At 46.4% G+C, this 285,371-nt stretch overlaps 6 protein-coding genes and 1 pseudogene across 18 annotated transcripts; 3 read left to right on the top strand and 4 right to left on the bottom strand.

Moving 5' to 3' along the window:
* Positions 1-1,079: 1,079 nt before the first annotated feature.
* On the bottom strand, positions 1,080-9,872 carry SH2D2A (SH2 domain containing 2A). 3 transcript variants are annotated; one of them, XM_054562874.1, is made up of 8 exons: positions 9,838-9,872; positions 9,080-9,240; positions 8,128-8,309; positions 7,316-7,405; positions 6,858-7,026; positions 3,759-3,908; positions 3,255-3,560; positions 1,080-1,337 (listed from the first exon to the last, which is right to left on the bottom strand). In XM_054562874.1, the coding sequence occupies exons 1-8, from the start codon at positions 9,869-9,871 to the stop codon at positions 1,170-1,172; spliced, it is 1,260 nt and encodes a 419-aa protein (XP_054418849.1). In that variant the 5' UTR covers position 9,872; the 3' UTR covers positions 1,080-1,169. The 3 variants fall into 3 exon arrangements, with proteins under 3 accessions (XP_054418849.1, XP_054418850.1, XP_054418851.1); XM_054562875.1 differs by having other exon boundaries at positions 7,316-7,444; positions 9,152-9,240; positions 9,838-9,871; XM_054562876.1 differs by having other exon boundaries at positions 9,152-9,240; positions 9,838-9,871.
* An 18,877-nt stretch (positions 9,873-28,749) lies between these two features.
* INSRR (insulin receptor related receptor) lies at positions 28,750-44,466 on the bottom strand. Its single transcript, XM_054563309.1, has 22 exons — positions 44,358-44,466; positions 40,363-40,914; positions 38,510-38,813; positions 38,274-38,416; positions 37,929-38,073; positions 36,870-37,084; positions 36,517-36,643; positions 34,939-35,177; positions 34,183-34,350; positions 33,894-34,089; positions 33,678-33,719; positions 33,381-33,601; positions 32,402-32,538; positions 32,155-32,317; positions 31,850-31,955; positions 31,150-31,202; positions 30,740-30,969; positions 30,180-30,290; positions 29,916-30,075; positions 29,488-29,617; positions 29,238-29,372; positions 28,750-28,993 (listed from the first exon to the last, which is right to left on the bottom strand). The coding sequence occupies exons 1-22, from the start codon at positions 44,440-44,442 to the stop codon at positions 28,750-28,752; spliced, it is 3,906 nt and encodes a 1,301-aa protein (XP_054419284.1). The 5' UTR covers positions 44,443-44,466.
* A 2,212-nt stretch (positions 44,467-46,678) lies between these two features.
* Positions 46,679-64,848, top strand: NTRK1 (neurotrophic receptor tyrosine kinase 1). Of its 2 annotated transcripts, XM_054563310.1 has the most exons (17): positions 46,679-46,890; positions 49,953-50,027; positions 50,300-50,371; positions 51,903-51,971; positions 52,866-53,011; positions 53,166-53,308; positions 55,749-55,881; positions 57,407-57,733; positions 58,174-58,191; positions 58,369-58,424; positions 58,684-58,786; positions 59,256-59,402; positions 59,724-59,854; positions 60,010-60,182; positions 62,672-62,912; positions 63,236-63,394; positions 64,663-64,848. In XM_054563310.1, exons 1-17 carry the CDS (start codon positions 46,679-46,681, stop codon positions 64,846-64,848), a joined length of 2,391 nt encoding a protein of 796 aa, XP_054419285.1. The 2 variants fall into 2 exon arrangements, with proteins under 2 accessions (XP_054419285.1, XP_054419286.1); XM_054563311.1 differs by lacking the exon at positions 58,174-58,191.
* Positions 64,849-84,719: 19,871 nt separating this feature from the next.
* PEAR1 (platelet endothelial aggregation receptor 1) lies at positions 84,720-95,730 on the top strand. Its single transcript, XM_054562935.1, has 22 exons — positions 84,720-84,835; positions 85,543-85,647; positions 85,895-85,995; positions 86,780-86,872; positions 87,130-87,373; positions 88,112-88,232; positions 88,448-88,584; positions 88,675-88,887; positions 89,170-89,344; positions 89,428-89,548; positions 90,224-90,387; positions 90,484-90,586; positions 90,719-90,865; positions 91,075-91,200; positions 92,123-92,251; positions 92,368-92,496; positions 92,663-92,875; positions 93,091-93,179; positions 93,282-93,417; positions 93,590-93,664; positions 93,770-94,018; positions 94,517-95,730. The coding sequence occupies exons 1-22, from the start codon at positions 84,720-84,722 to the stop codon at positions 94,666-94,668; spliced, it is 3,138 nt and encodes a 1,045-aa protein (XP_054418910.1). The 3' UTR covers positions 94,669-95,730.
* A 1,058-nt stretch (positions 95,731-96,788) lies between these two features.
* LRRC71 (leucine rich repeat containing 71) lies at positions 96,789-108,109 on the top strand. Its single transcript, XM_054563104.1, has 15 exons — positions 96,789-96,960; positions 100,399-100,548; positions 100,921-101,046; positions 101,135-101,210; positions 101,355-101,432; positions 103,574-103,642; positions 103,872-104,031; positions 104,108-104,191; positions 104,272-104,361; positions 104,900-105,049; positions 105,254-105,347; positions 105,712-105,800; positions 106,962-107,073; positions 107,484-107,605; positions 107,876-108,109. The coding sequence occupies exons 1-15, from the start codon at positions 96,801-96,803 to the stop codon at positions 107,993-107,995; spliced, it is 1,680 nt and encodes a 559-aa protein (XP_054419079.1). The 5' UTR covers positions 96,789-96,800; the 3' UTR covers positions 107,996-108,109.
* ARHGEF11 (Rho guanine nucleotide exchange factor 11) lies at positions 102,937-225,973 on the bottom strand. 10 transcript variants are annotated; one of them, XM_054563093.1, is made up of 42 exons: positions 224,581-225,973; positions 162,533-162,565; positions 160,630-160,718; positions 159,581-159,679; positions 156,166-156,215; positions 155,158-155,215; positions 154,119-154,297; positions 153,356-153,427; positions 145,940-146,059; positions 144,244-144,289; positions 143,576-143,652; positions 142,092-142,229; positions 139,202-139,276; positions 138,880-138,981; positions 137,670-137,768; positions 136,545-136,587; positions 135,330-135,426; positions 135,069-135,191; positions 132,316-132,339; positions 131,015-131,159; positions 130,646-130,745; positions 129,830-129,859; positions 126,470-126,596; positions 123,080-123,259; positions 122,948-122,995; positions 122,541-122,728; positions 122,079-122,225; positions 121,721-121,800; positions 121,447-121,572; positions 120,518-120,635; positions 119,455-119,633; positions 118,762-118,837; positions 118,324-118,491; positions 117,436-117,526; positions 116,568-116,693; positions 115,826-115,887; positions 114,642-114,860; positions 113,948-114,310; positions 112,840-112,935; positions 111,743-111,990; positions 111,293-111,482; positions 102,937-103,090 (listed from the first exon to the last, which is right to left on the bottom strand). In XM_054563093.1, the coding sequence occupies exons 1-42, from the start codon at positions 224,610-224,612 to the stop codon at positions 102,960-102,962; spliced, it is 4,794 nt and encodes a 1,597-aa protein (XP_054419068.1). In that variant the 5' UTR covers positions 224,613-225,973; the 3' UTR covers positions 102,937-102,959. The 10 variants fall into 10 exon arrangements, with proteins under 10 accessions (XP_054419068.1, XP_054419069.1, XP_054419075.1 ...); XM_054563094.1 differs by having other exon boundaries at positions 130,646-130,742; XM_054563099.1 differs by lacking the exon at positions 102,937-103,090 and adding an exon at positions 109,944-111,042.
* Positions 225,974-260,867: 34,894 nt separating this feature from the next.
* Positions 260,868-261,730, bottom strand: LOC129062098 (F-actin-capping protein subunit alpha-1-like; annotated as a pseudogene).
* Positions 261,731-285,371: the final 23,641 nt, after the last annotated feature.

Below are 285,371 nucleotides of genomic sequence, written 5' to 3'. Positions count from 1 at the left end.
GACACAGCCAGCCCTCCCTCTCTGGCTGCCTGCCCAGCCCAGTCCAGTCAGGGAAGGAATACTTTGCAGAGAGAGGTCTGTGTCCCTTGTCTTGGTGTCGTCTGACCCCCAGCCCACAGACTTGTGACCCTTGCCCACATGTCCCTTAACCCTCAGGCCCCTCTCCCTCCCATGACAATAACAGTTCAGCCACCTGCCCTTCCATAGTGAGAGTCAGACACAGAAGGAGCCTGGAGTACTTGGATCCCTGTAGGGGGAGGTGGTTGGCGATGATTTATTAGCCAGACAAGAATCCACAAACAAGTTCTAACATCTGTTCTCGCCAAACCAACCCTCTGACAACAGCAGCATTGGACCAGGGCCCAGACCCAAAGGCTCAGAGGGCCAAGGAAATCAGTTCCATGAGGAGAGGCAAGGGCAGTGGGCGGCAGCAGGGCCCTACTAGCCCACATCTTCAGAGGAGCATCAAGCCCTGCAGAGTCTGGGAGGGAACCGGTGGGTGTGTCCGTAACAGGAAGTGGATTCCACATTTGCTGCTCTGACCTCCAGGCTTCTTTGTGGGGGTCCTGGAGCTGTTAGGGTAACAGGGTTATGCTGGGATCTGGAGGAAGGGATCCAGCACCTAGGACCCAATGCGGCAGAACTCTGGAGAGCAGTGAGATATCCTATCTTAGGAAATTTCTGACATTTCCTGTGAAGACTTGGTGGATGTGGGGTCAGGAACAGAGCTCTAAACCAGGGAACCAAGGAGGCCTGGGTTCTAGTCCTTGACCTCAGCCAAGTCCCCATCCCATTCTGGCTCTGTTTACTTATCTGCATCATGAGAGAGTTGGACTTGATCAGGAAGGGCAAAAATAGAAGCTGCTCCTCTCCCTCCCTGCGCCCACAGCAGACATCACCAGTCAGTCATGGTACTCTTTTTTTCTGCTGAGTTCAGATGTGATCTTAACATCCTTTCCAAAGCAGTAACCTGGGCAGCAAAGACCAATGGATTGGCTTTGGCCTACAAGGTGACACCTTTTTGCCATCTTTGCAATGATGATGGCTGAGGTCCTTTCCAGCTTTGATCATCTATTGTATCTTCCATCCACGTTTCCTGAGAAGGGCACCTGGGTGTGCGCGAAGGTCTCTGGACCTGATGTTCAAGGATATCCCGGCTCAGACTCTGGCTACTGAGGAGGCCCCAGGGGAAGCCACGCCTGTCCTCTGTCCTGAAGCGCCTGTCTAGAAAGGGTGGGAGGGAAGCTGTGTCCCCAAAGAGGCAGGGGCTGGTGGGCCACGGGAGAGCCTTGTTCAGCTGCAGAGTTTTCAGAATGGAGTTGCTGGCCACCTGTATTCTGCAGAGAGAAGGACAATCTTAGGTTACGCCCTCTACCCTCTGCCTCTTAGGCCTACCTGCAGCCTCCAGGGCCAAGACATCTGGTCTTAACAGATGTTGGCCTGCACAAAGGAGGGCTAAATCCCTCTCATTCATTCAATGAACAGTTTCTGAGCACCTGCTGTGTCAGGCACTGTGCTGGGTGCTCTGGAAACAGATGAATAGGTCCCAGTCCCTGCCTTCAGGGAATTCCCACTCTTCTGGGCAAGGGGAAGCCGGGGTCCTGGGTGCTCAGTAGTGTGGCAGCTGTGCACGAAGCACAGTGGATGGCCTTTGCGCAGGTCAGGGAAGTCTTTCCAGAGGAGGAGAAAGGCAAGCTAGTCTTGTAGGGTGATTAGAAGTTCCCCAAGCAGCAGGAAGGTGTACATGCAGAAAGGCGGTATAGGCAGAGGGACTGGCATGTGCAGACCCCAGGAGGCTTGAAACCACTTGGTGTATTTGGAGAAACAGGAACAGTTCGGGGAGGGTGCATGATAAGGCTGAGGAAGGAAGCGGCACCACCCCCGCACACCTCCCTCTGGGCATGGAGGCCCCATGGGCCAGGCAGCTGTCTTAGAAAGACCATTCTGGCTTCCTTGGGTCAGAGTGGATCAAAAGTGGCAAGACTGGTGGCTAGAGGCCAGTTAAGAAGCTCTGGAAAAAGTTCTGATAAGAGATGACCAGGAGGGGCCTGCAGCTGGGGAAAGGAAAAATATATTTGGTGAGAGGCGCAGCAGAAATCAATGACTTACAGGGGACTGGGGGTAGAGGGGAAGACATGGAAGGGGCCCTAGGATTCTGGCTTGGAGGGTTGAACAGTCAGATAGGAAACATGGGAAGGAGCAATCTGGGGAGGGAGGTGAGGGCAGCGTTGACTGTTGAATTTGAGACCCTGGGACTCTGGGGAGTTGAGCAGAAGCCTGGAGAGAAGTCTGCATAGAGACATGGACTGGTGACATCGGCTCTAGGATGGCAGTAGGTGGCAAGGGTGTGGGTGAGTATAAACAGATATAAGGGTGAGGGGGAGCCTGGGGCACCAGCGGTGGGCGGAGAGCCTGAGGGGGGGATGGGGGCAAAGGCAGCGTGTGGGAGCAGCCCGCTGAGTCTAACACAGCTCGTGAGATCTGACCTGCACTGATGAGTGAGCAGACTGGGGAGGAGGAGGGATGGAAAAGGAAGAGGGGCCCCGGCTGGCGTGGCTCAGTGGGCTGCGCGCCGGCCTGTGAACGGCAAGGACTCCAGCTCAGTTCCCAGTCAGAGCACACGCCTGGGTTATGGGCCTGGCCCCAGTTAGGGGCACGTGAGAGGAGGCCCAGAAGCTGATCGATGCTTCTCTCCCTCCCTTCCCCTCTCTCTAAAAATAAATAAATAAATAAAAGCTTTAAAAAAAGGAGGGGGAGAGGGAGAGTAAGCTTCAGGGGATGAGGGGCATAGGAAGGGAGGTGACAAAAGGGACTCCAAGCCTCTTCTTCAGGATGAGCAGGGTGAGAAAGGCTGAGGGGAGGGAGCCAGAGCAGGAGGGGCCCAAATTCAGATGGGAGGAGGGGATGTGTGAGGCCAAGATTCAGGGCACAGGCTGGGGTCAATCTCAAGTGGATTTAAAGACCAGCTGGGTGAGCGGGACACCAACCAAAATGCAGGCTCTGGTGGCGGAAGACCAAGGCGGGCCTGCCTGGGGCCTTTATATACTCTGCGAGGAAGGGAGGAACTGCTGAGAGGTGGAGGGGGGTGGGGCCTTGATATAGGGTCCCAGTGATTCCAGGAAGAGGAGAGGAGCGATCTCTGGGCCTCAGACCTCTGACCCTCACCATGACCAAGGTACCCAATTTGAACCCTTCTCAAGCTAGCTTTCAGAAAGCCCTTCTTGTGATCTGACTTGCCCTGTACCCCCATTTACCTGGCTTCCTGGGACAGGCCTGGACCGGCACTTCCAGAGGACCGGGTGCTGGAGGGTGCGTGGTGGGCCCTCACTCCCTGGCGGCACCTCCATTTCCACCTCGGCATAGATGTTGCTGGGGGCTTCTCCAGGGCTGCCCCTGCCCATGGCATAGAAGGCTATGGGTTCATCAGGCTCCTGGTAGATGGGGTTGGAGGGCTTGCGGGACAGGGCCGGGCGAGGTTGTGGAGTGGAGCTTGTGTAGACTTTGGGGGATAGCTGCGGTTTGGCAGGGACAGGAGGCTTGGGCCTAGGTGGCTGGGAGGGCTAGGAGAGAAGGCGACAGCTGGGGAGGACAGTGGGTCAGAACAACCCAGGTAGGGTCAGGCCCCAGTAGGAGCCCTGCCCTCTGCAGACCCGCCCCTCCCAGCCGGCCCCACTCCTTGCAGGCTGCTGCCAGCTTGTGGTCTCTGGGCCCTCGCCTCCCTCCTGCCTGGCTTCCTCCAGGTTCCTCCAGCACAATACCTCCTTTGGCTCGCCGTCCCCTTCTTTCTGTGTGGGGACTCTGGGCTTCTCCTTTTTGAGAACTGGGCTATACTGGGGGTGTGGGTACTGGCTTTTGCTTCCAGAGTCTGATTCTTCAGTCCTTAGGGAAAGTCCTGCGGGCTCAGGAGTCTGCAGCGAAAGGAGGAGGCTTGAGGGACTTGACTGAGGACAGATGGCGGGTAGGGGTGGGCAGGTAATCCAGGAGGACAAAGTAAGTGGTCCAGGTGGAGGATGGGGCGGGGGCACAGGAATTTGGCCTGTGCTGGGTTCCCTGGGTGATGAAGAGGGTATGGAGGTGGCAGGGAGACCAGGGGGGTGGGGAGATATCTCTGGCCACAGGCAATATCTAGCATTAAATTCAATTTCATCTGGTACATAAGGCCAGGCAGGCCTCCCTTGTGCCTGTGGTTGTAAAAATCCAACAAGGCTTGGGAAGTTTTTAGCCAAAAAATTTTTGGCATGATAGACATCCAAGTCTATGTTTATTTCTGCACGTCCTGGAGGAGTACTTTATGGAGATATACGCTGGATATTTTAGGGCAGAGAGGCTGCCTCAGGGGAGATGAGCCTTACAGCGGGACAGCTCCCTCCCGTAACAGGTGTGTCTTTAGCTCAGCACTTAGCCCTGGGTTCAGGGATGCACCACATGCCCGCTCGTGCTGGTCTGCTCCAGCCACAGGGCTTCTCTTGTGCTCCTGTCATCCACCATGTGCATGTCTCCTGGAGGTGTACAGGCACCGCAGGCTTCATGGGTCCAAATCAGAATTCTTATTCCCTCTCCCAATCCCCTCCTCTCTCAGCTCTCCCTTTATGAATAAAATGTAGCACCTCCCCCCTGCCGCCAAACACACCTTAAGAATCAACCCTGACCCCTCTTTGCCCACATCTGATGGACACAGCCCTCCTCCTTCCACTGCCTCAGTGTTTTTGCATCTGCACGCTTCTCTCCGTGCCCACAGCTGCCGCCCCAGTCCAGGCCTCTTAAATCCTCCCCTTGCATTATCGTGCCCGGTCAACCCATTCTCCAACTCCGCAGGTGGTGAGCCTGCAGAAACTCTCCTAGCAATCCTTCAGTGGCTGGTGCCTGCCCGCTGCTCCATGACAAAGTTCAAACTCCAGAGAGCTTGAGTGACAAGACCCATTGAGACCCAGTCACAGAACTTGGTCTCCAGTAGCTCTGCCTCCAGCTCCATCAGTTCCAGCGGCTCCCCTCCCCTCCAGGCCCTGCTCTCACTCCTCCAGGGTCTTCAGGTCTTCTACTCCCACAAAACTCCACAAAAGAGCTGCCCATGGACATAGTTCCCACTTCTTTGAACTGATTCCAATCAAACTCCAAGAAGCAATTCTTGCCCAGGTCACCAAAGACGCCTTGGCTAAATCCAATGGTCGATAGTTCTGGACCTCTAGGAGCCCACTCTTCCCTGACTTGCTTTGCTTTTTTTGCTTGGCTTCTAGACCATCACCCTCTCCTGGTTTTCTCCTCGCTCTCTGGCTGCTCCTTCTCAATGTTCTTTGTAGGTTCTCCCTCATGTCTGCAAACTTTAAATGCTAGAGACTTGGCAGTCCTTTCTTTCCCATCTACACTCACTCCTAAGTGAGATTTCACCGCTCCCAAAGGCTTTAGTATCAATCCAGCTGCATGCTGATGACTCAAATATTTGCCTCTAGTCCAGACCTCTGTCCCAAACTCCAGACTCACGTATTCCAACCGCCTACCTGACATCTCCACATGGACAGTGAATGGATATCTCAAACCGTACATGTCAGAACAGACCTCCTGTTCTCCGCCACCCCTAGAATTGCTCCTCCTCTCGCTTCCTCCTCTCAGTCAGTGAGAACTCATCTTTTTACACTCATCGTCCAGTCCTGCAAAAACCCTTTCTACCCACCTTCAAAACAGCCAGTATTCCGCCTCCTCACCCCTCTGCCTCTACCGTCCTGGTCCAGCCTGCCATCATCTCATCTGAAGCATAGCAGTAGCCTTGACCTGGTCACCCCTGCCTCTCCCAAACTTGCCAGGCCATGTCACTCCCTGGCTTATAACTGTCCAGTGCCGTAACATCTCACTCGGCATAAAACCCCAAACCTGCACTAGAGCCTACAGGGTTTCCTCGCGCCACCTCCCTGATCTCATTTCCTGCCTTTCCACCCTGCTAGCTTCCTCATTGCTCTGGTTCTTCTTTAAAAACACCAAACATCCCGCCTCAGGGCCTTTGCTCTTGCTGTTCCTTCTGCCGAGAGGGCTTGTCCTCTAGTGGTCTGCATGGCCCCCTCCCTGACTTCATTCAGGGCTCAGTTCCATGTCCCCTTACCAGAGAAGCCTTCCCTGATGTCTCTATATAAAATAGCCCCAAACCTGTCACTCTCCGTCACTGCTTGGTTTTTCTTCTTAGCACTTACTTACATTACTTAACACACTATTATGTATTATCCGTTTGTTATCTGTATTGTGTATTCATTGTCTGTCTCCTCTTACTAGAGGGTTGGCACCATGAAGGCAGGGATATTTTGGTCAGTTTTGTTTACTGCTGTCTTCCCGGTGCGCAGACCAATGCCTTGCGGAAAGTGGTCCCTCAGAACTGCCTGAACTTCCTCAGAGAGGGACCCCTACACAGCTGCCCCCCTCTGTACTTCCTCCCATCACACCCTCCCACTTTTTTCTCATTATTTGTGTGTCTTTGCTCCTGGTAAGTAAGCTTCGTGGGTTTGGGACCCATCTGCCTTTCCATGGCTCTATTTCCAGAACCTGCCAGCATCTGGTTCATTCTGGGTACTTAGTAAATACCTCTTAATTAAAACCAAACATACAAACAAAAACAAATGAGCCATGAGCCCTCTTTTTTGGCTGGACTGGTCTTTCAAGGAGCCCTCCCGCAGCATGATCTTCCTCGAAGGGCTTCCCACGGAGGTACGTTGGCAAGGAGGCACAATGGGACAGTCTTGTCGGGTTGGGAAAGTGCCTGCTGCCGCGGTCCTGGGGCCTGGGCTATGGGTGTAGAGTGCGGCTGGCCTGGGTCCCTCGGGGAGGGTCAGGGTCAGGGTGAGGGTCAGGGCCGAGGTGGGGGAGGGGGCGCGTACCTCGCGGGCAAGGGGCTGGCTGAGCGTCTCCCCGTAGGGGCTCAGCGGAGACCCCGTGTAGTACCACAGCAGGTCCTGCAGCCGCGCGTGGGCGCTGTCCTCGCCCAGCACCACGTGGCGTCCGTCTCCGAGCTGAGCCAGCAGGAAGTGGCGACAGCAAGTCCGGCTCCTGGAGAGCGCCAGTCGGGATCAGACGGCTCCCTCGCAGCCCCAACCCTCCCGGCCCTGGCCAACGGCACGAGGCGTGATCCCTACCCGCCCCGCCCCCGCCCCGGCCCCAGGGCGTCCCACTCTCAGTGATGGGGGTGGGGAGGAGGAAGAGGAGGAGCTGAGGGAAGAGCCTGGCTTCTGTGAGCAGGCAACAATTTCGCCTCACACCCAGCCTCGGCACCCAGTCCCGCCCCTCCGATTAGCTCGAAGCCCGCTCCCTGTGGCCCCCGCGGGGCCCCGCCCCTCACCTGTAAGTCAGCACAAAAGTCACAGCGCTTTCGCTGAACCGCACCAAGTAGCATCCCTGTGGCTTGGTCTCCAGCAGCCTTTCAGCCTCCCTGTGGGTGATGGAGAAGAGACAGAATGCGGCTCTGACTCTTCCAGCCTTGTCCCCTGTCTCCCGGGCTCCCGTGGGGAACCCCTACACCCAACTAAGCGGACTGAAGTGCCTAGAGGACGGAGCAGGTGGGAGAGAGGATGTGGGCACTCCTCTTCCGCTGTAGCGCGGGGGTGTGGATGGAACCCAGGGTTCCCACCCAGGACGTATTCCAGCCCTCCATCCTCCCCCTGGAAGGGCAGCTGGTCGCCTGTCGGGGCGGCAGGGCGAGGGTAAATGGGAGCTGGGTGATGGTGATGTTGGTTCTGTTGTTGGTGCTGTGGCTGCAACAACAGAGATCTAATAGACTTCTAGATGTCAGAGTGAAGCTGAGAAATGGAGGAGGAGGGAGGAACTGCAAGGGAAAGAAGCAAGAGGAGAGGGCTGGGTGAACCAGAGGTAAAGAAGGGGTGAGAGAGAGCCTGAGACAGATGGAAACCATGAGAATTAGAGGCCTTAGATATAGGAGGATAATTGAGCCCACAGAGGGGAAACTGAGGCACAGAGTGGGTTGGGCTGGAGCCTCTCCAATGTTCTCCTCCAAAAGAGATGCCTTAGTGAAAGGCCTGGGAGCCTCCAGGAGTCATAGCCTGGACCAGCAGCCCCTGTCTACTCCCGACTGGCTGAGGGACCCAGGACTCGCCCCTGCCGCTCTCTGGGCCTGTGTCCTCCTCGGTGACTCACCTCCGAGTGATGAAGCCATGGAACCAGGGAGGGGCTGCCCCGTGCTGCAGGAGCCCATGGGCTTGGGTCTCCTGGAACCAAGCCCGGGTCTCGGCCTGCAGGGACTGGCCTTCCCTAGGCACCTCCTCAGCCTTTCCAGTGTCCTCTGGGCTGGGGGCAGCCCCCAGGGTCTGGGAAGATGCCTGGTTAGGGGAAGAATTCAAGGAGGGAAAGTAGCCATGATTAGCGGGCCTTCTGACGCCAAGCCAGTGGCTACCTTCTCATCTCCAGGCCCTACTGGGAATGAGGAGGAAGCTCCCAGCCCCCCATCACAGTTGGGGGGGGGGCTATTTTAAATATAATTGCCTAGAAAGTCCCTCCCAGGGTCTAACTTAAATCCCTTCTCCAGCTGTTTTGGTGTCTAGGGAATTTTTCTACTTCTCTCTGGGGACCTTTAAACCAGGATCAGTAGGCTGCTAAACTGTACTTAAGTGGGGGTGAGGCTTTCCAGATGGACAGGAAGTCATACACTAGCCTGGAGGATGAGGCGAGATGATGCAGGAGGTTACCCCGGAGCCTGGAATAAGGGAGAGCTCACCCTACAGTAGGGGCGCTGAGCTGGTTGGCAGCGGGGGTTTCCAAAGGACTGGGTGAGCTAGAAGGACTGAGATGGGGATGTGCTGGGCAAATCAAGGTCATAGACAAAGATGCAGATGTTTGTTTCTGGGACTTGATACATTGAGCCACCTGGGGACTCAACCTGAGGTTCCCAGGGACAGAGGAGCAGTGAGTGGGCAGTTCAGCACATGAAGAAGGGACCTCCCATCCTCTTTTCCTTCTTCTGTGCCATGTCCTTGTTGGCAGGCCCAGATCACTCCTGCTTTCTCCCCACTGGCCTTTGTTCATCTGTGAGTCCTCCCCCATGGGAGGCTTGGGAGCAGATGAAGGAGCTGCGCACCAGATTCCCACTCACCCCAGTGTGGGCATCCGGGGCTCTAGGGCTGAACTGGGCCTCCTCAGCTTTCAGGACCTGGAGTCTGGGCACTGGAAGCAAGCCCAGGCCTTGGCAGCTTTTGTAGGTCAAGTTCATGGGCTGGAAGGTGCTGAAGGTTGAGGTGGGGGTTTTGTGATTCCCTGTTAGCACAAAGAAGACAGGTGGAACTTCTCAGTGAGGGACTGCTTCTCTCTGCTGCTCACCCCTCCCCCAGGCTCAGAGGTGCCCTGCATGCCTTTGACCAGGAACCTGGAGGACTGGGACAGTTATGTCAGCAGGAGAAATGCAGGTAGGACAGCGGTGGGGGAAGGATTTCTTAGGAAGGAGGAGTATGGAGCCAAGGAGGCACAGGGGGCTGAGGCAGTGGAGTGACTTGTTGGGGAAACTGGGCACCAGAAAGGGGAGCTGGATGCCATCTGGCCTCTGGTGTCCTGGAAGTCAGTCCCACAACTGGGGGAGGGAGCCAGGTCTCTTCAGTGCAGGCCCCTCTTCTGGCCTAGGGTCCTCTGGCTTCCCTCATCCCTCCTGCTTACTCCTCCCTCCTCCCTGAGGAGCACACAGCAGACCCTCTGTTCTCAGGGCTGAGTGGCCCTGCAGTCCCAGGGAAGGAGAAGGGGTTGTGGGCACCCTGCAATCTGCCTTGCCAGCTCTGGCTTGGGGTGGTGCTCTGGCCCAGGAGAGAGCAGTCTGCGGGGGTCTTGTCTACTCCCACCCACAGTCTTCAACAGCACACTTACCTTGGGAGCCTATCTGGGCCAGGGGGAACTCCATGGGCACAGCCCGAGGGGGAGCGGGAGCCCGAGTGCTGGGTGTGTGTCTGTGCTCTCAAAAGTTGTGCACACTCAGCAACTCTCCTGTCGCCCGCCCCGGGGCAGGAAATGTCACTCTACCAAGAGCCCTAGCCCTGGCAGAGGACCCGCGTCATGGAAAGCCTAAGACAATTGTCCCTCCCCCGGAAGCCAGGCAACTGAAGATGGTTGTGGTGTGGTGGTTGTGTATTTGTGTCACACTGTGTTTAGGTGTTAGGAAGTCCTTGCTGTTCTCTGACCTGGGTCCCCCCTGATCCTTTGCTCCCTCACTCCAGACTGGGGCTCCTCTTCCTCTTTCTCTGTCTCCCAGCCTCTGCTCTGAGCAGTGGCAGCAGGGATGTCAACCTCAGGATAAACCCTAGAAGGTGCTCAGGCTCTGGATCCCCTGGAGATGTGTGCTCAGGATTCTGCTCTTAGGACACTGGGGTAGGGGACAGGGCTGCAACAGGAAGGATGTGGGTCAGACTTCTGGAAGGACATTTTGAGGTCATATGAAATCTGTGAGGCAAAGGTAGAAAGAAGGAGGCCTGACTGCATCCTCCAGCACAGAACCGAGCTGAGTTGGGGCAAACCAGGCAGTCCTGGAGGAAGGCAGGGAGAATTTCCTGCAGCTAGGCAGGGTGTTGTTAGCAGTAACACTACTGTTAGAAGTTGTTACTAGTAACTTCAATGCTGATGTCTTAAACTCGAGTGGGCTTGTATCTCTGCTGCACCAGAGGACTAATCCTATTTCTTTCTCTTTGATTCCTCACAAATGAGAAGGGGACCGGGAACATTGTCCCCATTTTCCAGAAGGGAAAACTGAAGCTCAGAGAAGTGCCTTGGCCAGGCTCTTTCAGTGGCTCAGAAGTTGGTGGCAGAGGTGGAACTAAAATCTAGATCCCTTACTAATTTCACCGTGCTTTAGGCCAATGGTCCATGACTATGTGCCAGGCGCTGTTCTTGGTGCAAAGACCCCAGAGGGGAAAAGGATCATGTCTGAAGGTGTCAGGTGGGGGAGACGGACTTGCCAATGGATACTTATTGTGACAAATCAATATGTGGGTGGTGCTATGGGAGTCAACCTCAGAAGCCCCTACTCTAGCCTGGGGTGGGTGGGTATGTGCATTGGAGTTGGGATGTCAAAGGAGAGACTGAGATGAGTTGGGGAGGATAAGTAGAGTTGAGAAAGATGGGGACAGGGGCAAACATGTGGAAATGCATGGAAGACAGAAATGGCACAGCACATGGGGTCGCTGAGGGGAGGATGGGACGGGACGGGAAGCTGGCTTGGAGGCTGCCAGCAATAGTTTATGTAGCTGCAGGGCACCAGGCCGATGGCATGCTGTCTTGCTCTGGGGAAGGAGTATGGACTCCCCACTCAGCCTGGATAGCGACTTCCCCACCTGCTGTGGGCAGTGGACCACTTTTCAAAGTGGTTACTGCTGGCCCAGCCACACCTGAGGCCTCATTCACCTCCTCCTGAGCTGCCTGCTCCCTCTCCCCTTCTTTAAAAACTGTTGCCTTACCCTTGGTCTCACCCGCAGTGGGTAGAAAGGGGACTGAGAGGTGCCTCCTAGAGGAGAGAGCTCTGACCTCACAAAGGGTTGTTCCCCAGATGGTGCCTGAGCCTTCAACAGGCCATTCTGTCATTCCATCGAGCTGACTCATTTTGGGTGACAGGGAAGACCAGTAAATCCTGGATTCGTGAGCCTGTGCTGTGCCTCTTTACTGTACAATGAGTTCTTTGGTCTGAGGCACTGTGATGTGAGATACCATACTGAGAGATCAGGCATTCTGTGAGCACATGGGTAATGCTGGAGTTTGTATTGATTCTGATAAGGACAAATCACTGCTGCCTCAAAAGGGGTAAGGGGTCTGCTCTAACCAACCTACCACTGTGTGGCTGGATGGTTTCTCCCCCTACTAAGGAACAGGGCTCAGTGTCAATCTCTCTTGAGAGCAAGCTGGCTGCTCAGCAGTAGCTCTCAACGTGGGCGAGCTAGCTCAGGTGATCCTGGGCCCATGCAAAGACTTTATCTTGCAACAAAGCCCGCTGTTTTATCAGCCCATTGTTCCAGCGGGGGGCGGGGGGGAGGATGGGGGCTAACGAGAAAGGCTGGCTGACGTCCACAGGGTGAGTTACCTTGCCCAGTGTTGTGGAAACGTGCCTCGGTCCTGGGCATGCCATACACTTAGTTCTTTCCCAGGCCCGTTTTCCTTCAATCTTTCCATTTTATTTTTTTCCAAGACTCTGACCATCTGGCCAAGACATTGCACGCTTCCCAGTAGTCCATGCACGTCCTTAATCTGGACCATTCCTGTGTACAAAGTGGATGACCAGTGCACACTTGCAGCTCTGACCCTTGGGAGGATTCCCTCTACCACTGCCCTTCGGGGACACCATAAATGGGACCATCAGTTGGGAACCCCCAGGAGGGCATACATGCGGGCTGCAGAAGCCATAGTGCAGTAGAGACAGGTGACTTGGGAGTCTGGGCTACCTGCTCATGCAATTTGCTTTGTTTTAAAAATTTTTTTTTAATTTATTGATTTTTATAGAGAATGGAAGGCGGGAGAAGAGAGTGAAAGAGAGAAACATAGATTTGTTGTTTCACTTTTTTATGCATTCATTGTATTCATTGGTTAATTCTTGTATGTGCTCTGACCCGAGACTGAATCCACAACCTTGGCTTTTGGGGATGATGCTCCAGACAACTGAGCTACCCAGCCAGGGCTCATGCAATTTACCTACACATTCTGGAGCAGCTCCAGCCTTGTCCAGAAGTATTACTCCAATCACATAATGGACTATTGCTTTGCCTGTCTAACTTTATGATGCATGGATCAGATAACATTCAGTTTATGGGGGTAGCTCAAGTTGAATGGTCAGGCATTCCATTTTTATTAGGGTCTAATAGCATACCAGTTGCTGTTTTTCAGATACAATTCTTTGTCAGAGAGGGCGTGGCCCTGTTCCAGAACATCAGGGTATGTGCTGCAATTCTCCATCAGAACTTGTCAGAGACTCCACACAACATCCTTCTCGACCACAGGTTTTCCAGCACCACTGGACATGCCGGATCACAAGGCCCAAGTACCAGAGCAGCTTGTTCACAGCCTGGGCCTGCTGCAGGGCCCTTTCTTGCTCTGGGATGCACCTGAAACTGTCAGCCTTCTGTGTCACTCAATGATTAGTTTGAAGTGGTATTCTCAAGCACAGCACCCCTTGTCTCCAAAATTCAAAGAAACCAAATGAATGCTGTGCTCTTTCCCTAGTGCTAGGAAGTGTAGGGTGTGGCTTCTTGTTCTTGACAAAAGCTGCAGACCAGGGCTTTTGGAAAGGAGGTGGTGAGCCCTGGCCAGATAGTTCATCTTGTTAGAACATTGTCCTGATACACCAAGGTTGCAGGTTTGATCCCTGGTCAGGGAATATGTAAGAATCAACCAATGAATGCATAAATAACTGAAAAAACAAGTCAGTATTCCTCTCTCTCTCTCAAAATCAATAAATAAATAATAAAGAAAAAATATTTCTTTAAAGAAAAGGGAAAGAGGTGGTATTCAAGGGAATCTGAAAACTGTGTCCAATATAGCAAAGATAATACATGCTAGTTTTTTTGCTTCTCTTATCTGCTTTCAGGGAACAAAGCAGATGAGTTCTGTTTTTACCATCCTGTGTTCTGTGTCCGGACTTTACCAATAGCCCACTATTACCTTGTATAATCAATTATTATTTTATAAACAACTGTCAGGGGCTGGCGTGTTATTTAAGGATTACCTGTCACTACTTCACAGGTGGGAAAACTGAGATCAAGGTCAACAGACTTAGCTTCAGTCACATGATGAGAACTTTACTCTGAGCCTGGCGGAGGCTTCCAGTTTAGGACTTCCAGGCTCTGTGGCTGAGGAGGGAGTGTTTGCTGTGAGCAAACACTGTGCTAAGTGTTTTACAGATATGAACTCATACACCCTGATAACAGGCCAATGACAGTGATTCCTACTACCATTCCCATTTACAGGCAGTGAATCTCAGAGCCGGGAAGTTAAGCAACTTGCTCAAGGTCACACGTTGGGAAGTGGGCATTAGAACAAGGTGAAATCTTGGGATCTCAACTACTAGCTAATAATGAATCAGGGATATAACTCCACATGGATGGGTGGCCACTACTTAACTGCTTTCCCACTGAAAAACTTCATGTTAGACAACTGAGTAGCAGAAAAGGAGAAGGGTTTTCTAAGCCTTTGGCTGTCACTAGGACAAAAGAAGCCTGTGGAATTTCCCTGAGAAGACTTCATACTTTAAAAAACCAGAATCCAAGAAACTTTTCTAACCACCAGCCAAAACTCTACACTTTTAGTAACCTATTATGCTTTGCAGCAATTTCAACCCCAAACATAGACTCATTTGCAGAAGCACTGTTTTTTTTTCCTCACCCCAGGATATGTGCCCTGATCTTTAGAGAGAGAGGGAGGGGGATGGGGGATAGAAACAGAGACTGAGAGAGGAACAGTAGTGTGAGAGGGAAACATCTATCAGCTGCCTCTCGCACAGGTTCCGACTGGGGATCAAACCCACAATCTAGGTGTGTGCCCTGCCGGGGAATCAAACCAGTGGCCATTCCATGTACAGGATGACACCCAACCGACTGAGCCACACTGGCCAGGGTAGAACCGCTGTTTTCGCAAGTGCTTTGCTGGCATTGTGAGCAGGCACGACACACTCTCCCAGTGTTACTGAAAGGAGCAGCAATATTTTAGATATTACATAGCGCCTTTTGTCTGAACAGCTCTAGGCATTTGCAGAACCAAAGGCATTACTTTATAATTACTCTTCCTGTATCTATTTAATCAACATGAATTCTATACCAACCCTATACCAAACACGCCAGGGACTAGGCATGGAAAAGTAAATAAAAACCCAGCAAACTATTCTTTTAGAGGTCACATCTGGGTGAAGAGAAATTCCCACAGTATGTAAACATTTTAGTGCCTCTAATTTCTTTATTGAAAAGGAACAGTTAACCAAATAACTACTCTAAAAGTGGGGTCCTGTGGATTGAAATGGTCAGCCCTTGACTCTGAACTCATAGGTCTTTTTTCCCCCATAGGTCTGCATGTGTCTGGCTGGGCTTCTAAAAATCACAGCTTTATTACAGATTTAGCACAGGAATTTATAATAAACCAGGCTTAGTCAGATTGTTCCTTGTTCTTATGAAGGTGTGGAAAAAACTTCTCTTTAAATAATATATGCTATAATAATCAATTTTTTGAAAATTATGAGGTCTTTTGCAAATGTAATGTTAATTTTGATATTGATAAATTAGATCACTAACTTGGTTAATTAATATGTATAGTAGGCTCAAAGAAAAACTCACAGACTTGAGCAGTGAATCAATGGCAGAAGAGATAGGTTTCTCAGTTTTTTCTTCATTCTTTTCCACTCCTAGGTAAAAACCTTCTCTTATTTATGTTGAATTCCCAGTGGCTGGCAAAATTCTGGCATGTGGGAGGTGCTCAATAACTATGTATTGACATGTTGAAAAAAATTTTACTTGTTTATTTTAAAGATTTTATGTATTTATATTTAGAGACAGGGGAAGGGAGGGAGAAAAAAGGGAGAGAAGCATCGATATGAGAGGGAAACATTGATTAGCCGGCTCCATACACACTCTGATTGATGACCTGGCCCCTAACCCAGGTGTGTGCCCTGACCAGGAATTGAACCAGTGACCTTTTGGTTTGTAGGATGACACTCAACCAATTGAGCCACACCAGTAAGGATTGTTGAGAATATTTTTAAAAAGGAGAAAAGAGCCCTGGCTGGTGTGGCTCAGTGGATTGAGTGCCGGCCTTTGAACCAAAGGGTCGCTGGTTTGATTCCTGGTCAGGGCACGTACCTGGGTTGGGGGCCAGGTCCCCTAGGAGGGGCACGCGAGAGGCAACCACACATTGATGTTTCTCTCCCCCTTTTTCTCCCTCACTTCCCCTCTCTCTAAAAATAAATAAATAAAAATCTTTTAAAAAAATGAAAAGGAGAAAAGAAAGCTTTTAGAGAACCAAAAACCCAGCTGTTTTAGGCAGACGCGTCCCCATGTTGACCTCATGCTGTGTGTGTCCCCCTCACTGGCCACTCTCATTCCAAGTGCATCTCCTCACACAGTCGAAGGCCAGCCTCTGTCTTGGGCAGATGTTGTCTTCCACATCACACCTGCGCCTGCTGTGGGCACCTGCATGGATGAGAGTTGCCACAAGATAAGGACATTATGCAACCGTAGAAAGAGTATAGGAGTTGGGTCTGTTTCAGCCCCTGCTCTGCCACCTATGGACTCTGTGACCTGGGGCACATCTCATTGACCCTCTAAACCTCAGTTTCCTCATCTGTAAAATGGAGATGAGCCAGGCTGAGCCATTTTATGTGGAAAATGAGCTGTGACTCAAGCACTGCTTCATCAACTGGCAAAGGCTGTTGTACGCAGTATCATCACTTTATTTATTATATCAATAGAGTTATAATAAGAAATGAATAGCTGCTCTGGCCAGGTGTCTCTGTGGGCCGGAGCATCATCCCATACACCAAAAGGTTGCAGGTTCAATTCCTGGTCAGAGCACATACAGGGGGCAACTGATGAATGTTTCTCACATTGATCTCTCTCTCTCTCTCTCTCTGCCTTCTCTCTCTAAAATCAATTACAAAAAATTTATTAAAAAAAAGAAATGGAGAGTCATCCAGGGGGTCCATTCAATGGAGGTGAGCTCTCCCACGATGCGTCAGCAGCCTGGCACGACAATGCAGCAGCAAGGGCATACGCGGCCCTTGCTCTCTGAGGCATTCATTCTAGTCGGGGAGAGAAAAAGAAACTTGTGAACAAATAAGAAATATAATTTCGGGCTGTGATAGGAGTTACCAAGATGATGATACAGGGTGTTAGATGCTTTGAAAGGTCTCTCCTGAGAATGTGCCATACACTTTAACCCACGGACCAGGTAAGAACGAGCCAGCCCTTCGCGGTCTGGGCAACAAGGGTAGCGGCCTGGAGCACTGGGCACAGTCACAGAGCCAGTCTGCCAGCCTCGGCCTGAGAGCCACCTTGGGGCCAGTGGGCTCCCTCGTGGGCTCCTGCAGGCGCAGTCATGCATTGCCAGTTTGCTTACAGCCTCCTGCAGCTGTGAATCTCTTGCTCGGGGAAGTAGGGAGGGCTGGCCCAGGCCTGCGATGGGGCAGAGCCAGCCTGAAAGGTATTGGAGAAGATGGAAACAGAAAAAAGGTAGGCAGGAGGGCTGTGGAATGGCTACGCCAAGCCCTTCAGCCCAGAAGTCTGCCGACCGCGCCCAGGCTCGGCAGAGGTCATCTTCACCTCAGGGTTCTGGCTTTTGGACACAGAAGGCCCTATAAATCGACTCTTTCTATCCCCCCAGAGTTGGCAGACGCCATGAGGGTTAGCACTGCTTGGTGTTATGTAACCCCCAATCCCTCACACCTGCTTGCCACCTTCTCAATAACCTGCCATTTAATTGATCACCAGGGGGCAGGAGCCACCTCAGTGCAGCCCCATCAAATGCCAGGGCTTTGCTCTGTGATGCTCTGTGTGGCTGGAATTATGCTTTGCACAGTCCACTGCTTTGATACACTTTGGGGTAATTGCAACAGAAGCATTTTTCACTTTTAAAATGGAATCGCTCACTCTCCTTGTCTGGAGGCCTGGGCCCAGGCCAGAAGCACCAGCAAGTGAAGGGTCCTCTCGGACCCAGGTACAGCTGACCCCTCCCACAACAGCTCTGTCCAAATGCAGACCAGGTTATGGGCCTGCCAGGAACCTCGCGTGTGCCTCCACATTTCATCTGACGAATGTCACTTGGAAAGCCTGAGCCTCTCTGAAGCCGTGACTTTTTCTTACCCTTATTTATATTTCATCCACTTCCACCTTATGCCAAGGACATCTGGGAAGTTACTCGATCACTCCAAGCTTCAGGTGCCTCACCTGGGAAATGAGGAAGAGCGCTTCTATGGAAGGGTTTGTGGGATTCCCGCAGCGAATGGGTGCTGAGCCCAGCAGAGTGTCTGTCTGATATGAAGAAGGAGCTCAGGTATTTTATTCCCTTCTTTTGTACAAGCTCCTGGGACTGTGAGGGGACTATTTAAGCACTGAGTCTTCATGGGCTGGGGCAAGGGGCAGACATCAGGCGTTCCCTCTGGCTGGATTGTGGAGGCCAGGGTCCAGCCCCGCCCTCAGCTGTGCGTGCAGCTGGGCTGATAACAGGGAGGGCTCCAGAGGAGCGCCTGTGAGACGGCTTGTCTGGTGGTGTTCCCCTCCCAGAACCCTTTCCTTGAGTTCACAAATATGAATTCGAGCTGCTATAACAAAATACCACAGTCCACCTAGCATAAACTATAGAAATGTATTTTCTCACAGTTCTGGCGGTGGGAGTTCCGAGATCAAGGTGCCAGCATGGTTGGGTTCTGGTGAGAGCTCTTTTCCTGGCTTGCAGACGGCTGCCTTCTCACTGTGTCCTCACCTGGCCTTTCCTTTGTGCTGGTGTGGGGAAGCAGGGTGTCTCTGGCCTCTCTTCCTCTTCTATAAGCACCCCAGTCCTATTAGGGACCCGCCTTTATGACCCTGTTTAACCTTAATTACTTCTTTCAGGGCCCTATCTCTAAATACAGTCACACTCGGGGGTCAGGGCTTCCACATATGCACTTTGCGGGGACACGGTTCAGTCCCTATACAAAATGTCAAGCCTATCCCTTCACGGAGCTTGAACTCTAAGGCAAGTTGGACCACAGAGGACATTTGGCAATTCAAGGCAGTCATTCCCAGAGCCATGGAATTCCCCAGGACCTCAGAGGAGGGAGCTCTCTTCTGATGGCTGACAGTGGGGAGGAGGCTCAGAGGAGTTTGGGGACATCTGGGCTGAATCTTGATAAGGGTCACCTAGGTTCAGGGACAGTCTTGGCCAAGACTTGGGGCCATGCAAAGCGCACACAGGATTGCCGTCTCCATTTCCCTCCTTCTCTCCCCTGCTGTGGGCTCTTTGGGACTGTGTGCACTGCTCGAAGTTTCCTAAGGCTGAATTTGCTGTTAGAGTGCATTGCAACATGGCCAGGCAGCCGAGAGCCTGGTGTCCAGCTGGCGCCGGGTTAGAGCTGGTAGTGCCCAGGGGGTGGAGAGGGATCGTGAGGAGAACGAGGGAGGCTGGGAGTCTGCAGAGGTCTCAGAGAAAGAGTTCTTGGTGACTGGAGAGTCAGGTTCCATGATTGCTGGGAGGTGATCGGGAAAGGAGACCAGTGAAGTAGGGAAGATCCTGGTGGTCTCAAGGGACCCCAGAGAATCCAAGGATGTGCCAGTGTTCTGAGGAATCTGTGAAGTTAAGGGTGTCAAAGGCACCGGGGAAATTGGGGATCAGGACAAGAAGACGTTCAAGGGAGTTCAGGATCTCATGGATGCTGGGGGCTGGAATCCGAGGTCTGCGGGAGGGGGCGGGGAGATTTAAGGTTCCCATTCTCTCCTCCAGAATGGTCCACAATGTAGACTTTGTGGCTGAGAAGGAGCTATAGCAGTCAGTGCTTCAGGTTTCTTGGCGCCTCCCTGGGGGCAGAAGTCCTCATGTGCGGTCTGAATATCACCCACAACCATCTAAAGGAGAAGGCAGGTAGGCTTGCAGATGTCTTGGGTCAGACATTGTGCTGTGAGGTGTGCTGTGGACTTTCCATTTGACGGGTGAGCTAAACTGAGGCTAGGAGAAGTAAATAATCAATAACTTGTTCAAGCAGACCAGTAGGTACGTTAAACTAAGTATCAGCTCAGATCCAGCTCCAAAGGCAATATTTTTTCATCTTTGCACTCTCTGCCCCTGGCCGATTTGTTATCATTAATTCATTGAGCATCTATTGAAAACTTATTATATGCTGGAGTGGGTGGTAGTTTCAAAGGCTAGAAAGATAAAGGAGACATGAGGGCCGGGGAGATTCATAAGTAAACAAACCCAGATAACTCAGAATGACAGTAGCTAAACTAGGAGCGTGGGGTCCAGGGCTGGAGGAAGTAGTAGCCCAGATAGCTATCTGGGGTAAGGGTGTATGGGCGAGAGAGGTCAAGAAAGGCTTCAGAGAGGAGGTGGTACCTGAGAGCTGGTTTAAAGGGAGCAGGTGATCCTCAGGATAAATGTAAAGCGGGGGTGGAAAATGGAGGATGCTCTGGGTGGAAGAAGCAAAGTGAATGATGGCGTGGAGGCTTAGAGCTTCAGCGGCCTCTGGGACTGGCATGGGTGTGAAGGGCAGGGAGCTGGAATGCTGAGGCTGAGGGGTCAACCTGCCCGGGAACTTCGTCTTCAGTTGGTTGACACTGGGGCGCCACTGAGGGGCCTTCAGCAGGGAGGGGGTGCGCCCCCAGCTCCGGCTCCCGCGCAGCTCTGGAAGGGCTCATGGTGGGCCGCAGTTCTCAGTCTGTGTGCCTGTGAGCTCAGCGGGCCGTCTGCTCCTCCAGGGCAGAGTCCCACCTTTGGGACCCCGTCTCCCACGGCAGGACCTGCTGTGAGCAGGTGCTCAGCACATCATCACGTGCTAAAGGCAGTTTGGTGCTGGGGCCGGACAATTGTGCGGGCTGGCACCTCTGCCCACAGAACTCATGCCCGCCCCTCTCCAGAAACGCTGAGCTCACTGCAGGCACCTTGCAGGCAGCAAGGCAGCAGACAAAGGACGGACAAATCTAACTTTGAATCTCAGCTCTGGCATTTATTAGTTGTGAGTCTTCGGCAAATCCTTTTGCTCCTTAATGCTTAGTCTCCTCACACGTAAAATGTTGGCTACAGTAGGAAGCCCACCAGGTTGTTCTGTGTGTTAGAGTGTATGTCAAGTGCAGGCATGTAGAAAGTGCTCAGTGCATTTTGAGGATAATAATCTTAACAAATAATAACCATCATGGGCGCCGGGCACTTACTTGCCTGTTTTCTGTCTGCTCTGACCCCTGCTTTCTGAGCCCTGTCTTGCACAGCTGGGGATGAAACTCTGCGAACGGCGTTTCCAGCAGGTGCTCTGTGAGGTTCTGCTCGCAGCGGGGTCGGCAGCAGGGAGACATGGAGGGCTTGCCTCTTCCTGTTTGCCTCCTTTCAAGTCACTCTAGCACCAGTTGGTCAGCACTCCCTCCTCCAAGACCCCGTCCCCCATCTGCGGGAACCCTCTTCTGGGTTTCTAGATGCGGACAACCCCAAACTCAGCCACCGTCCTCCCAGTCTGAGGGTGGGAGCTTCCCCTGCCGTGACCTCTGTGTGGCCCAGTGGTCCCTTTGTGTTTCCCAGCACTCCTCCACCAGTAAAGCCTGCTCCCTACAGTCACTGCTCTCTGTGCAAGTTCCCAGCATGATTCCTGATCTCCTCAGGGGCTCCTGACGCCAAGCCCATGGCTGCACATGGCAGCATGCACTCCCGTGCTTTGCTGTATGTAATGCGCACTATTTTGCCCAAATTTTTGAAGGAAAAATAAGGGTGTACATTATACATGGGTAGTACTAATGATGCATAAATATCATAAATTTGTTACTGGTACATAAAATTTCTTGTGCCTTACATCTGTTCCTATGTTTCATAATTATTTGTTACATAAAATTTCTTGTACCGTAATATGTTCAAAAATAAATGCCAAAATTCCTTTATAATACAAAAAACAAGTATTAAATGTAAATAAATAAATAATTGAATTAAACAATTAAAACGAGATTTTTTTTCCCCTGAAAGTTTGGGTCAAAAATATGAGTGCTCATTATACACAGCAAAACATGTAAGTGCCCTGTGGATGATGCAGAGATCATTAAAGGTCATGACAGGGGAACCTCAGAGACCGAAGACAGGGCAGAAGATGAAGATGGACGGGAACAGGCCAGGGGATGGGCATCATGGTGCAAACTGTCAGGTGGGGGGAGTCCAGATTGATGGAAACGTGGGGTCTGTATTGGACTGGAGTGGTCATGGTGCTGGAGAGGCAGGTTGCAGTTAGAAGTGGAAGGCTGGCAGGGAAGGTGCAATTTAGAGATAAAGATGGGTCTGAAGGACAAGAAAGGACAATTCAGCTTATTCTCATCTCTTGAGGCAGGATGGTGGTAGAAGGGGTTGGACATCCAGACACTGGCTGTGTGATCTTAGGCAAGTCACTTTGTTTTTCAGATCACTGACTACATCCTCTCTAAAGTGGATTTTAATACACATACACATACACATTCATATACACTTTGGAAACAGAAAGCTCTTTGTCAGTGTAAGGAATTATTTTTTATAAGTTGGGGTTTTTTTAAGGTTGTATTTATTTATTTTTAGAGAGAGGGAGAGGGGTGGAGAAAGAGGGAAACATCAATGTGAGGTTGCCTCTTGCGCACCCCCTACTGGGGACCTGGTCTGCAACCCAGGCATGTGTCCTGACTGGGAATTGAACTGGCGACCTTTTGGTTCTCAGGCCAGAGCTCAATCCACTAGCCCCACCAGCCGGGGCATGGAATTATTGATATTAGATACTGTTCTGAGTAAGTGGGGAAGAGCAGCTGTGGAGAAGGGGCTTACAGGACCAAGGAGGTTCTTTCTAGGCTGGGAAAGAGAGGAGGGTGAGAGCCCAGCGGAGAAGAGTATTGGGATAATCTCCAGGATGTGATGGGCCGCTCTCAGACGGGGAGGCAGAGCTGGGCAGAGGACGGGGAGTGATGAATGGAAAAGGTGATGGGCGTGGAACTCCGCTCTAGGTGGAGGCTGACCTTACGGGGTTGGAAGGTGAAGGTGTTCTCCCTTTTTGTGGCCCCAAAGGCACTGTTGTATTTTAGGGGGCCAGGGTTTCCAGGAATCTCTGAGAAGGGTCTGCTTTTCCCTATGTCATGCTTGTTTTTTTTTAATCGCCTCAGATGCAAAACACTGTGAGGTTAAAAAACAAATTGCTGATCCTAAATTTGAGAAAACTGACTCTGGCCTAGCCCAGAACATGGAGGAAAAATCTCTTTGGACACTGTGTGTGGGTCAGACTCCATGGTACCCAACCAGACAGAGAGAGGGCAGAGCAAGGCTGCAGGCTGAACCTCCCTCCTGCGCCTCCACCTCCACCTCCACCTCCAGCACCAGCACAAGGAGACTCCTTATTTTTAAAGAAAACTGCTTGTTTTTCACTCTATACATAATGTATGTTCTTAAAAAGCATAAAGAGAAGATACAGATAAGCAAAAATAAGATATAAATCACCAAACCCCGTCTCCCAGATGTGTATTTACACTTCAGATATTTTTCTGGGTTTGTGCATGTAAATGCAAACAGTGGCATTTGTATCATTTGTAACTCGCTCCTTTCACCCTGCAGGTCGCTGTGGTCATCCTCCCATGGCACAAAATGTACTTCTGCAGCATCTATTTAAATGCTATCACAATTACATAAGAAAGACAATAATTTCTATAGTGCTCTACAGCTTACAAAGCACTTGGTGTCCATTATCTTATTTCAGCCCCTGGCCTTCCTGAATGCAGGTCCCTTCCATACATAATTTTGCTTCCAGAAGAGGCCACCCCTGCCTTCTTCGCACCTGTGCCTTCCAAGCTCCGGAGGCCTTCCTACCGCCCTGCCTTCATTCTCCCTGCTTCGGCAGCAGCTTACCCCCCTCTGACTGCGGTTAGGAGGGATGGACACCGTCTGCATCCTTCTCGCCCATTTCCACTGCTTCGCCTGGCCCTGCTGTCAAACGCTGCCCGTTTTTCCTATACTCTCTCCTTCCTCTGCCTCTCAGAGAGAGAGTCCCCATCTCATTTTCTTTTCACTTTTTTAAAGTTGAAATAATGATGTCCTGGCTGGTGTGGCTCAGTGCATTGAGTGCCGGCCTGTGAACTGAAATGTCGCTGGTTTGATTCCCAAGCAGGGCACGTGCCAGGGGTGGGGGCCAGGTCCCCAGTTGGGGGTGTGCAAGAGGCAATTGCACATCAATGTTTCTCTCTCTCTCTTTCTCCCTCCCTTCCCCTCTCTCTAAAAATAAATAAATGCAATCTTTTAAAAAAGAAAAAAAGTTGAAATAATGAGAACCTTTCTTTCTAATTTTTATTTATTGATTTTAGAGACACACAGAGAGAGAGAGAAACATCTATTTGTTGTTAGACTGATTTACATATTCATTGGTTGATGCTTGTATGTGCCCTGGATCAAACCTGCAACCTTGGCGCATTGGGATGATGCTCTGACCCAGCCCGGGCCCCATCTCATTTTCTTCACAACCCTTCTCTCGTCGCAGAATTTCTTCCCTGCTGCCACCCTGGTTTACTGTGCATGACTCTCCTTCCCTCTCACCCACTTCCCCCCCGCCCCTCCTGTCAAATCACGAATAAGGGCCAGCCTCTGAGTGGCCCTCTGCTCCCTCAGGATGTGCCCCCCACTCTCAGCAGACTGTCTCCATGCTGTTGCTCACCAGTGGGGAAGGGTGGGGGCCAGACCCACAGAGAGCAAAGGGACAGGTGGGTGAGGAGTCCTGAGGGGGCCTCTAAGCTTCCACTGCACGTCTGCAGAGAAGGTCTGAGCTCTCTCCATGCCTCTGTGTGTCTCCTGTGCCACCTCTGTTTCTCTTTCTCCTCAGACCTCTCTAGCACCCCCGTCCTTTCCTGTCCTTTCTCTGTCTGATCTCTGAGAAAAACCTTTATGTTTTAGAGTTGCAGCCACTCGGGTAGGAGAAAGTGGGAAGGGAGGCAGCGGGGACAGCCTGGGCCCTGAGTAAGCTCTCCCTTTTTGTCCCAGGGTCTCAGCCAGCCCCTCTATCCCGGGAGTAAGAGGAGCCCCTGGTCTGCTCTGTCCAAGAGGCCAGACTCTCCAGATGTCTTGTCTTCCTAGGAACCAAACGAAGGGCGCGCCAAAGCTGGGGGTGGAATATCTGCTCAGTCAGCCAAGATATTGTGCGGGTGGCCGTATCTCCTGCCTTTGAGAAGGACAAGGAGCCCTGAGTTAGGGCAATCCGGGTATCAAGGCCCTGTACCCGCCACACCCTTCTCCACACCTGCTCCGAAGGCCTGTCCATGGCCCTTCAAGCCTCCTTTCAACAACAAGACATCAAAACTTTAACCATGTAGCCCCTTTGAGGGCCTGGCTTCAGTCAGTATCTGGGTAGCTGAGGACTTGATCTCAAACTCCTGACTTCACCAAGTCCCTGCTGCCCATCTGCCCAGAACCTCACCTTATACCCTCTACTCTGACTCCATCCCAGCCCTACCAGCCTGGATTCCTAATGTGTTGCATGTTCAATGTCACTTCTCTCATCCTCTTCAGGGATGGGTAACGCCACCCTGGTGTCCACTCACTCGTGGCTCCTTCAGACAAGTGACCCTGAGGGGCTCCTATTCATGGCAGACAACCTGGAGACCCAGGTGCTCAGGCCCTATGACACCTGGGCAGAGACAAGGATGGGCAGGAGGTGCCAGCACACTGCCCGTCAGCGCCACAGGGAGGGGAGGAAACAAAAACTCCGCTTCTCATTCCTGGGCAGGCAGTGTTGGCCCAAGGGGGTCTGCATAGGAACCTCTAGCAGGAAGGAAGAAAACATTTACTGTGAGCCTGTGGCCCGGGACTAACATCTTCCTTGTTTTAATCCCCAATCAAAGGCCATAGACAAAGGCAAACATCTTCTGGACCAGGAGGAATTTCCACAGTTTCTACCCCAGGGTCGTTCATGGACGGGCACCTACGACCTGGTGCCCGCCACCCAAGCTCCCCGGACCTGGAGGGAGCACAGTGTTACGGAGCTGACCCAGGAGCAGGAGCAGGATGCGGACCCCTCATGTCCTTCTTCCCTGCCCTGCTTCTCCGTATGGTGACAGCAAGGAACCCCCTTGGCTGCAGCCTCCTGCTCTGTAACCAGAGAGCAGTTGCAGAGGAACGTTGGGCTGCACGGAACTCAGTTCATCCTGCCCCCACCGAGGCTTGGCTCCGTGGCTCAGCTCCTCCAACCACAGGCCTCACCCGCCCCCACCCCAGGTCTCTCTGGAGGACTCCCACCTGACCTCTCTACACTCACAGAGATGCGTCAGTCGGTCCTGGGCTTGGAGGAGGTGGGACATGAGACCCATAGGCTCCAGAATACCTTTGTTCAGGTGGAGGACTTGTCACAAGGATCCAGGGACAGTTCCAAGGGATGGATGGCAAACATGTAATTCTTTATGCTAATCTGCCTCCACTCCATCCCCTTCTCTTCCCAGCCAGCTGCGGGTTATCCACACCCCCCCACGCTGGAGTTCTGTCTGAATCCGGGAGAGAGGAGGAAGTCATGAAGGGTGTTTCTGCGATCTCTCTTTCAGTCACTGCATTTCCCTTTCTGCCTCTGTGGTAAGTTCTATCACTCCCTCCATAGATCAACCTACTATCTGTTTTCAGTTGTTTCTAAGAGAGGAGGCACTTCTTCCCTTCACAAAACTTCATGTATAGTTGGGAAGTACCTTCTAAAGTCTAACCCCCATTTCTCTCACTACCTTGTGTAAACCACTTCTTTTCTAGGATATGGATGGCAATAGCATTTGCATTTTAGCATCCCTACACCTTTCTCCAAAAATTTGTCTTGGCCAGCTACTACCTGCTCATCTGCGGAGACAGAGCACAGACAGAGCTCTTCTGATGTTCTCTTTCCTTCTGCACCTAATCCCTTTCTTAGGCCTCTCCATATCTAGATGAGCAGCACTTCCTGAGCACGCTGCCCAGCACAGCAGAGGTTAAGGGGCACGGGTGGTGAGGAGAGGGCTTGACCTCACTGTTGCCCTTCGGGTCTGCGCAAGTGCAGGGTTGCCTGTGTGAGTGTGTGGGTCTCAGATCTGGGGCTTTTTGTGGAGTATGTCTTTCCTGCTGGACTCCTCTCTGAGACCAGCAACACAAAGGAGGAGAGAACAACCTCCTCAACTCTTTTTTTCCCTAAGCTGTGGTCCTGCCAGCAACCATTAGGGGCCACTGTTGCTTCAGCCACCAATGACAGGTAGGTCTGGCAGGCAGGGGTGGTGAGGTCGTGGGGACAGGTAGTATTTGCTGCCCAACTTGACCCTGTCAGGGTAGTGTATGCAAGTTATAATTGTTATCATAGACTCAGGCTTACTCCACTCAGGCCCTGCCTTAAGGAGCTTTGTTTGCAGGGCAGCTGCTGGAGTGAGCAAGTCTCGGGTTCCAGGTGCGTGCATGGCAACCTGTGGCAGCGGGCGCTGTAGCCCTGAGGATCTGCATGCAGGAATCAGGAATCACTGGTACAGGATGCTAAAAAGCCCGGACCCATGACCAGCCCCTTCCACAAGATTTCAAGTCATTCATCTGCAGCTCTTTCCCTTCAAACGCACTGGCGTAAGACCTGGGAAATGAACTCCCCAGTGCTCCTTCAACATGCGTCCGGGGTACCTCTGCTGGGGGAGGCGAGATGGAGTAACTGAGGGATGCCAGGCGACAGACACTGCTCCGCTATGTCTCCTGCCTCGATGGGGGGCATTGAGCATGGACTGGTGAGGTCCTCAAGGCCTTTCCCCACCCCATGTTCTGCTCACTTCAAGTCTGTCCTGGGATATGCCGGGATGTGTCTGCCCATGCCAACAGCAAGGGACGAGATCAAGACGAGGGGTCAGAACAGACTGGCGAGGCCGGGAGGCCAGACACAGGGTTCCCTGCTGGGCTCAGCCACTTCTGGCTGCCTGAGCTCAGATAATAGCAAGATGGTCCTACTTCACTGCCATGGCAACCCTGGCTGCTCAGGTCCTCAGGAGGTGGTGTTTGACAGCAGCATATTCATGCTGGGTTGTCGCCTCAAGGTCACCACGTCAAGTCTCCAAGGAGGAAGTTCATCCAGGGTTACCCTGTAGAGATGAAGAGATAATGGGCTGCTGGGGACCAGGGCACAAATAGACGTTGGCATTCATTGTGGCTTCCCCTGAGAGGGGGCTGGGGGGCAGGACTGAGGGCAGGGAGGACGCAAGCCTTTTAAGATTTCATTTATTTATTTTTAGAGAGAGAGGAAGGTCCCTAGAAAAAGAGGGAGAAACATTGATCACCTGTTGCCTCTTGCACGCCCCCAACTGGGCACCTGGCCCGCGCAACCCAGGCATGTGCCCTGACCAGGAATCAAACCGGCGACCTTTTGGTTCACAAGCTAACGCTCAATTCACTGAGCCACACCAGCCAGAATGAAGCCAGTCTTTTAAAGCTTTAATAATCCAAGAGTATGAGGGAAATTGAGGGGATGAGACTGGGGAGGTGAGGCGATTCACTCCAAAAGATGCCCCAGGGGAAGAGGAAGGAGGAGCACCAAACTTGGAAATCCCTGGGATGGCCAAGGAGAGGAGAAAGTGAGGACAGGCTTAATGGGCCAGTCTGGGAACCTGCTCACCAAGGGCCCCGGGCACTCCCACTCCATCTGGTGTCTGAGACAGAAGGCAGGAGACGATATGCAGTGGTGAGAACAGTCACATGGACACCCATTCACAGAAGCCCAAACATGGACAGAGGAGGTTCTAGGCCTGTTCTGATTGCTTATCTAGTTTCAAGTGTGTTGATGGCCCCAGGTGTCCCCAAGAGACCTGAAGGCTGAGGGTGGTGTTCTGCAAACAATACCTCTGGTGCGGGCAGACTCTCTTTTCTTAGTCTGAGCAGGGGCTCTTTGAGGGCCAGAACATCTTGTCCATGGCTTAACCTGCAACCTTGCTTACTTTCTCAGGGAGAACCGAGGCTCCTGAGAAAATCTCACAGTGAGTCTGCTCTGCCCCCAATCTCCCCTGCCCCGCTCTCTGTCCCACCCTTGGCCGCCCCATGCTTAAGGGGTGTGAAAATCCGCACATCTCACAGCTGCGAAGGTCAGGTCTCTTCCTCTCTGCCTGTGGGAGGCCAATCAGCCAGGGAATGGGGTGCCTCTCAGTGCCCTGGCCCCCCATTTTGGGGGCTGCAGTCTGAGGAGGCCCCTTTTGGGGTTGGTGGGAAGTTGGGCTCTGCATCAGTGAGCAGGAGGGAAGCCTGGTTCCCCCGGCACTCTGGGCTGTAATAGAAGGAAAGGAGGCGGAAGGAAGGCCGCAGCTCCTCCTGTATGCTGTCCAGGATGTGGGTGAATGTTGGTCGCAAGCGTGGGTTCTGCTGCCAACAGCGGCGCATCAGCTCCTGCCTGGTGAGGTAGAAGGACAGGGTCAAAGGGGTCCACACTCCCTGCATCTTGTACTCAGAGCATCAGTCAGTAAAAGCAGGAGGACACAGCGGAGCAAATGGGCATTGCAGGAGGGATTTGGAATTGGGCTCAGAGCTGGGATCAGTGGAACTAAAAGCATCAGAGAAGGTGGACCAGACCCCGGGCATAGGGAGTAGGTGTAGGCAGAGTAGGGATATAGAAGGGGCAGGCTACGGTGACTCACAGCTGAAGGGGGCAGTTCTCTAGCTCCTCCAGGACCCCACCGTCCAGGACAAACTTGAGCACCTGCTCATTGGATAGGCCCTGGTAGGGTTGTTCAGCCAGGGTCACGATCTCCCAGAGCACCACACCAAAGGACCTGGAGGACACATAGGAGAGCCTGAGCCCAGTACCCTTCACGAGGGAGCACACCCAGGCCTCTCCCAGACCCCACCTCCACATCCCCTGAGCCCTCTGCGCCAGCCAGTTCCCACCAGACATCCGAGTGGGTGGTAAAGATTCCATCTTTGAGGGACTCGGGGGCCATCCAGCGCACAGGCAGCAGCCCCTTCCCGCCCTTGCGGTAATAGTCTGTCTCATACACGTCTCGAGTCATCCCAAAGTCTGGAAAGTAAGGCGGGCAAGGTGTGGGGCAGCAGAGCCTACACTAGCTCCTGCCCCAGGAATATTTCTCCCAGTCTTCTCCACTTCCAGCATCTCCAAGAATCCTGGAAAGTGAGGGCTCTAAGTACATCAGAGACTTTCCCATTCCAACCCCTCTGTACTCGGATGGGGAGACTGAAATTCAGGGTGGGGGACTATCAGGGAAAGCTGTAGGCCAGGCCTAAGTCTCCGGATGCCTAGCTTCAGGGGAACCTCTCTATTCTTCAGGTTGCCCCCACCTGCCTGGCACCCTCTATACCCCCAATCTTGACGGTGAAGTCCTGGGACACCATGCAGTTTCGGGCTGCCAGGTCTCGATGCACAAACTTGTTGGCGGCAAGGTAGGCCATGCCATCTGCAATCTCACCAGCCATCTGGATCATGTCTCCCAGTCCTGGCCTTGGGAGCCCAGGGTTGTTCTAGAGCCAAGAGAGGGGACTGGTGAGGAAGGAACCTAGAGGCAGGACTCCTCACCAAGGATTGCCCCCACAACCCATTGGCTCGGAGTATTCTCAGTCCTCACCTCTGCCTCTGGCCGCAAAGATCGAAGATGGCTCTTGAGGTCCCCATGGGTCATTAACTCCATGATGACCAGAGTTGGCTGGCCCTGAGACACTACACCTAGGAGACGTACCTGGGATGGACAGAGAGCCTAGTGGCAGGTCCACCTAGCTCTCCTTGACCCACCTGGTCAAAATTGTGATCTGCTATGATGACACTCTGACCCAGACAACAACCCTGACCCTAACACCAACCATCAGCATAACTTTAATCCTGACCTAACAATGACCCTGATCCTAACCCATGACCTTGATCATAGTTGACTATCATCCGAGTCTTTATAATTGGCCCAACTCTGACCTTGCTCCCAACCATGATCCAGGAATGATCTAGATACTCAATAGTGACCCCATTCATGACTAGTCTCAGCCCTACCCATGATTCTACCATGACCCGACCATGACCCTGGTTAGACTCTAACCCCAACCATGACCGTTACCCTACCGAGAGTCCTGACTTCATCCCTGACCCTATTCCCCTTACCTAATTATGACCCTGACAATGCTACTGACTCCCTCTTACCACATGGTGACACTTGAATGCCTTCATGACAGAGGCTTCCTTGAGGAACTCAACACGTTCTCGTGGGCTGGCCAGTTCATTCACTGTCTTCAGGGCCACGGGCATGGTCTCCTCTCCAGCCTCAAGTCCTTGTGCCAGCCCTTCATATACCATCCCAAAGGAGCCTTGGCCCAGTTCCCGAATTATGGAGATCTGCTCCCGAGGCACCTCCCACTCGTCAGGGATATACACTGAGAGGAGGTGGGGGTCACAAGGCAAGGATTCCACTGTCTGCCACTCCTCTACCCACTTCTCTCCTCCTCTGAGTGGCTCAGGTCCCAAGGCTGCCTTCTCCAAAAAGGTCTCCTGCAAGTTTGCCTCTCCTCCCCTCCTGTCTTCCACACTACCTGTCTACCCAGTCCCAGACCTACTGTCAGAGGCGCTGAAGTATTCTGGATTCACAGAGGCATAGACAGTGTTGTTTCTGCAATGAGAGGTGAGAGGGTCAGGCTGGAAGTGTCCTCAAAAAGGAAGGAGCAACACCAGGGGACAAGGAAGAGGGACAGTGTAAGGAGAAGGGAAGTTTAACACCCCCAGACCTGATCCGCATGACCCTTGGGGAGCCCTGAGCACTCTCCTCCAAGCTGGTCTTGGTCTTAGTCCTGGGACCTGGGATCTGACAAGCTGTGGCGAATAGGGAGGACAGGAGTAGAGGGACCCCTGCCCCCTCTGCTAGTCCTTAGAACCCAGCTAATCAAAGTCCTGCCCCCATTTCCCTCTTGTATTCAGCCTCAGGGGAGGACTGACATGGTGAGGTTTCCTGCCTCTCCCCCTGCTATGGTAGGGCCAGCTTCTTTAGTCCTCAGGCTGAGTGTGGTGACCCAGACAGAGGGGTTTCCCAGGACGTGGGAGGGACTTTCATTGCTAAAACCAGGAAGTGCCAGGCAAGCTGGGATGAGTTGGTCTCTCTAACTGAAAGGTATGTCTTCCTCCACGCCAGCCTCAGGGGTGAGTTGCTGCTTCTAAGGAAGTCCTTTCTGCCATCTCATCTACCACCTTCTAATTGCACTAAAGTGAGGCTAAGGGCTCAGGGAGAGAAGGGGGCTGGGAGCCAGTGGGACTTGTCCTCACCTCTTCCTGCTGTAGAAGAAACCAAGGGCAGCCAGGATGATGAGCAGCATGAGCCCCACAGGGGTGACAGTGAGAAGAACGTGCAGCCCCCCGGTGTCTTCCTCCTCTGGTGGCCAGTTAGAGGACAGGAACAGAGGGCAGCAGAGGGGGGGTTCAAAGATGGAGACGTGAGAGAGTAGAGGACACTTTTCTTTCCAAGTGGAAGACTAAGATGGGGCAAGGATGGGATGGAGGGGGCCTGTGGTTTTCACAATGGGAGATGTGGCTGGGGGACAGGGTAGGTCTGGGACAGAGGCTGTGTGTACCTGAGCCAGGGATGTAGAAAGCGATGCTTTCTGTCCAGGAGCCATTGCCCGCCAGCGAGGTTGCCCTCACTCTGGCAGAGTAGTTTCCAGGGGGCAGCAGGGCCAGGTGGACGCCCCCAAACTTGGCATATCGCAGGCGGGACACACACAGTACTGTGGCCTCCTAAGGACAACACAGAACAGCTGGCTGGGAAAAGGGTAGAGGCATAAGTTGGGGCTGGGTGAGGGGGTCTTCTGGAGTACCTACCTCTCCCAAGCGGCGGTACTTGATTTCATACTTGAGGATAAGTCCATTGGGGTCAGATGGCTCAGGCCAGCGGAGAAGGACACTGCTCTTGCTGGCCGCCTCCCAGGCCACCTTCCCTGGGATACTATCAGCCTCTCCTGCGAGAGAGGGCATCAGACAGCCCAGCCACAAATACAGTCATGAGCCACATAAGGATGTTTCTGTCAATAATGGACTGCATATACAATGGTGGTCCCATAAGATTATAACAGAGCTGGAAAGTTCCTATTGCCTAGTGGCTTCGTACGTGTCCTTACATCATAGCACACACATTACTCACATGTTTGTGGGGATGTTGGTGTAAACAAACCTACTGTGCTGCCTGTATATAAAAGTATAGCACATACAATTGTGTGCAGTACACAATAATTGATAATAATAAACACTATGTTACTGGTTAATGTATTTGCCTTAATATCCTTTCTGCTGTTATTTTAGAGTGTACTTTTCTTTTTATAAAAAAAGTTTGCTGTAAAATAGTATGTGGTGTTATGGCAGAGCCTCATGCATCTCGAGTGTTAACTGCATTTAATCTCGTGTTATTTTGTACAGTGACATGCTGTACAGGCTTGTAGCATAGGAACAATGGGCTATATACCCTATAGCTTAGGTGTGTCGTAGGCTAGACCGTGTAAGTTTGTGTGACTGCATTCTAAGATGTTCACACAACAACGAAGTGGCCTAACCACACGTCTCCCAGAACAAATCTCTCAGAACAAATGTCCGTTGTTAAGCAGTGAATGACTATTTCCTCTCACCGTCAGAGTCAAACCCAAGGGGGCTAAGAAGGTTTCAAGACACTCTTGATTATGGGGACTGGGAAGGGCGAGGAAAACGAGGCCCCGGGGTTAGCTGGAGATCAAACTCGCTAGTTGGAGCACTAATTGGATAGTGTGCTTGGGGTCGGTGGTGGGTGTAGAACGCGGGCTGGGTTACTTACTGTGCGGCATGGTGCGGGCAAAGACGAAGGTGGCAGCGCTGCAGCCCACTGTGTGCGCCGCGTGGTTGCAGGCATGGATGTCGATCCGGTATTCCGTGAAGTGGCGCAAGCCACTCAACACCGCTCGCTCTCGGGGCACTTTGTCCTCCTGGATCTCGAAATCTGAGTTGTTTCCCACGAGTCGGAGGGCCCCTGCGGCTCGGCCGTGCCTCCCTGGGTCCCTGGGGAAGGTGAGAGTCAGAGCCAAGCCCTCCCACCCCAGCCACACCCCTCAGCCTTGGCCCCGCCCCCGCTCACCTTTGAGGGCTCTTATTGATGGACGTCACCTTCCAAGGGGATCTGGGGAGACCAGGGAGGGCCCTGTCACGCCCGCCCGGAACTGCCCCTCGGCAGCGGCGCCCCGCCTCCAAACTCACCCACAACCAGGCCCGGCCAACACACTACCCTCTCAGCAAGACACGCCCTTCACAGGCCCCGCCCATTAGGCCCGCCCCTGCCCTGGCCGCGTCGCACTTGGGGATAGTGATAGCGTTGTGCAGAAAGTTTTCAAACTTCTTTTGGAACGAGGCCTCTTGAGCCTCCAGCGGTGGCAAGACCTGCCCCGGAGGTGGGTGCTGGCAGGGGCAGCAGCCGGGCTCCATCTCCGCCTCTAGCTCCCCGTCTTCGCGGTCGAAGCGTGGGTCGTTGTTGCTCGTGGGCAGCCGCAGGCCTGGCGCGTCGACAGGGAGGGAAGTAGTTAGACTGGCAGCATCCGCAGCCTGGTGCCCCAACCCCTCCTTCCCATGCCTCATCCCCTGCGCACCGCGGTGGCAGTAGTCATTGAGGTAGAGGTCGCTGTCCTCTGCCAGACGCTGCCACAGCACCAGGTAGTAGGTGATGTTCCCGTTGCGTTGGATTGGTGGCTTCCAGCGCACCAGCAGGTGGGAGGAGGAGTTGGACGTGGAGATGACGTCTTGGGGAACCGTGGGCGCTTGGGGTGTGAGTAAGGTACAACTCAGAAGCCTCAGGTCCCTTTTCAAATACTGCCTGGTCATGGGCCCCTCTGTCTGAGTCCAGCCTCAGTTGTCCCAAGCAATAGGTGACTCTCAACCTCCTCTTCCTAGAACTAAGCATTTTGTCCTTCCCTTGTCCTCCAAAGGCCCTTGATTTGACTCAGTTATTCCCCCCATGCTCTCCCTAGGATCAAGGTGAATGCCCCCTACCCTTCTTTTTAAAAAATTTTTACTTATTGATTTGAGAGAGAGAGAGAGAGAGGAAGGGAGGGGAAGAGGTAGAGAGTCGTCAATTTGTTGTTTCATGTATCATCGGCCAGTTCTTGCATGTGCCCTGACCAGGGATGGAACCCACAACTTTGGTGTATTGGGATGATGCTCTAACCAACTCAGTTGAGCTACCGGGCCAGGGCCTGCCCTCTATTCTTTTTAGGACTCAGGTATGTGGCCTCCCAGCCTCTATGGGCCAGGTGTTCAGTGACCCAGCATCTCTATTTCCGGTGTCTGGGTTGCCCCATCCTCACTAGGGCCCAGGCATCTAGCTCCTGCTCCCTCTGAAGGCCTACCTGCAGGAAGGGTCTGGAGGTAGACGATGGGGCTCTGGGCTCCTTGGTGGGGGCTTTCCTCGGCAGTGGTCAGTGTGATGGCCCGCACAAACACTGCATACTGTGTCCAGGGCTTCAGGGGGGCTAGGGTCGCTCCTGGCTCCTGGTTGCGGCTTAGGGGGAGCTCCACATCTAGCAGGTTCCAACTCTGGGTCCCACAGGCATCTGGACCTATGTGCTCCGTGGCATTCTGGAATGGGCTGAACACCCCACCCCCAGTTTCTAGGAGCCCCTTCTCTCTGAATCACCCCAAGAATGTCATTGTCATTTTTCCAGTATGTATGAGAGCATCCAAAAGCAGATGTGGGTCCACCCTTTTGGGTAGGTGCCTTGTGGCAGGACACTCAGCAAATGGGTCTGCTCAGAGCTGAAACTGAGCCAGGGTCCACAGTGTATGTCTCTGAGGGGGCACAGCCACACCCACACTGCAAAGCAGTGATGGTAGGGGAGCTTCCTGAAAGACCTCTGTGATACTCTGCCCTTTGAGTCCAGAGGCAGCTGTATATAGTTGTGCACATTGGGAGCCGCACAAACCAAGGGTGCCATTTACAGTATAATCCATGTTAGTGCTCCTCAAAGTATGGTTCAGGGACCAGAAGATTTAGTATTACCTCGGAGCTTGTTAGAAATGCAGATTCACAGGCATTATCCAGGGCTAACTGAATCAGAATCTGTGGGGGTGGGGCCCAAGAATCTGTATTTAACAAACTCTGCAGCTCCCCATGCTAGAGACCTTCACCTGCTACTGAGGCGGAGGAGAGCTCTGGCCACTTGAGCAGGCCTCCCACCATTGACTTCCCTCCCTTCCTCCCAGGCTGGGCCCTGTGCTAGTGAGCAACTAAGAACTCTCAATTTTAATTCACAGGAAATGCTTCCAAGCCAGGTGGCTCCCATCCTCTCTCTACCACAGGAGGGGGAGTACTCCTCATCCCTACCCTCTCAGCCTGCCATCCAAAATCAGTCTCCCTTCTCTAAGGATTTGTATTTCTGATTCCTGGCCATGCTTTTGGAGAAGTTCTTCCTGTGGTATAAGCACTATGTCTCCTGCTTTGGTCAGTACTCTCTCTCTAAAGCAAAGAGCAGCCTGTCTTCGGCTGTCCCTGCTTCCTTCCTTTGTCAGGCTTTAGTGAAATATTGGCCAAGCTGCATATAAAACTGGCCAAATTAGGGAGCATGCGGTCAGTACAGAATATTAGCATAGTGAATTGAAGTTTAATTGTCCAAGCTTTTCCAGCGGGGCGCCTCTCCAAGGCTCTCAGAAGTCCTGACTGCCCTCCCTCTTCACTTCGCTGGATGGGAACGAGACACGGAGGGATGAAGGTGAGAGGTGAGAGCCAGACGTGAGCCCTGCAGGGAGTGCGAACTGGGGATCCTGGTTTTCTGCCTCCCCAAAGCCCCGCGTTGGTCCGCCCTCACTCGCGTGTGGTGGTGATTACCCAGCCCCCGTCCTGCCCCGCGCTGCCCCGCCCTGCCCCGCCCTGCCCCGCCCTGCCCCCGTTTGGGCCCAGCCCGGCTCTGGCTCTGAAGGGGGGTACTCACGACTCCTTGTAGTACACAATGAAACTGAGTAGGTCGCGAGCCTCCAGCGGCTCGTAGCGCTCCCAGCGCAGTAAGATGCGGTTGGCCTCCGTCACATTGGACACGAAGCGCAGGGTGCGAGTCTGACCTGGGCGGGCGAGGGACGAACAGCAACTCTCAACCGCGTCGGTCGTCTGCTTGAGCCGCCTGCTTCCAAGCCCCGACTTTGACCCCGCAACAGTTCCACCCCCAACGCAGCCTCTAAAGAGAAGCTGTCACATTGGCCCCTCCGAGAGCCCCCTTCCGCCTGGCTGTGCGTCTGTGTGATTCTTGGGGTCGTGTGCTCCCCCTCGGCGTTGGGGTTAGGGCCTCACAGGCAGCGCGGTCTCCGTTGGTGCGGGGGTTGATTTCCGCCTTGTTTTGCCGTCCTCGCGTGCCGGTCACCTGCTCCAAGTGGTAAATGTGCTCCAAGCAGAGGCGTGGGTTGAAGGCGAAGTAGATCTTGCCCACGGGAATGCTGAGCCCCACATCCACCCAGGACCCCAGCTGCTGTAGGTTCTGGTTGTCCAGCACGTACAGAGTGTAGTTCCTGGGGGCCAGAGGGGACCTTGTTTTCAACAGGAGATGGAGACAGGAGGGGAGGAAGTGCCTTATAGGCTCCTCTTGGAAAGGCTGCGTTGGGGGCACAAGGGAGGAGGGGCGCTCAGCCACCCACTCTCACCAGTGCGCAAGAGGTATTCACACACACCCGTTCTGTGTCACTGACCAGGAGTCACACACACTGTCTTTTCCTCATCAGGGAAATGGGGTCAGCAGTTTATCTGTCTCCCTCCTTCCCTGTCACATTAACTGAGCACCTGCTATATGCCAGGCTAAGGCGTGGTACTTGGTACGGGGCTATGCCTCTCTAGCTGGAGTGTGGGCAATGCTGGGGGAACATAGCAATGTGCCAGGAAACATGAGCAACCACTTGGCTGGATGGTAATTTAAAACATTCTCTTTGTTTTGAAAAATCCTGGCTACATTAAGGACAGGCCTCTATTGGTAGATGGTAGGAATTGGTTTCAAACCCAGGCAGTCTTTTTCTGCAGCTAAGAGGATCAGATAACAATTATAGCCAACCCAGGGAGAGTTATGTGTAACTACAATTTATATAGTATACACTGTGTTCCAGGCACCATTTTAAGAGCTTTATACATAATAACTTGAGTAGTAGTCACAACAGTCCTAAGAAATAAGTAGTGTTTATATTAATCCCATTTCACAGATGAGAAAATCGAAGGCCAGAGAAATTAAGTAACCTACCCAGAGTCACACAGCTGGTGAGTAGCAGAGCTGGCTCCAGAGCCCAAGCTTTTCACCACAGTTTTGGGAGTACAGGGGAGAAGATGTGATAGAGGGAGCTGGTCAGAGGCCTGTTTCTGATCCCTTACCCATCCACCATGGTGTCTCCCCGGATTAGTTTGAGGTTCTTGAAAAAGCCCAGGGACACAAGGGCAAAGGAGTGCTTGATTTTGAGGAAGCCAGTGATGGTCTCTACCAGCCCCAGGCTGTGCTGCAGCTCCTGCTCCAGGTTGTCTGGGGAGGGGGAAGACAGGGATGGAGCGAGGGCAGGGAAAGTGGTGGGTCCACAGGGCAGGGGGCTAAATGGGGTCCAGGGTAGGGGGTCCTCAGGCTGGAACCCAGGGTAATAGGAGGTGGTGGACCACTGGAAGGGGCGTGACAGGGAGGAAGGGTATGGCCAGGAGGAGAGGTATGGCCCAGAGGAGTGTACTAACAGCCCTGGCGAAGATTGAGGATGAGGCTCCCTTCCACGTGGGTGCAGCCCACCAGATCTTGTGCCGCCTGGATGGAGTCGATAGTCTTGGTGCCCACCTTGCACTTTTTGGGGCACAGCCCCTCACACTTGTGGCAGAATATGCTGGCAGGGGCAAGCAGAGAGTGTGGCGTGAGCCCTGGATCAGTGTGGGCCTTCTTACTGCTAAAGGGCGCTCCCTACCCACCCTACACTCACCTACTGCCATTACGGGTGAAGCCTGGAGGGCACTGGGCCAGGCAACTGCCCTCGTGGATACCAAAGGTGGAGGCATGGCTGGGCACAGAGCGCAGGCTGGCACAGAGCTCAGCTGTGACACAGCGCCAGGACTCATGCTGGTAGGTACCTGCAGGGCAGGCCTGGTGGCAGGAGCCCTGGAAGTAGAAGTGGCGGCAGGCGACGCAGGCACGGGGGTCATCTGGTTGGCTGCAGCCCCCCAAGCATTCTCTGTGGCAGCATTCACCCCCAGCCGTACAGGCCAGCCCCTGGGCACAAGGGCACACTGTGGGCAGAGTGCTGCGTGAGACTGTATCCATGCCTCCTTGGCCCTGGCCCCACCCGCTCCTTCTGGGATAACACTCTTAGTCTGGACCCAAATCCCTCCAGTTCTGGTAACACTGGTTGCTGACTCTTCCGCAGACAGCGGTTCTTGAGGACAAGGGCCATGGCCCCATTCTGGGGCTCCCCACTTCCCACAGCATCCAGTCAGCGGGGTCAGAACTCAGGGCAGAACAGTGGCCTTGTCCATCAGGACTGCCGCTCCCCTGCCTGCTGTCCTGTCTAGGCCTGGTGCCCAGATCATCGCTGGGCATGGCTCCAGGGCGAACCAGCCGGCTTCTCCTGCGTTCTAGGCCCAGGGCAAGGTGGGTCTGGGAGTGTGTGGAAGGAGAGGCCTCCACTGATCATTTCACCCATGTCCCTGTCCATAACCCCTCCCTCTTGAGCTCCCTACCCTGGGCAGCAGGCAGCGCCAAGCACTAGTGGGTGGGTTTGGGGCTGGGGAACCAATGGCCTGGGAACTCTGCACAGTGGCAGCTGGCTGTCTGTGGGAACGTGCATGTGCTGGGGGTCAGCCAGGGCATGTTGACACTGTATACGAGAGGGGACATGAGAGAGGACGTGCGGCAGCTGTGTTTACAGCCAACAGGGAGGCATCAGGGAGGTGAGGCCGGGAGGATACAGTAGGGATCTGGTTACTCTTCTCCCCTGATGCTGAGGGGTGAGGGGCTGTGCAGAAAGAGCCCTAGTTAGGGGGACCCCAGATCTGCTCCCAGACTCTGAAAGGCCTTCCCTCCCCTAGAACTTTCCATTCTTCCTCCTCCTACCATTCCCTCCTTACCTTACTCCCTGTTTTCTCCTCTCCCTTCTTTTGGTTTCCTCTCCATGTACCCTACTTCCTGAAGAAGACCCCACCTCACATATTTGTCCTGTCCTGACCTGTCCTTTATCTGCCACCTCCTCTTTTTGTCTTCTAGCCAGCTCCCAACCTCTCCATTACAATACTACCAGACTACCTTCGGTCACCTATGCTGCGGTCACTTTTATCAGGAACAGACTGCTACCACAATCTAGGCACTGCTCTAACGCTGTATGGAATAGCTCATTCCTCATGACAACTCTATTACTTTTTTACACATAATGAAACTGAGGCACAGATAGGCTAAAAGGAGATAGCCAATGAGTAGTAGAGCTGAGATTCAAACCTGGGCCATCTGGCTCTGTACCACTACTCCATACTGCTTCTTGGGCTGCTGTCTTGTATCCATTCATGCCTACCCTTCCTCCCATGCCAACCTTGTACCTGTCCTTTACGTTCTACATTCTACTTGATGCCACCTTGTGCCTATATCTTGACTACCTTATACTACATCGGTTATTTAACTTTTCTGAGCCTTAGTTTCCTTATCTGCAAAACAATGGTACCTGCTTCATAGGATGACTGAGGATTAAAAAAACAGTGGCTACGAAGTATCGACCGACACCATCCTATGGCCACCCATCTGCCCCGGCCTTCCCTGTGCCACCCAGTTGTGTTCTGTGCCAGTGCTCACCTCTCTGGCAGTGGCTGGAGGTCCAGCACCTGTAGTCTGTGTGCCCGCTGAAGGTGGTCCTGGCACAGGGCTCACCGGTGGCACCCAGCACACCAGGGCACACGTCAGCACACTCCTCGCCCAACTTGTTGCCCACAATGTGGTTGGCGCCAGGAGAAGGCTGCAGCAGGCCCCAGTCAATGGTGGAGAGGTGGCAGAGCTCCTGGTTCTTCTCCACACGCACGGCCCCACGCAACACAGCCCCCAGTGCTGGCAGCCCCACGTCGCGTAGATGTGGCATCTCAAAGATGACTAGCGCGTAGCCCAGGAAGAGGCGGGCACCGCGTATGACTGCTAGGTTGGGGAAGAGGTCACGCAGGCTCTCCAAGCCATAGACACGGAATAGCAGCAGATACTCAGTGACTTGAGTGAGGCGTGGGAAGGTGAGGCCACGGAAGTCCTCGCCGGTGGCCGTGAACATGAGCAGGATCTGCAGGTGGCCTTCCACCACACTGCAGTTCTCCAGTCGCCGCAGCTCTGCCACCTCTGAGCGGATATCCAGGCTGGGGCACACTGCGGGCACACGTGGCCAGCAGTGGTCAGTGCAGTGTGGGCCGCGCACCCCATCCCACCGCAGCAGCTTTGGAGGAGGGGACCGCGCTGGGCGTGGGAGCCAGGCTCTGCTGTGGGTATGGGCGCCCTCCTCTCAAAGCCTCAGAGGTCTCATTGGCAGCTTGATGGGGGCTCTACTGATGAGCAGATGAGCCCCCTAAACCCACTTCCCCTTCTCCATTGATTACCACTTTATTCTTGCGGTCAGACAGCAGATCTAGAGTCATCCTGACTCTTTTCCTTCCCTCATGCCCCCTCCCTGTGGGCTCTGTCTTTAAAATACATCCAGAATCCAACTGCTGGTCACCACTTTCACTGATTTCACTATCATCTTCTGGATTTACAATAAGAGCTTCCCAAATGGTCGTTTCACTGCCACTCTGTCCCCTCTTTGGTCTATTCTCCACTCTATAGCCAGAGTGATCTTCTCAAAAACACAGATTGGATCTGGTTCCTCCACTGCACAAAGCATCCCAGTGGCCCCCATGTCACTGATTAAAAGCCAATGTCATTACCACAGCCTATGAGGCCTCTGCTGCTTCTCTACTGACAGCCCCTTTCTTTTTCTTCTTCATCCACACTGACCCCAAACAAGCCAGCCAAGTTTCTGTTTTGGGGCATTTGCACTTTCTGTTCCCTTGGGCTAGAAACTCGTCTCTCTAAATGGCTCCCTTACCCCCTTTAAGTCTTTGATCAAATGTCACCTCGATAATCCCTATCCCTTTCCTACTTTATTTTTTTCCCATAATTCTTAACACTGGCTAATATATAATTTATTTATTTTGTTTAAGTTAAGCTCCAGAAGGTAGGAATCTCTGTATAATCTTTGCCATATCCTTGGTGCCTAGTATAGTGCCTGGCACAAAATTGGCACTTAATAAATATTTGATGAGTGAATGAAGTAATTCTGTGACTGTGCACCACTAGTCTGAGCTTCATATACTCTACTCCTCTCCCAGACCTAAGGGATCTAGATACTTGGTCCCTGCATTTGTTTACTTTCAAAGGAATATGGAATATGTCTCCCCATTGCCAAAAGTTCAAGTTTAAAGTCCTCAGCCTGACATTCAGGTGTTGATAAACTGGTCCCCACTAATATCTACAGCCTCAGAAGGGTTCCTCACCCTGGTAATACCCTCAGCTCTTGTCCTGCAAGCTCAAGTCAAGCCCCCTCACCCCTTCTCTGACCCTCTGACCCAAGTAAATCACCTCCCCTTCAGGCTCAGCAGCACTTAGTCCAGTACCCACACCAGAACACCTGGGCGCTGCCTCAGCATTGCTGTCTATAACTCTATCACGCCCTCCAAGGAGGAAATCTTCTGAGGGCATGGCCCTTGTTAGTCAACTCTGTATTCCCCCATGGTACCCAGTTCACGGCTGGAACCACTGGGCAGTCAGGGACCATGGGTTGAACTGATGGACATCTGGATCCTAATTCCAGATCCCAATATGTCTGGCTTCTCCAGGGCCTCAGCCCCACTTCCCTTTCTCTCCCCAAGGCACCTAGGACCACCCCGCTAAGTGGACCAGGAGCTACCTGGTTCCCCCACTCACTTGCTCCCAAGGATATTTCCTATGGCTTTGCGTTCGGGAAGATGAAAATCTGAATTCTTCCACTTGCCATTCAAGTCCTGCCAACCTCTCCAGCCTCTATTCTCTTCCTTCCTACCTAAGCCCTCGGCAACATCACATGTCAGACAAACCCAGGCTCAGGCCCTGATGGTTTACAGAGGGGTGGGCAGGCGAGGCTGGCTCCCTGGAGCTTACTTCACACCTCCTTGTTGTCATTAATGGTTCCTGTGCTTGGCTCTGCCCAGCACCTCTGTGTGAGTGTATGTGTCTGAGCACTTGCAGGTATACACACACAAGAGAAAGGAGAATGAGAAAACACTTCTAGCCCCTCCAGGCGAAGGCCAATCAAGCCCTTTGAGGCAGATGGGAGGTTCTGTCAGGCGCCCAATGCCATTTCCCATCATGCCTCCTGCCTCTCTAGGGCTCCCCTGATGGGAGTCATTTGGAAAAATAAATCTCCGACCTTTACAGATTAACCCCTGCCTGCTTCCCCTTAGCACATGGCCCTGTGCAGAGCTGCGCTGGGAATGGGACAGCTGGGTCCCCTGGCCAAACATCAACCTCTCCATCCCCCCAGGGACGTGCTCCTGTCCTGACAACCGCGATTCTGGCTGGCATCTTCTGTGCCCAGTCCTTGCATGGCAGTGGAGGAGGGGAAGCGGTGCGGGGGAGGGGCTATGCTCTGAAGGCAGTGCCTCTGTGACTTGCACTCTTCAGGGACCCCCTACCCCAACCTGTTTGCATCATTCTTGTCTCTGTAGGAAAGGAAGACTCTGCCCTGTCCCAGGAAGTCCCCAGTCTGAGGACCTCAGGCAGGCACCAACCCCTGGATTCCTGAGCCCTTCAGTCTGAAAGGGAAGGGTGGGTTTGGGGAAAGGGACATCTCCTAATCCTTCCCCTTTTGAATCTTCCACCCTCAGCTGTTTTTCCTCTCCAGTGAAGTCCCCAGCACCTCAATGAGGGCCACTTAGTCTATATGGTCCCACCCACCCTCAAACCCTAAACTTGAAGATTGTCTAGTTTGGGATACTAATAAAAAAAAAAAAACAGTGCCCTCCTCTGCTCTGGCCAAGTGGCTCAGCTGGTGGGAGCATCATCTCCGTACACCGAAACGGTTGTGAGTCTGACTCTTGGTTAGGGCACTTAACTAGGTCATGGGTTCAATTCCCAGTTGGGGTGTGTAAGGGAAGCAACCAAATGATGTTTCTCTCCCACATCAGATGTTTTTCTCGCTCTCTCCCTCTCTCTCTCAAATTAATAAACATACCCTCGGGTGAGGATTTTTTTTTAAAAAAAAACAGCCCCCCACTCCAGTGAATGGGCCCAGAGATGGGGCACATGGACAGGCCCTGGAGGCAGGAGCTCAGGACCTCAGCCCAGCCTTACCTCTCAGTTTCCTGAGCCTCAGTCTCCTGAGCCTCAGTCTCCTGTCTGCACAATGAATTCAGCCACTTACTTGTGCCTAGTTCTCAGCTACCCATTCCATTCCTGCCTACTTCCCATTCAGATGCCCTGGAAATGCTTTCTAAGGTTCTCCTCCCTCATTTTGGTTCTCATTCAGGCTCTGCTGGGATCATGGTTTCACAAGCAGCAATGGAGGGCATCTATTCATCTCTCTGTTTTAAGGTCCTTCTCACCTCCCAGGAAACAGAGGAAAACACTCTCATGTAGGGAACTAACCGCTCTTCCTGGTGGGAAGTCCTCTGAGAGCGAACCCCAGTCTGCACAATGCAGAAGCGAAATAAACGTGTTCTGGCTGGGAACTCAGTTGCTTGGCCTTCCAGCTGGCTGGGGGGAAGATGGGGCTCCAGGAGACAGTACCAGGGACTCACCTTCTGTTGTGTCCAGGCCAGATCCCAAGGACAGGAGAATCACGAACAGACATGCCACCCATGGCCACAGTCTGGGCACTGCCATTGCCCCAGTCTTCACTCTTCTCCAGATGGGCAGGCCCTATGGGACACAGACACAGGCTTCGGAGGGGAGGGGAAGGGCTGCGACCAAGCTGCAAGGAATCTCACACGGATATGGCATGAGACAGAACAAAGGAATGAGACAACCACAGACAGTGACAGGCAGCCAGAGACAAGAGACAGATAGATGAGGACAGAGATGCAGTCGGCAACGGGAAAAAGCTCAGAGGGACCCCCAGAGGGAGAAAGTCGCATAGGGTGCAGAGCAAAAGGGGTCCAAGAGGCAGGCCAGCCCGAAGGGCGAGAGAAACCCGGGGAGCTTGCCGTGCCACGGAGAGTAGCGGGAGTCCCCGGGGCCCGCAGGAGAGTCTTTCCGGATCTCCAGGCGTGCTTTATGCTCCCAAGCGCCCGCTGGCCCCGCTGTCTCCCGCGGCGCCCACTGGGCTCCCTGCCCTCTCCGCCCCCAGTCCGAACGGATTGGTTTGCTGGGACCTCTCGGTTCTCTCCGCCCCTCCCGCCAAGCCAAAATATTTAGCCTGACAACTGAGAGGGGACATGTCTGTTGGGGAAATAGGGCCAAAGCACAGGGGGGTAGTAGGCCAAGAACCGAGCTCCTCGGCCCCGCCCTGCGGACTTGCCGCACGCTGGCCGGCACAGCCCGAGGAACGCTGCGAGCATCCCCGCCGGATACCCTGGATTCTGCCACCGTGCACGGGCGCCTGCAGGGTAACTTCTGGCAGCCGAGACCCGGCGGAGTCAGTTTGTTGAAATCTGGCGGGAATGTGAATTGTGTCCCCTGAATATTCAAGTCCCTGGCCTGTCCGAGCCCCTCAGCCTCCCTGGAGATCTCCCTATCCGCTTTGGGGTGCGGGGTGCGAGGCTCTGCCGTCCCAGCCAAGTCCCTTAGTTGTGACTAAGAAGCTGATGGAGAGGGCAGTCACCGGGGGCGGAGGGGGGGCTCGCCTCTGTCCTTGCCTTCCTGAATTCTGGCTGCTGGGTTGGCCTGGTCTGTAGGTTTGTCCCTGCCTCAGAGAATGGGGGTGGGGTGGGGGTGTAGGGGCGGCTGTTGTTTGTGCCGGGGCCCTGGGGAAGAGCGCCGTGCGTCGCTCTCTCCCTGGAGCCCCTGTCTGTCCCCCCACCCCAGTCCCTCCTCCAGGACCCCTCTTTCTCCTCTCCCCGTCTTGAGACCAAGGGCCTCTCGCAGCCACGAAGGTCCACAGGCGCGTCAGGGGTTGGGACAAGCCCTGTGGCGCCCTACGTGCAGGAGATCCTGGGACTTTCCGGGTGTGCGGCCTCCGAGGACTAACGGGTACCCAGCTCCACCCGCCGGCGGCTCCCGCGTCCGAGGAGCTAAGAGATCTATTAATTTTTCCGTGCAAAAATCGATGCTCTTGTCAGGGAGGCGATCGATGCCCGTCCAGCTTGGATCTACCCCGCCTGGTGGCCAACACTGGCTGGCCTGGGTCGAGGGCTGATGCTGGGGTCCGGAGGCGCAGCGCACTGGGCGCTGCAGGCCGCGCCCCCACCCACCCAACCGTGGCCAAGCGCACACCTTTGCGCGCGGGCTTCTTGCGCCACCCTGCGGTCTCTGCTGGAGGTCGGCATCTCGGCCCTCCTCCCGCTTTTTGGGTTACACTTTCTCTTTTCTCTGCCTCTTGATTTTTCCTTCTCTAGGTTCTGCGTTTAACCTTTTTGGGGTTCCTTCTCTTTTCTTCCTAAAGAAAACGCTTTAGAGAGCGTTTCATCTAATTTACTGCAAGTGATACTGCATACTCCCACAAGCACGTGCGCCTTGAAGAAGGAGATCTGAGGTCGGGGACTGGCTAGTGTGACCTGGACGGCAATCTTTCCCAGGCTCAGTCACACCCCCTCCCCACTAAATGCAGCTGCTTTAGGCTGAGACAAATAATGTATCAACTTCCCAGTTCCTCCACCCCAGGAGACACCTCTGAGGCGTTCCGCAGTCTCCCCTCCGCGTCTCTGGAGCTGGGGGGATCTTGGGGGAGAAGCTGGTGCGGGGGCCCCCGAAAGGGGTAGGGGCTGAGTTGGGGGCTAAGGAGGGGTGGAGGAGGGATGCTAGCTGATGGGGCTGGGCGGGGCGGGGCGGGGGCCGCTGGCTCCGCCCTTTCCTGGCGACTGGGTCTTTAACACCGCCCAGCGCACGTGTCTAGGGAGGCCCCGCGGCCGCCACAGGAGCGCACAGACGGCGGCCCGGCCGGGGCTAGGCGGGCGCCGCCGTGATGCTGAGAGGAGGACGGCGTGAGCAGCTTCGCGGGCACGGCCAGGCTATGGCCCCGGGCCGCCTGCTGGCCTGGCTGATGCTGGCATCTGCGGGCGCCGCACCCTGCCCCGATGTCTGCTGCCACCACGGCCTTTCGGGGCTGCGCTGCACTCGGGCTGGGGCCCTGGATGGACTCGATCACTTGCCCGGAGCCGAGAACCTGACCGAGCTGTGAGTGTCCGGCGGGTGAGGGGGTGCGGGGGCAAGCAAGCATATCTGAGCCCCGAGGGTGCGGACTCACCGAGGTCAGGAGGACAGGCAGGAGGCTATGCCCCGGTCCTTCGCTGCCGCCGCCGCACTGGCAGCCACCGCCGTTACTGCCTGGACGTTACCTAGTGCTCAGTGCAGCTGCGGTGCTGGTTTCGGGAAGAGCAACGGGGACTCTGCGTGGACCAGGTCTGGGAGAACCCAGCCGTCTCCAAGCAGCTTTCTGGAGCTGAGGAGAACCCTTCAGTTTGGGCACCCTTACTGCCTTATCCTCTTTCCACGGGGACACTACCACCTATGGTCTTCCTTGTCATGACCAGGCAACCCCAACTCTCCCCCACCCCGAATTAATTGGGAATTGAATCCGAAAAGTGGGAGGTGGTGAGGAGTCATAGCTTGATGGCTGAGCTTTCTTCTCCCCGTTTCCACCACCTCTCGTCCCCACGACTCCTTGATTCGGATGCAGGAAATGAACCCCCCGCCCTTGCCTTCTGGCTTCTCTCCCCTCACATCCATCTCCCTTTCCACCCATGTCTTCTTACTTGGGACAAGAAATCAGAGCCCTTGCTGAGAGATTCTCCTCCCTTAGGGGCCCCGAATTGGGAGGAATGTCCAGCATTCTGCAGTACTCTGACATTCTGAACTAATCGGTTATAAAATACTTGAGTACTTTCTAGCAGCTGGTGAAACCTATGGGAGCACTCCGTAACAACTGGCTTAGAGATACTCGAGCATCACATGGTGATGCCTGGAAAATACTCTAGTGTTCTACGTGGCTGGTGGAGCCAGCAAGACTTCTAGAAGAGAGGAGGCCCTGCTAGAAAATGCTCCTCCTGTGGCCTGGGACTTAGAAGGTGGGCAAGAAACCCTGGTCTCATGCAGGGACGGAGGGGCTGGAAGGTGTCTGAGGCAGGGGCCATGACTGCCTGGAAGTTCCTTGAGCGGCCTGCGATAATTGGCACGGAGCTACTCGGGTATCTCATGGTAATTAACGGGAAGGTACTCAATCTCCCTAATGGCCCTAGGGAGACTGGGAGGAGAAGAGATGGCCTTGTCTTGGTCTGGTCCTAGGTCTCTGCATAATGGGAGGAGGCGTGAAATCCAGGCTGCCACCCCCAACTCATCACCCGGGACCTTCAAACTAGGGCCCAGGCTCCTGAATATTTTCAATCAGAGCTCTCATTTCTCAGTTTCCTTCCAAGCCCCAAGTGGATCCAGCCCTGTGGGGCTGTGGGGTGGGGGGCGGTTCGCACAGGCCGGGGCTTGGTACTAGGAGGCATACAGGGTGGTGAGCTGAGATGTGTCTCTGGGTGGGGCGGCGGAGGGACCCCTGCCTCCGCCTGCGTGGTCCCCTCCTCCTCCCTCACTGGCAGCGCTAAAGAGGAGATAATGGACTCGAATAGACAGATTGATTATGAATCCAAACGAATGAGGCAGCTTTGAGCATGATGCCTGACAGCTTGCACATGCCAGGCCACTGCATTCTCACCCCCTCCCTGGGTCCATACAGCTGTAAACCTTCTGGGCAGGGACATGCTCTCCCTCAGAGTCACTGGAGGTTAGTCTCTCGGCCCCAGGGGACTGTCCTGCTGTCCTGCTGTGGCCAGGGTTGGAAAGGAAGAAGAGGAGAGGGTCACTCAAGCTGGTCCTGGTTCCCACAAGTTAGGGAAAGTGAGAGGGTTGAGAGGGCAGCGTTCTGAGACAGGCAGTGAGTCAGGAGCCCTTGGCATGTGTGTGCGTGTGGGCTGGGGGTGCACACGGCCCGGCCCCTGCAGGGCAGCTGAGCTCTCGGGGACTCTCTGGCGTGCCACATCCAGAAGCTGGGCAGCGCCCAGGGCGCCAGCAGTTCCGCCCCCCCACCCCATGCCTGCTCTTCCTTCTTCTTTTCTCATCTCCCTGTCTCGCTTTCTCCGGCTCTCTCTCCTTATCTATCTGTCTCTCTGTCTCCTTCCCTTATCTGACTTTCTCCTTGCCTGTCTCTGTCTCTCTCTGCCAGTCTCTTCCTGTCAGTTTCTCTTTTTCAGTGTCTCTTTATCCTTCTTTCTTTTTTTGTTTTTCTGCCACCCCCCACACTGAGCTTTCCCGTCACTGTGTAAGCCAGCCAGTCCAGCCCCTTCGCCAGCCGCCCCCACGATGACCCGTCCTCTTACTGCCCCTCTCCTCCTTCCTGGGTTCCTCCTGGGGCAGGGAGGGGTTCAAGGTGTCACTGGCTGACAGGGTCTATGCCTCTGCTTGCTCTGCTGAAAGGCAGTTGAGAGGGAGTGGGGACTGTTACTTGAGTGTGGGAGAAGGGCCAGTGGCTTCACGGGGGAGAGGGTGGGGTGTGTGTGTGTGTGTGTGTGTGTGCGCGTAGCAGCATGGCCACACATATTTGTGTGACCATGAGGCATCCTCTGTGTTATGTGGGCAGTGGCAGCTCTGAGCCTAGGCCCCCTATGGGAACAGGTGTTTCAGGATGAGCCCCATTGTTGAGCGTGTGTGGGAGAGGCCCTGCGTGTAAAAGCAGAACACCAAGCCCAGAATGGACTTGGGTGGGTTTATGAATGTGAGTATATACTCGCATTCTCACACATGTGTATGCGTGTGCATGGGTGACATGTATATGTGTGTCCACATCTAAGGGTGTGAGCATGCACGTGTGCACACCTGTGTTCAGGCATATACATGTGTGGCTGCGTGTGGAGGTACATCTTTGTGCATGTATTTATGTCTATGTGTGTGTGTGTGTGCGTGCGCATGCCTGAGTGTGTGGGTGTACCTGAGAGATGGATGAGAGAGTGTGCGCGCATCATGGTGTGAAGGTGCATGTGTACATGTTCATGTGTGACTTGTGTGAGGTGTGCCTGTGCATATGTGTATGCAGGCGTGGGTGCATGTCTGTGCATGTGTGTGTGGACAGGCCTGTCCATATGAGTGTGCAGGCGCACTCATACGTGCGTGTGTGATTGTGAGAGAGGCAGGTGGATGGGCATGGAAACTGGAACGTGGGCCCGGCCTCCTGTGACGCCCATCCCCTCTCCCCACAGCTACATCGAGAATGAGCAGCATCTCCAGCGTCTGGAGCTCAGCCACCTGAAGGGCCTGGGGGAGCTGAGAAACCTGTGAGGAGGCTGGGGACCGCGTGGATGTGGGGCTCAGTACAGAGTTTGTTGGACCAGAGGGTTAGGATGAGGGGCCTATGAGGACTTGAGAGGCTGAGGCCTGAGGGGCTGGAGGTCAGAAAGCCCAGGGTCCTGGGTAGCTGAGGAAGGCTATGGGGGGGAAGGGGAGGGGCCCAGGGCTCAGCACGGGGATTGGGGGCGGGCATGAACAGATATGCCAGGGCCCAGAGTAGCTAAGGCCCTAGGGCTGACCCTGCTGCTCCCCTCCCCAGCACCATCGTGAAGAGTGGTCTCCGATTCGTGGCGCCAGATGCCTTCCATTTCACCCCTCGGCTCAGTCGCCTGTGAGTGACCCGGGCTGGGCAGAGGGGGTGGGAGGCCACTCAGACTTGGGTGACCGACGGGCTTGGCCCTCTCCAGGGACCTGTTCTGAGCAAGGCTCCAGCCTGGGGCTTCTTCTCATCCACTTCAGGGATGGGAGTGCCCTCAGCTCCTACCCTGACAGCTAGAAGGTCCTTCTTGCTGTCTCACTTCCGTGCTTCCTGCTAAAGGAACATTGTCCATAGGTGCCTATCCCACATGAGCTAGGGAGCAAGGGGCAGGGGCAGGATCCTGGGGTCTGGAAGGGACTCCATCTCCCCTGGGAGCTGGGGTATCAGATCTGCCACTCATCACCTTCCCCATTCCTGGGAGTCACAGCTCAGGACAGAGAAGAGGTGGGCAGGAGAGACTGCTGAAGGCGAAGTCCTTGGTGCCCCTGGCTGCCCTTTTCTGGCCTTCCAAGGGCCAGGAGTTCAGCACCTTCTCCCCACTATGGGCAAGTGGAGAGACGGAAAGGCCAGGGCGGGGGAGCTGTCATTCACATGGTTGTGTGGGATACTCAGAGCTCTCTGTGTGTCCAGTGGTTTAGCGGCAACAACAACAACAAAAAATAAGGTGATATTACGTCACTGACTCTGTACTCGGGCTTCAGTTAAATATGTGTACCTCTCAATACTTACGTTAGTGAATCTTCACAGTTAACCTGGTGAGAGAGGGTGTTGTTCCCACTTTATAAATGAGGAATCTGAGATTCAGAGAGGTTAAGTTTCTGGGCTGAGGTTGCACAGCTCTAAGTGGCAGGACAGAATCACACTCAGCTCTGTGTGCTGAAGTGGGTTGTCTTTCCTATTCCTGGGTGGTGGAGCCTCTCTAACCCCCCCCCCCCGCCAAAACTGCAGGACAACTAGGCAAAGAGAGGGGTTAGGGCAGGTCCCTCAGAGGCAGAAGGTCCCAGGAGTGGCAGGCTGGTTGGTGCAGGGCACCGAGTACTGGGGCTCCTAAACCAGCTTCCTGTGTGACCTGGAGCTGGCCCTCCCAGGTGCCTTTCTTCATCTCTACAACAAGGAGGCTGGGAGCTGGGGTCGCTTTGAGCTGACTTTAGTCCCTGAGGAGAAATGGGGAGGGGACCTGAGGAAGTGCTCCGAAACTCTTGCCATCCGGCAGGGGGCAAGGGAGTGTGGGCGCTGCAGTCCTTCCCCTCCTCCAGAGCTGTCCTGGGTTCTGTGGGGAGGGGAGCACAGATGGAGCCCCTTCCCCCAGCTGGGGCCTCAGCACTTTGCCAGCTGGGGCCAAGGGCGGGGAGGAGGGAGCAGCTGTTCTCTGAGACACCTCCTCCCTGGGGTCTATGGAGGGGGTTAAGTGAGGTGAGCCCTTGTCCCAGGAAGAAAAGGAGCACCAAAGAGCCTAACCTGTCCCTCCACCGCCAATGCCTCCGAGCTGGGCTGGACTGGTTCTGGCTGTCACTTTCTCCGCCTGTCCTCCCCTCCCTCAAGCTGAGTCAGAAGGAGGTCGGGCTGCTCACTGGGGTCAGTCTTGCTCTCTCCACTCCCGCAGGAATCTCTCCTTCAATGCTCTGGAGTCTCTCTCCTGGAAAACCGTCCAGGGCCTCTCCTTACAGGAACTGTGAGTAAGGGGGCTTGCAGGGGCAAAAGCAGCCGTTGCGTGCATGTGTATGTGTGATTGTATCTCTGTGTGATACTATGTCGCCAAATCTATGTGGAACTGGCAGGGTTGTGGTGGCCCTGGGGACTCCCTGTTTATCTGTGAGCTGAGACTGGGGACTGTGTGTGCCTGTGAGCCTCGCATCGAAACAGAGGCTCGTAGGCCTCCCCACTGAGGGGTTACTGCCCTGGGGGGCATGTGAGGTGTGGGGTGTGGGGTGGGGGGCTGGCCTGCACAACCAGCTCTGTGTGTAGGAGGCTGGGGGCTGCCAGCTGCCTGTGCACGTGGAACGCTTCGCACAGCAGTGGGCTGTGTGTGCTTGGTGGGCACGCAAGGCTTCTGGGTCACTCCAGGAGGTGGCGCCCTTCCTTCACTGTCCCCTGGCCTCTCCCCCTGTGGAGCCTAGAATAGGGAATTCCATGTGGCCCACAGGCAGCTGACTTTCCTCATTCTATTTTTTTCTTAAAGTTTTATTATTTTTAGAGAGAGGGGAAAGGAGGGAGAGAGAAAGAGAGAGAGAGAAACATTGATCAGTTGCCTTTCACATGCCCCCAACCAGGGATCCGGCCCGCAACCCAGGCATGTGCCCTGACCGAGAACCAAATCCGCAGCCCTTTGGTCTGCAGGCCTGTGTTCAATCCACTGAATGGTACCAGCCAGGGATGCATTCTATTTCTTTTAATGTCTTGTTGCTGGTCATTGAGAGGGACTTCTCCTCCATCCGCACTCCTTTCCCTCTATCATTCCATGCTGCTAACTGCACTCCCTCTTACTCTAGTACTTCATTCTCTGTGGCTCTTCAGGCCTCACACCTGTCCCTCCCCTGACTCTCTTGGTATCCTCCACACCCACCAGAGTCCTGTCTGGGAACCCCCTGCGCTGTTCCTGTGCCCTGCTCTGGCTGTGGCGCTGGAAGGAGGAGGGCCTGGGCGGCATAGGGGAGCAGAAGCTCCCGTGTCTCGAGCAAGTGCCCTTTGACCACATGTCCAACAGCAGCTGCGGTAGGTGCCAAGAGCTGGGGAAACCAAAGGTCGGGAGCATTGCCGGTGGTGGGCTCGGAGTCGCCGAGGAAGTTGGGGGAAGGAGCACGGCTCTGGGGTAGGGTGCTGAGACCACTACCTTCTCTAACACCCCTTGGGCATCCTGGGCGACCAGGCGTGCCCATGCTGAAGGTCCAGATGCCCAATGCCTCCGTGAGTGTGGGGGACGACGTGCGGCTGCAGTGCCAGGTGGAGGGGCTGGGCCTGGAGCAGGCCGGCTGGATCACCGCGGAGCTGGAGGAGTCAGCCACAGTGACGGTGAGAAGCCCTTCACCGTTGCTGTCCCCCGCCCCCTTTCCCCAGGGGAATCCTCGGCAGAACACAGGGGACAAAGACAGGAAAAGAGACCATGAATCAGGAGCACATGGAGGGCAATGACAGACAGTGGTGACTGAGACCCACGAGGCTCAGGCTCAAGCTGTGGGAAGCCCCAGGCACACACGCGGCCTCAGGGAGGGCGCTGGCCCAGTGGGGACCACAGGCTCTGCTGGATCCGCCAAGACTTAGGCCCCCACCCTGGACACATGGCTCTGTCTGTGAGCAGAAGGTCACAGAGCTCTCCCATATTGGAGCTGAGGGAGACCCTGCAGGCTGTCCCCTCCGTCTACCCGCCTTCTATCAGGTAAGGAAACTGAGGACCATGGAGAGGGCGCAATGTCTGTGCTCCAGTTGCCAGGCTAGTTCTCGGGGAAACTTCTGGCCTTTTTTCTGAAGATCCTGGGTGTGGGATAGGCATATAGTAAAGGAGGCACAGGTCTGGTTCCATCTCGCTCACTAATTAATTCTTAAAGTGAGTTTTGGAAAAATCGCTCACTCTGCCTGCACTTGGGTCTTCTTTTAGGTAAACTGGGGAGGTGGACATGGTGGCCTTCTGCCTGCCCCTGGGCACTCTCTGGCCTTTATCTCTATCATTCAGACGTGTCTTTGGGCACCTTCTCAGGCTTGCCTGTGTCCTCAGGCTGGCGATGGGTGGTCAAGAGTCGCCACAACTGACTCAGGAGACATTGCTGACAAGGTCGGGAGGGGCCAACAGTGGGCTGTTCCCACCCAGAAACATGGGTAGACACACAGGGTCCAGCCTCTGGGACGAGGTGGGCCAGCGGGACCTGGGATGTGGTATTCAGTTTAGAGGCCCTCACTTTGGGAGGGAAGTCACCCCCAGAATTGCTGGAGGCCCCTGGAACAACATTGTAGGAAGATCCACTGGAACCCTGAGCAGGGCATTCCAGACATAGTGAGGGAACCGCTAAGTCACTGGTTCTTCCTCTCAGACATCAAAGCCACTGAGGGGGAGCAATGGAAAGGGGGCAAGGCAGAGGCAAGAGATGGGCTGTGACCATATGTGGTGGGACCTTCGATCAACTATGTTTTTTTAAAAGATTTTATTTATTTATTTTTAGCGAGGAGGGAAGGGTGGGAGACATCACCCCTAACTGGGAACCTGGTCTGCAACCCAAGCATGTACCCTGACTGGGAATTGAACTGGCGACCTTTTGGTTCTCAGGCCAACGCTCAATCCACTGAGTTACACCAGTCAGGGCTGATCAACTCTGTTTTGAAAAATTCCAGGTTTTTGTTTTTGATTGATTTACATCTTTGTTACCAGTTGTGTTTTCTGGAAACTTCCCATAGAAAAGTCACACCCTAACGAGGTTAAATGAGGGGAGGGGAGGATGGTTACTTTCAGGAGAGCAGCACAGAGGGAAGATTTAATAGGATACCACACTCCAGGGTGATTTGGAGATGGGACAGCCAAGACAAGAAGCTTAGGGCAGGGCTTTTCCTCGAGGTGGCTGGGACCCAGAGCTCGCCCAAGGGGCTGGACAGCACTTCCAGCATCTCTGAACTCACAGATTCCAATGGAAGCCCGGGGAAACTTCGCCTTCTCTGGCTTTATCCTAAAGATTCCACATTTTGAGATTTCCAGATAAGTGATATTTGCCCACTACTTCATTTATTTTCATCAGTTTATGAAAACAGCTTTCTAAAATGTCAAAAGATTATGTTGTCTACCTTTTGTGCTTACGAAACAAGGAAACCACAGTTCAGCAAGATTAAGAATAGTCTTAAGATCATAAAACTTCCACATGTTCATGGTTTCTTAGGAAGAAAATCTGAATGTGATTCAAGCTTTTGATGATGATTCAGAATGAAGTCGCGTTGCCTCTCTAACTTCGCTCTGTGTCTTCATCTGCCAAAGGAGGCCACGCTGCTGCTGTTGCTCGTGACTGGTGCCCTGTTATCGGTGCCGCACCCTTGTTTCTGACCTTCCCTGGGCTGAGGTGGAGCTAGAGTGGTATGGAGAATGGGAGTGAGTAGGCGGCAAGGTCTTAGCTGGTTCTCCAGTGAGTCATGTGTATTTGGTACTTGGGATTTGTGACATCTATTTAGCTGTTCTGGTGAGTGGTTTTGGGTCAGGATATTTTGTGCCTATTTTGAGGTTATTGGTTATGTTCTACATTTTCCAGATCATTAAATAAATAATCCAGGAGAGAGTCTGTGAACAAGCTCTAAAGGAGGAGGCCCATTCTCTGCTATATTCTCTTCCATACCTCTTTCCTCACCCTCCCCACCAGCCCTCTCTCTTTTCCATCTGGAGCCAGAGGGGCTCCCCAAAGACGACAGCTCTAGCTCCCCAGCTCCTAAGCAGAAGCCAGCTGACCCTCTTTCTGGTCTTCCGTTCTCTTCCTTGGTACAGCAATCTGGGAGCCTGCCGTCCCTGGGGCTAACCCTGGCCAATGTCACCAGTGACCTCAACAGGAAGAATGTGACATGCTGGGCTGAGAATGATGTGGGCCGGGCTGAAGTCTCTGTTCAGGTCAACGTCTCCTGTGAGTCCCAATGACTGCCCTGTACCGGCCCCCATCCCTTCTGCCCTGAAAAGATGTGTGGGGCGGGGGCGGGCGGTGGAAGAAAAGGGTGGGATGTGTATCTCCACAGCTGCTCCCTCCCAGCTGTTTTCAGATTCCCATGAAAACCTGATCCTTTGGGGGAAATGCTGGGGGCTGTCAAGGCCAGAGGGATGGGGATGGATTTCTTTCTGGCCTCCTGCCCAAGTCTTGCTACCTGAGGCCGTCAGCCTGGCTGTTCTCACTGCTCCACTGTAGTTCTTCATGCCTGTCCCTCTGTAGGGCCTTAACTCTACAAACTAGTTTTAAAAGAAGCAATTGCCTGGGAAAAAATACAATAGAAAGTAAACTATTAGAAAAATAAAATTTATATTCCGAACTTTAGATTTAAAAGAGAAAAAAAAGCAATGCCCTCCCCAATTCCTCTTTTAGGCTCACTGCCTAATTTCTCCAGGTCTGCCAACAAATTATTTTAAATCTTCTACATTCTATAGTTTTTCTTTTAATGTGAAATATAACATACATAGATTTGTGCATAAAACCTAAGCCCTTCAAACAGTGATTATTTTTACCAGCACTTCAGCAGACACTCCCTTCCTCTCTCCATTCAGGACCCCATCCTTGTCCTCCACCCCATCCTGACTTTTGTGATAATTATTTCCTTGATTTTAAAAATAATTTTATCCATGTATGTTTCCCTGTCAATATGGTGTCATTCTGCCTATTCTTGCAAGTCTATAAATGGAATCATACCTCAAGTATTATTCTGTGTTCAATTTCTTTTGTTCAATTATATTTGTCAGATTCATCCATGTTGACGGGAGTATCTTTAGTTCATTCAATTCACTGATGAATAATATTCCATTGTATGAATGCTGGCTGGGATTCCAGTATAAAGGATATATGTATATGTATATAGATACAAATTTTTCCTATTATTGAGGGTCTTTTTGCTTCTTTCAGGTTGGGTCTACTTGAAAACCATGTCGTCTTTCAAAAAGTTTTTAAACTTTATTTTTTTGCCCCCTCCTATCTTCTTTTCTTAATTTAATCCTCACCCAAGGATATCTGACATGTTTATTGATGAGAGAGAGAGAGAGAGAGAGAGAGAGAGAGAGAGAGAGAGAGAGAGGTTGCCTCCCGTTCTTGCCCTGACTGGGAATCAAACCCACAACCTCTCTGGTGTACTGGACGACACTCTGACCAGCTGAGCCACCTGACCAGGACCCCTCCTAACTTCTTAAGCTTGATTACACTTATCACTCCACATTTACTCCACATTTAATTTCCATAAGCTGATGCACCTCTTCTCTAGGGCTATTCCTTATTTACTTAAAGCCCACCACTTTTTTTTAAGCCTCCGAACTTTATATACTTGCTACCTGATTTGTTTAAGATTTACTATCAACTTTCCCCTCTCCTGCCCACCCCCAGCCCCTGGACAAGTTCATGCTGGGTGCCCTCCAGCTACTCCTGACTTCTCACCCGCGCTCTCTCTGGCCCGCAGTCCCGGCCAGCGTGCAGCTGCATGCAGCGGTAGAGTTGCACCACTGGTGTATTCCCTTCTCGGTGGATGGGCAGCCAGCACCCTCTCTACGCTGGCTCTTCAATGGCTCTGTGCTCAATGAGACCAGTTTCATCTTCACCGAGTTCCTGGAGCCGGCGGCCAATGAAACTGTGAGGCATGGGTGCCTGCGCCTCAACCAACCCACTCACGTCAACAACGGCAACTACACGCTGCTGGCCACCAACCCATCAGGCCAGGCCGCTGCCTCTGTCCTGGTCGCCTTCATGGACAACCCTTTCGAGTTCAACCCCGAGGACCCCATCCCTGGTGCGAGGGCCCCCCTGAACCCTGCCCCCACTCTCTGGGCTCCACCTGGGTACATATCCTTGTGTCCAGGGAGGCCTGACCCACTTGCTGTGAGCCTGACCCTAGAAGCTGGAGTGCCTGCCTAATCCCGGACAGAAAAGAGTCTGGGGTTCTGTTGTCCAGCTCTGTGCTGGCCACCTTGCCCCTGCCTCCTCCATGCCCCAGGAGTCCTGAATCTCTGAGCTGTTCCACTCCATTCACTTGGGCTGGCTGGAGAGAGCCATTCTACCAGGGCACCCACAGCCCCGTTGGAAAAGGGCCATGGGCCACTTCCTGCTGAGGTCCAGCACCCTACCACCCCATCTCACCCACAGCCCATCAAAGGATGGGTCCCAAGGGGGAGGAGGACTCTTTGCTCTCCTCCCCCATCTGACTGCTTTCTCTCGTCCCTCCCGCTGCAGTCTCCTTCTCGCCAGCGGGTGAGTAACCCAGGCTGGAGGTAGGTCTGGAGGTAGGTTCTGTGTGGCCCCTGGAGCCAAGGCTTGGGCAGAGGGTACAGTTAACTGATCCCCAAGTGGTCGGCCAGGGCCGGAGTGGGGAGTTGCTGGAGGAGACACAACATGTGCCGAGGCCCACCCTGCCCTGTGTCCCCACAGACACTAACAGTACCTCTGGAGACCCAGTGGAGAAGAAGGATGAAACACCTTTTGGGGTGAGCATGGGAAGTGGAAGCATGTCCAGTTGGGATCAGGAGACTGTGCTAGAGTCTCACCTGCATGGCACTTCTGATCAGAGTGGGGATCACTACAGACTGGCCTGTGCCCAGTCGGCCACCCTCACAGACCAGGGGAGGAGGGGGCAGGTCCGGGAGCCTGGCTCTGGGCTCCAGTGCAGGATGGAGGAACAGTTTTGCTGTGGGGGAGTTCTTAGAGATTGAGCAAAGCTCCTGATCCAACCACGCTCACTCCCAGGTCTCAGTGGCTGTGGGCCTTGCTGTCTTTGCCTGCCTCTTCCTTTCTACGCTGTTCCTTGTGCTCAACAAATGTGGACGGAGGAACAAATTTGGGATCAACCGTGAGTGGAAGGGCTGCAGAGGGGCTGTTTTTCAGTTTGTCCTGCTGCTTTGTTTCCTACTACTTTTCCGGACTCTGTCTTCTGTCGGGTGGGACAGGGGCTGTGGACACATGGAGTTTAGTGTGTGTTTCGGGTGTATGAGAGCCTGCTGGCTGTGGGGCTGCGTGTGTGAGTGTGTGTAGGCCGGAGCTGTGGTAGTTTCACAGGTAGCAGATGCTAATTGGTGGCTGGATTGTAGTCAAACACTAAGTGGGTCTGGGAGGTCTGAGCTCTGTTGGCGGGGCGGTAGGGGAGTTCTTTGGTGGCCCACGGGGCCTGGGGTTGGACAGGAGCCAGGCATAGAGAGACCATAGTGCCTCCCCGTCTCCCTGCTGGTTGTCATACTCACTAGCTCCTCTGTTTATCACCCTGCAAATTATAAGGTGGGGTCACTGGGCATCTGCAACCTGTGGCTGTGTCTCCTCCCCAGGCCCCGCTGTGCTGGCTCCGGAGGATGGACTGGCCATGTCCCTGCATTTCATGACATTGGGTGGCAGCTCCTTGTCCCCTGCTGAGGGCAAAGGCTCCGGGCTCCAAGGCCACATTATTGAAAACCCACAATACTTCAGTGATACCTGTAAGGGAATATGCTTGGTCATGGGTGGGGGCCAGTTCACACGCACACATGTGTATAGCACCCCCCGTCCTCGCTTTTGCCTACCCCAGGCCTGAACAAGCCCTCCCTTCCACCACCACCCTTGTTCACACCATTACCCCTCCTGTCTACACCACAGAATGGGGCTTGGTGAAGAAGTGAAGGCTCAGTTTCAGTCCTCATCCACCCCCTTGGTTGGTACCCTTGTGCAGTACACAGCCCTGCCAGAGAGTCCTGTCCTGGCCCCTAACCCATCCTTCCCAAAACTGGGGCTCCTTTCTGATCCTGGAAGCCACTCCCCAGGTGTTCGTCACATCAAGCGCCGGGACATCGTACTCAAGTGGGAGCTGGGTGAGGGCGCCTTTGGAAAGGTCTTCCTTGCCGAGTGCCATAGCCTGCTGCCTGAGCAGGACAAGATGCTAGTGGCCGTGAAGGTAAGACCTGAGCCGTTGTTCCAGAACGGGGTGCTCAGGCTGGGGGTGGTCTGCCGGCCTCTGGCATGGCTCAGGACTTGCAGTTGCGTGGGCCACCTTGGATGTGGAGAGGTGAGGGCTCTCCCCGCTCAGTCCTGTGTCCATCCCACCTTCAGGCGCTGAAGGAGGTATCTGAGAGCGCACGGCAGGACTTCCAGCGCGAGGCTGAGCTGCTCACCATGCTGCAGCACCAGAACATTGTACGCTTCTTCGGTGTCTGCACTGAGGGCCGCCCACTGCTCATGGTCTTTGAGTACATGCGGCACGGTGATCTTAACCGCTTCCTCCGGTACGAGCACCTGGCTCTAGTGTTGGCCCCTGGCCCCTGGCTCCAAGCTCTGTTGTCCCTTCCCTGCAAGCATGTTCTTCTTGTCTGTTGAACTGAGGGGGCATACCAAGAAGGAACAGGAAGACATGACTCCTGTCCTCAAGGGGCTCTGAGGCAGATGTGTGAACACGGGGACAGTCCGTGCAAAGGACAGAGGGGCAGTAATTGGGGAGATTGCACTAGCAGAAGTCATAAGCCAAAACTTAAGGATGGGTGAGCTTTGCAGAGAGTGTGCATATTTGTGTGTAGAACACGGCAGCCACACTTGTAAGAGGCTGAGATAACTGCTACAACAGCAGCAGCAACAAATGAATGCTTTTCAGGCACTGTCTATGTTCCAGTTATATACTTTACAGTCCATTCTTACTGTGGTTGTATGTCCCTGTACACACGTATCTGTATAATAATATAAATACTTATTTCTTTTTCTTTTTTAAAAAATTATTTATTTATCTGTAGAGAGAGGGGAACAGAGGGAGAAAGAGAGGAAGAGAAACATTGATGTGTGAGAGATACATTGATCGGTTGCCTCTCACATATCCTCTTTTGGGGACCTGGCCCGTAACCGAGGCATGTGTCCTGACTGGGAATCAAACCGGCGACCCTTTGTTTTCCAGGCCATTGCTCAATCCACTGAGCCACACCAACCAGGGCTATAAATACATACTTATTTTTCATAGTCCCCAAGCATATATGGCAATTTATACTTGAAGAAAGTCACCAAAAATTCATTTTTTTGGCTTTAGATAAAACAACTCTGCTTTGTTTACTAATTTGTGCTGATAATTTTGGTAACTTCAAGAAATGTGACCGTCTCACAGATCAGGCTTAGAGAGGTTCAGTGACTTGCCCAAGGGCACATAGGTAGTAAATGGCCCGGGGGGATATGACCCCAGGCAGAGCCCTGCTTTTAACCCCTGACTGTGACGATCACATGTTCTGATGAGATGAGCACCTGTGAGGATGGGGCAGTGTGAGGCAGGGAGAACCCAGGGTTTGGAATCGGTTCTGACTTATTAGTTGAGCCTTCTTTGCTAAGTAGCTTTTTTTTCTGACCTCAGTTTCCCCACCCAGGGTACTGTGGTTCTGGAAGAGAAAGCTTTGTGTAATTGATAGTTGATGGTCGCACTTTGGTCCCTAAACAATCCCTCAGGAGTGATGGGTCACTCATGCAGTCAGGCTGCAAAAGTCAGTTGGGAGACACCCTGGAGTCTGAGCTTTCCTTGTGGATGGAGAGGAGCCACGGGAGGGGGTGGAGCAGGAGGGAGGTGATGCCAGACCTGAGGCTCAGTGTGAGGAGTCGGAGGGGAGCCCTTGCTCACAAGACACAGTGTGGGCTCAGTGCTAGGTTTCAGGGATGCAGGCCACCGCCTGGGGCCCAGGCTATGGGAGAAGTAGCTCGGAAAGCTGGATGGAGCACAGGGGGAACCAAAGGAGGGGATCATGAAAGCTCCTAGATGGGCCGAGAAGACTTCGCCTAGGAGGGGCCATCTGTTCCTTCTCACCTCTGGGCCTTTGTACTTTACATTTCCCTGTGCCTGGCACACCAGGCCTCCCTCCCAACCATTTCATCCACCCAGTCCCTAACCCCTTCGAATGGCTTACCCACCTCTGTTCTTTAGGGCAGGAGTGTCAGTTTAGATGTCTCTTCCTCCAGGAAGACTTCCCTGCCTTTTTCCATCCCTACCCTGAGTGTTGATCAGGTGCCCCTCACATGCATTCTACTCTCCATTGTAGCTCTGGTGCATGGCAAGCTGGAGATATTTTAACAAATACCTGGAATAAATGAAGAAATAAATGAATAAGGAGAAAGCTGGCCAGTAGGGAAGGACAGTATGGACAAAGCCATCAGCTCAGGCAAAGGTTTGGAAGAAAGAATATTGGGGAATGGAATGAGTGATCAGGGACTGAGCTGGAGCGGTGTCTGTGGGGAGGAGCTGGCATCCTGGACACCTTTGGAAGGGAGGAGGACCCCATGGGAATGGCTGGATATTGAGGGCAAAGGTGAGAGAGGCAGGAATCCAGGAGGGCTCCCAGGTTTCAGGTTCAGAGCTGGGTGGGATGATTTCCTTCCACTGATATTGGGGGGAAGGTGCTAAGCATTTTGGCAAGGTCTGGGTCAGAGGTTTCTGTGGGCAAGAGATGTGGGGGCCAGTGGGGAGCTGGATGCTGAAGTTGGAGTTCAAGGCAGCTGCCTGAAAGGAAGGTATGAATGTGGGAATTGTGGGCATTGGTTGAAGCCCTGGGGCTGGGCACATTTGCAGCCCTGCCCCTCCCTCCCCCTCCTCCAGCCAGCGGCCTCCCCTGTTCTTTCCTTCCTCTATTTCCAGCCTCCTGATTACCTGCCCCCCGTCCCGCGCCCCGCTCCACCCCAGCTCTCCGGACTGCTTCCTCAGGCTCCCGGGGATTCTCTCCTCCCAGCCCACCTTTCCTCCCTCACTCTTTTGCAGGTCCCACGGTCCTGATGCCAAGCTGCTGGCTGGCGGGGAGGACGTAGCTCCGGGCCCTCTGGGCCTGGGGCAGCTGCTGGCTGTGGCTAGCCAGGTCGCTGCGGGGATGGTGTACCTGGCGGGGCTGCACTTCGTGCATCGGGACCTGGCCACGCGCAACTGTCTGGTGGGTCAGGGACTGGTAGTTAAGATCGGCGATTTCGGCATGAGCAGGGATATCTACAGCACCGACTATTACCGCGTAAGGATCTTTGGTCCCAGTCACGCCCCCAAACCATAGACACTGGATGCTGAGTCCCCGCCCTGAGCTTGCCCTTGCCAGACGCGCCCTTTTCTTCCTCGGGCGAGTTGGGACTTAGGCTAAAAAGCCCCTTAGTTCCTGGGTCCGTAGTGGAGGAGGGTCTGTCTCCGATAGCGATACCTCATCGGTTTTTGCCTCTTACTCCTGGGCGAGAGAGAGCTGCTTCCTTGTATCTTTAACGATGGGACTGGGCGAGTCTAGGGGCGGGAGAAGCTGCACAGGGGCGACTCCTGCAGTTGGCGCCCCCCCGCGACCCCCCGCAGGTGGGAGGCCGCACCATGCTGCCCATCCGCTGGATGCCGCCGGAGAGCATCCTCTACCGCAAGTTCACCACCGAGAGCGACGTGTGGAGCTTCGGCGTGCTGCTCTGGGAGATCTTCACCTACGGCAAGCAGCCCTGGTACCAGCTCTCCAACACTGAGGTCAGCCCCTCTTCCTGGGCCCCCTGGCGGCCGCTCCTTTTCCTGCCCCCGCGGCTGCCTTTTAGAACTCTGCCCTTCTGCTCCTTGTCCCACTGCCAGTGGGCGCCTGTCCTTCTGCGACACTGTGCTCCCTCCACCCCGCTCTATCCTTTTTTGCATTCTTCTCCCTCCAGACACTGGCTTCTGGGAAACCTCAGAGCACTTTACAAATGGCACCCGGACCCCCATCCCTAGCTGCATTTTATAGGCCTAATAGGCATTATGAGGGTGAAAGGAAGAGGCCTGGGGAGAGGATCACATAACAAGAGGGCCTGACACTGCAGCAGAAAGACTGGAGGTTAGACTGTAGGAAGGACAGTCCTGCCCCCGCCCCCTCCTGCTGGACACAGCCAGAGCAGGCCCCAGGTGTTCTGTCTTCCAGAGCAGCCTCCCCGCCCCCTCCTTGGCTCACAGCTGTCAGTTTCCATTTCTTCTCCTAATGCAGTCTCTTCCCTGGGGGCTGGTGGGGTGGGGGAGAGGGTTATAGATTTTAATTTTCTCAAGCACTGAGAGAAGGAATGGAATTAGTGCCGCCTATAACCCCAGTCCTCTAATGGGGAGGGAAGGCAGAAGGGGTGGAGGGGAGAGGCTCCAGGCCCCTTCAGCCCACTCCCCGCCACCGTCTCTCCTTCTTTAGAGCCATTCACAGCTCTAGCAGTCTTTCCTGGAGTCTAACGTCGACCTTCCCTGCTGCAGTTTCTTTTTGAAGCTAGGCCCCCACAGGGTGATACGTACAGAAGAGAAAAGGAAGTGGGGTTGCCTTCTACCTTCAAGTGCAAGCCAGCCATTTTTCAAGGCCTTTCCTTGCCATCCTGCTTTGTTTTCTTTTTGCCCTCCTGGAGCTGAGCGTTGGAAGACCCTCCCCTTCCTCCATTCGGCCTTCAACACTAGGCTGATGGATTTGGCAAATGCCTTGGTTCCTTTCCTTCCTCAACCCACCTGGCAAGTCTTCTGAGGATATGACTCTAGCCTTTTGGGAAACAATCCTACCCCCAGTCCAACCTTCCCAGAGTCTATCTAGCCTTAATCTTTCCCACTGCTCCGTGTCAGAGTGGAAAGGAAGCTCAGGATTCATTGCATCCTTTTAGGTTATTAGTAGCCAAGAGGCCCGGCCATATTGTGGGACCTGCTTTAGGAGCCTCAGTGAAGGAGGCGCAGCGCTGGGGCTGGCCTCCCTCTCCTGCCTCTAGCCCAGTATGCCCTCTTCTCTCTCCTTCTGGTGGCCCCAGGCGATCGAGTGCATCACTCAGGGACGTGAGCTGGAGCGGCCGCGTGCCTGCCCGCCGGAGGTCTACGCCATTATGCGGGGCTGCTGGCAGCGAGAGCCTCAGCAGCGCCACAGCATCAAGGATGTGCACACCCGGCTGCAAGCCCTGGCCCAGGCGCCTCCCGTCTACCTGGACGTCCTGGGCTAGGGGGCTGGCTAGGGGCTGGGGCTGAGGAGCCAGGGTACTGGGGCCTGCTCTCAGCAACCTATAATTCCCAGCAGCCCTAGGGTGACCTCAAAGCATCTAACTCTCCCTCAGCATGCGGGAAGGGTCGGGTGGAGTGTGGGAAGGGAGGATGTGCCCTTTTCTCTAGGTAGGGTTCTCTCACAGCAATTATATTTATTATCCCTTGGCTGTGTCTCTTGCCAGTTCTTGGGATGACGTCGTTCCGGGAGTGGGGTACTGGGACTCAGGTAGGGATGGCCCCCTGGGGCTCTCCCTGTCTCTGGTTTCCCTCAGCACCTACCCCTACTCCGTGCAGCCGTCACCTCCACCTGATGGCTGTGGCTTGCTCGCAGCCCTGAGCTCACCTTGTTTACCTGGTGGTGAGGCAGCCTTCGATGAAGCTTCTCGGGCCATCAGACACCTGATTGCCCATCCCCGCACTTCACATTCAGGAGGCTGGTGCTACAGGGGCAGGGAGGGATGGCAGCTGTTGCAGTGGACAGGATGAAAACGGTGGTGGGAGTGTCTTCCTAGCTCTGAACAGAGCAACCACACAGTAGAACCAATGGATGGGGGGTGGGGGGCGAGAGAGAGCTTGCCTGTGTGTGTGTGTGTGTGTGTGTGTGTGTGTGTGTGTGTGTGGGCGCGCCATGCGCATGTGGCAGGGACAGGGAAGGAGCAGGGTAAAGGAATGGTGAGGGAAGCAACTCCTTCTTGCATCCCCTCCATCACCCTTCTTGGCTCTAAGTGCCTTAAGATCAGCATCTGGAGGCTGGGGACTGGACAAAGCCGTCTCCCTGTCCCATCAGCCCAAGGGAGGAGGTGGGGTCTCCTTTCCCCTCTCCCCCTTGCAACACCACTGGCCGTACTGAGTGGCCCAAGGCTTCTGTCAGCACGGAGGCTGTGTGAGGCCCTGCATCCCCAGGGCCCGGCCCTGCCTCCGTCTTCCTCACCCCTGAGCCAGGGAGGCGCGGTTCCCCGCCCCCTGCCCCAGCCCTATCACTTTCAATCACCTGCCCGGCTCCTGCAATAACCCATGTTCCCCACAGCTCCTCAGGGCTAATGGCATGGCTGCCTTTTGTCCCTGGGTGCCCAGCTCTCCCCAAGTGGTGATTCAATCTGGGTCTTATCACCCCTGGGCCCAGCCCGGTGGTGTCTGCCTCTTGTCCAGGCTGGTTAGTGCTAATGGAGGTCTGCCCAGGGCTGCAGGCTGATGGACTGGGGGGTCTGGTTGCTGAGGGCAAGTCCACAGGCCCCCCTCTCCTGCCCTGGGGTGGGTGGGGTGCTGCTGGACCACCCCTGTGAGGGAGGACTTGCAGCAGGTGGAGTCACAAGAGGAGAGGGGGGGAAGCCTCTTGAGAAAGAAGGTGGGGAATCAGATCTGACAGGTGAGACTAAGGGATAGGCGCAAAGAGAGAGATGGTGCAGACAGAGGCGGGGACAGGCCCTGCAGACGTGAAGCCATGCAGAGCGTGACAGCAAACAGAGGAGAGAGAAACACACACATGGATGGAGAGAGGAAGGTCAGAGGAACAAATGAGTGGGACAAGCAGCTGAATCAGAGTGTCCTGGAGCAGAGCAAGGACACCTGGGACACGTCCTCCCGCCTGCACTCCCACCTTCCCGACTCCCTCGGCCCCTTGAGCCTCTCCTCAGGGCTGGCGGCGGGGCACCCCCAGCCTTGGACCCTGTGCCTGGAGGCACAGGGGCTCTGAGTGTCAGCCAGCTTTGAGCAGGACTGTAGCAGAGGGGATCTGCCAGGGCACCGTAGCGTTTCCAAGGACAAGAGCTTCAGGGCATCCGAGGCTCTTAAAACCTTAGGTGGAGGTCTAGCTGGAAAAGCTGAGCAGGTGGGAACAAGGTTAGGACAGGGAAGGGAAAATCCCGGGAGCACATGGGAGAGGGAACTGGATAGCTTTTATCTATCCGGGAACAGGAGCTGAAGCCAGTCACTCTGCTCCCTCCAGGGAATCTGGGCCCAGAGCCTTGTGCTGGGTGGTACAGAGGGCGCTAGTATCTACATTACCAGCTTCGCTGACCGACATGCGTAGCACATCCACAGGCACACTGGCCTAGCCCACGCAGCCAGGTACACATGTGCAAACACATACACCCACAGCCACCCCATCACTCACAGCTGGTGGATTTCATTGGCACCATCTCCACCCTATTGTGGCACATGGCCTCTCCCTGTTAATTACCTCCTGGCTGTGCCAAGTCCATTAGCTGCTCCACCACCCCACATACACCAGGAGCTGAGCACCAGCAGAGATGAATGCCTGCAAGGGGATCAATGGAATGGGACCCTCAGGACTCCATGGGAGCTTGGGGCAGGCACAGTAAGCTGAGGCTGTGGGGATCAGACATCTGGTTCCTCCTGACTGTGTGGGCCCTTCCCTTCAGCTCTCCCTCTCAGAAATGGCTGTCTTGGATGAAAGGTAGAGGCTCAGAAAGGGTGGTGCATCAAGGAAAGAACCGAGAACGCTAAGGAAGCTCCTCTCTGGGGAAGCTCCTGCCAGCTCCTCCATATAGACTCTGGAGACAAGGAATGGGTGGTGCAGAAGCCAGGGGGCTCCCCAGGGACCCCAGCATGGGGATGGGCTCTCTAAAGAATCCAAGGGTCTAAGCCATCCTGATCCCCTCAGCCTTCCTAAGCAGTCTTGGCTTCCTTCCTGTCCTGCTCCCTCTGGGGCTGGATTCCCGACAGGAGAGCAGAGCATCTGTTCTGGTTTCCAGGAACAGTGTGGGCAAAATGCTGGGGCAGCCTGGGTGGAGAATGTGCTGTGTCCCCTGGACCCCCGAAGTGAAGAGTTCCTAGAGAGAATGCCAGACTCCTTAGGCCATGGACTCTCTACCTACCAGCTGGAGTGAGCCTGTCTTGCCAAATTCCTAAAGTGAAGTGGCAGCCCTGGGAGAAGTCAGGACCCAGGAACTTCCAGGCTGAGCTCCCAGGCGGTCCAGCCCCCAGCCCCAGTGCCCTGGAAGGAGGGGACTCCGTTACTCCGCACATCAGCCCCCTCCCGGACCGTCTCTCTCTGTCCCCCTACCCCCACTCCAGCTCTGACAGCCTCTCCTGCTAAAATGGAATGTTCGAGTAGCTATGGCTCTGGAGCGCTTGGAAGGAGAGAGGTCTGGAACCAGGAGAGACAGACAAGACAAGGGCCACGGCTGCAGGAAGAGCCTTCGGAGGGGTAAACAGGGGCATGGAGACAAAGAGTGGGTTCAGAGCAGCACAGGAAAACAGACTGTGCACACAGAGGGCACAGAGAAAAAGGAAGGGAGCTCAGGTGCAGAAGGGCAGAGCCTGTGGTCTGTGGGAGCAGAGCCCCAGGGCACCGTGTATCACTCTGAGCCCTGCCGCTAATCAGAGGCTCTCAGCCCACCTCCCGCTAAACTGGGTCTCTTCCTCTTCTTCCAGGGCTAGGTTCCCTGGAGGGAAAGCTTCTAGACTCTGGAGTCAGAGTGCCTGGTTCTGCACTTACCAGCTGTGTGATGTCAAGCAAGTTACTCAACTTTTCTGTGCTTTACCGTCCTCTACAAAATGGGGATCACTGTAGCACATCTTCACAGGGTTGTTACGAGGTTTACGTGTAGAGCGTTTCCAACAAGGCCTGGCCTGTAGTAGGTCCTATGTAAATGTTTGCTCTATTTTTCACTCTTTCCCACTCCTCCCCGTCCAGTTTCCTTCTCTTCTTCTCTGTCCTACTCCTGGTGCGGGCCCTAGCCCTGGTCTTTGGGGATGAGACAGGACAGGTGGGCAGGGGTGTGTGTTGGGGGCAGGGCTCACGAGAGAGAAAAGAGAAGCTTGTGTCCCCCGATCCCAGCTACCCCCTCCAGCTGCAGCTGCTCTAGAGAGGACTGGCCTGGCTGGGGAGTGTGTGAGGTAAAGAGAGTCTCTTTCCTCCCTCTGAAATCTTTTAGGCTGTGGGTCTCTGGGCTGCCCCAACAGACCTTGGTGGACGAAGAGTCTCCAGGTACTGCAAGCAGGGCTGCGCCAGAGTGCCCCTGCTCACTGCTCCTATCAATTCTAGTCTCCTGACTCCCTGATTTTTCCCAGTGGGAACTTGCCTTCTAGCTCACCTCCTCTGAGTAGCCCTCAGGGATTAGACATGAACCTTGGCACACCCATAGGGTGCTTCGGAGGTCACAAATCCTCAGAGACTCTGAGCCCGGTCTCCAGTGCATCCATCCAGGAGCGGGAAACATGCTTCTCTCCCTACTCCCTGTGGCCTCTCATTCCTGAACATCAGTGTGTCCCTCTTGCTATCTGCCCTCCTGCTTTCTACCTGGATCTGAAGGGGTTAGTCAGCCCCAGGCCCCGCCCTTCCACTGCAGGTCCCAGCTGCCTGGGGCCTGTGGTCAGAGATAATGTAGGCGAGTTAGAGGACAAGAAGGGATAGAGTTATTAACGTCTTTATCTTTGAGGAATATCGATTGTGGGGTTTCCATGCTCACTTGTTCTTATAATGGGGCTCACGGGGGTGATGGGAGGGGCTCAGGAGAACCTCATGGAGCTTCCAGCCCCTACAGTGGGTGGGAGCAGGGCTGCCTGGGCCTTCTCAAAGAAAGACACGTAGAGACACAATTTGGGAGACACGGACTCCAGGAAGGCAGAGGGAGCTGAGAGGGCAGTTAGGGCTTGTTTCCTTTCGCTTTGCTTTGCTATACTTAGGACAAGGAGAAGACAGTAGGGTGGGCCAGACAGCTGAGGTGGGCGTGGGCTTGTTTCCTTTCGCTATGCTTTGCTTTAATGTGTGCTCACTCACATGCATGTGCGCACGAGAGAGACAGAGACAGAGGATGCAACTGAGTTAGAGAGATGCAAGATGGCAGCACAAGGAGGAGAAGGCAGGGATCCCTCCTCCTGAGGCTCCTATATGTGCAAGTGACCCCCAACCTCCCCTTAGTTAAGGAGGAAGAGCGCCCTCCACGAACGCTGGGTGCTCTGTGACAACTTACCTGCGCCTCTCCAAGCAGCCATCTCAGCGTGTGGTGGTGGGTGGTACCTCACAGTGGAGCATGTAGCCCCCTTCTCACCCCCACGGTGACTTTGGTCCCAGAGTCTCTGGTTTTGTGTTTGCATGTGACAGTCCCTGTGTGAAGATTTGTGCAAACTTGGCTCTTTGCACAGATCTGTGCAAATTTCCATTCCCAACCTGAACTCAAAAAGGATGTAGGTAGGGGAGGGGACTCAGGGATCTGGCCCCTTTCCCAGCCAGAGGGGTTTCAGCTACTGGCTGACCATTTTTAGGGATGGCGATGGAGCTCAGGCTGCAGAAAGACTCCAAGGGGTGAGCACCTCAAAGAGGGAAATGTGGGGGTGTGGGGGTGTGGGGGTGCTAGGGACAGAAGGACATGATCTCCTCTGTTTCCCTCCCTCCTTCCTTCCCTCCTTCCCTCCCTCCCTCCCTCCCTCCTTTCTTTCCTTCCTGCCTCTGGATTCCTTTCTTTCTCTCTCTCTTTCCTTTCGGAAGTTGAGAGGAGGGGGCAGGAGTGGCTTCTTGGGCAGGGGGTCAGCCCTGGTTCCTTTTGCCCCGGAGGAGCTGGCTTTTCCTTTGCTGGGCTGGGAGAAGAGGTAATTAATGACAGGGAGGCCAGGAGGGGAGAGTGTTCAGGGCTAATGTTGGTATTAATGAGGAGCTGGTCCCAAGCGAGGGATAGGATTCAGCTGGGGCACTGTGTGTGTGTGTGTGTGTGTGTGTGTGTGTGTGTGTGTGTGTGTGTGTGTTGGTGAGTGGGAGTTATGGGGGACCAGGAGCTCCTGACTTATCCCATCAGCTTCCTCCCTCCCCACAGTGCCCCTCCACCCTGCCCCTTGTCCCTTGCCTTTGTTTTTGTGGACCTCTCTCCTGCTATCTGCCTTTAGACCTTCTGTTGGGGGAGAGCCAGGATCCCTCCCCAAGTCCAAGTCCAAATCCACCCTGGATGTGGGAATTGGGCAGCCCCCTCAACCCTTCCTTAGCCCTTATTGTGGGTGGGGTAAGGGGGTGCATTAGGTGATTCCTGAGGCTGTCAGCCTGGCTAATTGCCTCTCAACCTTCCCCTCATCACCAGGGCACACCCCCACGAACTCCATTAGCCCCCCCCCATAGGCCCTAAATCAGCCCCAACTATTCACAGGAGGGGGGTCTGGGCTGAGCTATGATTACAGCTAGAGGGGAGGGGGTGAGGGATGGGAGCTTGAGTGCCAGGAGGACTGGTGGGCAGGCCACAGGCAGGGCTGGGAGGGGGAGAGAAGAGGGTGGGGGCCTGTGGGCAGATCCAGGACAGGGACCACCCAGGGGCAGGGACCTGGGAGCTTGAAATAGGGAGCAGAGGCCAGGTGGGCAACTTAGAGCCATAGCTTGTATTTTAGCGCCCCCCCTACACACACTTAGAGACCTAGGAGGGTTAGGGACTAGATCGTCCTGACCATTGTTATCATTGCCGAGCATTTATACCCAGCGTGGTCGGAGAGGCAGGGGTGGCGGCAGGAGTGCTCTCTCTAGTCAGGCTTTCCTGAGAGGGCCTCACTCTTCCTTTCAGCTGCTACCCAGGGCAGCCACCCTCCTCCCTACGTCCATGTTCTAGTGAATGCATCTAGTGGGACTGTGGGCAAGACAGGGAATGGCAGGTGGGGTGTGCATTGGCATCTTACCTGCTGAGGTGAGTTGTGTGTATTGGAGAGAGACCAGCCTCATGCTCAACTTTCAGCCACTTCTTCCAAGTGAGATCAGGGAGCTCTCTGCAGCCCTTTCCAATTCCTTCAAGGCAGCTGCTCCTAGGACTTGTCAGCAACCCCTTCCCATCCTAGAGGGAAGAGACACCCACACTTCACCCCTCCCCCCACTCCCGTCTGTTGGCACTCTGCTGCGTTCTGAGCCCGTGCACTTCCTGGCACCTCTGCTGGTCCAAGCCCCACCACTGCTCGCCTGGATCCGTGCAGTAGTCACTGGTCTCCCTGTTGCCGCCATGCTCCCTACAGCCATTCTCAACACAAGAGTAATTCTTGTAAAACCTGAGTTGCATCATATCCTTTCTCTGTTCCAAATCCTCTGGCAGTTTCCCATGCCAGGCAGAACAAACTCTACAGCCTTACCACAGGCGAGAAGGCCCTGCAGGATTTGACCACCATTACACCTCTGTCCTCAACATCTCCCACCAAGCTCTCCTTCCTCACTGGGTTCCAGTTAACCAGGTAGTCTTTGAACATGGCACATGTTCTGGCCTCAGGGCCTTTGTACTTGCTCTTCCCCTGCCTGGAATGCTCTTCCCCTCAAAATCCGCATGGCTCCTTACTTCACCCCTTTAGGTCTTTACCTGGAGGTTACCTTTTCAGCGAGGCCTTCCCTGACCACTTTTCCAAAACTGCGCCCCCAGCACTCCCTATCCCCTTCACCTGTTTTGTTTTTTTTTCTATTTTTTTTATCATCCATTGTGTCATGATCTTACTGATTTATTTTATTTATCATCTCTCCACCAGCACCACTATTAGAATGGAAGCTTCATTTTTTTTTTTTTACTTGCCACATTTGGGAAGAGATTTTTGTCTTTTTTATTCATAGTCATAGCCCCAAATGCCTGTGTATAGTAGGTGCTCAACAAATCTTTATTCAAGGAATGAATAATTGACTCTCCAAATAGCATGTGAGCTCTTTGAGGAAGGATACCCTTATTTCTCCCCTAAATAAGTTATTAAATATAAAGACCTTTATTAATTTATATATAAATATAAGACCTTTATTAAATATAAAGGTCTTAAAAGGGTACCTGGTAGGGTTCATTCAATAAAAGTTAGTAGTTGCCATCAATACCATCAACTCATTTCCCCTGTATCCTGGGCACCAGGCAAACACAAAATGAATGCGTGTTGAGAAAAAGGATGAATGAGGACCTTGGATCCTCTTGTACTTCCCTGGAGGCAACAGGGAACTTCTGTCCTTCTAGATGTAGGGCTGGGCCCAGGAGCATGCTGGGGTCCAGACTGCTGGAGGAGCATTGCACAAGGTAGCAGCCCTTCACTAGAACATTTATGGAGCACTCACTTTGTGCCAGGCCCTGCGATCACAAAGATGATTTTGACATGGCCCCAATTCTTGAAGAGGCAAATTAAACTTTCGTATGTAGGAGTTGGATGGGGAGGGAGGGACAGAGGTTGGAAAGACTCCCAGAGAAAGTTGAGCTGAATGTGGAAGGATGAGAAAAAGTGAGTCAAGTAAAGGCAGGGAGGTGCTTATGTTCCTTCTCTCTGGTCCTCAGTCTCTCTCCATTTGCTCCTTGAAGGTGATGGGTCTTGCGACTTTCAAGGCCCCTCCGGCCTTGGACATGGTTCAATTCTGTGGTATTTGGCCTCCAGACCCGGAGCTGTGCTGTGGTTTCTGCTGCCCCCTGCTGGAGACAGCTGGTGGCATTCAAGTCGAGAAAAGCTATCTCAAACTTTGCCTTTTCCTTTCCTCCCTTGCCTAGAATGAGCAGCATCATCCAATCCACCCCTCACAACACCTTCCATCTCTCCAGCACCAATTAAACAACACTTGCTTGTCTCTTAGATAAAAAAATTCTCAGTGCATATTATTGACAAAGGACTTGAAACCAGAATACATTAAATTTTATAACCATTATAACCCATCAATCCCACTCTTAAGTAGCTACGTGCCAAGATAAATGAACACGTATGTCTACACAAGACTTCTACATGAATGTTCTTGGTAGCTTTAGTCATAGTAATTGGAAACAACCCAGTGTCCATCAACCGCCATAAAGATAAAATAAACTAGGGTAAATCCATACAATGGAATACCACTCAGCAATAGAAGCAACAGACTACTGAAAAACCTTACAGTGAGTGAAAGAAACCAGGCACAAAGAGTACATAATATATGAACAATTCATATGAATTCTAGGACAAACAAATCTACAGTACTGAAAAGCAGTTCTGAGATTTCGTAGGGCTGGGTTTGAGGGGTGAGAATGGAGTCGAGGGCGCAGCATTATCTGCAAAGGAGCACAGGAAAGTCTCGGGGGAGGGGGAATGTGTTTTTTTTCTTTTTTAATTTAGATTGGGCTGGTGTTTACACGGGTGAACACATTTGCCAAAACTCATCAAATTAAGATATTGAACTAAGAGAAATGAGTCAAATGCGAATAAACAAATAATGTATAATTCCACATTTTAGGTACTTAGAGCAGTCAAATTCATTAAGACAGAAAGAGGAATAGAGGTACAAGGGACTGGAGGAGGAGGAATGGGGAGTTACGGTTTAATGGGGACAGAGTTTCCGTTTGGGGGGATGAAGAGTCCTGGAGCCGGGTGGTGATGATCGCGCGGTGCGAATGAAGTTAATGCCACTAAACTGTATGCTTAAAAGTGGTTAAAATGGTATATTTTATGTTATGTATATTTTACCACCATAAAAAAATCTGGAAAACCATAATCAAACTGTACACTTTTAAGTGGGTACGTTGTTATCGTTTGTCAATTATACTTCAATAATATAAAGTAGATTTTTAAAAGGCTGCATGGAGGAATGTTCCTGTCTTGCTCTTCCTCAACTGTTGTAGTTTTGCCTGTAGGAGGTGGTGGTCTGCAAGGGGAACCTTGAAATTAGACCACAGACCTCCGTTCAATTTCTGCTTCTGCCACTTACTACTGTTCTAACCACGCGGGACATTGGTCTCCTCACGGACATGGAACGAATCTTGATTTAAGGATTCAATTAAGCAATACACCTAAAGGGCTGATGAGGGCAGCAAAATTGTCTTTGTCCCCTTAGACAGAGACTGATAAGGGAAAGGTGCCCAAAGAAGCATGTGGGGCTGGCTGACGACCTCCGGAGCGCGCACGTTTGGCCCAGGTCCGTTGTGCGGGCTGCGCGAGGTGGACCCTGGCCGCCGGGGAGCGCCCCGAGAGGCCGCAGGCTGGGGGTGCCGGCAGGGGCGGAGACTCCGTGGGAGGCTGCTTTCCAGTATCACATCCGCCCACACGATGTTTTGTGGGCGGCAGGAGAGGAGAGGCCTTTCCCGAGCTGGGATGTGGCCGGCAGGTCCCGGGCTTGTCTTGAGTGAAATCATCGTGGCTGGCTGCACTGGCAAGGTGCGATCTCTTTGACTCTCCTCCGCAAGCCCACTTTGCAGACAGGAAAGCTGAGGCCTGGGGGGCGCAGTGGCCCAGACCGCACAGGTGTCGGAGAGCTGCCCTTCTCCATTCTCATCCCTGTCTACTCCGGTCCCTGCCGCCGAGGGTCGGTGCCCCTAGGCCTCTGCGGTCCCACCCCAACGCGGTTTTCCTACCGGGTTCAATGGATCTTCCCGCTGTCGGCTCCTGGCTTCCTTGTCAAAACTTCCTGCCTCTGCGCGGCCCGAGTCCCACCTCCTTCCTGCCCCCCGCCCCTCCTCGTCTCCCCGCCCTGCCGGCCACAACTTTCGGCTCCCGCCGCTCCGCAGTCGGGTTGAGGCTCCACGGAGACCCTCGTCCCGTCCTTCCTCCGGGCCGCCGCGGCGGGCCGCACCCCAGACCGACCGGGAGATAGGACCCTAGGCAGGTGAGTGACTGCGACCCCAGCCCCGGGGGAAGGGCGGGCGGACTCTGAAGTCTCTTCTGGACTGAAGTCTGAGCCCCTAGGGCGGGGAGTGGGGACTGAGAGAGCCTCAAAGAGATGCGAAAGGGTGGATGTAGTGGAGAGGGGCCCAAGGGGACTGGGGTTGCCTCGCAAAATGAAGCAGCAGGTACATTACATGCAAATGAGGCTGCCTCCCGAGCCCGTGCTGCAACTCTGCGGCAACTGAGTGAGTCCAAGGCAACCTCCAGCTGCTCCCCCTTCCCAGGGCTGGAGGGAAAAGGAGTACCCAATCCTGTACTTGGCTGAAGGGAGCGTTCAGAGCACCCACAGTGGAGTCACGGCTGCTAAGTTGGAACGTATTCTGCTCCTTAGTACCTGTAGGACCTTGGTCAAGAGACAAACTCTGCCTCAGTTTCTCGTTTCTAAAAGGGGACTAATAATATACAGTGCCTACCTCATTGGCGTAGTTGTAGGCTTAAATGAGGAAAAACATGTCTCCTGGCCAGTGTTTATTAATAGGGTTGCACTTCTCCCCTGCAGGAGGCATGTTTGAGGAGGATGTAGAGAAGTGGCCCAGATTTGCAGGCTCCTGGCACTCAGAGCTTTGCCAGTTTTGAGGACTAGGGAGTTGACCAAAGGTCTCAGGCACCTGGGCCCTCATAAAGCCCCATGGGCTTGGGATCCTTTGAGGTAGTGCTAACAGCAAGACTGGTGTAGTGTGCGTGTGGGGGGGCGCAGGGTGGCATTAGGGGGAAACGGGTCGAGCTCCAGGAGCCCAGGTCTCAGCAAGGCCATCCCTCACCCCCCATGTCCAACCTCCAGTAGTGCACTCTCTGCTCTCCTAGCCCTTTATGAGTGGCCTCTCCCCGGGCCTGGGCGGTGACCCCAGTCCCAGGGGACGGGAACAGCTTGTGCTAGCCTGAGGTTCCCAGGCTCAGCCAGACGTCGGCTCCAGGCAAGGCTGGGTGAGGCGGCAGCCCTGAACCCTGGCCTAAGCTGGGCCTAGGGGGCAGCGGCTGTTCTCTGAACCCCACCCCGCCCCAGTTCCTGATGTACTACCTGTGTGTGTGCACATGAGCCAGGGTGTGGGGGCGGCTCTCCCGTCTCCTGTCATCTGTGCCCCGCTGCTGCCTCCTCCACTTCTGAGGTCTCCCGAAGACCGCTCCTGAGGTCTACCCACCATACTTGCTGCTGCAGTTGAGGTTACCTTCCCTGCCACCTAGGGGCTGGCTTGGTAGCCAGGCTCGCCTCTCTGTCTTCCTTTCTTCACTGGGAGGTGAAGCCCATGGTCGGCATATGTTTCTCCACTGCCCCCACCCCCTACCATTCCCTATCAGACTTTCCCAGAGGAGGAAACTCCAGGCAGCTCCACCCACCAATCGGAAACCTGGATAGAGATAGAGGTCACTGGGCTGCTGTTTGCCTCCCCCATCAACACGTGCTGCTGGGAAGGGGCTGGGGTGCTACCGGCCTCTCCTTCCAGTACCTTGGAAGCCTTGAGAAAGAGGACTCGTGAGACAGCGAGGGGCTCTGGGGCCCATCGTAACTCTGGGGAGGTGTCGGCTCCATTCCTGGCACACTATTTTTGGGGAGAAGCAAGCAGGAGGATAAAGATAAGGCAGGGAAGGAGAAAGACAGAGATAGAGAGAGACATAAATACAGAAACAGAGAAGGAGACTTAGAGACTTCTGGAAGCAACAAGGTCCAGAACGGGAAAGAAAGCCAACTTAGGAGAACAGAGCAGAGACCTAGAGAAAGAACAAGGATGGAGAGACCGAAGGGAAGGCAGAGACGCAGAAGATCAAAAATAAACCCCAGGGAGAGAAGGACCTAAAAGGTACTCCATAGGCTGATGCAAACCCAGTTGGTTGGCTATATGATCTGGGACAAATTCCTTAACCTTCCTGGACTATTTCTTCATCTACAAAATAGGAAGCACACCACCACCTACTTTCTTGGATGGCCGAGAGAATGAAGAGAAAGGATCTAGCCCACAGTATGTATTTAACGAGGGGTAGTGATTGGTATTATGGCACCGCCGTGTGGCAAGACAGAGGTCTCCAGAGAGGAACAGCATGTGGGTGGGTCCTGGGGCCTCCTGGGTCCCCTGTCCTTCCTCTGTTCCCCACTCAACCCCCAAAGTGGTGGCATCTGGAGCCTAGTCCCTCCAGTTAGAGGAGGTGTGGATAGAGAGTGAGGGGTCATTGTTCCTGGGCTGGAGGTGCACATCCTGTCCTCGAGGTGATTCAGTGCCGTACTATGGTACACTCATCCCCTAGGAACGCGGAGGCCAGCCCTGAGGAATTCCCGCTGGAGGTCAGGGGGTCAGGCCCAGAGCCACCTTTCACTTTGCAGCATTGGAAGTTCTCTCTGGAACTCCACCTTTCCTCATCTTGCCAATGCGTCTTGAGGGCCCTGGAAGGAGGGCCTGCTCTGCTCTCTATTGAGTCAGGGAGAAGCCGCAGCCTCCAAACATCTCTCTCTCTCCCCCATTCTCCACAAAGTAAGATCAAGCCTTACTGGAGTCGGGAAGGACTTCAGACTATCAGTCCATCCACCCTACACAAATGTTTAGTTACTGCTGGCGGGTGCCAGGCACCCTGGGTGCGTGCAATGAGGTGCTGGTGGTGCTGGGGATGCCGTGGAGGGGAAGGCAGAGAAGTACGGTGATCCCGTGGAGCTCCGTTCCAGTGGGGAAGACAGACCTTAACAAAAACACAATGACTACGGGATGGGAGTGAACATCTGGTGGGCAGTCAACCCACTATTAAAGCCTAGGAGAGGAATTGGATTGGAGGAGGGGGGTGTCCAAGCCTGGTGGGAAACCAGTCTCACAAACCGGCAGTCACAAGTGGGGTCTCATTACCTGATTGGTCCACCAGATTCGAGGCCTTCCAGGGCCTGTGAACTTCTGGGTTGGCCTGGGTGAGTCCCACCTGCCCCCACAGGAAGGATACCGGTGCCAAGGCTTTGGCTGAGGTCTCCGGAAGTATTGTTCTGTGTCTAGTTTGAAGCTGGCCAGAGGGCAGAATCTGAGGAGAAGAACAGCCCAGGCTAGTGTACTGGGGGGGCCCCTGTGGTGACGAGGGCTGGGAGGGAGAGGCGAGGTCCAGCCGCCGAAGGGGTTTCCTAGAAGAGGCCGGCCTGAAAGCGTTGGTAGGACCTGGGCATTTCAGGGGTGGCCTAGGCCAAGGTGGCTGTGTGGTGAGAGGCATCTGGGGGCAGCGGGCTGTCCAATGTGATGGGACCATGGGAGCAAAGGCCATGTGGCTGGACATCCGGTGGGGCTTGCCCTTGGGCGCCCTTTTCCTGTGGTATAGGGAGCCACAGAGGGCATTAGAGAAGGGTGGTGGCTGGAGCAGAGATGTGTTTTCTGGGAGTGGTGATAGCACCCACTGGTGGTGGGCCAGAGGGGAGCTTTCCACTGGAAAGCGTTCCTCCCTGGCCTGTGTCCCTCCAGGGGTTACCCTCCACCACTGCCTTTTTTTTTTTTTGAATCTTCACCTAAGGACAGTTTTTCATTGCTTCCAGAGAGAGGGGAAGGGAGAGAAGAAAGGAGGGAAACATCAACTGGTTGCCTCCTGTATGCATCCGGAACGGGGATCATAGGTGCAGGGACTGGGGATCGAACCGGCAACCTTTAGGTTATGGGATGCTGAGGCATACCAGCCAGAGTTCCTTTGTTTTTTGAAGGACATTTTAGTCCTGCAGTTGCCACTGAAAACCAGTCAGTCCTTGGGCAAGTGATTTTACCTGAGACTCCATGGTCTCTCCTGTAAAGTGGGGATAACTGTCACTAGCACCTATGGGTGGTGGCAACGGTCAGGACTGGCACTGGTGGTAACCTCCAGTAGGTGTCGAGATGTTTGGTGAATCACAAGCCCCGCAGTCTCCCTATTTCCTGATGAGTAAACAAGTCAGACAGAAGACCCTCTAGCTTCTGTTTCCTGAGCCACAGAGAACACATGGCCTGCTCCTCACCCCTGCCCTTTTCCCGCCCAGCCTTTGGCACATACACGCAGGCTTCCTGTCCCTCCATCCGGCAGACGGGCCTGGTGTGCTGAAGGCCTGGCTTGGCGGGATGTAGGAGGGGCTCTGTGCTTGCATGTGCAAGTGTGCATACGTGTGCCCTGAGTGGTGTGTGGAGCTGGGTCAGAGTGCAGCCCTATGTGGATAGTGAAGGGGAGTCTTCCAACTGGGATCTCAATGAAAGGGGAGGACTAAGGGAATCTGTCTCCATAGCAAAGATAAGTTAGAAAAGGGCACAGAAAAACAGACACAGAGAGAGGGAGAGAGACAGAAAGACAAGAGACATAGCAGTCAAGACAGCCTTGGCATCAAGCCAAGACACATGGCTCAGTGAGCAGGTCGCGGCTGGAGTTCAGTGGACCTCACACTCAAAGGCAGGATCCCTAGGGCGGTGAACATACCGCACAACTCTGCATGGCAGTCTTGATACAGGAAAGGAAGGGGAGAGGCAATAAGACAGATACCAAGAAACTGACGGAGGAAGGGAAAAAGGTACACAGCAGAGAGTTTCTGATGAAGAACAAGATGAAAGACAAAGAGAAAGAGGCAGAGAGCCTAAAACGTGAGGTTTCTGTTTCTTCATGAACACACGTCCCCTGAGCAGCCTCTGGTCTGAGGTTCTGTTCCAGGGCGGTCACTAGAACCAGCAATTCCAGCCCTCACTGAGCCCTGGGAGATATGGGGGTGGGTGGCTTGGTGGGTTATTCTCCCATTTTACAGATGAGGAAATGGAGGCTCATAGAGCTCAACTGCCATGCCTGAAGTCACATAGCTTGCGACAGCGTGTAAGGACCACAACCTTTGGACTCCAAGATGGGAAGTCAGGGGAGAGAGAGAGAGGACATAGAGAGTGGGGGCTAGTGGAACCAAGCAAGGAGTTGGAGGCGGTGCTCAGGCTGAGGGCTGGGGAAGCAGAATCCAGACAACTGGCCTGTCGTCTGCCTTTGGCTTGAAGAAGTGCCTGGCAGTAAGCCCATTGTTCGGGGGGATCAGGGCAGCGGTCCCCCGCAATCCCACTTCCTTTGCCTCTCTCAGCATCTAAGTCCCCAATCCTACTCCTGGATCATCCTGAGGGTTCTTCAGAAAAAACCAAGAAACAGCTTTGCCTGGAATTAGTGCACGAAGGGGATGACAGTGCCGAGGGGCGTGGGGATGGGCGCAGGACTGAGGCAGCTAACGTGAGCTGAGCATATCGTGTATGGGCTCTAAGCGCTTTATCTGTACTATCTCATATATTTGTCTGCACAACAACCCTACCACGGGAAGTGCTCTTATCTCCCTATTTTATAGATGGGATTCACACCCGGGCTTGAGTTGGGGTGGGAAAGGATGCAGAACTCCAGAGGGTACCCTTTGCTGCACCACCTACCAGAGAAGAAAAGCTGGGAGGAGAGGGGCAAGGAAGTCCCTCCTGCTGCCTCACTTGCATCGGCGCCACTCTTGCCGTTTGCCTTCTCCAGAAATGGGTCGTCTGTCCACTAGGAACTCTACCCCCTCCCAGTGGCCTCAGACTCATTCCCCTCCTTCGCCTTGGGGCTGTGGCACAATGAGGGCAGAGGACTCCTCACTGGAGGAAATGCGGCTGAGCTCGGAAGAGAGCAGGAGAGGGCGAGCTGGGCTGGGCCCTGTGCACGCTCGGGGGGGTAAAGAGGGCCTGGATGCTGGAGGCTGTGCAGACAGGACTGAGGACTGGGGGCCTGGCCTGGAGCCCGGCTGCTTTGCATCTCGAGATGGTGGAGGGAGAAGTGTCAGCTCATTCTTGACTGTAAACACATTCCGGTTCCCACGCTCCTGATCTCCCTTCCTGCTGCAGCCCCACCCCCATCCCCTCCTCGCTCCTGGCTTCTCCCCTCCCCATAACTGAGGCTATTAAAAGAGATACAAAGCCCTGGGATTCCTGCCTGGACTCCAGAAAGACTGGAACTGTTGGGAGGCCTCTGCCAGCTCTGATACTACTGGCTGTGTGGCTTTGGGCGAGTGACTTACCCTCTCTGTACCTGTTCCTTATATGTGAAATGAATAATACTACCTATCACAATGGACTGATAATAAGCTTTAAATAAGATGATCCATGTAAATTGCTCAGCGCCCTGCCTTACTCAACGCAGTAGCCAAAGCGTGGGGTCACATCATCATTCTTATTGTGAGAGAAGGTGCCGGGGTCCCTTAAACCAGAGAGATACAGTGGAGGAAGGATATTAAATAGCGGGGAGGGGCCTTCTGTATGGGAAGAGGCAGTAGGGATCCTGGGCATACACCTCAGTGAATGAATTGAGGGCCTTGGGGCGCCAGTAGTTTTCTGATTTAAACCCCTTGAAGGGCTCATGTAATCACAAGGGCCCAATGCTGCTGGACTGGAGCGGGCTGGGAGAAAGCGGACCAGGACCTAGGCCCCCTTCCCCCTCAGGAACAAAGGCTCCGAAGGCAACAAGCCTAGGAAGCCAGGCTGGGGCTCTGGGTTCCTGACCAGGCCTGTGCTCTCTCCTTGCACAGGCAGGTCAGGCTCCCCATCTCATGTCCCTCCTTGGCTGACCACCCACTGGTCTTCCAGACCCCGCCCTGGCTTCCCACCCCACTGCTGAACCCCGAGACTACTAACCCTCTGTGCTCTAGTCCTACCATGAAGCCCTTTGGGAAAACGATCTCCTCACCCTCCACTCAGCTGCCTCCAGGCCATTAGAGTCTAGGCATCCTCATGCTCCCCTGGCCACCTCCAGGTCTCTCTCAGAGCCCCCAAGAGAAACCTTTCCTCTGGAAGTTGGTTGGGAGGAGGTGACGGTGGGAGGGGCCTATGTGAATGGAGGAAGGGTTTCTGTGGGCCAGCAGCCCAATCTGCACGGCCCCTCCTCCTGTGCCTCTACTCAGACCCTTCCTGGTGCGGGCTTTGTCCACCTCACTGCAGCCTGAAACTGGGGACAGACCCTGGCCCAGGCAAGCCCAGGGTTCCAGTACGGCTGGAGGCGAGGCTCACCCAGGGATGATCCTGGGTGCAGACAGACTGCGTTCCAACCTGAGGACAGGGGCTCTCATGCCAGGGCCATGGTGGGGGTCCAGCGAGAGGGGAATGTGGAAGGGAGAGGTGTGTGGAGGGCTCGGGGTTCTGCCCATGGCCCTGGCTGCCGAGCCCTTGAGGGAGACATGGGAGCGGGGGAGCTGGGAGCACGCAGGGCGAGCACTGGGCCTGGGAAGGTGGCTAGAGCAGCGCAGGAGCAGAGGGAGTAGTTTGGGGACATTCGGACAGCGAGCCATCTTTGTTTGGGAGGGGGGTGACATCATGTCTGTGGGAGGCGGTGCGGTGATGCACTGGGACAAACTATGGGATCTGAAGCTATGGGACACTACTGGTCTCCGAGGAGGGAGCCACAGTGTCCCACAGGGTGGGCGTGTTCGAGAGACAAAGCACTGGAAAGAGGCTTCTGGCCTTGAGCTCCGACATCCACCTTTTGAGTTGAAGGCAGTGGGAGGATGGAGCCACACCCCCCCCCCCCCCCGCCGCTCCCTGCTGCCCTCTCCCACATATACACATTCCAGCTAGTCTTGATTTCCTGTTTTCAGGCTCCATATCCTGAGCACCAGGATCCCCCAGGACACTCTCTGGCCTCTCAGGCCCTGAGGCCACATTGCCCAGCTCACCTGAGTTTCTTAGGTCCCAGGATGCTGTAGGGCCTGGAGGGTTACTTCTAGTGAGTTACGGTAGGGACTGAGGTCTGAGGGGAGAAAGCACAAAAGTCAGAAGTGGAGATTCGCCTTGAGGGAGCTGCGATGGGGACAGCTAGCCAGAGCGGTGGGGCGGTACTGCTCTTCCTGGGCGAGGATTTGCAGTGGGAGGGAGGCTGCCTGGGGAGGAGAGGTGGGCCACCTTTGGACTGAGAGGGATCTCTGTGGGGATATGCCCACCGGGGGGCCTGGGTAAGTCAGGGAGCACATCTCTTGCTCCAAGACCTGGAGGGAAGGAGCACAGCCCTGACTGGAGCTGAGAGTAGCTGTGGGGCCCCTGGGAGTGTGTGGGTGGGGGGAATGGAGTGGGGTCAGGCATCGAGCATTCCAGAGATACTCAGGGGTATAATGGGCCAGGAACAAGACCTTTCTGCTCCAAAATCATAAGCAGATGTGGGCGCCTCAGGGAGGCGTAGAGCAGGAACCAGGGAAAGTTCTAGGAACATGGAATCTGAAACCAACTGTGGGGGTGTCCACTCAGGAGCAGAACAGGCTCATCTGAGCCCTGATCTGCTTCCCACCCACTGGGTGAGGCTAAAGATGGAGGAGATAGACAGGAGCCCATTTCCAAATGGCCGATGGGGTGGCCAGAGGAAGGTGGGTGCCTCTCGTTACACCTGAGGCCTGGTTGGGGGCCTTCTCGGGTGACAGGACCTGGAGTTGGGTGCAGTGACATGCTGGCAAGTGTGTAACAGCTGGCTCGGTGTGTGTCTGTGTGTGGCTGGCCCTGGTTTGTTTGTCAACTTCCATGGTATAAATAATCCCCCTGTGACTGATTTCAAGCTACTAATGTGACCTCAGGAGTCGGGAAGAGATGTGCACCGCTGGTGCTCGTGGGTCTGTGTGAGCGGTGCCAGCACACCAGCGGTTGGGAAGGGCCTCCTTCGGGGTCACCTGGACCCAACCCTGCCCACTCCCATTCCATAGAGCAGGAAGCCCGCAGCTACATCAGGGAGGTTTTGGCCTTTGCCTGCATACATCCAGTGATGGGGAGCTCACCACTGAGGTTGCTGATTCCATTACTGAACTGCTTCGACTGCAAGTTCTTCCTCCAACTGAGCCCAAGTCGACTTCCCTCATAACTTTCCCCCATTGGCTCTAGTTTTCCATCTTGGTATAAATATCAAAGTGCCCCAGTAGGGTCTGAACTGGGGATTGGGGATTCAGGGATAAAAGGTACTGGTCCCTTCCTCTAGAGGTCATGGTCAGGGAAAGGGCATTGGAACAGTAGTGTGGGGGAGGGGGATGGTGGCAGGAGCTCCAGAAGGGGTGAGTGGGACAGTTTGATAGTCGGAGTCAGGAGCAGAGCAGAGGAGAGGCGGTGCTTGGGGCTAGACCTGGAAATGTGAGGGCTCAAGGTGAAGAACAGAGGAAGCAATGTGAAAAGGCTCAAAGGCATGCAGTGCACCACCTAGTCAGGAATGAGAGCTGGGGAGCTAGGGCCGGGGGGCGCAGGGGCATGGCCCAGATAAGAGGCAGAATCGCCCTCTCTCCTGCCACCCCTGCTCAGGTCTTTGCAAAGATTTGGTCCTCTAGGCTGTGGCTGCAATGCCCCTCACCAGCCATGTCATGTCGCAGGCCTCTGCAATGTTGCCGCCTGTGCGCGCCGTCCTTCTGGCCCTGGGCCTGGGGCTGGCTGGAACCCTCAGCCCCAATGACCCCAATGCCTGCAGCTTCTGGGAAAGGTGAGAGGGGCCCTGGCCGCGCCTTGAGGGCTTCAAGCCCCTGGCTCCCCATTCTTCCTACTAGGTCTCCTCTTCCTGGGTCCTTCCCTTGCCTCGCTTCCTCTCTCTAGCCCTCACCTCCCTCCTTTTTCTGCTCCTGCTGTCTCTACTTCCCTCATGGGCTGCCTCTGACCTTGTTTCAGTCTCCATCCCAGCTCTGACCCTGCCTGTCTTTCCTTTATGCCTGTCCCTTGGTTCCTGTGGAAGGCTGGCTGCAGGGCAGAGCACAGGGTGGGAGCCATTTACTGTGTTGGGGGCAAGCAGAGGGGCTGGCCCAGGGGGAGGAAAGGGGGCAGGGTTGGGAAATGACCTGGGACAGGATTTGGCCAGAAATGCTTCAGCCCATGTCCATCAGCAGGGTCCAGGGTCAGCTCTTGCTCAATCTCCCTGCATGGGGGGAGGAGGAAGGAAAAATTGGCAGCTCTGGTTCTGTTGGGTGAGAAGGGGATGCTGATGGAGGGGGTGTCCCAGAAATATTCTAATTCTAGGAAGAATCCTTCAGATTTGGGGGCAGGGTGGGAGTCCATCTTAGGCTTGGGGGAGCAAGCCCAAATGTTGGGGTGGCGATTCCCCACTGTGGCCGAGCCTCACACCCCCGCCTCCCGTGGCCCCTGTGCCAGCTCAGGCCTCTCCCTGCCCTGAGCCTCTGACCCTTTCCTGTCTTGCAGTTTCACCACCACCACCAAGGAGTCCTACTCCCGCCCCTTCAGCCTACTCCCCTCAGAGCCCTGTGACCACCCCTGGGAGAGCCCCCACACCTGCCGGCAACCCACGTGAGCGCCCTGACCTCCCCTGTGGGCGGGCGGGCTGCCCCTGCTCCGACACACCTTCATTCTCTTCTCAGAACCTTTAGAGTTTGGAGGAAGCATCTGGCCTGCAGGCACCGAAGGCGGGGAGTGTGCTCTGCTCTCTCGCAGCCTGGAGTGTTGGACAGTGCCCCAGGCCTCCCACAGTGCTGCGCTGTGTGAGGAGCACTGGGGCCTCAGTAGGGAGACTGAGGGCTCTTCCGGGTCTTCCCAGGGTTGTCTACCGGACTGTCTACCGCCAGGTGGTGAAGACAGACCACCGAAGGCGCTTGCAGTGCTGTCGGGGCTTCTACGAGAGCGGTGGGGTCTGCGTGCGTGAGTGCTGGGTGGGGCCGTGGGGTGGGAGGGGCCTAGCCCACCCTTCCTAGTTCTTCCCTGAATTTACCAGGGCAGGGCTACTCCTCTGACCTTTGGATTTTTACCCCTCCTCCCCCTCCCCAGGCCTTGTCCCTAAAGCCACAGTTGCCCATTCCTACCTCTGCCTTCAGCTAACCCCACGTTTCTCCCATCCTCTCTCTCCATGTCCCTCAGCAATGTCTGTCTCTGCATCTCTGTCTTTCTAGAGCTCTCGCTCTGTCTCTGGTTTGCCCGTCTTTCTGTCACTCTGTGTCTGGGGTCTCATTTTCTGGGTCTGTCTCTGTCTCTTCCTGTCCCTGTCTCTCTGTGGCTGTCTCTGACTTGTTGCTGTTCAGTTTCTTCTGCCTGTTGCCCCCAGCACCCTGAAACCCCCAGACTGGGGCCTGCTCTGCCTCTCTCCCCTTCCCTCACCCCGGCCCACCATCAGTCCCTGCCAAGCCTGACCTACCCTGGACCCCCTATCTCTCTGGATAACATCTAAGTCTAGTTGCTACCTGAGGAACCCTCTCTCCATTTTCTCAAGGTGCTTCTAGAATTTCACAGAAGGGCTGGGAAGCCCGGAACCCTCAGATCTTGTCAGGCTCTGACCTGAATTACTGCCCCTCAGTCTTTTTCTGCATTTTAGAGGCAGAATCGCTGCTCAGAGAACCCCAGGTCCCTGGATAAGAGGAAGATGGGGTTAGGCTTCAGAGAATCAGGGCGGGGTTGCGAGCCTCTTCATGCTCCCCTTTCTCTGCTGCAGCGCTTTGTGCCCAGGAGTGTGTCCATGGCCGCTGTGTGGCACCCAATCAGTGCCAGTGTGTACAAGGCTGGCGAGGTGACGACTGCTCCAGTGGTGAGTGGCTGGTGACTACGGGGCCCTCGGGCACACCCTCCCTACCAGGGCACAGGTGCTTGCGACCCCAGGGCAATTATCCACCAGAGCCCCATTGGGATGTGCTCTGTGCTGCTTCATCCAGAGATGTGGTCCAGAGTGTGAGCCAAGCCAGACATAGGCATATGTGGGGGCTGGGAAACCAAGACAGGGATTAACTGGAGGCTGGGAGGGGGTGAGACCCCTGGTGAACGCCTTCTACCCTCCTCATCTCACAGAGTGTGCCCCAGGACTGTGGGGTCCACAGTGTGACAAGCCCTGCAGCTGTGGCAACAGCAGCTCCTGTGACCCCAAGAGTGGGGCATGTTCCTGCCCCTCTGGCCTGCAGCCCCCGTACTGCCTTCAGCCCTGCTCCCCTGGCCGTTACGGCCCTGCCTGTCAGTTCAGCTGCCAGTGCCACGGGGCACCTTGTGACCCCCAGACTGGAGCCTGCTTCTGCCCCCCAGAGAGTACAGGGCCCAGGTACGTAATGGGGGGCAAGTACACTAATGGGGTCACAAACACAGGACCACACAGGCACACATGGGCATATGAGGGGATTCCGACAGGATTCCAAATGTGGGGATGGAGCCAGGAGGCAAGATCCTAGTCCCAGCTCTGCCACTCACTGGCTGAGTGACCTTGAGCAAATCATCGACTCTGTGAGCTTGCTTCCTGTCTGTGCAATGGCAGCAGTGTTGTCCATGTAGAAACGTTACTGTGAAGATAATGTGAGAAAGCATGTGTGTGAAAGCATCTCATGAAGTGGGGCTAAGACAGGGACCTAGAGAACCCTGTTGCAAGGCAGGGCTCAAGGAGAGCTGTGGAGTCACAGGGAAGGGAAGGTTCACCTAGGTGGAGACCGGAGATCCAGCTTCATGGAGGGGCTCTGGAGCTGAGACCTCCACACGGGCAGAGAGAAAAGTAAGGAAAGTGTGAGCACAGGTGGTGGAGCAGGGTGCATGAGGCTGGTCACTCGGCTCCACCCGGTGGTGCTGTATGTCGCTGCCATTTCCAGTCCTGGAAATTTTTGCTTCCTGATGCCTGGGATCTCCAACAGGGAAAGGGTGGGGCGGGGGGGGCGGGGGGGGGGCAGTCACTGAACCCTGAAGTCAGACCTTCCACCTGGGAGGACCTGTGAGTGGTTGGCCAGCCCTTGGACGCAAAGGGGAGGCAGGCACTGCGTGTTCACACACTGACGTCGCCTGCTCTGCCCAGCAGCTGCGAGGTGTCCTGTCAGCAGGACACTGCTGGCTTCATCTGCCCCAGCACCTCTCCTTGCCACAACGGGGGTGTCTTCCAGGCCTCCCAGGGCTCCTGCAGCTGCCCACCTGGCTGGATGGTATGAAATGGTGGGGCCTGTTGAGATGGGGTGGGAGTCTGGGGGCATTTCGGCAGGTGGGTCTCTGTGGGGCTCTGAGGAAGGTCTGTGTGAGGGGGCTGGGCTCCGGGGGGGCTGGAGAGGTTTGAGGGCTCTTGGTATGAGAGTATCAAAGGGCCCTGTAACCATGGGGAGTGAGCCAGTGCCTGAGGCTCTGTCAACATCTCACGCCCCAGGGCACAGTCTGTTCCCTGCCCTGTATGGAGGGCTTCTATGGACCCAACTGCTCCCAGGAATGTCGCTGTCACAACGGTGGCCTCTGCGACCCATTCACTGGGCAGTGTCGCTGTGCTCCAGGCTACACCGGGGAAGGGTGAGAGTCGTTGCTGGAGTAGAAGCCGCGGGGGGCGGAGGCGGACCTGGAGGGGTGGACGTGGCCAAGCTCAGTCAGCTGGGCCCTCAGGTGCCGCGAGGAGTGCCCCGTGGGCCGCTTCGGACAGGACTGTGCCGACACCTGCGACTGCGCCCCCGGGGCCCGCTGCTTCCCAGCCAATGGCGCGTGTCTTTGCGAGCACGGCTTCACCGGGGACCGCTGCACTGAGCGCCTCTGCCCCGACGGCCTCTACGGCCTCAGCTGCGAGGCGCCCTGCACCTGCGACCCAGAGCACAGCCTCAGGTGGGCCGCGGGACACTGGTCAAGGACTTAGGAGGCCAGTGGGAGAGGCTTTCGGTGCTGGAGCCCCCGAAATCTCAAAAAGCGCCAGGGGCCTATCCAAGGGCGGGACAGATGGCACAGAAGGGAAAAGAGGGGACTTTGAGACAGAAGTGGGGCGCTCTCAGGACAGCACCGAGTCTTCCTTGTGCCCCCTGACTCGGCGACGCGGGCTGTCCCCTACAAAGGGGTCCGAGGGCGGCCGGCGGCCGCGGCTCAGAGCACGCCGCCCGCCTCCGCCCTCAGCTGCCACCCGATGAGCGGGGAGTGCTCGTGCCAGCCCGGCTGGGCCGGCCTTCACTGCAACGAGAGCTGCCCTCACGATACGTACGGGCCCAGCTGCCGGGAGCACTGCCTCTGCCTGCACGGCGGCCTCTGCCAGCCCGACAGCGGCCTCTGCCGGTGCGCGCCCGGGTACACGGTGAGGCGCGCCCCGACCCCTGGACCCGGTGCGGGGGGAGGCGGAAGAGCCGGTCCACTCACTAGACCGCCCACTGCCTTCAGGGCCAACACTGCGCTAGTCTCTGTCCGCCTGATACCTATGGAGTCAACTGCTCCTCACGCTGCTCCTGCGAGAATGCCATCTCCTGCTCGCCGATCGACGGCGCTTGTGTCTGCAAGGAAGGTAAGGGGGTGGGCCCCCGGGAGGGGAGATTTTGGGGGCCGGGCCACGAAAAGAAGGTAGGGTCCAAAGGTAGCGGGTAGGCTGCGAGGAGTAAGGGCGGAGCCACTGGGCAGCAGCGGACCGTGGAAAGGTAGACAAGCTGCTTCCTTCCTGGAATCTAGACTTCGCTTTTTCTTCAACGGCAAAAACTCCACTCATTCTTAAAGGCCCAGGCCAGAAGTCCCTTCTTTGGTGTACACTGTTAACGCCCGGTGATACGGAACCACAAAACGGCAGCAACACGGAGGGCTCCGAGATCTAGCAGGGGTGACATGGTGGCAATCTTTAGGCTGGGTTCTGAACCACATGTGTTTTGTTGGCTAGTTCTCTATTATGTTTAACAACCCTCCAGTCTCTTCTCTTACACATGATCTGGATAAATCCTTTGGTTAACTCCCTTCTTTTTTCAGAAGAGGCGACCAAGACCCAGAATTGGGTGGTTCATGACTGGCAGCCATCCAGCCGTCTGTTCTGTATCTAACAGCTTATGTTTTTCTCTTGCATGGGACCATGAGCATCCCTACTCCACCCCCCAACTCCTAGCACAGAGCCTAGCACAGCCAGTGCCCGATGTGTTCTCGCTTGGCCGGGGGAACTGGGCCCCCATGCCTGCCTGCAGACCCCTCCCTCTTCCAGGTTGGCAGCGTGGTAACTGCTCTGTGCCCTGTCCATCTGGAACCTGGGGATTTGCTTGCAATGCCAGCTGCCAGTGTGCCCATGAGGCAGCCTGCAGCCCCCAAACTGGAGCCTGTACCTGCACCCCTGGGTGGCACGGGACCCACTGCCAGCTCCCCTGTCCAGTAAGTGCTCAACAGCCTGTCTGCCTGGGGGTGGGGAGGGCATGGTACCTACCCCTCCGCTGATTGGTCTGCCCTACCATCTACTTTTTCTTAAAGAAGGGGAAGTTCGGTGAAGGCTGTGCCAGTCGCTGTGACTGTGACCACTCTGATGGCTGCGACCCTGCTCATGGACACTGCCGGTGCCAGGCTGGCTGGACAGGTGACCGTTCTGGGTGTCCAGGCCCCAGGCCCACCGGGGAGTTGGTGGTGCATCCCCCAGGAAACGTGTCCAGAAGAATCCCTATGGAAGGGGTGGGGAGAGCCAGGGTCACCTTACTCATCTCTCCCACAGGTACCCGCTGCCACCTGCCCTGCCCTGAGGGCTTCTGGGGAGCCAACTGTAGCAACACCTGCACCTGCAAGAATGGGGGCACCTGCAACCCTGAGAATGGCAATTGTGTGTGTGCACCTGGATTCCGAGGTCCCTCCTGCCAAAGACGTGAGGCTACCTCCTCTCCCACGCGCCAGCAGCACTGTGCAGTGCAGTGGCAGATGCCAGAAGCCTCTGCTTTCTCCATCTTGTTTCCTACCACTGATTCCAATCTTTGTGCCGGTTACTGGAGTGGGAAAGAGGGAGGAGATAGTGGGATCAAGGGCTTATTGAGGGTTGGCCCCTGCCCCCAGTCACCAGGAGCGCCTTTCTTCCAGCCTGTCAGCCTGGACGCTATGGCAAACGCTGTGTGCCCTGCAAGTGTGCTAACCACTCCTCCTGCCACCCCTCCAATGGAACATGCTACTGCCTGGCTGGCTGGACTGGCTCGGACTGTTCCCAGCGTACGTGGGGTCCAGTGGCGGCATGGGTGTCTAAGTGCGCGTGCATGCCTGGTGCGGGGTGGAGGCCCAGAGGCTTCTCTTCCCCTGTTCCTGGGTGTAAAAGCCTCTGGACCTACCTTGATTCAGTCAGTTATATAAACAATATAAAGAGATACTTACTGGGTATCACCTCCATTCTGGGTGCTGAGGATGCAGCAATGAATAACCAGGGAAAAAAACAATTCCTTGCCCTTCTCCGTGGGAGGCCCAGGAAGAGCAGGGGGTGAGGGAAACCACAAGTTCAGTTTTGAACGTGTTCTTCTTATTCTTTTGCATTTTTCAATTTATTTATTTATACATGACTTCTTTCCCACACAAACACATGAACAACATCATGGAAAAGATTAGCCCAGAACCACCAAGTGAGATAAATTTTGAAAAGGGAAATGAGAAGCTATTACTACGAAATAGACTGGATGTAAGTTCATCAGCAGGCAGGGTAGAGGAAAGTCATCTTGGTGAAGAGTTTTGCCATAGAATTCAGTAATGACTACTATTAGACTATTTGCTAATGTCAGATACACAAAAATTATGCCTTAAATAATGTGGACATTTACGCCTGTCATGTTTAAAAAAAAAAAAAAAAAGCCCAGAGCTACTCAATGCAGGATAGTTTGGAAGGCTTTTGTTGCCTGGCCCTGCTGTGTTGTTCTGAGTGGCCTTTAGATAGCCAAGTGCAGATGTTCAGGAGGCAGCTGGGCACATGGGTCTTCAGGTCAGCATTTACGAGTCATCTGAGTGTAGATACTGTCCAAACCGTGGTGTCCTTGGGAAGACCAAAGCTGAGGGGAAGATTTCAGTGATACTGGGGGCTGAGAATTCACCTTGTGTGGGCAGGGGAGGGCTGGGCTAGCACATCAGACAGGCACCTTGTCTCCTGCAGCGTGCCCTCCAGGACACTGGGGAAGCAACTGTGCCCAGCCCTGCCAGTGTCACCATGGCGGGACCTGCCATCACCAGGATGGGAGCTGTTTTTGCCCCCCAGGCTGGACGGGACCTCACTGCTTGGAAGGTACCAATAGAAGGGGAGCTCCATGCCCCTGTCCCCAAGTGAGCCCTAGCTCAGGGAGGAGACTGCAGTGTCCTGGCAACCTCTCATCCCCGCCTACCTCCTTGGCTCTCTCCTAGGCTGTTCTCCAGGGATGTTTGGTGCCAACTGCTCTCAACAGTGCCAGTGTGGTTCTGGAGAGAGGTGCCACCCGGAGACGGGAGCCTGTGTGTGTCCCCCAGGGTACAGTGGTGCCCCCTGCAGGATTGGTGAGTTCCTCTCTAGGTCCCCATCACCTTCAGGGAACCAGGGCACAGGTACCTGGCTGGGTCTCTGCCAGGATCTAGGCCCCTCATCGAGGGGTCCTCCCGTGCATGTCCCCCAAGCTCACTGTCAGGGCCAAGACGCTATCCTGAATGACTGCCTACCCACTAGGAAGCCAGGAGCCCGTCACCATGATGCCTACTCCTCCAGTGGCCTATAACTCGCTGGGGGCAGTGGTCGGCATCCCAGTGCTGGGGTCCCTGGTGGTGGCCCTTGTGGCTTTGTTCATTGGCTACCGCCATTGGCAAAAAGGCAAGGAGCACCAGCACTTGGCAGTGGCGTACAGCAGCGGACAACTGGATGGCTCTGAGTATGTCACGCCAGGTGAGCTGGCCGGGGGGAGGAGGACACATATAAGTGGCGGGCTTATAGGCGTGGGGTTCATGCTTCTCTCCCTGGACCCGGAAGATGGGAAGTGGATTGGAGGGAGGAAGGGAGGTCAGAGAGGCTGATTACTTATCCCCCAAACAGAATAATATTCTTGGGCCCAGGCCTATCTCTGACGGGGTGGGCCGCCCTGCGTCTGTCTGTTCTTGCAGATGTCTCTCTGAGCTACAGCCACTACTACTCCAACCCCAGCTACCACACCCTGTCACAGTGCTTACCTAACCCCCCTCCCCCTAACAAGGTCAGTGCTGGGGAAGGGGTGCCCTGCGGAGGTGAACACCTGCTTTTCTGGAAATCTCCATCCTTGCCTCTTCCTCTCTCTATTCCACTCCTCCCCTATCAGGTTCCAGGCAATCAGCTTTTTGCCAGCCTCCAGGCCCCTGAGTGGCCAGGTGGAGCCCATAGCCCTGACAGCCACGCCACCCTGCCTGCTGATTGGAAGCACCGCCGGGAGGCCCCTCCGGGGCCTCTGGACAGGGGTAGGAGCCTGGAGGCCAGGCCTCTGGTGAGGGCGGGTGCGTGCAGCCCAACGTCCCGCTCCATCTAAGTGTGTGCATCTGCAGAAGGGGGTTCTGGACACCAGTTTTAGAGGGAGCTTGAGCCTGGAGAGGGTACCAGGGGTCTGATTGGGCATTGCCTCCTTGTCCTCAGGTAGCAGTCGCGTGGACCGTAGCTACAGCTGTAGCTACAGCAACAGTAGTGGTCCAGGCCCATTCTTCAGTAAAGGTATGGGCATGGGGCAGGGGGTTGGGCGGTGGTGAGCAAGGGGGCTACACTGGGTTTTACGAGCCAGTGCCTCTCCTGAGTCTGAATTCTATTTTCTATCCTCAGGGCCCATCTCTGAAGAAGGGCTGGGGGCCAGTGTGGCTTCCCTGAGCAGTGAGAACCCCTATGCCACCATCCGGGACCTGCCCAGTCTCCTAGGGGGCCCCCGGGAAAGCAGCTATGTGGAGATGAAAGGCCCTCCCTCAGGATCTCCCCCCAGGCAACTTCCTCGGCTCCCGGACAGCCAGAGGCAGCGATACCCCCGGCCTCAGAGAGACAGTGGTACCTATGAGCAGCCTACTGCTCTGGCCCATGGTGAGCCCTCCTTCTCCACAGGGGCAGGGGCTAGAGAGGGAGAAAGGGAGAAGAGACAAGGGAGGTAGAAGGGGAGAAAGCGATAGAGAAAGGGAACATGGAGGCGGCGTGATGTGGCCACAAGAGCAAGGCCTTTGGGGGCAGACTTGGGCTCAGACCCGGCATGATGTTTGGGAACCACACTGCCTCTTAGAGCCTGAGTGGTGGTGCCTACTTCACAGGACTGAGGATTTGAAGTGGTGATTGTATAGCACCTGACTTGTGGAGTTGGTACCCAGAAGAGTGGGGAACAAGGCAGGTGACAAAGTGTCCTCATATCCTGTGAGGTGGGCGGGTCAAGGTGGCCTCTCCTAATGGCAGGTGAGGAGCTGCACAAACTGCACAAACTGCTCAGTAGCCAGGCACCAGCCCTCTGTCTGGGCAGGCGAGGCTGCAGAGGGGAGTGGTAAGATGGGGAGGAGCTACCTCCCCGTCCTTCTGTCCCCTCTCTGTTTCCAGACCGAGACTCCATGGGTTCCCAGCACCCCCCGCCTCCAGGGCTGATTCCCGGCCACTACGACTCACCCAAGAACAGCCACATTCCTGGACACTATGACTTGCCTCCTGTAAGGCATCCCCCGTCTCCCCCTCTTCGGCACCAGGACCGTTGACGGGCCAAGGCTGTGTGCAGTGGCCAGCGCACCTTTCCTTGCTGCCCAAGGTTGGGGACAGAGCCAGCTGTCCCCTTCAAGGATCAGGAAAAGTTCTGGCAGGTCGTGAACATGAACATGTTTATGAACAAGTTTAATAGAGGAAGTGAGTGGAGCGACGGAAGCCTGGCTCCTGAATCCACGCTGGGACACTGGTAGGCAGGAAGCCTGCACCCGCTTCCCCTAACCCACTGCTCCTGAGGGCCGCCAGGGCATGTATACACAAACTGGTGGGTTGAATGTTACTAGATAACTCTGATTTCATGTTGATGTAAAAATGTATACTAGGTACCTTTTCTGTGCGCTTATGCTGGGCTCTGTGTAAGTGCATGTGTGAGCTTCTGTGCGCGTGTGTGTGTGTGTGGTTTCAGAGGCATATCAGGCACAGGCCCTGTTCTACAGCCCTCACCATTTAGTAGAGAGGCAGCCTCAAACCAGTTAACCTTAGCAATAGTCTCCCAACGGGCTCCCCCTGCATTCACTTGGCACTCCTTCCAACCAACAGCTCCAAATTTAAGCTGGTTAGGTTGCCCTTGCCTGAGCGTCTTCACGGCTGCCCCATTGCTACTGGACCAGAGTGAATGCTGTCAAAGGTCTTAATTAAAGAATCTACTGGCTGGCTTATCTCTGTCTTCAGCTTTACCTTGAAATGTGTTCGCTACTCCAGTTGTATTGGCTTCTAGGTCCTCCTATTAGCCATACTTCTTCCTGCCACAGGGACTTTGCACATCTGGAATGCTCTTCTTTCCCCACTCACCTGCTAACTTCTACTTGTCCTTCACAACCCCTTCTTTGGGAAGTACCTGTCTTTAGTAGCACTGATCACAGCTGCGTTAATTTAACAGCTGCCTGCAGAAGACCAGCAGGGTTCCAGGCACCTCTGTGATGTGTTGCTTCTTTATGTGATTCTTTGATTAATTTCTGCTTCCTCCACCGGAATATAAATTCCCTGAAGCCAGGAGTCCTGTGTTTACGCTCAACATTGTTTCCCCTTCGCATGTAGTAGGCATCCAATAAATGTTCCCTACAAGACTGTGACTGAGTAAATTAAAAGTACCAGTGACACTGTGGTAAGTGCTCAGATAGACGGGCAAGTTGCATGTTCTGAGAGTTACTAGACTGCACAGAGGGAGCCATGCCCCAAACTGGCATTTTTACAGGGGAAGAGCGACAACTGAAAGGTGGGAAGGGCTGGTGGTGCCACTGGGGCAGTGGAACTGAGTGGGGTGTGGAGGCTGGAGGCAGGAAAGCAAACAGGAGTGGGTGCACCCAAATGGGGGCCCCGCAGGGTCTGGACTACCTGAGGACTGAATCCAAGATTTTCATAAAGCATTACCAGCCTAATTAACTCACTAGCAGATCAACTAAGTTCCCAGACCTCGAGGAGGCCAAAGAGATGCGGTTGAGAATAGGACCCCAGCCCCACACCAACGGTGGGTCTGTCTGGGCCTTTTCCACCGGGGGCCCTTTCCTTACAGGCTAGGAAGGTGGACCCAGAGTGAGGATCTACCCCGACCCCGACTCTCCCTAGATTCCTCAGACACACCATCCCTGATAGGAGGAAACAGCTCCTCATTTTCTTCCGCTCAGTTTCCTAGGGGCCTTGGGTGGCTGGGCGCTGGCCTTAGCCCCACCCCTCATCCTGATCTCGTCTAGCCCTGTCCTTTCCTGCCCAGGCCCGGGTCGCTCCCTTCCCGCGGGGTTCGCTGGGCCAGGTCCTCCAGGGCTCACCTGCTCCCGTGACCTTGGGCCACGCGCGTCCAGTCGCCCTGCGGCTCGGCCCTGGCTGGGCTGTTTCCCGGGCTCCCACCCGCCCCACCCTCATCTGTGGCTCCGCCCCCACCCCTGCTTTTGAGTTGGCAGCGCCCCCTGTCCGCCCGCGAGCGCTCTGCGGTTACCCAGTTCTGCCGGCTCGCCCAGCTGGTGCCGTTGCCGTGGAGAGGGACGCGGAGCCCGCGCCACCACCGCCGACAAGCCAGGCCGGTGAACCCTGAATAGAAACCTCTTATTCGGCCACTGCCTGCAGAAATCACCACTCGTCCTGCCTCCTCACTTCCGTGAGGGTCCCCAGGGTCGCTGGGGACTACATTAACATGTCTGGTGAGGCGAGTGCGCAGGGGGCCTCGCCCAGGGCCCCGCGTCCTGGGACCCAGAAGTCGTCCAGCACAGTGACCAAGAAAGGGGATCGCGGGGTCAAGGAGAAGCCGGGGAGCGTCCTACCCCCTGTGGGCGAGGAGGAGCCCAAAAACCCTGGTACGTTGGTGGTGGGATTAGGGGATCAGGTCTCGAGGCCTTGAGGCTGAGGCTCTGGGTGCTGCCACCAGCCCCTCGTGACTCTGGTTAGCCAGGTTGGATGATTCGCTGTTGTGCCAGGCACTGTACTGGACGTGCAGAAAGACGCTCTGGTGGGCGGGACAGACGAGCCAGAAAATAATAACAGAATTTCTCGTGCAAAGAAGTGCTGTATGGAAAGGGCTCCACTGGCTAATGTTCAGTGTGTGAATGTAGCTAGCTCCTGGCACATGGTAAGAGTGTATAAGTGGTAACCATTACTAGGCGTGTGGCCTTGGGCATGTTTTTTCTCTGTAGTGTGGGAATGTGAGTCCTGCCCTGCCTACTGAGGTGAAGAACAATGGAGCTGATGGTGAAAAAGTGTTTTGTAAACCGCAAATTCATGTGTTCATTCAACTAGCATAGATTATGCACCTGCTGTGTGCTGAGCTCCCTGTCCCATCTTGGGATATGAATCCGTTTGCCTCACATCATAGTTCCTGAATTTTAACTTGGCAGATGTTTGAACTGAATTGACCTTAACCCACACTCTACTTTGGGATGCTGACAAATACAATTAAATGTGATAAAATGTATGAGAAAAGAAGGACCAGGGAATGATGGGAGGACACAGTAAGGTGGGCTACCAGAAGGTGCCTGCTCTTCCACCAGGTATAATTCAGACCATGAGACAGACACACAGTCCTGCGTGGATGGAACTTATGTTCTCTGGGAAAAGAAAACCATGAGAAGAGTATAAGCAGGAGTGTGGTTCTCTGTGTTGCGAGTGATAGGACCCCAACCCAAATTAATTATCCACAAAGGGGAATTTATCGGAAGGCTTCTTGATTCACAGTCACCAGCTTTGCCGTCAGAGAGGGACAGGAACTGCTGTCCCTAGACTTCCCATAAAACAAGTTGGGAAGAGTTTGTCAGACCACGGTCAGGTGCCATCTCTTTGTCAGTGCTGGTGGCTGAGGGGAGGGAACTATGAGAACTGGAAAAAGAGCATTTTCCAGAAGGAGAGACAAGACAGAACCCAGTTATACTAAACACATATGCATACACACACAACCACTCTGTATTGGAAATGGAGTGGAAGAGGGAGAGAATGAAGGCAGGGAGATGGGTTACAAGATATCTCAATAGTCCAGGTGAGGGACAGTGGTAGCTGGAATAGGGTATGAGGGAGAATGGATTAGCTTCCTTGGAGAAATACTTTGGAGGTAACGAGAATAAGAATTGGTGTAGTGCTGCGTGGGGTGGAGAGTGAGGAACACAGCAAAAATGATTCCCGCTTTTCTGGACTGGGTACTGTGTGGACTGAGGTGCCATTCATGGAGACGGGAAAGTCCAAAGGAAGAGCATGTAAGGGAGAAGCTCCAAGGGCTGATGTCAGCCGGTCAGCTGGAGATAGGGGCTGGAGCACTGAGGAGAAGTCAAGCCTGGAGATGTGGCTTTGGGACCTGCTGATGTTTGGATGTGTTGACGCCCTGGGAATGAAAGTGTTTTGCCTAGGGGTTGGGGGGGGTGGGGTGGAATGTAGCCAGAGAGGAGGAGAGGGCTCAGGGCCCAGGGCCCAGGATTAGAGATCTCAGAGGAGGAGGAGGAGGAGATGGCAGGGGAGCCTGCTCAGCCTTGGAAAGAGAGGTAGGAGAGAGTGGGTGTGATAACTGCACAGGGAGCCTGCACGTTACAACTGCACAGGGCGGTACAGACGTTAGGCAGCTTTAGTAGGTGCCATTGTGAGCTGTGCTGGGGCAAATGTTGGGCTCAAAAGAGGGATGGAAGATGCAGGAAGGTTTGTAGGTGTAGAGGAAATCCCATCTGGTGGCTTCTGCATCTCAGGACACTAGGAGGCCAGGTCACTGGTGAGCCTGGGGAAGGAGTGTGGGAACAGAGGGGAGTGGGAGCTAGCCCCAAGGGCCGCACTTCCTGCTGCGTCACAGACATAGACCATTTCCAATATCCCATTAAGTTCTGTTGGGTGGTGCTGTTCTAGAGCAGCAGTTCTCAGGGTGCTGTGCTTGGACCAGCAGCTTTGGCAACAGCTGTGACCTTGTTAGAAATGCAAATCAGCCCTGGCTGGTGCGGCTCAGTGGACTGAAGTGCCAGTCTGGGAACTGAAAGGTTAGTTGTGTTAGATTCCCAGTCACTGGGAATCCCATACAATGTACAACGTATCTCTCGCACATTGATGTTTCTCTACCTCTCTTTCTTCCTCCCCCCCCCTCTCTAAAAAGTAAATAAAATCTTAAAAAAATATATAAGTTGATGGACTCCATCCATCCTATGGAATCAGAATCTCTTGAAGATGGGTCCAAGATACTGTTTTAAATGGCTTTCCTGGTGATTTTTACAGTTTCAGAATCTCCATTGTAGAGAAAGGTGGAGTGAATGAGGAAGCAAGAAAGGGTTGAGGGCTCTTCCAGCAGAGGGAACAGCCCAGGAAAGCAGGTGGTGTGCAGGAGTTGGCTGGACAAGTGGCACCCGGCCCCACTATGCCTCCTCTCACCTGCTTTGTCCATCAGCCAACATTTCCTGTGTGTTTGTGTCCCCCAATGGCTGGGTACATGACAACCCCTTTTCTGCAAGAACCCCAAGTCTTTCTGCATCCTGCCCCCACACTTGCCGAGCACGTGCCCCCCCGTCCCCCCTCACCTCCAGACAGGCTCCTGCCGGGAGCTGCAGTTCTCTCTGGGCAGAGTACCTGCAGTGCCGGCCCGTGCCCCGTGGGGCTCCAGGCCTCCAGGCACTCGGGAGAGCAGGCTGGTGCCAAGCCAGCCCTCTGCCCCCAGGTTCTCCCGCACTCAGGAACCACTTCTTCCTGGATGCCCCTGCGGGAGCAGGAAAAAGCAGGGTCTCCAGGGACTCGGCATCCCAGGTTTGACTAGTGGGATGGTGGGAGCATCTGTCTGAATTTAGACAATGCTTGAATGAGTTAATATTTCTAAAGATTTTGAATAGTGCAGGACAGGAGTAAATGCTGTATACATGTTTGCTTAACAAGTCTGCTGCTCTGCTGGACCTCAGGGCATCCTGAGGGTTGGGGGTAGGAGTGAAGAGGTCCTCCTGGGTTGTTCCTTCTTTTGCTCACACAGGCTTAGGGCTTCTTGGGCTTCTTTCTTTCTGTGACCCTGAGCAGTGCCAGCAAGGAAGGGACAAGGGAGAAGGCTGAGCTTGGGACACGCTGTGGTGGGCAGAGGCCCCCTAGGGAGCTGAGAGCCGCTGGAAGCGGCCTTGAACCATGGGGTGGGTGGAAGAGCCAGCACACTCCTCCCTGTAGTCCTTTCTCCCAGGTTTTGATTTCCCAGTTTTCAGCGTGAGTCTTTACAGCATCTCAGAGGGGGGCCTACCCACCAGGCGGGGCGCCCGCACCCGCGGCTGCCCTCGCTGTCCCCCCCACCCCCCGGCCCACAGAGGAGTACCAGTGCACCGGAGCCCTGGAGACCGACTTCGCCGAGCTCTGCGCCCGGTCGGGCTACACGGACTTCCCCAAAGTTGTCATGCGGCCACGCCCACACCCGACCTCTCTCCCATCCGCCTCCTTGTCAGAAAAGCCCACCCTAGGTGAGTGACGGTGGAATCCCGGGGTGCCCATTAGGGCCACCCGCCCATCCCCAGTCTCCCATCCAAGGAGGGCCGAATTGCGGGGGCGCAGGGCAGAGCGGTTGGAAGTGAGGGGTAGCGGGTGGGACGGCGGGTGGGGGAGTCTTCTGGCTTACCCGCGCCAAACCCGCCAAACCCGCCAAACCCGCCAAACCCGGCAGACCCCGGCCAGACCCCGGCCTGACCCCGGCCTGACCCCGGCCTGATTCCAGCAGCGGCGCCCGGCTTCTGAGCCCTCCAGCCCCGCTGCCTCCGTGGGAGCCATCCCCCTCTCGGGGACCCTGCGGTCCGGTCCCTCTCTCCTCACGGTATCCTTGCACCCCTGCCTGGTAGACGATCAGCGGTTGTCGGGTTCCTGCAGCCTCAACAGTTTGGAGAGCAAATACGTGTTCTTCCGGCCCACGATCCAGGTGGAGCTAGAGCCAGACGACAAGTCGGTGAAGGAAATCTACATCCGCGGTGGGGCTCCCCGCCCGAGCCCCGCTCCCCGGCCCGCGGCCCGCCCCTTCCCAAGGCCTGAGGCACCCTCCTCCGCTCCCTTCTCTAGGCTGGAAAGTTGAGGATCGGATCCTGGGCATCTTCTCTAAATGTCTGCCACCCCTCAGCCAGCTGCAGGCTATCAAGTGAGAGGACCTGGAGGGGGTGGGGGCAACGTGGGTGACGGCCCGGGAGAAAGAATGGAAGGAACTGGGAGTCAGGGGATGAGGAAGGGTGCGGCTGGGAGGGACGTGCTGCTCCAGCTGCGTTCCTGTGCCGTCCACCTACAGCTTGTGGAAGGTGGGGCTGACTGATAAGACCCTGGCCACATTCATCGCTCTCCTACCTCTCTGCTCATCCACACTCAGGTCAGCAGAGGGGAACAGGCGAGCTGGGAGGCCCGCAGCGCCTGGTAGCCAGGCTCAGTGGGTGGTCAGAGGGAGCAGTCTGGGGAGGCAAGTGGCAAGTCCCAGCGCCTATGGGCCTGGGCCGGCATCTTTATGGAAATGGGGTTCAGCTGGTGTCTGTTGGGTTTTGGAGCTCCCATCTGACAAGATGCAGAGTTCCTTGTCCGGCCTCCACTGGTGCCCGAGGAGTCGGATCTTTGAGGCCTCATCCGCTCTCCTCTGCATCAATGCTACTGCCACTCTCTCCCTGGAGTTTTTCCCTTGTTCCCCGAGGCCTGGGGCCTGCCACTCTACTAGAGGCTGGTTCTTATCCTCCAGGACCTGGCAGTGCAGCGACGGGGAGAGAAGAATTCAGGAAGATACTGCAGGGCAACGCAGGGACTGTGGTGGTGAAAAGTGGTTCCTGAAGGGAGAGAGTGGGAGCAGAGAAGTAGTGCTGCCTCCTGAGGGTGGGGCATGGTGACCAGGAAGACTGCTTGGAGGAGGTGGTGTGGAGCTGATCCTCGAAGGAGGACTAGGAGGGGCTTAAGCAGGGAATTGGGAAAGGAGGGGGCAGGAGTAAGGAGTAAGGTGGGAAGAGGTGTAACTACGGGTGTGGTTTGCTGTATAAAGGACAGAGGTGATTTGCTGCTCCTCGCTCCTTCTTGAGGCTCCCCCAGCACCCTTGACTTCTCTTACTTCTCAGAACATCCTCAGTCCTCCACACTGGCTTGTCTGTCTTCCTTCCGTGGATGGGATGGTTGATTCTTGTGGGGTTGCATTGTCTTCAGCTGGAGGTCCTTAACACTCTGAATAGAATACTGTGAAACATTATTTTATTCTCATGGTATTTAGACACAATTTAGCCAGCAGAAAAATAACTATAGAATTTATTTTAATATGTACAAATAAGTTAGATCAACATAATAAAAATAATTTAAAATGAATATAATCAAGTTTAGATTGACAGATGGGCCAGCCTGAAAGTTTAAGCAACAATAATAAGTCATGGGAGAAAATTTTTAAACAGAAATTTCTAGCCATTAGTCCAATTTTTAAAAAAGATTTATTTATCTATTTTTAGAGCGAGGGGAAGGGAGGGAGAGAGGGAGAGAAACATCCACGTGTGGTTGCCCCACACGTGCGCCGCCCACCCCGCTCCACACTGGGGACCTGGTCTGCACTGAGGCATGTGCCCTGACTGGGAATCAAACTGGTGATCCCTTGTTTTGCTTTACAGTCCAGCGCTGAATCCACCGAGACACACCAGCCAGGGCCATTAGTCCAATTTTTGTTGTGACTTGAAAAAAGACCTCCGTTTTCTAAGCATCTTTGGAGAAGCCACTGCCTTGTAGATAGATCATATATTAGTTACTTATTGCTGCATAACAAATTACTGATAAACTTAGTGGCTTAAAACAACAAACATTTAGTATCACAGTTTCTGTGAGATAAATCTGGATGTAGGTTAGTGGGTGCTTCTGGTTCAGGGTACTGGTAAGGTTGCAGTTAAGCTGTTGGCTGGGCTGTGGTCATCTCAGCTGGATTTGGAGCATCTGCTTCCAAGCTGACTTCCATGGCTGTTGATAGGCGGCAGCATGTCCGCATGGCAGTGGGAGTGGGAGTCCACTGTAAGCAGCCTGTTAATACAGTAAGAGCGCCCTGTTAATACATGGCAGCTCATGGTGACCCAGAGAGTGCCAGAGAGCAGCCAAGATTGAAGCCACAGTCTTCTTTGTAAGCTAAACTTGGAAGTGACATCCCTTTTGCCATATTCTATTTATCAGATATTAATCACTAGGTCCAGCCACACTCAGAGGGAGGAGATTACACAAGGGCACAGATACTAGGAAATGGGGATCCTTGGGGTCATTCTAGAAGTCACTGATTCTGGGGAGTGATCTGATCCCTTCACATGGCCACACTTTTGGACGTTTAGTCTGGAGAAATAAATATAATTTAGTTCTCATACAATTAAAAAGTCTCATATAACTTCCTATACTGAGATCCATTCTTTGACTGTGTTCCAAGCTGCTCCTCTGAGCCCTACACCCCGTCTCCGTCCCCTTTCTTCACCCGGCCTCAGTGGTGCTCCCTGGTTCTCAAATCAACCCCACCCTCAGGAAGGTGTCTCTGGAGGGGAACCCACTGCCGGAGCAGTCATTTCACAAGCTCATGGCGCTGGACAGCAGGTGAGACTCCTTTCCCCTACCCCCTTTCTCGGGGCCTGCCCCCATTCCACGTCATCCCTAGCCCACATCCTTCCTTGCCCCGGAACCCGTCCCCAGGCACCCTGAATTCCTGCCCCACCAACCTCAGACCTGATGGCGCCCTCCTCATGTCCCCAAGTTCCCTGAGATTCCAGTGCATGCTCAGGACCCCGTGTTTCCAGTGCTCCTCATTCCCCCTCCCGCTGCCCAGGATTGCGCACTTGTCTCTGCGGAACAACAACATCGATGACCATGGGGCACAACTCCTAGGCCAGGCATTGTCCACACTGCACAGCTGCAACCGAACCCTGGTCTCACTCAACCTGGGCTTCAACCACATCGGGGACGAGGGTGCTGGCTACATCGCCGACGTGCGTGCGCAGTGGGGACAACCCACCGGGCCTGGGTGCCCCCATCCGCAGACTCATGCACCCCTCCTCCCTTCAGGGCCTCCGGCTCAACCGCTCCCTGCTCTGGCTGTCCCTGGCCCACAACCGCATCCAGGACAAGGGCGCTCTGAAGCTCGCTGAGGTGGGTGGGCTGACTGGGTGGCCTGGTTGAGTGGACCTGCTCCGCGGTGGCGTCTGACTGCGTGGTGCCACCTGGCCCAGGTCCTGAGGCCCTTCGAGCTGACGCACACTGAGGTGGTGGAGCGCCGCCGCCTCCTCCTGGAAAAGGGGACCCAGGAGCGCTCGCGGTCGGTGAGCAGCTCCCCAGCCTCTTCCTAGGCCCGTGTTTCTCAGCAAGCTAGCCACGCCCTAACCTTTCTTCTGTTGTGATTGTCCTGCTGTCCGACTTCTGCACAGGCCTAGCAAACGTTTGGGCTCTCTCTGCAGAACCCCTCCAGGGGCAGTAGAATGTATTGGTTAAGAGAAAAGAATAGACTGCCAAACCTTAAAATCCCTTGTGACATAACAGCTTGTGACCTTGTTATGTCACCCATCGGATTGTTAAGAGGATTAAATGACTTAATGCATGTAAGTGCACTGGGAACAATATGAGAGCCTGGTCCCCTACACCCGCCCCCCCCCCCCCCCCAGCTTGTCCCCAGGTCCCTCTGGCTTTTCTTCTCAACATCACCCATCCCCGCCAGAAGTCCCAAACAGATACTTCAGCATTTATGCAGGCAGATGGAGGTTGGGGTGCTGTCAGTAGGACTGCCACACAGGCATACGGCTTCCCCTCACTGGGGAAGGGGCACTGGCTCCTGCCTCCATTTCCTCCCATTTGTGAGCACAGCCTTCCTCCTCTCGACATGGGGACTCCAAAACAGACCGTGAGAAGAATCAGCTGGTGGGCGTCAGCAGTATTGCACTGGTGGACAAGGCAGACAAGATGCAAACAGCGAAGACCCCTAAGGGCCTGGGCAAGAAAAAGGAGAAGTCAGGGGTAGGCATGCTGTGGGCAAGAGAGCCTTGGGCACTCTTGAGCAGAGCAGCGAGGAAACTTCCTGGTACACTGGTGGAGTGGGGAGGGAAGAAGGCCTTCGAAGGCCCACTTCAGGCCCAGCGTCCTAACACTGGCCTCTTCCCAACCTGCTCCCCATTCCCCATGGAGGGAGGACTTTAATTTGTCTTCTTATATCCTCTGCAGGAAGTGGTGAAGAAAGAGGAGAAGTCAGGGTCTGGACAGTCACCCACACAAGGAACCCCAAAGAAGGAAGACTCCACAAAGGCAGGCAAGGGGAGTAAGTGCTAGTCCCCCTCTGCGGCACCTTCTTGGTTCAGGAGGAGCGTGGGGTAGGATGCAGGAGGGGTGAGCTAGTCTTCTGGGCACATCCCTCTCTGAGTCCATTTCCTTCTCTTGGGAGATGATATGAAAAGCGCCACCTGACCCCCCGGCCCCCCCCATCCTGACCGCTGCACTGTACGCTTGTTTCCCTGGGCTGGATCCCTGTGGCCCTGCCCTCAGAGGAGGACCTCCCTTCAGCTGAGTGTCCCTCCAGCTGTTTCTGTTGCACCCAAACCCAGTTTGAGGAGTTGCCTTCCTTGCCCAGCCCCTCTCTCAGGGGAATCTGGTATCAGATGTCTACACTGTGCTTTCTGCCCCAGAGGTAACCATCCCTGAACAGAAACCAACCAAGGGAAAAGGGCCAAAGACTGGGAGCAAAGAGAAGCGTAGCATCCTCCTGGAATCAGAGGTAGGCCGCAGGGGAAAGGGTTGGGGGGCATGTCCCTGGGATGTCTCCAGCCCTGTAAGCCATTTCAGTCCATGTTCTGTACTCCACTCCTGCCCCAGCCACACGTGACACCCCCCCATCCCAACCTGGGCTTGCTGGGGGATAACAGCGTGCCCATCTCTCCTTCAGACTTGAGGAGACCCCCCTTTTCCCTTGCTTGTTAGGAACTCACACTTTTGACCCTGTCTCCACTCCGTTTGCACCCCGAAAGGCCATGGGCTTACCCCACCACCTGCTGGCCCGGCTGCCCTGGGAGCAGCGCCCCTCTGAGCAGCTCCCACAGAGGCAGGACCTTTCCCGGTCACGGTGCTGCCCCGCCCTGTGCGAGGCTTCTTCAGGCCCTCTCTCTCTCCTTGGCCCTGGAGCCCTCCCTTTCCCTTTCAACTTGGGCCAATTTTTCCTTGCTTCCTGGACTGCCAACCATAGCTGCCCCCCCCGCCAGCCCTCCAGCTGTTGGTGGAGTCGGCTGCCAGAGGAAGGCTATCCATCAGGAGACCTCCCCTGCCTTAAACAGGAAATGCTGCTCTTTTTCTAGGAGTCCTCTCCGGTACCTTAGACAAGGTCTTACAAAGAGGATGGTCAGGTGGGGAAAGGGGTGAGGCTGCCTCTCATTCTCTTGTCCCATTTTGACCCAGGCTGCTGTTTCTCACCAGGACCATGGCATTTTATTCTCATCCTGCCTTCATCCATTCCTCCCGCCATTGTCCTCGGTGCTCTAGCCCTTACGAAACAGTAAAACCCGAGTGCGACATACTGTCTTAGGCCTTTGACCACCTGTTTCCTTTGCCTGGAGCACTCTTCCTTTCAACTGCATTGGTATCCACCACATCCCACTCAAACTTCAGCTCGCCAGTCTGGGAGACTGGGCTAGGTGTCCCTGCTTCGTGCTCTGAGCTTACCTCTGCCACTTGTCACACATACTGTATTACCGTTTCACTGTCTGCCTCCCTACCCACCCTAGTTGCTTCTTGAGGGTACGGGCATATTTATTTTTGTATCCCTAGCACCTAGGACAAAGCCTACACTAGAGCTGACCCTCAGAACATGTATGTTAAGTGGATGAATGAATAGCCTGTGGACCAGCTCTTCTCCTCTGCAGCGATTAGTGTTCTGCTTTAGCAGCTGGTTGCTGAAACGACTGAGGTGGTCAACCCTCTCTTGGAGCCTGTGGAGCACCGAGATGGGAAAGTTTTCATGCCTGGGAACAAGGTCCTTCTGCACCTCAACCTCCTCCGTATGTGTGCCAGTCACCTCTGTCCTCCTGCCACAAGGCTACTGGGGTGCCGCTCTGCCCCGAGGGTGCCCCTGCCCTGACCCCACAGAGCAGAATTTGGTCCTCCTATGGTTGCACGTCGTGGTGTTGGAGGTCCTTTCGCAGGGGCTTGGGATGACAGGAAGTCAGGCCCTGGGTCAGATAATTCAAGAGTAATGAGGGGAGTGAGAGACATAAATGGCGGCAGGAAAATAAAAAGGCTGAGGGAGCTCAGACAAAGGAGTCAGAGAAGTGAAGGAGAGTTGGGCTGAAGGCCTAGGTGAGGAGTCAGTTGTTGGGCTGGTGAGCTGGGAGCTTGTTGTGGAGAGGCTCTCAAAGGTATCCTGTGCTGCTGGTGGTGTGAGAGGCACCTTGTCTGCTCCTTCCACCAGGAAACCGCATCACTGAGGTGGGGCTGGAGGGCTTCCTGATCGCAGTGCAGTACCAGGCACAGTTCTCCAAGTCCAAGAATGCACCCAAGGGTCCCGTGGGGCTGCTGTGGCTCTCTCTGGCGGTGAGTCCCCATCACTGCCCTGCTGCAGCTTCTGTGCCACCCTGCCCTCCCACCCCCAGCCGCCGTTTCCAAGGCAGGTCTGTATTTTTTTTTTTTTTTAAATCACAATATAACTTCCATCTGTCTTGGTGCAAGATAAGCAGTCACACCCACTCTGCCTTTTGTCCATATCCGCCAGCCCCTAACTGCTCCTGTCCCCGGAAGTTTTGGTCCCAGAGAACTCAGTTCCATCCCCTTTTGTAGATATTAGCCTTCCTTTTCCTCCTCCAGAAAAACTGCTTCTCCCTGCAATGTCCTGTGTACACCATGATTCAAGAGCTGATGCTGCCAAGGGACCCCATCAGTAAGGCCAAGACCAGAGAGGACGAGGCCATGGCTTTTCCCACCTAGTACCTCCCACCGACCCCCCCCCCCCACACTCTGGGTCACAGAAGCATCTCCTGTCCTTGTGGGCTGACCTCCCCGGGAGAGGTCTCAGATCATTAAAAAGGTCCATTGCTGTATTTTTTTCCTTGAGGTTGTCTGAAAAACTTTGGTTCAGAACGACTTGGAACATTTGGACTAAGTCTGTGTAACATGGCCAGAAATGGTTGAATCGCCTCACAGTTCTGCTGGGCCCTTGGTTTTCTGCCACCTGGGGGCCCACTTCTTGCTTGCTCAGGCCAGGGTCTCTCTTTTGTTTCCTAGTGGACATGTGCCTGCAGATGTCTGCAATCTGAAACCAGGGACACCCAGATGGTGTGGGGCCACAGCTCTCAGGAGATCTGGAGGCCCATCAGTGTACTGACAAGGCCAAGAGTGCACAGGGCTGGCTTTTGTGGAGCCAATATCCACTTTACAGGGAGCTTCCAGAGAAGTGTCCCTTCTTCCCCTCTGGGCAGATTTAACCTGGTCCATATATGCCATCCTGCTGCCTTTACAGAGACTGTTCTCCCTGCTGAGAACTCTCTTGGAGATTCAGTGCACTCTCCCAGGCCTCTCTGCGTCGGATCACCTGGGGTGCTGCTCAGCTTCTTGGCAGCTGGCTGAGCTTCTGCAGGAAAACTTGATCAGCTCTTTGGATTCCCAATACTGAGCACATACATTACTGTTGCTTGGCAAGAATTAGTCACCTACGCTCCTCCAGTTATTCCTGCCGAGTTCTTCTAAAGTAAAGCGTCAGTGAAACTTAACAGCCCCATTCTTATCCCTACACTTTCAATTTCCTGAAAAGACTTTGTTTTTAGAGAGAAGGTAAGGGAGGGAGGGAAACATTGATGAGTGAGAGAAAACACTAATTGGTTGCCTCTTGCACATCCCCAGTTGGGGACCTGGCCTGCAACCCAGGCATGTGCCCTGACTGGGAACTGAATCTACAACTGTTCAGTTTGTGGGACAGCACCCAACCCACTGAGCCACACCAATCAGGGCTTATCCCTATACTTTATCACCCATGTTTTGTGTATTATCATGCCCAATTGGGCTGTAAACTCATAAGGTAAACTCAGCACCTAGTATTACACTAGGCTTAGGAGTGAGAGTATTAGGGCTGAAAAGAGAATTTGCCTTTAAGTCCAACAATGAAGACAATGAAATAGCGGAGGTTTGGATGGTTAAGATCCCAAGGATGTGCCTGTGACTGTCTATGCTGGCTTCTAGGGTGTGTTGGGGTGTTGGAGCCCGTAGGATGCAGAGGGCTGATGACAGTGAGGAACTGGCCAGGCCTTTGAGATGACCCTCCCCCTCGTGTTTGCCTTTAAAGTCCTGAAGCTCACTGTGGGCAGCTCATGAGGTCTTGTGACTCTAGGTCCACTGCTCTTCTGTACGTATGTATGTATGTGTTTTTTTTTAAAAAGGTTTTGTTTATTTATTTATTTATTTATTTGTAGAGACAAAGGCGGGGAGAGAGGGAAACATCAATGCATGGTTGCCTCTCATGCGTCCCCCTACTGGGGACCTGGCCCGCAACCCAGGCATGTGCCCTGACTGGGGATCAAACTGGTGACCCTTTGGTTTGCAGGCCAGCACTCAGTCCTCTGAGCCACACCAGCCATGGCTGTGTTTTTAAATTAAGTGTGTTAAGTGTCTTTTTGTGTTTTGGCCATGGGGCCCCATAACTTAGTTTGCCCAGCAGTAGTCCGGTGAGCGCTGGAGCTCTGGGAGAGAATATGGCAAGACCTGCGTCTGGGTACTGGATGCCAAGGGTGAAGAGGGATAACCTTCTGTCCCTCTATCCAATTCTAACCGGTCCCAGGGGGGGGACAACCGTATGTTTTATCACAGCAGTTCCAAGAATCACACACACACCACTGCAGCTGAAGAATATTTAACTTTTCTTAAAAAAAAAAATCTTAACCATGAAAGGAAGAAAATAAAGAGTATACATTATTTTAACAGCAAAACAGTCATTTCCATATCTATATTTTATATATTATATATATTTATATATATGTATATATACACCTAGCACAGTGTGTATATTCTATTAGTCAGCGGGGGAGTGCTGTGGACACGGTAACAGGGGCAAATGTTGCAGTGGCTCCTGGGAATGGTCCTGGGTGAATTTAGGGACTCCAGCATTCAAACCCCCTACCCCGCCCTCCTGGGGCCCAGTTTTTAGCTCCGTACCTGATACACTGGTGTTCTGTAAGGAAAAGGGTGGGAAAAGGAAGACACAGGTGGGGTAAGAAATTCCCCTGAAGATGAGGAGTCCTAGTGGGGAGGAAGTAGCTTGGCCCCCAGCTGTAGAGACCGGGCTCCTGAGCTAGTTGGGCCCACAGAGGACTGGGACACGCAGGGCTGGCTCAGCCTTCAGGCCCTGATCCTGGAGTTGGGTGTTAACTAGGAGACGCAAGTAAACCTCCTTTTCCCTTAGTAGTGGCTTCTGTAGCTGCCTCCATCCCTCCAGGAACAGAAACATAAAAGGTCAAAAGTTATTTACAATAGCAAAGATGCACATATAATACATACATATTTATAGGAAACCAAGTGACAGAGAGGAGAGGTGGAGGCACCTCCCTTAGCCTTGGGGTCCTGTGGAGAAAGGGAGGGAAAGAAGAAAGTGCATTTACACAGAAACCTCCCCCTTTCACTTCATGTCTGAGGGTGCCCACGCACACCAGTGGACATGCGCGTGTGGGACAAGGGGGGGGCCTTTCAATGCAGTCAGCATGCGCAGGAGACCAAGGAGACCTGAGGCCTTGGAGGGGAGGGCTGAAGGGAGGGGAAAAGACACTGAAACTGGACTCTCAGGCAACATGCGGGTCTCCCTCGGTAGACCGATCTCCTCAACTGCCTCTACCGTGGGAACAGCTCTGGGGTGTCCCCATCCTGTGCCCTGCCTCAGACCAGTCCGTAGCGGAGGGGTGAGGGGTGCAGAGAGTTTGATGGTATGGACAGTTACAGTCCTGGGGATGTGGCTGTGTCTGCTGCACTGTCTTCCAGGGGGGTGCTGGTGCCTGTGGGGAATGCAACAATGACAGTGGGAACTGGCCTCCGAGATGACCCTCCCTCTTAAATGTTTTGGCTGGAAAGTCCTCAAGCTCATGAGAACTAGGGGAGTTAACTGTATACAAGGGGGAAATGAGAACACGCCCACGCCAGAAACCCCTTCACTCTTCTCATGCTGAGTGGCAGCGTTTTGTTTCCTCACTAGTGGGAGGCCTTCTCCCCCAGGGCTGGTACAAAGAGGAAATCAGCTTCACTCACGGTCCTCAGGGCAGGGCTCCAGTTCGTGGCTGCCCCTGGGGTCGGAGGGCAGCGGTTCCTTCACTGGAGGCAACAGGGAGCTGTCTGTCCACCTAGCCGCTTCTGTGTGGAAACTGCCCACAGGCGTGGTGCCACCGGAGGACTCTCCTCCAAGAGAGCTAAGCAGCTCTCTGTGGGCCAGCTCCAAGTCCTAGAAGAGTGCATGGGAAGGTCTGCTTGTGCCTGTTCATAAGGCCTCTGGGGAAGGGGCTGGTGTCTGAGGGAGGCTGGAGGGACTGTGGGGAGAGCTCTGGGCCAGGCCAAGATCTAGAGCCCCCATGGACACACACCACTGGTCCACATCCCTTTAGGAACTTCGCCACCAGGCCAGGCTCCCCAACGCCCTTATGACTGAGCACAGGCTGCTTACCCCACTGCTATGGGGACCTACCCGTGCCCCGTTTCCCTCACCTTGAGCCTGTTGAGCTTAAGGGTAAGTTGTTCAATGGTTCGGAAGATTATGCCCATGTCCCTGAGGGCCAGGTTTGGGGGAGAGCGGCTGGGGTGCCTTTGATCTTCACTGTTTTCCTGTAGCTGGGGTCGAGGCTCTGTCTGCCATGCAGGGAGGGTCTCAGGCTGGGCGAGGTCTGTGGGTGCCCCTAAGGAGTCGGTGCTTGAGTCCACGGGTCCTGCTGGCATGCTGACATAAAAACAGTTCCCTGTCCCCACGGCAAGAGAAAGACATTAGTAGGCAAATGCAAAGGAAATATAAGCCATTTTCTGTTCCCTTGGTGTTTCCCGTGCTGACTGGGCCAGGGAAGCCACCCTGCAGATAAGCTCCGAGCATGCTGGCCCCATGCTGCCCACTTGTCTCCTGAGGCCCTCCTCCTCTAGAGGGCCCTGTAGAGGGCAATTTTGCTTAGTGTGTCCCATACCAGGGGAAGATGCTTAATGATGAAAGTTAAGGGAAAAGTAGCAGGGCAGTTGTGTTTCATTTGGGGAACAGGGGAAGGGCTCCCATTCCTTGAAGGAAGGCTAAAGAGGTGGTGGCTGGTTTCAGGAACTTTGAAAAGCCATGGGCAGCAGTCTCCTTCAACTCTGTCCCACCTCAGGCTCTGCTGCACTTCAGCGCCGCCCCTGCCCCAACTGTCATCTATTTCATGATCCCCTCAACTCATCACAGGGCGGTCAGACAGCTGCAGAAAGGACACAGGGGGTCCCTTCCCTGACAGGGCAGTTAGCATAGGCAAACGCTGAGGGACCGTGGGGGGCACGTAAGCCTATTTCCATGGTGACACTGGAGTGGTAACTGGTGTGAGGAAGAAGTGGCTCAGAATGTCAGGCTAAGGACACTGGGCCCAGGACACCAGGCCAGGCTGCCCGCCCCACATCATGACTGAACACAGGCTGCTCCCCCTACTGCTCTGAAAGGCCTGTGCAGCCCTCATCAGGGGATGGCACAAGGTCTGTCCCTGTCTTTGGGCCTCTGACGCCCAAGGCCCAGCTCTGCCCTCTGGGCCCCACACTCAGCTTTGGCCTGTCTCTGGCTCCCAGGAGGGGTTCATTACCCGAAGACTTTGCTCCGCCTTCCACTTCAGGTGGCTCAGACTCTGACTGGCCACTCTCTGGTAGTGCAGGGACAGCCTTGCTGCCTGCCACCTCAGCTGCACCGACACCACCACCACCACCAGGGAGAGCAGAAACCAAAAGAGAAGGGAAGGGGAGTAGGAAGGAGAGGAGTGGGGGTGGAGAGAAAGAAAAAGGGAAGAACACAGTGAACGCAAGCTCACACGTGGCTACACCCCAGGGAACTGCAGAGAACTTTCCCACCAGTTCACTGAAGGAGAGAGAAGAAAGACCAGTTCCCAGAAACCCAGGAGAGAGGGCAGACTTTCAGCAGATGGAATAAAAAACGCTCCTGGAAAAGGAGGCAGAGCTGAGCACTAGGGGAGGATCAGAAAACGTTGGCAACTAACTCGAACCTCATCCGACTTCTCAGGAGCACCCTTTCCTTCCCGCTGAGCTCCTTGGCCAGTCTTCCCTCTTCAGCTGACCCCGCCCTGTGCCGGGACCTCCCTCCCTGGGCTCACTGCTCTTGGCATACAAACCTGTCCTGAGGGCCCATCCTCGCCAGCCTCCGCTCTTCTGGCCTTAAAGCTGTCCGCCACAGCTGCCACCCTGCTCACCCACCGTACCCCTCACTCTCTAAGCGTCTTCTCAGACTTGTCCTACAGCCCCTCCTCTCTGCTCAACCCCTAGTTCAGCGGCCATCTCCATCCCACACGACAGCACCTTCATCACTGCCACGTGGAGTGACTGGCTGCAAGCAAGAGTCCTTGTCTTTCCAGGTCTGAGGCTCTGAGGAGAGCCTCACCTCCTTAGGACTGGCAGACCAGTGAGGAGCACCAGCAGAGACTTATACTGATGGCTAATCACTCATCCCAGAATGAGGTTCAGAGATGGTTCAGTCTGCTTTACAGTTACACAGATATGAAGTGATGGAACTAGGGCTTTGAACCTTGGCTGTCTGACCCCAAAGACTTTGCATGCTATTAACATGTCTCCTTCTCCTAAAACCCAATTGTGAGCCCCTACACATGTGATTTCCAGGATAAGGTGGGGAAGACTCCCCTCTACCCTACCAAAACTGGCATTTGTCTCCCCAGTTTATTTTACCTTTTCTCACAACTTTGTAACTTCCTCCTGCCTCTGGGCTCAAAGCCTCTTCCTTTGGGCTCCTGTCCAGTTCAGGAGACTCCCAGACCCCAGAATTTCTGGTCCTTGGGGGCAGGTGTTCCAGAGAACGGAGAGCCACATCCTCCTGTTCTGGCTGGCCCCCCTCTGTCTCGGGGAGCTGGGTGCTCTCCTCTTCACCCACAGTGAGAGCTCGTCCGGGGGAGCCTGGGTCCCAGGGGTGAGAGGTGATGCTGACGACAGAAGGTGTGGGTGTCAGGTCATCCTCGGGCTCTCCAGCAGCCTGTGGTTCCCTGGGGTGACCTGGCAGCAGGCCCCACAGGATCAGGTGCCGCAGGTTCTCCACTGGAAGGAAACGAGGAGGTGGCGTCCCTGGTGTAGGACCCAGCCAGTGGTAGGAGAGCGCAGAGGCGGCAGGAGGGCTGCTACTCCCTTCCCAACCCCCAGCTTTGGGAACCTGCCTCCCCAGTCACTGAGTGGAGCTGGAGGGCTCTGGCCAACGAGCTGGGGCTGAGGGAGGGGCATGGGAGCGACAGCTGTGTCTCTGCATCATCTCTCCTCAGGTACAACCAGGGAGAATCTTCAGGCAGGAGGAGGGCTGCAAATATCTGCTGGTTCACACTGGTCATGCTATTGGGGGACCAGGGACCAATGGCAAGGTCCCTGAGGCACTCACCATCTTGTAGGGCTGCATCGGCAAGTCCTTCCATGAACAGAGGGCTTGGGAGGGGCAGGACAATGGGGTTCCTTGTCCTGCTACCTCTGTTCTCTCCATCCAGGGAGGTGGAAGGGTGAGGCAGGGCACCCAGCTCCTTTTCTTCTATGCTGCTCTCATGCTCGGGGTCCTCGAGCAGGACTGGGTGCTTCCCTTTGACCCTCTGCTGAGGCCCAGTCCCTGTTTCGGATGGGAGGGCAGTGTAAGGCAGGAAAAGGAGGAGGGCACATGAGGGTTGATCCTGTGCCAGCTTTGGATTTAAGGGGTTGGGAACATTGGCTGATTCATCACACAATGTTTATCGAGCACTTACTATGGCCAGGCACTGTCCCAGGCTCTTGTTTATTAATAAATTAAACAAAGACCTCTCCTTTATGGAGCTTAAATTCAAGTGCAGGGATGCAGACATAATAAAATAAGTAAATCACCTAAATAAATTAGAAGGGGAGAAGTGCTATAGGAAAGAAGAAAAACAGAGCAAGGTACAGGGGATCAGGAGTGCGGGTAATAGCACTAAATGTAGAGGTCAAAGAGGGCATGTTGTTGCACCTGAAGGAGGTCTGAAGTTAGGAGGAAAAGCACTGTCAGCAGAAGGAATAGAAACGGGGCCCATCCAGGTGGCCTACCCAGGGAGATTTCTCTCTAAACCTAAGACCCTAAGCTCTTCCACATGCAAACTATCAATGAGAATTATTTGGGGCGCTCTTGCTCCTGCCAATCCCATTCTGGTAATCTTAAACCCTTTGAGCGCCCACTCCCTTGCCCTAGTGATTCCTGCACAGTGTACTCCCTGACAGACAGTTACTGCCTGCGTCTTCTTCTCCATTAGTAACCCGACTGGAGGAAGCAGGGGGTCCTGGACTCCCAAATGTCCCTCTCTTCCTCCACTGCTAAATACCTGTCACCCAGGGGTCCAGGGTCATAACCTCTGTTCAAGTGGGCTAGTCTAAACTTGCTTTAGTCTGTTTTCCTTCCTTTTCCAGACTCTTCCTTTCTATTTTTTTCTCTGTTCTTATCAAACCTTACACCTCTGGCCCTGAAAGATCCCTCCCATCACCCCTACTCCACCCCTGACCGCTCCCTACCTGTGCCTACAAAAAAATGGACTTGGATTTTGGTCCACGAAGACCATTCAGGAGACTTACCTCCAGGGAGCTCCTCTGGTTCTGGGTCACTTCGGAATACTTCTGAGTCATCCAGTCCTACCCTGAGGGAAGAAACAGTGGGTGAGGTCACCTGCTGGGAATGCTGGCTCTCTGCCAGCCAGGAGGTTGCGAGGTCATGACATTCCTCTCTGGCCTACAGGGTGAGAATGGGCAATGAAGGTGTAGGGTCCAAGAAGGAATGTGCTCGGTTTTAGCACCTGCTGTCTGACTGGCAGCCTGGAGAGGAGGGTGGGCCAAGCCTCTCCTGGTCCCCGATTCTACCTCCCCACTCCACTGTAGGCGCAGTCTCCATCACGGCCGTGTAAGGACCACTGGGACAGCAGACAGGGAAGCACGGCAGAGGTGTGGGAAGGCCCCTCTACCAGCCTGCCAACACCTGTTTGCTGCGGCTGTCCACCACCAGAGGCAAAGGCTTAGGAACAGCAAGACACAAGGGGCGCCCTGACCAGTGTGGCTCAGCTGACTGGGCGTTATCCCTCAAAGTGAAAGGTCGCTGGTTTGATACCCGGTCAGAGCACATGCATAGGTTGTGGGTTCGGTCCCTGGTTGGGGTGCACACAAGAGACAACCGACCAATGTTTCTCTCTCACATCTATGCTTCTCTCCCTCCCTGCCCCACTCTCTAAAAATAAATGAATAAAAAATCGTTAAAAAACCCCCAAAAAACAAAAAACAAAGGGGCTTGGAGTGGGGAAGCAAGGAGGCCTGGAGGGTTAAGCACCTGCTGGACCTGGGGCTTTGGTGCGTTGGCTCCTGGGGACCTGCGGGTGGGGGATGGACAGGTGTTGGGGCAGCTCCAGGGTGCCTCGTGGCGTTCCGGACAGCCTCTTCTAAGAGTTCCATCCACCTGTAGCCCGGCAGGAACAGAGAGGACTGATGGTAAGAACAACAGCCAGTCACACAGTAAGTATCTTCCCTACTGACCCTACTGCCCAGAGCCTTGAAGCCTTTTTCCCCACCCTACCCCAGGGACCCTTGGCCCAGCAGGTCCCCACTTCCCCTCACAGTCCTGGCTGGCTGCTCCTGTGTGCTTCTATCACTTGCAGCTGTCAGTGGTTTAACAGAGGATAACACTCTGTTATACTCTGTGCTGAGCATTCTGTACCTGTTCTCTCTCAAGATAACCCTCAATATGCACATTTTACAGATGAAGACCCTCAAGTTGAGAAACTGCCTGACTCAACCCGTCTCCTTCCACTGAGCCATGCCACCTGCAGCTGGCTACTGTCAGGGAACATGGGGTGCACGGATGACCGGGGTGGGGACGAGGGTCCTGGAGGCCAACATCTGAGAAGAATGTGTGAATTTAGAATACCTGATGGGAAAAGGGAAGAGAACCCAAGCAGAAGGGGATGGGGCCAGAGAAAGAGTAAAATGGCTGGGAGATTGCAGGGAAGTCCTTCTCCCTACCACTGCTTATACGGGCAGGGATGGTGACCCTACACGCTTCTCAAAGTCTGTCTTATCTTCTACTTCCCTGCTCAGCGCCCTGTCATCTGGCTGCTCAGGGCCCCACTCCTGGCTTCACTGTCTGCTCTCCTCACACACACCACCCTGGTCCCTAGGGGGACCCTCGAATCAATTCTCACGTGTTCTTGTCTGATGATGTCAATGCCACCAGCTCATAGATCTGGGGTGGGCCCAACTCGGAGGTGCAGATGATGAAGAAGGCCCGTTTATCTGTGTGAGGAAATGAAGGTAGAAGGCACTGCATTGCAGGCGGCAGAGGCCTGACTCCAGCCTGGGCCGGGGCAACAGTGCAGGCTCAGGTCCCTGACCCTCGAAATGGATGAGAATGCAGCCTAAGGCAGACCTGGGTCATCCCCACTTGGGGCCTACTTCCAAGGACAGAGGCAATTCTGGAACCCCTAATGGCGTCTTTCACAGCCACCCATTACCCTCCTGGCTTTCCTAACAGCGAAGGCTGGCATGTGTGTGGAGCTTAGGGTTTATAATACTGATCATGTCCACCATCCCTTTGATCCCTCAAGAGGTACGGTAGGTGTCACCTCCACGATATTGATGAGGCAGGCGAGAGCAGAGAAGGTGGGTGCCGGGGCTCTTGCTTGAGAGCCTTTTCCTGCGCACACACCACGTCTTGCTGAAATGTCTGTCCGTCTGTCCTCTGCACTGTGGGGCTTCAGCCTTCTGCCTGCCTCTCTTGCAGCAGGAAGGCCCCACTCCTTTCTGCCCAATCCTGTTCACACACCCTTAGCTCATCCAGGTGCTTTCATCCCCTCCTGTCTGCACCAGGCTGTTTATCTTCATCTTGGTCCCCATCCAACCTACCATCCGACCCCATCATGGATCACATCGTCCTGCTTAGATGGGTCAGGAAAGGAGGAAAGGAGCACAGGTGGACTGGTAACTTCTGTAAGCCCCAGAATGGCCCTGCATCACCCGGTGCTCACTGGATGTTACTGACAGTGATCATAGCCCCAGCGCCCAGACCAGCTGGAACCAGCTCCTCACGGTACCTGTGGCCACTGAGCGGATGAGAACGGCATTGAGCTTGAGCACGGGGCTGAAGGTCTGCTTGCTGTCTGACGAGCCCACGGCTGTCTTACTGTGGCACTTAAGCAGCAGCTTCTCATCTTGTTTCTGCAGTAGCACGAGGAGGTCCTCCAACAGCAGTACATGGAGGTCTGGGAGGATGTGATGCTTGTGAGGCATTTCTAGTTGCCACTCTTCCAGCACCAACACGCGGGGCACCATAGACTCTGGGACACCTGGTCCCTTGCTTTTTGGTACCCTCATGTTGTGCTTATGGCGTATGAGCTCTGATCTCCATTATGTTTTAAGTTGCTTCCCAGCTCCCTTACTACCCCTTTAGAGCACCAGGTTCCAGGAAGGGAAGTGCTGGGGGAGCCCAGCCCACAGCAGTTTCCCTCTGGACCTCAACCCCCAGCACATACCCAGGGTCTTATCCTTGCTGATCCTCCAGGTCAGGGGCCCCTCATGGATCATTTTTCTGGTTGTAAGATCCAGGCTCTGTCAAGGAGAAACCATTTGTTCATTCATGCATTCATTCCATCTGTCAACAAGTATTTGAGAACCTACTATGTTCTAAACACCATGCTAAGGTGCTAGAGGTAAGTGGTGACAAGAAAGTCCTTGCTCTTACCCTCTTGTGAGGGACACAGAGAAGTAAAAAGGCCACTATGAAGTCACATGCCCTGTGCTGTACTGGAGGAATATGGCGATGGCCCTGGCTTGGATCTCTCATCCACACCGTACCACATACCATCCACCTTCCAAAGGAGATCATTCTCTGCTTTACCTGCCCACCCCTTCAGTTTTATTCCCTCCCAAAGGATCTCTACCCTTCCCTCAAGTTTGAACTCCCACCCCCACTCTTGCCAGCCGAGTCTATCATCTAGTCTTTATTGGTGAGGCTGTCTGCCCATGGTTATCTAGGGAGGGACGGACAATGGTAATAGGAGGCACGTGTATTCCAGAGCCCCACCACGCTATCCTACCAGACGGGCCCATGTCTCCTGCCTTCCACTCTCCAGGCCCTGACCAGAGTTCTGCTCCTCAGGGCACCCAAGAAGTTATGTGTGCGCGCAGGGGGATACGGCTGATCATGCTGCCCCCCTGCCTCTCACCTTGAACTCTGCTGCCAGGGGGTTGCTGGCCCTCTCCAGGGAGGTGGTGTCCAAGCGTTTCTGGTAGCCCTCTAGACGGTGCCGGTTCTCTGTCTGCTTCACTGCTTCATTCACATACTTGAGGATTTCCCGGCACTGATCCCGGGCCCGGCAGAGCTTCTCGTGCTCAGAGGTGCCACCTGCCAATAAGCATAGAGGAGGGTAGTTAGGGGCTCCTGCTTAAGAAATCTGTACAAGTCCAATATGACCTAGCTACTTACAGCCATGGTTACTGGCCCACTTCAAACCAGCAGGCATGAGTATGGATACGCCACCCTGGCCTAATTGAGGACCACAAGTGTCACATTATCTTTTACTGAGAATCATAGGATTTCAGACCCATGCTTTGAAGACACTGATAGCTCTCGGGCATTCTTGCCTACACCACAATCAGCTCTACAGGTGTGGGATGACAGGAACAGACTATGGCTGACTGCAGTGATTATGTCTCTAGGAACACCTGTTAAATTAAGCTGAGGTTCCTCACACTTGCATATCCTGACTCCAACACCCCAAATTCAAGTGGTGAAAGATGCTCAGGGTCTCAGGGACAGTGAAAACCTAGGGTTAGACTCCCTTATTTGGCATGGTCCCTACTCCTTTAGTTACCACATTTGGTTATGTCTTCTGTGCATCACACAGAGGCTTCCAGTGGGGAGGAAATGGAGAATGGGGACTAAAATCCAGCCATTGCACTTGATGAGGGACCACGATTATTAGGGGAGCCAAGGTGCCCTCTGTGGGTCCACCGAGTCCACTCAGATGCTGTCCTGAGCTGTACAAAGGTCCCACATGGGCTAGAGGTAGCCCTCACATCCTGCTGCTGCTGCTTGCACCTCATTTTTTCCAAAGCCTATTTACAACCATTATCTTCTGTGAGACTGACTGTAACAAGGGAACAATGAAGATCCTGAAGACCAGAAAGGATAAGTGACTTTCTAAGGTCACAAAGTATGTCAGTGCTACGACTAGGGTCTGAAATGAGGGCTGCTGCCTCCCACACCAGCCCCTTGCTCAGCCCTACCCTCTGTGTACTTGATGATGCTCTCCAGCAGCAGTGGGTACTTGGTCAGCCGCTGCATCTCAGAGATGATGAGGTCCCGCAGTTGTAGCCGCCGGCACTGAGGGTGGCTCTCGGCCTCCTAGACGAGAGGCACAGAGGAAGCTGTCAATCTGGGGTTAGGAACTGGCTAATGGGTTCAGGACCCAGGTGGGTGTGGAAACACCAAACAGTCCCTAATACCAGCGGGTAACTCAGAACAGTGATGGCAGCTTCTTCCTTGAATATTTAGGGAAAGGTGGTTTGGGGCAGGGAGACAGCAGCCCACGGACGGGATATGGTTAAAAAGAGCAGATATTGTTGCCACTTTATAGATGGTAAACATGTGAGCCAGACCTGCTGCTTCTCAATTTTTTTTGAAAGGGATTTTCTGAATATGAGTAAGAACTTTTTTTATTTTTTGAAAGATTTCATTTGTTTATTTTTAGGGAGAGGGGAAGGAAGGGAGAAAGGGAGAGAAACATCAATGTGTGGTTGCCTTTTGCACGCCCCCAACTGGAGACCTGGTCTGCAACCAAGGCATGTGCTCTGACTGGGAACTGAACTGGCAACCCTTTGGTTCGCAGGGCAGCATTCAATCCACTGAGCCACACCAGCCAGGGTCTAGTATTCTTTTGCACAAACAGTAATGTCTGTCTTGAGAGAGGGGTATGTGCCAGGGTTTCTGGAGAGGTGGTATGAGAGAGGGTGTGGATGGGTGCAGGGAGTTCCAGGTTATCCTCCCCGCTAGAGAGAAAGGGCTTGGGGGCTTGGAGTTGGGGACTAGGAGGGAAGTTCAGGAGACCCTTGGTGAACCTGGTTTACAGTCCCTGCCCCAATTTTGTTAAGATATGGCTGACTTGGCCAACTTTTAGTGGTGATGGAAGAATGTGGAAGGATGGCCAAGGATGCACCTGCATGAAGAGCTGGAACCGGCTCTCCTTGCGCTGCTTGGTCTTGATCAGCTCCAAGGCTATGGACTGGTATGAGCAGAACTGGGCGGCCACTTGCTGGAGTTCTTCTCGGGCAGGGCCATCAAACTGAGAGGCAGAACGGACATGGGCCAGGCATCATCACATCCCTGCCTGAGACTGGTCCCTCCCCAACTCCTCCTTTGCTGTGTCCTCAGGCCTTGGCTAACGAGCCCCGCCTCCCCATCTCCTCTGAGCAGGAGAAGTTTGATGATACCCGAGCCAGCATGAGGTCACTGATTTCTTTGATGATGGGACCCTCTTCCCGGAGCTTCTTCATGGCTTCACACCAGGAATCTGAGGCGAGGGGAGAAGAAATAGAAAGGCCTGGGGTTGAGCTGCAGGGGATCTCTGACAGCAGTGCTGTGGGGAAGGGTCTGGAAACCAGTTTACTTTGGGTGAAACTGTAATGCTGGTTTCAGGTTGCACAACAAGCTCTCTCACAAACAATATTTACACAGGAAGGTTATCTACGCAGGAAGGTCCTGGCTTGTGGGCAAAAGTGGAACAGAAGCCTGAAGGCTAGCCAGAAAGGGATGTGGAGGGGGAGGGTGGCGGGAGGGAAGGCTCCTCACTGTGGATCTCTATGAGTTCGGGTAGGTTGGGGAAGAGCCGGGCTAGCTCCTCCCGGGGCATCAGATTCTCCTTCTTCATTCGCTGGTAGAAGATCAGGTCCAGGACCCGGAGCGTGCGTAGATGGGAAGCCTCTGTCACAAACAACTCTGAGTTGGGGTAGTGACAGGAGGAGTAGGAAGACGGAGAAAACACATCAGCAAGAATCGAGAGTCACTACTGTGAGCCCCACAAACCACTTCACTTTGGGGGTAACTGAATGCTGTTTGCAAATTGTACATCAACTGTTCTCCGACCCAAGGGTTTGAGTAGAGGTGTCCCTTAGAGGATCAACAACATGGACCCGGTCCCATTCCCAGAGCCCCAACCTATCTACTTCTTATCACCCTTTGTATCTTAGGTGCTCTGTACCTACTCTCACATGAGTCAGAGTGGAAACGGGGTGAAGTGGAGTACGTTCTCACCGTTGATAACCTCCTGCCGGTCAATCTCCCTCTGGTTCAGCCCAGCCACCACATCCTTGCCCACTGTATGCTGCCAGTTTTGGGTGTCTGGCTCTGGCTCCAGGTCGGACAGTTGGCCCAGATCATCCTCTAGGAGGTGGGGGAGGAGGACATCTGTGCCGAACCCCAGGCTGGGGGACTCAATGCTCCTGGGGAAAATGGTCAGCTTAGCTTTATGTGGAGGAAAAACTCACACATAAGGTCTGTCCCTCCTCCTCCTGCCCAGCCTGGTACCCCCTGCCCATTGGAAAGCAGCAGGCCATGAAGAGGAGATACACACCTAACCAGCCACCCAGGGGTGAGAGGAACAGCTGAACGTGGCGGGGACTTGGACACCAAAGAGAGATGCTACTGCACCCATCACTCACCTGCGGCCCATTTTGGGGGTGAAGGGAGGGGTTGGGTTTTCAAGAGACCTGTGAAGAGAATATCAACTCTCAGAAACCCTCTGCCCTTGCCCATGCAGTATCAGTGGGCTGAGTCACCTGAGCCCTGCCCACCTGGTGGAGAGGCTGGAGGCAGACGATGATGCTGACTGGTGGAGGCGGGCAGCCTCTGCAGCGGCGTCCATGTCAACGTCACTGCGAGAGCGGGGCACATTCTCTGTCTTCCGAGAGCGCTTCAACTCCTCCCGGCCCTTCAGGCTCTCAGAGCGGCCCAACCGAATCTCTGAGCGCGAGCTGAGGGAGAGGGCAAGAGACCTTAGGATCGCTGTCCTGGCCAGCTTCATCTGCCACCCCATCTCAAGTGCACCTCAATGGTGTGGATCCTCCACTCCTTTCCCACAAAGGGCCCAAACACCTAGATTCACCAAAACACCAAGAATTCCTAGATGAAAGACTTCCCAGTGATAACCTACTTCTACTGCTCTGCAAAGTTCTCCTTCTCCCCAGCCTGGGACGGACAGAGCCTCTCATCTTGTTCATGACCTATCAGAAAGGGACCCTAACAGGAAAAGTGCAATCTGGGACTAACAAAATCAGACCCGCAGTGTGTCCTAATGCCAAAGAAACCAGGCCCCGCCAGTTAGGCCATGGACACCAAAGTCCCTCAGCTGTCTTGTGGCCAGTCCATCTCTGTCCTCTGATTAAGGCAAATCCTCCCTCTTACAAGATCCTTTTACAGGCACTGTCTTCAACACACTCATTCTGGCATTCTCTACATGGCCCGTCAGAAAATTCATCTGCCGATACATCTCTACCCCTCCAGCCGTAATGTGGATTTCTTCCATTCTAAACTTGACAATCTCCTTCCTAAGCTTCCATTTCCTCTCTTGGGAGCAGATCAGCTTGGCAGTGGACTTACAGGAGCCTGTTTACTGACCAGCAGGAACCTGGTCCCTGGTCTGCCAGGCTTGGCTCTTGAGTACGTCTAGGGCTTGATGAGATGCTGACAAGTGGGTGTTGTTCCCTTCCAAGTCCGCAGCACATCAACCCTGAGACGGCTGGCATCTCTGACCCCTTGCTGTTCAGGGTAGTGTCTCCCCCCACAGCCCTGCCCTGCCAGGCTGCTTCTTTGTTGACATTATTATTAATCCATACTCTGCCCTGTCTCTAGGACCACAGGAAGCCTGTAGAGTCTGGAGGGCTCTTAAGAGCACAGCAAGTTGCTGCACAGGAGGATATATAAATGGCATTTCTCCATTCATCAAGCGTCTCCATACTGTTGGAAGATCTACATGGAGCAACCCCCACCCCAGCATCCCAAGGGCTTGTACATAGGGTTAGAAACCACACTACCAGCTGACCCACTACTGAACTTGCCGCCCGAAGTCTGTTAGGACAATGCCAACCCAGACTAACTCAGATCACTTTCACCAGTGCCCCGCCATATGTTGTTCTGTCATGATAAACTGTATCCCGGGGAGTCACTGAGGCAGCAGAGCTAAGCACTTTCCTTCAAGTGCCCGTAAGTGAGTAACAGTTCCACCAAAAAGTGAGGCACATAACCCCTGGCCAAAAAATCCTGGAGTACTGCCTTCTTGAATCAGGGTCTTCTTAGATCTGCTAAGCATCTATGACAGCCTCTGACTCACTGTGCTGATACTATGTCTTCTAAAGTTGCTTGCTAGTGAACTTAGTAACCAAGTCCAAGGGCTTCTGCTAAGAGTAAATTTAGGATCCTACTGAATGTCTTAGGGCAAATATACCCAGCAACTTCAAGAATACGATTTTGCAAATGGCCTCAAATATTTTTTCAAAATGTTGATCTTAAAATCATGTACTTGATACATCTGTAAGACCATGCCTACCCCAGCAATTACATTATTTGTATATTTAATTTACTCAGTAATATTAGAACTCAACATCATCTTAGTACAAATCTAACTTTTATATCTTCCCTAAACCTTTGTTATTTCTCATTTGGCAAAATGAGAAATGTGTGTTAGTTTAACACGTATTAAACTAACAGAAAGGAGTAACCTTGCATACAAGCAGGAATGTCTCACATATGGTTTGATAATTAGGTATTTCATAGGTAAGTGGTTTGGCTATAAAGGCTATTGCTCACTGGCTTGCCTTTGTGCCTGCCTTTATTTAGTCCAGCCCAGTGGCTCAGACTTGAGTGCACCCAAGCATTATTTTTATACTGCTATACCTCAAGGGTGACTTAAGAAATTTGCAAGGATATTTCCAACTATAGGCAAATTTCACTTAAGTGTTGGCTGTAGAGTTTCAGACATGACTTGACTGTCGTTATGCCACAGTCAAGAAAAAGTCCAAGAGTGTGTTCGATACTGGAGAAGGGTTCTAGTTAGGACCTGGCCAAAGATGGAGGCCATGAGAGACACCACCAGTTCCTCTTTCTTTTTTTTTAAAAAAAAATAAACTTTCTTTTTCCAAGATTGATTATTTATTTATTATTATTATTATTATTATTTTTTTTTTTTAAAGAGAGCGGAGGGGAGGGAGAAAGAGAGGGAGAAAAACATCAGTGTGTGATTGCCTCTCATACACCCCCAACTGGGGGCCTGGCCCGCAACCGAGACATGTGCCCTGACTGGGAATCAAACCTGTGACACTTTGGTTCACAGGCTGGCACTCAATCCACTGAGTCACATCAGCCAGGCAATTCCTCTTTATTATTGAAAAGAGTAATTCCTTTTGAACTGATGAACTTTGTATCTCTTATCTCTCTGTGGATAAGGACATCTGATGCTCACAGCTGTCTGCATTTTTTAAGCTTTTATTTATTTCTTGGTGGGGTGGGGGGGAAGGAGGGAGAGAGGGACAGAAACATCATTGGGTAAGAGAAACAGTGATTTGTCCCTTCTCTCATACCCCCAGCTGGGGACTTGGTCCACAATCCAGGCTTGTGCCCATGCCCTGACTAGGAATTGAACCAGCAACCTTTCAGTCCACAAGCCAGCACTCAATCCACTGAGCCACACCAGCCAAGGCTGGCATATGCCTTTAAAGCTCCAAGCAGAACCTCATCTCCAGCTCTCTTCCTCATGGGCATCAAAGACTGTCTTTTGCCTGACTTCATTATATCTCAGGACTTCCCTTCTTTTCCCTCCACAGTCTCCTTTAGATTGTCATTTAGGGTTTCCTGATTAGTTGCTTCATACTATATAATCTAGCTCATTCTTGGGAATGAAAGCTGCTGAGAATCAAGGGCAAATCTAAAGGAAATTTTAAAGGCATGTGGTTCCTGGGCTGGAAAGATGGGGCCCTGCTCTCTCTTCTGTTGGTTTAAGTGTCAACACATATTCTGTCTTCTTCTGAAGACATCCAGATGGGAAGGTTGCGGGAAGGAGAAAGAATTCCATAGTAGGAGCCTCACAGTCCAGTGGAGGGGCTAAAGTAGCTGGAATTAAACCCTAGCTCCAAACTCTGTCCATGTGCCCCTTCTTGGGCAGCTGGCAAGCCCCATCTAGCCCCTGTTACCTGTCGCTCTCCAGCAGGTCCTCGGGAAAGCTTCCTGTTGAGAGTCGCTGCATCCCAGGTTCTGGGGCATCATACTGCTGGTTGTTCTCAAAGTGCTGAATGATGTTCCTCACATTGCCTGGTTTGACTAGAAGCAGAAAGATAATGAAGGACACTCTGCTTTCTGTTCAGGGATGATGTCTCGGGGTCCTTGCTCCCCTCTAACCCAGAAGACAGAGCAATGAGCAAGTATGGATGAGAGCAGTGTGGGGCTCAGAATCGGGAGGCACAGTCTAGTCCTGGCTCTTCTACTGACAGGCAGTGTGGCACGGGCAGTCCCTCTACTTTTCTGGGTCTGCTCTTTTTTATCTGCAAAATGAGAGAGTTTAGAGGTACATATTCTATGGCTATTTTTTTGACTCTCACATTCTTTATTACAATAACTCTTCTGCTTGAAAATTGTGACTAGGTTTTTCCCAAGAGTCACATACAGGTTAAAAAAAAATCTAAGAGGACCAAAAACATTTGTACATGTGATCTGGCCACGGTGCCAAATTATATCAAGCATTTTTCAAATTTATATTACTTTTAGAGTTCATGGTTTCTGTTTTTTCTGCTCCCCATACCCCTACTCCTGGTCTCCATCAGGAGAAAATCAAACCCTTTATTACCGGTGAGGGAGGTTGAGGAGAAACAGAGAAGAGATATTCTCTGGCATTCAAATCCTAGCCCCTTTTCAAAGCTAAGACAAAAGACAGCTATTCTTGTTCAAAGAAGCAGACAGGGCATATAAGAGAGGAAGAAGGCACACATGATGCCACGCAGAGACCGTGAAGAAGATACACTCAGTGGCTCTCATGTTCTAAGTCTACTAGCTCACCTTCAAGTTCAATGATAAAAGAACAGGAGTGGGGCTAGAAATGCTGCTCTGCCTGAGACCAACAGGAAGGGTAAGTGGGACTGGGGAGGCAACATAAATACCCCGGAGGGCTAAACCCCTGACCCTAACCACACTAGCCAATGTCCCGCCCATGCTTCAGTCTCTGGTATCTATATATACAAACTTACAAATCTCCCTGTGTACTGAAACTCCAGTTTCAAGAGAAAATTTCCAAGCAGGAAGCTGGGGTAATGTTTTTCTAAAACTGCCGAGTAGGGGGGCATTACCATCACTCCCATTTTGAAGCTCAGGGCCAGATCTGCCTGTCCCCGACTGAATGTGCATCTGGGCCTTGGGGCAATGGCAGGAGCCAGGGTCAGCCAGCTGTGCAGCCACAGCCCCAAGCCGCCCTGGCTGGGCGATAATGGAGCCTGGGAATATCTTCTAACAGAAAGCCACCAGGCTGAGTCCACTGTTCCTTCTCTTATGGGCCACTTGGAAAGTGCCCTACTGTCCTTGGGATATAGTTCTATCCTAGCTGTGACAAGAAACACCTGTGACAATGAGATCCGTTATAATTGAAAAAACCCAGAGTACGGGGGAAAAGCTGGTGGGAAGCAACACGTTTTTAAAAAGAGCAAAGTTTCACTAGTAGTCTTTGTTCTCCTTCCTCTATTCTTTGTAAGAAAACTAAATAAAAGTAAACTCTGTTCCTAACAGCCAGATACTTTCACCAATAAACAAGGGCAATAGTTGATGATCCTAAATGGCAAAGCTCAGTATTGAGTTTTTCTAGCTTTGGCGAGTGTGTTGTCTTCAGATATGAATACAGATCTGTCTGGTATCCTGGGAATGTGAAAACACAAACCAAGTCAAGAAATTATAATAAAAAGATATGACTCAAAGAGTTTGGGATACACAGCATTCTGATCCTGCTCTTGGGACCAGCAACTCTACCCTGGGCTTTCCTGTGCCCGCGAAGGCTGACACAAGGCGGGCAGCTGGGACATATGGTGGCTCGGGCTCTCGGAGCCCGCTGCTGGCCTCGTGCCTCCCTGGGCAGGGGGCGGTGGGAAAAAGCAGTGTTATAAACTAAGGGCCTGGGTTTTAAGGCCATATTCTTTTATTTTTCCTATTGTTTTATAACCGCTTTTTCAATAATTATTTTTGCTATTTAAGAGAGCATAATGAGTCTAAGAACTTAATAATTAAAAAATGTATAGATCATTATTTTTAAATGCCACTTTTACATAAAATAAATTCTAGGAACAGAATAATTTCCTGATTGCATCCCACTGTTACCTTCCTCCATAGATTTATTGTAGAACCTAGAAATGCTAATCACTTAATCATATGCATGTGGACCTCACTGATGGGAAATGAACTTGTCCCATTCTAGGCGCTAAGCTTCTTCGGGTAATGTATATTATGTGTGTGTGTGTGTGTGTGTGTGTGTATATATATATATATATATATATATTTTTTTTTTTTTAACAATTTGTCTAAGAATTAAAAATATATTTAACAAGCATCTAAGTTTTAAAAAAAGATTTTATTTATTTATTTTTAGAGAGTGGGGAAGGGAGGGAGAAAGAGAGGAAGAGAAACATCAACATGTGGTTGCCTCTCATGGGCCCCCAACTGGGGACCTGGCCTGCAACCCAGGCATGTGCCCTGACTGGGGATCAAACCAGCAACCCTTTGGTTCACAGGCCGGCGCTCAATCCACTGAGCCTCACCAGCCGGGGCTTATGTATATATATTTTAACGCATAGATTCTAGAAGATAGATACTAGATACTCTACATATTAAGTTAGATATTAGGGTCATTCTTTTTTAACTGTTGTAGTTACACAGTAGTGGCAAAATTAAGAGTGAGAGATGGAAGTACTACACTGAAGCGGTTAAGTAGAACAGGTGATATAAGTTAAAACTAACCCAAAGGAGAACTACTATAGAACCATTATTTACTTAAAAAACACACCCTTCAAACATAAGGTTTTTTTTTTTTTGTTATTTCAACTGAGAACAAAAATCTGAGAAACTTGTGCAGGACATTTCAATGCGGGAGGGTTTCCCTCATTTCTATGAAATCCTGGACTTTCGGCACCTCATCCATGGAGAGGTGACAGAATGAAAGAGAAAGGCCTCAGACTGTGGAACAATTAGTTGTAGGAGGGCCCAGAATATGGCCTCTGAGAAAGGCTGGGAGGAGCCCCACCTGGGGAGGAGCGGCGAGGCCCCTTCTTACCCTGCGAGGGGCAGAGTGGGGTAGGAGCCCCCAGGCAGTATTTTGTGTCACTGAGCAGCTTTAGCAACAAGGAGGAACACTTAAGAGAAGTGGAACAGGAAAGGGAGGGAGAACAGAGGGGCAGGACAGGAGGAGAGGATGGAGAAGGAAAAGGGGAGGAAAGATGGGATTTAAGGAGGAGTGATGGTATTTGGGAAATGGAAACTCAATGCTAATGCAAAGAAAAATCCAAAGAAAATGGTCCTTTTACCTTCCACAGGGGACAAGGGAATATGAAATGCTAAAAGAAAACAAACAAAAACAAAAGTAAACCATGAAAAGTCAAATTAAAATAAAAATTACATCAAGCTGGAAAATGAAAGTAGTGGCAAAAATCAGGGCTGACCTAGGAGTCCCTTCCCCCTCCCGCTAAAGCAGCGATATCAGGAAAGGCAGCAGTCCCACCCCGTGACTTCAGGTTCCCGAGACTTGTACTGCGGTGGGGGTGGGGGTGGGATGGGGGTCTTAGGAAATGACTGTGAGGGCCAGCAGCAATTTCCAGACAAATGATACAACAGGGAAGAGATCAACAACAGGATCAATTAGTTGGATTACTCATGGTATTAGGGGAACCTCTGGGCCCTAAACCTGCCATCTTTCCACTTAGTTCTGCTTAATAGTAACTCAAACTCCCATCAAGGCCCCATAATTGCTACTAACACACAGGCCCTCAGGAGTACAGATGAATCCCACCAATAAAGGTAAAGGTAGCATTCAGTGTCAACAGAGCAATCCTGCCAAGGGGGAAATATTCCTCCGTATGGCTGTTCAGTAGCTACAACTGGTTTTGAGTTCCTAGACTAAGACCAAGGGACTGGTATGGCCTCCTTGCCTCTGACGTAGTCACCTGTACCTCAAACAGCCTGCAGTGGCTGGCCAGGTGAGAACGCAGCGGCACCAAGAGTAAGCTGCAGTCTCAGAGTTTGGGCCTGTGGCTCCCAGAAACAATGGTAGACCTTCTGCCATCATACTGGTCTGTGAAGGGGCTGAGGTCCCTACCCAAGGCTGTTGCTTCCCAAATACTCACTACTCTGTGATGAGCTTTTGGGCTTCCCAATGTATTTGAGGATGGGGTTTCGCTTCTTGTCCTCCAAGGCATCCTTTTCCTTCTTGGAATTGCTGCTCTGCTGAGACAAGAGACATGGGGCTTGGAGAAGGTTCCAATACCCAGACTTGGCCACTGCTCCTAAGACTGGGCCTGAATAACTGGAAAGCAGGCTCACATTTGTACCCTAAGTTTGAAAGAAGGGAGAACGCTGCTCTCATGTGAAGATTTTCATTGACTCTACGGCTAACGGTGGTGGAATGAGCAAGGTAACTCCAAAAGGGCTTTCCCAGTCTGCCGCAGTGCACAGAAATGAACATAAGAAGATATTTTCTAGGCCAGCTCTGTTACCTTCTTGGTCTTTGGGAAGAAGGGCAGCCACTTGTCCTTGTCAGGAGCAGATGGGGCCTTTTCAGCTGTGTTGGAAGGCCGAGTCTCTCGAAGCCGGATCCCAGCATGGCTCATGTAGGTGCTGAGAGCGAAGTCCATGGGGGCGCTGGAAGACAGGAGCAGGTGCTGACTCAGAGAGTCCAGTCATGTCCCTGCCAGCAGGGGGAAGAATAGGAAAGCTGCTTCAGGCTCCTCACCACCACCCAGCAGGGTGGCAAAGGAGTAGGTATATGGGCCAGGGTGCTCCAAGGGAGACCTGAAATACTCAAATGGGGCAGCAGGCAGAAGCTAGCCGTTAGTGTGGCTGCCACGACTCCTGGGAGAAATTGTTTTCTTTCTCTGAGCAGAACTCTTCCTAACACAGGGATTGTGGTCAGTGGAAGAACATGTCAGTTCCCTATAATGGAAGCAAACCAGCCATCGGCAGGCCTGGAGGACCAGGTGAGGCCCACACTTAATGTCTTTAGGCATTTATGTGGGGGTAGAGTGGCAAAAGAAAGGGAGAAATGCTAACCCACCTCTGCTAAGGCAGACTGCCTTCACCACCCTTCCACCACCAAGTACAAAGAGAAAAAGAGATGGAAAGGAGCTGGCAAGTAGCTTTCAGTTGCCACAGATGAAACTGCCCAGAGCTCTGTGTTTAAAAATGGATTTGGCTCTCAATTGGGTAGACAGATTACCCTCTTTATGGATTCGATGCAGCAAATGCTTCAGCCCTGGTTTTTTCCTCTCCTCTTAAACAGACTTCTAACACCATCTTCTCTCCCTTGATAACTGTGTGGATGCTCAGGGAATGCATACTCATGTTAACATTGGCCGTCGAGAAAGAGATCTGTATACAGACGGCAAAAGAACTCATAATATGTGCTGCGAGAGAAAATATGTTGTACCCCAGCTCCCCTCTGCAGGTGCTGCTCACACAGGCTGTTTCTATCACTGCTACTTCTGAAGGCAGGTTAAGAGAAAAAAGTGGGAAGGGAGACCCAGGGCTAATAGGGGTGGTGAAGAGGATGCAAGGGGAGAATTGGGAGTGATGGCAGCTCGGTGAGGAGCAGATACTTGTCCCTGGCAGTGATCCTGAGCATCAAGGGCTTGGACCTCATGACCTGGTTGTATGATAGTGACAAGACTCCTGGAACTAACCTTGGACAGAGGGTGATTCTATGAGGCTACGGACTCTCCTGTGATTGACAAAGATGGAAAAGCAGAGCAGCTCAACCCCTTTCCTTCCCACCTTGAAACCATACCACAGACTCACTCACCTTCTGTCTTCCTCGTATTTGAACCTGGAACAAAAGAAAGAACAGATGACTCAGGTTGCAAAGGCAGCGGCTCCTCCGCCTGTGCAGAGACTGGGAGAAGGGTAAATTCTTTACAAGAGGAAGGGAGTGTAGTGGGGAGAAGGGAGGAGTGTGGTAAAAGGTCAGACCAGACTCTGGGTCTCAGCTCTGGAGCCAGCATGGGGCCCAGGAGCGGAGGGTTCTCATTCTCTCAAGGGACTCCGTCAGCACTGAGTTCTGACAATGATGATGATGTCCTCGCTAGAAAGAGGAATGTGATCTGAAGTTATCATGGAGGAAGATGTGCCTCCTTATGTCCACCTAGAAGTAATAAGAGGTTGGGCTGACAGAGAGGTCGCAGGAAAGAAGGTGAGAGAACAGATAATACCTTGAGACCTGATTCAAAGAAATCTATTTAAAAGAGGTGAATGAATAGTTACTGAAACTCCCATTTGAGTCTTAACTATGGGCCCGGCACTATCCTAACCTAGTGACAAGGAGTATCTCATCTAATTCTCAAAAAATCCGTAAGTAGGTATTGTCCCTCCATGTAATGAGACAGAAGCTCCGTTGTTTTAAATAGAAACCATTATAAGTCGAATGCCTATGCTATATAATCCTGAATAATTCTGTGGTGCTCTGACCTCACAATGGGTCCAGTCAGGCTTTGCCTCCATCCCTGGACTGGTTGGGTGATTACCGCCATCTGATTGCGAAAGCCTTCAGGGCTTGGTTGAAGGGCAGAGGGCTGTTTTCAGAGAACATGCCTTCCCTGTGTGATCTCATCTAGTCTCATCTCCATCCAGCCCAGACCTCTTATCAAACACCAGCTTCATATATGCAACTGCCTACTCAAATCTCCAATGTGATGTTTAGAAAACATCTTATGTCCAATCTGAGCTTCCAAGACTCTAAAACTTCCACACACAGTCGTCCCTATCTCGAGTGATGGCATCTCTGTCTTTTTAGCAGCTTAGGTTAAAAAAACCATGGAGTCTTCCTTGACTTTTTAAAGGAAATCCCACTGTTTGCTCTACTGTGAAAATAGACTGAGAGGGGATATCTTTCCACAATGTGCACGGCCACCAGCACTGCAGTCCAAGCTCCCCTTGCGTGGCTTCGGGGACAGACCTCCCTTGTTCTCTCACCTCATTCCACCCACACTCGAGTCTGTCACAGCTCCAATGACTCCCCAGTCACTGAGAGTAAAAATCACAGCCCTTAACAACAGTCCACAGGCTCTGCGTGGCTGCCCCTCCTATCACCACTCTGACTTCAGCACTGTCTGAGTTGGCTCTGGCCACACTCGTCTCCTGTGTTTCCTCAAATAGCTCAAGTACATTCCTACTTTGCCCTGCTAGTCTCTCTGCCTGTGATGCTCTTTTCCCTAGTGTCTTCGAGGATAACTCATCCACTTTCTTTCTTTCTTTTCCCTTTCTTTCCAGAGAGGGAAAAGGAGGGGAAAAGAGAGGGAGAGAAACATCAATTGGCCGTCTCCTGCACGTGCCCTGAGACTGGGGACCGAACCTGCAACCCAGTCATGTGCACTGGCTGGGAATCAAACTGGCAACCCCTTGCTTTCTGTGTCTATATGCAGGATGACACCCAACTAAGCCACAACAGTCAAGGCTAATTCCCACACTTTCCAAATCAACACTGCACTCCCCAGCTCTCGCACTCTTGAAACCCAGAGCCTACTCTATCTCCTGCTCCCCACAGCACTTATTATTTTATTTATTATACATTGCTTTCTCTTCCCACCACAACACCAGCTCCACAAGAAGCATTGTTTGGTTTACTAATGTATCCCAGGAGCCTAGAGCAATGCTAGGCACACAGTAAAGACTCCAGAAATAGTTGCTGAATTGAAAAATCAGCATTAGCAGAGACTATGGAGATTGCCTAATCCAACTTTTGTCATTTTACAGATAAGACTAAGGACTATGAAATGACTTGACCAAGGTCACACAACTACTGAGTAAAGAAGCAGTGCTGGGCCCTGGTCAGATGGCTCAGTTGGTTGGAGTGTCGTCCTGTACATGAAAAGGTTGCAGGTTCGATTCTTGGTCAGGGTGCGTATGGGAGGCAGCTGACCAATGTTTCTCTTTCTCCTTCCCTTTACCTTTTGCTAAAATCATTACACATATCCTCGGGTGAAGATAAAAAAAAAAAAAAAAAAAAAAAGCAGTATCGGGGTGAAATCTACCTCTAAGCCTGGAAGTGTTGCCACAAAGCTATCACAGGAGCCTGCAACACTTTGGAAGATGGGACTGGAGAGGAGCAACCACCAGCAACTATGCCAGAGGCTCCTTAATAAGTTTAGTTAGATTAGTCTGCTGATGTGATTAGTTAAAAATGGTTCACTTTCCTGTAAGTCAGCTCTGCCTGCCTCCTGAAGAACTTGATCCACTGGAGACTCAGGGCGGTGCTCATGCTCAGTTTGGATATGATCTTACAGGCAGGAACGGAGAGTAGTCAGGCAGAGGGGTAGGAAGGGGAAGCAGAAAGTTCACTGTGCTCCTAGAGCCCGTGGTTTGTCAGAGCCACCCCATGACCGTCAGGAGCCCTGGGCCCTGTAACTCCCTTGAAATACTGTCAGCCCTGAGCATGAGAAATGCACCCCCATCTCTCAGGGGAAGGAGAATTGGACAAGAAGTGAAAGAGGGGGAGAGGCTGGTAAACAGACCAGAGGCTGTTCAGTATGTTCGGGGATAGTAGTGGAACTGGAGACTCACAGAATATCTCCCAGGGCAGCCAGCTGCTTCTCGGCCACTTGGCGCTCTCGGAGAGGGTCCCCATCCAGGTCCAGCAGGTCGTTTTCACCATACAGGCTGCCCAGTCCCAGAGTGCGCTTTGTTCTGAACCAGAGAGACACAAATGTAAACAAACTCTTGACAGACAGATATCCAGAAAGAGTGAGGCAAACATGCACACATAACAAGATACACACATCACAGGGGAAAGAAAAGGGGTGAGGAGGACAGGGGCCAGGCCACCTGTAGTCATGAATCTGCTCCTGAATCTCCGGCATGGCTGCCTCCTGAGCGTCAGAGAGAACACTGCGCAAGTCCTCACCGTTCCGCAGGCGCAAGTCTGTGGTGGGAGCAAGAGAGGACAGAAGTGGGGAGGGGTGTTGAGGTGGGGGAGGTCGCATTAGCAGAGCATGTCAAAGTCTTGTGCCACAGGAAGGGGAGGCTAGCTTTCTGCCCTCCTTTTGGCCAGAAGAAGTAGAGGCCTGGACCCATTCCTGAATTCAGGACTAAAATCCTGATGTTCAAGTTCTAAGGCAAGGACTAGAACATTTTCTGGATGTTCTACGCTCTACTAAGTGGAGAAACATTAAAGCCCCTCTCTTGGGCTGTGTCCGGATGCTGCCCTTAGACAACAAAGTGCATGATTCTGAGAGGCTCATGCTCCTCTTATGCCCTGGGACCAACTCACAAACACCTTACATAAAACACAAATCTGCACCAGACACTGGAAGCTGGCTCTCCTGCCCCTGCATCTAGTTTTATGCAACCACGGCCAAGTTCCTGGCAGTGGTGGCTCTCTCTCTCTACTTTTGAGCAATCTCTGCTCACCCTCTTGCCTGTGCCTATGAGCTTTCCTCCTTGGTACCCTCTCTCCAAAGACAGCTTCGAACTTCTGTCTTCTAGGAAGCTGGGTGGGATCTGCCTCTCACTGACACCCTTTTACACAGCCTCCCTCAGCACTTCTATTGGTGACAGGAGAACAGGAAAGGAGTGAAGTGCTCAGCTAGTTCACGCTGGGCCATCGGCTGTCACCATTATTTGAGGGACTTAAAAAACACCCCGGGGATCCCAACTCTGCGGGCAGGGTGGAGTGAGACCCTAGTTTCTGTGCTTTTAAAAAGAGTTCCTCAAGTGATTCTGATGACTGACCAGGCTTAGGAATCTCTCACTGCATCCAGGTTTCTTTGTACAGATGACCCAAGGCCCAGAAAGGTCACAGGGAAGGTTGGCAGAAATAAGCCCAGGTATCCTAACCAAGCTGTCTTCCTGTGCCAAGCTCCGCCAGGCAGTGAGCCCCCAGGCAGGGCCTGCCCTCTTTGTGTGGGGAGTTCTGGAGGAACTGCCCCTATTTTCCCTATTAGAGGACAGCTTCCTGAGGACAGGGACTACGCCCCTCTGCTCTGCAGCTCTGAGTGCCCGGGACAAGACGGGCACTAACTGACCAATGAGCCAACTTACCAATCTCAGCCTGTAGCGTCTCTGGGACCTTCACTCGCAGTGGCTACAAAACAGAAGAGCGGGGTCAGAAGTAGTGAGGTCACACAGACTGAGGGACGTGGGAGGCAGCACTGCCTTCTCTCCCTTTCCCCTATATCCACCTGACCCTCCTCTCACCTCTCCCCAACTTGTACACCTGTATTCTAGGCTAGGGTTTTTGAGAAATGGAATGTGAGGATACAGAGCAAGCTGGGACATGAAGTTTCTGTGCTCTTATTTCAAGGATATTAGGGTACTGAAATGGAGGTTTTAAAAAGTGAACGCGTGCTAATTTAGCAGCAAGGAAGAAACATTTCCTAAGCTATTTGGTGGACATCCCCTCTCTGCACTGCCAAGAGAAATCGGTCTTATGTTATCAAGTCTCCCAGTGAGCATGGTGCTCTAGCTTGTGCTCTGAGTACCTGACAGCTGGATACTGGGGTTGTTCCAAAAGAGCCAATGAAACAACTGGCAGCTCTAACCTCCTTAATCAAAACTCATTTAAGGGGCAAAAATAAAAACCTTGAGGAAAAACAGTTCATTTCACAATCTCATTAGTCCTAGTTGCTTGCTGACAGATGAATAAAGTCATTTTGGAATTGGGTTAGTTGATCAGATTAAAGTCTAGGATGGAAGCTGTCCTATGTAGGCAGAGGCGCTGTGGCCAGTGGGACGCTGCCACACCGGTGGGCACGATGCCCAGATGCAGTGCTTATCTGCCCCCGTTCTCTGGGCTGGGTTCTCCCTGTGTGCAGTCAGAGCGAGTCAGGCTGGCTCATCTGATGTCTCTGGGCCTGTTCCTTCGTCCCAGGAATGGGTGAAGCAGGACGGGCTGGGGGGAGCCAGGGCTCTGGTGCCGGGGAGAGTCACTCGGAGAGAGGCAGTATGTATTCCACTTCGGTACATGTGGAACAAAAGAGGTTTAGAGAGCAGATTAGCCCTGAGAGAACAGAGCTAGAAGAGAACCTGGGAGTCCCAATATCTCAGCCCGCGCTTCTCTTTCAGAACCAGTCTGTATTCGTCCTGAATGTTTTGTATAATTTTCCCTCTGTTTCCGAGTGGTCCAAAGAGTATAATAAAGTTGTAATCCAATCCATGACTCCTTACCGCATTTTTCTCTAGGAAAATATTCCAGATGTCTTTACCCAAACTTCGGGATTCCTTGGAGTTTGTCTGCTGATAAACTTCTGCACACAAGTAAAAAAGCTAGAAGAGAGAACAATGGATTAGAGCAGTGGTCTTCAACTAGGAGGGACTCTTTCCCACCAGGAGAAAATTGGCAAAGTCTGGAGATACCTGTAGGGGTGCTACTGTTGTCTGGTGGGTAGAGTGCAGTGATGTGGCTAAATATCCTATAATTGCACGATAGTTCCCCCCACCCCGACTTCTCCCCTGCCTCAACACACAGCCAACAATTGTACAGCTCAGAACGTCAGCGCTGAGGTTGAGAAACCCTAGCTTAGGGTGTTTCAAAAGCCTATGGTAAACAGTCCCACACCTCTGCCTTTGCATGTGCCTGGGCCCATAACACACAAAGCCAACAGAATCGCCTCAGCTTTATATTCTTTCCACATTTGATCCTTTGTGCCTTGTACTTGTTCGCAGATGGTTTTTTAAGGGTCATGCTTTATTTCTCTGTGACTGATGTACCCTGTCTTAATTTAGGAATGCTGCTGAGACACCAGCACTTGGCACTTATGCACAGGTGTTCAGCGAATACCTGATGAGCAAATGGATGTTGACTCTGGCTTCTAACAGTGGTATCCCCAGAAAGAAAAAAACCAGCAGTCAATGCCTTGGGCAAGTTTACTTTGAAGAACACAACATCAACCTCTCTCCGTTATTCCATCTTTCTAAACAGCTGAGCAGAATGAGAGTAACTGGTAAAGCTGCTGGCTCTGGGCACTATCCCAGGGCACTCCAGCTCCGTCATCTACCACCCTTCTTGTCATCACCTTCACATCTAAGGCCCTTTAGTGTCTTGCTTCTCTGCCAAGCTATCTTGCAGTAACACTGTATATTCCCAAGGGCCATTCTCAACTCTCCAGTCACTCTGTAACCACTTTCCTTCAAAAACCTCTAGAAGACCACCTCCTCTAAGTGGACCAAAAATGAGTTTTCCTGGTCTTGCTCTTCCTTCTCCTCCCAATGTTATCGATGTACTTAGAAGTAAAGACTCCCTACCACTGAAGTTTCACCTCATTTTCTCTTTGATCTATGTCCTTGAGATGCCCACTGTCCCACAGTGCAGGGCCAGAGGTCAGAGATTTGTCAAGCACAAGCAGGCACTCAATCAAGACTCACACTCCTGACTTACCAGCGGGCTGGGGTCCGCCTGAGAGAAGATGTAACGTAGAAAAACCCCAAGGTGAGCTGGCCGTGACTTAAGTTTCTCAAGATCCTGGAATATGACGTCACTCTGGAAAGCAGAGGGGTAAGACAGGCTGGATGGCACGGAGACAGGGTGCAGCAGCAGTGCCTGCCCTGACTGAGCGCCCATGCTCTCGGCCTCCCAGCGTTGCTAAGCTGTGGCTCCCTCCTCCATGCTCCCTCCCTGCTGGTATAGTCCACCTGCTTCTAGTCAAGAGCAGCTGGTATGACAGAAGAAGGATGAAAGGAGAAAACCAGGAAACTGTTACCTCGTTGTTGAAATAACCCGGGTCATAATCTTCCTCTGGGCCAATAATTAAAGGCTTTGGGCTTTGATCTACACCCTGGGGGAGAGAGTCAAGTTGTAGAGATGAGAGGTTACAGGACAGGGGGTCCAGCTCCCCTGATGAAGCCTGTTTAGTGACAGCACAACACTGACAGGGAAAGCCACACATGTCTAGCAATGTTGGTGTCTTACTACCACCCCCAAATCTCAGAAAACAGAAAATATGATTTCCACTTGCAGGAAGTCAACTGCATCTGGGTGGGGCAGAGCAGACTCAGAGCGGCCCGGTCAGGTGACAACAAAGATGGGAAGTGAGGGAAAGTGCTCTCTTCCTGTTTGCGAAATAACTGGGGAAGGAGTGGCAGCCAACTAAGAACCCTAAAGCTTATTTATTGGGTGAGGGCTTTGTTTTTCTCCTAAACAGCCACCCCCTGCACAGAATACACCCCCTCCAAGTCTAGTGGCTACCATAGTGCTAGTCTGTAGTTACTGCATCCAGCTAAGACCTGTAGTTTGACCTATCAGGAGGGTCTACCAGTCCATCTCTATCTCCTTGAGCAAAAAGGGACAGAGTTGAGCTTTTTCCAACACCATTCTCATCATTTCCCTTGCCTGCTCTGAAGTCCAAACTTCTTAGATTGGCTTTTCTTTCTTTCCCCCTTATGCCAACTTTAATAACCTAACTCTAACTGGTATGCCATCAATATTAGGTATGACGAGAGATTTCAAATTGCATAAACTTTTCAGATGCTTCAACGGATAAGCCTTTCTCCTACGGGTTCCCTGGGCTTTCAAAGCTTTTCTACCAATTATATTTTTCACTCAATTTAATCTACCTCATTTCCAGCGACTCCCCAGTAAGGGCTCTGATTCTGGAACCCACGTAGATTCTTCATGCCCTCCTCTTTCCAGGTCTAAGATAATAATTTCTAATCCACTTGTCCATGGGTTTTTCCTGACAGTACCTCCTTGTTACTCATTAATTTTTGTTCTCCTGGAAATGTATGGACTCTCTCTATGTCCACAATCCCTGAGTCAAAGAATGTGAGAGACCCAGAAGATACCTTAGAGAGTCTAGCACTCATTTGTGAATGAAAAAGTGAGGCCCAGAGAGACTGAATGGCATGTACAAAGTTGCAGAATTAAGCCTGGATATGCTGTATTTGTGTATCTCAGACATATCCTGAGTATCCCCTCCTTTTCCTTGGGGTCCAGGATCTCCAGGGGGTGTTGGATGCCTCTACTTGACTCTCTGGTAAAACCTGAAAACACTAGGTTGTTGCTTGTTTGGGGGAGGATTTTTTCCTTTAAGTCTTTACAAATATATAGATTTTGATTACAAAAGCAGAATATGCTTACTGCTAAGAAATCAAACATTTCAGAATTACATAACAGAAAGTGAGGTTTCCCTTTGATCCCACCCCCCGGCTGCTGACAGTCTCATGGACAGGAGAGGGTCCTCTAATGCTAACAGAGATTGTTAAGAAACTGAAACTATACTTTGCTCCTAACACTCAAAAAGAGCAATTCAAATAGTTTTCAGAAGGTAAGCAGATTCAGAGATGGCAAAGATAGACTCCAAGACTGATTACTCTACATCTGCTCCTATAGCCACCTACCAGAAAACCTCCCGTAAGAACAGGATGTGCCTCCAACCTCCTTGAGACCCAAACTGTCCTAGAGTGCTGCCAAGGGAGTGGGGAGAGGCGGTCAGAGCGGCTAGGAGAGAAGCGCCCCCACACAGGGGCTCAGGAAAACTACGTTCTAGTGTGATGTTGTGATTAACAAGTTGAGTTCTTGAACAGACCCTTAACCTTTGTTTGCCTCAGTTGCCTCACTTACAAATGAGGATTATTAATGCCTACTTCCTTTCCTGATGGAGAAAATTAAATGAGGTATTTTTTCCTAAAGGATCTAGCGCAGCAGATAGTGTCTCAGGCATTTTAATACATGGAAGGTTCATTTTCCCACCTTTTTTCTTCCATGAGCTGAAAGTAACCAAATTCTATCCTATGGGTAAAACTAGAACATTAAATAGTGTGTGACACTGGCTTTAATTTAAGGGAAAGACAGGATTCCTTTAAAATAAATTGAAGATTAATTAAGTGAGTTACCTTAAAGACAAATATTACGTAACATTATACAGTTGGCTTGAAAATATGGAAAAAATCATTATGGTAGCAGCAGATGAATTTTAAGAGACACCGTTTTTACAAAATTTGGAGTTCTCTTTCTAGTGTGTCTCTAACAGGTAGTGACTTAGCTTCTGCTGGAATGACGAGTAATTCCCTGGCTCTCAAGTCAGCCCATTCCATTGTCAGACAGCCCAGATTCCTTCTAAGCTTTTTGCACTGAACCAAAACCTGTCTTCCTGAAATCTCCCCTGAACCCAGTTCTACTGTTCAAAGCAGTGGCTTTTAAGTTAGGTTTTGCAGAACCTCAGAGCTCCAGGGAAGTAGCCCTGAGGGTGGGGGAGGTTGATCAGGAAGGGTCTCAGGATTCCTGAGCTTTTATTTGTTCTCTGTATTAGGGTGTCAAATAATAAGATTATATTTATAAAAAGGACTCTGCTAAAGAAAGAGAAAATTGAAAATCAGTATTCTGGCAAAACTAAACAAACCTGTTTCCTGTTTTATACAGACATCAAAAGACCACCTATCTGCTTCTTGGACATCACTTCCCTACAGATGTATTCACTGACTCTTCACAGAGAACTGAGATAGTCTTACTTTCACGTAGCTATTGACACCATGCTCTTTTTTTTACTATTTATTCTCTAGGTAAGTGTCTACCTCAAAACAGGGGTTTAGTGTGATCATTCAAGACTATGAAAAAGAGAAAGGAAGATCGAAGGGTGGCTCTGAATCACTCACCTGGTCACTGGCCGGGGGACCTGGTGCGTCCAAGCCCTGCCATCTATGGTGCTGGGCCACTCTGGTCATGACCACAGGGGAGGTTCGAGGACTGTCTAGTCCAGGGTCTGACAGTACGGAGTTCCGATTTATCAATGACTAGAGGAACAGAAAATTCTGTGAGAAAGAAACTCATCTGGAAGACCCTCGGGGCTCAGCTCACTTGGTGGTAATGGCCATACTCAGCAGCTAATATAAATTCAGTACTTCCTCTGTGCCTGGCACTGTATTAACCTTGATTACATAGGGCCTCATTTGATTCTCACAACAGTCATTTGAGGGAAATACTATTATTCCTCCTACTTTTCACACAAGGACACGATCACCTGGAGCAGCTATAAAACTTGCTGAAAGTCAAATAGTGACTAATGTGGTATTCCCTGGATTCAAACTGGCAGTCTCATCCCAGTCACGGCTCTCGTCACTAAGCTATGCCACCTCCCGGATGTCAAGCCCTCAAGATAACGTGAACTGTAGATTATTTAGGCCCCTCTGGTCCCTTCTTGATGTCTTTCCCACATACTGATCATTTCACATACATGCATCATCTTCTCCCAAATGGATAGGAGCAGTAAGGAAATAAAATTTCAACTGTAATTTAAAATCAGGTTTTAAACATATTTTAAATGATGGATTCACATATTTAATTAACCTGGCTAAATATATATTTTGCTAATATCTTTATTACTTCTTTCACTCACTTGTCTTTTTACACTGCAAGTTTATACTTGAAGTTTATATACACAAACTGAGAATACCTGGAAGAGAGAACCTTTGAGGCCCAAACTGGAAATGCTTTGCCCTGACTGGTGTGGCTCAATGGGTTGGGCATTGTCCTGCAAACCAAAAGGTCGCCGGTTCAATTCCTAGTCAGGGCACATGCCTGGGTTGTGGTCCCTGGCTGAGGGTGTGTGGGAGGCAACCAACTGATGTTTCTCTCCCTCTCTTTCTCTTTCCCTTTGCCTCTCTCTAAATAAAGAAATAAAATCTTAAAAAAAAAAAAAAAAGGGAGAAATCCTTTGACTACTCCAGAAAAGATGAGCTGGTAAAGTACAGAAAGATCTGTGTTAGAGAGAGACTGCTGCTTCTTAGTAGGCAGGGTTCACTGTATTAATAAAAGATGAGTTATTCAAAGCCAGGCAGAAATGTGCTTTTGGTCAAGCAACAGTTAATGACATGGCCTCTCTCTCCACCCTACTCTTTATATAACAGAGTTACAGTGAAATAGAAGCCAGATTTGAAGAACTTGCATGTAGGATGTATTTGAAACCTCCTTTTTGGAACCCAGAGTAGAGTGACTGAAATCCTTGGAATTGGAATTATAGAAGCTGTCTACAGACAACAGGCCAGAGGCCTTTGCAACCAATGAGCAGCAGAACCATTAGGTGATAAGAGAAGGGACACTAAACCTAGTTTCAAACAGGCTCACTCCTGCTGGCACTCACCTCGCTGAGGGAAGGGAAGCGTTCTGTCCCAGAGTCCAAGCCACTGTCCCCATCTTGTGAATCCAGAGAAAGCCGGCCTGACAAGAAAACAGCTTACTCAATAGGGAGGAGCTGTGGTCTAGGGAAAGGAAGAACCTTAATCTGGGAACTTGTACACAGAGCAGAAAAGTGAGGCTGCCACCCTCCTTTCTGTTTTCCTTTGCCTCTCTTGTCTCATGACCCCTTGAGTCAGAGGCTTTACCTGCCTCTACACCTGTGCAGCTCAGGCCATGCCATCTGAAACAACACTCCATAGCTCTGTCTCACAAGTCTTAGCCCTCACTTCATCTGTAACTCTCCCTGGTTCCCAATCATTTCCTCTTGCAACAGTACTGCTTGAGCTCCTGAAAGTGCCAGGTACTTAGGCAAGTTGGCATCTGGACCATCATCATTGCGGCCTCTCCCTGGCACTTAGGTCCCCAGTGCTACTGGCTATACATTCCTTTCTACTGAATGAATGGTATCCAATTTCCCTGTGCTCTGGTACTGCTTTCTCTCATTACTCTATTTTTAGAGGCAGGTACTATATTTTCTTTCTCTGAATCTGCCTCATGGAGAGGGGACAACAGATAAGAAACCTGGACTAGGGACATGCCAGAGAAAAACAGGGTTGGGGGGTGGGTACTCACCTTCTGATGATCTCTGGCTGGTGTCAGCACATAGTGGAAGTATATCCTAAAAAAAAAAAAAAAAAGGTCCAAAGGGTAAGCAAATTCTATTAACTTCTCTCCTACTGTTTTCTTCTTCCAATCACCCCTTCCCTCAGCCTCAGCAGATAATATCTGCTTATAATTAGTGATGTCTTCTGCTTTATTGCCTTAAAAATACCCAGCTATAAGAGCTACTGCTTCATTTGTACACTTTCGGGAGGATGGTGACCCCTAATGGTAGAAGAGAGCTTTACCATCAGAAGAATTCCAAAAATTCACTTGATTTATAACTATGACCTCAAAACATCTATTCCCTTCGTTGCGCTGGACACAGAAAGAACTCCCTATCACGGGGGACAAAATCTCAAGAAGGTGACTGAGGGAATATGTGAGAATTCCATCTCTAAAGGTCTTTGAAAGTGCTGGCCTAGGGCTACCTGACCAGCCAATGTAGAGAGAATTATATTAACAGCGCTTTACTGTTTATAAAGCCCTTTTTTCTACATCCCATTTAGTTTTTCAACAACTTTGAGGCAGGTACAGAACTCTCATGTTATAAACGAGGAAACAAAAGCCCAGAGATCTTAAGTAACTTGCCCAAGCTACACAGCAGGTAAACTATAAAGCCAGGGTTGCACTGAGACCTTCTGATTCTAGGTGGAGTACTTCAGACTCCGGCTCACCGAGCACAGGCAGCGGTAGCAACACCTGCACAGGCACGCTCTGACTCCGCAATAACCCTGTTAGGCGGATCCTGCTGTGATCTCCATTTCATAAGTGCGGCCACCAAGGCTCTCTGGGATTAAGTAACTTGCCCAAGGCTTTAAAGCTGGTGAGCACTGGGACTGAGGTGTAAATCTAAATGTTATAAGTCTAGAACTTGAGCTCCTATCACCCATGTGACACTGAAAAGTCCTTTAGAAAATAAAACAGCTTAAGTTTGATTAGCCTGTGTTTCCCAGGTTTTTTTGATCTGGACACTCTAAAAGAGAAAGTGGATAATCCTCAAATAATTTCTATTGGCTTTGGCAAATATTCTTGGAGATCTTAAAGTTTCTGTAAAGTTACTTCCTATATATCCAAAGAATTAAGGCCTGATAGAGATAAGTAAGACACTACTAATAGCAAACTCCCTCCCTGACTAGAACAGATAGGTACCGTCTCCTTTCTGGGATTTTCCACAAAAGTGTGTTAGCTGTTGCTATAGAAATGCCTCAACTGACTGGGCATCCTTTACTTAGCCTGACTTTTAAAAGTACTCGTATTTCTTTGAGAAGACCTGAGGAATAAGTGGTGAAAAAAGTTAACAGGTGAATACTGAGTGAAATCAATGTACGAATATGTATCAGCTATGAGGAAATTACCCAGAAGGAAATGGATAATTAGAAGACTATAGCCAATAGTAATTTATTTCATATTTCTTTCTTTCCATTGCAACTGTAAGCTCCTGAAAGGCTTTTTCTTTTATGTCTCAAGTGTCAGGACGGTGCTCAGTCTCTGTGGCTCTAAATAAAAAATCACAGAGCTTTGTTTCTTTGTTATATACTAAGCACTTACTACCTCAGCCTTGGGGTCTTTGGCACGACTCAGGAAGCCTTCTGCCCTAGCTTTCTCACAAATTCCACCCAGTCCACCTGCCGGTACCCATCCTAGAGCTATTCCTACTATCACTCACCACTAAGCCACCAGTCTCCTGCTGGATCTTCAGCTGTAACTGAGTGACTCGCCGCCGGGCACCTTCGATCTGCTCTTCTAGCAGGCTGGCGGGGTTCCGGCTATACACCTCACAGATACGCTGGGGAGCGGTGAGGAGGACAGGGTGGAGGGGAAAAGGCAGAGGGGTGGTTAGTAGAGAATGGATGACTTGCCAGTGAGGGGAACAGGCAGTTATCCCAAAAGAAAGGGGAGAGAGATCTTCGCATTCCAGTAGATGCACGTTATTTCACCATCAATTAGGAGCAGAGAAAAGTATAAATGGTGAGAAACAGAACACATGCAGCAACTGGAGAAAGATATAACACAAAGACCTGTCCTAATCTGACCCATTCTTGAAAGGCTGGCTTAATTTCCACACCCTAAATAATATGTCCTTTGACTGCTTGACTCTCCAGATCAGCACACAAAAAGGTGCCAAAGTGGAAACTCCCACAGTGAGAAGCACTTGAGATGAGAGGAAAAAGTGTGGATGAGGAAAGACACCATAGCTCTCCCCAGACCTGTAGTTGGGAATCCGTCTGACACTTATCTAGCATTCCTTGCAGCACACAGGAGTGTAGCACACACGTGTAGAGCTTGGGCGTTGCAGTCAGGGAGTCCTGGTTTTGAATTCTGGTGCCTCCACTTACTAGCTGTGTAGACCTGGGCAAGCTTTTATTTGTCCCCATAGATAAAAGTACCTGGAGATGACAGTACCTGCCTCGGAGAGCTGAGCTCTAAGGTCTAAATGAGATTATGGATGTAAAGTGCTTAGCAGAATGTCTGGTGCTTAATTACATGACTGAATATGGCCAGGTATTATTATTTCACTACAAAAGGAAATACTCAGTAAAGCTGTCTGGTTAAATAATTAAATAAAGACTCTGAGTGCATAAATTCTCTAAGCTCATCTGGGGCCTCACTATTACCTGCCCACCTGTTTTACAAATTCCTCACACTTACTTTTTTCATCTTTTCCAGGTCTAGCCCAGCAAGCCTTCACCCCTTTCCTCAGCAAAAAATATCATCTGGTAATAACTTTCCTAACTTTATTTCACTTCAAAACATTTGCAGCCATCCCTCCCTCCCCCAGAAGAGAAAAACTGTCTATAAATCTTTTGGAAAGTTAATGTCTCCAATTGCCTCAGGCTCTTTTAGGCACTAGTCACATATCTTCAAAGTCTTCTCCTTCCAATGGTTCCTTCTCCTCAAGTTTCCAGTTTTAAAAACAAACTACTACAACAAACTCATCAACTTTCCATCAACTCATTATTCTTCAAGTCACTGCCTCAGTTTTTTTCTCCTTCCTTTCACAGCCATGTATTTCAAAGCGGGACAGTAGTCTACATGAACAGCCCCACACTGCTTTGCCTTCCAGTCACTCCTCCATCTGGTTCTTCCCTATTACCTCAAAGAGATACTCTTTCAAACAACAAAATGACGTAATTGCCGAATCCAATGGTTTCTTCTAGGTCCTCTTCAGAATGCAGCCCTCTTGACTTCCTAACTCTACACGATTGTGTCTCCTTACACCCCTCCCCAAACTATACCTTTATCCCTGCCTCCTCTCCTAAATTCCATCCTCAGCATTCTTCTCGTTCTCTGCACTTGTGCCCTGGTGCTAACATCTAGTTTGCAATTTCAACTACCATCTTTGTGCTGAGGATACCCAGATGCACATTTCAACCCAGCCTGGTCTCCTGAGGATCAGCCCTGGTACCTCCATATACTCTGTGATGGTCTTCTGATCTGAATGCCTCAGGGGCACCTTGAAGTCGGCACACCCAAATATGACCTTCACTTCTTTCCCCTAAACCCTGCTCTTCTCCCTGTCTCACTCCATACATGGCATCACCATCTATCCAGGCACCTAAATTCGAGGCTATCTTTTATTCTCTTTTTCTCTACCTCCCCCTTCCAACTGATAAGTTCTACTGATATGACTTCTGAGATGTCTCCCATTGCCATTCTCAACTTTCTGTTCTTATTAAATTTGTCATCATTTCTTACCTATTTCAATAGCCTCCTGGATGATTTCCTTATGTGTCAATCCACTTAACACACTTTTCTAAACAACAATGACTTGAAGATATGTATATTTCCTACTCAAAAATCCTTTGATCAATTCCCACTGTCTTCAGAATAAACTCCAAGCCCATCAAGGCCCAGAGCACTTTGGAGTGAAAAAGACCGATCCCAACTCAAGTGTCACCTCATGAAGACCTCTTTGGTCACTGCATAATTAATTATTCCTTCATTTGGGCTTCCATGGCATTAAAAAAATTATTTTAAAAATTATCATTGACATGTAATTTACTAACAAATGTCATCATTTTAAAGTTTACTATTCAATGGTTTTTGAATACTCAAAATATTCAATGGTTTTTGAATGGTTTTTGAACTCATAGAGTTGCTTCTTTCATTTAGTATAGTGTTTTCCAGGTTCTTCCATGTAATACTACTTCATTTCTTTCTATGGCTAAATAATATACCTTTGCATGGATATACTGGGTTGGCCAAAAAGTCTATATGGTTTTTTCCATAAAATAAATGACACATTTTTCATTTTCACCAATAGCTTTATTGATGTGAATATTCTGAATATGTCAGCTATCTCCTGTGTGGTATAATGTTGATTGTTCTCAATTAATGTTTTGATTTGATCGCTATTAACTTCAACTGGTCTACCCAATTGAGGAGCACTGTCCAGCGAGAAGTCTCCAGCATGAAACTTCTTCACAAATCATTTTGTGTTTTTTTCCCCAATGTATACTTTATTGATTATGCTATTACGGTTGTCCCATTGTTTTCTCCCCTTTAATCCCATCCCCCTGCACCGCCCCCCCCCCAGCATTTTTCCCCCCCTTAGTTCATGTCCATGGGTTGTACATATACGTTCTCTGGCTTCTCCATTTCCTGTACTGTTCTTAACTTCCCCGTCTATTTTGCACCCACTATTTATGCTTCTTATTCCCTGTACCTTTTCTCCCATTCTCTGCCCTCCCCCTCCCCCTCTGATCTCCATTTCTGTGATTCTGTTTCTGTTCTAGTTGTTTGCTGAGTTTGCTTTTGCTTTTGTTTTTAGGTTCAGTTGTTGATAGTTGTGAGTTTGTTGTCATTTTACTGTTCCTAGCTTTTGATCTTCTTTTGCTTAGGTAAGTCCCTTTAACTTTTCATATAATAAGGGCTTGGTGATGATGAACTCCTTTAACTTGACCTCATCTGGGAAGCACTTTACCTGCCCTTCCATTCTAAATGATGGCTTTGCTGGATGGCATGATCTTGGATGCAGGTCCTTGCCTTTCATGACTTTGAATACTTCTTGCCAGCCCCTTATTGCCTGCAAGGTTTCTTTTGAGAAATCAGCTGACAGTCTTATGGGAACTCCTTTGAAGGTAACTGTCTCCTTTTCTCTTGCTGCTTTTAAGATTCTCTCCTTATCTTTAATTTTGGGTAACGTAATTACGATGTGCCTTGGTGTGTGGCTTCCTTGGGTCCAGCTCCTTTGGGACTCTCTGAGCTTCCTCGATCTCCTAGAGGTCTGTGTCCTTCCCCAGATTGGGGAAGTTCCTCTTCGTTGTATGTTCAAATAAGTGTTCAATTTCTTGCTCTTCCTCTTCTCCTTCTGGCACCCCTATGATTCGGATGTTGGAACGTTCAATGCTGTCTCAGAGGTTCCTAGGCCTCTCCTCATTTTTTGAATTCTTGTTTCTTTGTTGAATGTTTATCTCTTCCTTCTGCTCCAAATCGTTGATCTGAGTCCCGGTCTCCTTCCCTCCACTGTTGGTTCCCTGTATATTTTTCTTTATTTCACCTTGCATAGCCTTTGTTTTTCCCTCCATTTTGTGACCATACTCAACCATTTCTGTGAGCATCCTGATTACCAGTGTTTTGAACTGTGCAACTGATAGATTGGCTATCTGCTCATTGCTTAGTTGTTTTTCTGGAGTTTTGATCTGTTCTTTCATTTGGGCCATATTTCTTTGCTTCAGCATGCCTGTTACGTTGTAAGGGACAGAGCGTTAGGTATTCACCAGGGCGGGGCTGCGTTGTGGTACTGTATGTGGGGGAGGGGTCCGAGAGAGAAAGCAGTGCTGCTTGCTCAGCTTTCAGCCGGCTTTCAATCACTTGCCCCACTACCCACAAGCAAATTGGGTCCTTCTAGTGCTGATTCCTCGGTGGGTGGGTTTGTGTACATTCTAGGACCCTGTGGGTCTCTCCAATGAACTCTCCTGTGAGGCTGGGAGTTTCTCCCACTGCCGCATCCCCCACAGGGGTTTACAGCCAGAGGTTTTGAGGCTTTCTTTTCCTGCACTGGAACCCTGGGTTGCATGGTCTGTCTCACTCCCCAGCTGTTCCTCCCACTTTATGTGCACGCAAATGCGGGACTGCCCAGTCCGTCAGCTGTTGCCTCGCCCACCCGGTCCTCCAAGCCGCCACCTTGCTGCGCGTTCTCTCCGCTCCAGCTGCCCATCTCCGCCTCTCCTACTGGTTTGGATGAATGTTTCTTCTTAGCTCCTTGGTTGTTGGACTTCCATACAGTTCAGTGGTCTGGCATTTCTCATTTGTTTGTTTCTTCTTAAATTTGTTGTTGTCCTTCTTTTGGTTGTCCGAGGAGGCAAAGTGTATCTACCTATGCCTCCATCTTGGCCGGAAGGTCTTCACAAATCACTTTTGACATGTTTGATCAGTCACAGCACCTTCTGCATACACTGTGCAATCTTTCTTTTTGGCGTTTCAGTTACATTTTTTACCTTTCTTGAAGTAATAAAGCACAGTATGCTGAAAATATTGCCTATTTTATTTCATCTTCAATATTAAAATGGCTACACAAAAATTCACAAATTTTTATAAGTGTTTAAAAAAATGCAAGCTGATATGACATCTTTTACAATACAATACAATCTAACAAAATTATTTTGAATGAAGTTAAAGAAAACTAAGTGTTACCAGAGCCATATTACAGAAAAATCCAAATGATCTTTTTGGCCAACCTGATACCACGTTTTATTTATCTATTCTTCAATTGATGAATATTTGGGTTGTTTCCACTTTTTGGCCATTATGATTAATGCTATTATGAAGGCTCATGTATAGGTTTGTGTTTGAAAATGTTTTCACTTCTCTTCAGCATATACCTAGGAGTGGAAATGATCATCTTATCTCTGTTTTTCTCTGTTTAATATATTGAGGAACTGCCATACTTTTCCACAGTGACTGTACTATATTTTACATTTTCACCATCAACGGTGGGAATAGAGTAGGACTGTGAATATGTAGGTAAAATGTAAACAAGTATTTCTCCAATTTCTTCACATTTTCACCAACAACTATTATTTTGTTATTTTGGCTCTAGCCATCTCAGTGGGTGTGGAGTGGTATCTCTTGTAGTTTTGATTTGTATTTCCCTAATGACCAATGATACTGAGCATCTTTTCATGTGATTATTGGCTATTTGTCTTTTCTATTGGACTGTTTATTCAAATCTTTTGCTAACTCTAAAATTGGGTTGTCTTTTTATTGTTGAGTTTTAAGAGTCTTTTACTCTTAAAACTCAACAACACACATCCTAGAACGAAACCCTTATTAGATATATGAGTTGCAAATTTTTTTATTTTGATATTTTATTTATTTATTTTTAGAGAGGGAGAAGGGAAGGATAAAGAAAAAGAGAGAAACATCAATTGGCTGCCCCTTGCCATGTCCCTGACTGGGAACCTGGCCCACAACCCAGGTATGTGAATCAAACTAGCAACCTTTCGGTTGTGGGATGATGCCCAACCCACTGAGCCACACACCAGTCATGGCTGAGTTGCAAATATTCTCTTCCATTCTATGAGTTGTCTTTTTACTTTGATAGCGTCCTTTAAAGGACAAAAGTTTCTAATTTTGACGAAGTCCAATTTATCTTTTTTATTTTTGGTTGTGCTTTTGGTGTCATATTTAAGAAACCACTGCCTTATAAAAAGTCAAAGATTTATAACCATGTTTTCTTCTAAGAGTGTTTACAGTTTTAAAAAATAGTTTCAATTCTTACATTCAAGTCTTTGATCTGAGTTAATTTTTTTTTTTTATTGTGTGAGGCAAGGGTCCAAATTCATTCTTTTCATGTAGGTATCCAGTTGTACCAGCACCATTTGTTGAAAAGACTATTCTTTTCCCACTGAATTGTCTGGATACCCTTGTGAAAAATCAACTGACTATAGATACGTGGGTCAACTTCTGGATTATTAATTTTATTCTATTGATATATAGGTCTCTTGTTATACCAGTACCCCGTTTTGATTATTCTATGACATTTGTCAACATGTATCATCATTTACTATAAAGCAGTATAACTACATCTTCATTCATCCACTGATATCCCACTAGATTACAAACTTCTTAAAGGAAAAGTTCATTTCTCATTTATCTTTGTAACCATTCTAACTTTTGCCCCTAGGACCCTCCCTCCCTCTAGCACTGCAACACACACACAGCAGGAACTAATAAATGAGTATATTTTTGTAAATTTGTGTCTTTGACCTATAATGAGTAGCAATACCTCCCCCATCTCTTTTGCATAGAGAAATCCCACTCTTCAAGGCCCAGCTGAAACAGAATCCTCTGTAAAGTCTTCCCCTACATTTCCAATTATTACTCGCTCTCTCCTTTCTCTTACTGGAAGCTCTTTGTTCTTACCACTCTCTCCCCTACTGTATTTTCCTCATTAGATTTTAAACATGTTAAGGACAACAACTGTCTGATCTTATTCATCTCTGTATGTCATAGAAACTAAAACAATGCTTTGCATACAGTGGGCACTTACAGAAATTTACTGAATTGAAAAGAAGGAGTGAGGAGCTTGCTGCAAGCCACAGCTACTATAGCAATCTAGTGATTCCACTCTAGCCAGAGTAATCCTCTTATTGTTCTCTATGAATATCACTTCCAGGCCTGGAAACCTCTCTGTATCCTTTTTACCAACAGCACCCCCATCTCTATCAGCTTGGCTGGACATTCACCTACCTACCCCTTTCTTCCTTTCTCCTGACCCTTCCTTTCCTGGAAACCAGTAAGATCAATTCCAACTAACTGATTCTCCTCATTTCTAATGTTCTCTCATTTTATTCTACTTGTCTCATCATTTGTTTTTGTTTTGTCTATGTAATCACTATTCTAATCTATTATCCATGAGCTATTACCCTATTCACTCCATTGGTCAAATTCTTCTTTAACTGCTTTAACAAATTCTGTTGGCCTCTGACAATTCCGTAGTGGTCCTGGGTTTTAATTTTTAAAGTTTTATGATAATAGGATATGGCTTGTACAGTCAGTTGTACACATTGGCAGATTGCTCTGATAAAATATTGTTTCATTAAGGCAATGGCCAGTCTACTCTCAGCAGTGACCTTACCTGTAACTCTCTTTCCTCCTGCCTCAGCATATTCCTAAGGATCTGGGTGGCATGTTTTTGAAATTCGGGATCCTAAGAATGAAAAATATGATAGTAGTCAGAGATGGGGACCAGCTCAATTCTTTTTTACCTGCTGATTCTTGGGCAAGGAAAGCTACGAGAGTTGAGTCTGCATCATAAATGTGTTTTGTCTGACACTTGGAACCTCAACAGAAATCAGTAATACAATCTTACATTGACTTTACCTGAACTTCCTAAAAACCTTGCTGTAATCACCTCTGGTATCAAATTGCTCTCTAAAGTCTCCCAGGACTCGCTGGGCTCAGTCTTCTTTCCAACTGAAAAATCCTGTTCCCCATTCTGTCTGCACCTTGCCCTTTTAACACCTCACACAGCTTTCCCTGGACCTTGGGTTCTCTCCCTACTTGTGTTTTTTCTTTCCACATTTCATTCCTCCAAGCAGTGTTTTTCTCCAGGAAGCCTTTCTGCTACTGTTCCACACCTTGCTGACAATGATTAGCAACAGCGTTTAACTCTATCCAAGCCTGCAGGTGTGGAAGGAGCACTCTCAAAGGGCCTCCTTAGAATCACCCATACATTTAGGAAACATACTGTATGTTGCTGTCTGACGAGACTGCACATGCGTTTACATGGAAGGAAAACCTCTGCTTACCAGCATACCATTCAGTTTAACCTACTTTCCCCCCAGTGCAAGTTATTCAAAGGGGCAACAGAGTGAGGAGAGGAGCAGGAGGACCATTACCTGCAGAGGTTTGGGTCCTGTGATGCGCTGTGGAGGTGGCAGAGGTGGAGGAGGTGGTGGTGGTGGGATCACAGGGGTGGCCTGGGGAGTTCCTGCTAGGTCTGGGTCCTGCTGGAGCCCAGAGACACCAACGGGTGAGGGTGAAGAGCCCAGGAGGGTCAGTGCAACATAGGCACCAGCTGAAGGGACAGACAAAGAAGGCTTGCTCAAGTGGTATCGTTCTGGACAGCAGAAATTCAAACTAAAAGGAGGGGGTTCTTTCTTCCTTCTCCTCTTATTAAACTAATGATTTTGCAGATATTATTAGTTTACAAAACTAATAATAATATGGGGGGGACTTGTAATGTCCCCCATTCTCTAATTCCTGCTTCGCTGTCCTTCATCAACATAAGTACCCCTTCTTTCCCTTTCTTCATGCACATACCTCAACCAAAATTCCACCAGAAATATCTGGGAACACTCCTGAGTCTGCCTGATCAGTCCCTTGTTTCCTTCTTTGTTTCGCTAATTTAAGCGGCCAATGTAAAGCCTCTAATATGCTGTCTGCCTGGCACATGAAAGGCACTCAAATTCCAGCCTTCCACTCTCCTCAAACTTCCCACGTCCTTTAACTGTTTCCTCAACATTTGTTGCTTCTGTTTGATTACCTGGGCAAATTCAACTGTTGCATCATCCCAGCTGTAAATATAATATTTTTGCTTCCCTCCTCCCACCCCCCAAATAGGAAACAAATGAGGAAGAATGTCCACGAAGGGGAGAGGGGAGCAAATGGTGTTTCAGTGAGACCTGGCCTTAGTGAAATAGGGTCTAAATGTGAGTGCAAAGATGGCTGTCAAAGTAAAGATGTTAGTGTCTCCACCTGAAATGATAATAGAAAATCGTGGCAATCTAATTGGATCATTCCACATCAAGATTAAAGATGTGACTTCAGCTGCCTCCCACATCTACAAAGGAAACGTCCAGGGTCAACAGGCCTGTCCTCTCCCGCCTTCACTCCCAGTCCTTCTGCTCCTCTACTGGTCAGCTCTCTCCAACTCACATTTGATAAGCTTCACCACCTCCAGGTGTGAGCTGTTGGTCACCATGGTGCCGTTCACCTGTTGGGAGGGCAAATGATATTGAGTAATGATGATGGAAACCTGGGGATCCTTGTACAAGTTCAAAATGCCACTTCTTTAGGAAGCTGTTTTCCAATGCTCTTTAACCACTTCTGGTCACTTATTCACTCAAATTCACATTATGAATTTGTTCCTGTTCACATCTGCCATGTGTTTTGTCTTCCCAGATAGTCTGTAAGTTTGCGGGGATAAGACCTGCAGCTTCATTCATTCGTCTGTTCATTCATTTTAAAATTTTTGGTATATACTTTTTTCCCAACCATTAGCCTTGTACACATGTCAACTGACCCAGTGTTTTCTCCTCCTTGGGGAAAGGAACCTCCTCCTCATCTAGGATTTCTGTAACAGTATGAGGACTCTGTATTCCAAAAGAAAGCGCTGAAGCAACAGGGAAGACACCAGTAGTTTAGAACTGGCAAGGATCTAAGGTCAGCATTGTATGGGGAGAGAGTACCTGCCCCCTGACCCGAGAATCTGAAGGCACTGAATCCTTTGCTAGTCTCAATGCCTCCCTCTTAATCTTGCTTTTGTCATTTGTGAAATGGGAATAATAATACCTGTTCCAGAAGCCTGGTTACTTTAGAGCAGAGGTCCCCAACCTGCAGGCCATGGACCGGTAGCGGTCCGGGCCTGTTAGGAACCATGATGCACAGTAGGAGGTGAACTTGAACGCAATGTGTTTGAATCATCTCAAAACCATCTCCGCCCCCCATCCTGGTTTGTGGCAAAATTGTCTTCCATCAAACTGGTCCCTGGTGCCAGAAAGTTTGGGGATTGCTGCTTTCGAGTCAAGAAGGGCCTACAATATCTTAGTCTTCACCCTCTGTCACATTATACTACTGTGCTCACTCTCGGGGTACCAGCCCTAACCCAGTGGCTGACTCATAACTGGTGTCAAAATGGAGACGTGCAAAGGGAAGTTCACTCACTTTGATGATCCGGTCGCCCTCCTTCACACCAGCTCTCATAGCTGCACCTCCTGTAAGAAGGAGGCCAGGTTAGCAGAGCCCAACCACCTTTCCCAGAGGTCACCCTTTCCAAAGTATCTGTCAGATCACTTCCTTCTAAAATTTCTTCTCACCTTTCTGTGATAAGTATCTCAAATGTGTATATCCACCCTTGCTTCTGTGACAAAATTACTTTTAAAGTAGAGGGGACTATACAAGGTCACAGTTCTTACTCTTCCCTATACCTAGCTCAGGTGCCAGGCTTCTGAGGCCAGGCCACGGTAGGAGAGGAGGGCCAGGCTCCGGGATGACTATGTGTGCTTCATTTAAACATATATGGACGTGCTCCAAGGTCAAATAAGAGTTATATCTTACTATCTAGTAGGAAGAACAAGTGTACTATATTAAATATAATTGTTAATATAATAATAATTACCAAAAAAACTATGGAGAAAAGGATTAAAACAAATGTTTTTAAACAGTGGCTCATAAGCCCTGAGAGGTTCATAAAAATACTCTGAAAGTTCATTAAAGATGATAATGATAACATTTTATTTTCTGTTAGAAAACTGTTTTAAATTCTTTACAGTTTTCCCCTTTCTAATGTAATGGATTAAGAGCTTCTGATTGTGACTGAATGAGTAGAGCTCAGAACAGGTTCTCAACTTCTTTAGATTATCACTCGACTGAAGGTTGCAGTGGTTTTGACCACTATGTTGTTTTAAATGATTTAGAGTCATGGTTTAATTTATATCCAGGAAGAGTGAGAAACACTATCACTGAGATAAATCAATGAGAAGCATAAAAACTAGTCTTTTTTTTTGGTAAATCAGCCCCAAGATGATCATTAAATCTGTAAGTCGCATTTATCTGATCAAAATAAATCCCCCACAAAACATATCTAGACGTTTCTAGTCTTTTTTAAAAAAATTATTTATCTTTAGAGAGGGGAAGGGAGAGAGAAAGGGAGAGAAATATCAATGTGCGGTAGCCTCCCATGCGTCCCCCACTGGGGACCTAGCTCGCAACCCAGGCACATGCTGGGAATTGCATTGCCGACCCTTTGGTTCACTAGCCGGCGCTCAATCCCCTAAGCCACATCGGCCAGGGCTAGACATTTCTAGTCTTAACAAGAGAAATTATAGTGATGACTACATTCCACCTTGGCTTTTCAATACTGGGACTTGAAACAACCCTCATGTAAAGTGTGCTATTTATGGAAGATTACTTGTAAGGAGCTGGAAACTCTTACACTGTCACCTAGAAACTAAAGGTGAAGAGAAAGGAGTCATTTTGCCTGAATGTATGAAACCTATGTGACTTCTAATAACTTAGTGACTTAAAAAAACTGAACTCTTCAATCCATTGAGCCACACCAGCCAGGGCTGAAAAACTGAACTCTTCAGAGTTAAGGAATTAGAGCATAAGTTCTCAGACTTCAGTAAGCACAAGAATCACTAGGGGAATTTATTACAAAGCATATTCCTTGGCCCCCTTACCAAAAATTGACTGAGTACTTCTGAGGTTAGGCCCAGGACTACGGATCTCAATCATTTTAGCATCTAGGTGATTCTGATGCAGTCAGAACAAAGACTATACTTTGAGAAAGAGTGAACCAAAGGAACCTAATCTTGTTATTTCGATGCCAATCCAAATGAATTCTCTTCCTCTCTCCTCCCCAATATACATATATATGCACGTATTTTCCAAAACTCATATTTTGCTATACCCCATCCTTTTGTTCTTTCCTCCCTGGCACTGACTCTGCTGAGGCCTAAGAGAAGGACAAAATGAAGGAGTCCAACACTTCATTTTAGGGGATCCCCAAGATTTCTATATCAGAGACCAGAGAGGCAAAGTACAAGTGACTGGCAGTCCCACTAGCTATTTCACCTAGTCCAGGAACCTTGAGAGAATAAGGCATGCAAAGGATAAACGTATCTTTTCAGAGCTCTATCCTAGGATATGAAAACAACAAACAAATGAAAGAAAACAAACCCCCAAAAGCACAAAAAAACCAAAAAACAAATTTCCCACTGATAAAATTTAAGTGGCTTTAATTGTTTATATTCTTGCATGATTAATTTACCTCATTTTGGTCATAAATTTGACATTTCCTTTTAGTCTTTTCCATAAACAAATCCCAAATCTTTTCAAAATTACTTAATGCATATTTTCCTTCCCATTTTGCACTGTACTTAGTATGAAACGCTAGCCTGCTCCCCACCCCTTTCCTTGTATCTTCCTTAAGCCAAGCCCATGATGCTCCATGTCACCAGGTCCAACCTCATTTGCCACTCTGTTGTCCACTCCTCTTTGGGACACTTGCTTTAGACTCTCCCCCACTCCCATTTCCTGTCTGCTTCAGCCTGGGTTACCGATTCTTTCATCCAACATATAACCATGCTTTGAAATATCTGACGTTTTTTCATACCTAACTGGTTACTTGAATGACTTGCTTACGATGCCTTCCCTCTGTTTATTCCCTTCCCACCAAACTCATACCCTGCCGATGTGTTTTTCACTTGCATTTTTCAAACTATTCCTGAAATCCTATTTCTTCTAAGAAGGTTTCCCAATTTGATCAGAAGCAAAATGACTATGTCTTGCACCACAAACTACCCAAACACAAATTTTCAAACACTGTCTCCCCCCATACTGTCCAACACACATCATTTATCTTTTCATAATTTATTATTTAATGTCAATTGTATTTGCAGATACACTTAGACCAGTGTGACTGTCTCATTTGAAATAGCAGCAGAATAGCTCTGGCTGGTGTGGCTCAGTGGATTGGGTGCTGGCCTGCAAACCAAAGTGTTGCTGGTTCAATTTCCAGTCAGGGCACATGCCTGGTTGTGGGCCAGATCCCCAGTAGGGCGCACATAAAAGGCAACCACACATTGGTGTTTCTCTCCCTCTCTTCCTCTCTCCCTTCCCTTCTTTCTAAAAATAAATAAATAAAACCTGTAAAAAAAAATAGCTGCAGAACAGTGATGGCCTGTGTGCAGAGTGAGGTGACGTGAAGGCAGGTGGGGAGAAAGCAGGCCTTTGTTCCCTCCACAGCACCCTCCGACTCAGTGTGAGGAGCTTCCCTGGAGGGCAACGAAGCACCTGCCTGGTGACCTTAAGGGAATTCTACTGTTTTTACATACTTCCCAACAGGGGAAGTGAGCATAAAGTGTCATTCCCTAGGAATTCTGCCTAGTGGCTTAGCACTGTGGAGACTTTCCCACATGCCCCTGGGGAACTAGTTCTAGAGTAATTCAGTTGTGCTCCCCACGACATCCCAGGCTCTCAGAGAGAAATGACATATAAGTTCTTCAAGTTAGGCAGCACTGTCACATACAGGTGGCTTTCTGAGAACTGTCCACTGCAAGAACGATGTAATACTTACCAGGCCGCACAGACTGCACCAAAACGATGCGATCCCCACTGACTGTGAAGCCGAAGCCATGCTGGTCTTTCTGGATGATGACACAGCGTTGGACGAGACCTGGTGAGTGGTGAGAAGAATGAGGGTTAGGGAGGCATTGTCACTGCAAGGTTAGTACATACAAGCCAAGACCATCCCAGGAAAGCACCATGTTTCCTCCTCCAGAAGGCCTTTCCGGACTAAGCAGATTCCCCAGACTTATCTGCTCCGATGCTATGGCAACAACAGACCCCTTTTAGTAATCAATTGTGTATTCCCTACAAGAAATCAGCCTCTGTGAGATGGCTGTCTCTCTTGTACATGTCTGTCTCTCTGTGTTCGGGTTAGACTGGCTGAGGAAGAGCTGGGGCTGACTCTAGGCTGAAGACTAACATTAGAGAGAAGCAGCCTTGGGACTGAAGCCCAGTGAGACTGCAAGTTTTCTGTCAAATTACATCCAATGAATGCAGCACGTGGGATACCAGTGTTTGATGACTCTTTGCAGAGCTGGAAAACTCATGCAGGGTGACTCAGGGCTGACTCCTTGCCAAATCCAGGGAAGGATAAATGACAAGAGAAAACCCTGTTTTCACATGTACATCTATACACAAACATAGGAAATAAGAAAGGCTGTAAGTTTCCATTGTCTCCATCCTTTTGGGTGTGTATTAGGCACCATGCATGAGTGCAGGTATGTGTGACAGCTTCCTGTAATGGATAAAGTGAGTTCTAGAGTTAAAACCCGTTGGTTTCAGGTCCTAATTTTGCCCCCTACAAGCTTGTGCACTTGGGCAGTTTCTTAACCCCTTTGAGCCTCAGCTTACTCATCTATAAAACAGAGATAGTAAGATCTACTTCCTACAGCTGATTAAGGACTAAATGAGGAAATTTATATACAATATGTAACAATGCCTATTACACATTATGAGCTCATGTAAAAGCTAAGTTGTTTCACATCTAGGGTAGATGGATTTGTGTGTCCGAGCGTATACCTCTGTGTCAACGTGTCAATGCCCCAAGAAAGAGGTTACCTGTCGTCTCAGAGGTGTCAGAGGGTTGACGGTGGTGGGAAGGGGACTTGCGTTCAGGTGCTGAATCTCCCAAAGACAGGCTACTTAACCTGGAGGAGGTGTAATAAAAGCAGGTCAGGGAGGGACCAGTTTTGTAGTAGAAAAGACCCCTATCAAAAGCAGTTCCATGTTTTGGGCACCAAGAGACCAATCCTCTCACCCTGAAACCCACTTAAGCTGGTGAAACATTAGCCATGTCTATACCACTGGCAACGCCACCTCTCTGGAATCCTAGGCTGGCAAGGCAACCATGATCTCCTTAATACCCAGCAAGGTGTGAAGGGAAATAGCTCTTGCTGGTGTCAGGAGACAAGGAGATGATAACAAGAGCAGGATGTGGACACACACACTTGTTGGGTCTTACCAGGCTGCAATGGGGCTGATGGAACAGAACAGAGCAGCAGAGAAAATGAATGCCAAGAAAAAGACAGGAAAAAACAAACAGCTAGTTAGTTTTAGGTAAAGGAAGGGGAGACGGGAAGGCAAGGATGTGGTGAGTCAAAAACATACAGAAGCCTGCATGAAACAGAGCAGAGGACTGGAGTAGTGGTAGCAGAAATAACCCCTCCAACGTTAGCATCATCTCTTCATCCCTCTACCCAACAGTGTCTCTAGGAGGGTAACTGGGCATTTGGTACTAGCCTGTTAGGTAACTGGCAACTTATACACTTTTCTAGAAGGGAGGGTACAGCAATGACTCAAACCTTTGAAAATTTCATTTATCTTGTAGGTATCACAGGAGAACAGGAATCTGGCCTGTTTGGTGGTAGTATTCCAACCTCACATTCAGCCCCATTCCTACTGCCATTCTGAGGCCTCTTGCTTCAAAACTATTGAGATCCTAAAACCTCAGGGTACCAATCAGATCACCAAACCAGAAAATATCTAGGTTTGCTTGATATTTAATAAAATTTAAAATTTAAATTTTAAATATTTATTAAATATCAAGCAAACCTAGATATTTTTTGCTTGATCTCTTATTAAGAGGACTCCTACAGGAACAGTAGAAGCTCAAATCATTGCCTCTCCTTTTTAGAGAAGTGTCCAAATTGCCAGGTCCTAATCAATCGTTGCTGCCCCTTTGAAGGGGGTCTCCTATTCACATCTATAGCAAATGACTATGTAGAAGGTTATTCAATGGAAGCAATACATATTCACAGTGGGTGACTGGTTCAATAAATTGCAATACATCAGTGTAATGACAGTGTTAAGCCTACAAAAGAACGAGGGGCTCTTCATATACCATAAGGAATGGTCTCTAAGTATATAGCTGCCTGAAAAAAGCAAGATGCAGATTTATGTGGACAGGAAAAAAGTGACTAAAAGAGAAGAAAAGGACATTTTTTTAAAAAAAAGATTTTATTTATTTTTAGAGAGAGGGGAAGGGAAGGAGAGAGGGAGAGAAACATTGATGTGTGAGAGACACACCAATTGGTTGCCTCTCGTGCGCCTGCAACTGGGGACCTGGCTTACAACCCAGGCACGTGCCCTGACCGGGAATTAAACCAGCGACCTTTCAGTTCACAGGCTGGTACTCAGTCCACTGAGCCACACCAGACAGGGAGGAAATTACTTGCTTATACATGTTAAAATATTTGTTTACACATGCATTAAAAAATCTCAAATATCTATGAAATGGTACAAAAGAAACATAACATTGGTTGCCTCTGAGGAAGAAAAACTGAGTGCCTGGGGCACAGGGATGGAGTTGGAAATGTTTCATTACATTTTTACTTATAACTTTTAAATTCTGAATCATGTAAAGGTGTTGTGTATCCAAATGATAAGTACAATACAATGCAAGTAAGTAACCTTTAAATTTAAAAGAGCGGGGTCTTCCCCCTCACCCTGGCACCCCTCTTACCTGGACAGGTGAGACTGCTTTTTACTGGCTGATCTTTGGATGAGAGAGAGGATATCAAGGAAGAAGAGAGCGTGGAGCCCAGGAGAGAGCAATGCAGGAAAGGGGGAAGAGAAAGAAAAAACAAAACAAGACATAAACTAGACAAGACACTAGAAATTGTTAATTCAAAAGAAAAACCACAATTGAGCTATCATCGACCCAGGTATGGAAAGTGGCCACAATGGAATAGAGTGAGCTTATGAAAATGCAAGTTGACCCTGTCATTTTGCTGCTTAAAACCTTTAGAGCTTCCCTATTATACTTCGGAGAAAGGCTGTCCTGTCATCAAGCTAAGCTATTAAGCCATGACATCTAACAGGCTGCCTGATGCTGGTCAGCTTCCGATATCTGCCACAGCTCCCAGGACCTGTCCTTCTTGCAGTGTGAACATCCGATGGAATTGCTTGCTCACTTGTCGGTGGGCTTGTACAGATGAGACTGAAGGGTCCAGGAAGGGGGAGTGGTTTTGATCAGTGTCCTCAGTGTCTGACGTAGTAAGGGCTCAGTCCCATATTTGGTTCCTGCTTTTCACTGTCCTTTCACTTGCAATGGCTTCTGGTTCCTGCCTTTGCCCATACTGTTCCTTCTCCTAGATATTCTCCCTACTTTATTTCTCATTATAGTACCGATAAGCCAGACAAGAAGGTAAACTTCCAGAAGCTACAGCTCTTGGTAATTCTTCAAATTACCCTATCCATCATTCCCTGACTACCCCCGACCCCTTCACCCAATGTAAAGATTCCACTTAGTTCATCATTTAATAAATGTTCTTGAATCTATGGATGATAAACAAACAATGTGGAAGTCATTTCCCAGTATACATTAAGTAATAATGTACCTTAAATTTATGCAGTGCTGTATGTCAATTATATCTCAATAAAACGAAAAAAAGCTCTCAAACCTAGACTTGTGTTATCTAATATATAGCCACTAGCCATATGTAGCTATTAAAATTTAAATTTTAAAACAAAATTTATGTATTTATTTCCAGAGAGAGGGTAAGGGGGAGAGAGAGAGAAACATTGATGTGTAAGAGAAAACATCAAATGGCTGCCTCTCTCACATGCCCCCAACCAAGGCCCTGGCCTGCAACACAGGCATGTGCCCTGAATAGGAATTGAACTGGTGACTTTTTGGTTTGCGGGCTGGCACTCAACCCAGGACCCCTGCTGGTGTGGCTCAGTTGGCTGAAGCGTTGTTCTGTGCACCAAAAAGTTGGGCGTTTGATTCCTGGGCTGGGCACTTATCTAGGATGTGGGTTCAATCCCCGATTAGGGCGTGTCTGGGAGGCACCAATCAACGTTTCTCTCTCACACTGACATTTCTTTCTTTCTCTCTCCCTAAAATTAATAAACAAGTTTTTTTAAAGTTTAAATTTCAGTTTCTCAGTTGTATTAGTCATATGTCAAGTGCTTAATGGCTACATATGGCTAGTGACTACGGCACTGGACAGTGCAGAATAAAACCTTTCCATCACTGCAGAAAGTTCTACTGGACACTGCTGCTCTAGACACTAGGGGATACAAAAATGAATGAGATCGTCACGTGCAGGTAATGGCTGAGGTACACATGGAACTTTGGTACAAATACTGAATGACGACAGCTCCAGCCTGCTTTTGCACCCTCATCAGAGAGGGGTTCTCAGAAAGGACCTGTAAGGTCTTTTATTCCAGCTGCTCATTTTCTGTCTTTGCTCAGATCCAAAACACCCCACCACTGAGTTACTGGGATGGGTTTGAACTCTTCTTCCTCACTACCTGAGGAGAAAGCCTACTATCTTGGAATCACTCAGGTCTCCTTCTTGACCCTGCAGGAAACTGGCTTCCTATGCCCAAATTAAAGCGTAGAAAAAATGGTCTGGTAACTCTTTGCCTGGTTTAGTTTGTATCTGAGCTGGGCTGTAAGTTGTTCCACGTAATTCAAGGTCCATATGTCTGCCTGTGGATGACTGTTAGGCCATGAAAAAATTTCAGCTACCACCAATAGTTCCTCTAGATTTCCAGCTAAGATGGTGGCGTAGATAGATACACTTTGCCTCCTCGCACAACCAAAAGAAGGACAACAACAAATTTAAGAAGAAACAAACAAATGAGAAAGTAAGGGGGAGAGAGAGAGAAACATTGATGTGTAAGAGAAAACATCAAATGGCTGCCTCTCTCACATGCCCCCAACCAAGGCCCTGGCCTGCAACACAGGCATGTGCCCCGAATAGGAATTGAACTGGTGACTTTTTGGTTTGCGGGCTGGCACTCAACCCAGGACCCCTGCTGGTGTGGCTCAGTTGGCTGAATGCCAGAAAACTGAACTGTATGGAAGTCCAACAACCAAGGAGCTAAAGAAGAAACATTCATCCAAACCAGTAGGAGAGGCGGAGATGGGCAGCTGGAGCGGAGAGAACGCGCAGCAAGGTGGCGGCTTGGAGGACCGGGTGGGCGAGGCAACAGCTGACGGACTGGGCAGTCCCGCATTTGCGTGCACATAAAGTGGGAGGAACAGCTGGGGAGTGAGACAGACCATGCAACCCAGGGTTCCAGTGCAGGAAAAGAAAGCCTCAAAACCTCTGGCTGTAAACCCCTGTGGGGGATGCGGCAGTGGGAGAAACTCCCAGCCTCACAGGAGAGTTCATTGGAGAGACCCACAGGGTCCTAGAATGTACACAAACCCACCCACCGAGGAATCAGCACTAGAAGGACCCAATTTGCTTGTGGGTAGTGGGGCAAGTGATTGAAAGCCGGCTGAAAGCTGAGCAAGCAGCACTGCTTTCTCTCTCGGACCCCTCCCCCACATACAGTACCACAACGCAGCCCCGCCCTGGTGAATACCTAACGCTCTGTCCCTTACAACGTAACAGGCATGCTGAAGCAAAGAAATATGGCCCAAATGAAAGAACAGATCAAAACTCCAGAAAAACAACTAAGCAATGAGCAGATAGCCAATCTATCAGTTGCACAGTTCAAAACACTGGTAATCAGGATGCTCACAGAAATGGTTGAGTATGGTCACAAAATGGAGGGAAAAACAAAGGCTATGCAAGGTGAAATAAAGAAAAATATACAGGGAACCAACAGTGGAGGGAAGGAGACCGGGACTCAGATCAACGATTTGGAGCAGAAGGAAGAGATAAACATTCAACAAAGAAACAAGAATTCAAAAAATGAGGAGAGGCCTAGGAACCTCTGAGACAGCATTGAACGTTCCAACATCCGAATCATAGGGGTGCCAGAAGGAGAAGAGGAAGAGCAAGAAATTGAACACTTATTTGAACATACAACGAAGAGGAACTTCCCCAATCTGGGGAAGGACACAGACCTCTAGGAGATCGAGGAAGCTCAGAGAGTCCCAAAGGAGCTGGACCCAAGGAAGCCACACACCAAGGCACATCGTAATTACGTTACCCAAAATTAAAGATAAGGAGAGAATCTTAAAAGCAGCAAGAGAAAAGGAGACAGTTACCTTCAAAGGAGTTCCCATAAGACTGTCAGCTGATTTCTCAAAAGAAACCTTGCAGGCAATAAGGGGCTGGCAAGAAGTATTCAAAGTCATGAAAGGCAAGGACCTGCATCCAAGATCATGCCATCCAGCAAAGCCATCATTTAGAATGGAAGGGCAGGTAAAGTGCTTCCCAGATGAGGTCAAGTTAAAGGAGTTCATCATCACCAAGCCCTTATTATATGAAAAGTTAAAGGGACTTACCTAAGCAAAAGAAGATCAAAAGCTAGGAACAGTAAAATGACAACAAACTCACAACTATCAACAACTGAACCTAAAAACAAAAGCAAAAGCAAACTCAGCAAACAACTAGAACAGAAACAGAATCACAGAAATGGAGATCAGAGGGGAGGGGGAGGGCAGAGAATGGGAGAAAAGGTACAGGGAATAAGAAGCATAAATAGTGGGTGCAAAATAGACGGGGAAGTTAAGAACAGTACAGGAAATGGAGAAGCCAGAGAACGTATATGTACAACCCATGGACATGAACTAAGGGGGGGAAAAATGCTGGGGGGGGGGCGGTGCAGGGGGATGGGATTAAAGGGGAGAAAACAATGGGACAACCGTAATAGCATAATCAATAAAGTATACATTGGGGAAAAAAAGCTCCTCTAAAAAGCCCTGACCACTCATGGACATAGACAACAGTGTGGTGATTGCTGGGGGCGGGGGGTAGGAGGGTTTAAGGAGACTAAGAGGTAGTGTAAAAAAAGGCAATAAAGATAAAATAAAAACAATAATTAGTAAAACAAAACAAAAATATAATAAAATAAAAAGCCCTGACCGGTGTAGCTTGGTTGAAGCACAAGCCTGGGTTGTAGATTCCCTGATCAGGGTGCATTGGAGTGGCAACTGATCAATGTTTCTCTCCCTCTTTCTCCCTCCCTTCCCCCTCTCTCTAAAACTAAATAAATAAAATCTTTTAAAAAAGTTATTCTGAAAAAACCTTATAGGGGCTCTTGGTTCCTTGCATCCAAGATGACCAAAAGAAGAAGCAACAATGGTTGTGCCAAAAAGGGCCACGGCCAAGAGTAGCCTACTCATTGTACCCAAGGACAAGACCATCAAGAAGTTTATCAGTTGAACACAGTCGAGGTTACAGCCATTAGGGACATTTCCGAGTGAGTGCCTTCAACACCTAAGTGCTTCCCAAGGTGCATGTGAAACTACATTACTGTGTGAGTTGTGCCATTCACAGCGAGGTGGTCAGGAATCATTCTTGTGCAGTCTGGAATGAGCAAACACTGCTGCCCCAATTTAGACTTGTGGGTGCTGCCCCAAGACCTCTACCAAAGCCCATGTAAGGAGCTAAGTCCTTAAGGGCTGAAGGAAAATTCTCTGAAACAAAGTAAAATGGAAATTATACTTAAACAAACAAACAAACAAACAAACCCCACAGGCTAGGGCAGGTACAGGGCAGGGGAACAAGGAGAGTACCATGTTAAGTATAATCACAACAGATGCAAAAATATTTTTTCTCTTTAAGAGCATACAGGAGGAAAAACTACCATTGAACTGGAGGATGAAATGCTGATAGCAGCAGATATGGTGGATGGAAACAACTGACAGGCAATTGCGTCAGTGGGTGTGAAGTCTGAGCAGACTCTGAAGGAAGATCAAGGTTAAATTTAAGACATAAGGGAGGATGGAAAGAAGGTAATTTGGCATGAAACAGACTTTAACGGTGGGCTCTCCCTCATCCTGATGATAGTCCCATTGAAATTCGGCAGGAGAGAACAGATTCTAATCAGCCTAAACATGATAGATTGGAAGAAGGTCCAGAAGAGTGAAGAACCCACTCCCCATACCCCCCAAATTTGTGGCTCTCTAAATGGCACCAATGAGAAAAATTTTTCTGGTCCAACTTTCTAGTAGCCCCTTCTATATAACCAGTCAGTTATGGAGACTGGTAAGTATTTTTATGTTTCCCAGAATTGTTTATTCCTTGTATTATCATTGATGTCCATCATTTCAACCCCATGTGTACTGCCTCAAGTCTGGAAGACTATATAACCTTGTTTCCACTCTCCTGTCTCTACCAGCACTTGACCACAACAGACTAACTTCCCCTAAATACTATTTTTCTTGTGTACCCCTTATCCAGAACCTGTAATTTCCCTCATTATCTATACTATCAGATGTGCACGCAGTCTCCTGGTATAAAAGGTCTTTCATCTAGTGTATCCAAATACCTTTACAAATTCACTCTACCACTTGTTTGTTTTTTTCCTACCTCTAATGGATCCTAAAATATGCTGTACCTTTTATGATGGCCTCCATCTCTCTCTCTCTTTGAGCATGTGCATCCTTGCTTTCTGGCATAAAAGGATACTGTAGACTCAACTTGTACTTTCCCTATGCCAGATCTGGAATCAAAAAGTTCTCCAAGGAGCCCTGGTTCCTTTTAGCAGGAAATGTATTTAGAAATAAGATCTGGGTGCTAGGTACTCATTGCTACTGAGCTGTCATTGCTTCTAGCCCTTTCAATGGACAGAGTAGGAAATATTTCTTAAGAAACTGTAAGTTCTGCCCTGACCAATGTGGCTCAGTTGGTTGGGTATTATCCTACAAAATGAAAGGTCCCTGCTCAGGGCACATACCTAGGTTACTGATTTGGTCCCCAGGCAGGGTGTGTACGAGAGGCAATGATAGATATTTCTTTCCCTCTCTTTCTTCCTCCCTTCCCCTCTCTCTAATAAATAAATAAAATCTTAAAAACAAAACAAAACTGAGTTCACACCTAAATCTCCAGTTTAACTCCAACACTACAGGGTTCTTCCTCATCTTCCCCAATTTTATATTTTCTTCCTTTTCCCATAGTGAGAAACCTGTGCTCAAACAATAGCAATATATTTACTCATTTGCTCTACTCTTTAATACATAGTTTCTGAAGTTGCTACACCAGTAACACTGGCAATGACAAACTTACTAAACAAAGCTCAAGAATTTCTTGTGCTTCTTTTTGTCCTTGGACTGTATCCCACTAAAGATCAGTAATGTGTGAAAGTTACTTTGAATTGTTTCTTATAATTGTTTCTTGAAATGTATTTAATTTTCTTTTTGGGGAAAAAAAAATCCTCATCCCGTTTTCATTGATTTTTAGAGAGAGAGGAGGTGAAAGAAACATCAATGTAAGAGAGAAACACTGATGGGTTGCCTCTTGCACGTGCCCTGACCCTACAACCAAAGCATGTGCCCCAACTGGGGATCAGACCTACAATCTTTTGGTGCATGGGATGATGCTCCAATTAACTTAGCTACCCAGCCAGAGCTAGGTTTCTTTTCATACGTGCACTTTAATTTTAGGGTTTGTTTTTTCAGGCTTATTTCATTTTCTTGAATTTGTCAAACATTTACATAGTTGAAAACTCAAAATGAAATTTCAAGAGTATAATCCGTCCCACTCCTCCCCAAGTAACCGTTTTTCTTTGTTTCTGATTTCCTTTCCTTTTTATGTTTGTTTCTGTAAAACAAAGCAAATACTGCCCTAGCTGGTGTGGCTCAATGGGTTGAGCACCAGCCTGGCAACCAAAAGGTTGTCAGTTCGATTCCCCGTCAGGGCACATGCCTGGGTTGTGGGCCAGGTTCCTAGTGGCGGGGGCATGCAAGGACAACTGCTCAGTGATGTTTCTCTCCCTTTCTCCCCACTTCCCTTCTCTAAAAAAAAATAAATAAAAATCTTTAAAAAACCCCAAATAAGCAAATACTTCTAAATATTCTTATTTTCATCTTTTCTTACACAACAGGTAGTATCGTGCACCCTTTACACTTTGCTTTTTTCATTTAATAGATCCTCAAAGTAACTCCATGTTAGTTCATGGAAATCTTCCATTTCTTCCACCTCCCCATCCTTTTTTTAATGATGTGTCCACACTTGAGTGTTCCTACCTCCTACACTGCTCCTCATCATCTGGTGTGTTAGCCCTGCCTCTCTGCTAGAGGGCAAAGGTTACAACATGTACTTCCCGCATGCTCTCGACCAGTACCAGGCACAGAACAGGCACTCTGTAAATACACGCTGAAAACACCCTCCTCATCCCAGCCTAGAGGGTGTGTGATCCAGCAAGGAAATATCTGGTGACCTTCCAGACTGCCAAGCTGAAAACTGGGAGCCAGCCCATATATCCCTTTCTTTGGCCTATGATGGATTTGGTTGTGTATGTGTGTATATTTAAAAATAATTAGTTGTTAAAATTTGAAAAGCAGGCAATTTCACATTAAAAAAATACAGGTTTCTGGTTTCTCTTGAAAACGCATAAGCTCTGGCACCACTGGGTTTACAGTTTCACATGATGACAATTGGCTGAAGCTGGGGGTCATCAACCCCCTCAATGGGAGGTTCCTGGTCTCTTTGTCCTTACCCATATCCCACCACAAAAGTGTAAATGGAAAAAGGTCTGGAATATCCCTGTTCTGTGATAATGATTAAGTTCTTACTATCTACCAGGCCCTGTGCTAAATATTAGACATGTTTTCTCATTTAATCATCATCAAAGCCTGGTGAGTTTAAGTAGTACATCCATTTTCAGGCAAGTGAATAGAGAGGTTAAATAAGTGAAGTTAAGATGTGCATAAAGTTGGTCTGACTTCAAAGTCTGTCATCCTAAACAAAAATATGGATGACCTGTGGCCATATGCAGATCTAACTGGTCTTCATTAGATCTTCTCTATTTTTTATATATATACACACATACACATACATGCACACAATACACACACATTAATATGTACAGCTCACACGTACACATAAGATATACATGATATACAGAACACATATGGTATATGTGTATATAAAGATATATAATACATGTGATAAATAGATATATATAAAAAGCACACTATACATAGGCTGATCTAGGTCTCTTGAATCTGGAGCAAAATAATATTCCCAGATCCCTTCCCAAGGCCAGGAGCTGCAGTAAACCAAGGAAGGAGCTATCCTGCCAGGGCACTGGCTCTAGATAAAGTCTATACTCACTGAACCCTGACCTGGGCTGGTTTCCCTTATCTACCAGGGTGGAGCTTTAAGCAGCTTCCTGGCATCCTACCTCTCCAAGGATTCTGCTTTTGGGTAGAATTTTCCCTGTGCTCTGATGCTGGCAAACACAGCCTTCTAGGCCTGTATATCCCTATGATAAAGGGACAAGGCCTGTTTGCAGACAATCCCTGCTGATAGAATATGACACAAATGCTCCCTGAGAGCTTATAAAATTGAATACACTTAGAAATAAAAGGACACAGAAAGAAGTTTCAATCAGAACCAGAGTGGAAAGTTAGCACTCTGTGTTGTAGAAAAGGGTTAGATTTGTTAATCAGGAAAATTCAGGTGCTAATCCCAGTTCTGTCTCTAAATCACAGCAGGCCCTTGACTTCTACTCGGTGTCAGTTCTCTCATCTGCAAAACGAGGGGAAGGCAAATGGAGGGAAAAAGTCTCCGGTGATGTGGCCAGAAAAGGCTCACATTTCAAAAGGATCATTCACTAGTTGTAGAGAAGTGTTATGAATCACTGACTCCAACCCCAGGGATTCAATTCAGCAGGTTTGTGGTGTAGCATCTATTTTTATTTTAACAAGTGCCCTAGGTTATTACTTATTCAGAGGGCCATAACTTTAAGGAACTCTCAAAACACGTCCTTTAACTTCTGAGTCTATCATCAGTTTTCCCTGAGACCTAAAACCCTTTCAGAACCAGGACAAAGTCTTATTCATCCTTGTATTACCAGCCAAGTTCCAGCACACTGCCTGGTGCGTGATGGGTGCCTGCTCCAAAAATGTTTGCTGAAGGAATATGTATGACCTTTATTTCAGAGCTGATGTGAGGGTCAAAGAGGCAAATGTTTGTTAAATTCTTTGAAAGTACTGTGGACACTGAAAAAGAAGATAAATACCAAGAAGGACTCTTGGTGGCTCACTGGGCTTAAATTAAACAAACAAACAAACAAACAAACAAACAAAAACACAGACATTCTAAAACTAGCAGCCATTTCTAAACAGGGGCCTTTCACACAAGCCACGAGTCAGGGAGAAGCCTGCCTTAAACTGCCTGTCTGCCTGTGCTGCGTTCCTATTGTCTGAGTCAGCCCTTATGAAGGAGTTCCTGGAATTGTATTTCAACCAATAAGACTGAGACTTTCCCTGTTTAATTGTAGCTGTGCAGCTATATCCCTATCAGAATTTTTACTGACCAATCAGAGACCGGGGCTGGAACTCCTCTCTATCTGTCAGCTCCCCTCTGGCAAGGAGAGACTGACCACACTTTCCCTTTTCATCAGACTGTGTTTCCAGAGCAGAGCAGAGCAGAAGTCTGGGAGGAGGTGGGGAAGACTGGAGCAGAGCAGGGCTGCTTGGCCCCAGAGCCATTTTCCAGCTGTGCTGTTGTTCTCTGCTTCATAATTGATCTGTAATATTATTGAGCTGTTCTACAGCCCTGCTGTATAACAACTGAGCCGTCTGTACCGAATAAAGTTTCATTCTTCACTCTACCCCAAATTGGGAATTCATGTTGGCACTCAAATGGCACCAAGAACCATCAACCATCAGTTGACAGTGTAAAGTCCTATGCAAATGGTCACCTCATGGGGTGACCTATGCTCAACATGTCAGAGGTGAGGTGAGCAGGACAAGAATGAGCAAGTGAACCATAAACGGGAAGAGGGGACAACTTCTGGCATGTTCCGAGTCTAGGGAGGGCAGAGCCAGGAAAGCTCTCCTTCCTACTTCCATAAAGGCCTCTTCGAGAACAAGAGATTTGGGGACTGTTTGACTGTCAGAGCAGACAACTTGGCAGACAAGTGTGTGTGCAGGGAGCAGAGAACTGGTATGTCCAGAGGGCTGGTTAGCTTGATTCGATATTTAATATTTAGCATATAGCCCATGTGATACGGTTTGGAAAGCATGGCTTTAAGGAATAAAGCACAGTAAGTCTTCACTTGAGGTTGTTGATAGGTTCTTGGAACTGCAGTGAAACAATGTTATAATGAAAACAATTTTACTACAGACTGATCTAAATAAGAGCTAAAATCCTATAGCATCTCATCAACATTATAACCAAATGAGTGAAAACAACTTTATTTGAGGACCTGCTGTACGGGCTCAAGCCCAGTCCCAGACTTCTCCTGGATATGTCATCTCAGGCAAGGTGCCCAGCCTCTCCAAGCCTAAGTTTCTCAATCACAAACATGGACAATCCCACTTTCCTCAACGGGAGATTGGGAGGAACAAATCACCTTCACCAACACCTCAAAGCGAGAATGTTCAAACTGAACCCAATGTCCTAAGCCCAAGCTTAGCTCTGCTCCTGAGCAAATGTTTCCTTCTCAGGCAACAGTGTTGTACAGGTGCTCACATCAGAAATCTGAATTATCTCTGACAACCCCTTCTAATCAACTGCCAAGTCCTCCTGATAGTATCTATTAATATTTCTGGAATCCACCTAGATCTGTGCCTCCCATCACAGGCTGGTGTAAGCCACATCATCTCTCACTGAGAACTGGTATCCTCTTATCTACTCTAGCTTCCACTCCTCCAGAAACCATTCATTCTCTACATACTTAAAAAAAACCCCCCAAAACCCAAAACTAGAACATACATCACCCTTTAGTGGTTTCCCACTGTCTCTGTATAAAGTTTCAAGTCCTTAACATGGCCTAACAGGTCCTCTGTACCGTCCTCATGCTTACTCTCAAGCTGCATCATCTCTCATCATTCCCCTCCTTGGTTACTGTATGCCAACCCCAGGGGCCTTCTCTCCTGCCTTGGCCAAGACAATTTATATTCATTCTTCGCAGTACAGTGTAACCACCTCTTCTTTAGTGAAGCCTTCTCTGACATCCCACTAGGCTGGATCACCCCTGAAATTTCCCTTTCCATGTCTAACTAGATAGCAACTAATTATTTGGGTGTCTTTTTTTTTTATTGTTTACTGTTTGCTTTCCCTGTTTAATGATAAGCGTCATTGTCTCTTGTTCTCTCGCTCACACAACAGGTCTAGAATCGAGTACACAGTAGGTATTAAATACATGTGTTGAAAGATGAAATCAGATAACATATGCAAATAAACTTTATAGATATCAAAATATCATAAGCATACACTTATCAACAGAAAGTTTTGAGTGATCTCCATAATGCATAAAACTTAGGATTTAATTCACAATTTCATAGTTTTAACAAAGCCTGAATGGAGTAAAGAAGGAGTTAGGCCTCTCTGTGGACCTATAGCAGGGAGTGACATCTTAACCTGGCTGTAAGAACAGGTCAATAAGCTCCTAAAGACTTCAATCTCCCAGATTTCTAGAATTCAGTTCCATGCACAAAACACTGACACATCCACTAAACAGGAAATTCTGTGTTAAAGTGTTTTGGTAACTCTAAAGTAGACTTGGGAGAGGAGGGCCACAGAAGGGATCAGAGGGGAGGCTGACCTTGACCAGAGCCTGGGAGGGAGGACAGGGCCCGCTGGCAGCTCTGCTGTGGGAGGGTGCTCTAGGAGGAAAGAAAGAGCGTAAGCAAAGGCACAGGAAGAAGAGGGCGCAGCAACTCCAATGCGGCTGTCAGTGCAACACAGGGGTGAAGAGAGGGAAGGTCGGGTTAGAGGAAAAAACGAGGTAAAACTGAAAAGGTGGGGGCTCCCAAGCCAGTCCTCTCACTTACTGTACTAGCTAGATGATCTTAGAAAACTCTGAATTTGTTTCTCCACCTAAAAAAATGTGGATAGCGCTGGCCAGGTGGCTCAGTTGGTTGCAGCATCGTCCCGTTCCCCAAAAGGCTCCGAGTTTGATCCCTTGTAGGGGAGCGTAAGGGAGGCAACCACTGAGGTTTCTCTCTCACATCAATGTTTCTCTCTCCCCTCCTCTCTCTAAAATTAATTAAAACATATCCGCAGGTAAGGATTTTTTAAAAATGTGGATAATTCACCTCCCTTGCTCTACCTGTCTCACAGAGCTACTGTGAGAATTAGATGAGATAAGGTATGCCGAAAGGAAAAGGTTGGGGCAGGATTTTATTCTGCAGGGGTGTCCAACCTGCAGCCCATGGGCGACATGTGGCCCAGGATGGCTATGAATGCAGCCTAATACGAAATTGTCAATTTATTTAAAACATTGAGATGTGTGTGTGTGTGTGTGTGTGTGTGTGTATGTGATTACACGTTACAATGTATTTAATGTGTGGCCCAGAGACACTAAAAGGTTGAACACTGCTGCTTTACAAAAAGGCTTTTTAGGAAGAGTAACAGGATCAGATTAGCCTCTAAAAGGACAGGTGTAGCTATAGTGGACTGGAAAAGGAAAGGCCCAGAGACCAGGTCGGGCAGAGATGATGTGCACCTTTATGAGAGCACTGCCACTGGAATGGAAGAGAAAGGACATGAGAAAGAGAGATTACCATGAGTGGGTTGCGAGAGAGGGAACTCAGGAGCACCTTCCAGCCCTGCACTGTCTTACGGAGCCGAGAGCCCTGTATGGCTACAGAGAATCTGAACTGTGGCCAGTCTGAATGAAGATCCAATTGCATTCAAGTGAATTGAGATACTGTCAGTATAAAATACACACATGATTTCAAAGACTTAGAACAAAAAGAAGGCATGTAAAATATCAATAGTGTTTTATGATGATTACACGTTAAAATAACAGTATTTAGAAGACACTGAATTAAATGAAATATACATTAAAATTAATTTCACTTGCTTCTCTTCATTTTTGATGTGACTACTAGAAAATTTTTAATGACACATATGGCTTGCATTTTGTCTCTGTTGGATAGTGCTGGTCTGGACTCCTTTGGCCACGGCTGTACTATGCTCTGCCTTTTCTCCCATGGCAAGGCCTCTAGTCCTCAGATCAGTCAGAGAAAACTAGAAGCCTGCCCAAAGACACCCCCCCAGTAACTTCTGTTTCCCACAGTACCTGGTACATATTTCTGCCAAAGCACTGCCCACATGGGTGCTGACCTTTCTCCTTTGTTCGCTGGACTAGTGAGCTCCCAAAGAACTGGTGCAGGCCAAATTCATCACTGTATTTCCAGAAAGGGAGAAGTGAGCCCTGCTCCGAGGAGCAACCATCTCTAGCACTTAGCAGAGGAATAATTCTACAGAACTCGGGCTGTGCACCCTTCTCTTCACTCAGAACCCAACACCGCACCAGCCTTCCAGGCTCTATCATCACAGGTGCAGACTCACATCTGATTTACCAAATTTGTCATATATGCCTCAGAAAAAAACTCAATGCCTGGGCTAGGACCCCGAATTCAAACTGATATTGAGGAATGGTATGGTGTAGTGTGAGTCAGAAAGAATGGGTTTATTTATATCCTGGTTCTGCTCTGATCATTGGTGTGACTCAGGGAAAATTATTTACTTTCTGTGAACCTCCGTTTTCTCATCTACAAAACTGCGATACTAACCACTCATCCTGCAGAACCACTGTAAGAACTGGTATAATGTAAGTAAAGTATCCAGTGCAATGCCTGGCACACAACAATGGTCGGCATACAACAATGCTCGAAAAAAGGTTGCTGTGCTTGTTATAAGACCCTAGGTCACACATACTGCCAAAGCAATCACATCCTGACTTGCAACCCAAAATAAACAGATTTTGAGTTAGCTAATATAGATGCAACTACCTTATTATGGATCTCCTCTGAAGCAGATTACCTATTGCTGACTATTACGTTTGGCCAATATTCATTTGCTTTTATCTATGTATACTCTATCCACCTGCTATCTGATAAAAACAACACTGTCTCAGATAGCAGGAGGAGACCCGGAGAGCTGGTATTGGTGTTAATGCTGCCATTCACTAGCTATGTAACTCCAGACAACATCATCCAAACTAGTTTCAGGAAGATCCAGCTGGCGTGTGTGTGTAGCACAAAGGAAGGGAAACCACTGAGCGGCATGGAAGGAGCAGGCTAAGGTGGCAGGAGGGCAGAGCTGATAGTAGATGTCTGGATTCCAGACCAATTCTGCCCATATCTTTTTGTATACCCTTGAAAGAGGAGGAGAAAGTTATATAGGACAGAATAAGCATCTAATATGCTACAGGCATTCACTTCATCCTCAAAACAACATGGTGAGGTAGACAGTTATTTTCCTTAACAGAAGAGGAAAATGAGATTCAGAGAAATTATTTAAGTTGCCTAAGGACACACAACTATTAAATGTAGAGCCAGGACATGAATTCAAGTCAGCCTGACATCAAAGTCCAATCTTCTCCTCTCAGCACCCTGGCTTCATCCCCCTTACAATGAAGGGGCTGGACCAGATTATTTCAACATCCTTTCTTGTTCTAACATTGCATGATTCTTTGTCCTTCACAATTTTTCTTTGGCATATTAGGTCTGTGTACCCAGAGGGCTCAGACACTCTCACCAACAATAATCTAGAAGCACTTCAGAGCCTGCACTGGTGATGTCTACAAAATGGCTTAGAATAGTTTCATTCTAGTTTCCTGGTTTTAACAAAAGCAGAGGAACAGGGAAGAGCAAAGCCTACAGTTCGCAAGATAAAGAATGAGCACCTGTCACAGGACCTGAGGCTGGGGAGGGTGGGATGGAAAGGGCCTCAATCTGTGGAATGAAGTCTCTTCCTTGCCTACATGCCCACTGTGTGACTGTGGATAAGCCACATAACTCCTCTAAGTCTCAGCTTTCAGGCTTATAAAATGGGAAGGCCAAGCCTTAACTTCTCACAGGACACTGTGAGAACTAAATTATTTGTAAACCAAAAAGCACTCGAGAAGCATATTTTGTTTTACCTAATACTTTCCTGAAAAGGTAAGTAAATGTGTTCTGAAGTATTGAATAAATCTTCCTGGAAGATGATAATGCTTTAAATACAAGTAAAAACTTTCAAAGGACTGAGTTTATTAAAGGCGCACCTTGCTTTATACTTCCTATGAATAGAATTGTTATTTGCATCAATTTTTGATGATCGGCACAAATAAAGAACAAACCATTAGACAATTAACCCAGGATAATGTCCAATCTAAATCTTCATTTTGCTTTTAAAAATTCTGTCATTTGGTTCAGAAGATTCGCCTTTCTAATTTAAGGTGGATTTAAAATTAGTTACCTTCCTTGACTTCACACCAAAATTGATATAAAAGTACTTGGTGGCAGAGGAAAGTTTGTTGGTTTTAAAATTGCTAAGGTAAACCATGAAGCAGTGAATACCTTGTGGCAGTAACCTGAGCAGACGGTAGAATGGCTGCCCTTCTTTGCAATCCTTCTCCTACCTCAGGAGAAGGTAGGAGGAGGAGACTGCACCCTTTCTCCAGCTGAGGTAACTGCAGAGAGATGCAAACCCAGGCACAACCTCTAAGCTACCAACTGTATGGGGAGGCGTGGGGCAGCAGGGGTTGGACACCAGAGCGTCACAGGCTGAGTGTCCTAACCCTCTACATTCTTAGCTAGTGACTTCAGGAAGCCTTGCCAGAAGCAGAGAAAGACGGTCGGGTGGGCGTGGGGGAAGCTTGCCAGAGATCTCCTACAAATTTCTTGTTCCACCCTTGTACAAATTGCCTTAACTCCCCTCCTTCAGGAAGCTTTCCTCAATTAATTCTCTGATGACTTAGGAGTGGTCAACATATTCTTTGCATCCTTCTAGCTCTGAAGCATTTGATTTGTTCTATAAGCACACCAACTATTCTATCTGTGTTCTAATAAAACACATGTTCTGAAGGAGGGGCTTATGTCTTCTAATTTGTACTTCTTCAGCACCCATGCCTCCAGCCACCTGGCTTAGGCCCCCCAACAATAACCCGAGCTCTGCAGAGGATACTTTACAGACACAGTAGGTTAGGAAGCTGAGAGAAGGCCAGCCCGAGAAAGTGAGTCAGCTTCCCGAGGAGCCAGAGACTCCTGTAGCTGTCACTGCTGTTTCATCACCATGTGGCCCTTCCTTCATCCTTCGTGTTGACTGATAGGAATGAGACTGCTGGACAAGCCAAAGCTTTTAAAACATAAACCCACCTAGACAACTCCAAGCAACAAACTCAGACACATTTCCCCCTAAGAGGAGGCAGAGTGGCCACAAACCAAAAATGGTCTAACCTGCCCAGACACTTCTGGAGCCTGTCAATCTAGCTTATACATGTAAATACAGTAAACCAGCTGTAGACTTCTCCACTGGAGGAAGTGCCAGGACATTTTGTGGGAAGACGATGGTCTAGTGCAGTGGCCCTGGCTACTTTCAGCAAATGCTGCTGTCTGTCACACTTCTTCCTAATAAATTAAATCTTTCATATTGAGAGAGCTACACAACAGTAAAAGTAATGTTAAGACAAAAATGATTGGCACTGGGAGATAAGCTTAGAGCCCCCTTGTAGGTGAAGAGAAATGATAAGCATCTGTTCTAGGCAGTTATTTAGAGCATTTACACTGACTCAGTTTATTATAGGCAGCACAGACTAGTTTAAATAAAGTGTCCTGGAATTTGAAGTTCTGGATTATAACCTCAGCTCTAGGCCTTAGTTTCCTCATAAATAAAGAGAATGATGGGGATAGGAATGGATGAACCAGGTGGTCCCTGCAGTCCTTTTTAGGACCTGGAAAATATACTTTGATTATATCCAGGCACAAATCACATTATATGAGATTTTATTATGTCAACAAGGGGTCACCTTGAGGTGAGCAGTAACAGTATTTCAATTTGGTATTACCAGTCTGCAAGGCATAATCTTTAGGAAACATACCTAGACTGACCAGGAGAGAAATGATGACAACTGGGCAGTCAATATTGATCATCTTCTCCATTGGGCCAGGCACGTAGTACATACTCACTGAAAATTTGTTGACTGATGAATGACAATTTTGAAATTCTAACTCCTCCCAAACTCCAGCACTCCAAGCAGCTCACCCTTGCCCTTGGGCCCAGTTTAGGGCCGAACCCAAGTATATACTATCTTCTCTAGGCAGTTTTCTGAACTAGCCCAACTTCTCCAGTGACCTTTTCAGTAACTAAATCCATTTCTGCTGCATTTGGAATCCATACGGTATCTCTTAGTACTTGTTTTCAAGTTATGTCACCCACAGTGATCACGTCTCCCTCTAAACAAATAATAAACTTAAGAGCAGAATGCCCGCCACATGCTTTGTTGACAGAGACCACAATGACGAGCAGGATCTAAGCACATACTCTTAGTAAACACTGTGACTGATTGACAGATGGACCCCAGTGATGAGGGTAAGAGCTAACAGGTTTCTAAGCACTTACTGAGATAAGATAGCATGGTTACGAGTGTGGGCTCTTGAGCCCCTTGCCCAGACATAAATGCTGGCCCTGCCATGTAATAGCTATGTGGTCTTACACAAGTTACTCAATTTTTCTGTGCCTCACTCTTAAAGTAGAGATATTAGTATCTATTTCATGGGATTATTAAAACTAAATTATTGAAAACATGTAAAAATAAAATGCCTGATTCTCAGTAAGAACTCAGTATTATTAGCCATTCTTATTTTATTTAATCCTTATTAAAGCCCTATGGGTTGATATTATTAATGAAATTTTATAGATGAGGAAACTGGGCTGTAGAAAGGCTGAGTAACTTGCTTGATGCAAGCATCCAGTGAGTGAGATGAAGTGGATATTTGAACCCAAACAGTTTAACTTCAGAGCCCTTTCTTTGCTAATGCTTTGCTCCTTGTTTAGAGAATACTCACCATTCATTTTACTTTGCCATAGATCCGCTCTTAATGTATGTCAGTGTTCTGAAATCTCAGATCATAAATTCAAAGTGGCAGGGATTGGCTGCTTATTTCTCCTTATATAAGTTCAGATTCTGCTAACAGATATTAAGCATCTGCTGGGTGGCAGGTACTAAGCTGGGCAGTATCTCATTTGATCCTCTGAATATATCCATTTAATAGATGAGGAAGCTACAGTTCAGAGAAGATAAAGCACTTGCCTGAGTTCCCAGGGTTACTGAGGGCTGTGTGCCAGGACTGAAACTCAAGATTCCCTGACTCCAAGTCCAACAGCCAGACCTCACTAAGCCAGTCTGGCTTTGTGTTTCCTGGCACAAGTGTAAAACACAATGCAGATTAGCATTTATGTCTGCTGGCCAAAGGTTTTAGAATCAAACCACTGGGTTTGTAATCCTGATTCTAACTCTGTGACCTTAGGCAACATATGTAATTTCTCCACCTCAGGTTATCTTGTCTGTAGCAGAGGTGTGTAACTATTTCACTAGCTTGTTAGGAAATTAAATGGTGTCATTCATTAAAGCATTTAGCACAGGGTAAACAATAAATACTCATGATGTATATTAGCTGTTTTATCATTACTATCATGGGAAAAAAGGGTCTAGCATTTCCCCATCTATTATTTAGGAATATCCCTGTAAAATAGATATTTAAATCAAATGCCAGATGGGGAAACTAAGGTGCAGGAACATTAAGGCCCTTGTTCAAGGTAAGAACTGATCTCTTAACTTCTAGCATACAATTAACTCTTTACCAGATCCTGCCATCTATTGCCTCTGAACTTTTCAAAAGTCTTCAGGATTTAAGAGTATGTATATGAACTCTCATCCAATTCCAAAAAAAAAAAGGCCTGGTAGTCTCAACTATCCTAATTGTCCCTTTACAGTCTCAGGGATTCACAATATCCTCCAATCAAAAATGGGTGCTGGGCAAACTGTTGCAAGTGGAAAATTCAACTCCATCCCAAATCTCCGCTGTTCCAGCAGATTTCCAGGACATGCTGGCTCCCAGAAACCACAATTACAGGCAAGCTCAAGACAGAGGAGTAATTAGGCTCATACCATTGGCTCAGCGGCCTCTTGATCTCTCCCTCCAGGGCTGACTCCATCTCTCTACCTCTCCCACCCCGGTCACCCAAACCCCATCTCAACCACTGCGCAGTAGACAGAGATGCAATGGGAATTTCCATCTTTCCTCTCTTCCAACTCCACTCCATTTCCAGGAAACTAAAGAAGGGTGTGGTGAGGGAGGAAAGAAGTCATCTCATGAATATAACTAACATTGAACGGCAGCAAGAGATGAAAATAACTTTGACAGAAAGAGAAGCATTAGTGAGGTCCCTCCCTTCATTACACTCCTTACTTCTCACAGAGACGACATCAGGAAGGAGTTCCTGAGTGAGACCCCCAAACGGGAAAATGAAAGGGATCTGGTAGAACAGTAAACAGCAACCATCTTGGCTGGAGATAGGAGGAAAAAGGTGACACCTACAAGTCCAAAGGAATCTATGATTCTTATTCTTATCTCGAAGATCCTGGAGGGGTCCTGTAGGAAATTTATTCCTCTCACAGCTCCTTATAATCTGGGCTAACAGGAATGAACGTCAGTCCTTGTCTTTTTTACTAAATATGCTGCTCTTCTATCCTGAAGTGTAAAAATGACGTTCCCATTATTTCACACTCCAGCACAAGGGAACTTTGTTCAGTCCTTCCTTCTTTCTTGTAGTGTTACTGTCCATTACTTGGCGGGTTGATTTGCTCAGCTTAGCTCCAATGACTGCCCTGAACCCACTATTACGAAACAGAATGCTGTTCCTTATTGCTCCCAGTGGTCTCAGGGCTGTTCCCAGCCCCCAACCCCATAATGTTGAAGACCTTATGAAGGACTGGGTCTGAGCACCCTAGAATCACCTCCAGGGAAGTTAATGTTGGACAGTGCAGAGGATAGGATAGGGAAGGGGGGACACCCCTGTGGGGAGTATACTTTTAACATCCTAGAGGGCTTCTGAACAGTTATAGCTCAGAGGCCAGAACTGATGGCTGCCAGGGCAATTTCTTGAGGCCATTCTAGAGACCCCAGAATTATGGCTGACAGAGCAGACTGAGAAAAGCCCCAAAGCAGCCTGGTACTAACCCAATTCCGCCCATCAAAATCTGACTGAAAACATATTAATCCCAAGAAGTTTTCCTTGAGTTAGCCTCTCTTGGCTAACTTCTCCTAGGCAAGCATAACCTCAGCTCTCTGTACTATTGGTAGCTTCTTACAATAAAATCAGTATAAAACAGATACACAATCATTCAAATCATTTATTTCAAGTAATATCTGACAGATCCAGAATGATAAAAAAGAAGAGCACTTCCCTGGAGTTCACTCTGCAAAGACCTCATCTGGGTATTAAATGCATGTCTGATGCTTTGTCTAAGGATTCTGAAATCAATATACTTTTACATCTCTGGGTTCCCCAACTAAGCTGTAAATTCCTTGAGAGGAAAGAATGTGACTTCTACTTTTGAAATATCTTTGCATTTGCTCCTCCTCTGCTGGACAGCTAGATAAAAGAGGTTTTTGGGTTTTTTTTGCTTGCAGGCACTGTACACCCCCCCCCCCCCCCCCCAACACACACCATCCACTACAAAATATAGTATTTGGGTTATTTTTGCTTGCAGGCACTGTACACCCCCCCCCCCCCAACACACACACCATCCACTACAAAATATAGTATTCTACACACAAACCACTGTTCAATCCACTTGGTTCGCAAACCTGCTGACAAATGGCCACTGGTACAACTCATAGTCCAAGGGGCCAGAGAGCCAAAGGGAAACTAGAGATATTCAAGATGGAGCCCCACAACCACCCAGGAAAAGAATCAGAGGGTCAGATTAATTAGAGGACAGTCGAGAATCCTCCCAATCCTGAGGATGATTCTGATTTGAAGACAGAGTGGGACTGAAGTAGGGAGGTGGGGAGCAAGTGAGCATCTCGTCAAAAACACTATAATCACAGGGTAGAGATGGCGGAGCCTAGTTTCTCTGTCACTCCTTCCAGGGCTTAGGCAAAAAAGGGTTCTGCAGGCAAGGTGAGGCCTCGGTGTCTCTCTCTCTCTCCAGTAACATGTGATTGCCCTGTTGTTTGCCCATTCTCTCTCCAGTGACCATGCGAGGCTAGCACTCACTGGGGCCACAGCAGACCATGCGGGCTCCAAAGGACTAAGCTTTAATACAGAACAGAAACGATGGACACTGGCCTTTGTTTTGGCCTTGATGAAGAAAAGATTGGATTTTTTCCCATGGCAGGATGGTCAGAGATGGGACTTTGGAAACCCAGGGGCAGCCTTCTCTTTCCAGCAGAATAAACCTTACCATGCCATAAGTGTGTGGGGAATCATGCGATCCTATGAAAGAACACAATTTCCACTAGCAGCAGTAAGGCCTGCTTCATTCCTTCATAAGGCAGAGAAGGGAACAAAAGGCAAGGCCTGGCTTTGCTTTCAAAGGCTCTTCTTCCCAGCTATTGTTGGGTACCAAGACTGCCTCAGGAGTGGAAATTGGTAAAGCTCAAGTCCACAGGAAGTGAACATTAATCTGTATGTGGCTGGTATGTCACCTGTAGATAATTAAGAATGAACTTAATTAAATTCTAGGGGCAATTTAGAACTAACACATATCTAAAAACCCAACTGTGTCTGTACTAAACATTAAAATCATGATTTTCATGTGACCTCATCTCTTCCAAGAGTCTGCTTATCAAGTACAAAATGGACTTATACTTAATATGCTTCCCAAATGGCTCAGAAATCTTGGTGATCACATTTACTTTTACCAATATTTAATAATTACAGTATTTACTGGTACACAGAAGCGATTTAAATATTTGGGGCACATATTAAGGTGCAGGCATGATTCTTGTCCTTGAAAGATTTACAATTTTGAGGAGTTGGAGACACAGGCAAAAAAGACTTAAACTTGTGCAATGTACAAATAAGAGAGGTTAAAGACAAACCCACAAAGTGAGTAACGCAGTGATGAGAAAAATGAGGCTCTTCAGAGAGAGCTACTCTGAGGTCAGTCATATAGTGTTAAACTTTAAAAAAATTTTTACTTATTTTTAGAGAGAGGGGAAGGGATGGAGAAAGGGAAAGAAACATCAATATGTGAGAGATACATCAACTGGTTGCCTCTCGCATGTCCCCAGCTAGGGACGCAGCCTGCAACCCAGGCATGTGTCCTGACAGGGGATTGAACCAGGCGACCTTTTGGTTTGCAGGCCAGCACTCAATCCACTGAGCCACACTAGCCAGGACTGTGCTAAACTGTTAAGGTATCCAGAGGGACAAATGCCCTTCTTTAATTTCTCCTAGCTTGCAAACTCAGTCTGAACCAAGATTTGACCAGAACACAAGTGGACTCCTTATCAATGCAAATTCCTTAGCTAATCTATGCTAGCTGCGGGCAAACTTCTGCAAAGGGTGAAGCCAGTCTACCTGGCTGCAAAGTTCAAAACACACTAAGTAGTTCAGGACCTGTAATCTTAGCTCTGAGCCATTTCATTCCATTATAAAAGCACCCTCCCCATCCCAGTTCAATATTCATTGTGAATCTCTTTTGCCTTCTCTTCAAAAGAATTTGCTACTTAGAGCCCCTATCAAATTCAATTTCACCCCTTCCTCAGAAACAAACAAAAGCCCACAGCTAACATCGTACTTAGTGGGGAAAGACTAAATTCCTCCCCACTAATATCAGGAACCAGACCAGGATATCTGCTCCATCCACATATTTACAATGTTCAACTAGGGGTTCTAGCCAGGGCAATTAGGCAGGAAAAAACAAAACAAATAGATAAAAGCCATCCAGATTGAAAAGGAAGAAGTAAAAAACTACCTCCTTTCACAGATGAAACAATCCTGTATGTAAAAAATCTTAAGGGAGCCACAAAAAACTGTTAGAACTAATAAATGGCTGCAGGTTATAAGACCAACACACAAAAAAAATTACAGAATTTCTATACACTAGCAATGAACAATACAAATAGGAAACTAAGAAAACACTCCTCCCCAGCCAGTGTGACTCAGCTGGTTGGAATGGCACTCTGAAAACTGAAAGGTCATGGGTTCGATTCTGGTCAGGGTACATGCCTAGGGTGAGGATTTGGTCTCTCGTTGGGGTGCATACGACAGGCAAGGCAGCAGACTGATGTTCCCCTCTCCCCCGCTTCCCCTCTCTCTAAATCAATAAACATGTCTTCAGGTGAGGATTTTTTTAAAAAGCCCATTTTAATAGCAAAAAAAATACCTAGGAATACATTTAACAAAGTAAGTACAAAACCTGTACAGTGAAAACCCAAAACATCATTGAAAGAAATTAAGTGGAATGACATCTGGGTTCATGGGTTGGAAAATTTAAGATTGTTAAAATGGCAATACTTCACAAGCTGATCTATAAATTCAATACAATCTATCAAAATCTCAGGTTTTTGCCTTTGTAAAATTGACAAGGTGATCCTAAGATTCATATGAAAATAGTTAAAATAATCTTGAAAACAGAATAACAAAGTTGGAGGATTCATACTTTATGAATTTAAAATGTGATTTTAAAGCCTATTATTACAAAGCTACAGTAATCAAGTTAGTATGGGACTAGCATAATGATAGACATATAGGTCAATAGTGTAGAGAACTGAGGAATAAATCTTCGTGTTTATGCTCCACTGGTTCTTCCCAAGGGTGCCGGGGTAATTCAAAGGACAGAGACCGTTTTTTCAATAACTGGGAAGAATGAAGTCGGACCCCTGCCTTACATCACACAGGAAAACTAACATAATGGATCACTGGCCTAAAAGACCTACAACTGTAACAGGAGTAAATCTTTGTAACCCTGAGTTAGGCCATGATTTCTTAGCTTTAACATTGAAACCATAAGCAACAAAAGAAAAAAAGTAAATAGGGCCATCATCAAGATTTTAAAATTCTGTGCTTCAAAAAATAACATCAAGAAAGTGAAAAGGCAACCCATACAATGGAAGAAAATATTTGCAAATCACATATCTGATAAGGGACTTGTAAACAGAATATATAAAAAAATTCTTCTATATCAGCAATAAAATATCAATAACTCAATTTTAAAAAACAGGTAAAGATTTGAATAGACAGTTCTCTAAAGACTATAAATGGCCAACAGGCACATGAAAAGATGTTCAATATCATTAGCCATTAGGAAAATGCAAATCAAAACTACAATGCGATACCATTTCATACCCACTAAGGTGGCTACAACCAAAATAATGGTAAATGAGTGTTGATGAGAATGGGGAAAAATTGGAACATTGATATATTGCTGGAGAAAATGTAAAATAGTGCACTCACTTTTGAAAAATGGTAGTTCTTCAAAATGTTAAACACAAAAATATTATATGATCCCACAATTCTACTCCTAGTATACATCCAAGAGAACTGAAAACATTTACTTACACAGAAAGTTTCATGTGATTGTTCATAGTAGCTATATTCATAAAAGTCAAAAAGAGGAAACCCAAATATCCACACAATGACACTTAGTCAGCAATAAAGAAAAAAATGAGGTAATGACTCATGCTACAACATGGATGAACCTTGAAAATATCATGCTAAGTGACAGAAACCAGACATAAAGACCTCATGATTCCATTTATGTGAAATGTTCCAAATAGACAAATTCACAGAGACACAAAGCAGATTAGTGGCTTCCTGGGGCTGGGGTGAAGGGCTGAGAAACACGAGAGGGGAATGACAGAAGTATGGAGCTTTTGGGAAAGGAGTATTAAAAAATTCTAAAACTGGATTGTGGTGATGACCTCACAGCTCTGTGATTACACTAAAAACCACTTAACTTTATACTTTAAATGGGTGAGTTTCAAGGTACAGTGTGTGAAATATATCTCAATAAAGCTGTAAAAAACAAATGTAACAAACAAAAAACAACCAGCTCTCCATTCTCACACTTTTGGGGGAAAAAAAAATCTTTCTTGGACTCTCATATGACTACTTTCTTTATGCTTTATTCCAGATGTATACCTATCTCTCATCTGTCCAAAGTAGATAGTTTCTCTGTCTAGGTATTAGTTCAATATTTTTGCCAAATCATCTGAGTTGAATCTGGATAAAAAGAGAACCTATTCACAGCATTGTTGTTGTGTATTAAACAAAACAGTATTTGGAACATGGCAAATGCTATATATGTTTTAGTTACTATCACCACCATCATCATTTCTAAGCCATTCATGAAACAAAATTTATTGGGTGCCTAATGGGTATGAAGCAGCACAGCTGGGGAAAAACCACACCACTGTGCAATCTGGCATGTAGGTTCAGGTCTGCAGCTTTGTCAGGCCTGGAGTACCCCCCTAGTCAGGGTTTAAAAGCTTTGGTAATTCTCTTTTCCATACCCCCTCCATCACTACTGCAAATCTTAATGGCTCACCTTAAGTTCTATATTTAAAGTCTACCTTCTCTCTAGCGTCAAAGCCTCTTAGTCCACTGAGATAACTAGAATCCTTAGGCACTCCTTCAATTTCCTACTTCCAACTACATCTTTCCTCACTACCTTCACAGAATCTTAGCTCTGCCTCTCTAGTTCAATGTCAAATTCCTCTCAAGCTCCTGACCTCATTTCCCTCTGGTTCGTCAAGAATCCCTCCTCTTCTAAACCTTCAAGATCCCTCCAATTCTATTGGCTCTACCCACCCCCCGCCCCCCACAGCCCATATATTACCCAACTCTGTTTTAACCTGAGGGAAAAAAAAAATATTTCTTTGACCCAGCAAGCTCCTCTAGTTATTACCAAGCAATCTCTTTTCTCCTTTTCTCTTCTTAAAAAAGATTTTATTTATTTATTTTCAGAGAGAGGGGAAGGGAGGAAGAAAGAGGGAGAGAAACATCAGTTGGTTGCCTCTTGCACACTCCCAAACTGGGTACCTTGACCTGCAACCCAGGTGTTTGCTCTGACAGGGAATGGAACAGGTGACCCTTTGGTTTGCAGGTCGGCAGTCAATCCACTGAGCCACACCAACCAAGGCTCTTTCCTCCTGTTCTTATCTGGATTTCTGGAAAGAGTAATCTACGTTTATTACCTTCACTTTTTCACTTCCACTACTCTAACCCACTGCAATCTGACTCTGCCTTCAGAACATTGATGAGATTTTCAGTAAGATTACTCACCCTTAACTGTTAATAGTACCTTAACTGAAAGTTCAAAGGGTTTTCTTTTCCAGGTCTCACCTAACTGGACCTCTCTCCACATCCAACAGTGTTGATCTCTCTCTTTTGGGTCTGCTGCTCTTACCCTACACTCCCTTTGTAGGGGACAGTGTCTACTCTGGTGCTTTTAACCAATTCTGCTAACGCTGACTCCCCCAAAATCCTTTTTTCAGCTCTTAGTCTCTCTTAAGTTTCTGACTCCTATATGTAGCTGTGGAGGGGGAGGGGCACCTCAACTTGTAGATACTCAAACTTAACACACTAAATACACTGAAAACTTCATCTCTGCTCCTCTTGCATTCTCTCACCCAAGGTAGCCATCAGTCTTGACTGTTCCCTCTCCCTGACCACGTACCCAGTTGAACAATAAATCCTGTTAATTTGATACAAATATTTACATTTCTGTTTTTTTTTCCTTTACTTCAGGACTTACAAGAGACTGCATTGCACAGTGGGTAAGGGCAGACTCTCGAGTGTGACTGCCTGAATTTGAATCCTAGTTCTACAACTTACCAGCTGTGTGACCTTAGCTCTCTCCTCTCACTATCATTGTAAAATGGGAACACCAACAGTACTAACTTGCAGGGTTGTTATGAGGATTAAAGAAGTTATTATGTGCAAAGTGCTTAAACAGTGCTATCCCACTCCCTTCCCCTGGCTGGGTTAGCTATCTTTACCCTGTGCCCCTAACTCTCAGTACAAATCCCCACTGCTGCATTCTTTGTGCACTGTAGTTACCTTTTCTTTTTCTTTTCTTTTTTCTTTTTTTAATGAGGGGGGAAGAGAGGGAGAAAGAGAGGAAGAGAAACATTGATCGGTTGCCTCTTGCATGCCCTGACTGGGGATTTGCCCTGCCTGACTGGACAACCTAGGCATTTGCCCTGCCTGCAACCTAGGCATTTGCTCTGCCTGACTGGGACCTTTCGCTCTGCAGGACGATGCCCAAACAACTGAGCCACACCATCCATGGCTGCAGTTATCTATTCAATAAACTGTGAGCTATGTGAGGCAGGGATTATCTTATTTATTCTTGCAGTCTGAAGGCCTAATGCCAAACTTGTACTGTAGGCACTTGGCAATGCATAGGGTGTATATGTTAATGGTTATAAGACCACTGAGAGTCTAAACACATGAAACACAGTTATGTGCAGGTCAGTTGTCTTTACCACTGAAGGAGAAAGAAGCACTGAATTCTGTCAACACTCATCTAGACAGAAACAGAAAATTGGCCACCATACTTCTTAGTGTGCTGGCGAGATGGGCATGTTTCCCATGTTGAGCTGGATATACTCATTCACTAGGTCAAGAACATACACTCAATTACTACCATGTGCCAGTTGATTTGCTATATTGGTCCCTGTCTTCAGGGATTTTTCAGTTCAGGAAGGTGAGAGAATCTTTTCAAAATAAGGTGATGGGAACAGTGAGTCATGGCTTTAGAAACAAATAAGGAGTGTGAATATCTCTAAGTTTTCAATCACTAATAAAAACAACACCAAAAAGAACTTCTCATTAGGTCCTTAGAACTGGGTGAGTAGTAAATGTTTGCCATGGAGCCATGACCCACCCAGACACTCAAAAATAAGACCAACACCACGTGTGCCTGTGCAGATTGAATGAAGTCATGCTTCTACTCCACATATTACAGTCCTGGTACATGGGAAGCCATCAATAAAGGTAGCTACTTCTAATATTACTGTTTTTAAACTATCTTCCTCTATGATAACAAGCAAGATTCCTTACCTCTAAAATGAAGAATGCTGGTCTAGATGAGTGTTGACAAACCAATAAAATACTAAATCCTCTACAAAAAGGTACCTACTATTGTTTCCTCTGGTGGCCTCTCATTGTTTCCTCTCATTATCCTCATTGCAAAATGGGAACACCAACAGTATTAACTTGCAGGGTTAGAGAGATTTCCTAATTTGTAAAATTGGAATGACCTTATATTATTTAGAGTAACCTGAAGCACAACAACTAAAGAGAAATTGTAACAACGCACACACTAATGTCAATTTTGCACCTACCACTCATCAGAGTCTGGAAAATATGCTGGGGCTACAAAGTCAAAAGCACGTTTCCCCTTAAAATGTATATGGCAAGAGAAATGTAAAGACCTCAAAGGTTGCAATGAAAATAAAAAATAAGAGAATAAAAGCTAAAATTATTTTTTAAAAGGCAAAACAAAACACTGCAGGAATGGTGCAACAGTACCCAACTCATAGGATTCTTATGAGTACAGCAGCATAAATTTTAGTATTAACAGTAACACAATGTCAAATACCCTTGTTCCCAGTATGCCTAGTCTTAGACAAGTGAGAGTTAAAGATAGGAGTAAAGGCTGCCGCCATTCCATCTAAAATATAAAAGGAAGGAAGGAAGGTAGGAAAGAAGAAAACACAACTATATAAAGATGCACATTCCTTTCAAACTGTCAGTAATAATCAAGTAAATACAACCAGGACAGAGTTGTTTAAAACTTTTCCTGTTAATAATCGCTCAGTCATTCATACCCACTCAGGGCCGCAGGGCCAGTGCCACTCCTCTCCCTTGACTCTGAACAGTTCTGCCTCTCAGTTCCCAAAGCTCTCTCTGTCGTAACTACTCTGGCACTTAATATACGTATTTGTTAAGCTGTAATTGTTTGTTTGTATGTCTGTCTTTTTCCATTAGTCAGTAGATAGCGTCTGACACACAGCAGACACTAAATGTTCATTGAATGAATAAAGGAATGGATATAAGGATTTAACAATCTCCTTTCTTTTTATTTTTCAAGAATTTTTAATGAGGGAGAATCCAACATCTGCTCCATAAGTCTAGGAGGTCTAGAAAAAAAGTTCTAAAATCCAGATTTTCTCCAAAATTCAAAAAATATACAGATTAGAAATGAAGATGTCAAAGTGTCCTTATCTGTCAGACAACCTAAAATCTTAGGGAATTAACAAAAAACTACAAGAACTAATGATTAGCAAGGTTGTAGGATACAAGGTCAATCTACAAAAATCAACTGGATTTATATATACCAACAAAAAATTAATAAAAATTTATATTAAAAAGCAACCCTTTAAAATAGCATGAAAAATAAAATATTTAGGGATAAATTTGACAAAAGATATATAAGACCAGTATACTAACACCTACAAAACAATGCTGAGAGAAATTAAAGACTGAAATAAATGGTGCAGTGTACCATGTTCATAAACTACAAGACTGAGTATTGTTAAGATGCCAATTCTCTCCAAGCTGATCTACAGATTCAACACAATCTCAGTCACAATCCCAGATACCTTTTTGTAGGAATGGACAAAATGATTTTAAAATCTATATGAAAATGAGAAAACCCTAGAACAACCAAAAACAGCTATGAAAACAAACGAACAACATGAACAACTTGTATTATCTGAATTCAAGACTTACTATAAAGCTATTAATAACCAGTATGTTACTGACATAAATCAGTGGAACAGAGTAGCGTCCAGACCAAATATATATGATCAATTTTCAGCAAAGGTGCCAATGTAATTCAATGAGAAAAGAATACTCTCTTCAACAAATGGTGCTAGGACAACTGAATGCCTAAAAATATAAATAAACTTTATTTCACACACTATACAAAAAGTAACTAAAAATGAATCATAGTCTAAATGTAAGCACTAGAGCAATAAAACTTCTAGGAGAAAATCTTACTTTCATTTTTGGCAAAATTTATTTATTAAATATAAAGAGAACAAACTCTAAAAGGAAAAATCAGTATATTAGATTTCATCAAAACTTAGAACTTTTGCAAGTAAATTTAAAACAAGTGTTAAAAGACATTGTTACAAAAATGAAAAAGCAAGTCAGAGGGAGAAAATAGTTGCAAAAACATACCTGACACAGAAATTGTAGGTAGAGTACACAAAGAACCCTTACAATTCAATAAATGAGTTAGTCCGGGCAGGACGCAGGCATAGGTAGATACACTTTGCTTCCTCGCACAACCAAAAGAAGGACAACAACAAATTTAAAAACAAAAAATAACCAGACTGCCAGAAAATTGAATTGTATGGAAGCCTGACAACCAAAGAACTAAAGGAGAAACATTCATCCAGACTGGTAGGAGAGGCAGAGATGGGCAGCGGGGGTGGAGAGGATGGGCAAGGCGGCGCTGGAGGACCAGGCCAGGGAGCCAGTGGCTGGCAATCTGGGCAGTCCCACATTTGTGTGTGGATAAACTGGGAGGAACAGCTGGGGAGCGAGGCAGATCATACAACCCAGGGTTCCAGTGTGGGAAAAGCAAGCCTCAAAACCTCTGGCTGTAAAAGCCTGTGGTGGATGCGGCAGCGGGAGAAACTCCCAGCCTCACAGGAGAGTCTGTTGGAGAGACCCACAGGGTCCTAGAACATACACAAATGCACCCACCCGGGAATCAGCACTAGAAGGGCCCAATTTCCTTGTGGGTGGCAGGGGAAGTGACCGAAAGCCCACTGGGAGCCAAGCAAGTGGCACTGTTCCCTCTGAACCTCTCCTTCATACATATGTCACAATGCAGAGACCCGGGTTGCTGTGCCCTGGTGAATACCTAAAACTCTGTCCCTCTGAACATAACAGGCATGCTGTGACAAAGAAATACGGTCCAAATGAAAGAACAGGTCAAAACTCCAGGAAAACCACTAAGCAATGAGGAGACAGCCAATCTATCAGATGCACAGTTCAAAACGCTGGTAATCAGGATGCTCACAGAATTGGTATGGTCACAAAATGGAGGAAAAAGTGAAGGCTATTCAAAGTGAAATAAAAAGAAAAATATACAGGGAACCAACCTTGAAGGGAAGGAAATCATCCGGGACTCAAATCATCAATTTGAATCAGAAGGAAGAGATAAACATTCAACCAGAACAGAATGAAGAAAGAAGAATTCAAAAACATGAAGAGAGGCTTAGGAACCTCTGGGACAACTTTAAACGTTCCAACATCCAAATCATAGGGGTGCCAGAAGGAGTAGAGGAAAAGCAGGAAATTGAAAACTTATTTGAAAAAATAATGAAGGAGAACTTCCCCAATCTGGCCAAGGCAATAGACTTCCAGGAGATCCAGGAAGCTCAGAGAGTCCTGAAGAAGTTGGACCGAAAGAAGCACACACCAAGGCACATCATACTTACATTACCCAAGATTAAAGATAAGGAGAGAATCTTAAAAGCAGCAAGAGAAAAGGAGACAGTTACCTTCAAAGGAGTTCCCATAAGACTGTCAGCTGATTTCTCAAAAGAAACCTTGCAGGCAATAAGGGGCTGGCAAGAAGTATTCAAAGTCATGAAAGGCAAGGACCTACATCCAAGATTATGCCATCCAGCAAAGCTATCATTTAGAATGGAAGGGCAGGTAAAGTGCTTCCCAGAGAATGTCAAGTTAAAGGAGTTCATCATCACCAAGCCCTTATTATATGAAAAGTTAAAGGGACTTATCTAAGAAAAAGATGAAGATCAAAAACTATGAATAGTGAAATGACAACAAACTCACAACTATGAACAAATGAACCTAAAAAAAACCCATGCAAAATCAGCAAACAACTAGAACAGGAACAGAATCATAGAAATGGAGATCAGAGGGGAGGGGGAGGGGGAGAGAATGGGGGAAAAGGTACAGGGAATAAGAAGCATAAATAGTAGGTACAAAATAGACAGGGGGAGGTTAAGGACAGTATAGGAAATGGAGAGGCCAAAGGACTTATATATGCAACCCATGGGTATGAACTAAGGGGTGGGGAATGCTGGTGGGAGTGCAGGGAGGGTGGAAATAAAGGGGAGGAAATAAAATGGGACAACTGTAGTAGCATAATCAATAAAATATATATGAGGAAAAAATAACTGAGTTAATACTTGGCATTTATGCCCAATTAAAAAAGAAAAAAAAGACCTGAATGAATACTTCATTAAAGAAAACATGCACACATATTATATATATTATTATTTACCAAAACACAGCATGGCTATATGCACATAAAAAAAGTTTGGCATCATTACTCATCAGGGATATGCAAATTAAAACCACAGTAAGATATTACTGCACACACACTAACACAGTTAAAAATGTAAAAGACAGGCCATACCAACTAGGAACTCTCACACATTGCTAGTGGGAGTGTAAAAATATAAAATCACTTTGGAAAACAACTTGGGAATTTATGATGTTAAATATACACCTGCCATATGACCCAGCTATTCTTCTCCTATGGTTTACACAAGAAAAGTGAGAACATGTTTGCACAAAAACTTGTACATGAATGAATGCTCATTACAGCTTTATTTGTAGTAGTCCAAATGTCCATCAACAGAAAAATGAATACACAAATTATCCAGAAAATATACTACTACTCAGGAATAAATAGGAACACACTAGTGATACATTAACCTCAAATAATTGTGCTGAGTGAAGGAAGTCAGACAAGAGGACATTCGTTTATAAAGAATTATAGAAGATGTGAATTAATCTACAATGATAGAAAGGAAATCTCAAAGAGAGCTCCCTGGGTTGGGGGAGAAGGGTAGACAGAGAAAGATTACAAAAGGACACGAGGAAACTTTTGGTGGTGATGGGTATGTTCCCTTTCTCAATGGTGGTGATTGCTTCACAGATGTACACATATGTAAACATGAATCCAATTATATACTTGAAAGGTACACATTGATTGTAGATCAAATATACCTCCATAAAACTATTAAAAGAAAAAAATAGCATTAAGGAAAAAATAAGTCTTCTTGGCCCACACTAGAAATTAAACATTGCCCTTCTCAATCACAGAGATGTAGGCACAGGCTCTTTTTACCGTAATACAAGTCTGTTCCGAGACATTCTGTTCATTATCCATGTCACAGTGCTGCCAGGTCATAAAATAAGGCAATAGCCTTTGGATTTAAAATAGGAAAATCACAATATTCACACACACTCTTACTTTCTGGTCGTAAATACAAATGATAATTTAATCAATTAATGTGTGGAAAGTCCCACATGCCCACATTAATGGAAAGATAGCACAAATAATCAGCAGAAAGTCAGAAAATCCAAAAAGCATTTTCATTTGCTTTTGTAATTTAATATGCAGTTTTGTTTTGTAGAAGACATTCTTAGGCTTTGACTAACATTAAAATGAACAGTCATTTCTTTTCCTATTTTATATTAGAGCAGGAGCTAAGGAGTTCAAAAACAGCAACGACAAATTACAATGCTGACATCAATGGTAGACACTGTGTTTTCATAAGCATTCATACATATTCACCAATGCTACATATTTACAGGTCTGCCCATGTGCTTTCCACTGACTCTTTTGCGATGCCCCAAAGAGTGTTTTTGGGCCTCTCAATACTTGTACCTCAATGTATAATGTGCTACAGCTTACTTATGCACACATCAGAAAAGGTGGAAAAAACAAATGATTTAATGCTGAGGTTCTGTCTGTAAATTCTTAGCAATACAGTTTCAGAAAGGAGGGAGAGACAGGTGTGATAGGGTATACACAGGTAGAAGAGAGTTGTTCAAGGGCACTGGGACTTCAGGCCAGATGAACAGTAGGGCAGGAGAATAAACTCTCCTTAGGTGTTTTTTAAGTTGGCACTATAGAGATGCATCCTTCCAATCCTAAAGCCTTCATTAAATATTTATTTGTGCACAGCAATCGCTGAGCACTAAAAAAGAAAAAAATCATGTATGTCCTTGCTCTGTAATGCTCCTGATACAAAAAAAGAAAAAAAAAAAAGACAATGACATGACATACTTAAAATTAAATTAATAACCATCAAGGATATATATTTCATTATCATCCAAAATGCAGCTAATATTGAGTCCCAACTGTGTGTCCATGTGATGAGAGCATTTAAAGAGACCACCCTCTGGGAGTTTTCAATCTAAGCAATGATAATGAGGTTTCAAAAAAGGAAAATAACCCAAATAAATAAAATCAGCTGTTGGTTATCTATGCTAAAAAAGGGAGGCAAAGTGAAACAGTGGAAAGAAAATTAAACTAAATTCAAAAGTCTTGCATTCATCTTCCAGTTTTGACACCATGTAGTCACAGGCAAACTGCTTAATTTATGCCTCAATTTCTTCATGAGGACCCTAATCTCAAAGGGTCTTGTATGATTAAATAAGACTATATGCATAAAAATTCATCAAAATACAAGCAAATCAAACCATTAATATATTAAAAGAATTATATATAATGATAAAGTGGGATTTATATCAGGAATGCAATGTTGATTTAACCTAAGACCTATCTCTAAAGAAGATATGCAATGCAATGATCCACAGCGTATGAAAAGATACTTAACATCATTAGTCATTAAGGAAAAGCAAATCAAAACAATGAGAAACCACTTTACACACATTTTTATGTTTTATCTTATTATTTGTCTTTTTTTTTTAAAAAAAGTCTTTTTTAAAAAAGACAAATAATAGGTAGAAGAGAGTTGTTCAAGGGCACTGGGATTTCAGGCCAGATGAACAGTAGGGCAGGAGAATAAACTTTTTTAAAGAAGACAAATAGTAAGTGTTGGAGAGGGTGTAGAGAATAGAAACCTTCACAAATTCCTGGTAGCTATGTAAAATGGTGCAGCCACTTTGGAAAAGTCTGGCAGTTCCTCAAAATGCAAAACAAAGAGCTATCCTATGATCCAGCAATCCTACTGTTAGGTATATACCCATATACCTGTACATCAATGTTAACAGCAGCATTATTCATAAATTGCCAAAATTTGGAAACAACCCAAGTATCCATCAGCAGATGAACAGACAGACAAAAGGTGATATATACACACAATGGAATATCATTCACCCATAAAAAGGAGTAAAATTCTGATACATGCTACAACATTGATGAAACTTGAAAATATTATGCTAAGTGAAATGAGCCAGACATAAAAGGACAAATATTGGATGATTCCATTTATATGAAATGTCCAGAATGTGCAAATCCATAGGGACAGAACATAGATTAGTGGTTGGCTGAGGCTGTTGGGGGGAGGGGAAGTGACTGTTGATGGATATGGAGTTTCTTTTTGGGGTGATGAAAATGTCTGGAATTAGTGTGGTGATGGCTGCTCACCTTGAGGATGAATCTTATGGCAGGTAAATTATATCTCAATTAAGCTGTTATTTAAAAAGTTTACATATGAAAACATGCAAACTATAAAACTGCAAAGTAGTACACAAACACAAGGGATTATATGAAACAAATAAATGGCTGTGGATTGTGAAATCATGAAGGTTAGACAAAGTAGCAATTAAATCAGCCAATTCACTAATCCTCAAAAATCTTGTCTGCAGGTATGAGAGGTGCCCAGCTTGCTATGTATTTTTTATTTTAATGTACTTATCTCTTGGCTTTAGGGTACATTTGTAATAAATAATTCCCTTTCATCTCTGACCAATAAAGATGCATTGAAAATGTGTGGGGAAGGGAACAAAATCCCACAGAAACCTAACCTATTTCCAAGTGTAAGAAGTTTGTATCTGTCAGAGTAAAAACAACAGAGATTTTTTAAACTGTAATTATGCCCATCAACTCTTGCTTAGATTACAGCAATGGCTTAACAGTTTTTCCTGCTTTTCTCTTGAACTCTTAGTATATTAATAGCGGAGAAAATGTTTTAAAAAGTGTGTCAGGTATGTCATTTTCCTGGTACCTTAAGTGACTATTCCTTTCACATTTTTTGAACACATATCTCAGGTATATACTTAAGAATATTAAACCCCCACAATTTGTAGCACAGTGCTGGCACATAGATGTGGAATCAATAAACATTTCTTGAAGCCAGTTTATTGCCATATAAGACTTGAAAGGTAAAATCAGAAAGAGATTCCTTATGTCTACAAGATGCCAGTAAGCGCTCTGGATGTGGGCTGTGGTGCTTTTAACTCCACCCTTCCAGTAAAGCATTATGCTGCCTAAGGATAACTTAGGTCTTTTGCAGGTGCCTTCCCAACAAGCCTTTAGGTTCTCTAAAGTCAGGGACCACTTCTCTCCAGTATCTTCTTCAAGGCATCTAGGTGACAGATGAGTATGTAACACAGGGCAGGAGCAGATACTGTCAGAGATGATGGCTGCCAAAATGAAATGGGATATAAGTCAGGTAGAGAGGGAAAAAAACCTCAGATTCCAGTAGAATTCATGCTGCCAGCTAGTTACCTGGTGCTTCCCTCCTCAACACCTCTCCTCCATGCCTTCCTGAAGCTGTGAGTTCCTAGCCAACTTATTTTCTAATCTTGTAGCTTTCATACAAAAGGCTCTCCAGGAGACCGATGATGACAGACTGGGCAGCCACACAGATGAGCAGGCTCCTCTTCTAATTACCAGCAGGAAGGGAAGTCAACCCATTCATGGAAAGAAAGACAAGGAGCTAAGTTGTATTCAGAATGGGGGCAATTCCAAAAGCTGGTAAGAGCTGTCAAAACAGTGTGTCCTATGGGAACATAGGTCCAGGGAGGGACATAGGAGAGATGCCTCCCTTTTCAATCCCCAGGTTCTTCTTCACAAGTATGCGGTGGGGTTAAGATACAATAGATGGAAAGTGCTGTGAAGAATAAAAGCACTGGAGAAATGCCTGGCACTGACAGGATTATTGTATTACAACACATGGGTCCTTATCCTATGCTGGGCTTGTTTCCTGGTTTTTGTAATGACACCCTTACAAAACTCACCAATTATTTGATCACCAAGATAGGATATGAAATGAAACAGACTCCCAGTGAAGAGCCCCTGATGAAGCAGTGGCAGATCACCAACAGGGGTAGATGTAGAGATAGTATAAGTCTCGCATCTGCCTATACTTTCCTCAGTTGAAGAGAAGAGTTTTAAAATGACCATTTTTGGTGATTCTTTTCTCTGTCTTCTCTAGATACCATCCCATCCTTTTAACTCATTCTGTGCTTCCTATTCTATTAAGCACTATTTCTCAGACCCTCCCTGGAAAAAACACATGCGCGCACGCACACACTGTTCTCCTGTTTGGACTGCACTTTTCCAAAGTGGCCAAGCTCATGGGGCTGCCAAGCACCTCAACCTCTGATGTAAATAATCAAAGTGACAGAGGCAAGACCATGAGAGAAAAACAAAGCTTGGAGCCCTAGGTCACCAAGATGACTGTTACAAGAGAAGGTAGAGCCAGAGTGGTAAAAGAAAGAGATTTTACCCAAGTTCACTTCCTTTAATAAAGACAGGGAAGTGATTTCTTAGATCAATACTGTAGGAGTTCTGTGTGACTAAGAGTACTAAACCAGGACTGGCCAGGGGGCTTAGTTGGTTGGAGCACCATCCAGATACACCAAGGTTGCAGTTCCATTCTTGGTCAGGGAACACATGAATGCATGGATAAATGGAACAACAAATCGATGTTTCTCTCCCCCCCCCCCCCCCCGCCTTCCCTTCTCTCTAAAATCGATAAATAAAAAAATTAAAAATTAAAAAAAAAAAGTGCTAAACTAGGGCCAAACAAGAACCTTCCTCAAGCAAGGAGAGGAGCACAGGATTTAGAGTCAGAGACCTAAGTTTACTACTAATGTGATTCAAAGTCTGCACTCCTATGAGTTTCAGTTTTCTCATCTAGAAAAGAGAACAATAACTGTAATAAGGTCATACCAGAATGGCTGTAAAGCACAAGACAAATGCTAGACAAATGCTAGTTATTATCGCTTTCCCCCGTCTGCCCCTCTACATTCTTTTATGTTCAGAAGTAACACCATGTGAGAGAAGAAAAGGGTGTTAGACTTGGGTTGCCCTAACAGGCAAGATGAATTAGGGATAGGGGCTAGTCAGCATGAAAAACTGCAAGAACCTTCAACCAAGAGAGAACCAATCAATATTTGAAAGCTAGCTGATGGAAGTTATTGGGAAAACTCCCACTGGAGATTTTAGTAAACTATTATAGGGCGCTTGCTGGCATTCCTCAAAGGCTACAGAGTCCAGCTGTAGGCACTATGAGGGTATTTACAGATGAAAGAACCACATGAAAAGACAAGCAGATGTCATACAAAAACCTCGCCTACATGGTGAGAGATACAGGAGAAAGAAAAATGCCTGAATCAAGGAGAATTAAACATGAAGACTTCACTAGGTAAGTAAGTTTTAAACTGGTATTTGAAGGAAAGGAGGGACAAACATCAATGATAAAGGAGTTACTTAACTGTGGCAAACTGAATTTTTCCAAAAGTAACTATTTCCAACAACACTGTATTTGTCATCTTCATTCTCTTCTAGAGCCTTGCCACATCCCATCAAGAGGTGGAGTCTATTCCCCTCCCCCATCCTGGTCAGGCCTTCATGACTCCCTCAACTAGTAATAGTAAGGCAGAAGTGACGCTAGGTGACCACTTATAAAAAGGATGCAGCTTCTGCAAATGTCTGGGGATGTTTGTTCTGGAGGCTTCAGTCACCTCAAAAGGAGTCTGGAGACCAGCTACCCTGAGGAAACACATGTGGAAACAACCTCTGGAGATTCCAGAGGGAGAGAGAGAGAGAGATAGAGATAGACTGTTAATTCAATGTATAACTTGAACAACACTGATCTGTGCAAAGTCTCAATGATCCCGATAGGCAAATCACATCTAGGGGATGGGGATCTGGCTCATGCAATTTGAGACGACAAGGTATTTTGTAAAAGAGATAAATAATATCAGCTGACATGTATTGAACTCTTAACTATGTCAGGTATGTTGCTAAGCACTTTATATGTCTTATTTTTATTTCATCTTTGCAAGAATCCTGTGAGAAAAATATGATTTTTGTCATTTTAGAAAGGAAGAAACTGAGGCTTAGAGGGGTTGAAGAACAGGAAACCCAGGTCTATCTGACACAAAAGTTGTACTCCTAACAACATGGTAGTGACTAGAACCTAGTATTAAATAATACTAGAGTTCAATGGCTCTCAGGGATCAAATCCAAATTCCCCACTTTACAACTGATGAAATTGGGCCTACGGGGGCCTACTGAGGTTAAGGAAGTTAGCTTAAAACTATACCCATTCCTCAATGATAAAAAGATAAATAATACAAACGAAAAAATGAGCAAAGGGTTTGAATAGACGTTTCTAAAGAAGATATGCACATGGCTAATAAGCACACAAAAAGATGCTCAACATCACTAGTCATTAGGAAATGCAAATCAAAATTACAAGACACCACTGTACTTCAAACCCACGATGGTTATAATTAAAAAGACAATAACAAGTATTGGTGAAGATGTGAAGAAATTGGACCCTCATAGATTGCTGGTGAGAATGTAAAATGGTATAGCTGCCCTGGAAAACAGTTTGGCAGTTCCTCAAAAATGCTAAACACTGAGCTAACATATGATCCACCAATTTCCCTCTTAGCTATATATCCAAGAGAACTGAAAACATGTCTACACAAATGTTCATACAGGATTATTTGTCATAGCCAAGAAGTGAAAACAATCCTAAGGCCCTCCAACTGACAAATGGATAGGCAGATGGTGGTATACTCACACAATGGGATACTATTTCATCATAAAAAGGAACAAAGTATTGACACACGCTATGACATGAATGAACCTTGAAAATATGCTAAGTGAAAGATTCCATCTATGTGAAATGTCCAGAATAGGTAAATCCATAGAGACAGAAAGTAGATTAGTGGTGCCTAGGACTGGGAGAGGAACAATGGGAGTGACTACTAATGGATACAGGGTTTCTTTTTGGGGTGATGAAAAATTTCTGGAATTAGACAGTGGGGATGGTTGCACAATTCTGTGAATATACTAAAACTGGGAACTTCTGGTCAAGATGGTGTACATAAATGCTGTGCTCACCTCTTCCATGACTGCACCAAAATTACAACTAAGTTACAGAATCACCCTTGAGACAACCTGAAGACTAGCTGAACAAAACCCCTATAACTAAGGATGTAAAGAAGAAACTAAGTTGAGACTTGTAGGAGGGGCAGAGATGTGAAACAGGCTGGCCCCACACCCACATGTGGTGGCTAAGAATTGGGAAGGATGTCTTGGCTGTGGAGGTTACCACTAAGGAGCACCAGTGTTGGGATGAGGAGCCCCCACAACATCTGGCTATGAAAATCAGCAGAATTCCATCCTGACCAGTGTGGCTCAGTTGGTTGGGCATTTTTCGCAGAGCTCAAGGTTGCCAGTTCAATTCCCAGGCAGGGCACATGCCTGGGTTGCAGGTTTGATCCCTGGTTGGGGTGTGTACCGGGGCAGCCAATCAATGTTTCTCTCCCTCTCTTTCTCCCTTCCCCTCTCTAAAAATAAATAAAACCTTAAAAAAAAAGAAAGAAAAAGAAAATCAGCAGGACTGTCCATCCAGGTGAGATGGAAGGATGCTGCAGAACCAGGAAGTCTCATAAAGAGCCTGAGGACAGACCCCCCTCATTTACAAACACTTGTTCTAAGCTCTAGAAAAGTGCCAGGGATAGAAGAGGAGAAACTGAATTGTCTTGCTTCAGGGTGAGAGCTGGAGGAAGAGCTCTCTCTTGGAAAAAGTACCTGGCTGGTGCCATGTTCCTTTGTTGAATCCTCTTTTCCACAGCCTACAATAGTGGATGAATGCCATACCTGAATTTCCATTAACCTTGCTAACATGTCTCTCACCTCACCCTGGTTTGTCTCTGAGACCTTGCCCCACCCAATTCACGTGCCCCACTCATACCTTTTTCATAGGCTAATCTATACAAGTGACCAGCCTGGGCCCACACTGCATACTTTCCTAAAATCTCTCAAAGGTCCACAAACCCCAAACAAGCAGTGGCTGGCCCTGGCATTCCCTGTACCTCTTGCTGAGTGCTAGTGACAACCTCAGTTCACAGCATACCTACTCTCAAGTGCCTCTCAGCCCAGCACAGGCTGCCACCAACTGCAAATCACTTTGTAGCTCTTTCCAGGTGGTCCTGGGCCAGACACAAGCAGTGGATGATCTTGGCCTGCACTGGAGCCCCTCCCAAGAGGTCCCAGAACCAACATACCTGGTGGACAGCTTCAGAGTGCACCAGAGCACTACCCCATGAGTGCCACATATAATACACCCAAAGGAAGGACTTGGAAGGCAAAAAAAGCCCTGCTAAAGCAAATCCCATTCTGTGGGGTAAGCCCCTGTAAAACAGCTTGTCCATTATAGTCAGAGCCAGTCCTCACAGCCAGTCAGCCTGATGGTCAGTCCCACCTACTGATGTGCTAACATCAATAAAGGCTCAACTACAACAGGAGAGCACACACAACCCATGAAGCAACTGACTCAGGTGAACAGGGAGACTGTGTTACTAGGCCTCACAGAACACCTACACTATGAGGCCACTCAGCCAAATTGGGAGATATAGCATACTTACCTAATACATAGAAACAAACACATGGAGACAGCCAATATGAAGAAACAATGAAACATATTTCAAATGAAAGAATATGACAAAACTCCAGAAAGAGAACTAAATAAAAAAGAGACAAGCAATCTATGAGATGCAGAATTCAAAACAATGGCTATAAGGCTGCTTAATGAACTTAGGGGAAGAACAGATGATCAATGAGAATTTCACAAAGAGACAAGAAACATGAAAAAGGAGATAAAATAAATGTAATACATTACATAAAGACAAAAATCACATGATCATATCAACAGATGCAGAAAAAGCATGTGATAATGTACAGCACCCATTTAAGATAAAAACACTCAGCAAAGTGGTAATAGAGGGAGCATACCTTAACATAATAAAGGCCAAATATGCAAAACCTACAGTCAACAACATACTCAACAGGGAAAAACTAAAAGCTTTCCCACTAAGATCAGGAACAACACAAGGATGTCTGCTTTTACCACTTCTACTCAACAGAGGACTGGAAGTACTAGCCACAGCGATCAAACAAGAAAAGAAATAAAAGGCATCCAAATTGGAAAGGAGGAAGTAAAACTGTCACTGTTTGCAGATGACATGAGAGTGTACACAGAAAACCCTATAGACTCCACCAAAATACGACTTGATCTAGTAAGTGAATTTGGCAAAACAGTGGGATGCAAAGTCATTATTCAGAAATTGAAGGCATTTTTGTACCTCAACAACAAGATATAAGAAACAGAAATTAGGAAAAAAAATCCCATTTGCTATAGCAACAAGAAAAATAAAGTACCTAGGAATAAACCTATCCGAGAAGGTAAAAGACCTGTACTCAGAAAACCACACAACACTGAAGAAAGAAGTTAAGGAAGACACAAATAATGGAAGCATATACCATGTTCACGGATTGGAAGAATTAACATCATCAAAATGTCCATACTACCCAAAGCAATTTATAGATTCAATGCAATCTCTATTAAAATACCAATGACATATATCACAGATATAGAACAAACAATTCAAAAATTTATAGGGAACCATAAATGACTCTGAATAACCTCAGCAATTTTGAGGAAGAAGAACAAAGTAGGAGGGCTCACAATACCTGATATCAAACTAAATATAGTTACTTTTTTTATAATTACAAAGTCACTGTAATCAAAACAGTCTGGTATTGGTAAGGACAGACACACAGATCAATGGAACAGAACAGAGAGCCCAGAAATATACCCAATGGAACAGAAGTAGAGAGTCCAAAAATGTCTCTATGGTCAATTAATATTTGACAAAGGGGGCAGAAGCATAAAACAGAGTGAAAAGAACCTCTTCAACACGTGGTTTCGGAGATCTGGACAGCTACATGCAAAAAAAAAAAAAAAAAAAAAGAAAAAAAAGAAACTTGACCACCAACTTACACCATACACAAAAATAAACTCAAGATGGATAAAAGACTTAAATATAAGTAACAACACCATACAAGTCCTAGAGGAGAACATAGGCAGGAAAATTTCAGATATTCCATGTAGCGACATTTTCACTGATACGCTCTCTAGAGCAAGGGACATAAAGAAAAGAATAAACAAATGGGACTTCATCAAATTAAAAAGCTTCTGCATGGCTAAAGAAAACATCAGCAAAATGAAAAGGGAGCCAACTGTCTGGGAAAACATATTTGCCAATGATACCTCAGAGAAGAGTTTGATCTCCAAAATATATAAAGAGCTCACACGACTCCATTCCGGGAAGACAAACAATCCAATTAAAAAATGGGCAAAGGACCTGAACAGACACTTCTCCAAGGAGGGTATAGATCATAAAGCACTGGCACCTTTACACAGTGGAATATTACGTAGCAGAAAGAAAAGAACTCCTACCCTTCACAACAACATGGATGGAACTGGAGAGCATTATGCTAAGTGAAATAAGCCAGGTGGTGAAAGACAAATACTGTATGATCTCACCTACAAGTGGAACCTAATCAACAAAACAAACAAGTGAGCAAAATAGAACCAGAGACATAGAAATAAAGAACAAACTGACAGTAACCGGAGGGGAACGGAGAGGGTGATAGGAGAAAGAAGGGGAATGTATAAAGGACCCATGGACAAAGACAATGGGAGTGCTGGGAGGGTTGAATGTGGGAGGTAGGAGTGGGAAGGGCAGGGGAGAGTAATGGGGGGAAAATGGGATAACTGTAATTGAACAACAATAAAAAAAGCTTAAAAATTTAATACATAAAAACAAAATAAACAAATAAAAGGAGATATAAAACATAAAAAGAAATGAGAAATTAATACAATAACGGAAATAAAGAATATATTAGAGCAGTGATTTTCAACCTTCTAATTTCATGGCACACATAAACTAATTACTAAAATTCTTCAGCACATTGGGGAGAATCAAGATGGTGGAGATGTGAGTGGAAGTCACACTGACCTCCCCCCAGGACCAATCTGGAATTACAACTAAATTGTGGAGGAAACACCTGGAACAAACAACTTAACAATAGCGGGAGAAGAGCCTTATAACCTCGGACAGACAGAAGAATCAGCTTTAGTATGACCTAACTGGTAAGGAGGGCAGTAGAGACTTGAGAAGGCAGGCAGGGCACTCACGGGCGGCAGCAACAAAATAATACTGAAACGGCCAGTTGGATCCCCCTGAGAAGAGCGGGGTCTAAACAATGAGTGGGGATCTCCAGCCTACAGCACCAGAGCCCAAAAAGCATACAGATAACAACCAGCTGCAAAAAGCAGCAGGGTTGCTCTCTGCCAGAGAGAGGCAGCTGGAGATGCAAAGAGCCAATTAAAGGGCTAACACATAAATTTTTATTTGCAGCCACTTACCCTGGTTTCAGCAAAGGCGGGGGCAGAGTGGGCTAGGGACACCTGAGGAGAGACTGGGGAAGGAGGCTTTAAGGAGAGAACTGAGAGTGTAGCAGGCGGGATCCTGGTGCTGACTCCTCCACCATACTGCAGCAGCCATCTTGCTCAGGCAGACCACCCTCCTGAGGGGCTACAGTGTGAATGGACCCAATAGTCCCTCCCACCCACCAAGGAGGGACTTGGCCCTTGCCCAGTAGTGCTAAAGCCTGACTGCTGAGTACACAGTGGCAGCCACAGATGGGAGATCCCTGGCTAAAGTGGGCACAGAGTGGTCTAGAGACACTTGAGGAAAGACTGGAGATGGAGGTTTTGAGGCGAGAATAGGGAGAGTAGTTGGCGGGATCCTGGTGCTGACTTCTCCTCCATATAGCAGCAGCCATCTGGCTCAGGCAGACTATTCCCCTGAGCGGCAACAAAGTGAGATGACCCAATATTCCTGGCCCCAGGAGGGACTCAGCCCCGTCCTGTGGTATCTAAGCATGACTTCTGAGGGCAGAGTGACTACATTAACAGCTGAAGGATACAGCCACAGACAGGAGATTACTGGAAGTCTTGAAGAGACTGCCTAAGGTCAGAGAGGGGCAACATGTGACATCATCAGAGGTAGATCCAGAAAGAAAAAACAGCGGTCTCCAACCACAGAAGTTCACACCACAAAATAAGGAAGTCAAGACAGATCAGTTTAAGAAGCAAAAGCAAAAAAGCAGGGTCTCACAAATAATGGGAAGACAAAGAAACACCCTCCAATCAAAGGGAAAGGAGGAATCCCCAGAAAGAGGACTAAATGAAATAGAGGCAAGTCAACCATCAGATATTGAGTTCCAAACAACAGTTCTAAGGAAGCTCAGTGAGCACAGAGAGAATTAACAAACACTAAAGGAAATCTGTGAGGAACTTACTGCAAAATATATCAGCATGAACAAGGACATAGAAACTACCAATAAGAGACCAGAGGAAATGAAAAATACAATTTCTGAATTGAAGAACACAGTAGAAGGAAGCAAAAGCAGGCTAGATGAAGCAGAGGATCAAATCAACGAGCTGGAGGATATGGTAGAAAGAAGCTCCCAGAAAGAGCAAGAAAATGAAAAAACTCAAAGAGAATGAAGAGACACTTTGGGAAATGCAGGACAACCTGAAACGAAATAATATCCATGTAATAGGGATACCAGAAGAAGAGGAGGAGGAAAGGATAGAGAACTTGTTTGAAAAAGTAATGATGGAAAACTTCCTTAATTGGAGGAGAGAAAAAGTTATACAAATCCAGGAAGCACAGAGGGTCCCATTCAAGAGAAACCCAATGAGGCCTATTCCAACACACATCATCATTAAAATGGCAAATATCAAAGACAAAAAGAGAATCTTAAAGGCATCAAGGGAAAAACAGGTAGTAACATGTAAGGGAGCCCTGGTATGGCTAGCAGCTGACTCCTCAACAGAAACACTACAAGCCAGAAGGGAATGACAAGAAATATTCCAAGTCATGAAAAGCAAAGGCCTGCAACTAAGACTGATCTACCCAGCAAGGCTCTCAATTAAAATGGAATGCAAAATAAGGAGTTTCCTAGTCAAAAGAAGGCTAAAAGTCTACACCTCCACCAAACCAGCACTGCAAAATATGCTAAAGGGAGTGCTTTAAGGAGATGAAGAAAAACAGTCTATGAATACCCAGTTCCTTTCAGTTACAAATACTTGATATTTCCAATATTTTTAATATTTATTAATCTAATTGTGCCAATATTTTGTTATTTTATTATTTGTTGAAACTAAACCTGTTTTCGTATATTTCTTGCCTGTTTCTATTATTTTTAAAAAGCTTTAAATGACTTTTTGGTATTCTTTATCCATTTTTTGATTAAATGTTTGTAGAATTTTTCCCCTAATAAAAAAGCAAAATTATTAATCCCTTTTTAGACTTGTTGCAAATACTTTCCTTTTCTATTACTTGTCCTTTATCTTTTTTATATGTATGTTACTATGTAGTCTTAAATGTTTAATATAGTCATATTGTCAATATTTTACTTTACAGCTTCTGGGTTTGAATATTTTACTTCAGGGTAAGAAAAATATTAGTTTGTATTTTCTCTTAAAACTCCTTAAGTTTTTACATAGCGATTTTTAACTCACCTGTATATTTTTTGTATAATGTGTGATAGAGGGCTGTGTATTTGTTTTATTTCAAGTAATAGTGACCCATGCCTCTTATCTGTTGAATAAGCCTTATTTCCCCCATTGATTTGAAATATCAATTTAATATGTTACATTGTTAGATACATACATTTCTTTCTAGAATGCTCATTATATTTCATTGAGCTACTTGATTATTTCTGTGCTGGTGTCATGTTTTAATTGCTGAGACTTTATAATGGTTTTAAATTTTTAAATATTTTATAATGGATCGTTACATTAAAAAAAAAAATCAATTTGCATTTAAAAAAAGAAAGAAGGAAATCCTACCTTTTGCAACACCATGGATGGAACTGAAGAGTATTATGCTAAGTGAAATAAGCCAATCAGGGAAAGACAAATACCACATGATCTCACCTATAAGTTGACTTTATTCAACAAAATACACTAACGAAGAAAATAAACCACAGGCATGGAAACATGGAGCAGACTGAAAGTGACCAGAGGGGATGGGGAAAGAGGACAATGGTGGAAAGAAGGGGAAGGGACTAGCCAAAGAACACGTATGAATGACCCATGGACATGGACAACAGAGTGGGAATTGACTGTGGGAGAGGGGTGGCAGGGTGGGATGGGTGGAGGAGGGCAAAGGGGGAAAAATTGAGACAACTCTAAGAGAATAAATATGATTTTAAAAAAAGAAAAAAAGAAACTTATTGGTGGATCACTTCTAAGTTATATAAATGTCTAACCACTCTGCTGTTAATCTGAAACTAACATAGTATTGAAAGTCAACTATAATTGAAAAATTCAAAAAATTTTAAAAAATTTAAAAAACCCCCACTAATTGTACATGCTAATGTGAATGTTACAGTATGTGAATTATACCTTAATAAAATTCAATTAAAAATTTGTATCCATTAATTTAGTAAGTCACTGAACATACATCCATTTACAGTCCCTCCCAGGCACCACAGAGTACACAGAGATAAGGCCTCTGAGTAGCCTAAGGGTGCCACACTGACTGCTCAGTGGTAGAATGCTGAGTCACTTCTGAGATTTTATGGTTCCCCAATGTCACTGAACTTTTCTGGTCCCAGTGTGTACCAATCTTTTCTCGTCATTAACCAATGAAGAAGCAAAATAAGTGAAGGAGTTATCTTCTTCTTGGACAGTGAAATGTAAACCTCAGGTCCAAAAGGTGCCATGGACAGGGAAATCTTATTGGGAAGAGATTAAAATTTAAGAGTCTTGATTTCTGATTTACGAATCTCTTTTCCTAGAGAGCACCTCCCATTTCTGTCAAGCAAACCTGATGACGGCTCCCTTACAAGACATACATTTTTACTACTAAGCTTTGGCAGGGACAGGAAAATGGAAATAGTACTAGGCTAGGGCTCAGTAGGCACTGATTTTTTTGTTTCCTAAATTCCAACTCCATTCCTTACCAGTTTACAGATTTTAGGCAAATCACTAAAGCCTCCCTGAGCTTATTTCCCCATCTGTAACACAGGGATGTTATAGTTCCTATAAATACTTGCCTGAACTACTTTACTACTTACTACTTTAGTAAGATAATGGACAAAAACACTTTATAAACTATATATTGTACTACAGAAATACAAAGGGGTACCATCATTATTGTACTCATACCTCAGTCCCAAAATTTCCATCCTTCTCTCTCCATCAACTTAAAAAACTGACTTGTCCAAACTGTTTCCAGCTTCTGGAGGGAGCTGTGTGCCTTGGCCTGCGGTTTTGTCTTCCATCATCAGAGCCAGTGAGTGTAGCGCCTTCCCTCCTCCCTGACCTCAGCTTCCGTCCTCAATGTCGGACTGTGGCCCTCCTGCTTCCCTCTTATAAGGGCCCCCGTGATGTCACTGTCCACTGGATTATCTAGGACCATGTCTTATCTCAACATCTTTAATCATCTGCAAAGTCAGATTCACAAGTTCTGGGGGAAAAAACATGGTCTTTTTGGGGCCATTACTCTGTTGACCGCACCTTTCCAGGCTAAAGAACTCAAGCTGTGATTTGGGAGGGTCCTGAGCAACTGGATGGTGAGTAGTTCAGCATATGCCTGTGCCCAAAAGAGCTGAGTTCTGCCCCAGAATTTGTGCTCTTGGACAGCTGTGAGGCTTGTTCTAATTATCCATAGAAACTCAATCGTGGGTGGCGTTTCTCAGGGCTGAATGTAAATCTGTGTTTTTCTGAAATCTTTGGCACTTGCTTTGCTGGCAAATGACAAGAGGAGATGGGTCTGCACTTCCAATAACAGGGTGAGAAAGTCAGAACAGCCACTGAATGTGTGACATGGTCCTCATTTTTGCAGAGCATTTGTGTTGACGGGAGACATGTTTAGAGTCCTGCACAGTAATGTTTACGACCCCAGTTGGGGTGATGGCATTGCTGACAACACCTGGCTTTTCTCCTCACATTTTTCTTTCTTTTTTAAAAGATTTTATTTACTTATTAGAGAGAGGGTAAGGGAGGGAGAGAAACTTGATGTGAGAGAAACATCGTTCAGTTGCCTCTTGCATGCTCCCAAATGGGGGCCACGGCCCACAACCCAGGCACGTGCCCTGACTCAGGAAATGAACTGGCGACCTTTCAGTCTGCAGGCCAGTGCTCAATCCACTGAGCCACACCAGCCAGAGCTCCTCACATTTTTCTTTATAACTATATTTTATAACAAGCATGTCTTGTTTTTATAGATAAAATAAAATCATTATTTTAAAGAAAAAAACCCTGACTCTTTCCCTTGGCTCTATTTCCTTTAATTCTGTCACATATCCCCTCTTGCCTCTCCCACAGCAGTTTTACTAAATTCATTTATGCTTTAGATCATAATAACAATAATGAGAGGAAGCTGTTACATACTTACTTGTCTGTCTTCCTTAAATAGAATCTAAGTTCCATCTATCCCCAGCGCCTAGAACACTGCCTAACATTTAATATGTATTTAATAAGTATGTTGAGTGAATAAAAAAATCCCCATATCCCAGACCAACAAATGGGAAGTAGGATCTTAACAAGGGAGTAGGCTCTCCTTCCATGCCTTGTCCAGTCCTTTCTCAACCTGCCAAGCCTCAAGTTTAGGATTAATGAAAGCCTGAACTAAAGCGCAAGTAGAGCTATGAGCCTTAGGCTAGGCATAGCTAAAAGAACTAGGATTTCTTCTTGGTTTCTGATTACTTAATTAAATTATAAATTATCCTAAGGCCTAAAGTGGGGTTTAGGAAACCCTCTGACATAGGTCTTGTTCTGTACCTACCATTATGCACTGACCCAGATCTATACCTCAGACTCCTGGGGACACTGGTTGGGAGTACTTAGGGAGTTTTCTAGAAATTATGAGAAATGACCCACTGATTCACAGGGTAAAAAGAAAAGCAGAAGAGTGGGAGACTAAGGTCAGAGTACTCTTGGAAACCCTGATAGTGCAGTCCCTGAACTCCGTATCAAGGGAAGTGACAAACGCCCTGGAGCAGCATGGGATCTCTATTCCTATCCCCTGAGCAGGGAAGCTAGTGGTGGTGGTGTGGGCTGCTGTAAGGGTAGAATGACCACTCCACAGACCTGTGTTCTAGACTTGTAAGCTCCTTGATACAGGAACCACATTTCAAGAATTCTACTAACATTCTAAAAGAAATCAATGACATGGAAAATTCAGAATCTGGGAAAAGTTTGGGGAACGATATTAGGAAATTCTCTCACTTAGTCCAAAACCGAACTACTGAAATTACGTATATTTGATTTTGATATTTGCTATAAAATTTGATATTTCTGTAAGATTGCTTTCTGACTTTTTTTTTTTTAGGCTTCACTTTACTTTTGCAATTACAAAAGTCCTATAAACCCATCCATCCTTGGAGATCTCTAGCACACAGGATTTATTTGCACCTATGCCAGTGATAGACAGAAAAGGGCTAAACACGGTTTCACAGGTGCAGGGCCCAGAAATTCTGCTTTAGTTAGCTTAGCCGTTTCAATTCAATTTATTTAACCATTATTCATGGAATGTCTACTGTATGGCAGGCACTAGGTTAGGTGTCAAGGTTACAGAGTGACCAGTCTCTGTCCCCAAGATGTTCAAAATCTACCGAAGAAATCCACAACAAAGAGTAGAACTACAGATGCAAAAGTTTTGGAATAGACAATTAACAGAAGTTCTGTTATAAGAAGGTAAGAAGAGCTCATAAGGAGCACAGACGTGGTAAGGTTCTCCAAGTATGGATTACCTGGGATACTATTAAAATGCGAATTCTCAGGCCCCAAACACGATCCAAATTAAGTCAGAAATTTTGAGGGGGGGCGCCCAGCAATTTGTATTTTAACAAACTCTCCAGCTCATTCTAATGTATCCAGAAGACCGTGACCTCTGCTTAAAGGCAACCTAGCACTACCTTGAAAAAATAAACTCAAAGTTCTGTTGACCGGGACCAGGAGCTACATTTTCTTCTCCCCTTCTTCCTGACCAAACTCCATAAAAGAACTGACTAGCTTGTCTGTAACCATTTCCTGACCTCCTCTTTTCAACCCACTGCCAAGTGGCTCCTGCCCTTCCTTCACCCTGCCCCCCTCCACTCCTGCCTAGAGGACATGAAATCCTCCTAGTTAGTAAATCCAGACATTTCTCTATCTTTCCCCTCTTGGGAGCATCCGACACTGGTGACCTTCCTGCTGCCCTTCATTTCTGAGATTCCAAACTGCCCTGCCTCCTTCTGTTTGTTCCCCACTCCCCTTCCAGTTTCTTCTATGGGATCCTCTTCCTTTGCCTCACCTTCAAATACAGTACCTTTCAGGGTTCTGTCCAAGGCCCTCTTCTTACCCTTCATGCTGTCCTTGGACAGCCTCATGCTTCCACTACTCTGTCTAGATGGTGATAATCCACAAATGTGATTCTCTATCCCAGAACACTCTCCTACCTCCAGACCTATATATTTAGCTACCTGAACATTTTCCCTTGGATCTATCACAGGCACTTCGAACTCAGTATGTCCAACAGTATTCTGACCAACCTCCTTCTCTCAATCATATTCTTCCTTTTTTCATTGAATAGTACCACCTAGTAGCCCAAGCCAAAAATAAGGATGTCATCCTTGACCCACATTCTCCTTGCAACCCTCTCCCTCCACATAACCAACAACTCATCTCTAATCTTTCATTTTTCACCATCTACAATGTCACTTCCCTAATAAGAGGTCGGCTTCACTTCCTGCCCAGATGACCTCAGTGGTCTCCTAACGCATCTTTCCTCTCTGTATTCTTTCATTCTTTTAGACTAACTGCCTACACTAGAGCCAGGGCAATCTTGTTTTATTAAAAGCGTATGTGATTATGTCACCTCCTACTTAAAAGTCTTGCAATGGTCCTCCACCGCCCTCAGGATAAAGTCCAAACTCTAACATGGAGGATTACATGGTCCAGAGGCCCCAGCTCCTACCGAGTCTCTAGTTTCATTTAATTAATTGTTCTATGATCTTGCCATGGATCATTGCTACTTTCAATTCTCCCCATACCATGCCCTTTCTTGCCTTTAGTCTTCTGAATATGCTGTTCCCTCTGCTTGTACTTTCCCTCTCAAGCGTGGCCTCATCTTAGGCCTCCACTAGAAAGTCCTCTCCTCCAGGAAACCTTCTTTAATATCATGCTTACGTGCTTCAACTGACTTCATAGAAGAGAGTTCGGGGTGCAGTTACACAACTCCTGCTTACTCTGTCTCCTCTCACAAAACCACACTCTCCTTGAGCGCACAGAATGCAACTTACTCTCAAATAATTCAGTGCCTTATGGGGCACCACGTAAGTGATTATTTGTTAAACGGACCAACCTTCTTATTTGATGGGTAGCATGAGTATCCCTAAACTTCAGACCCTGTTCCTGTAAAGACATGAAAACCCTAGGGGGTTTTTGCACCTCTCGCTAGGGCTCTGAGGTTCTAGCCTCATACAAGGTCCCATTCACAAAGCTATTTACTACACTCTCTCCAGCACCTCCCCACAGAACAACAGCGGCCTTTCTCTGCAGCAGCAGTCTCTTAGAGGGAAGCTTCTGAAGACAGAGCTCTGGGAAATAAATGGGGCCAGCCAGGGGCAGGCAGGACAATAGCAGGGTGGACCCTATGCCCCTCAGACTCCTCTAGGGAAAGGCAGCCTGCAAAGCAGGCTGCCAATGGGGAAATCCCCCTAGCTCTGAGAAGCTGAAGAGAAGCAACACCAACAAGGCCGCTCTGTCCCTAGAAGAAATACCAAGTGCCTAGAGACCTAGCACCCAGGAAGAACAAGAGGAAATCTTGATCTCAATTCCTGGCAACAATGTTTAGAGTTGCTTTATTGCAATCCCTTGGCTACTCATAGGGGGAATTGGAAATGTCAAGAATGAACTAGAGTTCAAGTCAGGAAACAGCCGATAGAAATATACCTCTTACAAAGAGAACTAAACAAGGCACTAGAAGGCAATCCAGAAAAATGAAGAGACATAGCTTTTGAACCCTGAATAACAATATTGGACATAATAACTAACATAAAACAGAAAAAAAAATGGAAGAGCACCAACATTTATTTATGACAGTTTACCACATGCTAGACATTCCATTAGAACTTTTATATAAATTATTTTATACAAATAAAAGAGCTGAATTACTTTATGTGTGTACCAAAGGAATGTTGAGTAATAAAATATATAGAGTTTGATGACATTAACCAGAAAAGGTTTCCTTGGAGGAAATAAGACTAAAAGAGTTGAGTGCAAAAAGAGAACACTCATGTAACGATATGAAATGAGTGAAGTGGGTCCAGCATATAGGCTAGTCTAGCTCAAGTAGGGTGGCAGGTTCGGTAATCAGGAAGCCGTTGCAAATCCCAAACCAGGGGGATTGGACTGGGAACCAAAGACACTGATGGTTTCTAGCAAAGAATACTTTAGGATGAGATCTTATGCACCTAACTTTTAACTACTGTCTTGTGTTTGTTCAGTATGTTCCCAGAACCCATGCCTTTCAGTCCTTAGTTTAGAATCAGCATAGGACTGAGCACCCAAAGACAGCTCTCCTATTGGCAGATGAGGAGAGCTCAGGCCAATCTGGAGTCCTTGCCGATCTAAACGTCTGAACAACACTCACCATATGTTTGGCACTATAGAATTCACAAAATGCTTTTACACAGATCATCCTGATCACACAGTTAGTGGCTGAGCTGGGGTTCACACAAAGATCTCACTCAACATCCCATACTTTTTACAGTTATGACACTAGGGGCCCTGGCCCAACAGCTCAGTTGTTTAGAGCATCATCCAGATACAGCAAGGCTGCGGATCCAATCCCTGGTCAGGGCACAGAGAGGAATCAACCAATGAATGCATAAATAAGTGGAACAACAAATTGATGTTTCTCCTTCTCTCTCTCTCTCAAATCAATTAAAAAAAAATCATGCCACTAGGGTGGTTTGCAGAGATATCCCTTCAACCTTGGAGTTTGATCTGCTATGTGAAATTGGGGAATAATTCATTAATTAGAATCCATCAAATATATGCTAATCACCTCAGATCATGAATCAAATCCCTAAGGGATCGCCCAGAACTCGCTCCCCTTCTCTCCCTCCCTTTAAAAGGCTGCACTGAAGAACTCTAAAACTATTTGGTATAATGTATATTGGTGCAGCCCCTGTGGAAAGCAGTATGGAGTTACCTCAAAAAATTAAAAATGGAACTGCCTCATGACCCAGAGATTCCACTTGTGGGAATGTATCTGAAGAAACCCAAAACACTAATTTGAAAGAATATATGCACCCTTGTGTTCACTGCAGCATTATCTGCATAGTCAAGATTTGGAAGCAGTCCAAGTGTCCATTAGTACATAAGTAGATATAACAGCTATGGTACATTTATACAGTAGAATACTACTCAGCTGTAAAGAAGAAGAAAATTTTACCCTTTGCGACAGCATGGATGGGCCTGGAGAACATTATGCTAAGTGAAATAAGCCAGTCAGAGAAAGACAAGTATCATATGATCTTGCTCATATGTGTAATCTAATGAACAAACCGAATAGGCAGAATTAGATACAGAATCATAGAGAGAGAGCAGGACATAAACAACAGTGTGGTCACTGTGGGGGGTGGAGGAGGGGGGGTGGAGGTAGGCGGAGGTGGAAGAAAGTATGAGGGGTAATAAATAGTAATGGAAAAAATACAATAATAAAAATAAATTTTACAAAAACCTATTTGGTAGAAATGGCCTAAGGGTCTTGGCAAATTAAGTATTATTTGATAGGCTGTACTCAGTGAATTGCTGGGTACCATGGGAGACAAAGTAACTTTTTAACCATGGCCTTACTCTCTCTAGCAGTAGTACTACCCTGCTCATCAGTCAGTCTCAACAACTTGGGAATCAAATTTGATTCAGCCTTAAAATACCCTGCTAATTTTCTTTCCAAACTGCCTTACAATCCTGCCCCTTTTCTTCTTTTCCCACCTTATCTTTTTGCTGAGAATGCTGCAAGAACTCCTCCCTGGCCCTCTTGGGCCAAACTCTCTTTGCACATACATATTAATATCAGAACTCTCTCTTTAAACACTATTTTTATCACTATTTATTACATAAACTTCACCGGCTCCCTTTTTCCTACCAAATCTAGCCTGAATCACTTTATCCTCTCCATACCTTGACATGATTTCTCTCTGCTCTACGAAGATCAACAATCTTACTATACTAGATTACTCCATGTTTGGTTCTATCCCAGAACCTTTGCTCATGTTGTTTCCCTTGTCTAAAATGCCCTCTTCTCTTTCTTCCACATAAATAATTCCTAATTACTTCTCCCTAGCAATTCTCATGAGCACTAACTTTCTACTCTAAATATACCTTTTTGGTATACATCAAGATTCAATTATGTACTATCTTTTTATTGTTTTGTTAATAACATTTTCCAACAAGAATGTAAGTTCCACATTCTTGCAAATTATCTCCCAGAACACCAAGAACTGAGCATGTAGCACTTTGATAAATATTTGCTCTCCAACCAATTGACTGCAAGTGCCACAGACCATAGGTTATCACTTGGAAGGTTGCTAGATTGGTTCAGTTCCCTCTGTGATTTAATGCCAGGCCATGGCTGGTGAGACTATAGATTCCATCACACCAGTTTATAGTAGCTTAAAATACTGTAGGAGAAAAGTGCTGGAAATCAAGACTCTGAAATCACTTTACTCTAACTTTCCAAAGCCCCTTTCCCACTAAGACATTATTTTCTTAGTCTGCTAATCTTTAGAATGAAGAGGAAAATCTTGAAGAAGTCAATAAAGATGACAGAGGGACATTTGTGACTTTAGGGTCTATGCTGAAATCAGGATAAAAAGACATAAAATGGACTCAAACTGTATCAAAGACGAGTCTGGTTTCCAAAAGAATTTAAAGCTATTGAACTCATGGAATCACCTTCCACAAAACATCACTGAAAATGACCCTCAACTGTTCTAAGTAGCTCAAGAGACACCCTACTTTAAGTTAAGAGGAAAGGGCAAGGTGATCCCCTAAGTCTTTGGTGATTTTCCCCTCAAATCTGTCCAGTTGTTTCAGAGCCACAAATCTGGGTGTTCTTCCAGATCTTGAAAACAAAACACTTTCCAAATCCTATTCCAATTCTGTTAGGGGCTGTAGACTACGCAGTCCCTCCCCCAGCTTCCATATCACTGTACTTCCACTTTCCTCTCCCATTTCATCAGACAGCTCTGGACCCTGGTCTTTGCAAATGTTCATTTCATTGATTTTCAGGAAGGCCAGAAAAGGACTGCTGGGAATAAAAGTCCATGATCACTGTAAGAAAGGACACGTGACCTTTAGTTTCCAGAGGCTCAAAGACTCTAATAGCTAGAAGAAATAAAATCTTAGAGGTTGGCTAGCCTAATCCACTCATCTAGTAACTCAGAGGCTGATTTCTTCCCTCAGAACTCCAAACCTCCTTTCACAGGAGATCTAACGTGACTTTTAATAAAGTAATGGTATTTTTTCTTTTGAGATCACAATCTGCAACTTCTTTAGTCCTGCTCACCCCCATGGGGCAAAAGAGTGACTCTGGATGTCACTAGCAGGTCTATACTTGAGCTTTTCCCCAATACAGTGATTGAGGAAGGAAGAACATGCAGTTCATGGAGAAAAGGGTCTCCAAATTACATGGTAAATCCTGGAATTAAATTTAAAAAAAAAACAACCCAAACCAATGAAATGGAGTTTTAAAGGCAATTTCACTATGAAGATGTGAAGTAGATTCAGACAATATAGATTGAAATAATTCCTCTTATGTTTTATGGGACTGTACAGTTAACAAAGCCCCTCCACATACATCAATCAGAATCCCAGACCTTCAAAGCAGTAATGGACACTACCCCAAAGATTTCAAACTCTATTCCATGGAGGTTATGAGTTTTCAGAACACCTTCATCTTTATACTAATTTGGAGATTAGCTTTGTGCTCCTCACTGAGGTTTTTTTTTTTTTTCCTTCTGATGAACTCTGTCATTTAACTTTTCATATTTTTTCTTTATTCTAAATGGAAAGACAGAGACTCTGTCTGATAGTAGTACTTAGACCATTAAAAAAAAACCCTAAATAAATTTGTTAATCAAAGGGTGCTCTTTCAGAAATGTTTTTGAGTATCTGAAGTTAAGCTTAGCCTGCTCCTGTTCATAATGGTGTTTAACTGCTAAGTCTTCATCTGCAAATCCCCTGACATCTCTCATTTCCCCCCCAGATAGGAGTAGAGCACATTTTAGAGAAGACTCAGAATTTCAGGGGACTTGTTTGCAGCTCTGGATACCTGACACTGTTTTGGGAGGATGACTTCTAAACTAGTGGAAACTAGGCTGAAAGGTGATTTCTTGGTTCCAGGGCTCAATAAGAACCTGAAGCTGAGGTGGGAAGCATTCAAGGAACCACTCCCCACTCCCTTATCAGATAAGCCATCTCCTTAGCCTCAGCTACAAACCTTCCCCTCAGCCTGAGGCTCCTTCGTAGGACAGGCCCACCTACCACTCCCCCCCTCTTCTGCCTCCTCCACACACCTTTTATGAGATTTGCCTCTTCTAGGGAAAAAGACTATAGACTGGGGAAAGGTTACATTCAATCTCAGATCCCTGATAAGGACCAGTTGCTGGGTCTGGATTTATGGAATTAGGAAAAGTCATATGCTTCTAAAACAAGAAATGTCTAGAGACCCCAAAACGAATCTTTTCTCTCTCCATCTAAGGGGTCAAGGTAGCTGAAGTCTTCATCAAAATTCCTAGAAAGGAGATCCAATAACCTCCTCTTCTCATATTCTTCTAGTGTTATCACCCAACCCTTAACATTGGAAAAGCATTCCTTCTTTATAACCTCATGCACTTCTGCACCAAAAACCCTGGTCACACTCTGGTTAAATTCTTCAAAACAATGGAAAGATCTTTCAGTTACTCTTAATTTGTTTTGGGCTACTTCAGAAAGTAGTGCATGAAGCAAAATCAAATCCGTGTGTTTACCATCTAAAATTTATACACATTTTTACAGTTTGGAAAACAATCTGAAATATATTATCCTATTTGATATGCTCCTTTCAACAGCTCCTTGAGAGAGATGCAATAAATGTTATAGTCCTTCAATGACACACACTGTTTGTGAAAATGTTTGTAAACTGGAAAGCATTTCATATAAATGAGCTATTGCTTTACATATGAGGAAACTAGAGGAGGGGTGTGCCTTGCTCAAGGTAACATAGTTAAGGGAAATGCCAGGGCTCAAATCAAGAACTCTTGGCTTAAATCTTGTACTTCTGTCTTGGTCCTCACATGAGCTAACTTTCTCTGCACAGTGAAAAGCTGTTTTATGGATGAAAATTTTAATCCATCAGGCCATCTCAAAACGTTTGCCATAAGGCAAACAAATATGGATGACTTAGCAAAACTTTTACCATCCCTGTAGAAATAATTCAGTATCACTATCTCTGCTTGCAGTATCAAATACATTTTTAGAAACTCTAGAGAAGAATATATATTAATGGGCAATAAGAAACATGGACAGCTATATATTTTAGCAACCCATTTCAGTAACAACTGATTAACACTAAAAGATAAAGATTAGTCCCCAATACTGGTACTTCTTGTTTCTTTGGAGCCAGGAATCACTCCCCAAGATGGGATTAAAGACTACCAAATAAATATTCCAACACCTTCTTTACTTTAAGCCACCATCTCTCTCCACAGACATTATTCTCCATTACGTTGCCAACCTCTTGGAAAATACATATCACCTGGAGAGCCTTCTCTGCGTGACCTTACTTTACCTACATTTGAAATTAATACATGATTGCTGAAAAATCTGAAATGGAAGAATTTATATTTTGTTCACACGTTCATTCATTCTAACAATCATTTCCCAATACTTATTGAACACCTACCCAACACAAGGTACTAAGCTAGGCACGCAGTATACACCTGAGCAAACCAAACACAGTCTTTGCTTTTATGGAGCTTATAGTGAGTGTCTTATTGTTTTTAAGTGGTTTTCAGGAATCTTAGACCTTCCCTAGTTCCCCTGCATGCTCTTTGTGAGCAAGAACTGCATACCTAATTTTCTGAATCACTCTTAAAGCACCTTACACTAGACTCTCTACACAGCAAACTGATAAACTAAAAAAAGAATCCTTGACTCCATAAGCGGGGACACTTCCTTCCACTCAATACCCCCCGCAAGTATGATGTAAGATTGTAAATTATTTACTTATCTATTTGTCGAGTATGAATTAAGTCTTTATTTATTCATTTTATTTTCCCTGGGAAAGAGGGGAAAGGAAAGGGTCAGCATGTGTGTTACAAATAATAGCTAGCAATGAAGTACCCCACACAGCAAAATCAACCATCAAATGAACAGTCCCCAGTGATGAGGGTCATGAAAGCCCAAAGAGGCAGTCTCCTACAGTTCAGAAACGAGGGGAAGGGGTCAGGGAGAGAACAGACAGGTACACACTTTCCTATAGATCGTGAACTATTTAAAATGCACTGGGTCTTTAACCTGAGATGTCAAAAAGTCCAACAGAATGAGCCTACAGCGAAAGGGATAAGATGCAAGAAAAAAATGGAGATAACTTGAAGGGGGCCTGGGCCTCAGAAGTGACCATATAATGGGGAAGGGATCGGAGTAGGAGTAGAACTGAGGAGTGCTCTCACCCTGCAAAGCTGCATTATGCCACAGGAGAAAATGGGGCTTTTAACTACAGAAATTATAGATGTGAGCCCCAGGACTGTTAAAAAGTGCAAGGGAATGCTGAAGACCATCTTACCCTACCTCCAAAAAGAGAAGGAAACAGTGCCCGCCATACAGTCCACAGGACCAGTATACAAACCTCTTAAGACAGAGTGGAACCATAAAAAGGGCCATGGATTCAGATTCAGAAGATCTGTGTTTGAGTGCAGTTTCTGCTACTAGCCAGGCAAGGTGGCACTGGGCAAGCCAGGTACCCTCTCTGAGCCTCAATTACCTCCTCTGTAAAACGGGAATAACAACTTCTGATTTGTCTGCCTCACAGAAATATCTCGAGGCTCAAATGAGACATGTTCCTATGAGAGCACTTAGGAAAATGTACTGTGCTTTACAAATCCTAGCAGACAGTGAGGATATACAAACTCCCAGAGGAGCATCTCACATCAGTGCAGGAACCCTCACTGCATCCTTCTTGCATCTGACCCCACACCTGGGTTTCCATCTTCTCATATCCCTAAATTCAAAGAAATAGCCCACCATCCAAATCTCAAAAATGCAAGTGCACTAATTCCCAAACTCCAAGAGGATGAAAAGGACAGTATGTAAATCATTTCAATTCCTAGCCTTGACATGCCTCTGTTCTCCTCTTACAAGAGTCAAACTCTAGAGAAGCCATAAAAAAGGTGAAGGATGGAGGTTAGAACCAGCCGCATACACTTTCTGTTCTTTGTGACTGTCTGCCTTTTCTCTCCACTGCCAAGTCAGGTCCCTCTGTCTGGGGACTGCTGAACTAATCCAAACAGGACTCTGAGGCAATAGGGGTTACTGTTTGATGGGAGAGAGATTATATGCACCCTGAGACACATTCTATAGCCCAAAAGAAATTATTATTAGCATGTGTTATCAAACATTAACCGGACATGATGCAAGCAACTACTCCCTTGCAAATGATCTTTCCTATCTTTCCAATAATATTTTTTCCAGGCCCAGTCCTGCCAATTTGCTCGTTCAGTCCTTCATCCTGTTAGGACATTACGTGCAGTACACACAAAACAATCCTTTCCCAAGATTCTCAAGGAGAAAGGTCGGGGGGAGGGGGAGGGAAGGAGGGATAAGACAGACAGATACCTTAGAAAGTTGTAAACTGTAGTGTTTCCAGTAATGGGGGCGCTGGACAGACTCTTGGAGTGGGGGAGGGGCATCCTGCGCTTTGACTCTAAGGGCCAATGCATCTGCCCATCAGGCCTAATGGCCCAAAACAACTCCTTCCGGTTGCAGGCAGAGAAGGCCGATTTTGCAAAGTCAAGCTTATTAAAAACACCTTGGAAGATTAAATCAGCTGGTTGGCACGTCTCAAATTAAATCCCCATCTCGGAGAAGAAACAATTCTATTCATTTGGGGGCCGTTATTAGCTGCTGGTTAAAACAACAACAATCTAGCCTCAAAGGGGGTGCAAAGGGTTTTTCTATCCCATCATTCAGGCCAAGAACGTCCTCCTCATTCTAGAAATGGGATCCACTCCATCACCAAACCCCACCATTCCACACAACCAGCCAGGTGGAGGCCCATGCTCCTGACAGGGCCTTTCCCCTAGCAGCTCCAACACCTAAAGCCAGTCCCAACCCACACTTGCAGACTCACATACCCTTAACCAGGCTTCACCCATTCCCTATTCTCTAGGCTGGCAAGTTAGGGACTCCAGCCTCTAGCCTGGCAAAAGTTTTGCCAGGCTAGAGGCTGGAGTCCTTTGCCCCTCTCTGAACTCCTGGCTTCACTGTCTATTGCTTGTATTAAAAACAAAACACAAAGCAAAACAAAACAAAAAACACTGAATCAGGAGATGTTTTGAATATGGACACACACAAGGAAGATAAACACACATGCCCAGACAGTCCCCAGAGACCAATGCATGCTCCTACCCCACCATTCCCAGTCCACCCAGGCCCTTCTTTTGTAACCTTTTATCAAAACGCAACACCCTCCCAGTCTTTCCTTAAGTGTTGAAAAACCACATTACTGGCAAACCTACCTGTCTATACTCTGGGGTAACCTTACACTCATGGTTTCTCGGTGTCTCCACGGTTTCGGAATCCTGTAGTATTGATGTCTTGGTTAGGACTGAATCCTTGCAATTTTTAAGAAAGGTGAGAGGAGGGCCTCCCAACTTGAAGACTGAATCCTTTTTCCTCAAGCTCTCAGGACCCTAGTAACTGAAGCTTCATTCTACTTTACCAGTTAATGTGGTCTTCTTTCTTAGTTCCCTTTCACCCTCCCCCCTCCTAAAAAAAAGAAAAAAAAGAGAAGAAAAGGAAAAACTATGACCTTAAGAAACCAAAACCCAACCACAAATCTCGAAAAGGTTAGCGCTATGGGCTAAAAAATGAAAAAGAGAAATAATATGCCTTCAAAATATCAGTCTTACTGCAAAATACAGATAAAAACCATCCTTTAAATCCAGTTTTCCCAGCTGTCCTTCTGTTGGTAAATGAACCTCAGGCTCCAAAGGGGGAAAAATTCTCTGGTCTTCAGTGCTTAAAATGACAACAGATACATTTGAGGGAAGAAAAAAAAATTACGAATAAATCCGAATTGGCACTTGGAAAAAATATCTTCCAGCTGATTTGCACATTAAAAAAAAAAAAAAATCAAACCATACAATAGCATGTAAACAAAAGCACTCCTTCCAAGTCCGGTACAATCCTGGGTACCAAAATTATGAATTTCCTTTAAAAAACAAAAAGAGCTTTTACATTAAAGGTTCTGAAATTCTTAAATGAGCCAATCGCACTAGAAAAAAATTAAAAAACACCTGAAATGCAATGCTTTTACCTTTAAAATGGTAGCAATAACCACAAAGCAGAGAAAATCTCTGAAAATCTTTTTTTTTTTTTTCCTTTAAACTTGCAGGTTTCTCCACCCACCCAGCCTGATTCTCAGACCCAGCCTAGGTTCGGCCTTTTCCTGAAAGGCATTCCCTGAGTTAGTTCTGTTTTGCTTGTCCACATCCAGGCTCCGAAATTTTCTGTTGCCTCAGCCTCCATGAAACAGGAATTTCGCTTCCTCCCGTTCGCCCTTCGCTCCCACTCTCCCGGCCTGAACAACTGCTCCCTTATTATGAGGAGTTGGGATGATTATTGTGGATCTGAGTTCGGGTTGGATTTTCCTCCACACCAGCCTCCTGGAAAATCCGATTGCCTGCTTCTCTCCCGGCCTCTCTGTTCTTCCCTTGCCTAACCGCGCTGGACGGCCGGCGGCCTCGGCCCCAGCCCCGCTTGCCCCGCGCCCGACCGTCGCGCTCCGGCCTGGACGGCTGCGGGCTCCAGGCTCAGGCAACAGGCCGGGAGGGCGGCGACAGGCGGGCACGGTGGGCGTCCGGCTCCCGGCGTCACGGCTGCGCTCGCCTTCTTCCGGGCCCCTTCCCCTTCTGCTCCCCGCTCACTCCCGCGCAGGCCCGGCCGGCCGCCCCCTCCCCGCCCTCCTCTTTCCCCGCGAGCTTTCTCCTTCCCTCGCTCCGGCGGGGGCGGGGCCCCAGGCTCCTCCTCCTCCTCCTCACTGCCAGGGCGCCGGCCTTTCCCCTCGCGCCGCGGCCGGACGGAGGGCGGCGGGCTACCGCTTTCCCTTCATCAGGTCAAATGGGTTTAGCTTCCGTGATCCCGCTGGCCGCTAGGCCGGCTCCTCTACAGGGCTCCCAGCACTCTGCCCCGCTGCGACCCCTCGCCGCCGCTCCTCCGCCCGTCCCCCACCGCCCAGCGTCTCCGGCCCTGCCCCTCGGTGCGGCCTAGCTGCTCCCGGGCTCAACGGGATCCAATGCTTCGCCCTAGCCGCCCCGCCCCGCCCCGCCCCGCCGGCGACCCCGGCCCAGACTGCGTGGTAGCGTGCGTCGCCCCCGCCCGCGTCCCTACTCCTGCCGCCTTCTTGCTGCTGTCCCTGGGCTGCGTGTTCCACATTTTACTGCCCTGTGCTCAAGATCCGACCTTTGTCCCCCCACTCCTCCCGCCTGGTTCCAGGCCCCCTCCTCACGTTCCAGGTTTTACCTCTGCATTCACCAGCATCACGCTGCTTTCCCACCGCCACTACCCACCCTGTCTCCACCTCTTTTTTCATCTTATTTTTTCAAAAATTTGTCGCGGCCTCCCTCGGGGGCATCAGAAGCTCTTCTGACTGTTTCCTCCCATTTTCGGGGACCTCCCGACTTCCAACACCCACCGTCATTAGGGAAAGAGACCTTCGCTTAGTTGGCATGGGCATTTTAACATAAGGCTGTGTAAAGTGTTTTTGAACTCTATGGAAAAGGCCTTTCAAGGACAGTTCTATTTTCATAACTCCCTCACGTAGAATCGGTTTCTAAATCTTTCCAAGTAACATGACACTAGTCAGAAGGTCCCCAGCGTTAATGGTTAAAAATAATTAATGCGAAAGGAAAGTTTTTCATTAGTAATGGGGAGTGAACTTTGTTTTCTTCCTTTTGCATTATACCCTGCGGGCAGTGGTGTTTGCGTGTCCTCTCCCTTCCATACCACCTTGATTGTTCTTGGATGAAATATGAGTATAAGTATATATATTTACCCACACATATCCATGAGCAGTAGAGAGGAAGCTGAGTGATCTCAGCAGTGTTAGAAGTGGAGGGTTTGCAAGTAGGAGAAAAAAATTAATAAGCATCAGTTGAGGACTTGGAATGATCAGGAGCTTCCCCTAAATTATACCAGGTGCAGGCTGGCAATTGAGAGATCTGTTGCCTTCATCCCGTCTCTGCCAACCCCGAAACCAGAAGCATCACAGTCTAAATTGCTACTGACATTGTTTATTTCCTTCCCATACTACCTGCAAAATGATGCTCCCAAATGTGGCCACTTCTGTGGCAATACACCTACCACTGGTTGCCAAACATTTTTCTTATTACGATTTTTAATCATGTAATATTTTAAAAACTATTTACATGTATTTTACTACATACTGTATAAAACATGCCTAGGAGTAGACATATTAAAAGATGGAAAGAAAGATGAAGTACATTTTTTAAATTATACTTTTTTTAGTGAACGCTGTCGTAGTAAAAAGATATTTGTGAAAGAGGTAGATTCAAATGGAAGAAGTGCATCCTTGATTGCATTTATTATGATACTCATTTTCCAATCTCATTCATCATAATTCAAAGGTTTTTAATTGAAATACAACTAATAAATTTTCGTCTGATGTCAATCAAGTCCTTCATGAATGATTAGAAGGTGTTGCATTTTATATTTTTTAACAAGCAGGACCAAATCCACAATAAGCTTTTTTTAGGTTTAAAAAACATTTTTAAATTCTTTATCCTAATTTTTCAAATTTGTCAACATAAATTTTTATAGGTGAAACATTGTTTCTGATAATTAAAAAATATCACAATATTGGAATCATTTTCAAAATGATTTTTCAGTAAACACAAGTTTCTTTAGAAAAGCAATGACTTTCTCATTCGTTAATAGACTGTCACCTTCACCTTTAAGGCACAGATTATGTGGATCTTTGTTGTTTGTTTTTGTTTTTGAAAATAAGTGCTAGATAGTAAACTCTTGCCAGCCTTTTCTCATCATAGAACGTTATAAAATAAAAATGTGTATCTCTTCTATGTTCAATATCTCTTTTTAGGCTTTTCCCAAGAGATAACCAATGAATGTCTGCAGAACAAGGATTTTCATAGTCAGTCTTCCTGTCTTTACTAAGAATTGTAAAATTGGTAGCAATTAACAGGAGTATTTTTGTCCAGTGGATGGCATGCATTATGAAGAAAATGAACGTCTGAACTTGTGTGACATTACCACTGGTTCCTGGAAAAATCTCACATGTTGAAGTAGTGACCCAGTAAGAGTGATAGGTCACTCTGTATGTTAGAGATTAATATTAATAAAGCTTAAATAATTATTTTGCTATAGTTAAGTTCTACTGTGACTGCATTCTTAAATACATTCCTCATGCACATGAGCACAGTTCTTTGTACACTATACTTTGAAGACTATGGGGATGGGGTGGTTTTAGCAGGATAGAGTTCCCTCAAGTTAGCTGGCCATGTAAGCAAATTGGAAATCCTGATTTAGGGGGAAAAAAGACTGTATTTTGCCCAACGCAGACTACATTGTAGGAATCTTGAAGCAGTTTTTGGTTAATGGAAAGAGCACTAGATTATGAGTCCTAAGAACTGAGTTTGTTTTGGGTTGTATCCTTTTCTAGCTTTGTTACTAAGGATTAAATAAGATCAAGCATGGACTCTGTAACACTATAGCGTGCTGGGCAGGAAAACCAGGATAAATGTTAAGAAGTGATATTCTGAATTGACCTGGTTCTTTTAACTTTTTCCCACAGACCTATATTAATCAATGAATCCTTTCCTCTGCCCAACATCCTGTGGGATAGGTAGGGCATTAGTTGTTATGGCCATTAATTGTTAAATTCATTTACACTCAAGGAAACAATGACAAAGACAGGTATTAGGTGATTTGCATGAGATCCCATTAACTGATAGAATTCATACCTCCTCATTTTTAAGTGTAAGAAGCAAAAGAAAAAACAGGTATGGTCAGCTTTTATTTGCTGAGATGGATTCTAGAAACTGAATATTTAATTAAATGGCTGAGGGACAGCAGTGGTATACTGGAATGGTTCACATTGATTTCTAGAGAAGCAGCTTCTATTCATGGACAGACATCCCCAGTCCCAAATGTGTATTTTCTAGAAAGATGAACTCTTTGACATGCTGTTAGGGGACAGGCGTAGCAAAATAAAGTAACCACTGGAGAAATATTTCCACTGATTTTTGGAGACCCTTCACCTTCTTCAACCTTTATTGATTGGAAAGATGATGTGGAGAGGCTCGCTTAATTAAAGTATTGTTTAGTCCCAGGGCTGAGAACATTTTGTGATTTATTTTTTAGCTGATTTAGATTTCTCTAGAATGCTTCGGGGTAGCCAGAATAACTAATATTAAGTGTGTGTTACACACATGATTTTATTGTCACTCAGAATATTCTGTTCATTAAACCTGTTGAGTTTCCAATAACATTTTAATATGAAGTACAGGCATACTTTGTTTTATTGCACCTTGCTTTATTGTATTTTGAAGATATTGTGGGGTTTTTATTTTTTTACAAATTGAGGGCAAGATACTCCAGCAGAAAGATTACAACTCACTAAAGGTTCAAATGATGGTTAGCATTTTTAAGCCATAAAATATTTTTTATTAAGATATGTGCCTTGCTTTTTCAGGTATAATGCTGTTGCACACTTAGACAGCGATATAGTATAAATGTAATTTTTATATGCATTAGGAAACCAAAAATTAATGAGACCCACTTCATTGTGATATTCACTTTAGTGCAGTGTTTTGGAACTGAATCTGCAATATCTCTGAGATATACTGTAATGATAATACCCGAAACATATATAGTGCTTCCAATGTAAATACTTTTCTAAACAAACTGCAAGTATTAACCACTAGATCATGTCAGCAACCTTTTGAAGTAGTTATTATTATCCCCATTTTCAGGTGGGAAACGGAGACCCAAGGGGGTACAATAACTTGCCTAGTGTCACAGAGCTGGGAACCCGGGCAGCCTGACCCCAGTGTCTGTTACATGTACTATGTCAAGTACTGAAGGAAAAGATAGAACCAAAGAACAATGCATAGGCAGAACCTTTCCAGAAAGAGGAAAAGTGCAGGGCTTATTGATGAGAAACTGGGGCCAGTGGAGATGGAAATAGAAGTCAGCGCAGTTTAAAGATTCAGCCCTCCAAAGAGTTATTTTTCTAATGCAGTCACCAGCAAACCTTACTGTAGTGCTTTCAGTTCATTGTTTCCCCCTCTGTTTTCCTTGAGATATTACCCCCAGAAATTTGTCCCCTTATCACTTTTGAGGATCTTAAGATATTTCATGGAGAAGGTACTTCACACCTTAACTATCACTGAGTTAAGGTCTGCATTATCTTTGGGGTCACCTTCCAGGTGTGCACTCTAGCCTCCCAAGCCTGATAGCTTCCTATCTGTGGTTACCTTAGAAACCACTCTCTCCCATCAACACCCTTAGTATCTGACACAGTTGAATAGCAGGGAAGGTGCCAAGATAAATCGTAAAGGAAAATGTGTGAAAGAAAACCAATTTTAGGTTGAAGGCTAATATTTTGGGAAGTTGGGTGCGTACATGTGTTATTTTTTTCCCCTTTGAATAAGAAAAAGTTCTCTGGATCAAAAAAAAAGGTGATATGTCAAAGAGATGATTTTAAAAAAACAGCAACAAAACTTCCAGAAGACTGCTTTAAAGACTGGAAAAAAAAGTCCTTTAAAATTAAAAAAAAAATTGACATACAATAAGTTACACATATTTAAAATGTACAACTCGATCAGTTTTGACATTTATATGCATGAAACACAATCAAATATGAATTTCTTTATACCTCAAACTTACTTTTGCTCCTTTCTAATTCTTCCCTCCCACTCCTTCCAACAGGACCCCTCCTGCCTCCTAGTCCCTGGGCAATCACTGATCTGCTTTTTGTTCCTATAGATTAGTTTGCTTATTTGAGAATTTTATATTAGTGAAATAAAGTATATATTCTTTTCTGTATGACTTTTACTCAGATTCATCTATGTTGTTGAGTATATCAATTTATTACTGAATGGTATTTTTAAAATTTCAATTTCTAATTGCTTACTGATAAGACATAGGAATGTGATTATTGATTCTGTATCCTGTAGTTTTGCTAAACCCACTTATTAATTCTAGTAGGTATTTCATAGATTCCATCAGACTTTTTATATAAATGATTATGTTGTCTGAGAATAAAGACAATTTTACTCCTTCCTTTCCAATATGTATTTCTTTTTCTTGTCTTATTGCACTAGCTACAACTCTAGGGCAATGTTGATAGAACTAAGTAAGGGCAAATATCTGTGCCTTATTTCTGATCTTAGGAGGAAAACATTTGTTTTTCTTTCACCTGTTATCTGTAGGTTATTCATAGATGCTTTTCTATCAGATTGTGGAAGTGTGAAAGTTCCCTTCCATTCGTAGTGTGCTGAGAGTTTTTTGTTTTTGTTTTTGGTTTTTGTTAGGTAAGATGTTTGTATTTTATCAAAATCTTTTTCTGGATTGCTTTAGATGATCATATGGTTTTTCTTCTTTAGTCTTTTGATATTATAGATTTTCAATGTTGAACTAGCCTAGTATTTCTGGGATAAATTACATCTGGCCATGACATATTAACCTTTATATATTGTTTGATTTGATTTGCTAAAACTTTGTTAAGAATTGTTACATCTGTGTTTATTACTCTGTCACTTTCTTTTTTGGTAATGCCCTTGTCTAGTTTTGAGTAATGCTGGCTTTATAGAAGTTGGAAAGAATTTCCTCCTCTGTGATTTTCTGGAAGAGTTTGTGTGGAATTGGCATTGGTATTTCTTCTTCATATGTTTTATATAATACTCCTAATGATGCCATTTGGAGGAATTTTCTTTGTAGGAAAGTTTTTAACTACAAAATCAATCTTTTGAATAGATATAAGGCCTTGGCCAACATTGCTCAGTTGATTGGAGTGTTGTTCCATAACTGAAAAGTCCTGGGTTGAATTCCTGATCAGGGCAGATGCCCAGGTTACAGGCTCAGTCCCTCAGTCCATGCAGGAGTCAGCTGAAAGGTGTTTCTCTCTTGTATTAATGCTTCTCTCTCTCAAATGAGAATGAAATAAACCTTAAAAAAAAAGTAATAATGCTATCTGGATTATCTATTTTTTTTTCTTTGAGTGAGCTTTGATAGATCCAGTCTTGCAATGAATCTGTACATTCCATCTAAGTTGTTGAGAGTACGGGCATAAAGTTATTTATAATTTCCTCTTATTACCTTTTAATATGTATAAAACCTGTAGTGAATACATTTCATTAATCTTCTGAAATAACCAGCTCGTTGTTTCATTTATATTTTCTGTATTGTTTTTGTTTCATTGATTTCTGCTGTGATCTATATTGTTTTCTTCTGCTTACTTTGGGTTTTATTTGCTCTTCTTTTTCTAGTTTCTTAAGGCTGAAGCTGAGGTCATTATTTTGAGATTTTTCTTCTTTTCTAATACAGACATTTTCACATTATGAATGTCTCTCAAAAGCCAGACATTTTGATATATTGTGCTTTCATTTTATTCATTCCAAATACATGTTTAAAAAAATACGGGTTATTTAGAAGTGAATTATTTAGTTTCCAAATATTTGGGGATTTTCCAGATATCTTTCTGATATTAATTTCTAAATTAACTATGTTGTTACAGAAATCCTTTGTATGACTTTAAAAAAAAAGATTTTATCAGTTATATCTGTTTTTGCTTCATGTATTTTTTTAACTCTGTTATTAGATTCCTAAATGGTTAGAATTACTATGTCCTCCCGATGAATTGACCTTTATATCATCATAAAATGACCCTCCTTAGCCCTAATAATATACTTTGCTCTGAAATATACTTTACCGATGTTAATATAGTCACCCTGTTTCTTTAAATTAGAGTTAGAATATATATAATTTCCCACCCTTTTCCTTTTAACTAATTTGTGTCTTTATATTTAAAGTAGGTTTCTAGTAGACAGCATATAGCTGTGTCCTGCTCTCTCCCTCAATCTGACAATTTCTGCCTTTTGATTGAGTTGTTTAGCACAATTATAATTAATACGATTATTGCTATGACCTGGATATAATTCCGTCATTTTGCTATTTTTTTTCTCTTTGTACCATCTATTATTTCTTCCCTTTTTCTTTTTTTCTGTCTTCTTTTGGGCTACTTATTTTTTCATTGTGGTAAAATATATATAATGTAAAATAGACAGTTTTAACCATTTTATTTTTAAAAAATATATTTTATTGATTTTATGCTATAAAATTTGCCCCAGCGTTTCCTCCTTTGCCCTTTCCACCTGGTGCCCCCATTCCTTCCAGCAATCACCTGCTTAGTTCATGTCCATGGGTCATACATATAAGTTTTTTTGCTACTCCATTTCCTACAGTGTTCTTAATATCCCCCTGTTTATTTTATATCTACCAATTTGTGCTTCTTAATCCCTGCACTGTTTTCCCCATTTTCTCCCTTCTCCCTCACAACTGATAACCCTCCAAGTGATCTTCATATCTATGATTTTGTTCCTGTTCTGTTTGTTTGCTTAGCTTGTTATTTAGATTCAGTTATTGATAGTTGTGAATTTATTGCCATTTTAATGTTCATTGTTTTGATCTCCTTTTTCTTATATAATTCCCTTTAGCATTTCATATAATAATGGCTTAGTGATGATGAACCCCTTTAGTTTTATGTTGTCTGGGAAGCACTTTATCTACTCTTCCATTTTAAATGATAGTTTGCTAGATAGAGTAATTGAGGTTGTAGGTCCTTGATTTTCATCACTTTGAACACCTCTTTCCAATCCCTTCTAACCTGGGAAGTTTCTTTTGAGAAATCAGCTGACAGTCTTATGGGAACTCCTCTGCAGGCAACTATCTGCTTTTCTCTTGCTGCTTTTAAGATTCTCTCTTTATCTTTAACTTTTGGCATTTTAATTATGAGGTGTCTTGGTGTGGTCCTCTTTGAGTCCATCTTGTTTGGGACTCTATGTGCTTCCTGAACTTGTATGTTTATTTCCTTCACCAAATTAAAGAAGTTTTCTTTTATTATTTTTTCAAATAAGTTTTCAATTTCTTGCTCTTCCTCCTTCTGGCACCCTTATAGTTTGGTTGTTGGTACATTTAAAGACAACCCAGAGGCTCCTTAGCCTATCTTTGTGTTTTTGAATTCTTTTTTTCTTCATGCTGTTCTGATTAAATGCCTTGTTCTCCCTTGTGTTTCGAATCGTTGATTTGATTCTCAGCTTCATCCTCTCCATTGTTGGTTCCCTGCAGTTTTTTTTTTTTAATTTCACTTAATGTAAACTTCATTTCCAGTTGCATCTTTTTTATGCTGTTGAAGTACATAATGAGTTCCTGGAGCATCCTAATTTACCAGTGTTTTGAACTCTGCATCTGATAGGTTGCTTATATCCATTTCATTTCATTCTTTTTCTGGAATTTTGTTCTGTTCTTTCATTTGGGCCGTATTTCTTCATCTCCTCATTTTGACAGCCCCCCCTGCATTTATTTCTATATATTAGGTAGAGCTGCTTTGACTCCCTGGCTTAGTAACATGGCCAATTGTAGAAAAGTGCACCAGCAAATTCTGTGGAGCAAAGCTTTAGGTAATTGCCAGGGTGGAACAACCCATGTCACTGCTCTGTGGGTCTGTGTGGAGGAGGGCTTTGAGAGAGGACAATGCCACTGCCTGGCCTCTGGAGTTTTTCCTGAGAGGAGGCTGTCTCCCAGCACTCACCCTCTTGTCAGTCACTTCAGTTTCTCCCTATATATGCCACTGGTGCTCTTCCAGCTGTTGCCCTGGTGTTGAATCCCAGAGTGGGTGGGTTCATGTGAGTCCTAAGTTGGTTGCAGGCCCTTTAAGATGAGTCTTTTGAGAATCCTACAGTTTCTTCTGCTGCCCCAACCCCCACAGGTTTTTACAGCCAGAAGTCATGGGGACTTATCATAATGGTGCTGGAACCCTGGGTTGAGTTGTATGGTCTGGGGCTGGGTCCCTTGCTCCTGAGATATCCTTCCTTATTTTTATCCACCACAGGTGGATGTGGGAGCACCCATTCTCTGTCTCTGTGCCTCTCTGTGCCACTACATGTTTGTGTGCCTCCTACCTGCCTGGATGAATGTAGCTTCTTTAAATCCTTGGTTGTCAGACTTCCATACAGCTTGATTTTCTGACAATTCTGGGTGATATTTGTTTTATAGTGTAGTTGTAATTTTTGCTGTAGTTGTGCAAGGAGGCAAGGTGTATTTATCTATGTCTCCATCTTAACCAGAGGTCCAAGTTTAACCATTTTAAGTGTACAATTCAGTGGCATTTAATACAGTCACAATATTGTGTAACTATCACCACTATTTCCAGAACTTTTTTCATCCCAAACAGAAAGTCTGTACTTATTAAGCAATATTTTCTTATTTCTCCCATTCCCTGGTCCTGGTACCTCTCCCCTACTTTCTGTTTTTATGAATTTGCCTATTCTAGACACCCTAAAAGAGGGAATCATACAATATTTGTCTTTCTGTGTCTCATTTATTTCACTTAGAATAGTATCACCAAGTTTCATTTTTGTTATACCATGTTATTAGAATTTTATTCCTTTTTATGACTGAATAATATTCCATTATTTATGTATTTATCTGTTGATGGACACTTGCATTTTTTCCACATTTTGGATATTGTGAATAACGCTATTATTAACATTGGTAAACAAATATATGTTTGAGTCTCTTTTTTCAGTTCTTTAGTGTGTATACCTAGGAAAGGAATCTGGATCATATAGTAGTTCTATGTTTAACTTTTTGAGAAGCTACCAAACTATTTTCCGCAGTGGCTGCACTATTTTACATTCCCACCATAAATTCACAGGGGTCCCAATTTCTTCAAATCCTTGCCAACACTTGTTGTTTTTCATTGTTTTGGCAATAGCCATCTTACTAGATGTGAAGTGGTATCTTATTGTGGTTTTGATGTGATTTTTCCCTAATGACTAATAATGTTGAACATCCTTTCATGTGTTTACTGGCCATTGGAGAGATAACTATTCAAGTCTTTTTCCCATTTTTGAATTATATTGGTTTTTGTTGATGTTGAGTTGTAGTTCTTTGTATATCCTGGATATAAATTCTTTGTCAGATATATGATTTGCAAATAATTTCTTTTATTCTATGTGTCATCTTTTCACTTTCATGATAATGTCTTTTGATGTAAAAAAGTGTTTAATTTTCTTTAAGTTCAGTTTGTCTATATATTTCTTTTGTTACCTGTGCTTTTACTGCCATTCTTAAGAAGTCATTGCCAAATCCAATGTCATGAAGACTTTACCATTTTCCTCTAAGAATTTTAGCTCTTTAGTTCCTTGATCCATTTTGAGTTAATTTTTTAAAATCTTCACCCAAGGACATTTTTTTCATTGCTTTTAGAGAGAGATGATGGGAGAGGGAGAAACATCAACATGAGAGAGAGACATCAACCAGCTGCCATTTGCATGCTGCCAGATTGGGGATTGCAGGTGCTGACTGGGGATCGAACCCTCAACCCAGGTATATTCCCTGACCAGGAATTGAGCCCAAAGCCTTTTGGTAATGGGATGATGCTCCAACCAACTGAGTCACACCAGCCAAAGCTTGAGTTAATTTTTATGTAATTTTAGGTAAGGGCTCAGCTTCATTCTTTTACTTGCAGATATCCACGTTTCCCACACTATTTGTTGAAAACAATTGTCCTTTCTCCATTGAATGGTCTTGGCACCCTTGTTGATAATAAATTGAAAGAAATACATATATTTATTTATTTATGGGTTCTCTGTTCCATTTCATTGGTCTACATGTCTTTTGTTATGCCAGTATCTCATTGTTTTGATTACTGTTGTTTCGAAATAAGTTTTGAAATGGAGAAGTGTGATCTTTCCACATTAGTTCTTTTTAAAGATTGTTTTGGCTATTTGAAGTTTCTTAAAATTTCATGTACATTTTAGGATAAATTTTTCTATTTCTGCAAAAAAAAAAAATGAGTTGGGAAATGATATTAATCTGCTTAGGCTGCCAGAACAAAATATTATAGATTGGATGGCTTAAACAACAGAAATTTATTTTTCAGTTCTGGAAGCTGTGAAGTCCAAGATCGGGGTACCACCAAGGCTAGGTTCTGGTGAGAGCTCTCTTCCTGACCTGCAGATGGCTGCCTTCTAATTGTGTCTTCACATGGCAGAGAAAGAGAAAGAGAAAGCTCTCTGGAGTCTCTTATTATAGGGCACTAATTCCATTATGAAGTCCTCACTGTCGTGACATGATTCAAACCTAATCACCTCCAAAAAGCTCCATTTCCAAATGTCATTATATTGAGGTTAGAGCTTCAACATAAAAATTTTTGGGGATACAATTCATTCCACAGCAGGAGGTTTTTTTAAAAACATTTTTTAAATTTTACATATTTATTTTTAGAGAAGAGAATGGAGAAAGAGAGGGAGAGAAACATCAACATGTAATTGCCTCCTCCACGCTGCCTACTGGGGACCTGTCCCGCAACCCAGGCATGTGCCCTGACTGGGAGTCAAACCAGTGACCCTTTGGTTCACAGGGCAGCACTCAATCCACTGAGCCACACCAGCCAGAGCGATAGTGGGAGGTTTTTGATTACTGATTCAATCTCCACACTAGTTACAAGTCTATCCAGATTTCTTAATTTTGAGTCAGTTTTGGTAGTTTGTGTATTTCTAGAAGTTTATAATTTTATCTAGGCTATCTATTTATTGGCATGCAATTGTTCATAGCATTCTACTATAACCCTTTTATATCTGATTTTAATTATTCAAATATTCTTGTTTTCTTTTTAAAAAAGTCTATGTAGCTAAAGGTTTTGCAATTTTATTGATATTAAAAAAAAAACAACCCTTTTGGTTTCTGTTAGGAACTGAATGTTTGTCTCTCCCCCTCTGAATTTATATGTTGAAATGTAATCCTCAATGTGATGATACTTGGAGGTGGGCGTTTGAGAGGTAGTCAGATCATGAGAGTGGAGTCCTCAAAATCGGAATTGTGCCCTTGTAAGAAAAAGATGGAGAAATCGCTAGCTCTCTCTACCATGTGTGGATACAAGGAGGAGCTGGGCATCTACTGCATGAAAGAGAGCTCTCATCATAACCTGAATGTGCTGGGCCCCTGATCTTAGACTCCCAGATACGAGAACATGGAGAATAAGTATTTATTATTTAAGCTGCCTAGTGTATAGTAATTTTTATAGCAGCCCAAGTTGACTAAAATGGTTTCCTTTACTTTGTTTTTTCATTTATTTATTTATTTATTTATTTATTATTTTTGCTTTTAGGGGGAGAGAGAGGAAAGGAGGGAGAAAAAGAGGGGAAAAACATCGATTTTTTCCCCCCACATATTATTTCTATGTATTGTTTTTAGAGAGAAAGGGGGGGAGAGAGAGAGAGATAGAAACATTGATTTGTTCTTCCACTTTTTTTATCCATTCATTGATTGATTCTTATATGTGCCCTGACCAAGGATCGAACCAGCAACCTTGGTTATTGGGATGCTGTTCTAATCAACTGAGCTATCTAGACAGGGCCCTCATTCCATTTTTTATTTATCCCAATTCTAATCTTTGTTATTTCCTTCCTTCTGCTAGCTTTGGGTTTAGTTTGCTCTTTGGTTCTATTCCTTAAGATGTACAGGTAGATTTTTGTGATTTATTGTTCCCTCTCTTACTGATGTATTAGCTGTAAGTTTTTGTTGCACTATTATAGTATAACTATTTATTTTGTCATTGACTACCTTCAGGTGATGTTATACCACTTCACATGTAGTTATTCTCCAGCTTTTGTGCTTATTACCAATACATACATTTTACTTCCGCATGTAGTGTAAATCCTACAATATATTGTTATTATTTTTGCCTCAACAATTGTCTTTTATAGATATTTAAATAATAAAAATAGAAGTATTTGTATTTACCTACATATTAGCTTTTTCTGGTGATCTTCATTCTTTTTATTTTTTAATTATTTTTTATTTATTTTTTACAGTTTTTAAAATTTATAAATCATGTTTATTCTGTTACAAGTGTCTCTGTTTTTCCCCTTTACCCCCCTTCATGCATCCTACCCCCACGCCCTGCTCCCACAGTCAGTTCCTACTCCTTTGTCCATGTCCATAGGTCATTCCTACATATTCTTTTTCTAATCCCTTCCCCTTCTTTCCACCATTGTCCTCTTTCCCCATCCCCTCTGGTCACTTTCAGTCTGCTCCATGTTTCCATGCCTGCGGTTTATTTTCTTCGTTAGTTTATTTTGTTGAATAGAGTCCACTTATAGGTGAGATCATATGGTATTTGTCTTTCATCAACTGGCTTATTTCATTTAGCTTAATATTCTCCACTTCCATCCATGTTATCGCAAAAGGTAGGAGTTCCATCTCTCTCTCTCTCTCTCTCTCTTTCTTTCTTAAATGCAGACTGATTTTATCTATTTTTTAAATGTCAAAGTTAATTATAAATTATTTTTAAAAATTTAAAACCATTATAAAGTCTCAGCAATTGAACCAACATGACACCAGCACAGAAATAATCAAGTAGATCAATGAAATGTAATGAACATTCTAGAGACAAACATATATATCTGTGTAACAAGTAATATAAGATTAAGTTGATATTTCAAATCAATGGGGAAAGTAAGGATTATTCAACAAATAAGGCACATGGACCACTATTACTTGAAATAAAACAAATACAGAGCCCTATTTCACACATTGTACAAGAAATACTCAGGTGAGCTAAAAATCAATATGTAGAATCTAAGGAGTTTTAGGAGAAAATACAAACTAATATTTTTCTCACTCTGAAGTAAAATATTCAAACCCAGAAGCTATCAAGTAAAATATTGACAATATGACTATATTAAACATTTAAGACTGTAAAGTAATATAGATATAAAAAAATTAAAAGACAAGTAATAGAATAGGAAAGTATTTGCAACCCATCTAGAAGAGGGTTAATGGTTTGTCTGTGTTTTTTTAGGGAAAACATTCTACAAACGTTTAATCAAAAAATGGATAAAGAATACCAAAAAGTCATTTAAAGCTGTTTAAAAAATAATAGAAATGGGCAAGAAATATACAAAAACAGATTTAGTTTCAACAAATAATAAAGTAACAAAATAACACATCATTGTTACAATCAGATTAATAGATATTAAAAATATTGGTAATATCAAGTATTGGCAACTGTGAAAGGAACTAGGTATTCATAAACTCTTTTCTTCATTTTCTTAAAGTAGCCCCTTTAGCATATTTTGCTGTGCTGGTTTGGTGGCGGTGTAATCTTTTAGCCTTCTTTTGTCTGGGAAACTCCTTATTTCACATTCCATTTTAATGGAGAGCCTTGCTTGGTAGAGCTGTCTTGGTCGCAGGACTTTGCTTTTCATGACTTGGAATACTTCTTGCCATTCCCTTCTGGCTTGCAGTGTTTCGTTTGAGAAGTCAGATGCTAGCCATACCAGGGCTCCCTTATATGTTACTACCTGTTTCTCCCTTGATGCCTTTAGGATTCTCTGTTTGTCTTTGATATTTGCCATTTTAATGATGATGTGTCTTGGAGTGGGCCTCACTGGGTTCCTCTTGAATGGGACCCTCTGTGCGTCCTGGACTTGTGTGACTTTTTCGCTCCTCCAATTAGGGAAGTTTCCCATCATCACTTTTTCAAACAAGGTCTCTATCCCTTCCTCATCCTCTTCACCTTCTGGTATCCCTATTTCTTCTGGATATTATTTCGTTTCAGGTTGTCCTGCATTTCCCTAAATGCTTCTTCATTCTTTTTGAGTCTTTTTTCATTTTCTTGCTCTTTCTGGGAGCTTTTTTCTACCTTGTCCTCCAGCTCACTGATTTGGTCCTCAGCTTCATCTAGGCTGTTTTTGATTCCTTCTACTGTGTTCTTCAATTCAGAAATTGTATTCATTTCCTCTTGTCTCTTATTGATAGTTTCTATGTCCTTTTCCATGCTGATATAGTTTGCAGTATGTTCCTCATAGTTTTCCTGTAGTTTTTTGTAATTCTCTCTGAGCTCACTGAACTCATTGAGCTTCCTTAGAACCCTTGTTTGGAACTCAGTATCTGATAGTTTACTTGCCTGTATTTAATTTAGTTTTCTTTGTGGGGATTCCTCCTTTCTCTTTGATTGGAGGGTATTTCTTTTTCTTCCCATTATTTGTGAGACTATTCTCTTTTGCTTCTGCTTCTTAAGTTGATCTGTCTTGATTTCCTGACTCTGTGGTGTGTACTTCTATGGTAGGAGACCGCTGTTTTTACTTTCTGGATCTGCCTCTGATGATGTCAGATGTTGACCCTGTCTGACCGTAGGCAGTCTGTTCGAGACTTTCAGATATCTATTGTCTGTGGCTGTCTCCTTCAGCTGTTAATCTAGTCACTCTGCACTCAGCAGATTGCCTTAGACAGCTCAGGGAGGGGGAGAGTCCCTCCTGGGGGCAGGGTTATTAGGTCCTTTCATGCTGCTTCTGTATGGGGGAGGAGTCCACACTGGGATCCCACTGGCTACTCTCTCCATTCTCTCCCCAAAGCCTCCATCTCCAGTCTCTCTTCAAGTGTCTCCAGACCTCTGTGTGCCCCCTTTAGCCAGGGATCTACTGTCTGTGGTTGCCGCTCTTCACTCAGCAGGTGGCTTAGACAGCACAGGGTGGGGTGGAATCCCACCTGGGGGTGTGGCTATTGGGTCCTCTGATATTGGTGCCATTCAGGGGGAGCGGTCTCTACTTCAGCAAGATGGCTGCTGCTGCATGGGGGTGAGTCAGCACTGAGATCCCACCAGCTACTCTCTCGGTTCTCTCCCCAAAGCCTCCTTCCCCAGTCTCTTCTCAGGTGTATCTCATCCACACTGCCCCCACCTTTGCCGGAGACCAGAGTAAGTGGCTGCAAATAAAAATTTTGTGTTGGCCCTATAGAAGGCTCTTTGCCTCTCCAGCTGCCTCCCTCTGGCAGAGAGCAACCCTACCACTTTTCGCAGCTGGCTGTTTTTTGTGACTTTTTGGTCTCTGGTGTTGTAGGCTAGAGATCCCCGCTTTCGGTTTAGACCCCGCTCTTCTCAGGAGGATCCAACTGGTTGATTCAATATCCTTCTGGTGCTGCCTCCCGTGGGCGCCCCACATGCCTTCTCGAGTCTGTGCCTCACTTCTTACCAGTTAGATTGCACTAAAGCCAATTCTTCTATCTCTGAAGTTACAAGGCTCCTCTCTCACTATTATTCAGTTGTTTGTTCCAGATGATTTCTCCACAATTTAGTTGTAATTCCAGGTTTGTCCTGGGAGGAGGTCAGCGTGACTTCCACTCACTCCTCTGCCATCTTGATTCTCTCTATTCTTTTGTATAAATTGAAATTTTCATCTGGTGTTGCTCTTTCTACTTGATACATTTCTTTTAACATTTTTATTGTGCAGATCTGCTGGTGATAAATTTTTTCAATGTTTTTGTGTCTGAAAACTTTTGTATTTTATTTCATTTTTGAAGGACATTTTTACAGGGTAAAGAGTGCTGGACTGATTTTTCCCCCCAATAATTTAAAGATGTTGTCCCACTGTTTTTCAACTTGTATTTTTATGGTGAGAAATCTTCTGTCTTCCCTCTCTCCATTCCTCTATGAGTAAATGTGTCTTATTCTTCTGATTGTTTTTTTAGTCTTCTCTTTATTACTTCCTTTAAGAATTTGGATTATGATATGCTTATTGTAGTTTTCTTCTAATTTCTTGTATTTGGGGTTCATTGAGCTTCTTGAATTGGTGGATTGTAGTTTTCATTAAGATTAATATAGTCTTTGCATTTACCTACTTCATAACTATTTCTGGTGTTCTTCATTTCTTTGTGTAACTAGAGGTTTTCATCTGGTATCATTCTTTCTGCTAGAAGCACTTCCTGTTGTGTAGGTCTGATGTTATAGGCGATGTGTGCAGTGTAATTTTTTTCTAGTTTCTTGTACTTTGGGTTCAGTGAGGTTCTTGGACCTGTAGGTTATACTTTTCACTAAATTTGGATTTTTTGATTAATTATTTCTTCAGATATTTTGTTTGTCTCCATCTCTTTTCTCTTCTTTGGAATGTACTTCATGTATACTAGGCCACTTGAAGTATCTATAGCTCATTGAAATTGTCTTTTTTCTCTTTACATTTCATTTTGGATAATTTATATTGCTATTCTATAAATCCATTAGTCTTTTCTTATGCTATCTCTAATTTTCTGTTAATTATATCCAATATATTTTAAACTTCAGATAAGGTAGCTTTCATTACAAAAAGTTCAATTAGGTTCTCTTAAAACTCTCTTGTCTTATCACAACTTAATATGCTCATCTTTTTGTCTACCTTCTTGAACATATATAATACAGTTTTAATAACTTTTTGTCTACTAATTGTATCATATGTGTTGTTTCTGGGCCAGTTTCAATTTACTGATATTTCTTTTCATTATAGACCATAATTTCCTGCTTTTTTTTTTTTTTTTGCATGCCTGGCAATCTTTTATTGGACACCAGACATTGTGAGTTTTACATTTTTGAGAATAGATATATATTCTTGAATTTTGCTGTAGAACACAGTTAAGTTTCTTGGAAACAGTTTGACCTTTCAGGTCATGCATTTGAACCTTGTTAGGTGGAATCAGGGCAGTATTAAGTCTAGAGTTTATCCCCTTGCCCCTACTCACCTTCTGTGTACTCTATTTGATGTCTATGAATTGTGACATCTTTCACTCTAGGTAGTGGGAACAGGCACCATTTCCAGTCCTGTGTGAGTTTTAAGGATTCTTCTTTCTAATCTTTTCAGAGAGTTCTTTCCTCAGTCTAGGATGCATACACACACATGCACTGATCTAAACTTATCTGAAGAGTCAAGAGAGACCCTGTGCAGATCTGTGGAGTCCTCCCTCTGTGTTGCTTTCTTTCTGATTTTCTGGCATGTGAACTCTTGCCCTTCAGGGACTCTCACCTTGTCTCCTTAAATCTGGAATAACACTGAAATCTACCTGAGTTTTTCCTTCCTCTGCCTTGCCCTGGAATCTTTGTCCAGGAAGAAAGCTGGAGCAACTGAAGGATTTTCTTTCTTTAAGTCTTTTTTCTCATTTGCTTCCTACCTCTCAAGAATCACTAACCTTCATCGCTCAGTCTCCAATGTCTCGAGAACTGTTGTTTCATGTTTTTTTGTCTAATTTTTAGTTGTTTCTGTTAAAACAACTGAATTCAATCCATTGAATCCATTGACTTTGGCTAGAAGCAGAAATTCTGGCTTGCCCTTTACCTTCAGACTGAAACCCCAACTCTATACTTACATTTTGAAAAATTTTCTCATTGGTAGAATTAAAATTTAAAGGAAGTCTTGTTGTATTACCATTTTGTTGTGGTGGGAGGGTTTTCAGCTTATTACAGGCTCTTGAGCCAACACACTCAGGTCAAATTTTGGATCCTTCAAGATTCAAGCTTTAAGCTGTGTGACCATGACAAAGTTAATTTATCTATCCTATGTCCACATTTAAAAATGGAGATAATAATAACACTTACATTATAAGGTTGTTGTGAGGATTAAATGAGTTAAGACGGTATTCCCAAAGCATATTTTTCTTTCTTTTTAAACAATTGATTTCAATGATGACTTTTTTTTGTCATTTTATTTATTTATTTTTATTGAAATGGGAAGGGAGGGAGAAAGAAAGAGAGAGAAATATTGATCAGTTGGTTGCTTCTCAGGGACCTGGCCTTAAACCCAGGCATGTGCCCTGGCAGGGAATTGAACTGGAAACCTTTGAATTTGCAAGCCAGCCTCAATCCATTGAAACACACCAGCCAGGGCTAGTCATCTTATAACTGAAAGTTTGTACCCTTTGGCCAACATCTCCTCATTTTCCCCACTCCCTTGCCCCTGTTAACCACATTTTACTCTCAGTTTCTGAGTTCAATGTTTTAAAGTTACACATATAAATGAGATTACACAGTATTTATTTTTCTCTGTCTGACTTATTTCATAAGCAAAATATCCTTAAGGTTCATTCACACTGTTACAAATAGCAGAATTTCCTTCTTCTTTATGGCTAAATAATATCCCATTCTATCATACATATCTTTTGATCCAGTAATCCTCAAGGATGTTTATTACAGCAGCATTATTTACTAACAAAAAATTTAAAAAATGACCCTCGCTGGTGTGGCTCAGTGGATTGAGCACCAGCCTCTGAACCAAAGGGTCACCAGTTTGATTCCCAGTGTAGGCCACATGACTGGGTTGCAGGCCAGGTCCCCAGTAGGGGTTGCATGAGTTGCAAACACATATTGATATTTCTCTCCTTCTCTTTCTCCCTCCCTTCCCTTTTCAAAAAATAAATAAATAAAATCTTTTTAAAAATGCCTGACAATATGAAAAAATTAATTTAATTATAGCATAACTATATTCGGAATGATTATTAGATATTCCAGTTTTGTAAAACAAAGCAAAAACAAGAAACATAAAAATATTTCTATATACCCATACATGCATGTGCACATGCACACACACACAAGGCTGTTGGGCAACACTTCAAAATGTTAATAATATTATTTCTGTGTGATAAAATGACAACTTATCTTTCTGTTCCACAATTCCAGTGGTGGGAGGTCATCTCACGTTAAGACAATTCTCCAACACCAGCTGGGTGTTCTATAACTCAATTCAATTCTGACACTTTTGTCCTGACTGGTGCGGCTCAGTTGGTTGGTTGTGTCGTCCCACAAAACAAAGTGTTGCTGGTTCAGTTCCCAGTTGGGGCAATGCCTGGGTTGTGGGTTCAGTCCCAGGTTCAGGGTGTGAATGGGAGGCAACCGATCAGTGTTTCTCTCTCACATTAATGTTTCTCTTACTCTCTCCTTTTCTTTCCCTCTCTCTAAAAATAAATACATTAATTTTAAAAATCTGATACTGTTGTAAACATTAATATAAATGGAGCCACTTTAAAATGGAGAGGGGCTGTAATGCCAGAGGAACTTCCTTGCATGTCTTATGCTGCAAATCTTTGGAATGTTAAAATAGGACAAATAACCTTGGGACTGGGTGTATGCAACCTTGCTCCCCAATGAACTGTTTGCAAAGATGACAAGAAAGCCATTACTATGACTACTGGACTAATGATTATTAGATTAAATGTTTTAAAAATTGTATGTAATTAACATCACGATGTTATGTTATGCCCCAATAGAAATGTCTTCCTTCTACTTATCTAACTGTTCCCATCCTTTTCTCATAAATATCTATTGCTAGTGCTTTTCCAAATAGCTATTCTTATTGACTTCAAATAAATTATTTCTGCCTCTCACTTTGAAAGGTCTTTTAGTTAGGTTATCACATCTGGTGTGGTTGAACATGATCTAAAGTGGCCTCACTTTCATGGTTCAGTATCCACTGGAACCAGGTATGGTACCTAAATTTCCAGGGAGGCACAGACTATGACTATGAATCCCTGACTATGAAGCCCTCTTAGAATCAAACCTCCCTCCTTTATTGGTTGAGTTCAAATGCCTTCACATGAAATCAGGAGGGTTTTTTTCCCCCCTTCAAGGAGGGGGATTTTTCCCTTATGGGAGGGGTGATTGTCCAAGGTGCCAGAACCAAGGTGCAATATCGTAGGAGCAACAAAATGCCAGTTCCAGGTGGGGTGAGTACTCATTTAACTGCACTTCTTTGTTTCCTTTTCCTGTCCCTATCTGTTATGCTGTTTATTATAAGAAAGAGATTTCATAAGTTGAGAAATCAATCCAAAGCTTTCAAACACAACGAAATGTATTCTTTAATTGATAAAGAAAAGTTTCTAAAAAAAAAAAAGAAATAATTTTTGGTCACCTGAGTAGGTACTGTAAAATTTCTTACTGTTTGTCCTGCCTGAAACCTGATGAGATATTTAAAAGAATGATCAGAAGTTTGACAAAAGTAGAAGTCAATAGTTTTTTAAAGCCTCTGTAGCTTCCAAGGTCTTTCTACAGATATCAGAAATGTAAATGCAGCTCACAACTATCTGAAACTAAGCAAACCAAAGGGAAGGGGGAAAAATGGGAGAAGAAAATCAGTTCTCTTGCTTAAGCATCACCACTCCACATCTCCTTATAAATTGTTTACCAAGTCAAATACAAATCTTAAAGGCTTAGCCATCTGAATGAATAATTTTAATTGACTTAAACTGTTATCGATTGATGGGGTTTTGCTGTACCTGTCTCATCCTAAAAGAATATTTTTAAATGAAATTATTAGGTCTCTATATATAGACAGACACACCAGGTATGGAGATATCTATCTATCATCTATCTATCTATCTATCATTTATCTATCATCTATCTATCATCTACTGCTAAAGGAAATTATTAGAATTGACTTACTAAAAAAGGGCTCTTTAACTGGCTTAAAGAAATTAAGTACTTATATAAATTAAGAAATATAACAAAATTAACATGAATGCCTTTCAGGGTCATGTAGTCTAAGAAACTATTTAATATTAAAGCTATTTTTTTTGGTTTTAATTAAAACAGGCATACCTTTAAAGGTTATTAATATTTAATATGACATTTTAATTTTATCTGGGTTTACAAATAAAAATAAGTTCTTATTATCTCTGTTACAGGGTTTGCCAACAGAAAAATAGCTTGGGATAATGATTGACTTTGTCTTTGATTTATAAAATTTTCATAAGTAATCTAAATGTAATTATTGAGATTTATTAGATTACATAGATATAAAGAGAAGAAAAGGTTTTATAGTGAACTTTTCAGCAATAATTGTTTTATGGTATGTGCACTTTATTTTTTTAAGTATATTTTATTGACTACACTATTTTAGTTGTCCCATTTTATCTCCCTTTTATGCTCCTCCTTCCTGCACCCCTTCTCCCACCAGCATTCCCCCAGCTCAGTTCACGTCCATGGGTCATACATGTAAGTTCTTTGCCTTCTTCACTTCCTATACTATTTTTAATCTCCCCCTGTCTATTTTATACTTACCAGTTATGCTTCTTATTCCCCGTACCTTTTCCCCAATTCTCCCCCTTCCCCTCCACATTGATAACCCTACATGTGATCTCCATTTCTGTGATTCTGTTCCTGTTCTAGTTGTTTGCTTAGTTTGTTATTGTTTTGTTTTTTAGGTTCAGTTATTGGTAGCTGTGAGTTTGTTGTGATTTTACTATTCATAGATTTGATCTTCTTCTTTTTCTTAGATAAATCCCTTTAACATTTCATATAATAAGGGCTTAGTGATGATGAACTCCTTTAACTTGACCTTATCTGGGGAGCACTTTATCTGCCCTTCTATTCTAAAGGATAGCTTTGCTGGATAGAGTAATCTTGGATGTAGGTCCGTGCCTTTCATGACTTTGAATACTTCTTGCCAGCCCCTTCTTGTCTGCAAGGTTTCTTTTGAGAAATCAGCTGACAGTCTTACGGAAACTCCTCTGTAGGTAACTGTCTCCTTTTCTCTTGCTGCTTTTAAGACTGTCCCCTGGTCTTTAATCTTGGGTAATGTAATTATGATGTGTTTTGGTGTGTTCCTCCTTGGGTCCAACTAGTTTGGGATTCTCTGAGCTTCCTGGAATTGCATGTTTATTTCCTTAGCCAGATTGGGGAACTTTTCTTTCATTATGTTTTCAAATAAATTTTCAATTTCTTTCTCTTCATCTTTTCCTTCTGGCACCCTGTAGGGACAATGGAGTCAGTCAGGCTCCCTCACCCAGATATCCAGGCAAACATAACTTAACAATCTTATAACCTTGAGTAGGGGCCTGCATGTGTAGAGTAAAGCTCTGTAATAGAACCAGAAGGTCAGTGTTGGCACCCTGCTGGCTTTGTGTACATTTAATATATAATAAGGGAGTCAGAACGTTCTGCAGTGTGACTCGTGGTTTGTGGCCCACATGGATCACCCCACCCCAAAATAAAGGCCTGTGCATGTCAGATGTCCCAGTGGCTCTGCATTATTCTTCCATCTGCCCAAATCCTGTGTGAACCTGCCTGGCCTCAAATGCTTACAGGACACACCCCTATAATTCAGATGTTGGAACATTTAAAGCTGTCTCAGAGGTTCCTAAGTCTATCTTCATTTTTTGGAATTCTTGTTTCTTCATTCTGTTCTGGTTGAATGTTTATGTCTTTCTTCTGCTCCAAATCATGGATTTGAGTCCCGGTTTCCTTCCCTTCTAGGTTGGTTCCCTGTATATTTTTCTTTGTATAGCCTTTACTTCTTCCTTTATTTTGTGGCTGTACTCAGTCATTCCTGTGAGCATCCTGATTACCAGTGTTTTGAACTCTGCATCTGATAGGTTGGCTATCTGCATGTGCTTAATTGTTTTTCTGGAGTTTTGATCTGTTCTTTCATTTAGACCATATTTCTTTGTCTTGGTGCACCTGTCATGTTGTAAGGGGTGGAACCTTAGGTATTTGCCAGGATGGGGCAACCCACTTCGTTGGGTTGTGGCACTGTCCATCGGGGAGGGGTCAGAGAGGGAACAATGCTGCTTGTTTGGCTCTGGCCCCACCTTCAGCCACTTCCCTTACTACCCACAAGCAAATTGCACCCTTCTAGTGCTGATTCCCAGGGGGGTGGGCTGTGTATGTTCTAGGACCCAGTGGGCTCCTCCAACAGACTCTTCTGTGAGACTGGCAGTTTCTCCTGCCACACAACCCCCACGGGTTTTTACAGTCAGAGGTTTTGAGGCTTTATTTCCCAGTGCTGGACCCTGGCTTGCACAGTCTGTCTCTTTCTGCAGTTGTTCCTCCCTGTTTTTTTTGCACAGGAATGCGGGACTACCTGGTCTGCCAGCTGCTGCCTTGCCACTCATCCCTCCGCCCTGGCTGCCCACCTCCAACCCTCCTACAGGTCTGGATGAATTCTTTAACTCCTTGGTTGTTAGCCTTCTATACTGTTCAATTTTCTGGCAGTTCTGGTTATTTTTTGTTTTTAAATTGGTTGTTATCCTTTTGTTTATGCAAGGAAGGGAATCCTTCCATCACCTACCTACACCTCCATCTTGGCCAGAAGCTCTGTTTTATGGTATGTACATTTAAAATAGTTTCCCAAATTTTGGTAACTTGAAACTTTAGAGTTTTACTAAGTTAAATTAAAAGATGAAAATTATTGAATATCTACATCATTTCCAAATAAAATAAAATACTGAAATATTAATTGCCAATGAATCTAAGTTTACCTACATTTGTTTTTTTAATGCAGAGAAACTGTATTTGGGTCTAATAATAAAAATGTGTTTTATTGAAGAAACATGTATTTCTAAAAATTATAAAATATATTTGTCAGTCAGGGAGCCCATGTTTTTAATTACAAAAAGTGTCCAACAGTTTGCCTATGCTCATTGCTTACTTTGATTGCCACTAAAATTGGGGTTTGTAAGGGTTAAGAATCTTAATTAATATAAGAATAATTAATATTATTTTTTATTAAACATCGATCAACTGCCTTCTGTATGCACCCCGACCAGGGATGGAACATGCAGCTTAGTATGTGCCGTAACCAGGAATTGAACCTACAACATTTTGATGCATGAGATGATGTTCTAGCCAATAAGCCACCTGGCCAGGGTGAAATAATTAATATGTATTTTCCATAAAAGATGACATAAGGTATGGAGAGATAGTTTCATTAAGGGAAATGAAATAGATTTTTCCTGGTTAATTCAGAATGGAGAGAAGAGAATTTTACTTCTTATAATTAAGCTGGCTAAAGTTAAATTACTAAATTATTATTATAATTGTTTTCAAAACATTAAATTAAGCTTTAATATTAATGATGTGCCTATGTAAAGCTAAAACTTAATATTATTTCTCTGCTAAAAGAACAAAACTTTTCTATATTATTGGTATGCCCTTAATAAGAAATTATAAAGGGAAAACAAATATTTTATGTTTTATTAAATAATTTCCTGTACCCTTTATCATAAGGTCTTTAATTGCTTAAGTAAACTGAGTCTACTTAATATTAAAAGAGCTAAAATTTTGTTTACAACTATGAAACCTTCAGTATTTGTCTTTGAAATGTTTTATTGTCATTTTAGATAGATAATTATTATTTTATTAAGTATTGTTCCACAATGACCGATGACTTTATTTGAACAAATGTTTTAAAACTTTTGATATATTTGACAAACTTCCCAAGATTCAAAAGTAGTCATTTTTTTGATCTTCAAGATTTTTAAGAACTTTGTAATTTTTCGGAAGGATTGCTAAAATACTTCAAAGATTTATTCTCTCTTTTAATAAAAGGGGAAATTAAACTAATAAGGTGTATGTGGTTTTTTAAATTACACAGGATGTTAAATTAAACAATGTCAAATAAATTATGCTAAAAAAACTTTGCAGTCTTCCTCTGTCTCTAAAAGTTGTTAACTCTTACCAAGTCTTTGAAATGTAAACACACAGGAACTAACCAAAACATTGCCTTGCAAAGACTGAAGGAAAAAGAAGAGGTCTTTTAAAAATGAAAACTGCTCTTTAAGTTCCCCTGTCAAAATTGATTTGTAAAAGAGCTATGGCTTTTTACAAAACTACAAGAAAATAATAGGGATAAGACAAAATGACTGTATATGGAAAATATGCTTTCAGTAGAGGACGGTATAAGGTATGGAGGTGCATTTTTGTTGAAGGAAGGATATAAAAGACATGAGTCTTTTGGGGAGAGGGAGTTCGGTAGAAAAAGAAAATAATTTTGTCCTAAAATAAAATAATTGTTTCAAAATAAAAAGGAGATAGGAAAAAATTAAAAGGTTCATGTATGTTGCACAACCTCCGTAGGGGAGGGATCTTGAGAAAAGAATTTTATAGCTCTGGCTGGTGTGGCTCAGTGGATTGAGTGCTGGCCTGAGAATCAAAGGGTCGCAAGTTCACTTCCCAGTCAGGGCACGTGCCTGGGTTGCAGGCCAGGACCTCAGTAGCGAGGGTGCAAGAGGCAACCACACATTGATGTTTCTCTCCCTGTCTTTCTCCTTCCTTTCCCCTCTCTCTAAAAATAAATAAATAAGATCTTTAAAAAAGAGAATTTTATATGTGGTCAAACTAAGATCGGAATGGATAACTAAATAACTTGCATCATTTATATGAATTATGTATGTGTGTTTATGTATGTGAACTCTCATGACATCTTTAACCATAGCCATTTTTAAATTTTTAAAATCATTTACAGATAATTATTGTTTACTCTGAGGATTTTACAAAAATGTTTCTACAAAGGTGTTTCATCTTCAGAGCTATTCACGGAGGTTCTGACACTAAAATACAGATTTCTAATTAACTTTTAGATCATACCATTAAACTGGGTAAAGAGCTATAGAACTCTAAGGGAAAACTGGATTCAAAAACTGCGAACAAAAAGATCAAGATCAAAAAGAATTAATAATATGGGACTAAATGAACTAATAAAGATGAGTAAAAATTTATGACATTTTTATAGTAAATGTTACTAGTTTTTGATCTTTGTTTTCTAGATATAAGATTTTTTTTCTCCCAAGCTACCTATGACCTACAGCAATTTGGTAAATTATACCTTTGCAGGCAAAATTAAAATATTTATCTTCCAGAATTTCAGGTACTCTTAGTTAATCCCTGTGTGACCAAATTGAAAGGTGTTCACCCTCAGATTCATATTTCCCAATTTAAAGAAAGCTCTTATACCTGACTGGACTGCTCAGTCAACAGAGGTTTGAAATTTATAATTACCAGGAAATGAAGCAGTTGGCATCTACTGTGGACAACTAACCCAAGATTTCAAATAAGGCCTGGATAATCTACACATTTCTTTTCCTCTTACTTTATTTCCTTCCCATCTCACAAAAAAATATTAGAGGCAAAGCACTAACTATAATAGTTATTGTTTCTCTTTTCTCCTTAATTTCTGTCTGGAAAGGTAACACTGGGCATCATCGTCAAACCTACTTCACAGGTCAAAATGTGCAGGTAGTAACACACATAGTCAGGGTCATTTAATGCCTGGTTATATCAGCCACAATAATGTTACCAGATTTGAAAAATTTGCTTATAATAACCACCACAGCAATAACCAACTAGGAAAAAATCTTTAAATTCTCTTACATAAATTTGAGTTGCTCTTAACTACATCCTTGGCAAGCAAGGTAGAATTTGTTCTGTTGTTAATACCTCTGGTTGTACTTGGATAAAATGCCTCTGTTAAACTAAAGATGAAACTAGATAAAATCTAGGCACAAATGATTGAAGCCAGTGCCTACTGACATCTCATGGTTCTTTAACATCTTCACCTAACTGCCATCATGTGTTGCCTCCCAGTTTAGGTCTATTCTTCAAATTGAACTTAACCTTTTGTTTGTAATTATAGAAGTTTTTGCTGTTATAAATCACTGTTTTGTATACCTTGATGTTATAAAGATACCGCTCTGGTAACTGTCGCTCAACATTTTGAGATGATCACAAAGGCTTTTGAGTTTTTGTATGAGAAACCTCAAAAACTACTGATGTTGCCCCGAAAGAAATATGGCAAAGCCTTATTCTGTTCTGGTGTTCTCGTTGTTCAAACGTGGTCTAAATATCCTAAAAAAATAGGTAAATAAATCTACTTTCCCTTCTTTGTGGCACATGACATACTGGGAATGAACCTTCCTGGTGATGAGGAACCGACAATTGGATGACATACCCAAAATGAGCCACCTGACCATGAAGTTTTTAATAATCTCTCAGTGCTGCTTTCCAGTGATTGATTAGCAATGCTTTCAAGGAAAGATCTTGGTCAAAAGGGGGACAAATTTAAACAATAAAATAAATGGAGCTACTTTAAAATGGAACTGGAATTACCATGCTGGAAAAACTGCCCTGTATGTTTTATGCCTCAAGTCATTGAACTATTAAAAAAAAGGCAAAATAACATTTGGACAGGGCCTATGCAAACATTTGGCCCTCCAAAATTGTTTGTAAAGATAACAAGAAGCCCTGACTGGTGTGGCTCAGTTGGTAGAGTGTCGTACCGCAAAGTGAAATGTCGCCAGTTTGATTCCCGGTCAGGGCACATGCCTGGGTTGTGGGTTTGGTCCTCAGCCTGGGTGCCTACGAAAGGCAACCGGTTGATGTTTCTCTCTCACATCAATGCTTCTCTGCCTTTCTTTCTCTCTCCCTCCCTCCCTTCCCCTCTCTCTAAAACACACACACACACACACACACACACACACACATACATACATACATAAAATCTAAAAAAAAAATGACAAGAAAGCATTTATTCCTATTGATCTCAAATACTTGTTGCCTTTCACTTTGAAAGTACCTTTTATTTAGGTTAACACTATCTACCTGGAGATCCCACAGGTGAAGAGCTCAGACCCACAAGACTACCTTTCACTTCAGCCATTGCTGGTGTGGTTCAGTTGGATGGAACATCATCCTGTAACCGAAGGGTTGCAGGTTCAATTCCCAGTTGGGGCACATGCCTAGGTTGCAGGTTCAATCCAGAGCTAGGTGCATACAGGAGGCAACCAATTGATGTTTCTTTATCACGTTGGTGTTTCTCTTTCTCTCTTCCTCTTTCTCACTAGAATCAGTGAAAAAATGTCTTTGGGTGAGTATAAAAAGAAAATTAAGACTCCCCTTCACTTTAGATGCTAATCACAGGCCCAGGTTGTCACCTGTGCTTCTGACTAACTGACTATAAATTAGAGGTTCCCATGATCCCCTCTTTGGGTTTGGTTAATTTGCTAGAGTGGCTCTAAAACTCAGGAAAACAGTTTACTCACTAGATAACAGTGAGATGGAAGAGATGTCAAGGTACGTGGGAAGGAGTTCAGAGCTTGCATACTCCCTGAATACCATTCTCAAATCTCTACAGGTTCACCAACCCCAGAAGCTCTTCCAACCCTGTCTTTTTGAGTTCTAACAGAGGCTTTATTACATGGGCATAATTAATTATCACTGACTATTGGTGGTTGAAATCAACCTCCCGCCCCTTTTTCCCCCTTGGAGATGGTGGCAGAAAGAGGAGGATTGTGGGGACTGAAAGTTCCAACTGTTTAATCACATTAAGATTGACTCTATAGGCAACCAGTTCCCATCCTTGGGTGAAGTCCAAAAGCCACCTCATTATCATAACAAGAGACAACTTTTTTGTTCTCCTCACTTAGGAAATTCCAAGTGTTTCAGGAGTTTTGTACCAGAAATGGGGAAAAGACCAAATATATATTTGTTATAAATCACAATATCACACAGGTAGTTTATCTCCTTTATACTTCTGTTTTTTTCCAAGTTTTCTGCAATGACTTGCATTAACTTAATAATAAAAACATGTAATATATTTTAAAAATTATTCTAACTTTAAGCTAAGACAGCAGGGAGCCAGCAAGATTATCTGGTGGAAAATGGAAAGGGTGAACACGGTATTTAATCCTAGTAGCAGTTTGTTAAGTGGGATGGATAAGAGCCTAGATATTCTGATGACCACACCTTCATATACTTGAGTTTTACTGAGGCTTGTGGGGAACCTGCACAAGGATGTGCACACACAATCACTTTTCCCACTTGCATTTTGAGAGGAAAGTCGTAAGGATCTGCTGCAGCCTGCAGCTCTTCGCAGAAAGGTTGGGCTCCCTGCTTCATGGTGTCTGAGAAGCATGGCAATTGCAGGGAGAGCCCAGCATGGCTGCCAGCCTATCCCGATGTCTTACTAATTCTTACAACTGGCAAGTATACAGCAGTCAGACTAGAGAGATTCTCCACCAAGATCATAATGATACCACAAGGGGAAGAGACCTTATCTTTTCTGAAAAGTGGGTTAGCATTAAGGATAGAAGTGAGAGGCTGAGGGATGTGTTGTAAGATATAGGCTGAGGGGTGAGGCTGGAAGTGGTAGGTCTAAAATGAATGTGTAGGGTGGGCAAAAATCAGTTCTGAAATGAATGAAGATGGAAGAGTAAAACAAATGGAGTGGGCTGGAGTAAAATAAACATTGCTCATCACATTCTTTATCACTTTTGTTTTATGAGTATCAGAAAAAGATGGTTGCTCTGACTGGTGTGGCTCAGTTGGTTAGGTGTTGTCCTGCAAAGCAAAAGGTCACTGGTTCGATTCCTGGTCAGGGTACATGTCTAGGTTGCAGGTCCCATCCCTGATCATGGCACATGTGAGAGTTAGCTGATCAATGTTTCTCTCCCTCTTTTCCTCCCTCCCTTTCCATCTCTCTAAAAATAAATAAATAAAATCTTAAAAAAAATAGTTGACTTTTACATTTTGGTCTGGCGTATAAGAAGCTTAGAAGTCACCACTTCATACTAACAACAAAGTAAAATCTGAACTAAAAGCAAAATCAAGAGTTCTTAGATCCATTAACAAGTAAGGTCACAGTAGCTCTGGCTGATGTGGCTCAGTTGGTTGAAGCATTGTGCTGTAAACAGAAATGTCATGGGTTTGATCCCTGGTCAGAGCACATGCTTACGTGGTGGGTTTGGTCCCCAGTTGGGGAATGTATGAGAGGCAACCATCCAATGTTTCTCTTCCACTCTTCCCTTCTCTCTAAAATCAGTAAGCATGTCCTTGGGTGAGAATTAAAAAAAAAGTGAGGTCACAGTAAGCCATAATTACAAGAAATGTTAAAAGGACTTCAAGAAGAAAAGAAAAGATAAAAAAATATGAATAAGAAGGTATAAGAAAGAAAAATTTCTCATTGACAAAGGCCAACAGAGAACAAAAACAGTGGATCAACTATAAAACTAATAATACAAAGGTCAAGACACAAAAATAGAAAGGTCATATAATTACAATAATAAATTAAGGGACACACACAAGCACACATGAAAAAGAAGTAAAAATAATGACTAAAACCATAAAGATAAAGGGGATGAGTAAAAATGATAGTGATTTTAGAATGTATTCAAAATTGCCCTGGCTAGGTGCTCAGTTGGTTAAAGTGTCCAGATATGCCAAAGTTCTGTTTGATCTTCATCAGGGCACATATTAGAGTCAACCAATGAGTACATAAATAAGTGGAACAACAAACTGATGTCTCATTCTCTCCCCTCCCTATCTAAAATTAATAAAAAAAATTAGGTGACCATCAACTTAAAATAGACTGCTATAAATGTAACGATATATTTGAAGCACATGGTAACTGCAAACTAAAAATTTATTTAAAATTTACAAGAAATAAAGAGAAAGAACTCTGAACATAACACTATAGAAAGTTATAAAAGAAAAGAGAATAAGACAATAAGAAAGGAACAGAGATGAACAAGAAAAACAATCAGAAAATAATTAATAAAATGGCAATAACTATATACCTGTCAATATTTACTTTAAATGTAAATGGACTAAATGCTTCAATCAAAATACATAGGGTGGCTGAATGAATAAAAAACAAGATTCATACATATACTGCCTACAAGAGACCCACTTCACATTGAAAGACATACATGTACTGAAAGTGAAGGGATGGAAAAGATATTTTATACAAATGGAAAAAAAAAATGCTGGGACAGCAATGTTTACATTTGGCAAAGACTTAACAAAAGACAAAAAGGGCATTTAATAATGATGAAGAGACCAATAAAACGAGAAGATAGATATAACACTTGTAAACATTTACACACTCAACATAGGAGCAACCAAATATATAAAGCAAATATTGGCAAATGTAAAGGGAAAGGTTGACAGTAATACAGTCATAGTAATGCACCTTTACACCCCATTTACATCAATGAATCGGTCATCTAGACAGAAAATTAACAGGGAAACAGTGGCCTTAAATAACACATTAGACCAGATAAATTTAATTGATATTTTTTAAGACATTTCACCCCAAACCCATAGACTATACTTTTTTTTTTAAGTGCACATGGAACATTTTCTAGGATAGACCACATGTTAGGCCACAAAACATATCTTAATCAATTTGAGAAGATTGAAATTATATCAAGCATCTTCACTGATCACAATGATATGAAACTAGAAATCAATTACAAGAAGAAAACTGAAAGACACAAACACCTGGAGGAAAAATAAACTATTGGGTTGGCCAAAAAGTTCATTTGTTTTTTTCTGTTAGATGGTTCTAGTAGTACTTAGTTGTCTTTAATTTCATTCAAAACGATTTTGTTAGATTGTATTGTAACAGCTGTCATATATTATGTGTTTAAATAAAACTTATCAAAATTGGTAGATTTTTGTGTAACCATTCTAATATTGAAGATGGAAGAAAATATGCGACATTTTTTGGCATATTTGCTTTATTATTTCAAGAAAGGTAAAAATGCAACTGAAACGCAAAAAAAAAGCTTTGTGTGGTGTATGGAGAATGTGTTTCAACTGATCGGACATGTCAAAAGTGGTTTGCAAAGTTTCGTGCTGGAGATTTCTTGCTGGATGATGCTTCACAGTTAGGTAGACCAGTTGAAGTTGATAACAATCAAGTCAAGACATTAATTGAGAACAATCAACATTATACCATGCAGAAGATAGTTACAATACTCAAAATATCCAGATCAATAAAGTTACTGGTGAAAATGAAACACAAGTCATTTATATTATGGAAAAAACTAAGCAGACTTTTTGGCCAACCCTATACTATTAAACAATGAGACCAAAGAAGAAATAAAATACCTTGAGAAAAGTGATAAAGAAAACACAGACTTGGGGTGGTGAACAGAAAATACAATACAGATGATGTATTATAGAATTTTAAAGCTGAAACCTATTTAATTTTATTAACCAATGTCACCCCAATAAATTCAATAAAAAAGTAAAAAAAAATAGATGAACTTTAAATGCATTATGCTAAATGAAGTTAGTCAAACACAAAAAGATAAATATTGATAATACTTATATAAGTATGATAATACTTATATGAAAAGCCTAGAATCCACAAATTTATAGATAAAAATAGATTAGAGGTTACCAGGGGTTGGGGGTAGGGGAGATAAGGGAGTTATTGTTTAATAATAAAAATTTTGATACAAAATTCTGGAAACAGAAAATTTTGGACATAGATAATGCTGATGGTTATACAGATGTGTGAATGCCACTTAACTGTATACTTAAAAATGGTTAAAATAGCATTTCATGCTTACAATAAAAATAGTAAAATATACTTATAAATCTACTTTGACTTTTACTAAATGATTTTTTTTGCATATTTGAAATGATCACATGGATTTTTGCCTTCTTTTAATATGTAAATATTGTGATGATAAACTAGTTTTATATTCTTAATCATTTTTTGATCTTAACATACCATTATTTTAAAGAACAAAACAGGTATAATTTTATCGGACTACCTGATACAGAGGATAGTGTGGTATGGATCGATAGTATGAATGACAGATAATACAAATATATTTTTATTTGAAATAAACAAAAATGCTTAAACAGCTCAACAGGTCATTTGGAAACAAACTCTTGCTTGATTATGTTTTTGAGCAAAAACAAAGCTGAAGCACAAACACCCTTCTTTTTTGACATGTATATGGAGATAGGTAGGAAGACACTACTTGATTTTTAAAAAACTGACCTTCCCTTAAGGCGTGGTCATAGATGTGTAAACAATGTAAACGAATCCACCATTTCAGTTGTCTCAGAATACCTGTGTATTTTGAGATCACACACACCTGGGAAAAGTGGCTATATCAAGTTAAGTTCTTGGCAGGCAGGACTGAGGAAAAGTAATTTGGAACAAGTTTTACATCCTATTTAGAACAAATCACTAGAATTCCCTTAAATAACAGGTTGCAATAGAAAGATACTGCCTGAAGTTATCCTTTTCACTTTGGTTCATTTTTAGGTTTTGTTTGTGATTTACATAGTTGTTTGATTCATTTGCATATAGTACAATCCTGCCACAGTGTATTAAAGTGCAAGATATCTAATATTTCTTCATCTGCATTTTTCAAGTCTGATATTCTAATACATTCAAGTTTGATACACTACTACATCCCTCATATGTCAGCAGTTCTTGAATATTATAAACGATAACAAATGGATAAAACTCTGCTAAAAATGCCGATGTCTACAGCTGTAATGGTACTAGATGGGAAGGAGACAATGAGGGAAGGGAGAAAAGCAAATATGTTTATATGTTCAGAATGTGGTTCAAGTCTTTGGATTTATAAACAACTTCCCCAGAGAAGCTGGCTATAAGTGGAATTTCCAGAAAACTTCCTTTGTCTGAAAAACCCCAATCCAAACTTTTGAGAACTACAGTTATGCAGTGCTATAAATGATGATCAAAGCAGTTGGAGAGAGAAGGATGAATGTGTCTTCCATTTGGCTACAGTTGGTAGTACAGCCTCTTTAGCTGTTGGTGGATCAGCATAAACCATGGAATTATTAGAGGTAGAAAAGCATTGAGCTTATTACCTGTCTATATCAGTTATGGGGCTTCATGGCTAGGAAAATTTTCTAAAGAGTAAAATAACTTCAGGATAGATCTCTTCCTCCATCATTAAATGTGGTGGAATAAAAAAAAAAAGATTTACAAGTAGATATAGTGAAAACAGAAAATTACAAGACAGAGAATACAAAGGTATCAAGACAATGCTATAGGTTCAACAGCATTCTATGAGGCTAGAAAACCTGTTAGCTTTACAAGCTCTAGCAAAATATCACTCTTGTATATAAATCATATATGTATCATATGATCATACACTAAAACATTTCTTTCCACATACTGAAGAATCCTACATACAGCCTTTAAACATTCTGCATTCCTTTGCCAACCTTGCAGCTGAGTATCTTGTTCCAGTTGATTTTGGTGCGGATAACTGGAAGCTGCCAGCGCGAGACCTTGAATGTGATGTCTGTCATTGTTTGATAATTTTCACTAATTGCTGTCTGATATTCATTTTTTGCATGCTCTATGATTTTAGTAAACTCATTGGCAGTTTGGACTTCATTCAAAACAGTTATTGAATCCTGTACATCTTTATGACTAACCAGTTGAACATTGTCGTCTTCATAATAATGTACCTGAATCTTAAGTACTCCAACTACCTGGGCTGTAGGTGGTGTGAGGGTGAACATCCATTCTGATCTTCAGCCACCGTTCCAGACGTTTTTAGGCTGAAACTGGTAGCTTTCAATACACACAATAATGGTCTGTTGCCCACTTACAGTTTTAGCATAAACAGTACAGAAGCCATTGGAATAATGATCTTTCACATAGGTCCTTAAAGCACTGTCATAGGATTCTTTCCATGACTTCAGACCTCCATCTACTTCCTCTGGCTGTGGGTCACTTGCTTCTGTCCATAAGTGATCAAACTTAAGGAAATTTTGTTTCTTGGATCTAAAAATCTGCTAATACCCAGGTTGCTGTGTTCTGTAATTAAGACCTGATCTTCATATCCTTCTGTCTTCTCAGGCATGAACTGATTCATGTTATACTGGGCAAATTTACGTGCTGCTCCTTCTCTGAGGAGATTGTCATTAATAAGTAGTAGCCAGACATCACTGAATGCTTCATTAAATTCCCCTGGGGGTGCATGAGTGATGAATTTAGCGGCTATATATACCACCTTCTCCTCATCAGACACCCAGTCCTTGATATCAGCCATCTTGGCTGCCCTGGTGCAGCCCAGCTCCATAACATACCGTTTTTTTAATACACTGCACCATTTGAATTTGACAATACTTTATCTAGGAGTTTTGCAAGCATGTTTATAGTAATATTGACCTATAATGTTGTTTTTTGTAGTATTCTTGTCTGATTTTGTTATCAAGTGTACTAGTCTTATAAAATCCATTAAGTATTTTTTTCTATTTTCTGTTCTCTTGGCTATTTTGCGTAAAATAATTGTTTTCCTTTTAAAAATACTTTCTTTTTTTTTATTTTTAGAGAGAGGGGAAAGGAGGGAAAACCAGAGGGAAAGAAACTTAAGAAACATCAAGGTGTGGTTGCCTCTCACACACCCCCTACAAGGGACCTGATCTGCAACCCAGGCATGTGCCCTAACTGGGAACTGAACTGGCAGCCCTTTGGTTCACAAGCTGGCGCTCAAACCATGGAGCCACACCAGGAGGGCAAGTCTCTGTTTTTCTAATTCTAACACAAATTCATTTGTAAAATTTTCTGTGGCTGATGCCTTTTGGGGGATAAGGATGGTCCAAATAGTTTTGATTAACAATTCAATTATTTTAATAATATCCAGATTTCAGACTCAATTTTTTAAAAGCCTTTATTTTTATTTTCTTTAAAGCATATTTTATTGATTACGCTATTACAGCTGTCCCATTTTATCTCCCCTTTAGTTCCCTCCACCCTGCACCCCCTCTTCCACCAGTATTCCTCCCCCATCCCCTGCCACCCAGTTCATATCCTTGGGTCGTACATGTAAATTCTTTGGTTTCTCCATTTCCTACACTATTCTTAACTTCCCCCTGTCTCTTTTGTACCTATGAATTATGCCTTTTATTTGCTGTACCTTTTCCCCCATTGTACACTTTCCTTCTACCTGCTGATTGCTCTCCATGTGATCTCCATTTCTGTGATTCTGTTCCTGTTCTAGTTGTTTGCTTAGTTTGTTTTTGTTTCTGTTTATTTTTATTCAGTTGTTGATAGTTGTGAGTTTGTTGTCATTTTACCGTTCCTAGATTTTGATCTTCTTTTTCTTTGATAAGTCCCTTTAACTTTTCATATAATAAGGGCTTGGTGATGATGAACTCCTTTAACTTGACCTCATCTGGGAAGCACTTTACCTGCCCTTCCATTCTAACGGATAGCTTCGCTGGATAGAGTAATCTTGGATGTAGGTCCGTGCCTTTCATGACTATGAATACTTCTTGCCAGCCCCTTCTTGCCTGCAAGGTTTCTTTTGAGAAATCAGCTGACAATCTTATGAGAACTCCTTTGTAGGTAACTATCTCCTTTTCCCTTGCTGCTTTTAAGACTGTCCCCTGATCTTTAATCTTGGGTAATGTAATTATGATGCACGTTGGTGTGTTTCTCCTTGAGTCCAGCTAGTTTGGGACTCTCTAAGCTTCCTGGAAGTCTACTTTTTTCACCAGATTTGGGAAGTCTTCCTTCATTATTTTTTCAAGTAAGTTTTTAATGTCTTGCTCTTCCTCTTCTCCTTCTGGCACCCCTATGATTCGGATGACAGGACCTTTAAAGTTGTCCCAGAGGTTTTTAAGCCTCTCTTCATTTTTTTGAATTCTTATGTCTTCATTCTGTTCTGGTTGAATGTTTATCTCTTCCTTCTGCTCCAAATCGTGGAGTTGAGTCCTGGTTTCCTTCCCTTTTAGGTTGGTTGTCTATATTTTTCTGTATTTCACTTTGCATGCCTTCACTTTTTCCTCTGTTTTGTGGCTGATCTCAATAATTTCTGTGAGCATCCTGATTGCCAGTGTTTTTTTCTGTTGTTTTTTTCTTAAAGTTCTTTTTATTATTATTATTTTTTATTTATAAATCATGTGAATTCTATTACAATTGTCTCAATTTTTCCCCCTTTACTCCCCTCCACCCATCCCACCCTCATCCCCTGCTCCCACAGTCAATTCCCACTCTATGTTCATGTCCATGGCCCATTCATACATGTTCTTTGTTTACTCCCTTCCCCTTCTTTCCACCACTGTCCTCTTTCCCCCTCCCCTCTGCTCACTCGCAGCCTGCTCCATGTTTCCGTGCCTGTGGTTTATTTTGTTCATTAGTTTATTTTGTTGAATAGAATCCACTTATAGGTGAGATCATATGGTAATTGTCTTTCATCAACTGGCTTATTTCACTTAGCTTAATATTGTCCACTTCCATCCATGTTGTCGCAAAAAGTAGGAGTTCCATCTCTCTTTCTTTCTTAAATGTAGATTGATTTTTTTTATTTTTAAATGTCAAAGTTAATTATAAAATATTTAAAAAATTTAAAACCATTATAAAGTCTCAGCAATTATACCAACATGGCACCAGCACAGAAATAATCAAGTAGATCAATGAAATATAATGAACATTCTAGAGACAAACATATATATTTGATTAATATATGTATGATTAAGTTGATATTTCAAATCAATGGGTAAAATAAGGCTTATTCCACAAATAAGGTGCATGGACCACTATTACTTGAAATAAAACAAATATAGAGCCCTATTTCACACATTATACAAGAAATATTCAGGTGAGTTAAAAATCAATATGTAGAATCTAAGGAGTTTTAGATGAAAATAGAACTAATATTTTTCATGACCTGAAGTAAAATATTCAACCCCAGAAGCTATAAAGTAAATATTGACAATATGACTATATTAAACATTTAACTATATAGTAATATACATATAAAAAAGTTAAAGGGCAAGGAATAGAATAGAAAAGTATTTGCAACACATCTAAACATGGTTAAATGGTTTTTTGTTTCTTGTTCTTTTTTTTTAGGGATAAAAGTTCTACAAACCTTTAATCAATAAATGGATAAAGAATACCAAAAAGTCATTTAAAGATTTAAAAAAAAATAGAAATAGGCAAGAAATATACTGAAACAGATTTAGTTTGAACAAATAGTAAAGGAACAATTAAAATAACGTCATTGTCACAATCAGATTAATGAGTATTAAAAATATTGGTAATATCAAGTATTGGCAACTCTGAAAGAAACTGGGTATTCATAGAAACTCTTTCTTCATCTTAAAGCAGTCCCTTTAGCATATTTTGCAGTGCTGGTTTGGTGGCGGTGTAATCTTTTAGCCTTCTTGTATCTGGGAAACTCCTTATTTTGCCTTCCATTTTAATTGAGAGCCTTGCTGGGTAGAGCAGTGTTGGTTGCAGGACTTTGCTTTTCATGACTTGGAATATTTCTTGCCATTCCCTCTGGCTTGCAGTGTTTCTGTTGAGAAGTCAGCTCCTAGCCGTATCAGGGCTCCCTTGTATGTTACTTTCTCCTTCTCCCTTGTTTGCCTTAGGATTCTCCGTTTGTTTTTGATATTTGCCATTTTAATGATGATGTGTCTTGGAGTGGGCCTCATTGGGTTCCTCTTGAATGGAACCCTCTGTGCAACCTGGACTTGTGTGACTTTTTCTCTCCTCCTATTGGGGAAGTTTTCCATCATTACTTTTTCAAACAGGTTCTCTATCCCCTTCTCATCCTCTTCATCTTCTGGTATCCCTATTATATGGATATTATTATGTTTCAGGTTGTCCTGCATCTCTCTAAATGCTTCTTCATTCTTTTTGAGTCTTTTTTCATTTTCTTGCTCTTCCTGGGAGCTTTTTTCTACCTTGTCCTCCAGCTTGCTGATTCGGTCCTCAGCTTCATCTATCCTGGTTTTGATTCCTTCCACTGTGTTCTTCAATTCAGAAATTGTATTCTTCATTTTCTCTTGTCTCTTATTGATAGTTTCTATGTCCTTTTCCATGCTGATATAGTTTGCAGTATGTTCCTCATAGTTTTCCTGTAGTTTTTTGTAATTCTCTCTGAGCTCACTGAACTCATTGAGCTTCCTTAGAACCCTTGTTTGGAACTCAGTATCTGATAGTTTACTTAACTCTATTTCATTTAGTTCTCTTTGAGGGGATTCCTCCTTTCCCTTCGAGTGGGGCATATTTCTTTGTCTTCCCATTATTTGTGAGACTCTTCTCTTTTGCTTCTGCTTCTTAAGTTGATCTGTCTTGATTTCCTGACTCTGCGGTATGAATTTCTGTGTTTGGAGACCACTGTTTTTACTTTCTGGATCTGCCTCTGATGATGTCAGATGTTGACACTGCCTGACTTTAGGCAGTCTGTTTGGGACTTCCAGGAATATTCTGTCTGTGGCTGTCTCCTTCAGCTGTTAATCTAGTCACTCTGCACTCAGCAGATTGCCTTAGACAGCTCAGGGAGGGGCGGAGTTCCTCCTGGGGGCGGGGTTATTAGGTCCTTTCATGCTGCTTCTGTATGGGGGAGGAGTCCACACTGGGATCCCGCTGACTACTCTCTCCATTCTCTCCCTAAAGCCTCCATCCCCAGTCTCTCCTCAAGGGTCACCAGATCCCTCTGCATCCCCTTTAGTCAGGGATCTATTGTCTGTGGCTGCCACTCTGCACTCAGCAGGTGGCTTAGACAGCACAGGGCAGGGTGGAATTCCCCCTGGGAGTAAGTCTATGGGGTCCTTTGACGCTGGTGCCGCTCAAGGGGAGTGGTCTCTTCCTTTGCAAAATGGCTGCTACCACATGTGGGATGAGTCAGCACAGACCCCACCAGCTACTCTCTCAGTTCTCTCCCCAAAGCCTCCTTCCCCAGTCTCTTCATGCATCTCTAGGCCACTCTGCCCCTGCCTTTGCTGGAGACCAGGGTAAGTGGCTGCAAATAAAAATTTTGCGTTGGCCCTATAGGAGGCTCTTTGCGTCTCCAGCTGCCTGTCTCTGGCCATGAGCAACCCTGCCGCTTTTCGCAGCTGGCTGCTTTCTGTGTACTTTTTGGGCTCTGGTGCTTTGGGCTAGAGATCCCCATTTTTGGTTTAAACCCCGCTCTTCTCAGGGGGATCCAACTGGTTGACTCAATATCTTTCTGGTGCTGCCGCCTGTGGGCGCCCCGCCCGCCTTCTCAAGTCTGTACTGCACTCCTTACCAGTTAGATTGTGCTAAAGCTGATTCTTTTGTCTCCGAGATTACAAGGCTCCTCTCTCCCTATTGTTCAGTTGTTCGTTCCAGGTGATTTCTCCACAATTTAGTTGTAAGTCCAGGTTTGTCCTGGAAGGAAGTCAGTGTGACTTCCACTCACTCCTCCGCCATCTTAATTCTCTTGATTGCCAGTGTTTTGACCTCTGCATCTGACAGGTTGACTATCTCCTCATTGCTTCGTTGTTTTCCTGGAGTTTGATCTGTTCTTTCATTTGGACCATATTTCTTTGTCTTGCTGCACCTGTATGTTGTAAGGGGTGAGGCCTTAGGTATTCACCAGGGCAGGGGAATCCACTTCACTGCATTGTGGCACTGTCTTGGAGGAGGGATCAGAGAGGGAACAATGATGCTTGCTTGGCTCTCGCCCTACTTTCAGTCACTTCCCGTGCTACCCACAAGCACATTGGGCACTTTTGGTGCCGGTTCCTGGGTGGGTGGGTTTGTGCCTGTTCTAGGACCCCATGGGTTTCTCCCACAAACTCTCCTGTGAGGCTGGGAGTTTCTCCTGCTGCTGCAACCCCCACAGATTTTTACAGCCAGAGGTTTTGAGGCTTTAGTTTCTTGCACTGGAACCCTGGGTTGTGCAGTCTGTCTTGCTCCCCAGTTGTTCCTCCTGCCTTATTCACACATGAATGTGGGATATCCAGTCTTCTAGATACTGCCTCACCTACCCAGTCCGCTGCCTTGCTGTGAGTCCTCCGCCCTGGCTGCCTGCCTCCACCCCTCCTACTGGTCTGGATGAATGTTTTTTCTTTAACTCCTTGGTTGTTGGACTTCCATACAGTTCAATTTTCTGGCAGTTATGGTTGTTTTTTGTTTTTGAATCAACTGCTATCCTTCTTTTGGTTGTTCAAGGAAGCAAAGCATATCTGCCTATGGCTCCATCTTGGCTGGAAGTCTCAGATTCAATTTTAATAATTATTTTTCTAGAATATTGTCCTGGTCATTTGTTTTAAAATTAATATAAATGACATTAATAGAATTCTCTGCTATATATATATAGTTTCATGTTCATTTTCTTTTTCTCTTTTTGCTAATCCACTTTATTTAATCCATTTTATTTTTTCATTTTTCCTTTTTAAAAAAATATATTTCATTGTTTATGCTATTACAACTGTTCTGATTTTTCCCCTTTTGCCCCCTCAACCCAGCACTCTCCCTCCCTCAGGCAATCCCCCCAATATTGTTCATGTACATAGGTCATGAATATAAGTTCTTTGGCTACTCCATTTCCTATGCTGTACTTTACATCCCCATTACTATTCTGTGACTACTTATTTGTACTTCTTAATCCCCTCACCTCTTCACCCATTTCCTCCAACCCTTCTCTATCTGTTTACCTCAAAATGCTTTCTGTATACATGATTCTGTCTCTGTTCTTGTTTGCTTAGTTTGATTTTTAGATTCAATTGTTAATAGATGTGTATTTATTACCATTTTATTGTTCATAGTGTTGAACTTCTTTTTTCTTAAGTCTCTTTAACATTTCATATCACAATGGTTTGGTGATGATGAGCCCCTTTGGTTTTTTTCTTGTCTGGGAAGCTTTTTATCTGCCCTTCCATTCTAAATGGCAGCTTTGCAGGGTAGAACAATCTTGGTTGTAGGTCCCTGCTTTTCATGACTTTGAATATTTCTCACCAGTCCCTTTGAACCTGCAGGGTTTCTTTTGAGAAGTCAGCTGACAGTCTTATGGGAATTCTCTTGTAGGTAGCTAACTTCATTTCTCTTGCTGCTTTTAAGATTCTTTCTTTACCTTTAACCTTTGGCATTTTAATTATGAGGTGTCTTAGAGTGGGCCTCTTTGTATCCATTTTTCTTGGACTCTGACTGCTTCCCAGACACTTCATTTTCTTCCTTTATACCACTGGTGCCTTTCAAGCTGCTACCCCAGTACTGAAGCTCAAAGTGAGTGAGTTGAGTAGGTGAGTTTGTGTGTGGATTCTTTAAGAGGAACTGCATGGGACTCCAGAAGATTCTTCCATTGACTCAATCCCTGCTCTATTTTTGCAGCCAGAAGTTATGGGGACTTATCTTCCTGGCACTGGAACCCTGGGCTGAGGAGCATGAAATAAGGCTGTGACTTCTTGCTCCTGAGATCTCTCTGTCAAATTTTGATTCATCACACATGAGTGTGGGACCAGCCCTTTCCACATCTGTGCCCCTCTTACCAATCTGGATGGATGTGGTTTCTTTAATTCCATAGTTGTAGACTTCCATTCAATTCAATGTTGTAGTTGTCAGACTTCCATTCAACTCGATTTCTGACAGTTATGAGTGATAGTTGTTCTGTTTTAGTTGTAATTTTGATGTGATTGTGCAAAGAGGCAAGCCATGACTGCCTACACCACTATCTTGACTGGAAGTATATAGTTTCGTTCTCATTCCTGGTATTGTTCATTTGTGTTTTTTCATTTTCTTAATAAGTCTTGGAGAAGATTACCTAGTTTACTAATTTTTTCAAACTCAGATTTTTATTTTATTGATAATTTTCATTGCTTAATTACTGCTTTTAGTTTTATTAATTGCTTCCTTCTGTGTACTGTGAGATTATTTTGTTTTTCTAGCTCAATGTGTTACATGTTTCTTTTTTTCTTTAGTCTTTTTTGTTTTCTAATAAATGTTTTTTAAGGCTACACATTGTCTTTTAAATAATTCTTCAGCTGTATTGTATAAGCATTTTACCTTATATATATGCCAACAAGGGAGCCTGCCACATTTTCATGGATGCTGGTAAAAGATTCAAGACTCAGTATCCACATTTGTTTTTGCTACTTCCTGAGCCACAAATCTCACAGAGTGATATAAAGAATACCAGATAATACCCCCACACATGAAGCTGGTATTATAGGAAAGGAATCCTGAGCTAGGGAATGTAAATCTTTTACAATGGGCAATTTTGCTGCAGAGAGAGGCAGTATATCTTCCAAGCCTGTACACTATTGAACATCTTTGAGAAGATAGTGTAGTCAGTGCCTCATTCACAATACATTCAGAAACATGAGAGGTCTAGGGAGAATTGTTTTCTATAGATCCAATTGGGGGGAATTGACTCTCTAGATCTTACTGAGTCTTCTAACCCAGGAACATGCTATACTTATCCTTCTATATAAGTCTTTTTAATTTTATAGTCATATTTTATAGTTTTCAATGTACAAGTCTTGCATATCATTTATTAAATTTCTTCCTAGATTTTTTTGCTTCTTTTATAAATGGTATTTAAAATTTATATTGCTAATATTTAGAACAATTGATTTTTGAGTATTGTAATTGGACCTTGCTGAATTAACTTATTCTAGTAGTTTGTAGATACTTTTGGATTTTTCCATGTACACAATCATGCTATCCATGAATAAAGACAATTGTACTCCGAAAATAAGGAAGGAAGAAAGAAAGAACGGGAAAAACCACAATGACCCCAAAGTCTATAGGACACAGCCAAAGCAGTTTTAAGAGGGCAATTTATACAGACCTATCTCAAAAAACAATAAAAATCTAAAATAAACAATGTAAATTTATACCTAAAGAAACTAGAAAGAGAACAAGTAAAGCCCAAAGTGAGTAGAATGAAGAAAATAAAACAGAGTAGAATTAAATAAAATAGAATCCAAAAAAAAAAACAATACAAAAGATCAATGAAATCAAGAGATGTTTTTTAAAAGATAAACAGAATTGATAATTATTTAGCAAGAAATTAAAAAAGAGAGAATACTGAAATAAATAAAATCAGTAATGAAAGAGAAGTGATAACTGGCACCATAGAAATACAAAGAATTATAGGAAAATAATATGAAACAATTATACAACAACAAATTGGACAACCTGAAAGAAATGGATAAATTCCTAGAAACATCCAATCTTCCAAGACTGAGTTAATACAAAACAGAAAATCCAAACAGACCAATAACTACTAATGAAATCAAATCAATAATAAAAAAATTACATCAAACAAAAGTTCTGAACCAGATGGCTTCACAGGTGAATTTTACCAAACATTCAAAGAAGCACTAATACCTATCCTTTTAAAACTATTCCAAAAAATTGAAGAGGAAAGAAGGCTCCCAAGCTCATTGTACAAGGCCAGTATTACCCTAATATAAAACCAGACAAAGACACTACAAAAAGGAAAATTATGGGTGAATATCATGATGAAAAGACATTAAAAAAATCCTCAACAAAATATTAGCAAACCTAATTCAGCAATACATTAAAAAGATTATACATCGTGATCAAGTGGGATTTATTCTCAGAATGTGAGGCTGGTTCAATATCTGCAAATAAATTAATATGGTACAACACATAAAATGAAGGATAAAAATCATAGGTCATATCAATAGATGCAGAACAAGAACTTGAAAAAAGTTTTTATGATGAAAGCTATCAGCAAAGTGGAAATAGAGGAAACATACTTCAACATAATAAAAGCTACATAAGACAATCCCACAACTAATATCATTTTCAATGGGAAAAAGCTAAAAGCATTTTCCTTATATAAGGAGCAAGACAAGGATGTCCACTTTCACCACTTTTATTCAACATAGTAGCTAGCCACAGCAATTAGACAAGAAAAAAAAAAGGACATCCAATTGGAAAGGAAGAAGTAAAACTGATGTCAATCGTAGATGACATAATATTATATAGAGAGAACACAATAGTCCACCAAAATAAACTATTAGAACAGATAGATGAATTCAATAAACCAGCAGAATGCAAAATTAATTTTCAAAAATTGGTTGCATTTCTATACACCAAAAATAAATTATCAGAAGGATGAATTAAGAAAAACAATCCCACTTACAATGTTATCAGAAAGAATAAAATACTTAAGAATAAATTTAACCAAGGAGGGGAAAGACCTGTACTCTGAAAATTATGAGGCATTGAAGAAAGAAATTGAAGAAGATACAAATAAATGTAAGCCTATACTGTACTCGTACAGAGCAAGAATCAACATTGTTAAAATGTTCATACTACTCAAAGCAACCTACATAGTCAATGAAATCCCTATAAAAAAAGTTTCATTTTCACTGAACTACAAAAAATAACCCTAAAATTTATATGAAACTACAAAAACCTCTGAATATCCACAGCAATCTTGAGAAAGAGGAAGAAAGTTCAAGGTATTATGCTACCTGACATCAAACTATACTACAAGGCTGTAGTAATCAAAATATCATGGCGCTGTCATAAAAGCAAACACATAGGTCAATGGAACAGAATAGAGAGCCCAGAAATAAAGCCATGCTTATATTGTAAATTAATCCATTACAAAGGAGGCAAGAATATACATTGGGATAAAGATAGTCTCTTTAATAAGTGGTGTTTGAAAAACTGAACAGATACTTGCAAATATGAAATGACTACTTTCTTATACTATATAGAAGAATAAACTCAAAATGTATCAAAGGCTTAAATGTAAGACCTTAAATCATAAAACTCCTAGAAAATAAACATAGACAGTAAACTCTTTGACATTGCTCTTTGTAGTATTTTTTTGGATGTGTCTTTTCAGGCAAAGGAAACAAAAGAAAAACATAAACAAATGGGACTACATCAAACTAAAAAGTTAAAATTTTTTTTATTGTTATTCTATTACAGTTGTCCCCAAAACTAAAACATTTTTGCACAGTGAAGGAAACCATCAACGAAGTGAAGACAGTTTACTAATATGGAGAAGACATTCATTGACCAATAAGGGGCTAAGTTCTAAAATATACAAAGATCCTGCAAAACTTAACACCAAAAACAAATCTGATTAAAAAATGGTCAGAGGACCTGAGTAGACATTACTCCAAAGAAGATATATAGATAGCCAATAGACTTATGAAAAGATGTTCAACATCACTAATTATCAGAGAAATGCAAATTAAAACTGCAATGAGATACCACCTCACACTTGTCAGAATGGCTATCATTAAATAACTCAACAAACAAAAAGTGTTGGTGAGGATGTAGAGGAAAGGGAACCTTCATTTACTACTTGTGGGATTGTAAATTGGTGCAGTAACTGTGGAAAACAGTATGGAGTTCTCTCAAAAAATTTAAAATAGAACTACCTGATGACTTGGCAATTCCATTCCTGGGTATTTATTTGAAGAAATCCAAAACACTAATCTGAAAAGAGAAATGTATCCCTATGTTTATTGTAACATTATTTACAATCACCAAGATATGGAAGCAACCTAAGTGCCCAGCCATAGACAATTCATATATATATGAACTTGGCCATAAAAAAGAATGAAATCTCACCATTTGCCACAATGTGGATAGACATAGAGAATATTATGCTAAGTGAAATAATGCAGACACAGAGAGACAAATACCACATGCTTTCACTTTCATGTGGAATCTAAAAAACAAAATAAGTGGATAAACAAAACAGAAACAAACTCTTAGATACAGAGAACAAACTGATGGTTGCCAGATGTGGGGGGGTTGGTGGGTTGGTTAAAAATGTTGAAGGGAGTAAGAAGTACAAATTGGCAGTTATAAAATAGTTACAGGGATGTGAAGAACAGCATAGGAAATGTAGTCAATAATGTTGTAATAACTATGTATGGTGTCTGGTGGGTACTAGACTTAAAGAGGGGTTCACTCATAAGTTATATGAATGTCCAACTAACCACTAGGTTGTACACTTAAAACTATTATAATACTGAATGTCAATTTTAATTGAAAAATAAAAAAATTAGAAATAAACCCACTTTAAATGTAGAGACACAAATAAGTTGAAAGTTAATGGATGGAGGAAGATATACCATACTAATACTAATGTAAAGAAAGTGGGAGTAGCTGTATTAATTTCAGATGGAGCAGACTTCAAAGCAGGGAAGATTATTAGGGATAAAGGGGGCATTATGTAAAGACAAATTGGCCAATATTTCAAAAAGTCATAAAAGTTTTTAGTTTGTATGCATCTGACAACTGAACATCAACATACATAAAGCGAAACTAATAGAACTGCAATGAGAAATAAATGAATTCACTATTACAGTTAAAAACTTTAATACCCCTGGATCATAAATGGACGGGTCCATCAGGCAGAATATCAATAAGGACATAGTTTAGCTCAACAGCACCACCGATAAACTATATATAATTGATGTAATAGACTACTTCACTCACTAACAGCAAATTACACATTCTTTTCAAGAACACATTGGACATTCATCAAGATATACCACATTATTGTCTATAAAAATGCTTCTTAGCAAGTTTAAAAGAATAGAAACTATCCAATGTCTGCTCTCAGGCCACAATGGAATTAAGGTAGAAATCAATAACAGAGAGTTGAAAAATCTTGAGAGGCTTGGAGACTTAACAACATAATTTAAGTAACACATAGGTCAAAGAAGAATCTCAAGATTAATTTAAAAATATTTGAACTAAATAAAAATGAAAACACAACTTATCAAAATTGTGGGATGCAGTGAAAACACTGTTTAGAGGGAAATTTATAGCATTGAATACATTTGTTAGGAAAAAAGAAAGATCTAAAATCAATAATCTGAACTTCCACCTTAGGAAACAAGAAAAAAAGACCAAAGTGAACAGAAGAAAAAAAAATAATAAAAGAGCAAAAATCAATGAAATAAAAAACAGGAAATAAATAGAGAAAGTACCAATAAAATTTGCTTCTTTGAAATGATCAATAAAACTAGTAAGTCTTTAGCCAGGCTAACTAAGAGGGAAAAACAGAGGACACAAATTACTAATATCAGAAATGAAATAAGGCACATTACTATAGATCTCAAGACATTAAAAAGATAATAAAGGAATCTTATCAACAACTCTATGTCTTCAAATTTTATGACCTAGATGACACAGACAAATTCTTTGAAGGGTACAACCTGCCAAAACTCACACAAGAAGAAATAGACAATCTGAATAAGCTTATACCTTTAAAAAAATGAAACAATAATTGATAATCATCCAAAACAGAAGGCACGAAGCACAGATGCACTCACTGATTAATTTTACCAAACATTTGAGGAAAAAAATTTCCATCAATCTCATATAATCTCTTCCAGGAGATAGAAGCAGAGGGAATACTTCCCAACTTATATTCTATAAGCATTATGCTAGGACCAAAATCAGATAAGTGCATTACAAGAAAACTACAGACCAATGTCTTTCCTGAACACAGGTGCAAAATCCTTAGCAAAATATTAGTAAATTTTATAATGTATACAACAATGTTTATAAAGAATTACCACAAGCAAGTGGGTTTTATACCAGATATACAAGTCTGGTTCAACATTCAAATATCAATTAATATAATTCATCACATTAACCTGCTGAAAAAGAACATGATCATATCAGTATATGCAGAAAAAGCATTTGACAAAATCCAACACCCATTCATGATAAAACTGTCAGCAAACTAGAAATAGAAGGAACTTTCTCAACTTGATAAAGAACATCTACAAAAAACCTATAGCTAATATCCCATTTATGGTGAGAAACTCATAGCTACCCCACTAAAATCAGAAACAAGGCAAGAATGTCTTCTCTCACCACTTTTTCAACACCACACTGAAAATCTCAGCTAATTAAATAAGATAAGAAAAAGAAATAGAAGGTACACAGATTGGGAAGGAGGAAACAAAACTTTCTTTGTAAATGACATGTTCTTCTATGTAGAAAATGTGAAAGAAATAACAAAAAATGTTTGGAACTATTAAGGAATTATAACAGGATTTTATAACTAGATGAGTGTTTGAGGAACTCACTCATCTGTTTCAGTGTACTGGCTGATGGTGTTGTGAGAGGCTGTGTTTGGCTTCAGTGAATTTTTGTAGACTCCTTCAGTGCATTTGCCCATTTCATGATGGGTGATTTAGGAGTGCACCTGCCCACATTGTGCTGAGTGTTCAGCAGTTTTGGACCGAAAACAGCATAACCCCCATGCACCACCCTCCCTATTCATCTGATCTTGCCCTGAGCAACACTTTTTTTTTTCTTTGTTTCCCTGGATGAAAACGTCCTCAAAGGGAAAGGTTTTGCTGATGCAGAAGCGCGAAAAGGCATCAAAATGGATGAATTCAAAAACTGCTTTGAGCAGTGAAAAAAACATCTCAATAGGTACATCAAATGGAGAATACTTTGAAGGTGACTGAAGTTTAAACATGTAAGAATAAATACAACTTTTTTAATAAATAGATTTTGAGTTTTTTGTGTGCTCCTTCATAAGCAATTATTGTTAGTTTTGATATGAAAGTAATATTATGATTATGTTAAAAATAAAGAGGTTTTTTTGTTTGTTTGTTTTTTAACCAACTGCATCAAATTTCCCTTCTTTCATTAGTGGCAGGATTCAGGTATTGCAGGGTGTGAAGTAAATATAAGAACACTTACTTCTACTATAGGTTTGATTCCTTGTTCTACTTCTTGAGGGAAAGTGTGTTTGGGCTAGTTAGTAATGAGACAGGTTTACTCCTTTTCCAGAAAATGTGCATGGGCTCTGCAGTCAGTAGCAATTCAACCTCAATTGCATGTGAAGCCCCAGGACTAAATAGGACATCTTTTAAGGATGCCTCTTCTTTTTTTCTTTTCTTTCCTTTATTGTTGTTCAAGTACAGTTGTCTCTAACAGGTGCATAAGGTCTTTTGAATTGGTGTTTTAGGATTCTTAGGGATAATCCCAGCAGTGGAGTTGCTGGGTCAACAGGCAGTTCCATTTTTAGCCTTTTGAGGAAATTCCAAACTGTTTTCCACAATGGCTGAACCAGTCTGCATTCCTCTGTATTAGTGTTCCCTTTTCTCCAAAACCTCCCCAGCACCTGTTGTTTGTTGATTTGTTTATGATGGCCCTTTTGACTGATGTGAAGTGGTATCTCATTGTGGTTTTAATTTACATCTCTCTTGGCTAGTGATGCTGAACATCCTTTCATATGTCTCTGGGCCCTGTGTATGTTGTCCTTGGAGAAGTGTCTGTTCAGGTCCTTTGTCCATTTTTTAATTAGATTGTTTGTCTTCCTGGAGTGGAGTTGTGTGAGTTCTTTACATATTTTGGAGATCAAACCCTTGTTTGTGTATCATTGGCAAGTATATTTTCCCATATGGTTGGTTCCCTTTTCATTTTGCTGATATTTCCTTCAGCTGTTTAGAAGCTTCTTATGTTTGTGAAGTCCCATTTGTTTATTTTTTCCTTTATGTCCCTTGCTCTAGGGGATATATCGGTGAAAACATTGTTGTGTGGAACATCTGAGAGTTTCCTGCCTATGTTCTCCTCTAGAACTTTTATGATGTCACGACATATTTAAGTCTTTTATCCGTCTTGAGTTTATTTTTGTGTATGGTGTTAGTTGGTAGCTGAGTTTCATTTTTTTGCATGTAGCTGTCCAGAACACCAAACACCGTTTGTTGAAGAGGCTGTTATTACTCCATTTTATGCTTCTGCACCCTTTATCGAATATTAACAGACCACAGAGATATGGGTTTATTTCTGGACTCTCTATTCTGTTCCATTGATCTATGCGTCTGTTCTTATGCCAGTAGCAGACTGTTTTGATTACAGTGGCTTGTAATATAGTTTAATGTCAGGTATTGTGATCCTTCCTACTTTGTTATTCTTTCTCAAAATTGCTGTAGCTATTTGGGATCATTTATGGTTCCGTAACAATTTTTGAAATGTTTGTTCTATATCTGTGAAATACATCATTGGTATTTTAATAGGGATTGAGTTGAATATATAAATTGCTTTGGGTAGTACGGACATTTTGATGATGTTAACTCTTCCAATCCATGAACATGGTATATGCTTCCACTTATTTGTGTCTCCCTTAATTTCTTCAGTGTTGTATAGTTTTCTGTGTACAGGTTTTTTACCTCCTTGGTTAAGTTCATTCCTAGATAATTTATTTATTTATTTATTTATTTATTTTAACAAATGGGGTGTTTTTTTCCTGATTTCTGTTTCTGATATTTCATTGCTGGTGTACAAAAATGCCTTCAGTTTCTGAATATTGACTTTGTATCATGCTGTTTTACCAAATTCACTTATTAGGTCCAGTAGTTTTAATGGTGGAGTCTATAGGGTTTTCTATGTCTACTATCATGTCATCTGCAAATAATGATGCAGACAGTTTTACTTCCTCCTTTCCAATTTGGATGCCTTTTATTTATTTTCCTTATCTGATCATTGAGGCTAGGACTTCCAATACTATGTTGAATAGAAGTGGGGAAAGTGAACATCCTTGTCTTGTTCCCGATCTTAGTGGGAAAGCTTTTATTTTTTGCCCATTGAGTATGGTGTTGACTATAAGTTTTCATATTTGACCTTTATTATGTTGAGGTATGTCCCCTTTATTTTCACTTTACTGAGAGTTTTTTTTAATCATAAATTGGTGCTGTACCTTATCAAATGCTTTTTCTGCACCTAATGATATGATCGTGTGATTTTTGTCTTTCCTTTTGTTTATGTGATGTATTACACTCATTGATTTCTAAATATTGTACCATCCTTACATCTCTGGGATGAATTCAACTTCATCATGGTGGATGATCTTTTTACTGTATTGCTGAATGTGGTTCACCAATATTTTGTTGAGGATTTTAATGTCTATGTTCATCAGCAATATTGGCCTGTAGTTTTCTTTCTTTGTTGTGTCTTTATCTGGTTTTGGGATTATGATCATGCTGGCCTAATGAAAAGAGTTAGGAGTTCCCTCTTCTTGGATTGTTTGGAATAGCCTGAGAAGGACAGGGGTTAGCTCTTCCTTAAATGTTTTGTAAAATTCTCCTGTGAAACTGTCTGGTCCAGGGCTTTTGTGTGCCCGGAGTGTTTTGATGACTGGTTCAATTTCCCCAGCTGTTACTGGTCTGTTCAACCTTTCTGCTTCTTCTTAATTCAGTTTTGGGAGATTTTATTTTTCTAGAAATTTGTCCATTTCAGCTTGGTTTTCAATTTTCTTTGCATATAATTGTTCATAGTAATTTCTTACAATCCTTTGTATTTCTGTGGTATCAGTTGTAATTTATTCTCTTTAATTTCTGATATTAGGGACTTCCAGCCAAGATGGAGCCATAGGTAGACACCATTTGACTCCTTGCACAGCCAAAAGAAGGGCAATGACACATTTAAAAACAGAAAATAACCAGAACTGCCAGAAAATCAAACTCTGTGGGAGTCTGACAAACAAGGAGCTAAAGAAGAAACATTCATCTAGATTTGTAGGACGGGTGGAGATGAGCAGCGGGGTGGAGAGGGCCTGCAGCAGGTGGTGGCTGGCACACTGGGCTGTCCCACATTTGCGAAGGGATAAACTGGGAGGAACAGCTGGGGAGAGGCAGACTGCAAATCCAGGGTTCCAGTGTGGGAAAAGAAAGCCTCAAAACCCCTGGAGGTAAAAACCTGTGGGCATCACAGAGGCAGGAGAAACTTCCAGCTTCACAAGAGAGTCCGCTGGAGAGACCCACGGGGTCCTAGTATGTACGCAAACATACCCACGTGGAAATCAGCACTAGAAGGGCCCAATTTGTGGGTAGCGGGAGAAGTGACTGAAAGCCGGCTGAGAGCTGAGCAAACTGCATTGTCCCCTCTTGAACCCCTCACCCACACACAGTGTCACAAAGCAGCAACCTGGATTGTCCTGCCCTGGTAAATACCTAAGGCTCTGCTTCTCCCAATGTAGCAGGTGTGCTGAGACAAAGAAATATGGCCCAAATGGAAGCACAGATCAAAGCTCCAAAAATAGAACTAAGTGATGAACAGATAGTCAACCTATCAGATGCACAGTTCAAAACACTGGTTGCTCAATGAATTGGTCTGGATGCTTAATGAATTGGTTGAGTATGGTTGCAAAATGGAGGGAAAAGTGAAGGCTGTGCAAAATGAAATACAGAAAAATATACAGGGAACCAATAGTAGAGGAAAGGAAACTGGGACTCAACTCCACGATTTGGAGCAGAAGGAAGAGATAAACATTCAACCAGAACAGAATGAAGACATAAGAATTCAAAAAAATGAAGAGAGGCTTAAAAACCTCTGGGACAACTTTAAAGGTCCTGTCATCCGAATCATAGGGGTGCCAGAAGGAGAAGAAGAAGAGCAAGACATTAAAAACTTACTTGAAAAAATAATGAAGGTAGACTTCCCAAATCTGGTGAAAAAAGTAGACTTCCAGGAAGCTTAGAGAGTCCCAAACTAGCTGGACTCAAGGAGAAACACACCAACGTGCATCATAATTACATTACCCAAGATTAAAGATCAGGGGACAGTCTTAAAAGCAGCAAGGGAAAAGGAGATAGTTACCTACAAAGGAGTTCTCATAAGATTGTCAGCTGATTTCTCAAAAGAAACCTTGCAGGCAAGAAGGGGCTGGCAAGAAGTATTCATAGTCATGAAAGGCACGGACCTACATCCAAGATTACTCTATCCAGCGAAGCTATCCGTTAGAATGGAAGGGCAGGTAAAGTGCTTCCCAGATGAGGTCAAGTTAAAGGAGTTCATCATCACCAAGCCCTTATTATATGAAAAGTTAAAGGGACTTATCAAAGAAAAAGAAGATCAAAATCTAGGAACGGTAAAATGACAACAAACTCACAACTATCAACAACTGAATAAAAATAAACAGAAACAAAAACAAACTAAGCAAACAACTAGAATGATAGAAATGGAGATCAGAGTGGAGGGAATGGGAACAATGAAGGAAAAGGTACAGGGAAAAAGCAGGATATATAGTAGGTACAAGATAGGCAGGGGGAGGTGAAGAATAGTATAGGAAATGGAGAAGCCGAAGAACTTATGTATACAACCCATGGACATGAACTAAGCTGGAGTGGTAATGCTGGGGGGAGGGGTGGTGCAGGGTAGAGGGGAATAAAGGGGTGAAAAAGAATGAGACAACTGTAATAGCATTATCAATAAAATATATATTTAAAAATAATTTCTGATATTATTTATTTGGATCCTCTCCTTTTTATTCTTGATGAGTCTGCTTAAAGGCTTGTCAATTTTGTTTATGTTTTCAAAGAACTAACTCCTGGATTTATTGATCCTTTGAAATGTTCTTTTAGTCTCTATGTCATTCATTTCTGCTTTGACCTTGATTATTTATTTTTTTCTTTTTTATATGTTCCTTGACTTGAACCTTCTGTTCCCTTTCCCCATCCACCCCTCCTTCCTTCCCTCTTGACTCTGTTGGTTTCTTTTTTCTTTCAATGTTGCTGGTCATATTTTCCTTGCATCTTTGTTTTGTTGGTTAGGTTCCACTTATAGGTGAGATCATATGGTATTTGTCTTTTGCCCCCTGGCTTATTTCACTTAACATAATGCTCTCTAGTTCCATTCATGTGATCTTGATTATTTCATTCCTTCTACTCACCCTGGGCTTTGTTTGTTGTGTTTCTCTAGCTCTTGAAGCTGAAGGGTTAGGTCGTTTATTTGAAATGTTTCTATCTTTTTGAGGTAGGCCTGTATTCTATGAAATTCCCTCTTAGGACTTCCTTTGCTGTGTCCCATAGGTTTTGGACTGTTGTGTGTTCATTTTCACTTGTTTCCAGAAACTTTTTTCTTCTTTGATTTCATTATTGACCACTCATTGTTTAATAGCATACTATTCAATCTCTCTGAGGTTGAATGTTTTTGAGCTTTTTCCTTCAGGTTGGTTTTAGTTTCAAGCTGTTGTGGTCTGAGAAAATGCTTGTTATGATTTCAATTTTCTTGAATTTGTTGATATTGTTTTATGTCCTATCATGTGGTTTATCCTTGAAAATGTTCTATGTGCATTTGAAGAGTATGTATTTTGCTTCTTTGGGATGAAAGGTTCAATATATGTCAGTTAAGTCCATTTGATTTAATGTGTCATTCAGTTCCACAATATCCTTGTTGATATTTTGTTTGGAATATCTATCCGTTGTTGACAGTGGGGTGTTTAAATTCTCTACTATCAGAGTGTTGCTGTCTATATCTTTCTTGAAGTACTCCAAGATTTTCCTTATATATTTGGGTGCTCCCATGTTGGGTGCATATAGGTTTACAATGTTTATGTTTTCTTGATGGATTCTTCCTTTGAGTATTATGAGGTGTCCTTCTGTGTCTCTTTTTCTGGCTTTTGTTTTGAAATCTATTTTGTCTGGTATAAGTACTGCTACCCTGGCTTTTTTCCCTGTCCATTTGCTTGGAAGGTTTTTTTCCATTCCTTTACTTTCAGCCTGTGGAGGTCCTTTGTTCTGAGGTGAGTGTCTTGTAAGCAGTATATGTGTGGGTCTTGTTTTCTTATCCATTCAGCTACCCTATGTCTTTTGATTGGAGCACATAATCCATTTACATTTAAAGTTATTATTGATAGGTACTTATTCCTTTTTTTCATTCGTACCTGTGTTTTTCTCTTTCTCACTCTTTATCTTCTTAAAGTAGTCCCTTTAGCATATCTTGCAGTGCTGGTTTGGTGGAGGTGTATTCTTTATTCCTGCAACCAAATAACTATGTTACTTCCTGTTTCTCCCTTGCTGCTTTTAAGATTATCTGTCTTTGACATTTGCCATTTTAATGATGATGCGTCTTGGAGTGGGCTCATTGGGTTCTTCTTGAATGGGACTTTCTGTAATTCCTGGTGTGTGATTTTCTCTCCTCAAATTAGGGAAGTTTCCATCATATTTTTTCAAACAGGTTCTCTATCCCTTGCTCCTCTTCTTCTCCTTCTGATATCCCTATATTGGATATTCGTTCGTTGTTCGCTTTCCCTAAATGCCTCTTCATTCTTTTTGAGTCTTTTTTTCATTTTCTTGCTCTTTCTGGGAGCCTTCTTTTGTCTGGGAAACTCCTTATTTTTTCTTCCATTTTAATTGAGAGCCTTGCTGAGTAGAGCAGTCTTGGTTGCAGGCCTTTGCTTTTCATTCTTGGAATATTTCTTGCCACTCCCTTCTGGCTTGTGGTGTTTCTGTCGAGAAGTCAGCTGCTAACCTTATTGGGACTGCCTTGATGTTACTTCCTGTTTCTCCCTTGCTGCTTTTAAGATTATCTGTCTTTGACATTTGCCATTTTAATGATGATGCGTCTTGGAGTGGGCTCATTGGGTTCTTCTTGAATGGGACTTTCTGTAATTCCTGGACTTGTGTGACATTTTCTCTCCTCAAATTAGGGAAGTTTTCCATCATTATTTTTTCAAACAGGTTCTCTATCCCTTGCTCCTCTTCTTCTCCTTCTGATATCCCTATTATATGGATATTAATACGTTTCATGTTGTCTCGCATTTCCCTAAATGCCTCTTCATTCTTTTTGAGTCTTTTTTTCATTTTCTTGCTCTTTCTGGGAGCTTTTTTCTACCATATCCTCCAGCTTGCTGATTCGATCCTTGGCTTCATCTAGCCTGACTTTGATTCCTTCTACTGTGTTCTTCAATTCAGAAATTGTATTCTTTATTTTCTCTTGCCTCTTGTTGATACTTTCTATGTACTTTTTCATGTTGATATAGTTTACAATAAGTTCCTCATAGTTTCCTTACAGTTTTTGGTAATTCTCTCTGAGCTCACTGAGCTCATTGAACTTCCTTAGAACCATTGTTTTAAACTCAATATCTGATAGTTGACTTGCCTCTATTTTATTTATTTCTCTTTCTGGGGAAACCTCCTTTCCCTTCAATTGGAGAGTGTTTCTTTGTCTTCCCATCATTTGTGAGACTCTTCTTTTTGGCTTCTAATTATTAAATTGATCTGTTTTGACTCCCTGACTTTGTGGTGTGAACTTCTATGATAGGAGACCTGTGAGATTCAGTGGTGCAGTCTCCTTGATCTCCTGAACTTGATATTCTTGGCATGTGTTTTATGCCGTTTATGTTGGCTCTCTGGAAGTAACTGGGTTTTTACTGTTGTTTTGTCATTCTTTGGTGGGTCCTACGTTCCACTGGTTGACAGCATTGTCTGCCCACCATGTTTTGTGTGTTTTATGTGCCAGTGCTGCCAGAACAAAATGACAAAGCCCAGAAAACAAACCTACATCCAAAAAAATAACTCTCCCCTTCAATTCTACTATCAACAGCAAATGAATCGGTATTAATAAATGTGTAAAGAGATTAAGCCTATTATAAGAAAGGAGAGAAATAAACTATAGTATAAAATCTAATGACTTAATATGCACAAACTTGCTGGACAAGAAATGAATGTTAAAAAGCTATGTGGGGGTAAAAAGATGGCAGAGGAGTGAATGGGAGTCATGCTGACCTCCTCCCAAGACCAAACTGGAATTGTGACTAAATAGTGGAGAAATCACCTGGAAAACAATGGAACGATGGAGGGAGAAGAGCCTTGGAGCTGTGGACAGACAGTGGATTCAACTTTCAGACATCCTAATGGGTGAGAAGTGCGGTAGAGGTTCGAGAGGATGGACCGGGTGCCCTCAGGCACCAGCACCAGAGGGACATTGAAACAGCCAGTTGGATCCCCCTGAGAAAAATAGGGTCTGAACCATAAACAGGGACCCCTAGACTACAGCAGGTGAAACTAGGAAAACGCACAGATAAAACACAACCCCGAAAAGCTTCAGGGGGCTCTCTGCCAGAGAGAGGTGGCTGGAGATGCAAAGAGACATTTAAAGGGCCAACACAAAAATTTGCAGTGGCAGCCGCCTTCCTTAATCTCTGGGTAGAGGCTGCAGGAGAGTAGGCTGGTGCCTGAGGAAAGATTGGTGAGGAAAACTTTGTGAAGAGAACAGAGACGGTGGCCAGCAGAGCCCCGGTCATAATTCACCTCCCACTCTGCATCTACCACGTTGCCCAGACATAAGAGAATCAATTAACCTGCTTTTTGCACGCTCTACACACAGCTTGTGGGCATATGGACTGAGTGCATACTGGCTGGAAGAAATAGAGGATCCCTGGCCAAAGGGACACACAACTGCATAGAGACCCATGAGCAGAGACTGGAGAGAGAGGAGTTGGGGAAAAAACTGGATGATTATCTGAGATCCCGGATCAGAGTCCTTCCCCATTCCGTAGTCCCCATTTGCACAGGCAGGCCACACCCCCATAGAGGCAGAAGCGGCGCAGGAGCCAGAAGGTGCGCATTTACAGTCCACAGAAATAGTGGATCCCTGCCAAAGGGGTCACAGAGCTACCCAAAGCAGGAGTCAGACACAAACAGTAGGTTCCTGGAAGGCTCAAAAAAATGACCCGAGGTTATATAGGATCAACAACTGACATCATCAGAGGCAGACCCAGGAAGAAAAGTAAAGAAAAAATAAATAAATAAAAGACCCGCCTACTACCATAGAAGTTTAATCCACAAAGTCAGGAAATTGAGATGGATCAATTGAAGTAGAAGCAAAAATAAATAAAAAAAAATAAAAAATAATAGACTCTCACAAAAATAGGAAGAAAAAGAAGTTCCCCCCAAATGAGGGGAAAGGGGCAATCCCCACAGGGAGAGCTAAATGAAATATAGGCAAGGGAACTATCAGATATTGAATTCAAAACAATGGCTCTAAGAAAGCTCAATGAATTCAGCCAGCTCCAAGAGAACTATGAGAAACTGCAGAGAAACTATCAGGATCTTACAGCAAACTATGTCAACCTGGAAAAGGACATAGAAACTATCAAGAAGACACAAGAGGATATGAAGAATACCATTTCTGAATTGAAGAACACAGTAGAAGGAATCAAAAGCAGGCTGGATGAA

The sequence above is a fragment of the Pteronotus mesoamericanus genome, unplaced genomic scaffold (assembly GCF_021234165.1).
Source record: "Pteronotus mesoamericanus isolate MK-2021 breed Mesoamerican mustached bat unplaced genomic scaffold, CSHL_Meso_final scaffold_705, whole genome shotgun sequence".
Taxonomy (NCBI): domain Eukaryota; kingdom Metazoa; phylum Chordata; class Mammalia; order Chiroptera; family Mormoopidae; genus Pteronotus; species Pteronotus mesoamericanus.
Note: the sequence above shows the minus strand (reverse complement) of the source record. Positions and strands in the feature narration are given on the sequence as shown.

Coding starts and splice junctions, on each gene's coding strand:
- NTRK1 (XM_054563310.1), top strand. CDS start 46,679: ATGCTGAGAGGAGGACGGCGTGAGCAGCTTCGCGGGCACGGCCAGGCT. Junction 55,882..57,406: donor TGTTCAGGTCAACGTCTCCT/GTGAGTCCCAAT, acceptor TCTGGCCCGCAG/TCCCGGCCAGCGTGCAGCTG. Junction 58,787..59,255: donor GAACAAATTTGGGATCAACC/GTGAGTGGAAGG, acceptor TCTCCTCCCCAG/GCCCCGCTGTGCTGGCTCCG.
- ARHGEF11 (XM_054563093.1), bottom strand. CDS start 224,612: ATGAGTGTAAGGTTACCCCAGAGTATAGACAG. Junction 126,597..129,829: donor TCCCTTGTCCCCTGTGGAAG/GTAAAAGGACCA, acceptor TTCTGCTTCTAG/TCAAACCAGGCAATGTGAGG. Junction 114,861..115,825: donor ACCAGAGGAGCTCCCTGGAG/GTAAGTCTCCTG, acceptor CATCCGAAACAG/GGACTGGGCCTCAGCAGAGG.
- PEAR1 (XM_054562935.1), top strand. CDS start 84,720: ATGTCGCAGGCCTCTGCAATGTTGCCGCCTGTGCGCGCCGTCCTTCTG. Junction 85,996..86,779: donor GAGCGGTGGGGTCTGCGTGC/GTGAGTGCTGGG, acceptor TCTCTGCTGCAG/CGCTTTGTGCCCAGGAGTGT. Junction 87,374..88,111: donor CCAGAGAGTACAGGGCCCAG/GTACGTAATGGG, acceptor TCTGCCCAGCAG/CTGCGAGGTGTCCTGTCAGC.
- SH2D2A (XM_054562874.1), bottom strand. CDS start 9,871: ATGGAGTTCCCCCTGGCCCAGATAGGCTCCCAAG. Junction 9,241..9,837: donor GGCCCAGATAGGCTCCCAAG/GTAAGTGTGCTG, acceptor TTGTGCTAACAG/GGAATCACAAAACCCCCACC. Junction 8,310..9,079: donor CCCCGGATGCCCACACTGGG/GTGAGTGGGAAT, acceptor TCCCCTAACCAG/GCATCTTCCCAGACCCTGGG.
- LRRC71 (XM_054563104.1), top strand. CDS start 96,801: ATGTCTGGTGAGGCGAGTGCGCAGGGGGCCTCGCCCAGGGCCCCGCGT. Junction 104,032..104,107: donor GTGCTGGCTACATCGCCGAC/GTGCGTGCGCAG, acceptor TCCTCCCTTCAG/GGCCTCCGGCTCAACCGCTC. Junction 105,801..106,961: donor GCATCCTCCTGGAATCAGAG/GTAGGCCGCAGG, acceptor CTGCTTTAGCAG/CTGGTTGCTGAAACGACTGA.
- INSRR (XM_054563309.1), bottom strand. CDS start 44,442: ATGGCAGTGCCCAGACTGTGGCCATGGGTGGCATGTCTGTTCGTGATT. Junction 34,351..34,938: donor CCTCCAGACCCTTCCTGCAG/GTAGGCCTTCAG, acceptor TCACACCCCAAG/CGCCCACGGTTCCCCAAGAC. Junction 30,970..31,149: donor ATACTTCAGCGCCTCTGACA/GTAGGTCTGGGA, acceptor ACCTCCTCTCAG/TGTATATCCCTGACGAGTGG.